Consider the following 258273-nt stretch of genomic DNA (forward strand, 5'->3'; position numbering starts at 1 on the left):
AAGTCTCTCAAATGTCTTCATAATATGTGAGGTGAGCGCTACTGGTCTGTAGTCATTGTGGTGAGTGGGATGGGTCTTCTTTGGGACATGTACCAGGCAAGATGTTTTCCACAGCCTTGGGACCTTCTGTAGACGCAAGCTCAGGTTGAACAGGTGTGTTAGAATACCACACAGCTCTGAAGAGCAAGTTTTCAGTAGCCTTGGGCTGGTGTCATCGCCCCCCACTGCTTTCCCTGGCTTCAGTCTGTCCAGCATCATCTTGACCTGAGCAATATGAAGAGTCATAGGTGGGGCTGCTGGTGGAGTAGGAGGTGGGAAGAGGGGACTCCATGCAGGTGACATCTCAGGAGTGTTGGAGAGAGGGAGGGGAGGTGGAGAGGAAGCAGCAATGGTCAGCAGACCAGGTGGGGGAGGCTGGGATGGTGTGGGGCAGTCAAATCTGTTGAAAAATCTGTTCAGATCATCAGCCAGACTCTGTTCGCCATCAGGCAGTGTACCGCCCTTCGGCTTCATGCCCGTGATCTTTTTCATTCCAGCCCATACCTGCTTCACCCCATCTTGCTGCAACTGTTGTTCTAGTTTGAGCCTATATGCTTCTTTCCCCTCCTTAATCCTCACCTTCAGTTCCTTTTGAAGTTCTTTGATTTTATTCCTGTCGCATACCCTGAAAGCCTTCTCATTTCTTCTCGTTTAGTAAGGCCTTCAGGCTGCTGGTAATCCATGGTTTGTTATTAGGGTAGCAACGAATTACCCTGGATGACATGATGTCATCATAACAGAAATTGATGTAATGGGTAATGCATTCTGTTAGGCCGTCAATGTCTTCCCCATACTCCTCACAGAACACATCCCATTCTGTTGTCTCCAAACAGCACCTCAGGGCTTCATCACCCTCAGGATACCAGCCTCTTGATGCTCTGATGGTGACAGGCAGCTGGGGTGTAGGAGGGAGAGAGATGTAGCATGTCGTGGTCTGATCAACCAAGAGGGGGCAGTGCAGTACATTTGTATGCATTTTTCACATTTGCATACAAGAGGTCCAGCGTTTTATCACGTTGTACAGTCAATAAACTGTTTAAAAGTGGGTAAAATCTTAGCGAGACAGACATGGTTGTAATCTCCAGACACAACAATGAACGCCTCTGGGTACTTGGACTGAAGTCTCGCGATAGTGGTGTGCAGCACGTCACACGCGACTTCCGCCTTGGCAGATGGAGGAATGTAAACAACAATGGCTACCACCACAGTGAACTCCCTGGGTAGGTAATATGGTCTTAAACTAACCGCTAAAAGTTCAATGTCCTTGGTGCATATCTGTTCTTTGATAGTAGCGTGATCAGGGTTACACCACTTGTTGTGACGAGCAGTAAAAGCCCCTCACCCCCCCCCCCCCCCCCCCCCCCCCCCACCTTTCTGCTTACCGCTCGCTCCGGTGTCCCTGTCCGCTTGTAACGTCCTGAAGCCGGTGAAACTGATCAGAGAATCGGACGTGTTTTCCGTCAACCACGTCTCTGTCAGGCTAACGATGCTGCTCTCCCGGTACAATTTCTGGTACCTGACCAGGGTTTCTAATTCGTCTAATTTGTTCGTTAGGCAGCGAACATTTCCCATGGTGATAGATGGTAGGGATGGTTTAAAAGTCTCTCTCCATGTTCTCGCCAACCTCCTCTTGTTTCGCTTCACCCCTGCACGCGTTCCCCGATGTCTCCTCTGTAAGAGTTCCTTCGGTATGCCAGGTCGAATCCCGAATATTGAGCCATGTACCAGGCTTAGCAGTCCCTGACGGGTGTATACCACGGCAGTTTGCTCCGTCCGTCTGGTCGATATCAGGCACATATTTCCACTACCGTCCCCACAGATAGCATGGTTAAGTCTTGGTTAAGAACTCAACAACACGCAATAGTTGTAGCTATAACACTTATACGTAGTCTAGTAAAATACTAAATAAACATACACACTACACACAGCTGCATGCGACAGGCTGCCCTCTCACCGGCGCCACCATTTAAACTGTACTCATTTGTTTCATTTAAAAAATAGTGGAAGGTAATCTTCATGGATTGTGTAAAGGGATCCAGATTGTCAATATATGTTTAATGATAACAATGAAGGTTATAATCTACACTTTGGGCAGCACAGTGGCACAACTGGTAGAGTTTCTGACTCACAGCGTCAAAGGTCCGGGTTCGATCCTGACGTCGAGTCCCGTCTATGTGCAGTTTGCACGTTCTCCCTGTGACTGCGTTCATCTGGGTGTTCTGGTTTCCTCCCACATCCCAAATACATGCAGGACTGTAGGTTAATTGGCCTCTGTACATTTGCCCCTGATATGTAGGGAGTGGATGAAAAAGAGGGATAACATAGAACTAGTGTGAACAGGTGATTGATAGTTGGTATTGACTCAGTGAGCCGAAGGGTCTGTTTCCATGCTGTATCTCTAAGCTCTTAAGCTAAGCTAGGCTATCCTCTTAGGAATCATCCTTGTAAATCTTTACTGGACTCTCTCTAATGCCTTTACATTCTTCGTGTAATGTGGTGACTAGAATTGAATGCAATTTAAATGGTTGACAATGGTCCTACAATAAGTTTTAAGTTGGTTCCAGTATCTTTATTGTTTCCTTCATTTCGGAAGTTATTGAGGCCACTGTGTTCAAAACATGGACATCTCCAGTAATGGAATGTTTTCTCTGGCCTCTGAGAACAAAAGTATTTTCTTATAAAACTACAATGAAAGCTCTTACAATACCGTATGGAAATGCAAATGCACTCCTTTGTGGTCTAAACAAAATTCCCCCTGAATACTGCAAAACTCCATGTAATGAGTTTTCTTGCAAAAGAAAGCCCCAATTCTCTTTAAAGCAAATTAAGCTGTAAATACACGTACAAATCCACTTAATTCATTCGAGCGTTAGATTCCAAGAGGATTTGTGTATGTTTGAGGCAAAGGTTTCTCCCAGAGAAATGCCAAGCTGCATGGTTTTACTCAAAGACATATGTATATTTTCAAGTTACAATAAGCAGGAATAAGCTGTTATATGCTTATATATTACTCACACATATTGTTACAATAAGCAGGAATAAGCAGTAGATAAACATTCACACTTGTTGTCTCAGCTTTATCTTTAAGACAAGTTACTTCATTCAAAAAGCGAGTGAGCTCGCATCTGCGGAGGGAAATGGACAGAGGACACTTCAATTCAGAACCACATCTGGAGTATTGTGTACAGTTTTGATCTCCTTGTGATTGAGGCAGTGCAGCGTAGGTTCACGAGATTGATCCCTGGGATGGCGGGACTGTCATATAAGAAAAGATTGAAAAGACTTGGCTTGTATTCACTGGAGTTTAGAAGGATGAGGGGATATCTTATAGAAACATATAAAATTATAAATGGATTGATGCTAGATGCAGGAAAAGTGTTCCCTATGTTGGGCGAGTTTATTTTATCTAGAATGTTTAATCTTGCCATTCTAGCCATCACCTAGTGCGGATAGACACCAAATGCTGGAGTAACACAGCGGGACAGGCAGCATCTCTGGATAGAAGGAATGGGCAACACTTTGGCTGGAGACCAGCCTCGACAACCTATCTAGTTGTTTTTGCCTGTCAGTAGATATATTTTATTCAATGTTACCAAAGGAAAATCAGCACACCCATAAACCTTTTCCAACATTTTTAAGAGTATATTTATCTTTCTTAAATGAATGGGTGGTATTTTATCTTTCTCTATTGCATAACAGCATTGGGAGATGTTGCTTTTCACCATATTCCAACGGGTAAATAGATTTCAAATAAAGTCTATTACAAATTTCCTAATTTACTCAAGTATCATCAATGTCGAACATGAAATCTCTTTAGATAGGAAGAACCAAACATTTTTGATCTAGTCTCCAAAGATATTTTAAATATCTTTGTTAGCCCTTGCTGTCTCCTCCCATCCCTCAGCTTTCGAGCTCCCCCTCCTCCTTTTTCCTTTCTTCCCCCCCCCCCCCCACCCCCCATCAGTCTGAAGAAGGGTTTTGGCCCGAAACGTTGCCTATTTCCTTCGCTCCATAGATGCTGCTGCACCCGCTGAGTTTCTCCAGCATTTTTATGTAACTTCGATTTTCCAGCATCTGCAGTTCCTTCTTAAATACTTTAAATACATATGTTTTCAGCCAAGTAAATAAAGTGAAACTTCTTTTGAAGTTAATTTACAAGTAGTTGCACCCATAATTACTTTTCAGAATACTTTCCAACATATTCTGTGAGGTAGAAACAAGGAACAGCAGATGCTGGTTTACAAAAAAAAAAAGACACTAAATGCTGGAGTAACCCAGTGGATCAGGAAGGGTCCCTGACCAAGTGTAGACTCAGCATGTGCTCAGTCCGCCCAGCCTACCAAATCTCTTGGTTACATGGACTCACACCTATTCCCTCCCTCCCCTTTCTCCTACATTCCTTCTTCTGGCTTTACAATTCACAACTCTTCAACCCATTTGCCCAACTCCTCCTTTTCTTCTCCTCTGGCCTTTGTCCAGCCAACAGTCTCCCTCGCCTGTGTTCACCTATTACGGGCCCCCCTCCCCGCACCCCCCCCCCCCCCCCCCCCCCCCCCCCCACAATCAGTCTGAAAAAGGATCCCATCAAAGGTCTATCCATGTTCTCCAGGGATGCTGCCTGACCCACTGAGTTACTACAGCACTTTAAGTTGTTTAGTATATTCTATGAGGTGAGTGATCCCCGCACATTAAAGCCCCTGTCCCACTTAGGAAACCTGAACGGAAACCTCTGGAGACTTTGCGCCCCACCCAAGGTTTCCGTGCGGTTCCCGGAGGTTTTTTGTCAGTCTCCCTAATGGTCGAAAGTGGTTTCCGCTTCTTCTATGTTCCGGCAATTAAAAAAATTCAAAACCGGCCGCGACTAAAAATAGGTTGCCGTTTTAAAAATCGGTAATTTTTTAGTCGAAACCGGTTGCGATGCTTGTTGAAGATGGTTGCTGGAGGTTGCAGGTAGTGGAAGGTAAAACCTCCCTGGTGGAATAAAACTGGGTGAAAAAAAGGTGGGGTGCAAAGTCTCCAGAGGTTTCCGTTCAGGTATCCTAAGTGGGACAGGGGCATTACACTATCCTACACACACTAGGGACAATTTACATTTATACTAAGCCAATTAACCTACAAACCTGTACGTCTTTTGGAGTGTGGGAGAAAACCGAAGATCTCGTAGAAAACCCACGCAGGTCACGGGGAAAACGTACAAACACTCGAGGTCAGGATTGATCCCGGGTCTCTGGCACTGTAAGGCAGCATCTTTACCGCTGGGCCAACATGCGACCGATACTTGTCACTCCCTTTCGTGGACAAACCTTAAAACACAGCTCTTTAGCTCATTTTATCTTTAGACTTTTTAGTTCTGTTTTATTGTTTGATATCACAAATGCCTCGGAGATGTTTCTTCCGAATTAGGTGCTGTAGATGAATATGAATAGACAACAGACAATGGACAATGGGTGCAGGAGTAGGCCATTTGGCCCTTTGAGCCAGCACAGACATTCAATGTGATCATTGGCTGATCATCCCCAATCAGTACCCCGTTCCTGCCTTCTCCCTATATCCCCTGACTCCGCTATTTTTAAGTGCCCTATCTAGCTCTCTCATGAAAGCATCCAGAGAACCTGCCTCCACCGCCCTCTGAGGCAGAGAATTCCACATACTCACCACTCTCTGTGAGAAAAAGTGTTTCCTCGTCTCTGTTCTAAATGGCTTACTCCTTATTCTTAAACTGTGGCCCCTGGTTCTGGACTCCCCCAACACCGGGAACATGTTTCCTGCCTCTAGTGTGTCTAAGCCCTTAACAATCTTATATGTTTCAATGAGATCCCCTCTCATCATTCTAAACTCCAGAGTGTACAAGCCCAGCTGCTCCATTCTCTCAGCATATGACAGTCCCGCCATCCCAAGAATTATGCCTGTAAACCTACGCTGCACTCCCTCAATAGCTAGAATGTCCTTCCTCAAATTATGGGACCAAAACTGCACACAATACTCCAGGCGTGGTCTCACTAGGGCTCTGTACAACTGCAGAAGGACCTCTTTGCCCTCTTGTTATAATTCCTCTTGTTATAAAGGCCAACATGCCATTCGCTTTCTTCACTGCCTGCTGTACCTGCATGCTTACTTTCATAGACTGATGTACAAGGACCCCCAGATCCCATTGTACTTCCCCTTTTCCCAATTTGACGCCATTTAAATAGTATTTAGATAAAATATCTGTTATTTTATTGCTGCATTTTCAGTGGTAAATTATTGTAACAATATATTAAACTTAAATCATCTGTCCATGGATAACAGCTCTGAAATTTGAAGAGCTGATACTTTACATTCAAGTTCAGGGTTTCACATCTGATCTGAAACGTGAAATGAAGAGTTATTTCTGGGACCTTCCGGCTTTTTCTTCACTGGACTGAAAAAGGGTGAGGATTAAAAGTAGTGAACTTTGCCAAGCTCTGTCTGTTCATTAGATTGCTCAAGCTCTGTCTGTTCATTAGATTGCTTAACTCTCATCTTGTTTGTTTCTATTTCTGCGTGCATGTCTCCGATCTCTGATTCAGTGATATCCTCAAATTACGCCAATACGGTATATGATAGTGCTCCAATTTTTGGACCACCTTACTCACCATTGTCCTGTAGTGGTGTGTATCAGGTTTTGTTCAGATTAATATTATATTTTACAAGTTATTCACATTTTTAACTTTACAAAACCCCACTTTGAGGAAAATGAGTACAATGGCAGTTACAGCTATGATGCACAATGGGATTGTAGCCCTGCCCACTACAATGTTGCAAACCCCAGGACACTAAGTCCTAGCAGCTAGTGCAATTGGATATTTTTTTAAGTTTAAAAAGAAGGAGGGTGAATACGGGGAAATGCTGTCAAACGCTCATCATATGTTAACCCACTCAATCCTGGGGCCATTCTTGTAAACCTCCTCTGGACCATCTCCAGAGCCAGCACATCCTTCCCTCAGAATCATTCTTGTAAATCTGATATGCTGATAACTACCCCTTTAGGTGGTGTTTTGAGCTTGAAAACTTTGAATGAAATGCAATGTATTATGAGGGTAAAAAGACAAAGACTGGGCAAGGAAGGTGAAGAACAAAGAGAAGGGCACAAATTGCTGGAGTAACTCAGGCAGCATCTCTGGTGATAAGGAATAGGTGATGTTTTGGGTCGAGACCGTTCTTCAGACTAAGAGTCAGGGGAAAGGGAAACAAGAGATATGGACGGTGATACAATACAATACGATAGAACTTTATTTATCCCAGGAGGCAAATTGATCTGCCAACAATCATAAAAACACAAAATACATGAAACATGGCATTAAAGTGACGAGCGGAAAGATTGGGGTGGGGGGGGGGGGGAGGGGAGTCAGTCTACCCCACAATAGAAGGGGGAGGAGTTTGCTTGTCACAGAGAAGAAGGATCAGTACATCGTTCCAGCCTTCTCCCCATATCCCTTGACCGCTATCTTTAAGAGCTTCATCTTCTTCTTGCGTATGGCGTGCACAGCCTAAAGTTGTAGGACAACTTGTTCTATTTGATCTTATGTGATTGTGCACACCGGGTTGATTGCATTCATCGAAACAGGGCGGACCACGTGAAGGTTGCAACCTTCCACCCCTTTAAGAGCTCAATCTAACTCTCTCTTGAAAGAATCCAGAGAATTAAGGGCCTGTCCTACTGTACGAGGTAATCCAAGAGCTCCCCCTAGTTTAAGTACATAGCTCCCCCTGGTAAGTACATAGAATGTATGTAGCGGCTACGTCGGAGCTCGTGGATGTCCCGTAGCGGCTCGTAACGCTAACGGCAGGTACTCGGGAAACGAGGTAACTCGTGAAGTTTTTTCAGCACTGTGAAAAATGTCCACGAGAGCCCCGAGTACCTACGAACGGTTATTACCATAAATTCTCCAAATTCGAATCAGGGGAAACTCGGGAGAACTTTAGCATCCACTGCCTTCTGAGGACAGATTCACAACTCTCTGGGTGAAAAAGTTCTTCCTCATCTCAGTTCTAAAAGGCCTACCACTTATTATGCAGATGATACTAAGATAGGTGGTGTTTTGGATAATGAAGTAGATTTTCAAAGTCTACAGAGAGATTTAAGTCATTTGGAAGAGTGGGCTGAAAGATGGCAGATGCAGTTTAATGCTGATAAGTGTGACGTGCTACATCTTGGCAGGACAAATCAAAGTTGGATATTGTCAAAACATGTAAAAATAAAAAGTCTACCGATTTCAACGACATTGACATGTCGCTAGTTAAGATGGTCATTGAGGGGATCTCCAATCCTTTAACATTCATCTGTAATTTATCTTTCCAAACCGGTACTTTTCCAATTCAAATGAAAATAGCAAAAATAATACCAATATACAAAACTGGGAACAAGCATCATTTTTACAAACTATAGACCTGTTTCCTTACTCCCACAATTTTCCAAAATACTAGAAAAAATGTTCAATAATAGATTAGATAAATTTGTAGAAAAGAATAAATTAATCACTGAAAGTCAACATGGATTCAGAACAAACAGATCAACATCACTTGCAATATTAGAATCAATTGAAGACATCACAAACGCCATTGATAATAAATTATATGCAGCTGGGATATTTATTGACATAAAGAAAGCATTTGATACAATTAATCACGATATTTTATTTTAAAAATTGGAAAGGTGTGGAATCAGAGGAATAGTACTGGACTGGATAAAAAGCTACTTAAGTAACAGGCAACAGTTTGTGAATCTGGGTAGTCATAATTCTACATGTTTGGATATTGTTTGTGGTGTACCACAGGGGTCAGTGCTGGGCCCAAAATTATTTATCATGTACATAAACGATATTTGTAATGTGTCCAATGCCTTGAGTCTGGTTTTGTTTGCAGATGATACAAATATTTTTTGTTCTGGGGAGAATTAAAAACAGCTATTGGATAAAATAATAAAAGAAATGGGTAAATTGAAAATATGGTTTGATAATAATAATAATAATAATAATAATATTTATTTATATAGCACTTTTCAACAAAACCAGTATTTGAACCAAAGTGCTTTACAGAGATTGATTAAATTAATTGAACAGATCAATGCAATAAATCCATACAAATCAAAAAAAGAGAAAAAAGAGAAAAAGAAAAAAGACACAGAAACAGTACACTATAGAAATCAACATGAAACGTCCCCCCACAGCAGAATTCACTGTGAGGGAAGGCACCAAAAATATCCAGTTCTCCCCCTCATAGTCCAACCGAGGTCGGGGCCTATATCTGGCCTCCTCAGCCAGCCCGGTGTCTTCAGGCCCTCCTGCCGTGAAGCTGGACCATCGGCGTCGGTGAACATCCATCAGCGGCCAGGACTGAAGCGGCCGCTTCCCCCCCGAAGACTGCAACGACCAAAGTTCACAGGCCGCGCCGGCCGAACCCCCGACACTGGCGATCTCGGATCCCAGGCTCCGCGGTGCTGTCGACGGTCACAGTGCCCCGGAGATTACCGCAAGGCGACCCGGTAAGGCATCGCCCGCTCCTTGTAGATGTCCCAGCATCTACACCGCCGTCGAAGCTGCAGTCCCCGCAGGTAACGCCGCTCCAGCGCTGCTCCAGTTCGACTAGGCCGCACAGAGAGGACGAAGATGCGGTTCGGAGAAAAACCGCATCTCCGACCAGGTAGAACTGGGGTTAAAATAGTTTCCCCCTTCCCCTCCCCCACCCACCACATAAAATAAGTCCTCCAATAAACATTTCATACGAACAGGACTAAAAATAAAAATAAAAAAGGGTGAAAGGACGGACAGCAGGAGGAGCTGCCATACACAACGGCGCATCACCCCCGCTGTCCGCCATCTGATAGGAATAAAATTTCATTAAATTTGAGTAAAACTAAAATCATGTTATTTGGTAATTGCAGAATAAATAAACTAGTAAGTATAAAGATAAATGGGGTGGAAGTTGAACGAGTGCATGAAAATAAATTTCTTGGGGTTATAATTGACGATAAAATAAGCTGGAAATCACATATTAAACATGTAAAATTAAAATTGTCAAAAAGTATCTCTGTATTATACAAAGCCAAGCAGGCTCTGGATTACAAATCACTCCGCATTCTTTATTGTTCATTAATCTAACCCTACTTAAATTATTGTGCAGAAGTCTGGGGCAATAACTATAAAAATTTGATACACTCATTAACCATGATGCAAAAAAGAGCAATTCGTATTATACATAATGCCAAGTATCTGGATCATACGAATCCATTATTTTTAGTCAAAATTATTAAAATTAGAAGATTTGGTTACATTCAAAACAGCTCAGATAATGTCTAGGGCCAAAAATAAAAATTTACCTGGAAACATTCAAAAATTATTTAACGAGCGTGTGGGGGGGTTACAATTTAAGAGGAATATTTAATTTTAAGAAACAAAGAGTCCGTACGACTAGAAAAACCTTTTGTATTTCGGTTCGTGGAGTGGGAGTGTGGAACAAAGTGAACGAGGAATTAAAGCAATGTACAAACATGAATCATTTAAAAATGATATATAAAAAAATAATTTTCAAGGGGTACCGGGATGGAGGGGATGGTTGACAAGTGGGGGTTAATGTTTGTCTATTGCTTTACAATTGTTTACTTATGTTTGGTTACTTCATATATGAAGTTTGTATGTGTATAATAGTTGTATGTATATATATATGTCTGTAGGTATTATGGGAAATTGCCTGGGGTAGTATTATTATTATTAATTAATTGATTTTTAAATATAGTAGAAGTGTTGGGGAAAAGGGGTGAGATTTAATAAGTTATTCTTCTTTTCACTCCTTTTCGAGCTTGTACAGACACAGAGTTGGACATTGGAAATTTGCTTTTGTTCTTTTCATTGCTTGTAATGTCCAATTGTTTGATAATTTCGATTTTGTTACTATTAATGTCTTTAATTGTTCGGAATAAATAAAAAATTAAAAAACAAATAAATAAATAAATAGACAAATAAATAAATAAATAAATAAATAGATAAATTGGGCATACATGATAAATGGTAGCGAATTAAGGAATGCAGTTAAACAGCGGGATCTAGGAATAACAGTGCACAGATCCCTGAAGGTGGAATCTCATGTAGATAGGGTGGTAAAGAAAGCTATTGGTGTGCTGGCCTTTATAAATCAGAACATTGAGTATAGAAATTGGGATGTAATGTTAAAATTGTACAATGCATTGGTGAGGCCAATTCTGGAGTATGGTGTACAATTTTGGTCGCCAAATTATAGGAAAGATGTCAACAAAATAGAGAGAGTACAGAGGAGATTTACTAGAATGTTGCCTGGGTTTCAGCACCTAAGTTACAGAGAAAGGTTGAACAAGATAGGTCTTTATTCTTTGGAGCGCAGAAGGTTAAGGGGGGACGATAGAGGTCTTTAAAATTATGAGAGGGATAGATAGAGTTGACGTGGATAAGCTTTTTCCATTGAGAGTAGGGAAGATTCAGAGGAAGGTGGTAGCTGCGTGGAATGAGCGTCCAGTGGAAGTGGTGGAGGCAGGTTCGATTTTATAATTTAAAAATAAATTGGATAGGTAGATGGACGGGAAAAGAATGGAGGGTTACGGTCTGAGTGCAGGTAGATGGGACTAGGTGAGAGGAAGTGTTTGGCACAGACTAGAGGGGTCGAGATGGCCTGTTTCCGTGCTGTAATTGTTATATGGTTATATGGTTATTCTTAAACTGTGGCCCCTGGTTCGGGGCTACCCCACCATTGTGAACATGTTTCCTGCCTCTAGCATGTCCAATCCCTTAATAATCTTATATGTTTCAATAAGATTCTCTCTCATCCTTCTAAACTCCAGTGCATACAAACCCAGTCACTCCATTCTATCAACATATGACAGTCCCGCCATCCCGGGAATTAACCTGGTGAACCTACTCTGCACTCCCTCGATAGCAAGAATGTCCTTCTTCAAATTTGGAAACCAAAACTGCACACAATACTCCAGGTGTGATCTCACCATGGCCCTGTACAACTGCAAAAGGACCTCTTTGCTCCTACACTCAATACCTCTTGTTATGAAGGCCAGCGTGCCATTAGCTTTCTTCACTGCCTGCCGTACCTGCATGCTTACTTTCAGTGACAGATGAACAAGGATCCCAAGATCTTGTTGTGCTCCGCCTTTAGTCCCCAGGTGAAAGTGAAAGGCTGAAGAGACACCAAAAATCTCAACAGGAGAGGGGTTCAAGAGTCAAGTCAAGAGTGTTTTATTGTCATATGTCAAGTCAAGAGTGGATGGGACAATGAAATTCTTACGTGCTGCAGCACAACAGAATATGTGATAATGCAAACATAGGACATAACGGGGGAAGAGAAAGCAAAAAGAAAAAGTTCGATAAATAACAAATATAGTGCAATAATAATATAGTCTTTTGCAGTTCAAAGCTCAGAGCTTATTCATTGTTGTGTTTAATAGCCTGATGGCTGTAGGGAAGAAGCTGTTTCTGAACCTGGATGTTACAGTTTTCAGGCTCCTGGACCTTCTTCCTGATGGCAACGGTGAAATGAGTGTGTGGCCAGGATGGTGTGGGTCTTTGATGATGTTGGCTGCCTTTTTGAGGCAGCGACTACGCTAGATCCCTTCATGGTGGGGAGGTCAAAGCCGGTGATGGACTGGGCAGTGGTCACAATTTTATGTAGTCTTTTTCGCTCCTGGATGTTCAAGTTGCCGAACCAGGTCATGATGCAACCAGTCAGAATGCTCTCTACCATGCACCTGTAGAAGTTTAAGAGAATCCTCTTCAACATGCCGAATCTCCATAAACTTCTCAGGAAGTAGAGTCGCTGATGTGCCTTCTTTATAATTGCATCAGTGTGCTGGGTCCAGGAAAGATCTTCAGAAATATGCACGTCCAGGAATTTGACGTTTCTGACCCTCTCCACCATAGTCCCATTGATGTGAACAGAATTGTGGGTCCTCATCCTTCCCCTATCAAAGTCCACAATCAATTCCTTGGTATTACTGATGTTGAGAGCCTGGTTGACAAAAGTGCTGGAGAAACTCAGCGGGTGCGGCAGCATCTATGGAGCGAAGGAAATAGGCAACGTTTCGGGCCGATTCTTCAGACCAGTTGTTGTGCTGGCACCATTTGGTCAGTCGGTCGTTCTCACTTCCATACTCTGACTCATCCGCCATCTGTGACTCGTCCGACAACAGTGGTGTCGTCGGCGAACCTGATGATGGAGTTTGCACTATGTCCAGCTATGCAGTCATGGTTATAGAGTGAGTACAGCAGGGGGCTGAGCACACAGCCTTGAGGTGCTCCCTTACTAATTGTTACTGAGGATGAAATGTTTCCGCCAATTCGAACAGACTGTGGTCTGTGGATGAGGAAGTCAAGGATCCAATTGCAGAGGGATTTTGATGTAAATGCAAAGCTCATAAAGTCATATGTGATAGGAATAGAATTAGGTAATTCGGTCCACAAAATCTACTCCACCATTCAATCATGGCTGATCTATCTCTCCCTTCTAACCCCATTTTCCTGCCTTCTCCCCATAACCCCCGACACCTGTACTAATCAAAAATCTATCTATCTCTGCTTTTAATATATCCACTAACATTGCGCCCACAGCCTTCTGTGGCAAAGAATTCCACAGATTCACCACCCTCTGACTAAATAAATTTCTCCTCATCTCCTTCCTAAAAGAACGTCCTTTAATTCTGAGACTATGACCTCTGGTCCCAGACTCTCCCACGTGGAAACATCCTCTCCACATCCACCCTCTCCAAGCCTTTCACTATTCTGTATGTTTCAATGAGTTCCCCCCTCATTTTTGTAAATTCCATTGAGTGCAGGCCCAGTGCTGAAAAACGCTCATCATATGTTATCCTAAAGATGTTAGTGCTTCTGGTTATCATCCACAGACTAATTAGTGTGTTGCTGTCTGTAATTTGATCATTTCCTGAAATGCTGAGCGCATCATTGACAGTAAAGTGCTTCATGATGGCCAGAGTTTATGAAAGCTTCCAAACAAATAAGTGCTTAAAAATAAAAGGGACATGTCGGATAAACATTGTGAAATAGAAACTTAGTTAAGGGAACCATTCTATGCAAAGGTGATGAAACAAAGCAGCAAATGAAGCTATTTACAAACCACCCCGTGGCTTTTTACATGTACACACACACGCACACACACACACGCACACAAACACACACGCACACGCGCACACACACACACACGCACACACGCACACGCACACACACACACGCGCACACACACACACAAACACTCACACACATGCACACACACACACACACACACATGCACATGCACACACACACACGCACACACACGCACACACATATATATTTATATATCATAGAAAGAAAGAAATAAAATGTGAGAAAATAAACGAATATATAAAAGAAATACATATATATATATATATATATATATACATACATACACACACGCACACACGTGTGTATATGTGTATATATATATATATATATATATATTCTTTCCTTGACAGCTTTTAACATGATCTTTAGTGGAGGTGGGGATGGGGGTGGGGGGAAATCTCCAGGCTCTCCTTTAAAACCCTGGGAAATTGCTTCTGTGTCACTTTGACCTTTCTCTGTACTACCAGCCAGTGGGTGGGCTATGACTCTGGTTTCCTCTACACTATGATCTACCAGCAGGCCCCTGTCAATAACACAGGGCATGCCACATCTCAAACCTGTATTTCTCACCACCACCACCAAATTGTTTCAGGTGCAGTTTAAAGAAACCATTTCCTTTTCTTGTCAACTTAAATAAAGGACTTCCTTAGAGAAGAAAAATTCCTACTGGTATTATCGGTTTGTAAAATCTGTGAGCAGCAACAATATACAATATTTTATTTGAGGACACACCTGGTTTAGGGTCATTCAGTTATGCAGCCCAGAAACAGGCCCTTCGGCCCAATTTGTCCATGCCAACCAAGATGTCCCATTTAAACCTGTCCCATGCCCACATTTGGCCCATATCCTTTTAAACGTTCCAATTTATCCCCGTGCAAATGTCTTTTAAGTCTTGTTATAGTACCTCCCTCAACTACCTCCTACGGCAGCTTTTTGAGGCACAATTCCTCTGCTACCCAATCCTCCACCATTAACATTTCTGCAGACCACAATATTTTCCTCATATTTTGGTTGTATTTTCCCACTTGGTCCTATTTCTCTGACATCCCCCTCTCCCACATTGTGCTAGCTTACATCCCACACTCCGATGACGTGATTTGATCATTCTAATTAGAATCAAAATCCTCAAGTAAAAATTGGAATGTGTTGCAGATTATATAATGCGGTCTGTGCCTAAACTGGACGGGAGTTAGGACCAGATATATCCCTCCTTTTGCCGTCCGCTGGGATCGAAGATGAGTTGCTTCCATTGCAGTTTTGTGGGTTCCAAGGTGGTTAATGGGACCAAGATAGGGACCAGCAGAATCATCACAGAAAGGTTGTATTCTCAGGCAGTGTTTTTGTGTGGCCTAAATACATCGTCAATACTGTCCCAAGTGGTCTTTCTCCACTTTGACAGGTCACGGGCTAGAAATTACTTGGAGTCAATGGGAAAATTGTACCAAATACTCGGAAGCTATTTATCAGATATCCCTAGGGTTTGCCCAAACAAGATACGCGTTGTTTGAGCTTCTAATTTCTATTGAAGGGCTACTGTGTAAAATGTTTAGTTTGGTTTAGTTTGTTTATTATCATGTGTAGAGAGATATAGAGAAGAGCTTGTTCTGCACGCTATGCAGTCAAACCAAACTATACATGTGCACAATACATTCTCCACTGGAATCGCACGCAGAGGGCTGGCAAGTTCTGGCGCAAGCGTGCAATGTCCAAGGCTCTGAAAATTCCAATCATGGCCCAAGGATATATGTAATTTCTTATATTCTCACTCTTAAGTGCATGTCCTGGTGACACTGGATCAATGAGGGCAGCAGAGTGGTGCAGCTGGTAGAGCAGCACCAGAGACCTGGGTTCAATCCTTACCTCGGGTGCTGTGTCAGTGGAGTTTGCATGCTCCCCCTTGTGAACCGTGTGGGTTTTCTCCTGGTGCTCCGGTTTCCACCCACATCCCAGAGATGCGCAGGTTTGCAGGTTAATTGGCCTCTGTAAATTGCTCACAGTGTGTAGAGAGTGGATGAGAAAATGGGATAGCACAGAGCTAGTGCGAATGGGTAATCAGTGGTCGCATGGACTCAGTGGGCTTAAGAGCCTGTTTCCTTACTGTATGTTTAAAACTAAACTAGAACTGAAAGTGTAGGTTTACATCAAAGATAGACACAAACTCCCGCTGAGTTACTCCAGCATTTTGTGTCTGTCTTCTAGTAGGTATGTTACAAAACTTACCTTCAGCGGCGCTGCAGTTCTGTCACTGCCCGTGTGCTCGACTTTGGCACCTTTGAGAGGGGGGCGGGATTAAAATGCCGTTTTCTCCAGGCTGTTTAAATCGATGTTCATCAGGCTGTTCAGTTGTTCAAGAAAAATCGCTCCGACATTCGTTCTCTGGAGTTATTTTTAAACTGCAATGGATAATTTAATTGTTAGAGTAAATTAAAAATCATCTTCTAAAGCCATGAACGTCGACAACGGGACGGATCTCTTGCAGGGGACAAGGCAAGGTATGCCATTTATTTTTACATTAAAAAGTACTTCTTAAGATGCCTTTAATCAAAATTTTAAGTTGCGAGAAGGTGACTTGGGACCCATCCGAACCGGCAGTATTTTTCCTGCCGATATGGGGTTCAAATTCACTGCAACCGCATCGTTCCGAATGATCGCGTTTCACAAATCCCACTCGCAAGATGATATAAATAGTCATTAATTTACAGCAATTAAACACCAAATTCCTTCCATTTGGCCTATAAATACATGACAATGAGATTTAAAAATCATGTTATATTGTGAATTCTTGTGTGAATGTTATTTGGACACTAAGGCAATTTAAAAATGTTAACCTTTTCTTAAGAAATTGATAGATGTTTAGATCTAGTAATTGAATTTTGTAATTAGCTACAATGAGGTAACTAACAAATTATGTGCTTTAATTTCAGGTCATCCAAGTAGGATTGTTTCATATTTGTTTCAGAATGCTTCAATCTATAATAACTGAAAATTTCATTCAGTTCTCTTAATTTTTAAGAAAGTTATGGGCTTTTGACTGTCCTCGATCACAGCTTTTGAGTTAAGTCAATGGAAAAGCAATAGGGAACAAGATGCTAATTTCCGAGTATGAAAATGGCCATAACTTTTTTTAATACTGAAGATATGAAAGTGAATTAGGTGTCAAATTAAACTTCTTGTTATGCTTTATCTGACGGGATAAATTGTAGACTTTATTTTTTAAATCTTAAAATTTTGTAACATTGCTACTTCTAGAACTAAATGTAGTGGTTGACCTGGCCCAGCAAGAAGCAGACGGCTCTTCCAAGCCTCTCCTGCATACAACCACAAAATAGATTAGATTGTTTTTTACTGTTCCCTTTGGGACCTCTGGATGTCCCATACAAACCGATAAAATATTTTCCAAAATGCATTGAAATATTATCTCAACAGTCAATTTGTGCATTTTTACCAACAGCATTGTGACATTGAGCAGTTGTGCAAGCTGGATATTGGATCGCAGACACAAGGATGCAGAGCAGCAGACGCCGGTTTATAAATAAAGACACAAAGTGCTGGAGTAATTCTGCGGGTGAGGCAACATTTCTGGAGAACATGGATAGGTGATATTTTGGGTCCTGACCTGAAACATCACCTGTCCATGTTCTTCAGAGCTGCTGCCTGGCCCAGTGAATTTCTCCAGCACATTGAGCCGAATATAAAAGCTTGGACTAACTCAGCGGGTCAGACAGCATCTCTGGCAAAAAGGAATGGGTGACGTTTCGGGTCAAGACCCTTTCAGAATGAGAGTCGGGGAAAGGGAAAGAAAGATATAGATGGTGATGTTGAGAGATATAGAACAAATGAATGAAAGAGATGCAAAAAAGTAACAATGATAAAGGAAACAGGCAATTGTCAGCTGTTTACTGGGTGAAACGAGTACAGACAATGAGATTCAACAAGCCGACTTTAAAGCTAGTGAGACTTGGGTGGGGGAAGGATGGAGAGAAGGGGAATGCAAGGGTTACTTGAAGTTAGAGAAATCAAAACTCATGCCACTGGGTTGTACGCTGCCCAATATAAGATGCTGCTCCAATTTGCATTTGGCCTCACTTTGACAATGGAGGAGGCCTAGGACAGAAAGGTCAGTGTGGGAATGGGAAGGGGAATGAAAATGTTTGGTAACTGGGAGATCAGGTTGGTCTACGCAGACCGAGCAAAGCTGTTCAGTGAAACGATTGCCCATTCTACGTTTGGTCTCACCGATGTATAAGAGTCCACACTTTAAACAACGGATACAATAGATGAGGTTGGAGGAGGTGTAAGTGAAAGGACTGTCAGGGTCACTGGACAGAATCGAGGGAGGAGTTGCTATAGGGACAAGTGTTGCATCTTCTGCGGTTGCAGGGGAAAGTACCTGGGGAGGGGATGGTTTGGGTGGGAAGGGTCGAATATTAGATGCCTTCCTCATGTTCATTAGGAGCTATAGTGGCTCCAAACAACTGGTAAGAGAGAAAACATTCCTGTGGAGTTGGCGTGTTTGCCTCCAACATTCCACGTCCTCCTTTGTCAGTAAATGCAACAAAGTGAATTTAAAGAAGACTTTTCTAAAAAAAGGAATTATCCATAACTATTTTAATGTAAATTACATAATTCTTTAATGATCACTTGATGGAGAAAGTCTGGCCTTCATTAAGGACATTATGTTTACCATAATATTTCTGATTTAGTCCCTCAGGAAAGTGGTTTTAGTGAGAGTCTGAAAATCTATTCTTCTTCAATGCCACTTTTTGGTACATTTCGTATCTGAATGAATCTTGTACACTCCTTTTCAATTTTCCCCGGGCCATCTCATTCATTCCTACTTTGCTAAAGTCAGACCCTTGATTTTGACTCCCAGGGAAAAGTACCATGGGAAATGTAATTCGAATTATTGTACTCACTTTGGAAACCAATGTTGGAATGAAAACTGATTGATTCACAATCTCCATGGGCTAAATTTCTTGCAATTGTTTTAGGAATGTACAGGGAGTCATTCGGGTACATTTTAAAAGTGTTAATGAAGGCTCAAAGGAAATCTGTAAATGATTGTCTCAAATGGATTGTGAAGTCTAAAGCAGAATGGGGCTGAAGTGACGTAATACAACATCTTCAGAGGCTCACTTTAGGTATCTTGTCAAAGCAAAGTCTAATAACCAACTTGTATGGGTGATTATCTGACTTTGTTAGTAACAAACAGTCTGTGGACCTCATTACCGGAATTTCTGCCACTTTGATTTTTATCACACAATATCTGCTGATGACTTGCAAGGGCAGCCTTGTAACAACATTATTTCAGTAGGCAGATAACTGCAGTCATAAATTCCTGCTCTAATAGTTTATTGCAAGTGGTACAGTGTTGACAGTGTTTCTGTTTTATAGCTCCATCCCTGGACTTCTGAGGAAACTCAAAGGCATCAATGTTTGTTTCTTCACAAATCGTCTTGGGGCCCAGTGCACAAAGCAGTGAAATCTAACAATCCTTTGTTAAGGTACTGGCTCTTTTACTCTCTGAACTCTGGCTGCTCCTTCAGGATTTTATTTGCCTCTTTCAATAAGACATCGGCAAATCCTAGCCATATTAAACCTTTGCAATGTCAAAACCAGAGAGAAAATGTGATATTTTAATGGGGATTAGATTCAGTTGGCAATGGCTCTGGCTAAAGAAATTCCTCCTCATCTCCATTCTAAAGGTTTGTCCATTTATTCTGAAGCTGTACCCTCTGGTCCTAGATTCTCCCACTATTGGAAACATCCTCTCCACATCCACTCTCTTCTCATATGGTCTCGGAGCAGAATTAGGCCACTTGACCCATCAAGTCCATGGCAATACAAAAGAACTATAATATTTGTTTTAAGTTTGCATTTATGACATGAAAAATACGTGTAAACTTGCGATATTATATTTGCATCCACAGACAAACAGTTTGCAATATAATTATGCAGATATCGGCAGGACTCAAAGGTCTGAGCTATAGAAAGAGAATGGGCAAGCTAGGAGTTGACAATTCTTTGGAGTGCAGGAGTCTAAGGGATTATTTTATAGAGGTGTTCAAAATCATGAGAATTGAAAATGTCTAAAATTTTGGAAAGGTCCTATAACCCCAAGCTACATGGGTCAGGCTTAGATGGGGCATCTGGGTCGGCATGAACGAGTTTGGCCGAAGGGCCTGTTAACGTGCTGTCTGATTCTTTGTCTCTATGAATGTTGAGCAGGCTGAAGGTAAAAGCTCATGAGAAGTTTTTGCAGACTTGATTTTTCATGTTATCTGTGGGTCTCCTTAGACATTACTCATGGTGATTTGGGAAATGTTTAACAATTGTCATTCTCTAGGTTAATGCTTGCAGCATGTTGCAGACCTTTTTAAATGCTGCACATGAACAATGACTAACTTGGTCCACTAGTGGACCAGATTGGAATGGTGGGTATCAGGAGATGGAAGGAAATGGGCCAGGCTGGAGCAAGGACAAACAGGTATGCAAGATCCCAATTAATGCTCTTAAAATTTTAGAATTCTTTTCAATAGGAACTGAGACCTAAAGTGTCAGCAATCCAAGTTCTCAGAATTACTTCATGACCCGATGAGTTACACAAACACTTTGTGTCTTTAATAAATCTGTACTGAAAAATGTTTGAGCTTGCTGGAAAATTAGTTTTCCTCAAATGACTCTAATTGAACTTTAGCTTGCTGTTATTCCCATTATGGGCCAAAATCTATGTAATATTAAAACTCTGTGGCTGCTGGCTAGCTGTGTTTCTGCCTGACTTGTGGTTGCCAGCCTTTGATTCATTGCTACGCCAACACCAGACCCACAAACGGCCAGATTTTATCAATTTCGGTAGAGATTTCACTTTTCATTCCAAGTATCCACTCCTGATTAAATTTTGTTGTGTTTATGTATACATTTTAAATTAAATCCTTCTCCTCCCCCCCACCCCCACTCACTCATTTTGTCGCCTCCTGCTGGCCAGCGACCATAACGGCTGCTGGTGCCCACATCTCGCCTCAAAGACGCCATTTAAAAACAGCCACACTGCTGAGTCCTGAACGGCTTGAGTTGGAGGACCACGTCTCCCGTGGGGGCTATGGGTAGGGAACGGCTGCGTTGGGGGAGCAGACCCAACGGGTCTGCACTTGGTCTAGTAACTAAACAAAAGTCTGATTGAAGATATTAAAAGAAAAAAAAATCGAATTCAGCTCATGAATATTGTGAGAGTTTATATTGAATTTTTGAGTTTTGTTTCAACTCTCACCTCACGCATTAAAAATAAAAGATGCTGATAGTCACGATAATAATGAACAAAGTAGCTTGCAGATTACACTGTCGTAGGATTCTCTAATGCAGGGAAAAGTTGAATGATGCTCAACAGCAGAGCAGCTGAACTAACAGGAAATGTATATAGAAATATGATCTTTTACTCTGCTATTGAAAGAGAGAGTCAGCAAATGCATGGATAATCCCATACTCTGGAAATATATTAGTCTGCCTGTTGATAGATAATGAAAATAGTTTTGTAAGTACAAGTGTGTAAAAACAAGACTACAATAAATATATTTCTTAACAGGAGCCCCCAAATTATCAGAGATAGAACACATTGTTTCATAGGCATTCGGGGTACCTTTTTATAATTATATCTGTAATATTTTTCAAATAGTTTTGAAGCTGACCAAGATAAATGTGTCACTGTCAGAATTCAGTCTGTGATTTAAAGCTATTTGGCCTCTTTATGAACCATAATCTTCCTGTTTATATAGTAAATGTTTTGCAACTAGGCTTCATTTGTAAGAAAGGACACCAAGTGCTGGAGTAACTCAGCGGGTCAGGCAGCATCTCTGGAGAACGATTAACTAGATAGATTAAGTTTCGGGTTGGGATACTTTTTCCGACTGAGTGGAGTGAGGGGAAGAAAGCTGGAAAAGAGGCGTGCCACACGTTGTCTTGTTCCCCTTCTTGCATGTTTTAGGGTATTTGAGATATGCTCTACACAATGGTGAACAAAATAGGTCTTCTCTGAGTACAATTTCAAAATATTTATACCAGAGAAGTAGAAAATTCCATCACAGAGAGCTGAAAGAAAAACACGTTTTCCTCATTTACAAGAAAACTCCTTTCTGTCAGTTGCTTCCTTTTGTCAAAGTAGGGCAGAAAAGATCTCACTATTGTGGGGAGACTATTAACTGTTGGAGTCACATGTGGGTTGTGTTAAGGAATTTTAGTGCAGTTGAAGTTCAAGCAAAGAAGGAATATATTGGTTAACAATAAATGAATCTGTTGCCGTCTAACACATTATCTTGTGATTTATATCATATCAGAAAGCAAAAATGCACCACTAATGTTAATGGAATTAAAGTACAACTTGCAGCCCCCTCTTTCTGCAAATGTCCAGTCTTTTGATTTAATACAAAATAGGTAATGCCATTTTACGTCAGTTTCCAATGATTCTTTTCGTTTTGAAAAGAAATGCCCATTGTGTTCCATGTATATGAGAAACAGATAACAACAGTTCTGTTCCACTAATGGCAGTGCCTAGAATGTCAAGGCCACCATCGTTAAGATGTCTTAAGTACTTTGGGTTTAGTCATTATACACATTAGTTAATATGATGACAAATATTTGCATTGGCATCAAATGTTGGCAGAGTTCTCAATGACTGAGATCAATCACATTAAAAGAAGGTCCATGGAGCGACCTTGAGTGTTCACAGCTCAAACGTTTCACATGTAGTGAATCTGGGACCTATTGCTCCCAGTCCAATACACTCAGCTTGTGAAAAAAAGCCACATGCACTTTCTAATTACACCTTTACGTCTATTCCTCATTTGGCTGTAAATCTACACTACCAGCAGGAGGCTGGAATAACTGACTAAGTGCAAATACAAGCTCATCTGTATTGTGATTCCAGGATTGAGCAATGTCACGTTTACAAAACGCTCTTAGCTTGTCCTTCCCACAGTGAAAGTATTCATAGTATCTACATTATCATTGTTACAACACAGAAACTGGTCCATGTTGGCATCCAATATGAAATCAATATCTTCCATTAGATGGATCTTGCTAAGATTTTATAGTTTAAACCTTGCAGTCTAAAATAGGCATATAAAGCTAATACCGAAGATAAGACACAAAGTGCTGGAGCAACTTAGTCTGAAGAAGGGTTCCGACCAAAAACGTCACTGGTTCTTTTTCTCAAGACATGGTGTCTGACCTGCTGAGTTGCTCCAACACTTTGTGTCTATCTTTGGTATAAACCAGCATTTGCAGTTCCTTTTTACATAGAAACATAGAAAATAGGTGCAGGAGTAGGCCATTCGGCCCTTCGAGCCTGCACCGCCATCCAATATGATCATGGCTGATCATCCAACTCAGTATCCTGTACCTGCCTTCTCTCCATACCCCCTGATCCCTTTAGTCACAAGGGCCACATCTAACTCCTTCTTAAATATAGCCAATGAACTGGCCTCAACTACATTCTGTGGCAGAGAATTCCTGAGATTCACCCCTCTTTGTGTACATTTTTTTTTTCCTCATCTCAGTCCTAAATGATTTCCCCTTTATCCCTAAAACTGTGACCCCTTGTCCTGGACTTCCCCAACATCAGGAACAATCTTTCTGCATCTAGTCTGTGCAACCCCTTATGAATTTTGTAAGTTTCTGTAAGATCCCCCCTCAATCTTCTAAATTCTAGCGTGTACAAGGCGAGTCTATCCAGTCTTTCTTCATATGAAAGTCCTGACATCCCAGGAATCAGTCTGGTGAACCTTCTCTGTACTCCCTCTATGGCAACAATGTCCTTCTTCAGATTAGGAGACCAAAACTGTACGCACTACTCCAGGTGTGGTCTCACCAAGACCCTGTACAACTGCAGTAGAACCTCCCTGCTCCTATACTCAAATCCTTTTGCTACTCAAATTCTTTTGCTTACACAGTTGAAATGAAGGTCTTGCCTTTGCAATCAGAGCTAACAGTCTGCCCATAGTGTACAATTTAACTGATGGGAAGGTAAACAAAATGATTGTTTACTCCTTACTTTGATTCTGTTTATAACAGAAACTCTTAGCAACATGAATAATTTCTGACTACACTGGTAATTTTCATCACTTATAAAGCTTCTTATTCCAGTAAAATCATTAGAAAACTTGTTCAATGGTCAATTCAGTGTGAAAGTTCTGAGACATAACCAAACAGTTCCATTGCAGAGTAGGGGAACCGAGAACCAGAGGACCTAGGATGAAGGTGAGGGGGAAAGATTTAATATGAACCTGAGGGGTAACTTTTTTACATAAAGGGTGGTTGGTGTATGGAAGAGGTACTGGAGGAGGTAGTTGAGGCAGGTACTATCATGATGTTTAAGAAGCAGGTGGGATGTGTAGATGGGCATGTTGGTTAGTGTGGGCAGGTTGGGCCGAAGGGCCTGTTTCCATGCTGTGACTCCTAAAATAAACACAAACTCCGAGCTTGAACAACATTTCTTCTAATGACCATTGAAATGTCTGTTTAACCTTTGTTTTCTTGCACCCTTAATATTAACTGTGTACCTTGTAATATGTTCAGATTACCAATTATCTTCACACACTACAAGGAAATCTCTTGATGCTAAGGCAAGAGGTTTATGTGAACAAGTTAAAGAACAAGTTGGCTGATCAATAATACATTTGATTGTGTGCCATTGTAGGTTTAGGCCCCAACACAGCTTTATGCATGAAATTATATCTGAGGATTTAGCCGAGTATAGCAATGAGGAATCTTGGTAAAATATTCAGATTTACATTAGTTTTTGTCATAAACACAGGGTGCAATGAAATTCGAAGTTTGCATGAAGAACACAGAGTAAACATTAAATTCCACGACGAATGCAAAACAGACTAATGTAATGGTGCAAAAATTATAGTGCAATCTAAAATAGTGCAAAAAAAGTAGATGAGAAAGATGATCAAGAGGGAAATATTCCACTGAATAGGATTTTAATTCACAGAACAGGAAGATGGTTGTGATTATTGGAGGCCAGGAGATATTCAGGTGGCGTCAAACCATTGGGTTTGAATGGCACCTCAACAATTGTACTGCACATTTAGACCATCCAACATCAGCAGGTATCCCACCGCCCCCCTCCTACCTTTCACCACACTAGCCGTCGCATACAGCACATAACCCTCCGGCAGTTCCACAACCTCCAACGGGATCCCACTACTGGCCACATGTTCCCATCTCCACCCCTTTCCACTTTTGCAGAGACCGTTCCCCCCCGCAACTCCCTGGTTAACCCATCCCTTCCCACCCAAACCACCAGGTACCTTCCACTTCAACCGCTGGAGATGCAACACCTGTCCCCATACCTTCTCCCTCGACTCTGTCCAAGTACCCCGACAGTCCTGTCAGGTGAGGCAGAGGTTGACTTGCACCTCCTCCAACCTCATCTACTGTGTCCTCTGTTCCAGATGTGGACTCCTCGATATCGGCGAGACTAAATACAGGCTCGGTGATCATTTCACTGAACACCTCCGCTCCCTTCCATATCTCTTCTCTTCCATTATCTCTAGACACTTCGCTCCAGACACTCAGTCTGAAGAAGGGTCTCGACCTGAAACGTCACCCATTCATTCTCTCCAGAGGTGCTGCCTGTCCCACTGTTACTCCAGCATTTTGAGTCTATCTTCAGTGTAAACCAGCATCTGCAGTTCCTTCCTACACATTGCATCTTTGAGCTTCTTCTCACTACTAAACATCCCAATGGGCGACCAGGTGAAAACCACTTTGCTGCTCAGGCACACGATTAAAATTATATTATTGGGGCCAAATCTGTACAATTAAAGAGGATATGCCCATTTCACAAAATATGTCCCCTTAGGAGCAAAAGTTAACATCAAAGAAAATGGGAAGGATATTAGCAGGTAAATGAATTTGGTGATCTTTTAAAAATGTAACCCAATGTGGCTAAAATCTCTAATAGAGCTGATCCTATTCTGATGTATGTGTAAATTGGAAACTATTGCAGATCAAACCTATAAATCTATATATGTATATTACTAAAAGTCTGATCTTGACCACTTTCTGCTGTTCTGTATATTGATTTTAGAAAAAACGCTGCTACTTACAGCTGTGATTTTTGGCCATCTTACTCAGAGTCCCCCTCCGCTGCGTAGGACAAGATTATTTTTCCCATCAATGAAAAATAAAAGTTATTAGGGTTTAAAAAATGTTGCGATTCTCTCTCCTGAAGGCCACACCCCTTCCGGAGGGACTATAAAACCTGGAAGTGTGGAGGTGCCTCAGTTCTCTGCAAGATAGAGGAGCGAGAGGTCACAATTCTCAGTCTGAGCTATGAATAGCACTGAACACATGTCTACTAAACTGTGACTGGTTTTATTGACCTTTCAGTGCCCTTAATGTGGTTTGAAAATGCAAAAGTGTGTTTTGGTTTGAAAGTGCTAAAGCTGTGTTGCGTTTGCTTTGAAAGTGCTAAATCTGTGTTGCCTTTGCTTTGAAAGTGCTAAAGCTGCGTTGCCTATGCTTTGAAAGTGCTAAAGATGCCTTGCCAATTAAAGCTGCCATGCCTCATTAAAGCTGCCTTGCCAAATTAAAGCTGCCTTGCCTAATTAAAGCTGCCTTGCCCAATTAAAGCTGCCTTGCCTTCTATATACTTAAATGTCTAATCTTGACCACTTCCTGTTTGCGCTTTATAATGATTTTAGAAAAAAAACGCTACTAAGTATGGCTGTGATTTTTTGGCCATCTTACTCAGAGGCCTCTCTGCTCATCAGCTGCTGAGGATTTTTCCCATCGATGAAAAATAAAAGAGTTATTAGTGTTTAAAAAATGTTGAGATTCTCTCTGGTGTCAATCATGCTATGGAGGCCACGCCCCTTAAGGTGGGTGGGGGAGGGACTATAAAACCCTGAAGTGTGGGCATGGCTCAGTCTCTGCAAGATGGGGGAGGCAGAGGTCATGACTCGCTGTCTTTAGTGGCCTTGCATCCTGCTTGAAATGGTATGAAAGTGCATCCGTGGATAACAAAGGAAATCAGGGATAGTATCAAAGCGAAGGATGATGCGTACAAATTAGCCAGAAAAAGCAGCATACCGGAGGACTGGGAGAAATTCAGAGACCAGCAGAGGAGGACGAAGGGCTTAATTAGGAAAGGAAAAATGGATTATGAAAGAAAACTGGCAGGGAACATAAAAACTGGCTGCAAAAGATTTTATAGATATGTGAAAAGAAAGAGATTAGTTAAAACAAATGTAGGTCCCTTGCAGTCAGAAACAGGTGAGTTGATCATGAGGAACAAGGATATGGCGGACCAATTGAATAACTACTTTGGTTCCGTCTTCACAAAGGAAGACATAAATAATCTTCCGGAAATAGCAGGGGACCGCGGGTCAAAGGAGTTGGAGGAATTGAGTGAAATCCAGGTTAGTCGGGAAGTGGTGTTGGGTAAATTGAATGGATTAAAGGCCGATAAATCCACAGGGCCAGATAGGCTGCATCCCAGAGTACTTAAGGAGGTAGCTCCAGAAATAGTGGATGCATTAGTAATAATCTTTCAAAACTCTTTAGATTCTGGAGTAGTTCCAGAGGATTGGCGGGTAGCAAACGTAACCCCACTTTTTAAGAAGGGAGGGAGAGAGAAAACGGGGAATTACAGACCAGTTAGTCTAACATTGGTAGTGGGGAAACTGCTAGAGTCAGTTATTAAAGATGGGATAGCAGCACATTTGGAAAGTGGTGAAATCATTGGACAAAGTCAGCATGGATTTACGAAAGGTAAATCATGTCTGGCGAATCTTATAGCATTTTTCGAGGATGTAACTAGTAGCGTGGATAGGGGAGAACCAGTGGATGTGGTGTATCTGGACTTCCAGAAGGCTTTCGACAAGGTCCCACATAAGAGATTAGTATACAAACTTAAAGCACACGGCATTGGGGGTTCAGTATTGATGTAGATAGAGAACTGGCTGGCAAACAGGAAGCAAAGAGTAGGAGTAAACGGGTCCTTTTCACAATGGCAGGCAGTGACTAGTGGGGTACCGCAAGGCTCAGTGCTGGGACCCCAGCAATTTACAATATATATTAATGATCTGGATGAGGGAATTGAAGGCAATATCTCCAAGTTTGTGGATGACACTAAGCTGGGGGGCAGTGTTAGCTGTGAGGAGGATGCTAGGAGACTGCAAGGTGACTTGGATAGGCTGGGTGAGTGGGCAAATGTTTGGCAGATGCAGTACAATGTGGATAAATGTGAGGTTATCCATTTTGGTGGCAAAAACGGGAAAGCAGACTATTATCTAAATGGTGGCCGATTGGGAAAGGGGGAGATGCAGCGAGACCTGGGTGTCATGGTACACCAGTCATTGAAGGTAGGCATGCAGATGCAGCAGGCAGTAAAGAAAGCGAATGGTATGTTGGCTTTCATAGCAAAAGGATTTGAGTATAGGAGCAGGGAGGTTCTACTGCAGTTGTGCAGGGTCTTGGTGAGACCACACCTGGAGTATTGCGTACAGTTTTGGTCTCCAAATCTGAGGAAGGACATTATTGCCATAGAGGGAGTGCAGAGAAGGTTCACCAGACTGATTCCTGGGATGTCAGGACTGTCTTATGAAGAAAGACTGGATAGACTTGGTTTTATACTCTCTAGAATTTAGAAGATTGAGAGGGGATCTTATAGAAACTTACAAAATTCTTAAGGGGTTGGATAGGCTAGATGCAGGAAGATTGTTCCTGATGTTGGGGAAGTCCAGGACAAGGGGTCACAGCTTAAGGATAAGGGGGAAATCCTTTAAAACCGAGATGAGAAGAACTTTTTTCACACAGAGAGTGGTGAATCTCTGGAACTCTCTGCCACAGAGGGTAGTTGAGGCCAGTTCATTGGCTATATTTAAGAGGGAGTTAGATGTGGCCCTTGTGGCTAAGGGGATCAGGGGGTATGGAGAGAAGGCAGGTACGGGATACTGAGTTGGATGATCAGCCATGATCATATTGAATGGCGGTGCAGGCTCGAAGGGCCGAATGGCCTACTCCTGCACCTAATTTCTATGTTTCTATGCACTTGGATTTGGTGGCCTTGCACCCTGCTTGAAGTGGTATGAAACTGCACTTGAATTTGGTGGCCTTGCATCCTGCTTGAAATGGAATTTCAATGAATAGCCATGAGTCAACTTGAGTGACTGAGTCGCCAGCCCAATAATCCATTTAGCCCACAACATGCATACTAGCCCTCTGGAAACCAGTCCCTTCAGCGCACAACACCCATATTAGCGCTCCAGAAAGATCCCCCCCCCCCATTGGCCACCAATATTGGAATTGGTGGAGAGGTGGAATATTGCATTGCGGGACCAGCCCTCCCGTGTGATGCTGGGACCCAACAGGTCCCACTTAGTCTAGTTATATTACTAAAACTCTCATCTTGTTTGTTTGTATGTGAGTGTGCATGTCTGTGATGAGTGTGATCCTGAAATTACGTGAACACGATACACAATTTTTGCCCCACCTTGCTCACCATTGTCCTGTGATGTGCTGTATCGTTACGTTCAGGTTGATGGTATATTTTACAAGTTATTGACATTTTAAACTAAAAAAAAATTACAACAGCGTCCTCACTTGCCGTCTTTACTTGACTGGCGTCACGAAGGACATCTAATAGGTCCTCACTGGCAGTTGCGGCCTTTGCACAATTTCAGACCGCCATCTTTTTTTTCCTTCCTCACAACGTGGACACAACGGCTCCACGGGTAAGTTTCCTTCCATTTACTGCTGCTCCGGGTCCATGGGAAGGGAGAGGAGCAGCACTGGGCTCGCGGGGAGGGAGAATGTGGGGAGGAAGAGAAGCGGTACCCGGGGCAAGGACTAGGCCGCAGCCTCGGCCTCTCCCACCACCAGCTACACGCCGCTTGGCCTGCCCCCCTCGACAATCCCTGCCTCAAGCACAACCTTCACTGACGTGGTGGAGAAAACGGGGCCGGCGGTGCTTTACAGCGAGATCCTGGGGATGTGAGGAGGGAGAGTGGGCAGATTGAGGGAGAGGAGGGGGTAGGTAAGGAGAGGGGGGGGGGGAGTGAGGGAGGTAGGGAGTGGGGGATAGAGGGAGAGGAGGGCAGTGGGGGAGGTGAGGAGGTAGGGTGGGAGGGAGATCAGGAGTGGGGGAGCAGGGGGATAGAGGGAGAGGAGTGGTGTCGGGAGGTGAGAGGGGTTATGGAGGGAGGGAGTGACTGAGGGTAGGGGAAAGAGGGAGGGAGGGAATGGGGAGGGGAGGAGGAGAGTGGAAAGAAAAGTGTGATTCAAGAGGAAGGGGGAGGGGTTCTGCGGGATGAGGGGGAATGGAGGATAGGTATAGGAAGAGGGATGGCGTGATATAGGGATGGAGAGGTAATGGAAAAATTAAGTTATTAACTTTAAATTAACTTCTGCCGTCAGCCGAGCACGCGCAGTTGGGGGCTATGGTTCCATGGTGGAATATTGAGTGTGGATAAAAGTTTTCAGAAATGGATTGGTTGTAAAGTGTTTGCCAAATTGCCTTGGCTTTTAAAAAGTTTTCAGAAATTGGATTGGTTGTAAAGTGTTCGTCAAATTGCCTTGCCGTTGATATAATTCAAGAGAGAAAAAACATATCGTCGGAGTAAAATAAATAATAAGGACATCACCAATACACAAATTAAAGACAGAAATCGCTCCAAAGACAAAAAATCAAAAACACAATGTGAAGAGAGAGTAGCGGCAGCTAATCCGCGCCAGCGCACACTCTCCCTTCCGACAGCCATCTTGGACACAGACTAACATATTAACTTACACACAAAAAAATCATCCCCCCGCAATGGTTACCACTGTGGGGGAAGGCACAATGTCCAGTCCCCATCCCCAGTTCTCCCAAAGTCAGGCCTAGTGAGGGCACCGCAATTGCCTCTACGGAGGCCCGATGTTCCTGGCCGTTCTGGCCGGGTGGTGTTTCCCCGGCGTCGGGAGATTCCTCTCAGCGGTTGGGCCACCTGGAACGGCCGCTTCCTAACTGGGGACCGCGGCTTCCAAAGCCGACAAGGCTGCGCCGGTTTGGAGCTCCCAGGCTCCCGATGTTAGAGTCGGCGCCGCCCACTCCGCTCCGCAGACCCGCAGCCCGGAGGTGTTGATCTCGGCAGTCACAGCTCACCGGAGCTCCAGCGCGTCGATCCAGCACGTCGACCCAGGCAAGGCATCGCCCGCTCCGCTCCGCGATAGCGCTCCAGCGCTGTGCCGCCACCGAAGCCGAGGTGCTGGGCGTCCCCGCCAGGAAATGGCGCTCCACGCCCGCTGGTAGGCCATGAGGACGGGTCGACGGGGCAGCTTGGAGAAAAAGCTGCCTCACCGACCAGGTAGGGACCTAGAAATACTGTTACCCCCTACCCCCCACATTAAAAAGTCTCTCTCTCCCACAGACAAGGCACAGTACTCACTAAAACTGCAAAAAAAAAGTGAATTAAACGGGCGGCTGCTGGCTAGCAGCCGTTCCCCAAGATGGCTCCTCCTCAACTTTGCGCCCCGCCCAAGGTTTCCATGCAGTTCCAGGAGGTTTTTGTCAGTCTCCCTAATGGTCGAAAGTGGTTTCCGCTTCTTCTATGTTCCAGCGATTATTTCAAAAAATTAAAAATCGGCCGCGACTAAAAATCGTTTTTGCCGTTTTAAAAATCGTTAATTTTTTAGAGGAAGCCGGTTGTGATGCTAGTTGAAGGTGGTTGCCGGAGGTTGCAGGTAGTGGAAGGTAAGACTTCCACTATTAAGTCGCGGACGGTTTTGAATTTTTTGAAATAATCGCCGGAACATAGATCAAGCGGAAACCACTTTCGACCATTAGGGAGACGGACAAAAACCTCCGGGAACCGCACGGAAACCTTGGGTGGGGCCCAAAGTCTCCAGAGGCTTCCGTTCAAGTTTCCTAAGTGGGACAGGGGCATAACTTAGCAGGTCAGGCAGCATCACTGGAGAAAGTGGATAGGTGATGTTTCGTGTTGATACCTCTCTTCAGACTTCATAAGATCAAAAGAGATGGGAGCTGATCATGTCTACTCTGCCATTCAAACATGGCTTATCTATCTCTCCTTCCAAACCCCATTCTCCTGCCATCTCCCCATAGTCTCTGGCACCCCTACTAATCAACAATCTATGTCTGCCTTAAATATATCCAATGATTTGGCCGCCAGAGCCTTCTGTGGCAAAGAATTCCACAGATTCATCACCCTCTGACTAAAGAGAGGTAAGTGCCTTGCTGAGTTACTCCAGCACTTTGTGTCCCAGAGATGCTGCCTGACCTGCTGAGTTGCTCCAGTACTTTTGTATATTAACCAGCATCTATGCTACAAAAAGCAGCAAAGGCCAATTCACTGGATGTTTTCAAGAGAGGGTTAGATTTAGCTCTGAGGGCTAGAGGAATCAAGGGATAAGGGGAAAAAGCAGGAACGGGGTACTGATTTTAGATGATCAGCCATGATCATATTGAATGGTGGTGCTGGCTCAAAAGGCCGAATGTCTATTTTTCCATAATTCTTACATACATGTTTCTACATAGACATATTCTTTACTGAGAGTGTGGACATTTTATCAGGCAATTACCCTCCATTGCTTGGCACTAGTGGAGGCTAGCATCATAATATCTCAGTGACATGCTTGAAGTTATAAAATATTCAGAAAAAGCACACAGCATAGTTTATGCATCAATACTAATGTTGAATAACAGAGGAGATGCAAATACTGTGGTCACAGCTGTAACATCAGCAGTGATGTGCTGAGGAAGATGGCTGTCAGAGTAGATGACCTATCATCTACCATAGAGGTCTAAAGTCAGTAAAGTAGCAAAAGTCACAGGAAGGGACCTGAAACGTTGCCTATCCAGTTTCTCCAGGGATGCTGCCTTTCCTCCTGAGTTACTCCAGCTTTGTGTTTTTACTTGAGGCCAAAACTATTTGTTGTTTCAGACAGTGAGAGGAAAATTGAAGAAAGTAGAGAAACTCAAGAAAAGGAGTGATAATAAAAGCGATTAAAGCAATTTGTAAAAAAAAAAAAGAATGATTTCTTTTGGTGGAGAGTTCAGATGAAGATAGACCCAAAATACTGGAGTAACTCAGTGGGTCCGACAGCATCTCTGGAGAAAAGGAATACTGTAGATGAGGTTTTGGGTCAAGACGCTTCAGATTAGTTTAATTTAAGAGATACAATGCGGAAAAAAGGCCCTTCGGCCCACCGAGTCCACGCCGACCAACATGCCCCATCTACACTAGTCCCACCCCGACCAACATCCCCGCACATTAACGCTATCCTACACATACCAGGGACAATTTTACATTTATACCAAGCCAATTAACCTACAAACCTGTACGTCTTTGGTGTGGGGGAGGAAACCAAAGATCTCAGACGAAACCGATGGGGTCACAGGGAGAATGTAAAAGCTCTGTATGGACAAGCACCCGTAGTTAGGATCGAACCCAATCTCTGGCATTGTAAAAGCAGTAAGGCAGCAGCTCTACCACTGCGCTACCCCTGACACCCTTTGTCTGATCTCATCCCGAAACATCACTTATTCCTTTTCTCCAGAGATCCCATCTGACCCGCTGAGTTACTCCAGCTCTTTGTGTCTATCTTTGGTTTAAACCAACATCAGCAGTTCCTTCCTGCACAGTTCAGATGAAAGTCTTGCCTTTACAATCAGAGCTGACACAATTCAAGAATGTGTTAAAAAGTTCAATAGAATTTTGGAACTCTGTTCCCAAAAATTTTATGACATTCTCAGGCCTAAATATATTTGACAACTTTTGAAATTTAGTGTATTCTTGATCACACAATATTTCACAACTTTGTTTTCAAAGCTATAATCCGTAAATGAATGTATTGTTTTTTTAATGCCATCGATTTTGTGAAAATGAGAAGCTGATTTTAATTTCTAATAAAGCATTGTGTCAAATTGAGCATTATTTCTAACTTAATGGAATTTCTAAATTAATTAAATAAAAATTAATTAAATCAACATCAATTTATTTCTAAATTAATTAAATCTAACTTGTTTTATTTTCATTTAAGAAACCGTTATATTTATGCTCCACAGAGGGAGATACCGAGTCAGCTTTCATTTAATGCTGAGGTGTTCTGCACAAATATTTCATGGTAGTTGGATAATGAGGTTACCATATTTCACATTAGTAGCTTATTTTTTATTAATCAAATAACTTCCTGCACCTAGCAAGCCTCCAAATTGTTTCACATGGAACATAGAGCAGTACAGCAATGGAACAGGCCCTTTAGCCCACAGTGCAGAACATGATGTCATGACCAACTCTTATCTTCTTTCATATAATCCAAATCCTTCCATTCCCTGAATAACCAGAACTCTTTTAAATGCCACTATTGTATTTCCCTTTACCACCACCTCTTGCAACGGGTTCCAGGCACTCATTGCCCTTGGCGTAAAAAAAAATGCCCGCACTTCTCCTTTACACTTTGCCCCTTTCGCCTCCCATCCTGGGAAAAAGATTCTCACTATCTATCATAGAAACATAGAAAATAGGTGCAGGAGGAGGCCTTTCGGCCCTTTGAGCCAGCACTGCCATTCATTGTGATCATGGCTGATCGTCCCCTATCAATAACCCATGCCTGCCTTCTCCTCATATCCCTTGACTCCACTAGCCCCGAGGGCTCTATCTAACTCTCTCTTAAATCCATCCAGTGACTTAGCCTCCACTGCCCTATGTGGCACAGAATTCCACAAATTCACAACTCTCTGGGTGAAAACGTTTTTTCTCACCTCAGCCTTTAATGACCTCCCTTTTATTCTAAGACTGTGGCTACTGGTTCTGGACTCACCCAACATTGGGAATTTTTTTCCTGCATCTAGCTTGTCCAGTCCTTTTATAATTTTATATGTTTCTATAAGATCCCCCTCATCCTTCTAAACTCCAGTGAATACAAGCCTAGTCTTTTCAATCTTTTCTCATTTGACAGTCCCGCCATCCCAGGGATCAATCTTGTGAACCTACGCTGCACTGCCTCAATCACAAGGATGTCCTTCCTCAAATTAGGAGACCAAAACTGTACACAATACTCCAGATGTGGTCTCACCAGAGCCCTGTGCAACTGAAGAAGAACCTCTTTACTCCTATACTGAAATCCTCTTGTTATGAAGGCCAACATTCCATTAGCTTTCTTCACTGCCTGCTGTACCTGTAAGCCTTCTTTCAGTGATCGGTGTACAAGGACGCCCAGGGCTCAGTTCACCTCCCCCTTACCTAACCTAACCCCATTCAGATAATAATCTGCCCCCTTGTTTTTGCCGCCAAAGTGGATCTCACATTTATCTATATTATACTGCATCTGCCACGCATCTGCCCACTCACTCAACCTGTCCAGGTCACCCTGCAACCTCCTAACATCCTCTTCACAATCCACACTGCCACCCAGCTTTGTGTCATCCGCAAACTTGCTAGTGTTGCTCCTAATTCCCTCTGCCAAATCATTAATATACATGGTAAACAGTTGCGGCCCCAACACCGAGCCTTGCGGCACTCCACTCGCCACTGCCTGCCATTCTGAAAAGGACCCGTTCACTCCTACTCTTTGCTTCCAGTCTGCCAACCAATTTTCTATCCACGTCAACACCCTACCCCCAATACCATGTGCTCTAATTTTAGTCACAGATTTATCCTATCTGCGCCTCTCATAATATTATATCCTTCTACCAGGTGTCCCCTCAGCCTTCGTTATTCCAGAGATAAGTTTCTCCCTGTAGCTAATACACCCTATTCCAGGCATCATTCCAGTTAACCTCCTCTGCACACACTGCAAAGCCTCCACTTCCTTCCTGTGATTGGATGGCCAGAACTGCACACAAGACTCAAAATGCTGCCTCACCAAAGTCCTATAAGCTGCATCATGACTTGCTGACTCTTATATTCAATGTCCCAGCCTATGAAAGCAAGCATACTACATGACTTATTTCCACTCTATCCACTTGTGTTGCCACTTTCGTGGAGTTAGTATTGCTCTTTGCTTTCTTTCTGATAGTTTCATCTCAATCTATGTAAGTATACATACCCCAATTCCATATGTTCTAACCTGGTTGACAATCCTCCTGTGTGGGATTTCATCAAAAGCCTGCAGATTGCTGTTTACCCCTTAGTTATTCTACAAATCACATCTTCAAATGATCCCAGTAGATTAGTAAAACATGATTTCATTTCCATGAATCCATGTTGGTTCTGATGCATTAACATCTCCTTCCTTAAATAAGAAGATTACTCAGGTATACAATACTCCACCTGAAGTCACAGCAATCACCAGTTAGTTTGGTTTAGAGATACAGTGCGGAAATAGGCCCTTTGGCCCACCGAGTCCGCGCTGACCAGCGATTCCCGTACAGTAACATTATCACACACACTAGGGACAATTTTACATTTTTATAGACCAATTAACCGACAAAGCTGCACGTCTTTGAAATGTGGGAGGAAACCGGAGCGCACCCGGAGAAAACCCACGTGGTCACGGGGAGAACGTAGAAACTTTGTACAGCCACCCTTAGTCAGGATCGAACCCGGGTCTCTGGCGCTGTAAGGCAGCAACTCTACTGCTGTGCCACCGTGCCACGTAAAGTGTACTCAACTGTTTTTGCTTTAGATTTCCAGCATCTGTATTTTTTTTTTGCTCCATTTCATAACATCTTCAATTATTCATTTTGAATTACGTCAAGTACTTCATCATTTATTGAACAAAATGCTCCTTTTATGCCAATTATTTACCCTTGGGTATGAATAACATGAAAGCAGTCTAATAGTAGCTGGATTCTGAAAGGTTGTTTATCTTTCATCCAAACAAATGAATATACATTTTTTTAGGAAATTCGGCATATCTGGCTTTGGGATTTGTATTGCCTACCATAGATGATTAATTAAGGTGTGAAAAGATACCCCAGAATAGAATAACTCACAAGGAATGCTTTCAATACTCTGTGTGCTAGGTACAATTCATTTATTCTGGCTCTTTGCAAGAAGAGTGGCGGCACTGTGGCACAGAGGTAGAGTTGCTGCCTTACAGCCCCAGAGACCTGGGTTCCATCCTGACTACTGGTGCTTGTCTGTACGGAGTTTGTGCGTTCTCCCTGTGACCTGCGTGGGTTTTCTTCAGGATCTCCGGTTTCCTCCCACACTCCAAAGGCAAAATTTGGTAAAATTGCAAACTGGCCCTTGTGTGTGTAGGATAGTGTTAGTGTGCGGGGATCACTGGTTGGCGTAGACTCGCTGGGCCGATGGGATGTATCTCTACATTAAGTAACGAGCAACAGTGAACGGAAAGATGTATAATAAAGAAGAGTGCATGAAAAATAATCACAATCATATTCAAATCCTATTGTTGTAGCTCGAGAAAAGCGTTGAAGCTAATGTCCAGAGGCATCCTCACTTTCCACAGGGAAGATTTCATCATATGAAGGCGGTGGAATGCTGTCGGGAACTTCATCCACTGTTAACGTGTCTTGTAAATCATCGTGGGTTTCCTCTGCTCTGTGGGAAATATTACCAATATAAGTAAGTTTGGAATATTCAACTAATTATGCAGTAATTGCCCAGCAAATATTACACAGTCATCAAACTTAGACATTGGGACGTCATTACTGAAGGTAACAGTGGAGGAGCAAATATATAAAGTGCTGGAGTAACTCAGCGGGTCAGGCAGCATCTCTGGAGGGCCTGAATTGGAGACGTTTCGAGTCGGGACCCTTGTTCAGACCGATTGTCATAAGGCCATAAGTGATAGGAGAATTAGGCCATTCGGCCCATCAAGTCTACTCCACGATTCAATCATGGCTGATCTATCTCTCCCTCCTAACCCCATTCTCGCGCCTTCTCCCCAAAACCTTTGACACCTGTACTAATCAAGAATCTATCTATCACTGCTTTAACAATATCCATTGACTTGGCCTCCACATAGCCTAATTCTGAGACTGTGACCTCTAGTCCTAGACTCTCCCACTAATGGAAGCATCCTCTCCACATCCACTCTATCCAAGCCTTTCACTATTCGGTATGTTTCAATGAGGTCCCCCCTCATTCTTCTAAACCCCAGCGAGTACAGGCCCAGTGCCGTTGAATGCTCATCATAGGTTAACCTACTCATTGCAGTTGGAGGGAGAAAGCTGGGAGAGAGGTGGGTGCAAGACAAAGCCTGGAAAGTGATAGGTGGATGCAGGTGAAGGTGAAGTTTGAAGAACAAAGGCCAGAGATGTGAAGGGACATAGAATGTGAGGCCAGATGAAGGGATACAGGGGAAAGGGAGAAATTAGTACGCATTCAGGGGGGCATCGGGAAGAGAGGGGAAAGAAAATAAAGAGGAGGTGCAAATCCAACCATCGTAACTCCCCTTTCCATTCCCATACCAACCAATTTGTTTCAGATCGCCATCAATGTTGGTGTGAGGCCGCATGCAAACTATTGGAGCAGCACCTCATATTCCGCTTGAGAAGCTTACAACCTAGTGGTATGAAAATTAAATTCTCAAATTTTTGGTAACTAACCAACAAACCTCCATCCAGTTCCTTCTTTTTATCTCCTTGCATCCTTCTCTGAGCTCCACCCAGATCTCACCCATTACTCCCACTATCCATCCCCTCCCACCCACATCCCTTCCTCTGCCCTCACATTTCAAGCCTGTTTCTATCCTTATCTCACAGCCTTTTGTCCCTGCAGATCTGTCTGCCCCCCTGCCCGCAACTCCCCCCCCCCCCCCCCCCCACTCCTGTATCTACCTACTGGAATTGCCCCACCCCACCTCTCTTCCAGCTTTGTGCACCCCACTACAATCAGTCTGAAGATGGGCCCCAACCCAAAATGTCACCTATCCATGTCCTGCAGAGATGCTGCCCGGCCCGCTGAGTTACTCCAACACTTTGACATTTTTATCCAGATTCCAGCACCTGCTGTTCCTTGTGTCTACTTTAATTAAGAAGTAATTGCAAAGAATGATAATATTGTAGTGAATCATAATGTTGATAGTTCATTGCAGTACTGAGGAGGTAATAATTTGTCAGAACTGCCATATTTTGGGTAAGACATTAACAAAAGCCTTGTCGGGTACCACTGGATATAAAAGATCATAAGGCATCTTCTAGCAGTGTTGTTCGCATTGTCCTGGGAAATATTGATGTATAATCAAAATCGCGTTAACAGATTATCTGGTAATATGCTGCTCTCCATACTGTGCTTAAATTAACTATCATATCCCTTAAATTGGAACAGTATTTACTAATATGCAAATGTATCCCATTTCTTCCACTAGTTGATTTCTATTCTTCAAGGACTTTTAAAGACCTTTAAAAAAATAAAAATAAACTCCTTTTTAGATGAATGGAATTGAATTAGTCCTGGTCTACATGAAACACACTCAGAATTTTGATGTTGCCCATAAAGATGACACCTTCCCCCCACTCTAAAATGGGGAACGCTTAAATTACTATTTATGATACAATACAATCACATGGTTTACTAGATCACTTGAAAGAGCAGCTGAGAATCAACCATGTGGTGATGTGGTGTGAGATTGAAGTCAAAGTTGGCCAGGTTAACAGCTTTCCTTTATCAACAGCATATTAATGAGTATGAAGCAGGGTCTCAACCTGAAACGTCACCTATTCCTTCTCTCCAGAGATGCTGCCTTCCCGCTGAGTTACACCAGCATTTTGTGTCTATCTTCGGTTTAAACCCACATCTGCAGTTCCTTTCTACACAATGAGTACTTATTGACGGTCAGAGAATTAAATGGCACTCCAGAACCAGGGGGGCACAGATTAAGAATAAAGGGTAGACCATTTAGAACTGAGATGAGGAAAAACTTTTTCACACAGAGATTTGTGAATCTGTGGAATTCTCTGCCACAGAAGGCAGTGGAGGCCAATTTACTGGATGTTTTCAAGAGAGAGTTAGATTCAGCTCTTAGGGCTAAAGGATTCAAGGGATATGGGGAAAAAACAGGAACGGGGTACTGGTTGTGGATGATCAGCCATGATCATATTAAATGGCGGTGCTGGCTCGAAGGGCCGAATGGCCTACTCCTGCACCTATTTTCTATGTTTCTATTTTAATGGTACATCTCTTTCATGACTTTAAAAATGAATTTTTACTTATGCACGGTAATATTTGAACTTACATTAACTCGATCTTTAGAACAGGACTATTGATTTTTAGTCCGATGGAAGATTAAGGTAAACCAATCGAGATGTTGGAGCCAGCAGAGCCAAGAGGTCTTCCAATTAAACATAAAACAAATTAAGGAAAGGACACAAAGTGCTGGAGTAACTCAGCACGTCAGGCAGCATCTCTGGAGAACATGGTTAGGTGATGTTTTGGTGCTAGCCTTCAATCTAAGACGGATCCCGATCTGAAACATCACCTATCCATGTTCCCCAGAGATGTTGCCTGACCTGTTGAGTTACTTTAGCACTGTGTTCTTTTGTGTCAACCAACATCTGCAGTTCCTTGTTTCTACAAACACATTGAGGAGCCGGCTATAAATGCACTTTTATTGTACAATTTGATGGCGTGGCATGTGGCCCACCAAAAGCAGTCAAATGAAAACTGTGGTGCAAATAATCTATCCAACTATTATTATATAAAAGTCTGTGGCTGCCGCCTGCCTTCCGCCGTCCGGCTGCCGTTCTGCCTTTTGATTCGTTGACGGCTGCTCCTTCCTATCAGCTTCCAACACACTTCAAAACAAAGTTGCAAGACAGGAACAATCTGGACTTTTCACTGCTGCAGCAAGCAGGGAAGGTGCAATTGGAATTTTCTTTAAATCCACTTCTGAGGGAGGCAGGGGAGTGCTGGAATCTTACATTTGGGGACGACTTCAGTTCCATTGGAGGAGACGGGTGCATGGTGGAATATTGGGTTGGGGGATCACACCATTGGGGAAGCAGACCCAACGGGTCTGCACTTGGTCTAGTATATAATAAAAGCTTGCACAGACTAGCTAATCAATAATGTTGTTAAGATTAATTTTGGGTTGCTAGTTTACTGTGGAATAATAGTGCAGCAAATAATAATACTGTTGCAAGCCATCACTTTATAATCTTAATCAAACATTATAAATAGCTTTATTTAAAGTCAGTGTAATAAGCAAAAACTGAATCCCCGTTATTTTTTGTGAAAATTATAATCTTTACATTTCTTTCATATTTCGTTTAATACTAGAATTTTAACAAAACAATTCCCTTGCTTAAAAATAACATGGCTTCTCATATTTGACTGGTTCAGTGATAAAATAAGATATATTTAAATAAGATTTTACAATTATATAAAGTTTACCATGATAATATTTATATACGTTCATGTCATAGGAACAGAATTAGGGCCATTCGGCCCACCAAGTCTATGCCACCATTCATCCATCATTCTCTCTTAACCCCCTTCTCCCCATAACCTTTGACACCCCTATTACTCAAGAACATGTCAATCCCTGCTTTAAAAATACCCATAACTTGGCCTCCACCGCCATCTGTGGCAGTGTACTCCACAGATTCACCATCCTCTGGCTAAAGATGTTATACTACATACAGATTTTTGAATCATGTCACAGGAAGTATATACAACCAGTTGGATGTTTTAACCTTGATGAAATGCAGTGAGAATGCAGTATTTATCTAATGACATACAAACCATTGGTGGGAAACATTGCATTTCTGGGTTTATAAGTAAAACACGACAAATAATTGATAACCTTTTGTTTCTCCCCACAGATTTCATTTCTAACTTCACTAGCTCTATCCTTTTTCCCCTTGCTCTCACTAACATCCACAATATCTAGGAGTCTGAAGAAGGGTCTCTACCCAAAATGTTACCCATTCTTTCTCTCCCGAGATGCTGCCTGTCCCACTGAGTTACTCCAGCATTTTGTGTCTATCCACAATGTCTCCATCATTTTGGTAGTTTCCTGGTCCCAATCTTTTACACCACTTGAACCAGTCCCCTTCACCCTTATTCATCTGACTAGTTTGTTCTATCTGGGACATATGACTATAAAACACACTTGACTCTTGAGTTTGGTGTCATGTTGAACGACTTTTCCTTTAACTCCACTCCCTTCCTCCAAATCAATGAACATTGCCATGAGAATCCACAAGGGCCCAAGTCACGCGTGGCTATTTGTGGGATACGTGACATTGGTTCAGTCCCACTCAGGTCCCATCCCACACCTTTGTGTGGGGTATTGATGACTATATTCACAAGTTATAGTAGAATTAGGCGATTCAGCCCATTGAATCTACTCCGCCATTCAAACATGGCTGATCTCCGCCTCCTAATCCTATTTCCTGCCTCCTCCCCATAACTCTTGACACCCGTTCTAATCAAGATATCTTAAAAATATCCACTCAATAATCTTGTCTCTACATTGATGCTGCTTCCTGCTCTTAAACAGAAACATGTTGAATTAGCCTTCACCACCAATTTCAATCCTACTCTCAGTCTTATATGCTGCATCTCTGACATGTTTTTACTAATTCCTGACTTTTAGACGAGAAACTTTAGAGATACGGCACGGAAATAGGCCCTTCGGCCCACTGATTCTGTGCCAACCAGCGATCACCACATATGCCAACCTACAGACATTAGGGACAATTTTACAACTTACCAAAGCCAATTAACCTACAAACCTGTACGTCTTTGAAGTGTGGAAGGAAACCGGAGCACCCGGAGAAAATCCATGTGGTCACAGGGTCACAAACTCCGTATAGACAGCACCCGTAGTCAGGATCGAACCATCGCACACGAAAGACATACAGCTTAATAGTCCTTAGTGTTTAGGATTGTGCTAGTGTATGGGGTGATTGCTGGTGGGCTGAATGGCTTGTTTCTACTGTATCTCCAAAATCTAAAGTCTAAAGTAATGCATATTGATTTGACCTCTAACTTTTACCAGATCTTACAAAAGGTAATCAACACTAAACATTAAATGTGTTCCTCTCCCCACTGATACTGCAAACTCCCCCCCTCCCCCCCCCCCCTCATCTGTATCCACATATCACTCCCCATGGCATTGTCCTGCTCCCACTTTCTTCCAGCTTCACCACCCCCCAACCCCCACCACAATTACTGAAGAAGGGTTTCGGCCCGAAACGTTGCCTATTTCCTTCGCTCCATAGATGCTGCTGCACCCGCTGAGTTTCTCCAGCTTTTCTGTGTAACCTTCGATTCTCCCGCATCTGCAGTTCCCTCTTTAACCCCACCACAATTAGTTCCTTGAAGGGTCCTGACCCAAAACATCAACTATCCATGTTCTCCAAAGATGCTGCCAGACCCACTAGGATACTCCAGCACTTTGTGACTTTTTAAAATAAACCAGCATCTGCAGTTCCTCGTGTCTCCATCACCACCATTTACTGTTTTTTTTATTTGAAACTACCTTGGTGTTCCATTGGTTACACTAAGCTAGCACAACCTACAACAGAAAATAATTCAACTAGGTTCTGCAGTTTCATTGAATGTTCAAATTATTTTGCTCTGGACATCATGTTGGTTGTCTTGGAAAATGATTTAATGAAATTCTGAACTCTGGAGATTAATTGCGAGCAACTATAGAGAGAACCTGAAAAATATGGATAGAACATTTCAGGTCAAGGCCCTTCTTCACACCGAGTCCCGACCCAAAAGGTTGCCAAAATATGATCTTCAGAGATGCTGAATTACCCCAGCACTTTGTCTTTCTTCATAAACAAGCATCTGCAGTTTCTTACGTCTATATAGAGAACTTACCTGATTGTTTCATTGCCTAACCTTTGGTAGGGTGGGCAATTCTCATCTCCTGTAAAAGCTGCTCTGTCCAGGGGGTAGATGCTGTAGTACTGAGGAGGGCAAGGGGTTGCTCCGGTAGCACCATTTGGTGGATTAGTGCTCTGTGTGTTGTTCAACGAAGGCAAGCAGGTTGTGTTGATGGCAACAGCATCCTGCGCAGGAGATGCATATGGGGGTGGTATATACTGGACAACTGTAGCTCCGTGGAAAGTTATAGGTTGATTAATCCCAGTAAAGACAAATGACTGACCACAAGGAGTTTGCTCAGTCTCAACAGCACTCTCATTGATTTGTTTGCAGGTTTTGCAAGTTAGCATTCGGAACTTGCAGACAGCAATGAGAACAAACGTAACTCCCACCGAAAGTAGAATTGGCCCCAGCAGCTGCGTCCATTCCAAGTCACTGGTTCCATAATATTTAATCCAGCCCATCACGGTGAAGGTTATGCCGACCAGAACCAAAAAGACACCGGAAAATAGCAGTGTGGCCCCGGCTTTGTCCCCATCTGACACCTGGACTCTTGGAGCCTGAGACTGGCAGGGAGTCACAGAAAACACATTCACAGAGAAATCCTCCACATTGCTGCTGCACTGCTCCATTTGGCTCGCACAGTCTCTGCTGTGTGACCGTCCCGTGAAAGAAAAAGAGATTGGACCGGTACATAGTGTCTAAAGCACGGTGTCATCAACAACAAAATAGTGCGTTGTGGCAAGTTAATGATTAATGTTACAATATTAAAATTCTTATACTGTGCAGAACTGGATCATGAGGTCTTTGCATTTTTCCTTTTGATGATTAAAGCATTTAATGAGGCATTAAAACTAGGAGGTTTATTCCAGCAAATCCTTTGGTTTTGTATGCTTGCAAAGGTCTTAATGCCCACAACTTGCGGAAAGTGCACTGCTCCACACTGAAGCTCCCAGCTGAAAGATCTACTGGAGAGCTCTCAGGCACTGAAATTCCTAAGAAAGAACGCCTTTACAATTTTGGGGGATCAATCATGATTGAAATTTTCCTTCCCTGTCGTACATGGAGGTGCCCATATAAGCTCAGTAGTCTCCAACTGCGTACAGATTGAATAGGCCATTGATCCAGGAGCCTATAAGAATCGGTCGCAACCTGTGACATCTGATGTTGTGAACCATCTTTCAGTAGGTTTACGCAAAATGCTGGAGTAACAGGCAGTATCTCTGTAGAGAAGGAACGGGTGATGTTTCGGATCGAGGCCCTTCTTCAGACCCGAAACGTCACCCATTCCTTCTCTCCAGGGATGCTGCCTGTCCCGCTGAGTTATTCCAGCTTTTTGTGTCTATCTTCGGTTTAAACCAGCATCTGCAGTTTCTTCATACACTTTAGGTAGGTTTACATTTATTTCAAAACTTGACCCTTATAGTGACTCTACCCTCAGCCTGCTGGCCCTCCTCTACACCCCCAAACGCCACAGATTTAGTTATCATCCTACCAACCTGGCCAGAGGAGCTGGTCAAGACCCCGACAGTCCTGACTCTACAGTTCATCCTGGAATCTCACGTAAACCTCTCCAAATGAGTTCCCACCTCTTTACCCACGACCCAGAGTCATAGTATAATTTGTTTATTTCATTGGTCTGCATTGAAAGATGTTTTAATGCATTGAACATGCAAGACCCTGTCTAACTCACTTTCTTAGCTTTAAATGATTTAGGCACCTTAGCTTAACATTCTGTTAGGCACACTAAATCAACTAATTTTAATAAAGCGTTCTATCACTTTAATATTGATTTTCAACCAAGACAGTGTTGACTACAGCAGACAATGGACCTGTTCCACTATCAACCTCACTATCATTAATTGTTACCTGATTGAACAACATACCACAAATTACACTGCCAATAACCAATTTTAACTTTAACAAGACTTCTTCAACCTTGGATACATGTATGACAAGTAGTTTATTAAATCAGCTGTGATCAAAACCCACATTTCACCAAAAATAAAAGAGGCAGATTGTTTTTGTAACGATTCACTGAAAGTGAGGCAAGAATCGTGCCGTTTCAAAACAAACCAAGGGGTATTTAAAAGGCTTTTTAGATAGGCACATGGATATGCAGAGAATGGAGGGATATGGATCACGTGCAGGCAGATGAGATTAGTGTATCTTGGCAACATGTTTGGCATAGACATTGTGGACCGAAAGGCCCATTACTGTGCTGCATTGTATGTTCTGATTATCTGCAATTAATGATTTTAAAAAGCTCAATAAATTAACCATATTTAAAATACATAGTGGAATTTAGATGAGCTATGTGTGTGAATGTAACTTATTGTGAAAAGTCTTTAAAAACTGGATTGGATGCAAAATGCCACCAAAAGCGAATCTACCTGCTAATGAAAGGCTTCAGGTGTCTGCATGGCATTCAATGTCAGTTTGAGTTAGGTACTTGAGCCCCAGGTGCCTATATCTTTCTGCCACTATTAAACATACAGTATTGATCAGAAGCTGCAAAAATATTGCAGCAGTTAAGGGAGTTCCTGTGAAAGAAAGATTTTTCTGCACATGATGGATTCTCAAGAAATTTAAATTTAAATAATTTTTAAATAGTGCAATTGGACTGCTGTCTCCTCGTGACACAACCCATATTTTCCTTACAGGTAAATCTGCAAGGATCAAACTTTTATTATATATTAACATATTTGTCTGTGCATTAACTCTCACTCCAATGATAATGTAAATAAATAGCTTAAAATATGTTCTAACATTTGTGTCCTGAAAATCTGCTGATCCATATCCAAACATTAAAAAGGGACTTTGAATTGCTCTGATAGTTTAATGGATAAATACATCACTTGGTGAGTTGTTGAGTTACAATGGTCCCTAGTTGGTGCTGAGTTAGCAATCTCTTAAAGGTAAAATTCATTCCAAAGTCCCATGTCAGGGACGTAAAGGGGTCTTGACCTGAAACGTCACCCATTCCTTCTCTCCAGAAATGCTGCCCTGTCCCGCTGAGTTACTCCAGCATTTTGTGTCTACCTTGTAAAAATACAAGATGGTTTCTGATCACAATAGGCAGCCTATCTTGGAAAGTGGGTACTATAAAATTTCAGGGCAATTCAAATTGGGGTCCTTCAAGTCAGTTGAGTATGAGATGAAACAAGTTATTACAATCTATTGAATTCTTATTGTGTCTGAAGAAGGGTCCTGATCCGAAATATCACCAGTCCATGTTCACCCATAGAAACTGCAAGATCCATTGACTTACTCCAACACTGTGTGTGTCTTTTGCTTGTTATGATAGATACTGTAAAACAGTGAATTGGGCGTCTGTTTGACAATCTTGTTGATTTTCTTTTCGTGTGCGAGATATACAAGCAGATCCTGACAAGATTTACCGAAGCTTTGACAACTTTTGCATGAGTTCAATCCCTGGTGAGGACACTATGGGCCTATGTCAGATCAGTGTAAACCAGCATCTGCTGTTCCTTCTTACACTTCTATGTACTGAAGTTTGATAAGTTGCTGAAATAAAACCTTCAAAAAAACCATAGAATATGGGTTTCCCCTTCATCGCCTCATAAAACCTTCCTAATAATTCAGATCAAATAAATAGATAAAGCCACATAAGAAAGAGAAAAAAATCATTATTTGTAAAGAACGTGCCAACTCCGTACAGAGAGCACCCAGAGTTAGGATTAAACCCAGGATCACCGGCGCTGTAAGGCAGTAACTCTACCGCTGCGCCACCATGATGTATTGGAAATGGCAATTTTCTTTCAAAGCTTTCAGATCTGATTTTGATTAAAAAAAGTTGTGATTGCAATGAGCCTAATCAATAAATCCAACAGCCAACAAATTTTATCTCAGTAAAAAGTTTGTGTTACTTACTCAAAGGGAAAAGAACAAATGATTGTTCGAAGTTAGAATCAGATTTACACTGCATGATATTGAGCAAAGTAAATTGGTCTGTGGAAGGGTACCGACCCAAAATGGCACCTGTCAATTCCCGCCATAGATGCTGCCTGACTCTGGAGTTCCACCACTACTTTGTATTTTGCTCAAGATTCCAGCATCTATAATTCCCTGTGTCTCCATAAAATGGATATTGCTCTCCGGTGAGATTGTGCAGTGAGATATTCAATAAATGACACAAAGTGCTGGAGTAACTCAGTGGGCCAGGCAGCATCTCTGGAGAACATGGATAGGTGATGTTTCGGGTACGAACCCTCCTTCAGTCACAACGAGAAAATAAAATTGAGATAGCTGAATTTACAATGGTCATAAATGAAAGGTGCAGAATAAGGCCTTTCGGCCCATCAAGTCTACTCCGCTATTCAATCATGGCTGATCTATCTCTCCCTCAAAACCCCATTCTCCTGCCTCCTCGCCATCACCCCTGACACCCATACGAATCTGAATCCATCAATCTGCGCCTTAAAAATACCCAATGGCTTTGCCTCCCCAGCTGTCTGTGGCAATGAATTCCACAGATTCACCACCCTCTGACTAAAGAAATTCCTCCTCGTCTCCTTTCTAAAGGTACATCCTTTAACTCTGAGGCTATGGCCTCTGGTCCTCGTGTGTCTGGAAGGAAGCTGTAAGCAATCTCTGATGGTAAGTTAAAGAGAGATTTTGTTTTACCTGCAAAAGATGATGCTGTAATAAGACGGAGGGTCTTCACTGGGGGCAGGCCAGCTGGCTTCACAGGCATCATTCACCATTGGTGGTGGCTCAAGGAAGTAAGGCGGCGGAAATGGAAAAACCAGCCCAGATCTATCTGGATAACATCAAGTAGAACACTTCAGCACATTCAGTACAGAATTCTCATTTGACCAACATATTTTCTTGCACTTTAATGGCATTCTCGGATTCCCAGATTATCAAAATGTAAACAATATCCTGGCATTGTAGAGGAAATGACAAAGCATGGTCAAGGCTCGACAGTTAAGATTTTATAAATAAATGAAAAGGTTTAGCGAGAAAATTTGGCAGAGTAAATCTTCTACCTGTCTAGTCCATAATGATGTAGTGAAAGGAGGGACTGCTGGGAACGAACGAGAGGTCAGAATGACAACAATGGTATGAATTACAGATGGTGTGAGTAACATTGCAGAAATAGCTGTAAATCAGGGACAGAGATAAACGTAGGAAAATTGCATCCTCAGAACAGTTTAAAATCCGCAGGCTGGCAAGATTGTGGATTCTGATGGACTTCACCTTTTGATCTTACAAAAAAATGGTGGTGGGCGACCAAGTTGACGTGTTGATTTTAATTTTCAAACATTCCTTAGATGCAGAGAAAGTTCATTTAGATTGAAAAATAGAGAACATAACCTGCGATTCACAAAGGCCAGTAGGCAAAGCAGGAAATTACAAGCTTGTTAGCTTAACATCTGTCATATGGAAAATGTTAGAAGGAATTATGAAAGGTATTAGAGCAGGGCACTGAGTCAAATTAAAGGTAATTATGTAAAATTGACACAGTCTTGTCAAAGAGGAACTAATTTATTGGAAGTATAACTTGCTGTGGATAAAGAAGAACTGGTAGATGTACGGCATTTTCCTGAAAACGTTTGATAAGATGCAGCAACTAAAGTTATTGGAGAAAATAATAGGTTAATACGTTACATATTGCGAAACAGTAGGCATTTATGATGAGCAAGATGTAACAAGTGGCATGTTCCAGCAATAGTCTCACAATAAAAGTGTTCAATATGTTTGATTGCGAATATTGGCATCATCACAAAAGAATGTCTGGATGATCAGCTTATTGAAAATATACACTAGACAAACCTTTAAGCTCAGGAAAATTTACAAAGTAAGTGCTATTTGTTATGTACCATCTCACACGCATTTCCTATGGAGTTTCCCAATGTATTAAAGACTGCTGACACAGAATTGTTTTTTGGGTTTTGGTCCTAACTTGCCTTACAGGGTCTCCCTAACATTTACATACCACTAGTTTCCCTCTCCCCTGACTCTCAGTCTGAAGAAGGGTCTCGACCTGAATGGTCACCCATTCCTTCTCTCCAGAGATGCTGCCTGTCCCGCTTTGATACTCCAGTATTTTGTGTCCATCTCTCTAACATTAGGTGGCACTGTTGTTCATTCAAGCAGACACTCCAACTTTAGTTCTTGGCATTGCACAAGAAGCGAAGAGTGCATTTAAAAGGCAGATAATTTGTAATGCTTTTTAAGGGAATAGTGGATAAACAATTTAAACTTAAATAGACATAGAGATTCAGGAAGACTGTCGAGTAATGTTTGCTAAATTACCCAAGCACATAGACAACGGCATCTGTTGTGTTTCTTTGTTTTCTAATCTTATTTTTCAATTTCCTTACTTCCCCTGTTAAAGATTCAAGTCATGCTGAACAACATGTCCACAATCCATCATTGGCATTCACACCACCATTCAAATTCAGGAACTGCAGCACACTGTGCGTTTAGATTCTCTGCCACAGAAGGTAGGTGAGGCCAGTTCATTGGTTATATTTAAGAGGGAGTTAGATGTGGCCCTTGTGGCTAAAGGGATCAGGGGGTATGGAGAGAAGGCAGGTACGGGATACTGAGTTGGATGATCAGCCATGATCATATTGAATGGCGGTGCAGGCTCGAAGGGCCGAATGGCCTACTCCTGCACCTATTTTCTATGTTACTTAGAACTATCAATTGGTATTTCCTAAAATAGTTGTTAGGATTTAAACTAACTCACTGCACTCACCCCTCAAAAACGTAACAGAGATGATATAATTTAATTGCTAGTTATTGTGCAATATGGTTGTATTTTGGTTTGAAATGCAACGTTCAATGCAAACAGAATATAAAAATTAGGAGCCTGGATTTTGCCATATAACCATACAACAATTACAGCACGGAAACAGGCCATCTCGGCCCTTCGAGTCCGTGCCGAACACTTACTCTCACCTAGTCCCATCTACCTGCACTCAGACCATAACCCTCCATTCCTTTCCCATCCATATACCTATCCAATTTATTTTTAAATGATAAAAACGAACCTGCCTCCACCACTTCCACTGGAAGCTCAATCCACACAGCTACCACTCTCTGAGTAAAGAAGTTCCCCCTCATGTTGCCCCTAAACTCTCAAATTCCCTTAATTCTCAAATCATGTCCTCTTGTTTGATGCACTAAATTCAGATGCACTCAATTTCCTGGACCCCAACCCACCAAAGAATAAAATCTGAAAATTTAACAAGCTAATTTTCATTAGGTGGAGAAGGAAATGGTGCATATTAAACAGTCAGTAAAACAAAAGTCCCTGGAAAAGCATCGGTGAACAAGGGTGAGAATCACTCTCTCAAGGATCAGCGTGGTCAGTCAATGTGTGGAGCTAAGCAAGTGGGTGAGGCCTTAAATGAATACTTCCCATCTGTATTTACCATGGAGAAGGTCATGGAAGTTCTGGAATCCAGGGAAGAGAACAGTAAAGACTTGAAACGTTAACGTTTAAGGTACAAGGAGAGGATGGATAGGCGGAATGTTTTCCCTGGAACAAAAGGCGAGGCTTGATCTTACAGGGATTTCGAAAATCATGAAGGGCATAGATATGGAGGATGGTCATTACCTATTTCATAGAAACATAGAAATTAGGTGCAGGTGTAGGCCATTCGGCCCTTCGAGCCTGCACCGCCATTCAATATGATCATGGCTGATCATCCAACTCAGTATCCCGTACCTGCCTTTTCTCCATACCCCCTGATCCCCTTAGCCACAAGGGCCACTTCTAACTCCCTCTTAAATATAGCCAATGAACTGGCCTCAACTACCCTCTGTGGCAGCGAGTTCCAGAGATTCACCACTCTCTGTCAAAAAAGTTCTCCTCATCTAGGTTCTAAAGGATTTCGCCCTTATCCTTAAGCTGTGACCCCTTGTCCTGGACTTCCCCAACATCGGGAACAATCTTCCTGCATCTAGCCTGTCCAACCCCTTAAGAATTTTGTAAGTCTCTAGCAAGATCCCCTCTCAACTAGCATCGCAACCGGCTTTGACTAAAAAATTACCGATTTTTTAAACGGCAACCTATTTTTAAACGCGGCCGGTTTTGAATTTTTTGAAATAATCGCCGGAACATAGAGGAAGCGGAAACCACTTCCGACCATTAGGGAAACTGACAAAAACCTCCGGGAACCGCATAGAAAACTTGGGTGGGGCGCAAAGTCTCCAGAGGTTTCCGTTCAGGTTTCCTAAGTGGGACAGGTTGCCGGCATAAAAGTAGATGGCATAGCATTGGGGTGAGAGAAAAAAAAATTAAAGGCCACTTGACAAATTTTTTTCAGAGAGGATGGTGGGTATATGGAATGAGCTGCCAAAGGAAGTGGTGGCGGCAGGTACAATTACAATGTCTGCAAAATACTTTGGGTAGATCTGGATAGGAAAAAGCTAGGTCCCAGCATTGATGGAGATAAATCTTGTCAGGAAGGCACCAATCCGGTTTATTATTATCATGATGAAGAAAATCTGTAGATTTCATGCCATCTATTGAGAGGAAGACCTGTGAATTCTCTAATGAAATGGAAAGCAATTTACCTAGGATTTTGAATCTAATGGCCCTGTCCCACTTAGGAAACCTGAACAGGAACCTCTGGAGATGTGCAGCTCTCCTAAGGTTTCTTAAACGGTTCACGGAGATTTTTTACAGGTTCCCTAATGGTCATGAAGTGGTTTCACTCACTATGTTCCCTGTTTATTTCAGAAATTCTAAATGGCGTCGACTAAAAATATATTGCCGTTTTACAAAACAGAAACAGGCGAAGCCGGTTGCGATGCTAGCCCGGTGCCGGAGGTTGCAGGTAGTGGAAGGTCTAGTCCCGGCAACTACCTGCACTCTAGCACCGCAACCGGCTTCGACTAAAAAATTACCGTTTTTATACCTATCCAATTTATTTTTAAATGATAAAATCGAATCTAATCGCCACCAGTTCCATGGAGCTCATTCGGACAGCTACCACTCTTGGGAAAGAGACAAAAACCCCTCATGGAACCCCTAAACTTGGGTGGGGCGCAAGTCTCCAGAGGTTTCCTGTCAGGTTTCCTACTCTCACATGGGCAAAAGCTTATGGCGTCAGCATTGGGGAGAGAGAAAAAAAATTTAAAGGCCACTTGACAAGTTTTTTTAAGAGAGGATGGTGGGATATGGAATGACTTGCCAAAGGAAGTGGTTTCGGCAGGTACATTAGTTGCTGAAAATACTTTGGGTAGATTCCTGGATAGGAAATTAGGTATTGGCCAAATGGAGATAAATGGGTCTAGCTCAGGAAGGCACCTTGGTTGGCACGGATTAGTCTGATCCGATTTGTGATTTCATAGTATATTGAGAGGAAGACAAGAGTTAACAATTAGGAAAGCATTTTAACTTATTTTGTCTCCATGGCAGTAAGATGGAAAATTAAGGAAGTAAAGGAGGATGTGCAGCTCTCTTATTTCTTAAACCTTTGTGGAAAGTTATTACAACGGTTCCCCATGTTACATGAATGATTACACTCACATGTTCCCTGTTGGCTGCAGAATTCTACATGGCGTCTACATTATATATAACAATTACAGCACAGAAACAGGCCATCTCGGCCCTTCTAGTCCGTGCCGAACACTTATTCTCCCCTAGTCCCATCTACCTGCACTCAGACCATAACCCTCCATTCCTTTCCCGTCCATATACCTATCCAATTTATTTTTAAATGATAAAATCGAACCTACCTCCACCAGTTCCACTGGGAGCTCATTCCACACAGCTACCACTCTCCGAGTAAAGAGGTTCCCCCTCATGTTACCCCTAAACTTCTGTCCCTTAATTCTCAAATCATGTCCTGTTTGAATCTTCCCTACTCTCAATGGAAAAAGCTTATCCACGTCAACTCTGTCTATCCCTCTCATCATTTTAAAGACCTCTATCAAGTCCCCCCTTAACCTTCTGCGCTCCAAAGAATAAAGACCTAACTTGTTCAACCTTTCTCTGTAACTTAGTCGCTGAAACCCAGGCAACATTCTAGTAAATCTCCTCTGTACTCTCTATTTTGTTGACATCTTTCCTATATTTTGGCGACCAAAATTGTACACCATACTCCAGAATTGGCCTCACCAGTGCCTTGTACAATTTTAACATTACATCCCAGCTTCTATACTCAATGCTCTGATTTATAAAGGCTAGCACACCAAAAGCTTTCTTTACCACCCTATCTACATGAGATTCCACCTTCAGGGATCTATGCACAGTTATTCTGTTTGACTGCATTCCACAATTCGCTACCATTTACCATTATGTATATAAGGTACAACATAAATGGAAGTGCTTTTCTTATTTGTTATTATTTAATTGTCCAATCTTGCAAAGTGGTATTCTGTCCCCTTCACATTGGCACACGGTTTAAATACTTCCACTTACCTGTTACAATATTACATGTGCCTGAGGTGCATGGCTCGTGATCATTTATAGGTGGACTTTCTTCATCGGCACCTGATGCCACCTTCCTTTTGACGTGGGCCATTAACAAGAAGCAAATACCAATGAATGTCACTGCCGGGCCCATGATTTGTAAAAACAGCAGTTTGCACTTCTCGTTCTCATTAATTCTCGTTGGGAAGTTGAGTGCTTGGCCGTCCACGGTGCCAGTGCAGGTGACAGCCCAAACTCCAATCGTGGTCAGCAGCATCCCACTCAAGCAAAACAGGACACCAAAGATGAGGAAATGGGCAAAGGATGTCTGTTCGCCACAAGAGCAATAGCACCGTTGGTCAGCTGAGTATTCCAGTCGGGTCAAATTAACCAGGCTTCTCGATCTTGAAAGCAGGATGAATATCAATGCAAAGCCGCATAAACTGGGTCCAGTGGCCTTTAGGATCATGCTGCAGGAAACTCCACCACAGTCACATGCTTGTAACCCAAAGGTGGTCATGACAATTGCAGGAGATAGAAATGAAGCAACACATACGAGTACAAAGACTCCTGTTCTGCTAGCGTTTCCAGTTCCCACTGTTATCTCCAACAATGCAACTTCTCGGAAGTGCAGTGATGTTTTTCCTATGGCTGAACCTGTGAAGATAATTACCGTGCATTTCATTTAGCACCGTAGAGTCATACAGCACAAAAAACAGGCTCTTCGGCCCAACCAAAATGCCTCATCGAGGCGAGACCAACCATATCCCCCTCTTCTTAGGCTCCCTTCGGTCATGGCTGACCATGGGTGTCTCCAGGGTGCTGTTCCCTATATGGAGGACGCCTGAGCATGCCTTTGCTTAACATGGGGAGACTGGTGCACAGACAGCCACCCCACAGTCCTTGAAAGATCTGGGTCAGGATCCAGTGGCATGGAGTCCCAGACGACCGGAGACCCTTTTCTGCTGCAGCCTTCATCCGCCTTCCCAGCCGTTGTGACGCTCCACTAAGGTCAGCCATCATCCTCCGCCTGTTCCACTGTTGAGGTCTTAATTGGATTGCTCTTTGTCAGAGACCTCCCCCTCGACCTTACCGCCCTACCAGGATCATAGCTCCAGACGACATCACTCTCAGGATCTCAGGTCCACATAAGGTTCTCCACCACGACATGGTGACAGTCCATGGAGAAGCCTCTACGGTATATCCCTCTACAGTATCTTTACTATCTATGCATTTGTCCAAATGTCTTTAACATATTGTTATAGTACCCGTCTCAACTACCTCCTCGTCCCATATACCCAAAAGTTGCCCCTCAGGTTCATGTTAAATCTTTCCCCTCTCACCTTAAACCTATGTCTTCAGGTTCTTGATTCCCTTACTATGGGTGAAAGACTCTGAGCATTCACCCTATCCATTCCCCTCATAATTTTATACACTTTGATAAAAATCACCCCTCAGCCTCCTGTGCTCCAAGGAAGAAAGTCCTAGCCTGCACAACCTTTCCCTATAGTTCAGGCAACATATTCTTAAATCTGCTCTGCACTCTTTCCAGCTTAATGATATCCTTCCTACAGCAAGATATAACACAATACTCCACGTGAGGTCACATCAACATCTTGTACAAATGTAACATACGTAATATCTCAATCTTGATACTCAGTACCCTGACTGATGATGGCCAAGATGCCTAAAGCCTTCTTGACCACTCTATCCACCAGTAAAGCAACTCTCAGGTGACTGCCTATACTCTAAAGAAGGGTCTCGACCCAAAACGTCTCCTATTCCTTTTCTCCAGAGATGCTGCCTGACCCGCTGAGTTACTCCAGCTTTTTTGCGTCTATCTACCTATAGTCCTAGATCCTTCTGCTCTACAACACTCCCCAGGATCCTACCATTCACTATGAAGGACCTGCCTTAGTCTGACTTCCCAAAATGCAACACCTCGCACTTGTAACTCCATTAGCCTTTCTTCAGCCCACTTGCCCGACTGATCAAGATCCTGCTGTCATTTTTAATATGCATCTTCGCTATCTACAATACCACCCACTTTACTGTCATCTGTAAACTTACGAATCATGCCCTATACATTCTCATTCAAATCATTAATATACACAGCAATGGGCTCAGCATCGACCCTGGAGGCATTCTACCCCTAGTCACAGGCCTCAGATCCGAAAAACAACTCTCCATCATCATCCTCTGCTTCCTTCTATGAAACATAGAAAATAGGTGCAGGAGTAGGCCATTCGGCCCTTCGAGCCTGCACCGCCATTCAATCCCTTTCACCACATCTAACTCCCTCTTAAATATAGCCAATTAACTGGCCTCAACTACATTCTGTGGCAGAGAATTCCACAGATTCACCACTGTCTGTGTGAAAAATGTTTTTCTCATCTCGGTCCTAAAAGATTTATCCTTAAACTGTGACCCCTTGTCCTGGACTTCCTCAATATCGGGAACAATCTTCCTGCATCTAGCCTGTCCAACCCCTTAAGAATTTTGTAAGTTTCTATAAGATCCCCCCTCAATCTTCTAAATTCTAGCGAGTACAAGCCGAGTCTATCCAGTCTTTCTTCATATGAAAGTCCTGACATCCCAGGAATTAGTCTGGTGAACCTTCTCTGTACTCCCTCTATGGCAAGAATGTCCTTCCAATGAAGCCAATTCTCTATCGGATTGGCTAGCTCAACATGAAAAATAGCAAATGCATTTCAGCATGGGCATCATTATTTGTTACCAACATGAGAATTTGTTAACATAATTAGAAAAAATGTGGAAACCCTCAGCTGGTTGACCAGGTAGTATCTGTGCAATGTCGTAGAATGACCCTTTCAAGTTAAGGGCTTCTCATCTAATCTAAGCATTGATTCTCTTTCTATGGTAGACAAAAATGGTGGAGAAACTCAGCAGGTGCGGCAGCATCTATGGAGCGAAGGAAATAGGGAACGTTTCGGGCCAAAACCCTTCTCCAGACTGATGCAGGGTGGAGGGGCGGGAAGAAGAAAGGAAGAGGAGGAGCCAGAGGGCTGAGGGAGAGCTGAGAAGGGGAGGAGACAGCAATGGCTCCTCTCTTTCAATGTTTGCACCTATTGACTGCACTGTGGCACAGCTGGTAGAGCAGCTGCCCCACAGCACCAGCAACCCGGGTTCAATCCTGACCTAAAGTGCTGTCTGGGGTAGAGTTATTCCTTGAGACCATTTGTGTTTCCTCCCACATCCCAGAGATGTGCAGGGTTGATGGTTAATTGGCCTCTGTAAATTGCCCCTAGTGTACAGGGAGCGCATGAGAAAGTGGAATAGAACTAGTGTGAACAGGTGATCGATGGTCGCGTGGCCTGCTTTCATGTTATATCTCTAAACTAAACTAAAAACTAACTGCAATGATAATTGAAAATATTGAGTCCCAAAGTTGCAGGAATACAGTGACTTTGACATGGTTAAGGTATTTACTAGACAACATAATTTTAGGCTTTTTACCCAAATTTGCAAGTTCAAATCTCACTGTGGAATCCGGGTAAAATCATGCAATTTAATCAACCTTGATTTTAAAGAAAAACTGCAATCAGAGGTGGTAAGCACACAGCTATTGTATTGTATAAAAACCTATCTGCTTCATTAATGTCCTTTAGCAAAGAAAGCTGATGTCTTTAACCAGTGAGTCCAGACTCACTATCCTGTCAGGGGTTATGAGGGCAGGAGAATGGGGTTGAGAGGGAGAGATAGATCAACCATGATGGATTGGCGGAGTAGACGGTGGACTGAAAGGTCTATTTCTGCTCCTATGACTTATGAACCTGACTGACTCCAGACAGTAGTTGCCAGGGTTCCGTCGACTTCCACATCCCATAAATGAATTGAAAAAATCCTTCGTCTCCCACCAAAGTTCATTTGTAATGCCCCTTGAAATTAAAGGAATAACCCAAGTCATTTTTCGAATCCAGGAACTACAGATGCTGGTTTACAAAAAAAGACAAAGTGCTGGAGTAACTCAGGGGGTCAGGCAGCATCTCTGGAGAACATGGATAGGTGACGCTTCGGGTCGGGACCCTTCTTCAGACAGATTGAGGGGGATGAACCTGGAAGAGAGGAGGAGCAGGACAAACCATGGCAGGTTACAGGTGAACACAGGCCGGGGGGGGGGGGGGGGGGGGGGGGTCGGATAGGTAGATAGTTGGACAAAGGCCAGAGAGGAAAAAACAGAAGGCAGAAACAAAGAGCTGAAAATACTTGTTTGTACCAAAGATAAGACACAAAGCGCTGGAGCAACTCAGCAGGTCAGGCAGCATCTCTGGAGAAAAAGGAAGAGGTGACATATCGGGTCAGGACAGAGATACTGCCTGACCTGCTGAGTTACTCCAGCACTTTGTATCTAGCATGAAAAAACGGAAGATGTGAGACAAAAGGGATTGAAGAGTTGCGCATTGTGAGGCCAGAGGAAGGAATGTAGGTGGAGGTGGGAAATAGGTGGTAGACCAAGTAGGGGAGAAGGGGGGGGGGGGGGGGGGGGGGGGGGGGGGGGGGAGTTCATCAAGTGTGTGCCTTATGCGAGAGATCATACAACATTTATTTCAAGGTTTCACTTTAAGCTCCAACCAAGACCCTTGCTTAATTTGCTTAATTGAAAACGTCTAAATCAGCAAAATATATTTGCAATTAATTACAGAAATCACCGCAATATTCTTACATAAATTACTACAAATTTTCTTACAGAAAGAACAGATGCCAAACGATTGGCATGAGTTAATTAATTTATATATATATATGTATTCTGTGACTGTGGACAGTGATAAACAAGAACCCCCTACCTCAGCGTCTGTAGCGAATTTCGCAAAGCCCACCCCACACTTGCTGAGCGGCTGCCTCAGTTATCTGGCCTGGGTTACCTGTTCTCGCAAAACAGTTTGACAGCTGAATCGGTGCAGATTTCAATCAACAGGTACAATTTAAAAAAAGTTTTAGTCGCAAACAGCAGGACTAACAAAATGCAAAAGGTCTCACTCAAGTAATGCTTCGGCGATTGGAATCTCTCGATCTTTCCCTGGATGACCCCTGAAAGACACAACTATCTATTCATGCAATTTCCAAGGTGCCACTCAGTAACGGTGGACGCTTAAACTGTGTTGGACCCGGTGGTCGCTAGAGCGGAGGTGTTACCTTGCGGATCAGCTCTTAACTTGCACCGATAGGATGGGTCGCAGATGGCTCATGTTAAACATGTAACTCGACGGTCAACGAAAACCTTGCAATAACAAAAACAGCGAGATCTTTAGCAGTTATTTATATCCAGCAGAACGGAGAAACCTATCCGACCCCTGTTTACCTTATCCAGGCACTCTCAACTGGTCTTGACTGGTCAAATCTGGATCGCATCTAGATTAGATTAGTTTATTGTCAGATGCACCAGGTTGCAATGAAGTTCCTTGTCCACATGAAGTTCACGGAGTATACAGTACAGTAATATCAAATAGAACAAATACAACGAGGAGTGCAAAACAGCAGCCTGGTGCAACGTTTAGCAATGTTACAACATTTTGGGATTAAAATAATCAAGTCTTTAATTTATCCCATCAGATAAAGCATAAAAAGAAGTTTAATTTGACACCTAATTCACTTTCATATCTTCAGTATTAAAAAGGTTATGGCCATTTTCATACTCGGAAATTGGCATCTTGTTCCCTATTGCTTTTTCATTGGCTTAACACAATAGCTGAGATCGAGAACATTTAAAAGCCGATAACTTTCTTAAAATTTAAGAGACCTGAAAGAAATTTTCAGTTAATATAGATTGAAGCATTCTGAAACAAATATGAAACAATCTTACTTATATGACTTGAAATTAAAGCATATCATTAGTTAGTTACCTAATTGTAGCTAATTACAAAATTTAATTACTAGATCTAAACATCTATCCATTTCTTAAGAATAGATTAACATTTTTAAATAGCCTAAGTGTCCAAATAACATTCACACTAGAATTCAGAATATAACATAATTTTAAAATCTCATTGTCATGGGTTTATAGGCCAAATGGAAGGAATTTAATGTTTAATACCTGTAAATTAATGGCCATTTAAATCAGCTTGCGAGTGGGATTTTCTGGAACGGGACCATTTGGAACATTCAGATGCGGTGAATTTATACCCCCATATCTGCAGCAAATACATAGCCGGTTCTTCGGGGGGAAAAATCATCGTTTCGCAACTTAAAATGTGAATTAAATACATCTTAAGAAACACTTTTATACATAAAAATAAACTACTTTCTTTTACCTGGTCCTCCATAAAATCCGTCCCAGTTGTCGGCATTGACGGCTTCAAAAGCTGGTTTGAACACTCATAACTTTTTTATTTTTCATCGATGGGAAAAATCCTCGGGGCCTGCTCAGCGGAGGAGGACTGTGAGTAAGATGGCCAAAAATCATAGCGATATATGGTAGCCGTTTTTCTAAAATCAATATACAGCTTAGATAGGAAGTGGTCGAGATGAGACTTTTAATTATTATAGATGTCCCAGATAGGACAATGAAATTCTTACTTGCTGCAGCACAACAGAATATGTAGTACATAACGGGAGAAAAAAAGTTCAGTGTGTATATACACACACATGCACACATACTCAATAAATAAACAAATATAGTGCAATAATAATAAGTCTGGTGTAGTTCAGAGCTTATTTGTTGTCATGTTTAATAGCCTGATGGCTGTAGGGAAGAAGCTGTTCCTGAACCTGGACATTACAGTTTTCAGGCTCCTGTACCTCCTTCCTGATGGCAGTGGTGAAATGAGTGTGTGGCCAGGATGGTGTGGGTCTTTGATGATATTGGCTGCCTTTTTGAGGCAGCGACTTCGATAGATCCCTTTGATGGTGGGGAGGTCAGAGGCGGCGATGAACTGAGCAGTGGTCACAACGTTTTGCAATCTTTTCCGCAACTGGGCGTTCAAGTTGCTGAACCAAGCCACAATGTAACCAGTCAGTATGCACTCTACTGTGCACCTGTAGAAGTTCAGGAAAATCCTCTTTGACATGCCGAATCTCCGTAATCTTCTCAGGAAGTAGAGGCGCTGATAATTGCAACAGTGTGCTGGGACCAGGAAAGATCTTCGTAAATATGCACGCCCAGGAATTTGAAGTTTTTGTCCCTCTCCACCATCGTCCCATTGATATAAACAGGATTGTGGGTCCTCATCCTTCCCCTTCCAAAGTGCACAATCAGTTCCTTGGTTTTACTGATGTTGAGAGCTAGGATGTTGTGCTGGCACCATTTGGTCAATCGGTCGATCTCAGTTCTAAACTCTGACTCAACACCATTCAATATGATCATGGCTGATCATCTAAAATCAGTACCCCGTTCCTGCTTTTTCCCCATATCCCTTGATTCCTTTAGCCTTAAGAGCTAAATCTAACCCTCTCTTGAAAACATCCAGTGAATCGGCCTTCACTGCCTGGAGGTGTTCGGCGAAACGATCGCCAAGCCTACGCTTGGTCTCACTGATGTAGAGCAGCTGACATCTAGAGCAGCAGATGCAATAGGTGAAGTTGGAGGAGGTGCAGATGAATCTCTGCTGCACCTGGAAAGACTGCTTGGGTCAAGGGGGGAGGTAAAGCGACAAGTGTAACATTTCTTGCGGTTGCAAGGGAAAGTGCCCGGAGAGGGGGTGGTTCGGGAAGGAAGGGGTGAATTGGCCAGGGACTTACAAAGGGAGCAGTCTCTGCGGAAAGCAGACAAGGGAGGAGATTGGAAGATGTGGCAAGTGGTGGGATCACGTTGGAGGTGGCGAAAATATCGGAGGATTGTATGTGACGGCTGGTAGGGTGGAAGGTGAGGACAAGGATGACTCTGCCCTTGTTATGAGTGGGGGGGATGGGGAGTGAGAGCAGAGTCACGGGGTATAGAAGAGACCCTGGTGAGAGCCTTGTCTATAGTAGAAGAGGGGAGGGGGTTCCCTAAAAAATGAGGACATCTCCGATGCCCTGGTGTGGAACACTTCACCCTGGGTGCAGATGCGGCGTAGACGGAGGAATTGGGAGTAGGGGATGAAGTCCTTACAGGTGCAGGGTGAGAAGTGCAGTCCAGATAGCCATGGGAGTCAGTGGGTTTATAGTGGATGTCGGTCTCACATAGAGTTGTGTCTGTGGACTTCTCTGCCTCAGAAGGCGTTGAAGGCCGGTTTGCTGGGTACTTTCAAAAGAGAGCTAGATAGGGCTTTTAAAGATAGCGGAATCAGGGGATATGGGGAGAAGGCAGGAACGGGGTACTGATTGGGGATGATTAGCCATGATCACATTTAATGGCGGTGCTGGCTCAAAGGGCCGAATGGCCTACTACTGCACCTATTGTCTATTGTCAAATCATTTTGTTGAACAAAACTAGAAGAAATAAAAATTACATTGGAAAAATCCTTTTACTTTTAGTATCATATAAGAAATCAACCCCCTACAGTGAAGGAGGTGCAGAAACATACATCAAGAGAGCAGAAAATACAGCTAAGAAATACTGTGTAATTGTCAGTGTCAGAGTGATACAGCGTGGAAACAGGCCCTTCGCCCCAACCTGCCCACACCGGCCAACATGTCCCAGCTACACCAGTATGTCCTATCCATGTACCCATGTACCTGTCTGTTTCTTAAATGTTGGGATAGTCCCCTGCCTCCACTACCTCCCCTGGCAGCTTGTTCCATACACCCACCACCCACTCAGTGAAAAAGCTACCCCTCGGATTCCTACTAAATCTTTTCCCCTTCACCTTGAACTTATGTCCTCGTGCTCAATTCGCCAACTCTGGGCAAGAGTGTACATCCACCCAATCTATTCCTCTCTTGATTTTGTATATTCCTCTCATTTTCTGGAATGTCAGTGTTTCTGCTTTCACAGCCATGTCAGATTCAGATTCAATTTAAATTGTCATTGTCATCAGTCAGAGACATTTTAGCTGGAAACGATTTTGAATTAAAAAAAATATTATAAATAATAAGTGCTTTCACAGCCAAGGTACATGTAGAGTGCCAGCAGAAGCTGTTCCTCGATCTTGGGCAACGGAGAGACCTGTAGCGCCTCCCGGATGGTAAAGCTCCATGTGTTGTGGAGCACTTATGCTGGCCAATTACAGCGTTGCTTTGGATTTGGGAACAGAAAGCCCTCTGCAATGCCTTCCGGTCGGAAACAGAGCAGTTGCCATACCATACTGTGATGATACCATACTGTGATGCCTGCAGTATATCCTGGTTGGTTTCCAAAGCTGTGAGTGGGACTTATTCTGGCCAATTACGTCAGGATTTGAACAGAAAGCACTGCCACAGAGCAGGGATCAGGCATATGTTGGAGCCAGCGTGCTGCAGCAAGCTTAGGTCGGGAGATTCATAAGGGTATAATCTTTTCCAGTGTGTCAGCTACTAATGTGGCAGATTATTGCAATTTTTTGGGGCATTACCCAATTTATATTGTGACTTGAACTGTAGGAAACTAAATTCAACTTTGATTAAAAATGCAATAGTTTGTATGAAAGTTTCACATAGTCTCATAAAGTCAATTGTAAATGAGAGATAACAAGAGTGAATACAGATTCAAGTTAGTTAGTAGTGCCAGCGGAACAGTGGTATAGCGGTAGAGTCGCTGCCTTGCAGCGCCAGAGACCCGGGCTCGATCACGACTGCAGGTGCTGTCTGTACGGAGTTTTCACGTTCTCTCCCTGAACGCGTGGGTATTCTGCGGGTGCTCCGGTTTCTTCCAACACTCCAAAGATGTACAGGTTAGTAGTTGACCTGTAAATTATAAATTACCCCAAGTGTGTAGGATAGTGCTAGTGTATGGGTGATCGCTGGTTGGTGCGATCTCGGTGGACTGGAAGGAAGCCTGTTTCCACGGTGGATGGAAGGAAAAAAAAAAGTAGTTATGTACTGATTGGTGATGACGTGTCAATGTCAGTTTCTGGGGCAAGAGTCACATTTCCTAAAGGTGACAGTGTCAGAAAATAAACATCTTCCAATTCCCAGTATATACAGAGGCAGAAATACAAGGGAGGGAAAAACGAGTGATTAAGTGACAAAAAGGGATAGTAGATATTGGCTGACCGTAACAAAATGAAAATGCAGAAGTTGATAGAAGAAAAGTTTAGTTTAGCTTAGAGATACAGCGCGGAAGCAGGCCCTTTGGCCCACCGGGTCCGTGCCGACCAGCGATCCACGCACATTAACGCTATCCTACACACACTAGGGACAATGTTTACATTTACCAAGCCAATTACCCTACAAAACTTATACGTCTTTGCAGTGTGGGAGGAAACCGAAGATCTTGGAGAAAACCCACGCGTTCACGGGGAGAAAATACAGACTCCGTACAGACAGCACCCATAGTCAGGATCAAACCCGGGTCACCGGCGCTGCAAATGCTGTAAAGCAGCAACTTTACCGTTGTGCCACCGTGCTGCCAAGTTGATGACAGGCCATGTCAAAGTGAGTGATATATGAAGTCTGAAACAAATTGTTGAAATTTTCCAATTCTGAACATGACGCTGCCCAAACACTGTAATGAGTAGAGTTGCTAGATTTCATCTGAAAATTAATGTTCAGTTCAGTTTATTGTCACGTGTACCGAGGTACAGTGAAACGCTTTTGTTGAGTGCTAACCAGTCAACAGAAAGCCAATACATTACAATCGATCCATATATAGTGTATAGATAGATACAAGATAAGGGAGTTTAAGAAGATCATAGTTAAAGTAAGAAATGTTGCTGTAGGAATAGAGATTTAAGAGAGTGGAGCGATTGTAATAAGAGTTTGTAGATCTGCCGCTATGGCTGACATGCAAATAGTCGCCTGGGTTGGTCACCATCTTGGAAGCAAATAAGACAGTGCTCAAATGGAATGTATATATATTATGCATTTATTAGAAGATTTAAAAGAAACAAGATACATTCATAGACTTTGCATTATGAAAATCAGAAATAATTTGTATTTTTATTAAAACTCAATTCTTAGAAGAGTTCACAAACTTGTTAAAATGAGCAAAAGGGAGCTTAAAAAGGCTACCACTGCGTAAGGAAGCAAGAACCAGCTTGCTAAATATGAAAAACAAGAGATTATAGGTATCGGATACATTTATTGTCGTTTCATTCAAATAGCTTTTAAATAGCATTACTGATCTCCAATGCCTACATATAACTCCACTTACAGTACGTTCATTCAGCTTATTAGTTATGTCTGACTTGTATTCATATAATTAATGTGCATAGATGGTTTAATAAAACTGCGCATTGAGGAATGGACAAGAATTCCAATTATAAATGTTTACATATCATTGGCAAAACTGAAAATTCAGGTTCCTTTTATCAATTGCCTTCACAGCTGGTTTTATCTTTAATCAATAGAATTGAACAGAAAGAACAATAGAGGCTGGCCCATTGTGCCCAGTTAAATCAATGCTAATGTTTTTTGTGCGTAAGGCCAATGCAAGTACATTTCTCACCTGCTTATTGCTGTGAAGCAGACCAGGTAACCTGCGAAGCATGGGAGGATGGAAAGGGTCAGATATGATGGATAACTGAGGCTGGGCTTAGAAAAGATAGCAGGTGAATAGCAGGTGGTGATTTGGGATGTGGTAGTTGGTCATGTAATCAGAGATTACATGTATTCGGTTGGTCAGATGGTTTGTGAGCAAACATATAACACTCTTCATGGCCATACTGGACAAACTGCTTGGTCAGACTAGTTAAAGCTTAGAATATTTAGCAGAAACCAGTTCAAGTTCACCAGTTAACACCTGCCTATGAATGAATGGCTCCTGCCATTTGTATCAGATTTGCAAATATATTTTGCAAAAATGATCTAAAACATGTCGGGTGAGATATTTGAGGTCACTGTGCAATTCCAGTGGCTTCTGAAGCAACAAATAATCTACTGGAGGTATACAAGTCCTGATGTACGATTTCAAGTTGAAACATGGATAATTCCTTTCCCCCAACAGATTCTGCTCGACCTGCTGAATTAATTCCTCCGGCAGATTGTTTGTTACTCCAGATCCCAGCCTCTGCAGTCTCTTGTGTCTCCCAATGACTTCTATGTGTATTAAGCAACATGCTTGAATGGATGTGAACCAGGCACCAAAGACCTAATCATATCTTATGCCGAGTCATTTTAGATTAAAATGACCCAGCGTTAGGTCAAAAAAGAAATAATTCTGCTCCATATTCTTTTTCTTACTATCGGATGAAATAACTTCCATCTTTACATTATTGAGCATTTGTATGTTAGCCAGCAAGTTGTTCCCAAATGTGTACCATGTAATCATCTAATTTTAATTCTAACATGCTTCTGAATGCATACCATTTATTTCTGCAATAGCCTTTTTAACAATGTACTATTGAAGGGAATGGGGCAAATATTATTCTGAACATATTTCAAATAAATATTCACATTTACACGTGATTCAATTATCTGTGATGAGTGGATAATATATCAGATCTGTATCAGGCAGGATGTTTAGTAGATGATCTTACTTCATGAAATAAGCATCGGCACAAACCTATTTTTTTCTACCATTACCCATTCTTGACCTAATCATACAGCAAAGATCACACAAGAAATCAGAGCAAGTGGAGGCAATTTAGACTCTTGTGCTCAACTCTGCCTTTCAATTAGGTCATCACTTTCCTGTATCAACCCCATAATCACTTGATTCCCTCAACATTTATCTACAAATGTATTGATTTTAGTTGTGAAAACATTGAGCAATGAGCTTCAACAACCCTCTTTGTTAGAGAATTCCAGAAATTATCTACTCGCTGGGTAGTCGATTGTAGTAAATTAAACAACTCAAACTTGCCTACAAGCAAAACAAACTTTGATGTGAGTATCACAATCGTTCTTTAGACCACGTATTCTTTGCAAATAAGTTAGGCAATAGACTCTAAGTGAAGGTAAGTTATGCCCTTCAACGAAAGCTAGAATCGTCTGCACCCATCATCAACGCATTAAGATTCTGTGTTGAAAAAAACCTCAGTCAGAAGCAAGAATTTTGACAGTTCCACTGAGCATTTATGTTCTCCTTGTCCAGCTACTCCATAAAATCCACTGCACTGACCAAGCACGACTTTGGCTGGTTACCTCCAAAACAGAATATGAATTAGACCAACTGTGGCTGAGTAGGAGTAAGATTGCCACTGGGTTAGAAGAGCACTGAAATTCTAAAGTTGTTGTACTAATCTATATCTTCAACCATAATCACTGGAGTAGATTATAAATTAAAACAGAAAATGCCAGAAATGTTCAGCAGTTTTAACAATGGGTCTTCAAACTCACGATTAATTCTGATTCTCTTCCCACAAATGCTGCCTGATGGCTCATTGCTTCTAGCATTTTCTGTTTCATTTCCAGCATTTTTGGTTTTATTTGCAGCATTTTTGCAGTTTTTAATTTTCATTTACTGAAATTGAATATCTATTTTTTAACAAAAAATATGTTTGTGGGACTGTCCTCAAGGAGAGAAGGCAGGAGAATGGGGGTGAGGAGGAAAAGTAGATCAACCCTGATTGAATGGCGGAGTAGACTCGATGGGCCAAATGGCCCAATTCTGCTCCCATCACTTATGAGCTCAGTCTGAAGAAGGGTGTTGACCCAAAACGTCACCCATTCCTTCTTTCCAGAGATTTTGCATGTCCCGCTGAATTACTCCAGCATTTTGTGTCTATTTTCTACAGTATCTACAGTTCCTTCCTACAACTTATGAACTTATGATTATTGACCTGAAAATGTGACTTTTGATTTTCTCTGTGTTGCCTAACCTGCTGAGTATTTCTGGCATTATCTGTGACTCTATAGATGCAAGTCTTTCTTACTTCCTTTATTTCTATACCACAAGTTAGATTTATCCTCAGTTGCTGGAAAGCTGATTTTTTTTTAGATTTTTAAAAATGTATGTATTTATAATTACAAACAAGCATCTTTCATGGGAATATTTCAAACCTATAAAAACAATCATAATTGATCTACTTTTGGAAACATTCATTTGCTTGGAAAATACTTGAATTTATAAACTGACTGGATCTGAACTTGTAGAAATAGGGCAGGCAGCACAAGGCTTGAGTTGTAAGGTAATGTATTAACTTCATTGATGTGATTAAAGGATTGTGTACGAAATAAATTAAATTTGAGCTCTGGAAAGAGAAGTGGAAAGAGAGAACAAGATTGTATTTTGAGCAAGAGGAAATGAAAAGGGGTGAAAAAAGTCATAATCTCACGTTTTCTGTTTCGGATCAAAGTGGTTGATTGACGGTCATCAACAATTATTTTGTTGGCAATACTTTCACCGATTAATAATAAAATTTAACTCACTGGGATATATTCTGTGGTTAGTTTATTTAAAATCCAGTAAATTCTTAGGAATTATAGGTAACAAGGAGAAAATGCTCTATGCATTAACAATATTGAACAGCAAGTTCTGGAGACTTAGAACTTGTGTTGAATATGTTAACGTAAAATTATTGGGTGGTTTGGACATTAATACTGGTTAACATTCCATTATTGTTTTATTAACTCTAGTCTGTTATCTAAAACTCATCAATCAACCTTTCTATGGTAACTTGCAAGGTACTGCACACAAAAATAAAACCTTTCTGAGAAACATTACCCATTCTTTTTCTCCAGAGATGTTGCCTCCCCCGCTGAGTTACTCCAGCACTTTGTGTCCATCATCGATATATACCAGCATCTGCAGTTCCTTCCTACACATTTTGGCCCTTTTATTGTTTGATATTTTCCCCTTTCTCTGCAAAAGGCAGGAATTTGTGCTGGATTGTAATTTGAAATAGCTGCCGCTGGTTTTCTGACATCTAATTAAAGTAAGCATACTTAAATATATGATCCTGGACAGAGCGGGTGAGTTTTTCAAACAAAAGGACATCACAGTAAATCCCAAGCCCTTGTTCATCCAAAAATAACATGTGTACACTTCTAGACTGCAATTGGCTAGTTTGTTCGTTGCTAATCAATTGATCCAAACCCGATTGCATTAATCAAAGATGCTGCCCTTCCTTTGACAGATTAACAATGCATTGTGTAAGAATTGGAACTGAAACTTTTCTCGACTGTTTGTTTTGAGATTGCCAGGTCAATAAGTTGTTAGAAGAGTTACAGGCAGAGAGTTGTGTAGTGTAATTTTTACAATAGCTGACTTTTTGTCGTACTCCATAACTGATCAGTAATTTTTGAATTGGATTTGTTAAATCACAAAGTGTTAGCCTTTCCCCCCCCCCACACTCTATTATTAAAATGCTCTAGATAAACATGTTAGTTCAAATTAATGCAACAGTTAACCATATAGCTGTTAATCTCTTATTCTTAGTATTCCATGCAGATTTTACATGTGACGCTGTCAAGATTATAAAAACGTCTGCTACATAAAAGATTTATACATATTTTCTGAACAAGACAACATAAAAAATTATTACAAATACATTCCTGCCAAACAACATTCAAATTTAGCAAGTGCACCTCCGCCACAGTTTTAAAAAAATCATTAAAATAACACAGAAAGTTCTATAAAGAAATGTTAGGTATGTGTCACAGTACGTCACCAGCCCTGCACTTTGTAAAAAATTATAAATGAAATTATATAACTTTTTAGGAAGCATTATTACTCTAAAAAAAGACAAATAATGATACCTGTGATTTTTATGTACTATAGAGTCCATATTCTGGCCCAACAATTTAAACAAAGGCAAACTAAATATCTTTACTATATATTGCTGATTTTATGTTGAGTTTTGAAGTTGACCATGCTCATGGTGACAATGTCGTGACTTTGCCAACATGAGGCACTAAGGCAAGTCACTTGTTCAACAGTAGATGCATTATTTATCAGACGAAGAACATGAGTATCTTATAAAATATTAAACAAATGTTTCCAATTACAATGGCTGCATTTTATTACAAATTGCCTAGCAAAAGGAATAAAATATTCAAAAGATTATTTATCCAAGAATGTAGATGTGTTATATCCATTTCCCTTCTAAATCCAAATATAAAAGAATCTAAGTATTTTGAGTATAATTATATACAAATGATTGCAATGTTTATAGATACAAATGTTTTTAGATAATAATTTTTCATTGTGAAAACCAAACAGGCACAATAGAGGCACATTTTATTTTTAACGATAGCCTTGATAAAATATATCTATGCTATATTAGCATGTGAACTGTTAATTTTTGGCAATGGGATAGTTAAAGGATTTTATCTATTTAAAGCAAAATAATCTGACCTGAAACACTACAAGATAGAAAAACACTTCCAGTTTTGCTTGACCAGGTGACTTGGTGAAACTCTAGATGCCATTTATTTAAATTCTGAAATAATACAAGTACATTTGAAGAAGACAAATTCCAGGCACTCCCAGTTTAACAAAAAACATAATACCACGCCCAATGCTGCACCCAAAAATATCTACCATGTGAAACTGTAGACCAGTACCTAAATTCCCAATTGTCCGACTATGTCAATTCTTTCTGCCCTTTAGACAGTTGTTTTATTGCATGTTTACTAACAGTTTTAAGTTCACAGAAGGAGATGGCACTTATTCCAATGAATGGTAGATCATTTTAATTTTACAGTGATTAGTGATAATTCCACTGTGCAGGAATATGATCATTAATTACACTGTAAACAGAAGTAACTGCATTTAATTTACCCAGCGGTATTCATTACTTTGTAATGAAAGGGTAGATTATGCATGAATCACTAAATGGTCTGCAGCAGTGTTCCAGAGTTAATTGAAAGGCTATCAAGAACAGTGTGACCATACAACAATAGTTCCAAGGTGGTTGTTCACTTGTGTGAAATAGTATCTCAAAAGCACTTGTGAACTCACTTACCAATTGTGAGAATTAAAATAATAAAATATCATCCATTTAGGCTGACCAATATCGTCCTCAGAAAATATTTGTTTGTATGGCACAAGAAACAACAGAATCATACAGGTTGTAAACCTGTTCAGGTTCACAAGTACAACTTGTATATCTGCTAATGATCTGCCAACAGATTTTTTTGCATTAGCTAATTTTACAATTAGCACAACTTTGTAATTTGTAAAGTTTTCAGCTTAGTGTAGAAGCAAAGTGAAGGCAAATGGTTAATGCTGGCTCTTCCATTGTATATATTTATAACTGTTTGATATACATTATACATTTTTACATTTTCAGCATAGCTACTGATCACTGGTTTGACTTCATTAAAGTCTAAATAAAATCATGTCTTCAAAAACATTTATTTAAAATTTCCTGAATATTGCAGGTTTCAAAAAAATTAAACAGTGTTGAAAATCACATCAGTGCTAATTTAACATAATAAAAATACAACTTATTCTCCCCAATATGATGTTTTTTTCTAAAAGAAAGTGCATTTAAAATTGTGTAGTAAGAATTTCCTCAAAACAATTACCAAAAAAGGCAGAAGGCAGAATATAATTTTTTTTCATATTCTTGAAAATATTCTTTGTCCATCATTTTTCTCATGCGTGCCTTGCAGTTTGTGACTGAAGGCAAGTATAAATGTACCATCAAAACAAATGCCATGTCTTCAGTGAGACAAAATTTACTGATGGAAATGTCAGCAGTCTGCCATGTACCGACCTGTTAAAGAGGCAAAGAAAACAATCAACTTCACGTAACATCCTCGAATTATTCTATATGGAATAATATGCTTTAGAATTAAAATGAAAATTCCATGTTGAAGAAGTCCAATAGACAGTTGTGCTGTCATATGGTAAACTCATTTCTAATTATTGTTGGACCAAATGTCATCATTGAAACGGCAAGATACCTAAATGGAACCAGATTTATCTTGTAAAATTAGGAAGTTTTGAATGTAATATTTGTTAATGATATACAGCAGGGAAACAAGCCATTCAGCACAGCTTGTTTTTGACGACCAATATGCCTCATCTAAGCTCATACAATTTGCCTACATTTGGCTCATAATCGCTCTAAACCGTTCCTATCCATGTACCTGTCCAAATGTCTTTTAAATATATTATTATACCTGCCTCAACTTCTTCCTCTGGCTGCTTGTTCCTAATACTCACCACCCTCAGTTTGAAAAAATCTTTTCAAATATTTCCCTTCTTATCTTAAACCTATGCACACAATATCTTGATTCCCATACTGCGGGATAAAGATTTGCCTTCAACCTACATATCATGATTTTTTATACACCTCCATAAGATCATCCCTCAGCTTCCGGCATTACAAGGCCAGAATAAAAAGCTTGCCCCACCTCTCCCAATAGCTCGGATCCTCGAGTTCTAAAAACATTCTCGCAAATCTTCTCTCCATTTCTTCCAGCTTAATGACATCCTTCCTGTAGCAGTGCAACAAAAACTGAACATAATACTCCAAATGCAACCTCACGTACATCTTGTATAACTGTTGAACATAACACCCCAATAATCAATTCCCTGACTGATGAACGCCAACAACCTGGAGCTCAATGCTCTTAAGACAGTGGAATTGATAGTAGACATTAGGAGAGCTCCCCCTCCCCTCACTCACCATCAACAACACCAGTCACATCTGTGGAGTCTTTTAAGTTCCTTGGAACCATCATCTCCAAGGTCCTTAAATGAGGGGCCACCATTGACTCCACAGTCAAAAAGGCCCAACAGAGGATGTACTGCCTGCAGCAGCAGAGGAAACACAATCTACCACAGGCAATGATGGTCCAATTCTACACTGCCATCGTAGAGTCTGTCCTCACCTTCTCCATCATGGTCTGGTTTGGCTCGGCCACCAAGCACGACATCCGAAGGCTGCAGCGAATCGTTCGATAAGCTGAGAAGGTTGTTGGCTGCAACCTCCTCCCCCATTGACGAACTGTACACTGCAAGGGCCAGGAAGCGAGCAGGTAAGATCATCTCTGACCCTCTCACCCTGGACACAGACTCTTTGAAGCACTTCCCTCTGCAAGGCGATTCCGGACTATCAAAGCCACCACAGCCAGACATAAAAACAGCATTTTTCCACGAGCAGTAGCTCTACTCAATAACCAAAGGTCTGTAGCCTCCTTTTGCTCAAATATTTTATTTCATTCACATGTTTAAACTATAACGTTTTATTCTTAATGTTTTACTCTTAATTGTTTACTGTATGTTGTGTTGTTACTTGCGAGCGGAGCACCAAGGCAAATTCCTAGGATGTACATACTCGGCCAATAAACGTATTCTTATCTACCTGTGAAGCCACTTTCAAGGAACTACTAGACAAAGTGGGACCCGTTGGGAGGCCTGGTCTCCCAACGCAACCTATTCCCCAACGCAATATTCCACCACTCACCCGTTCCCCCAACGCAATATTCCACCACTCACCCATACCCCTTAACTGCTCAGGCTTGGCTCATTTCCCTTCAATCCCCAGCACTCCCCCTCCTCTTCATGTGTGGGAGGGGAAGGGGAGTGGGAGTGGGAAGTGGGGTGTGTGACGGTGGGAGATGGGGGGTGGGGGGAGGGGAGGTGTGTATGTGGGAACGAGAGGAGGAGGGGGGAGGGAGGGGGAAGGGAGGGATGTGGGAGGTGAGGTGGGGGCGATGGGGGTTGTGTGGGGGAGGGGGTGGGAGGGGTGGGTAGGGGGGAGGGGGGCGATGGGGGTTGTGGGGGGAAGGAGGGGTCTGAGGGCAGGGGGGTTGTGGAGGGGAGGGGTGTGTGGGGGGGGAGTGGAAGGGGGGTGTGTGGGGGGAGGGGGTGTGCGGGGAGGGGGGTGTGGGGGGAGGGAGGAGTGTGCGTGGGGGGCAGGGGGGGGAGTGTGTGGGGGGGGTGGAGGGAGAGAGCTCAGAGAAAAGAGGGAGGAAGAGCCATGGGGGAGAGAGGGGGGGTATCATGGGGGAGGGGGCAGGAGCCAGCAAGGGGGACCAGAGGGGAAGGGGCTGGAGCTGGCGCTGGCGCTGCGATGGGGACACAGTGGGCGCTGGTCGTTTTCTGCCGGGATCAGAGTCTCCGCTTTCCGTGTGGCAACATCGGCGACATCTCTGACTCCGCGCCGGGCCGCTTCCGGTCCCTCCGAAAAGTGGTTGGAGACCTCCGATGGCCATCCAGAGCCTCCATCAGCTCCAGTAAAGACGCGATGGCGCAGGAAGGGGCGGACCGTCCCGGGCAGTGACAGAAGAGACTAATCCACACGGCATTGACTGGCGGGAGAGGAGATCGATCTGCACGCTCACGGTTTTTAAGATTTTTAAACCTCGTTAACTTTTACAATATGCCACCGATCGGAACAAAACTTGTTGCACTTGTTGGGGGGGGGGGGGGGGGTGTGGGGGGGGGGGAGGGGGGGTGAGCTCGGGGAAAGACGGGGGTGGTGGGGGGGGGGGAGGGAGTGAGCTCGGAGAGAAAGACGGGGGAAGAGCCATGGGGAAGGGGGGGGATCACAGGGGGGAGGAGGGGTAGCCAGGGGGGAGGAGCGAGGTGGACCAGAGGGGTAGTGGCGGGAATGGGCAGTGAGGTGGGGACTCACAGAGGGCGCTGGTCATTGGTTGTTCTCCTCCGCAGGGATCAGAGTCTCTGCTTTCCGTTTGGCGACATCAGCGACTCCGAGCTGGGTCTCCGACTCTGGACTGGGCTGGGTCTCTGACTGGGCTGGGTCTCTGACTCTGGGCTGGGCCTCCGATGCTGGGCTGCATGTGTCTGGGCAGGGCGGGGCTGGGCTGCTTCGAGTCCCTCCAAAAATTGTGTCCAATTTAAAACCTCCACTGGCCATCCTCAGCTCCAGTAAAGATGCGATGGCGCAGGAAGGGGCGGACCGTTCCGGTGAGTGACAGGGGAAGAGACTAATCCGCACGGCGCGCTGAACGGCGGGAGAAGAGATCCATCTGCGCACGAGCCGTTTTTAAGATTTTTTAAACCTTGCACTCACAGCACAGGAGAACGGTGAGTCAACTGGAGAACGGTGAGTGAACTGGCGAACAATCGTAGCGCTATCGCAAACCGTTTTTGAGCAAATAGAAAGACTGCACAAACCGGAAGATAACAAGATCAGAGTTTCAGTTATGTATAGATAGATAGATGTACTTGTACTCCTAGATCACTCTGCTCTACATCACTCCCAGGGTCCTATAATCCGCGACCCCTGATGATTCATATATCTTAGCCAGGTCTCGTGCAATTTCTTCTCTAGCTTTTCAGTGTCCAGTGCAGGCATATTGGTGCCCCTCCAATTCAGGTGCAACCCGTTCCTCTTGTACCGGTCACCCCTGCTTCAAGAGAGATATCAAAGGTTGGAAAATCTGAATCCCTGCCCCAACTTCTCAGCTACATATTCACCTGTCCTATTTTCTTATTCCTACACTCACTAGCATGCGGAACCAAGAGTAATCTGGAGATCACTAACCTTGAAGTCCAGCTTTTTAAGCTTCTACCCAACTCCCTATAATTACTGTTATTAAAAAAAAATGGTTCCATTAAAATCATACTCTATTACAGTGTTACTGTCATCAGTTTGGCTAACTGCAGGAACCAATTTCTGGTAATTGGATAAGAAGCAGAGTTCATTGCTTTACAAACTGATGCTTAGACCAAACACTATAAGGTCCAAATCAAAAACCTAAACCTAGGATGCCGCAGTATTGCCTCGACAATAAAATTAACAAATTTTATTTAGACAAAATATTTGAGCACACTGCCAGCAGATTGTTAATGAAATGCCCTCTTTAACTACCAGTATTTAAAATTACTCTGGGGCTGTAGAAAGCATCATGTCCGGCAACATCACAATCTGGTTTGGGAACTGCTCGGCCCAAGCCTGGAAGGCTCCGCAGAGAGTAGTGCGTTCGGCCGAACGCACTATGGGAACTACACTCGCCCCCCTGCAGGACCTATACATCAGAAGGTGCAGATCCAGAGCCAGCAGTATTATGGGGAACCCCTAACCACCCCAGCAATGGTCTGTTCCAGCTGCTACTGTCAGGCAAATGTCTCCGCTGTCATGCTGTGAAAACAGAGAGGATGAGACGGAGTTTCTTCCCACAGGCCATCAGGACTGTAAACTCTTAATTAACCAGGGATTAATTTACTGTACTAATTTACTATTGTGTTGTGTCTTTTAAATATTTTTTTTCTAACATGTAAATACTGATTCTGTTCTATTCTGTTCTGTAGTTTTTGCACAATCCGCAGGCATTGCCACTTTCATTTCACTGCACATCTTGTATGTGTATGTGACAAATAAAGTTGATTTGACTAGACTTGAATTCTTAATAATACCTGAATACAGGTGCACAACCTTTTATCCGAAAGCCTTGGGACCAGACATTTGTCGGATTTCGGACATTTTCGGATTTCAGAATGGAAGATTTTTAGCGTAGATTAGGTAGGTAGCGCGGGCGGCTTGAAAAGTCTGGAGCAGCTGCCTCCTCCCCGGAGACCGGGAGAATCATTGCATAAATGTTAGTCAGTTAGTTTGGAGGGATTTTATGTGGTGGTGGTGGTGTAGGGGTGAAGGGGGAAACTTTAATTCTTAGTCCCCTACCTACCTGGTCGGCGACTCCCAACCTCGCGGAGCTGGGGGCTCCGTCCGGCCGCGGGCGGCGCCGGTTGTAGCTCCGACCCCGGCAACTCTACCCCTGGCTGCGAGGCGCTCCAAATCCAGCGCGGCCCGCGGCGGGACGTCCCAGCTCCGAGAATGTCGGGAGTCGGCGGCGTCGCAGCGCTGGGATACCAGCGGGGAGCGAGCAATGCCTTACCGGGTCGCCGTGCGGCAAGCTCCGGAGCGCTGTGGCCGCCTTCTTCCAACATTCGCGGAGCGTCGCTGGATTTGGAGCCGCGGAGCTGGGGGCTCCGTCCGGCCGCGGGCGGCGCCGGTTGGAGCTCCGACCCCGGCAACTCTACCCCTGGCTGCGCGGCTCCAAATCCAGCGACGCTCCGCGATGTTGTGTGTCGGCGGCCACAGCGCTCCGGAGCTTACTGCACGGCGACCCGGTAAGGCATTGACCGCTCCCCGCCTCTCCGACCAAGTAGGGGACTAAGAATTAAAGTTTACCCCTTCACCACCCCCCCCTTCACATAAAAGCCCTCCAAACTAACTGACTAACATTTAAGCAATGATTTACAGATGTTTAAGCGTCTCCCGGTCTCCAGGGAGGAGGCAGCCGCTACAGTAGTACAGACCTGGGTTGACCGTGGGTCGTTTTGGGTCAGGTTTGGCGCCAAACGCGAGCTTTGGTGCGCAGACGACATCTGGAAAAAATGGCCGGTTTTCGGAGCTTTTCGGTTTCTGGAACACCGGATAAAAGGTTGTGCACCTGTACTAAAATTGGTGGTGTTTATTTAAACAGACCATACATTTGAAAGTACATTCTATAATTGAACAAACGTGGAAATTCTGCAGCTATTACCTGTAGCAAATCTCTTCTTTATCAAAGAAAGTCTGTAGCCCGTGCCTACAAGTTCCACATCTGCTCCTGACAGTGTGGAACCTTCACTGACAAATTGGACTGCAAGTGTTGATGGTTTTGTAGGACCTTCAGAAATGTCAAATTTGGCTCGGAGAGACCCAGAACCTGCAAGAAGAGTTGTTGAATTTGCAACAATGTAAACAGCTATAATCTATTTATCTTTAAAAAAATGTTTTCTTAATGCAAAATACTATAGAAATATAAAAAAATTCCAGCAACACAGCAAAAATAGTAATTAGATGCTTTATGATTTTACACTATCTGTGAAAATTATTCCAGCATGTACATTAACTTGTATTTATTTTTGACATTTACTTTTATCATTCACTTCTTGTAAGAATCCCTCAAGTACACTGGATTAAAAAAATTGTCAATTTAATGTGATTTGAAGAATTATATGACAAGTTTTAGAGCTTTATTCAAATTAATATTAATAATTATGAATATTGCAAAATATCCCTCTTGGTCGAAGCTGGCAACAAAGGAATTTCCGTTTCTTGATCGATGGAAGTACGTAACATATTACCTCCCTCCATTCTCTGACTTCTCTGAAATTTTAGGCAGTTTCCACAAGGCCTTCTTCTGTTCTGGATTCCTCCGCTTGGTTCGCAATAACCAACCTGATTCCCTCTGCAATAACCAACCTGATTCTCTCTTCTCGGTTCGCAATAACAGACCTGATCTCCCGGTGGCTTACCACTTCAACTCCCCCACCCATTCCGAATCCGACCTTTCTCTCCTGGGCCTCCTCCATGGCCAGAGTGAGGACCACTGTAAATTGGAGGAGCAGCACCTCATATTTCGCTTGGGCAGTTTGCACCCCAGCGGTATGAACATTGACTTCTCTAATTTCAGGTAGTCCCTACTTTCTCCTCCCCTTCTCAGCTCTCCCTCAGCCCACTGGCTCCACCTCTTCATTTCTTCTTTCGCCCCCCACATCAGTCTGAAGAAGGGTTTCGACTCGAAACATTGCCTATTTCCTTCGCTCCATAGATACTGCCTCATCCGCTGAATTTATCCAGCATTCTGTTTGTTGGCACTGTGCAATGGAGGTGATTGGCAAAAGAACCAAACGTGATGGGGATTTTAAAAAAAATGTTTTTTAAACAGTGAGAGACTAGCCTCTGAAAAATACCTGCAAGGGTAGTAGTGAAGGCAGATTAAATTATAACAATCAAGGTGGAACTGGATGAGAATAGGAGATAAAATAATCTCTCAGACAAAAGGGGGGGGGGGCAGGGGCATTGGAGCAGGACTTGGTTGATTTCTCTTGTATGGAACGGCACTGACCCTTGGGCAGGCTAATCTCGTCCTGCAGCATTCTGTAAATCTATCCTATTGATTCTCATGTCTGTGCTAAACAGGATAGCCCCAGTTAATCGAATTTCAGTGCGGTGTTGCATCTGTGAATCTATTTCGGTTTTGGTAACATCTATATGCACTCTCTATGCTTCAGATATGCATCAACTCTAACACGGTACCATGCAACCGAAGTTCATGTTAGCCACCATGCACACTGTAGCATTCTGACTGTGTTCAGCAATTCCTTATCCACTAAAATTCAATCTTGTAACACAGGAGGGAGAGATAGATCAGCCATGATTGAATGGCGGAGTAGACTTGATGGGCCGAATGACCTAATTCTGCTCCTACCACATGACAAAAAAAGTAAAAGTACAACTGAACCATAGTGAGCAGCTGTAGAGAGTTTCTGTGACAACCAAGTGTCTGTAGAGGACCATGTTATTAAGAAATGAAATGAAGTGAATTTGATATTTAAAGGAAATGGAAATGAATGTTCTACTTTAGGTCAATAAAATTACACAAATCTCTCACTTGAATTCATATTCAAGATGGCAGTGTTAGTACTATTAACAATGTGGCAGGGACTGGAGGCTAATCCCAAATTACTTTGATTCGAATATAACTCTTTTCCATTTTCCTTCATTGCAGCAATTTAAAATTTTCTCAGGGCCACTGTTAGAAATAAACAAAGTCATTCTTGCTGCTCGATGGAAGTGCGTAACATGTTACCTACCTCCATTCTCTGACTTCTCTGAAATTTCAGGCAGTTTCCATAAGGCCTTCTTCTGTTCTGGATTCCTGAATCAGAGTTCACAAGGAAAGCACAATAATATTGTAATATTTAAATACCTATTCCAACTTTATTATATAGTATATTATACAGAAAATTACACCACTCCCCCCATTGCAGTGTTTTTGGTCCAACTATTCGCACACCCATTTCAATTCTAATACAATATTTTATTACGGTAAAAAGCATTAAAATATTCTCTTTCTGATAGCACAATTTTCTTAACCCGAAGATAAAATATTTGAACTTCTTAATTACCAGGTGGCAGTAGGCAGTGACTGCATGCAGGTGACTCCACCATCAACTGGCATCAAAATCTGGACATTTGATAGTACAGAGGGAGCTACCATTGCCTCAGGGTTATACTTGTAGTCTACTCGAATATCTGTAGTGGTAAGACTGCACTTCCAGTAGGTAGCTAAGTTTAGTGGTGTTGACTGAATACCATTTGAGGACACCTGTGTTAGAGATGGAAGAGAGAGCATTGAAAGTCCTGGTGGAATAAATATTTAACACTTACACCAACTTGTTTGTAGAAGTTATGAGGTGAGAACTAATTATCCAATTAACATCCAAAAAGAGCAGCAATCTTACATACAGACTGAGTGAAAAGCATTTTTCAGGTAACCGATACATCAAAAAATTTGAATGCAGCTTCAAGATTGGCACTTTGGGGTAATACCCCAAAGACAAGCTGGTTGATTAATTGGCTACTGTAAGTTGTCTCTGAATCCCGACTAAAGATCTCATATTTTCACAGGTTCAAGTGGCAAAACTTATTTTGGACATAAGCTCCATCCAAATAAGAGGATTGCAATTGTATAAAATTATTGACTGTTCTCTAGAAACTAGCGCCACTGACACAATCCACCACTCATGTCTGATGTTGGGGATGGGGCAGGTCATGTGTGCAAGGGATTTCACCAGCAATGGTGTGCAATGGGGGATGGTGAAGGGAAAGATATTTTAACTCATTATGTTGGGATGCTGTTTAGTTTAGATACAGGACAGAAACAGGCCTTTTGGCCCACTGAGTTCAAGCTGGCCAGCGATCCCCGTACACTAGCACTATCCTGTACACTAGGGACAATTTACAATCTTTACCGACGCCAATTAACCTACAAACCTGTACGTCTTTGGAGTGTGGGAGGAAACCAGGAAAAACCCACATGGTCACAGGGAGAACCTACAAACTCTGTGCAGACAGCACCCGTAGTCAGGATCGAACCTGGGTCTCAGGCAGCAATTCTACCGCTGCACCACTGTGTAAAGTAAGAAAATGGCGCACATGAATAAGCTGGGCGCAGGCTGGCATGAACGGCATTAACAAACGAGGATCTGTTTTATTTGACAACTCAATACTTTCAGGGACACTGAGAGCATTAAAAAAAATTGAAATTGCAGCCCGGCTGTCTGACGAAGATTTTCTCAGGGAAGATTCATGGGTGGGGGTAGTTCCGGGTTGCTCATTTAACCCAATTATGTTGCACAAGGCCCTGATACCTTGACGGCCCTCGCAGACCACAACTAGTAGATTTTTGCATAGCACGGTGGCGTACTGGTAGAGTTGCTACCTTACTGCGCCAGAGACACGGGTTTGATTCTGACTACGCTCTCTGTACGGAGTTTGTACGTTCTCCCCGCGACCTACGAGGGTTTTCTCTGGGTGCTCTGGTTTATCCAAAGACGTACAGCTTTGTAGGCTAATTGGTTTAGTATAATTATAAATAGTCCCTAGTGTGTGGAGGATAATATATGGGGATCGCTGGTCGGCATGGACTCGGTGGGCCGAAGGGCCTGTTTCTGCGCTATATCTCTAAGCTAAACTAAAAGTTCATTTTTACGGATACTTGTGAGTTAATTGCAGGACAATTGAGAATGTCCTCCTCCTTGTACTCTGCAGGCATTCTCCTTGAATGATCACCAGGGGCGCAGAACGATTGGCAGCCCCCGCCAACAGTCTTTGTTTTTTCTTTAAAAAAACAAAATTATTATTTATTTTTAGTTTGGTTTTATAAGTCCGTGTAAATGTTCTCCGGTTTGTTTTATGTGGGGGGAGGTCGGAGGAAACTTTTTTTTCAGTTTCTTATTTTGCCAGAGACGCAATGTTTTCCGGGTCGTGTCTCCGGTCACTCTGTGGCCTATCATCGATGGAGCTGGAGGCTTCCTCGGACTGACTTTGGGCCCCACCGTGGGGCACGGACTTAACATCGGAGCCGATCCCTTGCCTGAGATCGCTCCAACCGCGTGGCCTGCAGACTTACTGTAGCTTCGCAGTCGGGATGGGCTTGTCCGGCCCGGCACGGGGGAGCTGACATCCCCCCGATGCAGCTGGATCGCCCCGACGCGGAGGGCCCAAAACACCGTCGGCTACGGGTGTCAAGAGCGTCCCGTCTCGAGGGCCCCCACCGCAGAAGAACAAAGGGAAGAGATTGAACACTTCGCTTTCCATCACAGTGAGGTATGTGGAGGAGTCACTGTGGTGGATGTTTATGTTAAAATGTGTTTTGTGTGTTCTGTTGCTTTTTATTTGTGTGACTGACTTGGCAAATGAAATTCCTCGTATGTTGCAAAACATACTTGGCTAATAAAGTATTATTGTGGTTGTGATTGATTGTGTGATTGTCATTCACTAACCTTTACCATTGTCTTTCAGCCAGCACCTCCAACACATGATTCAATCTATCCTGTTCTTCACCCAATCTTAAACGTTTCTTTATGCTTGCTTTGCCCTTTATCTTTCTTTTCACCTTTAAACTTATTTTATTTCCAGCTTGTCCAAGTTCTGGTAAAATGTCATTGACTCTATTTTTCTTTCCATAATTGGTAAGTATTTCCAGAGATTTTACTTCAAATTTCCAGTATCAACAATGTCTCCTGCCCCATCCCCTCCAACCTCCAAATAGTCACTGAACCACTGACCTGAGAAAGTCTAGGGTCACACTCAGAAATTGTACATCTTGTCATACATTTTTGCATTTCTGCCAAAAAAAACCTCACTGGATCAGGATCAGTGAGTTGCACTAACCTCCATAAAGCGGGAGATTCCATCTCCTGATACAATGTATGACCCTGTTGACAATGTATTGACCCTGTTGTCAAGCGGGCATCTAGAAGGTGACAGCTGAATGATCAGCAAACTACTTCAGTTAAATAGACCTCATCTGAATAAAATGAAGACAAACCCCAGGCAGTTATTCCGTCTGTTGTACCTGATATTTCATGATATCCACATTATAGTAGGAAGAAGATGGATTCTGTTCAGCCAGTTTCTTGAGGTAGGCAGTGAGCGTTTGCATGTTCATCCAAAAGTCCTTTGTGTTGGAGTCGCACTGTGATGGATCACTGAGAGAAGAAAAATACAGCACTTTAGATAGGTCTGATCACCACAGGTATCTAGAGTAATTATAGATATTGAAAATATACCTGAGATGATGAAAAGACAAATAAGACAAAGGGGAGAAAGAATGGTGGTTTAACATAAAAATGATCCCAAAAACCACCTACAGATATGTGAAAAGTAAGAAGATGGAAGGGATCGGATTTGCAATCAAAAAAGTATGTGGAGAAGCAGAGTGCATAGATAAAACAGTCAAAACCGCTGTGCATCAGTCTTTATCAAGGAAGATGATAGCAAAATCTTGTAAAAGCACAGGCAAAATACATAATGGGGTAAAAACTCACAAACAGCTTCAGAAAGGCTTGATTTGCATAAAATGAATAAATAACCTGATTCAGAGAGGATGTATCTTGTGTTGCTGAGGGATGCTGGGATAGAGATTATAGCAGGGCTTACTTCTGGTAGACAGAAGCTCCATCAGAACAAAAGCACAATCTTTCATTCCTCTCCAGGAGGGCAGGCAGATGATTGGAGAAAGACAAATGCAACACACTTGTTCAATAAGGCGTGGAATGGCATTCCAGGCAACTGGAAGCTCATCAATTTAATCTCAATGATGCAAACAGTTTAGAAGTAATTATCTTGGAAAAGTCCAAGGCACTTGAAAAAGAACGTTAAGAAAGGATAATAAGTAATGATGTGTTAAAGATAAAGCATGTCCGACTGGACCTGACTGAATTTCTTGATAAAATAACAAAAAAGACTGTTGAGGTGAAGTAGTAGATGTTATCTCTAGAGTTTCTGAAGGCATTTGGCAAAGCAACATAAAATGTGAAGTCCTTGGAATAGAGGAGTCAAGTAAACTTGAATAAAAATGGGCTAAAGGACAGAAATCTGCAAATTGTAGGAAATTAATGATTTTATAGATTGGATAAAGACAGTGATGTTGTGCTGGAATTTAGAGATACTGCCCTTTTTACTTACATATAAATGACATGAAATTATTAATTTGCAGACAAAACCAAACCTGGAGAGGTGGTAAACAATGAGAAGCAGACTGTAAGTCCTCAGAATGGACAGAGAAGTATGAAGTGATTAAAATCATCAGGCAAAATGAGGAGAGACAGTACTGGTTTAATGGCAGTTCTAAAATAATGCGGGAACAAGCGTATCTGGGTTTAAATGTGCATAAATCTTTGCATAAGTTTGAAGAAGGGTCTCGACCCGAAACGTCACCTATTCCTTCACTCCATAGACGCTGCCTCACCCGCTGAGTTTCTCCAGCATTTTTATCTACCATAAATCTTTGACAAGGTGATCAGTTACATTGATTGGATCTGCGCTTTATAAGCAGAGGCTTGGGGTACAAAAGCATATAGGTTATGTTGAATCTTTATAAAACACTGATCATGCTATAAATGGAATACTAGGTCCAGGTCCAAGAGTGTGCGCATAAAAGATTTCCAGGAATGAAGGGTTTGGCCAGTTTGGGGGAAAATTGGATTGCTTTCTTCAGAGCAACAAAAGTTGAAAGGAAATTTGACAGATCACAAGTCATTTATGTAGGCATATTATGTATAATTTGTTTATACTAACAAATGGGTCAAGAATCTTGAGGACACAATTTAAAAAGATACAAGGTAAGATGGTGATCTGGAATTCACTGCCTATAAAGGGTGGTGGCAAACAACAAATCGAAAATTTGTGAAACTTGTTGAAATTAAAAACATTATCGTTATTGGTTATGGGGATATTGAGGAGTTTTAGACAGTTCAGAAAGACGACTGTGGGCAGATCAAATCCTACTCTAATTTCTGCTGACAAATAATGAGTAGCAGACAGAAGAGGCAGTGTAAAATGTCCAGGGGCTGGCATATATGCTATCACCATATGAAGGGCTTATTGAGAAAGAGGGAGAAATTATTATGGGAATATCGAATAAGATACAGCAAGAATGAAAACCTGAACTGGAAGTATTGGACTATGCCCACCAGTGTAACTCAAATTGAAGTCTGTTCTCTACAATTAGACTATTGTATAACAAGCAATGATGATAATACATACAAAGTAATAAATAGGTGACATTGAAATTTCAAACTCAATTTTAATAAAAGGTGCAGAGAAGAAACCCAGTGAGTCTCCAGGATTTAGTTTGGTTCATAATTCAATGCAAGATCCTCCAATAATTTAGAATACCATCGTATACACAAGAATATTTAAAATGACATTTAATTTGGAATTAAAACAAATAAAAACTGCAGATGGTGGAAATTTGAAATAAAAAGTAGTTGTTTCAGGTCAATAGAAGTACAAGGCACAAAGTGCTGGAGTAACTCAGCAAGTCAGGCAGCATCGCTAGAGAACAAGGATTGGTGACATTTCAGATCGGGACACTTCTTCTGACTTTAGCAGGTGAGAATCTCCCTATTGAGCCAGGTTGGCACTTAATTTCACACGATCTAATTCTTATCCATAACAAACTGCATATAATAATCTGTTTACTCAACAGATGAAAATAAACTCCCATATTTTAATTTATTTTTCATTTCCAGGGCACACAGTATGAAGAGATTACCTATACACAAGCTGTGCATTTGGAAGAATTTGCTCAAATTTGCTGGTGTTCCGTATCCTGAAGCTTAGCACAGCGGGTGATGGATTGCTGGTAAAAACTTTAATTATGCCACTTGGAAAGGACATGGTCATATCCCCAGTGATTTTAACTATGCACCTGCAGAAGCACAAAATTAAACAGCAACTGATTTTATAGTTATCAAAGAATATTAAACATAATTTATTTTAAACAGAAACCAATCATTTAATTTCTAATAATTTAGGCTTTTAACTGGCATACATAGTGATACCGCACCGAAGGCAGTGAGATTCATATCATAACTATTCACTCAGTAAATAAAATCCTCGCATTACCTTCATATCTCCCATCCAATATGTTATATTTGTGGTCAATAGTCCTTCAGTCAATCACTGCTGGAATAGCTTCCCTCTATTTAGACTATCTAAATAACATGATTTAAAACAAAAGCACAAAGTGCTGGTGTAACTCAGCATGTCCAGTAGCATCTTTGGAGGACATGGATAGGTGACGTTTCGGGTCTGGACCCATCTTCAGACTCTGATCCCACCAAAAAATTCTCGGGAAACGTCTTCCAGAGAAGCTGCCTGATCCACTGAGTCATTCCAGCACTTTTTGTTTCTGTTTTGTAAACCAGCATCCGCAGCTCCTTGTGTCTAACTCATGATCTTCTCGTCCTTCATTAAGTTGCCTCTCAACCTCCTCGACTCCATGGAGAACAATCCTAGTTTCTTGATCCATTCTAGCAACTCTTTTTTGCTCGCTCTCTGGGATCTTTGCACCCTTCCTGACCACAATTGAACACAATATTCCACTTGTGACCCGATTACAGAACCAACTTTAATTCCTAGCTTTTGTACACACTGACAACTGGGAAGCAGCTGCTGAAGACCGGGGGAGGTGGTGAAAGGACCTCAAGGTGGGTATGATGCACCACAACAAAACCCTGGTGGCTAGGCGTCAACAGCAACAGCAGCACACTCCCCAATCCAATGGCCAGAGACAACTTCACCTGTGGAAGCTATGGGAGGGTATGCTTGTGAAGGATAGGCCGAGTCAGACACAGCAGGAAATCCAACCAGAGACGAAACATTCCCTTCTCCAAGCAGGACAAAGTCAAAGTCGCACCATCATCTCTCGCAAATGGGCGGATGGCAACTACTGTACACCATGCCTTTATTTATAAATCTCATATACTTTAACTGTTCTCCCACTACATCCTGCCACATTCACAAGTTTATACACATGAATGCCAGTCAATCTTTGGCTTCCTTAACCCAAGAATATTTAAACCAAACAATGTTAATAGTTTCTAATCGCAAAGCACTCAGAAATAAAGGAATAAATAGACGTGCAAGAATGATAACAATTCAAGAATGCTGATCACAAAATAGGTAGGCTCAGTTTAAGAATAGAAAGAATAAAGAGACAAAGATAAGAGTGCAGGATTGGCGAGACACAAAGTTCAAAAAGATAGAGAAGGACCAAATTAACTGTGCAGACAAGTTAGCCAAGAGGTAAACAGATCATGTAACATCACTAAAAATAATTGGGGTTCTTGTGCTCTACAACCTCTCTTGTGCTTTTGACAGCAACAACCGTCCTCTCCTCCTCCAATACCTCAGATCCGTCATTCACTCAATGCGTTTACCCTTGTTTGACTCTTTTTTTTTTTAACTGAAAGATCCACCATGAAAACAGGCCCTTCAGCCAACAACGTCCATGCTGCCCATCGATCACCTATTCACACTGGTTCTACTTTATCGCACGGTCACATCCATTCTCTGCACACTTGGGGCAATCTCTAGCTGCCAATTAACATAGAAACATAGAAAATAGGTGCAGGAGTAGGCCATTCGGCCCTTCGAGCCTGCACCGCCATTCAATATGATCATGGCTGATCATCCAACTCAGTATCCCGTACCTGCCATCTCTTCATACCCCCTGCTCCCTTTAGCCACAAGGGCCACATCTAACTCCATCTTAAATATAGCCAATGAACTGGCCTCAACTACTTTCTGTGGCAGAGAATTCCACAGATTCACCAGTCTCTGTGTGAAAAATGTTTTCTCATCTCAGTCTTAAAAGATTTCCCCCTTATCCTTAAACTGTGACCCCTTGTTCTGGACTTCCCCAACATCGGGAACAATCATCCTGCATCTCGCCTGTCCAACCCTTTAAGAATTTTGTAAGTTTCTATAAGATCCCCCCTCAATCTTCTAAATTCTAGCGAGTACAAGCCGAGTCTATCCAGTCTTTCTTCATATGAAAGTCCTGACATCCCACAAATCAGTCTGGTGAACCTTCTCTGTACTCCCTCTATGGCAAGAATACAAACTCTAATTAACCTACAAACGCACATGTCTTTGTGATGTGGGAGGAAACTGGAGCACCCAGCGGAAACCCATGCAACCACAGGGAGAACTTGCAGACTCCACACAGACATCACCTAATGTCAGAATCCAACCTGGGTCTCTGGCACTGTGAGGCACCAATGCTACCAGCTGCGCCAGCTGTTGGACCACTCTATTGCATCGAGTTCTGGTTACCATTTTACAGGAAAGATGTAATTACAGTGGGGAGTGCAGAGGAGGTTTACTATGTTGTTGCCTGACTGGAAAATGGCAGCTATGGGGAAATATTGAATACTGGGTTAGAGTTGCTTTTTTGGAGCAATGAAGGATGAGAGGTCTAATTAAGATGAATAAGATTGTGAGGCGATTATTTCTCTTAGTAGCAGGGCCAGAAGCTAGTGAGAAGAGATTGAACTAAATTAGAGAAATAATTTAAGGAGGTTAGACAGGAAATTATGAAAGGTTTTCTTCACCTTTTGGTTGTAAATTCACTGAGACTTATACATGAAAAACTATGTGAGGCCAGGGAGCAAGTGTTGAAAAATGGATTAGGCCGAGTAATTTTTTCTTGATTAGTAAAGCTGATTAGCCTTGACCAACCACAGATATGTAAAGGTCTTCTTCTGTATGATACATTTTCTGATTCCTAATCTTCAAATACTAGTCTCACCTTTTTATCATCATATTGCTCTATGGTAACTTCATGCGAGTATTGAAGTCAATGTACACATGTATACCAATGCAAACTGGTTATTACTCTGCCTCCACTCTCTGCCAGACCACTTGTGTGCAATTTCCTTAAGCAAAACATTACAATGACCTAATATTTAATGTGCCAACAAATGAGCCACTGCTGATCATAGTCTCTATCACTGTCTTGAGCCCATTTAGCCGATGCTGCCATACACAATTGAGATAGTGTTCCTGTATCATCAACACTATCTTCCCAATTAGATATTAAATTGTAGTTTTATCTAATCCTGCAGATGGGCAGAAAAGATCTCAAAAACAGTATTTCAAAGACGAACAGAGGAGTTAGCCTTCGTGCTTTGGTTAATATTTACCCTTCCTTGCCTTTAACGTGAGCTGAATGAACACAAATTGGCTGCATCATTTCTTAAATAAGAACATTGTCTCATTCCAAAAAATATTGATTTTTCTATAAAACACTTCTCTAACATCCCGTGACTGTGAAAGGTGCAACATAAAATATTTTTGTGAGCCATCTTCGTTAGTTTTCATTAAGAATTTCATGCCCTGTCTTCTGCTCCATCCCTTTCCTGCAACATCTCAAACTGAAATAGCCCATTCACATCTACTAAGCCCTGAACTGTGGTTCCAGGCTCATTCTAAGAACCATGTAATTCCACTACCATTATGTCACCTTCCTTCACCATTACCTGAAGGTCACCTGCTTCAATACCTTTTGATACTCTAACACCTTCTTAGGCACCCTCCATAAAGCTTAGATTATTTAAAGTTCATATAATCTATTTACTCCGATTTACATATCATCTCCCCTCACTAATGCATGTCACTTCACTTTGTTCCTCTTATCTCAGCTTCAAAAGTCTTATCCTTTCTCTAAATCTTTGGATGGCTTGCCTCACCTTACATCTTAAACCTGTATTATAATGACTGATGCTGAGACATTGGTGCATCAGATCTACTTAAGGAAATATGCATTAAAATAGGATCGAAATATTTCCACCAGATTTAGTGGACTACAAAGATAGAGCTATGAATTAAAAAAAATTATTGTGGGTATGCTTAGAACAAAATGTTCATATCAGCAACACAAAACAACGTTTAGTTATTTTCTCCTATAATGAAAATAGAAAATGCTGCAAACATAAATTAGTCCGGCAGAATCGGTGGAAGGAGTAACAGTGTTAACATTTCAAGATGGAGAACATTCATCAGAAAGAGAGAAAACAAGTTAATTTTAAATTGCAGAAAAAGTGGTCAGCAAAGAATAAGAACAAGTTCTCTGAAAGATAAGGCCAGGGTTGCTGTGGGGATAGGGGATAGATCGAGTCATTCTGTTGATAGGTTAATTGGGGCATTTGGTGAATGAGAGAGCATAAACAAAGAATGTAAAAACCTCAAAATGGAGAGCTGTAGGAAATGCCTAATAGATCAAGTGGTTCTATTGGAGTGAGAAAAAAGGTAATATGACAACAGAACTTTTATTCAGCTGTATTTTGCACCTTGTACGGTATCCCTATCAGAGGTATTTTCTTTATTCTATCTATTCCTTCTCTGCAATTTAAAATTAACCTGTGCTCTCTTTCCCAATTCTCTAACCTGAATTATTAACGTCATTGGTCATTTCACAGCCTGACTATGAGTATTTTGATTTTTTCTAGAGTATTTTGATTTTTTCTAATTTTATAACAGATTTCCAGCATTTGCATATCTTTAAAATAATTATTTATTTCACTTTGCACAAAGAGGTTTGTCCCCAATTTTCTTCCCCTTCCATCTGATAAAAACAGTGTGCTGGTGTAACTCAGCTGGTCAGGTAGCATCTATGGAGGTAATGGCTAGATGACATTTCAGATATGTAGAGAAGAGTAGACTAGGCAACTGGATCTCCGAACACCTGCGTTCGGCCCGCCAAGGACTGCTGGATGTCCCGCTCGCTACTCATTTGCTCCTTGCGCAGATCAAGTCCTTGGCCTCACTACCAATATAGAGGCTGGCTTCCAACGTGCCCTGAAAACTGGTGTTGCTCTCATTGATCTGTCATCAGTTTATGACACCTTGTGGAGACATGGTCTGTTGCTGAAAGCTTCCGAAATCTTGAAGTACCAAACCACCATGTGTGCCCTCGCATCCATCCTCAGCAACCGTAGATTTAGTATCTCGCTTGGGAACCACACCAGCTCTGTCAGCACCTTGAATGATGGTCTCCCCCAGGGCTCTGTCCTAGCTCCCCTACTCTTCAACATCTATGTGAGTGACATGCCAACTACCTCGTCCAGGAAGTTTGCGTATGCAGATGACCTTGCCCTTGCCTACCAGGGAGCTGCCCTTGAGGATTACAGCAGAGTGCTCACCCAAGGGGATGGAGGAGTACTTCACCTTCTGGCGACTTCACCCCACCCCAACACATCTAAGACAACTGTCACTGCCTTTCATCTCAGCAATCGGCTCGCCAATGCAAAGCACCGAGTATCCTTTTGTGTTAAACCGGTGAAGGATGAAGAATTCCCCAAGTACCTCGGAGTCACCCTGGATCATACCCTCACCTATCGTGAACACCTGAAGAATGTGGCTAATAAACTGAAAGCCAGAGTCAACATCATCAGGAAACTTGCAGTCAACAGCTGGGGATCCAATGCACACATCCTCCGTACCGCAAGCTTAGCCCTAGTCTACTCAACAGCCGAGTTTTGCTGAACTACTTAGGCTAATAGCTGCCACACCAAACGAGTTGACACTGTTCTTAACTCTGCAATGCGGGTCATCACAGGAACGCTTAAGTCAACACCTTTGCAGTGGCTCCCAGTCCTCTCTCATATCGCTCCTCTCAGCATACGCAGAAGGGAGAGGATGTTGAAAGATTGGTGCCCCATTGAGGCTAACCCTGACCTTCCCATCCATCCTGATTTGAACAATCTGCCCAACATTCGCCTGAAGTCTCGCAAACCCTTCTGGTCTTCAGTCAAATCCCTGGAAGACTTTGACTCTAAGACCAAGTGGCGCAGAGCCTGGAAAGATGCCAACACCAACAACGGAAAGGCCATCACAGACCCCACAGTGAAACCACCAGGATTTGACCTCCATCACAAGCAATGGCTAACCCTGAACAGAATCCGCACCCTCCATGCAAGAACAGCCCATCACCTGCATGTGGGGGATGACAGACAGCCCTGCTTGCGACTGCGAACATCCAGACCAGACCGCCCCACACAGCGTGAATGACTGCTCACTGAGGCTTTTCCCCTGGAGGCATCAAAGCCATCCACCCAGTAACTGATGCTGTCCTGACCTGGATGTCTACTCTTGACCTACAACTTAAGGCTATGCACGCCATACACAAGAAGTCCCTTTCTCATTCCCATACTGTCCTTTCTATTCTGGGCTGCCGCTGCCAGAGTTAGGCCACACATAAACTGGAGGAACACCAGCTCATATTCCATTTAGGTAGCTCACAACCCAACAGTTTGAACACTGAATTCTCTAATTTTAAGTAATACCTCCTCACTCTCTGTCTTTCCTACGCCTCTCCCCCTGCTGTGCACCCACTTCTCTCACTATCTTGCCCCTCTTTACCCCCCCCCCCCCCCCCACCCATATCCCCTTCCAACTATATTTCTCCCTCTGGCTTCACATCTAACTCGTTTTCTTTCCTTATCTGACATCTTTTTCTCTCTTTCATCTCTCGCCTGTCATTCACTCCATCCATCTGCCAAACACCCCTCCCCTTCATCAATTGCCAGGATTTGACCCACCCACACCTTTCTTATAGATTTCACCCTCCTCCTACAATCAATCTGAAGAAGTTGTCCCGACCCCGAAACATCACCTATTCATCCCCTCCACAGATACTTCCTAACTGAGTTCCTCCAGCACCTTGTGTTTTGTTACAGCATCTGTAGATCCTTGTATCTCTTTTGACAATGCTGACTTCAGCTGCCTATGATTCTCAAACTCAATTTGTATAGGTGTACTTCACATATTGGTAAGGATTATAGTAGTCCAATTGTGACCTTACAATGTACTAATTTGCCTGCTCCAGCAGGAACCAGCTGACAGAAATAAGCTGTAAAGAACTTTGTTTATCTTCTTCCTTCCTGGTTTAAAACATCAAAACAGACCGTATTGCCTAATTCTGCCCGAACAAAGCCAGGCAACTCAACAGCAAGAGATGAATCATTGACCTTGCTCACATGCACTCTGAAACGTTTCTTTACTTATTGGTGACGGGGGAGTAAATATTTAACAGTGTACTAATTTCATCAATTACAAGTCTGAAAGATTCTTTAACAAAAAAAGTTATCATTTGTATTTCAATATACAATATGTGGTAAACAAGAGACTAAATTGCATAAACATTAACACTTCAATTTAATTATAATTGCACCATTTTAAAAAAATCATACTCAATCCAATATTTTAAATTTTACAATATCCAATTCTTATTGGCCTAAGCTTGTTTTCAAGATACATTTGCACTTTTAACAGAAATACAATCATTTTTATTTAAATAATCAATTTTCGAGAGATATATGACTAAATAAATGAGTTTAGGTACAGCAGATGTTCCACATACTTTGATGGGTCTGCTCCCTTGAAGTAAGCATTAACTGATTCAGTAAACGCAGTTGCAACTGGTAAGGAATCTTGTGACCCAAGAGTTATAGGACTGGGTCCACGAGAAGTACCTAGTAGATTAAAAAAAGGAAAATAAGTAAGAACTACATATCCATTTAATGTAATTATCATTGTGTTTTAAGCTGTTTCCTTATTTAAATCCGTGAAAATCTTAGCAATATTTTTAAAAAGATCAAAAATTTTATTTTAAAATTATCACTAGAAGGCAGAAAGTATCTGCAAAGTGGAATGCAACAGATTTTTTTTTAACCAGTAATGCACACATTTAAGATGCATATTGCAACTAGTTTCCAGCATTTTAATAACGCAACCCATCAATCCTTAAGACTTGTCCTATAAACAATCCCCTGTAATTTGCTACTGATTAAATGATTCCGAGTCAGATCTATGAATGTAATTTGATACATACTGATTTATTCATTTAATACTTAAAAAATAGAATAAAATTTTAAAATCTGCATATTTTGAATGCACATTCATTTCTCTGTGTACAATATCTTGATAGGACATAAAAGTTGATGTATTTACACCCTGCAAGAATATTGTTGAATACTCAATGTCTAAATATACTTGGTACAAACTGTTTAAAGTTATTCCTCTGATATCTGGAATACAAACTTGTTAAAAGAAATCATAAACAATCCAAAAAAATAAAATGCTGCAGGTACTGCGAAGATTAAATAAAAATGTCAGAATTACTTTATCAAAAATGTTTAATAAAAAAAAATGTATGTTTTTCAAAAAACAATCTCATTAGACTTTAGAGATACAGTGTGGAAACAGGCCCTTCGACCCACCAAGTACGTGCCAACCAGCGACCATCCCGTATACTCGCATCATCCTACACGCTCTGGTCAATTAACTTACAAACCTGTACGTCTCCGGAATGTGGGAAGAAACTGGAACACCCGGAGAAAACGCACACGGTCACAGGGAGAATGTAGAAACTCCGTACAGACAGCACCCGTAGACAAGATCAAATCCGTGTTTCTGGCATTGTAAGGTGGCAACTCTACCGCTGTGCCACTGTGCCGTCCAATCATTGTTTCTCTCTCCACAGATGCTGCCGAACGTAAGATGTCCAGCATTTTCTGCTTTGTTTTAATTAAAAGGCAAATGAGGCTAATTATCTTCCTGGCTAACACTTTATGGTAGGATTTTAAAAAACTTTTTAAAAACTGCATAGTAATTCATTTTAATTTAATACTCACAACACAGAAATGTTCAAAATCATGAGAGGAATAGATGGGGTAGATGCACAGAGTCTCTTGCCCAGAGTAGGGGAATCGAGGACCAGAGGACATAGGTTCAAGGTGACGGGGAAAAGATTTAATAATAATCTGAGGGGTAACTTTTTCATACAAATGGTGATAGTCCACCAGGGGCGCTGCATGATTGGCAGCCCCGTCTTTTCACCTTTTTTTGTTATTTTTAATGTGTTTTAAAAGTTTGTGTAAATGTTCCCTGGTTTGTTTTACGTGGGGGGAGGGGGATTTTTTTTCCAATCTCTTACCCTGCCGGATATGCGATTGTTTTCTGGGCCGTATCTCCGGTCGCTCTGTGGCCTAACATCATAGAAACATAAAAAATAGGTGCAGGAGGAGGCCATTCGGCCTTCGAGCCAGCACCACCATTCATTGTGATCATGGCTGATCGTCCCCTATCAATAAGCTTTCTCCCCATATCCCTTGACTCCACTAGCCCCTAGAGCTCTAACTAACTCTCTCTTAAATCCATCCAGTGATTTGGCCTCCACTGCCCTCTGTGGCAGGGAATTCCATAAATTCACAACTCTCTGGGTGAAAAAGTTTTTTCTCACCTCAGTCTTAAATGACCTCCCCTTTATTCTAAGACTGTGGCCCCTGGTTCTGGACTCGCCCAACATTGAAAATATTTTCATGCATCTAGCTTGACCAGTCCTTTTATAATTTTATATGTTTCTATACTTCTAAACCTTTTAAACATGTCTTTTCAATCTTTCCTCATATGACAGTGCCACCATCCCAGGGATCAATCTCGTGAACCTACGCTGCACTGCCTCAATCACAAGGATGTCCTTACTCAAATTAGGAGACCAAAACTGTACTCAATACTCCAGATGTGATTTCACCAGAGCCCTATACAACTGCAGAAGAACCTCTTTACTCCTCTACTGAAATCCTCTTGTTATGAAGGCCAACATTCCATTAGCTTTCTTCACTGCCTGCTGTACCTGCACCCCAACTTTCAGTGACCGGTGTACAAGGACACCCAGGTCTCGCTGTACCTCCCCCTTACCTAACCTAACCCCATTGAGATAATAATCTGCCCCCTTGTTTTTGCCGCCAAAGTGGATTACCTCACATTTATCTATATTATACTGCATCTGCCACGCATCTGCCCACTCACTCAACCTGTCCAGGTCATACTGCAACCTCCTAACATCCTCTTCACAGTTCACACTATCACCCAGCTTTGTATCATCCGCAAACTTGCTAGTGTTGCTCCTAATTCCCTCCTCCAAATCTTTAATATATATGGTAAACAGTTGCGGCCCCAAAACCGAGCCTTGAAGCACTCAACTCGCCACTGCCTGCCATTCTGAAAAGGACCCGTTCACTCCTACTCTTTGCTTCCGGTCTGCCAACCAATTTTCTATCCATGTCAACACCCTATCCCCAATACCATGTGCTCTAATTTTAATCACCAATCTCCCGTGAGGGACCTTATCAGCTTTCTGAAAGTCTAGATACACTACATCCACTGGCTCCCCTTCATCCATTTTACTTGTCACATCCTCAAAAAATTCCAGAAGATTAGCCAAGCATGATTTCCCTTTCATATATCCATGTTGACTTGGACTAATCCTTTTACTGCTATCCAAATGCCCCATTATTACCTCTTTAATAATTGACTCCAGGATCTTTCCCACCACCGAAGTCAGGCTATCTGGTCTGTAATTCCTCATTTTTTCTCGCTCCTTTCTTGAAAAGTGGGATTACATTAGCTATCCTCCAATCCACAGGAACTGATCCTGAATCTATAGAACATTAGAAAATGATCACCAATGCGTCCACTATTTCTAGAGCCACTTCCCTGAGGAACCTGGGATACAGACCATCAGGCCCAGGGGATTTATCATCCTTCAGTCCCATTAGCCTACCCAATACTATTTCTCGCCTAATGAACATTTCTTTCAGTTCCTCTACCCCCTTAGATCCTCTGTCCTCCAGTACATCTGGGAGATTGTTTGCGTCTTCCTTTGTGAAGACAGATCCGAAGTACCTATTCAACTCTTCTGCCATTTCCTTGTTGGCTATAATAATTTCACCTGCCTGCAAGGGACCCACATTTCACTTTGCTACTCTTTTTCCCTTAACATATCGAAACAAGCTTTTACTGTCCTTCTTTATATTCCTGGCCAGCTTCCCTTCATACTTCATCTTTTCAGCCCGTATTGCCTGTTTTGTTTCCTTCTGTTGTCCTATGAAAGTTTCCCAATCCTCTGGCTTCCGGCTGCTCTTTGCTGTGTTGTACATCTTTTCTTTTAGTTTTATTCTATCCTACTCCCCTTAGAATTTTTCTTCCTTATTGGAATGAAATGATCCTGCGTCTTCCGGATTGAGCCCAGAAATTCCTGCCATTGCTGTTCCACTGTCATTCCTGCTAGTATCCCTTTCCAATCTACCTTGGCCAGCTCCCCTCTCATGCCTTCATAGTCCACTTTGTTCAACTGCATCACTACCACTTCCGATTTAACGTTCTCCTTCTCAAATTGCAGATTAAAACTAATCATATTATGATCACTACCTCCAAGTGGTTCCTTTACCTCGAGTTCTCTTATCATATCTGGTTCATTGGACAACACTAAATCCAGAATTGCCTTTTCTCTGGTTGGCTCTATTACAAGCTGCTCTAAGAATCCATTTCGGAGGATTTCTACAAACTCTCATTCTTGGGATCCTGAACCAACCTGATTTTCCCAGTCTGCCTGCATATTGAAATCCCCCATCACCACAGTGGCATTACCTTTGTTACATACCAGTTTTAACTCCTGCTGCAACATACACCCTACATCTAGGCTACTATTTGGGGTAGTAACCTATACTATCTACGTTACCACCTATATCAAACCATCTGCAAATTTAGTACCCATGTCATGTATATTCTCATCCAATTGCAGATACAGATGACAAACAACAATGGGGCCAGTACCAACCCCAAAGGCACACCAATAGTTTAGATTTATTATTGCCACGTGTATCGAGGTACAATGAAAGCTTTGTTTTGCATGCTATCCAATCAAATCAGAAAATACTGCACATGAATACAATCAAATCAAACTCAAGTACAATAGATAGAACAAAGTGCAAGATACAGAGGGAAGAATATAGTTCTCAGCATCAGTTCCATAGTCATGCGCCTTCAATCGGAAAAACAACCTTCCACCATCGCCTTCTGCTTCCTCCCACGCTGCCAATTATGTATCTAATTAGCCAGCTCTCCCTGTGATTTAATGTGATTTAACCTTTCAGAACTAACCTACCGTGTAGAACCTGATCAAAGGCCTTGCTGAAGTCCATATAGACTAGATTTTCTACCTTGCCCTCATTGACCTCCTTCAAAGAACTCATGAGACATGCACAAAGCACAAAATCACGCTGTACCCCCTTCTTTCCAATGTATGTATATCTTATTCCTAAGAATCCCCTCCAGTAACTTACCTACCAGATTGGTCTATAGTTCCACGGTTTGTCTTTACAGCCCTTGTTCTATAAAGACATAACATTAGGCACCCTAGCCTATCCGTAGTTAATGATAATTTGTATATCTCAGTCAGGACGCCCACATTTTATTCTATAGTTTCTCACAGTGTTATTGGATATGTCTGATCAGGCCCTGAAGATTTAGCTACTTCATACATTTTAAAACGTCCAGCATCTCGTCCACTGAAATGCAAACTATCCCCAAGACATGCCCATTAAGTTTCCCTAGTCTTCATGTCTTTCTCCATGGTAAAAACAGAGAAAAAATATTTATTGAGGATTTCACCCATCCAATCAGTTCAGAAAATACTATACATGAATACACAGCTCCACACTCTTTGATTTTTTTAATAACATACACTAAAATTATAACCTATTGATATGGAGAAGATTTCAGAAACAAGCAAAGATGAGAAGGATCTGGTTTGACATTAATTAAAACTTTATGAACCTATGTTCTAAAAGAAATTGTAGGATTTACATGAACTTTTCATGAGAGAATTTTTAAAAACCTAACCAGTATAATAAAGCAAGAATATTTCAACATATGCATCAGTATGTACAAAGCAAATAGTTGAGTGTAAAAACAATGTATTCATTATGTTTCACCTATGTTGTTGCTGGAAAGACTAAAGGACCACTCATAAAACATTTAAAAAATCCAAAAAACTGGTTCATGACCACCGTCAAGTACTATACCTGCAGGCGTCTCACTGCGTTTCTCAAATGAAGGAAGCTTCCCAGTGAACACATCACCATCTAATATGATAAACACACAAAGATATAGACAAAGACCATGAGGCAATGAGCAGATATTAAAGCAAAGGTCCCGTGCAGCAAAATGCTAAAGCCGTTTAATTTTAATTGTGCAAAATTCAAATGTTGTTTTAAGAATAACAAATCCAAATAACCTTATCTTCTTAATGCTATGTGCACTTATAACTCATTTGTACCAGGATTTTCACCCTTGTATTCAGCTTGTGTCTATTTTGTTTTGCAGATTGAAAATGCTACTGATCTCCAGCCACTGTATTTAACAGTGCTATAATCTGTAGGTTTAAACAATGCAATATATGAAGTTCATGTCTTTTATATTCAAATTAATACCAATTATGCCAAATTCAGTCCCTAATGCCAAATGAATGGTGTACTTATGTTAGTTTCATGACTGATAGTTTCATGACATAAATTATTCCAATCAAACGTTATCGAAATAAGAATCATTGTAATTTTGCACAATTAACCTATTTCATATAGGAAAGAAGACACAGCAGAGAAAGCTTGTAGTAAATTACAAAGGCACCACAATTAAAATGCTGTAGTTACAGTCTACAACATTTCTAAAGCATCAGTCTTGTCACAAGGATTTGCTTATATTATAAAAGTCAGTTTAAAAACCAAATCATAATACAAGGCAGCATCAAGGTCAAAAGGGAAGGCAAATGCATGAATTAAACTAAAGCTATCATAAGCTAAAACAAAAAAATCCATTAATAATAAATATTTGTAATGCATATAAAATCTAAATTAGGCAAGTACATATATTAAAAAGCAAACTAGGAATTAAGGGATTGCAGTAAAATGTGCGATTATACTGACAGTTAAAAAAAATTTCAGATGCACAATAAAGGGCTAGGCTCAAAAATAATTTCAAAGCCCATCAGAACAACATTAAAATAATGATCTTACAAAACCAGAATGTGTATTAATAATGCCCATCACTAACACCATGGAAAAAAACAATGTGAAGCAAATCAAACAATTCCTAGCAGTTGGCAGAATAGAGCACTACAAAACAATTTGAGTCATGGTCTGAAGATGACAAAAGCTGGTAAATATATATTTTTTCATTTTATAAAAAAATGGGAATCTCCTTCACTAATTATAATTACATAAACAACACTAGCAGCCAAAAACCAAGAGGGTGTGATATGGTAACTAAACCTATTACAGTCATTTGAAACAATAAAAGCTCCAATTTGCACAAAATTCACTTTGAAATAATTCCTTTCCTATGGGATAAGATTGAATTGTAATCCTGTGTTTTCTCACCTAGATGTAAAGGACACTTACAAAAAAAAACAAGATCTCTACAACAACAATGAATTAGACACAAAGTGTTGGAGTAACTCAGCTGCTATGGCAAGCATATTTGGAGAACATGGATAAGTGACACTTTGAGTCGGGGTCTTCTTCAGAATACAGTTCCTTGTTTCTTCAACAATGAAATAGAGTAAGTCCTGTCCCTCCCTTAGTCGGGCTGATGAGGGCAGAATCATAGGCGTGGGCTAGATGGATTTCAGCAAATCCCGTGATAAGATTCCACAGGGTGGGCTGCCCTGATAGGTTATATCACATGGGATTCAATGAGAACTAGCTAATTAGACACATGACTGGTTTCATAGTAGGAAGCAGAGTGTGGTGAAGGAGGTTGGGTTTTTTTTGGTCTTGAGGTCTGTGATGAGTGATGTACCTCAGAAATCGGCGCTGGTCCATTGCTATTTGTCTTCTATTTCAGCAATTTGGATAAGAATGTACAATGCATGAACATAATTTTGTAGATGACACTAAAAGAAGTATCGTAGACAATGCTGTTGATTATATAAATTTACAACAGGATTTTGATCAACTGGCCAAGTGGACAGAGAAATGGCTAATGCAGTTGAATTTAGATAAGTGTGTGCTATTGCATTTGGGAAGTCAAACTGGGGCAGGAACTTCACAGTGAATGGAAAGCCCTGGGTGGTTTTGTAGAACAGAAGGATCTAGGAGTACAGTTACATAATGCCCTGAAGGTGGCATCACAGACAGGTTGGGTAGTGAGGAAGGCTTTTGGAATGCTGCCCCCCCATCAAATCAGGATTTATTTTTCTATATGTTACCGTTGTACATGATGTTAATGAAATAGTACTTGGAGTATTGTGTTCAGTTTTGGCTGCCTGCTACATGGGCACATGGAACCAATGCAGATGGGGCATCTGGCATTGGTATGCATAAGTTGGGCAAAAGGGCCTGTTTCCATGCTGTATGACCATATGAAAAATGTCATTAAGTTTACGTGGATATCCCTAGGACTTGAGGTCCTGAGGGAAAAGTTGGGCAGAATAGGACTTTATTCCTTGGCGCACAAGAGGCTGAGGGTGATCTTATTGAGTTGTTTAAAATCATGAGGGGAATAGACTTTGTTGAGTTTTTAAGAGGGAATTGCAGATGCTGGAGAATCGAAGGTTACACAGAAAAGCTGGAGAAACTCAGCAGGTGCAGCAGCATCTATGGAGCGAAGGAAATAGGCAACGTTTCGGGCCGAAACCCTTCTTCAGACTGATCGGGGGTGGGGGTAGGTGGGGACAATAATAACAACTTTGTTGAGTGTTGTGGGCAGCTCAACACCGACAACACTAAGGAATTAGTAGTGGACTTTAGAAGGAGAGGAACACCCCTATGCCATCTCCATCAAGGGTGTGGATGTGCAGTGTACCAAATAGTAGAAGTACCTTGGAGTTTACCTGGACAGTAAATTGGACTGGTCCAGCTGAGGCTCTGTACAAGAAGGGACAGAGCCGGCTGTACTTTTTGAGAAGGCTCCAATCCTTCAATGTCTGCAGTAATTCTACCAATCAGTGGTGGCCAGTGTCACCTTCTTCACTGTCATGTGCTGGGGCAGCAGGACGAAGGCCGCAGACGTCAACAGATTAACAAGCTCATCAGGAAGGCTGGCTCCATGTTGGAGGCGGAGTTGGATCATGGGAGGTGGACGGTGAGGAGCATCTTGGACAATGCTGCTCACCCCCTCCATGACACACTGGTCAACCTAAGGAATACCTTCAGCAACAGACTGATTCCACCAAGATGCAGTATAGAAAACCACAGGAGATCCTTTCCCCCCTCTGGCTATCAAACTACAACTCCTCTTCCTCCTTCCCTTTCTACAATCCTTTCCACTCATCACTTTAATGTCATGTTTCTTGTATCTGGTTGTATTTTATGATTATTGGCAGACCAATTTCCCTCCTGGGATAAAGATTTATCGTATCGTAACCAGGTGAATGCCCCAGGGTAGGGGTATCAAAAATTATAGGGTATCGTTTTAAGATGAGAGGGAAAAGATTAAGTAGGAAACTGAGGGGCAACATTTTGGAATGAGCTGCCCAAGGAAGTAGTTGAGGTAGATAGAATAACAATGTTTGAAAGACATTTGGATAGATACATAGGTAGGATAGCTTAAGAGAGAGATGGGCCACATTCAGGCAAATGGGATACCTTGGATGGGGCATCTTGGTGGCATGGAAGGTGAGACAAAAGGCCTGTTTCTGTTCTGTAAAACTCTATGACAATGTGGCCATTGATCTTCTTATAGTGACAACATAATTATGCATTGGAGCTACTCCAATTCAAAAGGACTTCATGAATAAAGAACAACTTTGGAGCCTTCTAAATGCATGATTGGTGCAATATAAATTTAAGGCATAAATAGCATTAAAATAATAACAGATATCGGGGAAGTGGTTTAAGGTTAATGTGTTAATATGTTAAAGCTGCTTCAAATGGACGCTTAATATTTCATGAGATCATATAAATAGAACTATCAACTATTAATCTTTCATAATAATACCAATAGAGAATGAGTTATTTGTAAATATGTATTAAAAACATGAGTTTATATTTGCAACTGTTTTGCATGCAGGAAAAACAAAGTACATTTTTCTGTCATGGAATTATAGCAATGCTGCAAAATAATTTGCAAATATCATTCTGTTGTGTCATAAATGATGCAAAGGCATACAGCAAAATTAAATAAGCATAACAATCAGTGCATGTATAAAAAAAATTACCAGACACGTGACCTCCAACTGCAAAATTCATACGTAAAAGCTCTGAGACTGAGGAAAGATAAAGGAAAGCAACTGTAGAGAAGGAACTTGAAGAAGCAATTTCTGGAAATGTTTTCAAGTGTCCAATGGGTTGTCACTGCTGGAGTCAATTGTAATTGTTATTAACATAACTAAATCCTTTCAGATATTGTAATTGCAGCCCTCAAACATGCAATAAATATTGCAAAAATGCCAGTAATTTTCATGACATTCATTTATTTTCTCATTACATGGATTAAAATAAACTATCAAACAATCAAAATTGATATGCAGAGTCTTCATTTTAAAAAGCATAACAACATCAAAAACCTGTTTGCTAAATGTGAAATAAAAGTTCAAACTAAGAATACAAATATACCAACTGAACTGAAGGCAAAAGTATTTTGTGACATCTAGGTCCTACACATTAGTCGTGTCTTGTATAGAAACATAGAAAATAGGTGCAGGAGGAGGCCATTCGGCCCTTCGAGCCAGCACCACCTTTCATTGTGATCATGGCTGATCGTCCCCTATCAATAACCCGTGCCTGCCTTCTCCCCCATATCCCTTGACTCCACTAGCCCTTAGAGCTCTATCTCTCTCTTAAATCCATCCAGTGACTTGGCCTCCACTGCCCTCTGTGGCAGGGAATTCTATAAATTCACAACTATCTGGGTGAAAATGTTTTTTCTCACCTCAGTCTTAAATGACCTCCCCTTTATTCTAAGCCTGTGGGCCCTGGTTCTGGACTCGCCCAACATTGGGAACAATTTACCTGCATCTAGCTTGTCCAGTCCTTTTATAATTTTATATGTTTCTATAAGATCCCCCCTCATCCTTCTAAATTCCAATTAATCCAAGCCTGGTCTTTTCAATCTTTCCTCATATGACAGTCCCGCCACCCCAGGGATCAATCCCGTGAACCTACGAGATCTTTTCCACCTGTAGGATTTGGGAAGCTCGCTGAGGTCTGAATGTAATGACCCCTCTAACTGTCCTCAAGATGATGACAGTGGTGATGCACTCACTTCTTGAACTGCTGTTGTTCATGGCTGATCTTCTAGCTTATCATGTGCACCATATTCCTTGATTCCCTTAATACCCAGAAATCTATCAATCTCTATTTTGTATGATCTCAATAAATGAATGATGAAATGTCTCCTCGTCTCATCCCTGAATAGCCTACCTCTTATTTTCTAACTGTAACTCCAGTCATACAGCGTGGAAATGGGCCCTTTAGCCCAACTTACCCATGCCGACCAACATGCCCCATCTACAATAGTCCCACCTGTCTACTTTTGGGCCATATCCTTCTAACCCTATCTTTTCCATGTACCTGTCCAATAGTTTTTTTTTATGTTATGATAATACCTGGCTCAACTATCCCCTCTGGCAGCTTGTTCCATATACCCATCAGCCTTTGTGTAAAAAAGCTGCCCATCAGATTCTTATTAAATCTTTACCCCCTCACCTTAAACCAATGTCCTCTTGATTCTTAGTTCTTGATTCCCCGACTATGGATAAAAAACTGTGCATTTACCCTATCCATTCTTGTCATCATCTTATACACCTCTATAAGATCACCCCTCATCCTCCTGCACTCTTTATAGTTTAGAAGGATATGGGCCAAAGGCAGGCAGGTGGAAGAAGTGTAGATGGGGCATGTTGGTCGGCATGGGCAAGTTGGGACATGTTGGTCGGCATGGGCAAGTTGGGCTGAAGGGGCTGCTTCCAGCAGCAGAGTTGCATTTGACCATAATCTGTAAACTTGTGACTTGGCATATCCCTCACTCTATCACACCATCATGCCAGGCAATTAATCCTGCTTCAATAACAACTGTAGAAGGGCATAGCAAAAAGATCACAAGGTATGGGAAAACATCTGAAAGTGAATTGTCAAGTTGTAGTGCAACTGCCAATGTGTGTTAAACAGCAAAAGCAGCATTAAATAGAGATAAGTATTCTGCTGTGAATGTTGCTGGACAATTAAACAGGGTATAGAAGGAGGAGGAGTCTACAAAAACATTCAGATCCAGCATATTAGCTCAACCCAGCACTCGAATGCCAATAACATGGACGAATGTATGATATATCTCGCTTCTTTCTAAGACCCTCATCGTCACAGTCAGCAAACTTAAACACTTCCCAAGCTCCAAGAAACATCAACAAGTACTAAGTACAGCTCAGGACAATTGAAACGTTCCCGCTGTAGTGCCAAAGACCAGCACCAAAATTAGTCATGCCTCTTGCCAAGCTGCACTCATCAAGTTAGAACAGAAGGATCCATCCAACAATGTGAAAGAAATGTCCAGTACACAAACAGGAGGAGAAACTGGACCAAGAGCTCCACAGTTCAAAAATTATAGTGCCTTTCTTTTAAGACAGAGATAAAATGAATTTTCTTTACTCAACCTGTAACCTTTGCAAGAGTGATATTTGTAATATATGTAAATTACCATGGATGGAATTGGTGATTGGGTGGCTATTTTGTGGCTAGGTTTGCTGACAACACAAAAATTATGAATAGTTAAGACGTGTGTCAAAAGATATGACAGGATATAGTTCAGGTACAGATATGAGAGAAGAAATGGCAGATGGAGTTTAATTCAGTGTAAAATGCCACACTTTGGGAGATCAAGCGTAAAGAAAAAGTATACAGTTAATGGCAGACCTGTAGCAGCATTGGTGTACAGAGGGAACTTGGGACACCAAGTCCATAGCTCCCTGAAAGTAGCAACACAAGTAGATAGAGTGAGAAGTGGTGTGGTGTGCTTACCTTCATTGGCCAAAGCATTTAGTATAAGAGTCAGGAAATCATATTGCAGGTTTATAGTAGTTTTGTTAGGCAACATTTGGATTATTTTGTGCAGTCTTGGTTGCCCCATTACAGGAAGGGTTAAGGGCCTGTCCCACTGTACGAGGTAATTCAAGACCTCTCCCGAGTTTAAAAAAAATCAAACTCGTAGTAAGCACGTAGAATGTAAGTAGCGGTACGTCGGAGCTCGGGACGTCTCTTAGGGGCTCGTAACGCTAACGGCAGGTACTCGGCAAACGTGGTGAGCTCGTGAAGACTCGTGAAGATTTTTCAACATGTTGAAAAATGTCCACGAGAGTTCCGACTACCTACGAGCGGTTATTACCGTAATTCTCAGAGTTCGAATCGGGGAAACTCGGGAGAACTCTTGAATTAGTTCGTACAGTGGGACAGGCCCTTTAGGCATTGGAGAGGGTCCGCGAGAGGTTTACCAGGATGCTATAAAGATTAAGCAGTATTAACTATAAGAATAAGTTGCATAAAATTGGATTGTTTTCTCTGGGACATCAAAGGCTCAAGGGAAACCCAATAGAACTTTGGGAAATTATTAAAGGAAATTATAATAGACCGTGTTGACAGCAATGTTTTTCCCCCGGATGGAAATATCAAATTACTAGAAGTTATGGCTTTAAGGTAAAAGGAAAGTCAAAAGGGATATGTAGGGTACATTTGTTTTTACATGAAGAGTGGTAGGAATGTGCTGCCAGAGGTGGTAGTGGAAGCAGATACAACAGTGGCATTTCACATAGGCGCTTGAATATGAAGGGAATGGAGGGGTATGGACCATTTGTTGGCACCAGGGAATAGATTAATTTGGCATCATGTTTGGCACAGACATTGTTCCTGTGCTGAGATTACAGACGTATTAGTTATAATCTTATTAAATGGTGGAGCAGGCTCAAGGGATAGAATGGTCCTTAAACCATGTTTAAGTTAATATATTCTGAGATGCAACATTATGACCTCTTGCAGCTATTGTTCAGTAAAAACGAATATTTCTCTTATAAAAACAGAAATGCTGGAAGAACTTAACCAATCAAGCATGTAACATCTGTGGAAAGTTAAACCAGTTAAACCTTTTCAGGTCAGGAACGTTTCCTCAGAACTCAAGATTTTCTCAGCCATTTTACTTCCCAGCTTGCATGAATCTAATTGATTTGTTAAGACTATCTGGGTACACATGATAAAATTAAACCAAAACCAATGCAACAAACCCCAATATATAAGGGACATTGTTTATGATTTCCAAAAATTCATGGCTTTCAGCACAGAACTGAAACAATCGCCATCTAATCTTAAAGTGCAATTGTAAAAAATATTGTGAACATTTTCCAATTCTCGTGAAGGATCATTTGATCTGAAATGTTACGTTTCCCCCTCCACGGATTTTATTTAATTCACATCTTTAAACTATAATGTTTTATTATTAATGTTTAATGTTTTATGTGTCATTCCTAACTGTCACAGTATGTCATGTTGTCACTTGTAGACAGAGCACCAAGGCAAATTCCTTGTATGTGAATACTTGGCCAATAAACTTATTCATTCATTCATTCAGATACAACCTTCCTGCTGAGTATTTTTGGCATTTTCTCTTGTTAATCTCAAAACAACGAATTTGCCCCATTGAAATTCAGTGATGAAACCCAAGATTGCACACAAAGCAACATGACACCTCCGCCTTTTGACTATTGTGCTAATAACAGATTCAATCATCCAGTCAGTCAATCTTTCTCCCCCTCTCTCCGTTTCAGTTTAGTTTAGTTTACTGTCCCTCTCTCTTGCTTTCACCTACAATCCTCATAAGTAAACCAATTTTTATTCATGGTCTGAGTAGCTCCACAAATTAAACAGTGATTTTCTGTCCCTGTACTGGTTTCTCACAGCATGTGGGATGCTTTTCCAAGAATTAGAGCAGTAACAAAATCAGCTCTAAAATGAGCCATTGTACAATTATACATAGAGAGACATGTTATTGACAGCATTGCTCTGCTGGCATCCTGGCATAAAACCAGCAGTGAATAATGCCACGTCTTGTCATTGCATAGCAACAAAGAGGGTATGGGGTTCACGCCAGGTCCCCAGCATGAGAACCTCGTGTGAACTTGAAGGATGTCCTTTTCCACGTATAGTTTAGTTTAGTTTATTGTCACGTGCACCGAGGTACAGTTAAAAGCTTTTGTTGTGTACTAACTAGTCAGCGGAAAGACATTACATGATTACAATTGAGTCATTCACAGTGTACAAATAGATTGGGGCATAATTCTGGCTGTTTGGATTGGAGGATAAATCAGTGTTCTGCAGGGCACCGATATTTTATTTATATCACTCCCACGAGAAAGTGAGATTGAACTTGTCAATCGCTGGCAACCTTCAAAGCAAGTAAAGCAACAATAATCCATGAGGTCCAGTTTGGTTGTTGAATTACATAATACTAACAGCTATAAATGACTTCCACTATGGACCTACCAACTGTTGGTGTGGTTGTTGTACTTAGAGAAGCCGAGGACCCAATTGAGGATGTACTTTCAGCACGTGCCAGTGGGGCTATAGGTGGTGGACTGGTCGTGGACAAAGAAGTAGGACTGAATGATCTGGACTGAAAAAGAAACAAAAGAATAAGCAACGTTATAAATTAAAATCAAACAAAGTGCTGTAGATTCAGTGAGTATAGTTTGTGTCCGATTTTTTGTCTCTTTTCAATGGGAGACCAGGCGGGACATACACACACACACACCGCAAGCGTTGCCAAACCGCCACAGGACCGTCCCTGGTCCCCGTTCCCCTCCCACTCAGGTGTCCCATCCCCGCCCAGGGGCCAGCCGGCACTGGGCCTGCAGCCGGGACACCCGCCTGCAGGCCCAGCACGGAGAAGCGCCAACCCTAGCTCACCTACGCCAGCAGCAGGCGGCTCCGAGTCGCCCATCTTCAGCAGGATCTCGATGTCGAACTGAGGGGGGTGGAGGTGGAGGGCTGCCGGGACCAACCCAGCGGGACAGGCAGAGCCGAGATGGAGCCAGCAGCTGCAAGTCTGGGGACGTCCCGCCAGCCCAGTGCCACCCCGGACACCGGGGAGGGGGACGGTTCAACAGCACCCGCATCGACGGAGAGCTGACCCCGACCACCACGGACAAAATGCAAGCCTGCGCACCAAAGATAATAGAAGGCTCTAGTATCTTTGCACCACACAATGCAGCACCACCATTGCCAATACTGTTTTATAGTTAGTGACCTATGACCTGGGCATGCACAGTCGGAATACCGAACTCACTTATTCAGCCAAGTACAAATTAGCAGCTTTCTCAAATGATTGTGAAAAAGATAGAAATTTGCCATCTGTGCTGTCTTCTTAACTGTACAAATGCAATAATCTTAAAGGTTAGTTATAGTAAAGGATAGTTATATTATTAACAACCTTTGAATATTCCACAATGTGTCAGAGTTTAATTAAAAAAACTGACCATGGACAACAAACAATCAACAGGTTGAACAGCTTCTGTGGATAAAGAGGAACGGTTGACATTTTGGATTAAACCTCTGTATCAGGAATCTGCGGAGATGGGGAGTGGTGAGACAGAAGCAGTAGACGATTGAAGGATCAGGGAGGGGGTGAAGGATGACAGCCATACAGAGCCAAGTGGGGGAGAGGAAGGATGGAGTTATGATGCGAAGACAGAAGAGGGAAAAAAATAGGAATAAAAAGAATCAGATCCCCTCAGCCCCCTGCTGCACTCACTCTATACTCATGACTGTGTAGCCGGACATAGCGCGAACTCCATCATCAAATTCGCCGATGACACCACTGTTGTGGGACATATCACTGATGGGGATGAGTCAGAGTGTAGAAGTTGAGATTGACCTATTGACCAAATGGTGCTAGCACAATAACCTGGCTCTCAACACCAGCAAAACCAAGGAACCGATTGTGGACTTTGGAAGGGGTAGGATGGGGACCCACAGTCCCGTTTATATCAATGATATAAACGGGATGGTGGAAAAGGTCAAGAACTTCAAATTCCTGTGTGTGCATATTTCCGAAGATCTCTCCTGGTCCCAGAACACTGATGCAATCATAAAGAAAGCACATCAGCGCCTCTACTTCCTGAGACGATTACAGAGAGTCGGTATGTCAAGAAGGACTCTCTCTAACTTCTACAGGTGCACAGTAGAGAGTATGCTGACCGGTTGCATTGTGGCTTGGTACGGGAACCTGAGCGTCCAGGAGCGGAAAAGGCTGCAAAAAGTTGTAAACACTGCCCAGTCCATCATCGGCACTGACCTCCCTACCATCAACGGGATCTATCGCAGGCGCTGCCTCAAAAAGGCTGCCAGCATCATCAAGGACCCACACCATCCTGGCCACACACTCATTTCTCCGCTGCCATTAGGTAGAAACAGGAGCCTGAAATCTGCAACATCCAGGTTCAGGAACAGCTTCTTCCTCACAGCCATCAGATATTAAACACAACTTCAAACAAACTCTGAACTATAACAGCTTATTGCACTTTATCTGTTTATTTCTGTGTGTATATATATATATATATATTCTATGGTATATGGTCACACTGATCTGATCTGATCTGATCTGTATTAATGCCTACAATATTTTGTTGTGCTGCAGCAAGCAAGAATTTCATTGTCCTATCTGGGACACATGACAATAAATTCTCTTGACTTGACTTGAAAGCTGAAGGTATAAAGCGGCAACAGAAAGGATGCCAGACCTGGAATTTGTTCAGTCAGGAAGATTACAAAATTCTTAAGGGGTTGGACAGGCTAGATGCAGGAAGATTGCTCCCGATGTTGGGGAAGTCCAGGACAAGGGGTCACAGCTTAAGGATAAGGGGGAAATCCTTTAAAACCGAGATGAGAAGAACTTTTTTCACACAGAGAGTGGTGAATCTCTGGAACTCTCTGCCGCATAGGGTAGTCGAGGCCAGTTCATTGGCTATATTTAAGAGGGAGTTAGATGTGGCCCTTGTGGCTAAGGGGATCAGAGGGTATGGCGAGAAGGCAGGTACGGGATACCGAGTTGGATGATCAGCCATGATCATATTGAATGGCGGTGCAGGCTCGAAGGGCCGAATGGCCTACTCCTGCACCTAATTTTCTATGTTTCTATAATGGGATCCATTCGTGGACAAGTGATTGGCAGAAATAGTCCAGGTGAATTTGTGGATAGGGTGGAAGATGGTGGCCAGTGGTAACATTGACAAGCCATTGAAGTGGAGAAGAAGGATTTGAGGAGGAGTGTAGGAGTAGGTTTGGAACAAGAACCTATGGCTACACCTTTGATTTGCTGAAAGCGGGAGAAATCAAAAGGATTCCGACCCGAAACATCACCTGACAATTCGCTCCCCTGATGCTGCCTGACCCGCTGTTCTTTCAGCACACTTGCACAAGATTCCAGCATCTATGAAATTCTTGTGTCCACCTGCTAATCTAGATGCATTTACTGCTAACCAGTTGCCACTCCACATTCATACATACTCTATCCCAGTTTAAATGATTTTCAATTGCTCTCAAAAGTCAATTTTCATTTCAGCATCTGTTTCATTTGAATACAGCAGATCCCCTTATCCTTTTCATCCTGACATTTTTCATTTTATTTATGCTGATGATGGTAGCAATTTAAATCTGACACACGCTTACAGACAAAATTTTCCCTAATGTTATTAGTGAACTGTAGAAATGTACAACAGAAATTATCTATAATTTCCACCAATACATAACGAGGAGACTAAATATCATGCATTGGGGAAATATTGTGCATGAAGGATGCGATAAGGCTTAAATGTATTTTGACAGATTATACGAGTGGTCAGTTATGAGAGTGCTACAATAATGCGTTTGGTTCTGACCATGATGCCACTCCAACTATTCCAATTTGCCTTAGTCCATTTCACTCTGTTCCTTGCATGACTGTCTGCCAGTCTAAGTGCCTACTAAATATTATTATCCTATCTTCCATGGTCAAAAATGAGCTAAACATGCCTTCCAGCAATTGGTCTAAAATCTTACAGGTCACAGCTCTCCAACTATATATACACAATATACCATATCAGGTACTGTCACTACATTTAAGAAATATTAGACAGATACATGGATAGGATAGGTTTAGATATATATGGGCCAAAAGCAGGCAGGTGGGCCTAGTGTAAACTATTGGTTGGCGTGGGCAATGTATGCATCGAAAACGAGCACATCGGGTTTGCGGCAAGACATTGCCCATCGATGGGATGTCTTTAGACGTGACTTCGACCACTATGTCACAATCGCTCATCCCGCCGCTACTCCTGCCGTCCAAGCTTCTCTGCTCCTTAACCCGACTGGTCCCGATGCCCTGGCTCGGTCAGACTTCTTCGTCTACGCTGCGGATGAATCTGTTCGGGACCCGATATGTTTATTGGCTAAATTTACCGCGATTTGCGACATTCCAACAGACCACGTACAGCTAGTGCTCTCTGTAATGCCACAGTATGAATAAAAGAAGTAAAGTCACAGTTTGTTGATAACACTTCTTTACAACATCTGTATAGAATGACAAAGTTAATTTTCAGATCAGTGGCTTTTCATTAGAATAGATATGTCAAGAACATGAAACCAACTCTGTTTCTTTCCCCCACGAATGCTGATGATTTGCTGAGTATTTATAGCATTTTATGATTTTAGGGCCTAACATTCCTTGATCAAATCCTAAAGAAGTACAATAGGCTTCTTCTGAACCTTTGGCAGAACTCCAGGAAGTAAACATGACTGTCAAATTGTACTCATAGCATCCACATTTTCCTACCTTGCTAACAATTATGTGACGTTTTCTTTTCGTACTAATGAAGAGCGAAAGATGATTTAATTACTGCATTTGAGTAACTTGATTTCTCATTCTCTATCAGCCACCCATCAGTATTATTACCTCAGGTTTTGGTATGTTTTCCTTTGCTCTCTCTCTCTCTGGGAGTGGGGCACTGTCCAGCCTGACCCGTTGGGCTTGTTTTCCTGCTCTGCATTTTACAATTACCACGTTCTCACCCTCTAACTGCTTTCATTTACTCACTGACCAGATAAACCTTCTTTACAGCTTATCTCCATGGCTTACCCAGTTTACCCTATCAAACGCCTTCTTCACCACACTGGCCACCTGACTCACCACTTTTTGGGAAAGTGCCCTATACTGTTAGTTCAAGTGGGCAGCAAGAATAAACCAGGAAACTACAGGCCAATGAGTCTGATATCAGTGGGAAAGTTGTTGGAGGGAATTCTTAGGGATAGGATCTACCAGCATTTAGATAGGCATGGACTGATTATGGATAGTTAGCATGGCATTGTGCATGGGAAATCATGTCTCACAGATTGCAGAGTTGTGGAAGTAGCGACCTCAACACAGACCAGACTCCCCACCGTTGACTCCACGTACACTTCACGCTGTCTTGGAAAAGCAGCCAATATAATCAAAGACTTGTGATTCTTTCTTCTTCCCGCTCCTGTTGGACAGAAGATCCAGAAGCTTGAAAATCTAACCCCTGTCATTTCTTCTTATCCCCGCTCTCATCAGGCAGAAGATACAGAAGCTTGAAAGCGAACATCATGGGGCCCAGGAACAGCATCTTCCCCTCTGTTTTCAGGCTTCCGAATGGTGCTTCCATACAGTGGCTTGCAAAAGTATTCATACCCCTTGAACTTTTCCACATTTTGCATGGTTTTCAAATGTTTTTACAAATAAAAAACTGAAAAGTGTGGCGTGCAAAAGTATTCAGCCCCCTTTACTCTGATACCCCTAAATAAAACCCAGTGCAACCAATTGCCTTCAGAAGTCACCTAATTAGTAAATAGAGTCCACTTGTGTGTAATCTAATCTCAGTATAAATACAGCTGTTCTGTGAAGGCCTCAGAGGTTTGTTAGAGAACATTAGTGAACAAACAGCATCATGAAGCCCAAGGAATACACCAGACAGGTCAGGGATAAAGTTGTGGAGAAGTTTAATGCAGGGTTAGGTTATAAAAAAAATCCCAAGTTTTGAACATCTCACGGAGCACTGTTCAATCCATCATCCGAAAATGGAAAGAGTATGGCACAACTGCAAACCTACCAAGACATGGCCGTCCACCTAAACTGACAGGCCGGGCAAGGAGAGCATTGATCAGAGAAGCAGCCAAGAGGCCCATGGTAACTCTGGAGGAGCTGCAGAGATCCACAGCTCAGGTGGGAGAATCTGTCCACAGGACAACTATTAGTCGTGCACTCCACAAATCGGGCCTTTATGGAAGAGTGGCAAGAAGAAAGCCATTGTTGAAAAAAAGCCATAAGAAGTCCCGTTTGCAGTTTGCCACAAGCCACGTGGGGGACACAGCAAACATGTGGAGGAAGGTGCTCTGGTCAGATGAGACCAAAATTGAAGTTTTTGGCCTAAATGCAAAACGCTATGTGTGGCGGAAAACTAACACTGCACATCACCCTGAACACACCATCCCCATTGTGAAACATGGTGGTGGCAGCATCATGCTGTGGGGATGCTTTTCTTCAGCAGGGACAGGGAAGCTGGTCAGAGTTGATGGGAAGATGGATGGAGCCAAATACAGGGCAATTTTGGAAGAAAACCTGTTAGAGTCTGCAAAAGACTTGAGACTGGGGCGGAGGTTCACCTTCCAGCAGGACAACGACCCTAAACATACAGCCAGAGCTACAATGGAATGGTTTAGATCAAAGCATATTCATGTGTTAGAATGGCCCAGTCAAAGTCCAGACCTAAATCCAATTGAGAATATCTGGCAAGACTTGAAAATTGCTGTTCACAGACGCTCTCCATCCAATCTGACTGAGCTTGAGCTATTTTGCAAAGAAGAATGGGCAAAAATTTCAGTCTCTAGATGTGCAAAGCTGGTAGAGACATACCCAAAAAGACTTGCAGCTGTAATTGCAGCGAAAGGTGGTTCTACAAAGTATTGACTCAGGGGGGCTGAATACTTTCGCACGCCACACTTTTCAGTTTTTTATTTGTAAAAAAAATTGAAAACCATGTATCATTTTCCTTCCACTTCACAATTATGCACCACTTTGTGTTGGTCTATCACATAAAATCCCAATAAAATACATTTACGTTTGTGGTTGTAACGCGACAAAATGTGGAAAAGTTCAAGGGGTATGAAAACTTTTGCAAGCCACTGTAAGAACGAGTACTGTCCGATTCACCTCTACCCTATTGCAGTCATTGGACTTTGTCTATACAATTGGTGAGCTGTTATGTTGAGAACTATATTCTGTACTCTACATCTTCCCCTTTGCCTTACCTATTGTACTTCTGTTTAACTGGAATGTACTTCTTATAATATTATCTGATATGTTTGGATAACATGCAAAATAAAGCTTTTCACTGTACCTGTATGTAACAATAACAATCCTAAACATAAAACACGAAAGGAGGCCATTTGACACAGCATGTTTAACGTGTTCTCTCTGACATACTCAACAACTCCACACTGGATCTCCCAGATCAGGGGTAATTGTAAAGCCCATCAACCTTATTGAATGAAGGAGAAATTGGAATGTCTATTATTATTTATTTTTCCCCGTCTCAAATATCTGAAACATGTAATAAGTCTGAAAACTTTGACCATGAAATATTTGTCTCGGTACTCAAGAATGAATATAAAACCATCTGCAGTAACTTTTACAAATTACTTCAATACTCTATTTAGAAAATTAGTGCATGAACAATGCAAGGATGATTTATGATATGATAAAAAGAACCTTACTATTTCATTAATTCCACCCAATTTTGTCGCTGAAAGCTTTGGTCTGGAAGTAGGACGCGGTGGTGGCACAATCATACTTGTATTGTGTGGAGTAGTGGGTCTTGCTGGCGGCGATACTGGTGAGAAGTTGGGGAGGAGAGAAGAAAAAATAAAATTAAAATGAGAAATGCTAATTGATAAACTAAACATATTAATTACCAAGTTTTTAATCATTTCTAAACAACCCTTTTGCATACAGTGAAGAGAATTGCGAAAAACCTGCATAATCTAGTATCATTTAAAATACCTAAACTTAAATCCATCTTATTTTTAGTCTAAAAATAAAGCATATATCTTTGAAATTAAGAATCATTCTGAAATCAAACTAATCCTAATGAACATATACAGGTTTCATAAAATAGTAACAGAATGTCCTTTCAAATAGATCCACATCTGGTTCTAAAATTCTCAATAAAACGTGCATGTTATTTTGGTATGTTATCATATTTCTCAACAACATAATTCCCTGTATCTCATGTTCACATAGCAATATAATAAACTCAAAATTTGTACTGAAGTAAAAATGGTCATATTTTTTTTGTGTTCAATCATTCATGTTTCTGGATTGAAAGAGCATTTGTATCCCATGTTGGACGTTTCTTTATAACTGCTCTCTCCTCTGTCACCATTGTGTAAAATAATCAAAGCTCCACAAATACCCAGCTCTGTTGTTTTCAATTTATCCCAGAGCAAATGTTTTGATACATACAGGTCCATATCAGTTGTGGCAAACAACATAACAAAAAGGAAAGAAACTTGAGCATAATTTTAAAATATATTTTTGACAGACATTAATAAATTTCAATAACAGGTGATTATAAAAGATTTAAGATAACGATTATTCAGAGTAATCCGAGGCATATTTAAGCCGAACCATCAAAATGAGCTCCAAGTATTAGCTAAACATCAGCATCCTTTTTGCAATTTATGGTTGTCTACTACAAACCTCAGAGAAAGTGGAGTTTAAAAAAAAAATCCAACACTAAAACAATATATTTTATGTAATAAATACAGATAAGTCGTTGCAATAATTACATTTGTTTCTCCATGTTTTATACAAATCTATTGCTTTTGCATATGTGTCATCATTGGCCAAACTGTCTAGGATCAGGCCCCTGTAATCGCATTCTGGAACAAAACTCTATAAAGGCGCAAAATAGTTCAAGAAATGACTAATTGATCAAATTGGTGCACAGTTAATCTGATCATCTCAGATCTTAATATTTTTCAAGGATTGTAGCACGATATAGGAACCATGCCTAATTTCTGGTAAGCACTTGATCAGATGGAGCATTCATCGTATGATACATGGTATAACAAATGTCATTTCACTATACCTCCAGGCTAAAAACATTTATTTTATTTCATCTGTGAAGTACAGATCTCAATTTCCAATCAAATATAATCCTTTCTGGAGAGGTATAGAACAAGATAAACAATATAACATTTCTACCAATCTATAAGAATATATCTACCCAGATCTTTGAGGGCATGTTCTGTAGTTTTTAGATCAATGCTCCACCATTAATAGCAAACATAGAAAATAGGTGCAGGAGTAGGCCATTCGGCCCTTCGAGCCTGCACTGCCATTCAATATGATCATGGCTGATCATCCAACTCAGTATCCTGTACCTGCCTTCTCTCTATACCCCCTGATCCCTTTAGCCACAAGGACCACATCTAACTCCCTCTTAAGTAGAGCCAATGAACTGGCCTCAACTACCTTCTGTGACCTCACTTAAATTGTACTGATTGTGTTAATTAGATATCAGTATATGGACCCCCCCCCCGGTTAGCAGAGTTTAGGTTCTTAAAGAACAATACCAGTTCCACAGATTGTAAGAATAAACGTCAGAAGCCAGTTGAAAGAGTGCAAATGCTTAATTTTTTGCCACTATTTTAAATAGCGTGTTTGGTCCACAACTTCCCTCCTGTTTGAAAGCCATTTTCCAAATGAGTTCCTTATCATTTGATGTAGTAAATTAAACCTTCATTAAGTTAAATTAAATATAGCCCTTCAATATAGCAACATGAAGGCTTGCTAATCAGGGGAAACCTGCATTTCTTTTCTCCAAAATTTAGTTCATAAGATTTTTTTAAACATATGGAACTGAATAGCCCTGACATCTATTATAGAAATAGCCTCCACTCGTCTACCTGAATTAAAATCTTAATCCTAAAAGCAAAATACGTGTCTTCACAATGAATTCATTTTCCCAATTGTTCATAATCAATGTAAGAATATATTATCCGACCCCAAATAACACAAACCAGAATTAGATATAAAAAGTTTGCAGATTACAATGAAGTTGCTTAGCATAGTCATTGCAATCAATTTACATGACTACAAAAGATGCACAAATTAGAGTCACTTTCCAGTCAGTTAAAATCAGTTTATCCAAACTATTTCACTCTGATGTAATGATTTTAAAAGTTCAGGGCATAAACTATGAAGCATATTTGTACAAATCATATTTGGCATACCATTATTTAAATGTGCAACCACAGGCGTTAAACTAACATCCACAGGTTGAGATGCAGAGGAGGGAAAACTTCCAGTGTCATTCTCTTCAATAGGTAGTTTCTTGTTGCCTGTAAAATCATTCTGAAGGTCACTTTGGTCATCAAAAGTGCTGTTGGAAGACGACAACTGAAAGGAGGCCACAGGAGGATTGGAGTTTGATGGAGCTTTAATATGTGTTGGTTCCTTCAATAAGTTTAAAGGTCTGCTTGAATTTAGCTCATCATTAAATGAAATCCACTGAGTCCGTGAAGTAGGAATGACAGTGTGGCCATTTAAGGTCTCTAAAATTGCTGCTACACTAAAACCTGAACCAGGACTAGGACTCTTAGACTCACAGCTTGACTGGTGCTTCACTGAGGACTCATATTCTACACCCCATGGTGAATTAGGGCTCGAGAAAGTTGAACTCCCTTCATGCCATGTTAATTCAGCTGAAGGAAAAGGAAGAGTTAAAAGCTTGCAAAAAAATATGCAATAAAAATGTAGAATATTAACTTTATCATATACATTGTCATCCTCATGAGGCATTTTTTCCAACGTGAACTACTAAACTGTCTAAATGATTTTTATTGGAAATATCACACATATTTCAATAGACAACTACTGTGGCCGCAGGTGAATTCTCTTCATATTTACAGAATCACTGTAACTTAAATATTAATAAAAGTGTTAGTCATAACACGTCAAAAAGGTAGGTGAAGGGTTAGAGGTCAACTTATAACGCCAGTGAACCAATATAAAATATGATGGATGGAGTTAAATCTTTAGTAATTAGTTGGCAAAAAATAAATGACAGAAAATTAACAAAACTCTTTTAAAGGTTCAACATTCTTGATACATTAAGCAGCAAAAAGAATAGATAAATAAAGTGAAGGTTAATAAACTAAGACAAATGAATACCAGGGCTTTTTAACTTTACAATATTACACTTAAAAAAGAGTTAAAAAATTAATTTAATCAATTGTTTTTACAATTTACTGAATGCATTCTACAATCGAAGGTGAATGATGATGGGCATACTACTTCTCATTTTCCAATTATAAATTTTAATTACCAAGATAAAAACCTAAACGTACGATCCTACACCAAAAATGTGTTGAACTATGCATTAAGCTAAAATCACTGCTCAATGAATGTGAGGTATGTAAACATTGAATGATCTCTCGAACATGTTCCACTGTACTCTTTGACATTCATTGCCTAATCATTAGTTTCCTTTAAAAATATTACAGTACATCAAAATTTAAGGAAGTGTCTTCCTTCAAATGTGACAACTACAGTGCCCTCCATAATGTTTGGGACAAAGACCCCTAATTTATTTTTTGGCTTTATACATAGTCCCTCCATTTCAGGGCACCATAATGTTTGGGACACATGGCTTCACAGGCCTTTGTAATTGCTCGGGTGTGTTTAATTGCCTCCTTAATGCAGGTATAAGAGAGCTCTCAGCACCTAGTCTTTCCATCACATTTGGAAACTTTTATGGCTGTTTATCAACATGAAAACCAAAGTTGTGTCAATGAAAGTCAAATACGCCATTGTGAGACTGAGAAACAAGAATAAAACTGTTAGAGACATCAGCCAAACCTTAGGATTCCCAAAATCAACTGTTTGGAACATCATTAAGAAGAAAGAGAGCACTGGTGAGCTTACTAATCGAAAGGGACTGGCAGGCCAAGGAAGACCTCCAGAGCTGATGGCAGAAGAATTCTCTCTATAATAAAGAAAAATCCCCAAACACCTGTCCGACAGATCAGAAACACTCTTCAGTCGGGTGTGGATTTATCAATGACCAGTGTCTGCAGAAGACTTCATGAACAGAAAAACAGAGGCCACACTACAAGATGCAAACCACTGGTTAGCAGCAAAAATAGGATGGCCATGTTACAGTTTGCCAAGAAGTACTTAAAAGAGCAACCACGGTTCTGGAAAAAGGTCTTGTGGACAGATGATATGAAGATTAACTTATATCAGAGTGATGGCAAGAGCAAAGTATGGAGGAACAAAGTAACTGCCCAAGGTCCAAAGCATACAACCTCATCTGTGAAACACAGTGGTGGGGGTGTTATGGCCTGGGCATATATGGCTGCTGAAGGTACTGGCTCACTTATCTTCATTGATGATACAACTGCTGATAGTAATAGCATAATGAATTCTGAAGTGTATAGACATCCTATCTGCTCAAGTTTAAACAAATGTCTCAAAACTCATTGGCCGGCGGTCCATTCACCAGCAATATAATGATTCCAAACATACTGCTAAAGCAACAAAGGAATTTTTCAAAGCTAAAAAATAGTAAATTCTTGCGTGGCCAAGTCAATCACCCGATCTGAACCCAATTGAGCATGCTTTTTATATGCTGAAGAGAAAACTGAAGGGGATTAGCCCCTAAAATAAGCATAAGCTAAAGATAGCTGCAATACAGGCCTGGCAGAAGACACCCAACAACTGGTGATGTCCATGCATCGCAGATTTCAAGCAGTCATTGCATGCAAAAGATATGCAACAAAATACTAAACATGACTACTTTCAGTTACATTGCTGTGTTCCAAACATTATGTTGCCCTGAAATGGGGGGACTATATATAAACACTGCTGTACGTTCTACATGGTGAAACCAAAATGTATAAAAATGGCCTTTATTAAAATCAGACAATGTGCACTTTAACCACATGTGATTTTTACTATTAGAAAAATCTCAAATTGTGGAGTACAGAAGCAAATAAATAAATGATGGGTCTTTGTCCCAAACATTATGGAGGGCACTGTGTATTTTATAAAGAACCATCTACTTTAATAGATTTTTAAAGAATCCTTCAAAGAAACGGTAGCAATTTAGTAATAAAGTTAAATTGAAAATAAATGGGGCAATCAATGAAACTACCGCAACAGAAGCAGTATGACATTATGATTTTTTTAATTACAATTAGATAATAAAGTTTGGGTTTCCAAGTTGTCGACCTAGCCAAAATATTTCAACAAAATACCACCATATTTATTTCATATATATTACACAGCCCTGGAATTCATGAGAAAGTTATGTCAGTTTTCATGTCATGTGCAGATGAAGTAGGAAAAACTTAACAGGCATTCTTGGAAAAAGTTATGTGTGCCAAAATACGACAAAGATAATAACATTCATTTTCTACATATCAATCAGCAAGGTGGTATCACTTCCTAATTATCACTTCCTAATTGTTCGTATCAAATTAAATGTGTTTAAATGTAACAATGTAAAGTTGAAAAAGTTAATTTGAGAATAGTTGTACACTTCTTATTGAAAACACCTCAATAGACGAATTAAAAAAATATTATTGAGGTGCTTTGTATTCTATTGCCTTCTTAAAAGCTTGGTTACTGTGCTACAACTCCCCCTGATAAAACCACTTTGTTGGATAATGGAGCACAAAAATGTTCGATTGGATAGCTTTTCAATACATTAGAGTCTTATTTACCTGAAGTTAAAAACGTGTGTACTTCAGAAGTGTTACTTACTGGAAGGAAAGGGAAAGCTAGAAACAAAGTTAAGAAAAACAAGAAGGAAGACGAAAGCAAAACTCGTTAATGATATATATTGCCAGAATGATTACATTTCAAAAATCCATTAATAAAATAATGTTAGACTTTTAATAAACAGGACATGGATAATTATACCACTAGCATCTGGTTGTTCTCACTCTGAACTTGACACAACACTGATTAAGATGTGACATGTTAAAAATAACATCCATTATCCACAAAACCTAATGCTTGCCATTCCAGCAATTATTTCCGTGAAATAGAGCCTCGAGAGGTTATTTCAAAGTGAAACTAAGCATCAGCCACATTGATGTGCTTCTGGACTTGCATTCCAGTCAAGGATAAGTTTGCCTAACTCTTAGTTTTGAAATTTAAAATTAAGAATCATTGTTCTTAAACTTGCAGTGCTTCAGCAAAGAAATATGGCTCAGAAGTAGTTTATTCAGCTGATCTAGTTGTTTGTCGGCTCTATTCTGTCACAGCTCTGAAAATTATTTTTCCTCAGTTGCCTTCCAGTTCCCTTTCTCAAGCCTTGATTGACTGCTTCCACCTCCTTGACACACAATGAGTTTTGGGTCACCACTTATCCATAGTGCGGTGGTCTTGGATAATTTTGTATTGGTCTAATCATTGACCAATGAGCTGAATGCACCAGAGATGTTATGAGGATGACCATCCATGACATTAGGGCAACATATGGGGTCAGTGTTAACTGAGTAAAATTGAAACACATAGACATTAAAAGGATAATTGTTTGATATTCAATTGCACTTACAACTTCTTAGCAAATGGACAGTCCTCACCAGCATGCAGCAACATTTAGGCATTAACAAATGACATTGGTGAATCAACTGATCTAAATTCTTCTGCAAATTCTTCTGACATGGGTATGAGCACTTAATCCTGCAGCTGTTAACCTATCTTGCTTCTCTATACTATTACATCGTGCCTTCTCTCTTTAAACCAATGTCTTAATCACTGCCACATTCTCTCCTGATTTGTTATGACACTTAGTTACAAGTTCACCAGTTATGGCTGGTGAACTTGTAACTAAGTGGAGGACCAATTTGGATCAACAAGGTCTACAGAATAATATGCTAGGTGCAGCACCAGGTGAATCTAAAATTATCCATGCAGAACTTTACACAGGCCTCCATGCATGTTTAACAGTGGAAAGAGAAATATCAGACGAAAATCCATGAATCCGTACCCAACAATTAGCTTTGAATTCTTCAGTTCTGTGAATAATGGTGGGTAATTGAACAGTTATTTTGGGAGGAAACATTTAATAATTATGTCAATTTTAATGATTGCTGAGTCAAGTGCACAGGAGCTTAAGAATAATAATTGACATTTTCCCTTCAAATCTGTTCCACCATTAAATGGTTAATTTGAGACTCTTCTCCATAAACCCAACTTTACCATGGTACTTAATACGGGTCCGCCACCAATTTTCCGGCAACTGGTGGTCTGGCACTCCTTTATTTCCGACAAAATTACAAGGGCGCACTTGAAAATCCCCCGAAAATGTGGGACCTAGACTGCGTGAGGCAGCCAATCTTGACCTCACTGGGACCTCCGGGTGGACGGGTCAAATTTGCCCCCTGTGGCCAGGGCGATGCAACTCAGACCCAGCCGGTGCTGGTAGATACGTTCTCCAAGGCCAACTTTAGCCCTCAGTGCCCTAGGCAGACCATTCTGGTTCTGTTCAACTCCTCTTGGAGGAAATGATCACTGTTGGTCTGGCAAAACAGATAATCCAGAAAGGCTCTGGAACCTCGGGTGCTGGGAAATCGTGAACTTGTATCTTTGATTATGGAAAGTTTATGTAAAATAAGTGCATCAAGACAAGGTATTCGCAATAATCTTCAATTAGCACTGCCTAGTTGATCAGTACAGGGAAGTACAGGATCATTGAGATTGGCAGGAAAATGGAATTGAAGCCAAAGGTCAGATCAGCCATGACCTAGTGATTGGCAGAGCAGGCTCAAGGGACCACATGGCCTATTTCTGTTTTTATTATGTATATGCTTGTCAGACTCAAGATATTCTGCAGCATGTTACCCAACTTCTGACATTAAAAAGAACTTCCACGCCAAGATTAGTGCAGTTCTAACAATATTTAAAAGTGCACTGGCATATCCATCTTAACAGTATCCAGATTACAGGAATTTGCTTAATTGCATCCTATACATCACATTGAACATTCAGTTTTATCCCGCTAATGCACTGAACTGAATTGTGCACTATTAATAAGATACACTGCAGTAAGTTGCCAAGGCTGCCAACAGTATTTTCCAAACCCATAAACAACAAACCAGAAGCACAAGAGCAATAGGTACATTCCGATGGTACAATGTCCAAAATCTCCTGAGTCACACACCATCTATACTATCACGATATTATCATTTTCTCATCTTGAAAAATCTTGAAATTCTAACTGTACTACATGCAGAAGGTGCCGCACAACCAGAGGTGCAAAATCTCCTGAGTCACACACCATCTATGTGATGGCTAATTTGAGACTCTTCTCCATAAACCCAACTTTACCATGGTACTTAATACGGGTCCGCCACCAATTTTCCAGCAACTGGTGGTCTGGCTGACCTTGTTAGCTATGCTGACATTCTATGAGCGAAATCAAGGTGCATTCATAAATTTTGGGCAAAAAGATACAATTAATTTTCCAAACAGCCAGAATCCTATTTACTTTACACAGCTGCATCATTAACTGCCCTGAATGGGGAAAACATCATCTTGCAAGCTTATGTATATTAATTGATGCATGCTCTTTCAAAAGTTATAAATGTGAATATTTAGAAGCAGTACGATGGGGGCCATTTCTCTTCAAACATTAAAACTGCACTGAGGTTAGCAGGTGGGACATATTGGCCGATGGACAAGTTGAGATGAAGGGCCTGATTCCGTGCTGTTTGACACAGGTTCTCGACCCACTGCAGTTTGCCTACCGCCACAAGACTCATCCCTAGAACACCTGGATAAGAGATACACCAACGTCAGACTCCTATTCATAGACCTTCATCACCATTATCCCATCCCTAAACTTGCGGGACTTGGAGTCAGCACTCATCTCTGCAACTGGAAAAATCAGCTTCCTGACCAACAAACCCCAACGGTGAGGGTCGGGGACAAATTAGCCTCTACGATAACCCTCAACACTGGTGCTTTGCAAGGATGCGTTCTCAGCCCCCTTCTTTATTCCTTGTACATCCATGACTGTGCAGCCATGAACAAGCCTAATTCAATTGACAAATTCGCAGACAACACCGCTATTGTGAGCTGGATATCAAATAATTATGAGACAGAGTACAGGAAATCGACTGAGAACCTCGTGACCTGGTGTCGAGGCAACAACCTTTCTCTTGATGTCAGCAAGACAAAGAAGATAGTGATCGACTTCAGGATCGACACAGATACCGCAGTTGTCACTGACGGCGCAGAAGTAGAGATGGTTGAAAGCAAATTCCTTGGAATAAATATCACCAGCAACTCCTGTATGACCCATATTGAAGCAATGGTTAAGAAAACATACCAACACCTCTGCTTCCTTAGAAGGCTTAGGAAGTTCGGCATAGCTACACCAATTCTCACCAACTTCTATAGGTGCCGTAAAGCATTTTATCGGGATGCATCACAGCATGGTTTGGGAACAGCTCCATCCAAGACTGCAAGAAATTGCAGAGAACTGTAGGCCCAGCCCAATCACACAAACCAACCTCCCTTCCATTGACTCCATTTATACCTCACGCTGCCTCGGCAAGGCCACCAGCATAGTCCAGGACGAGTCACACCCTGGTTGCTCCTTCTTATCTCCTCTCCCATTGGGCCAAAGGTATAGAAGTGTGAAGACGCACACCTCCAGATTCAATAGCAACTTCAATAATTTCTGGTTAACTCACTTCTTTTGGAACTGTCACTTAACATAAATGTTTTTTCCTCTCTGGGGTTTAAAGTATTGGCCTGAAATATCAAAAGCCTTGGCTGGATGCCATTTGTATGCATATGTTTACATCCATGCAAACCAATAAATTGTGTGTATTTAATGATATTTAGTAGAATTACTTTTTCAATACATGTTATCTATATTTCTATGTATCCCAAAATAAATTGAACAAATTAAAAATATTGTGTTTGAATTAAGTAATTGCTTGTGGTTGACAAATGAATATATCATTTTGTTTCAGTTAGAAGTATGAAGTAACAAGACAATGCTTCCTCTACATTTCATTAAACTGAGAGCACACAGAAATCAATGCTAACATTTATAAAATCAATTGAAGTGGAGCTTCAATGGGGAAAAAAAAACTTAAAGAAATAGAGATTTGGATCAATAGAATGCCATCATCATGGAGTTAATGATATCAAATAATCAAGAAATGATTAGATCAAATGAAAATATTTGTAACTGTTTAGCATAAACATTTGTAGGATTATTTTGCATATCAGTGTTAATTATGATAACAAAAAGCTTAAGAATCATACACTTCATTTTAAAATATCAAATAGTACTTTTGTCAATTTGAAATATTTACACAAATGAACAACACAAGAACCTAAATATCTACCTGATGAAGTTGTTGATGTGGATGAAGACGAGGAATCAAGTGGGGGTCCAAACAATGGATCCAATGAAAACAAGTCACTGTTGACCCTTTTGGCCCTTTATAATTTAAACCAAAATAGAAGTTTTAATGCAAGGCACCTTCCCATTAATCATAAATAGAATACAATTCTGTTACTTTGGTAGCAATAGACTTTTAGTGGTGTTAGACTTGCAAATGTTATTGAGTATTGTATTTTATTCATATTAATCGTATATATTCTTTAATTAAAAAACATTTTTTTTTACACATTACACGGTAGCATAGTACATTTTCAAATGAACCAGGTAAATTTAAATAGAGCAGGTAATACAGATATATTCGGACCCTGGCTCCAATTGCACATTTCTGACTCCCGATGTTCTGGACCCGACTACAAACAATGCTGGAGTAACTCAGTGGGACAGGCAGCATCTCTGGATAGGAATGGGTGGCATTTTGGGTTGAGGCCAGTCTGAAGAGGGGTTGCGACCCGAAAGGTCATCCATCCCTTCTCCCCAGAGATGGTGCCTGTCCCACTGAGTTACTCCAGCATTTTGTGTCTATCTTCAGTTTAAACCAGCATCTGCAGTTCCTTCCTACCCACTACAAACAAGTTTCCTAATGTAGTTAGACCCACAGTCCAGAACTTCAGCTGCACTCCAAACTTTTGGTTCTAGCTATTCACACTTGCAGTCTGGATCCCTGGCTCATAGATGCCAGTCCAATAAGAATACCGAACAATCAGATGCTAGATTATTGGAGCTTCACTGTAACTTTGCTTTAAATGGCATAAAGCACATTCCTAATATATTCCCAAAAGATTGTATAACTGACAACATTTTAATGAAAATTGATCCTGAAATGGGCATGGTCAGCCTTTCATGTTTTGTTCACTATATACATGTAGACTGTTTTTTACACACAATTGCTTCATCAATCAGATATTAGCGATGTTATACACAGCTTGTGAATGAGCAAAACAATGATAGATGATGTGGAAATGTGAGACATACAAATTAATCAAAGATAATCAGCAATACTTCCATAGTGATGAAAGAGCTGGAACTGAGAGAAGTACATAAATGATTTAAAGCTTGTGATCTGGTCCAAAAGTGTGTTTTTCTTTTGCCTCAGCATCAAAGATAAGTACTTTCATTCCAATTTTCGTATTAAATGATGGCATTCATATCTGGAATCTATTTTCTGTTTGCTGGTATACTTCATTAATAAATATCACGTAGATGTCAAAGCTGTGCAGGATCAAATTGTCTGAGAAACGGTTTGTTACTGTAGATAATATTTTCAAATCAAAATCCAAATGTTGCCAAGAACTAGCCTGCAGAGAGCATTTTTTTTAAATAAACAAAACTGCTGCAATAGATGCAAAGTTTGTCTTTGGTGGGAACCAAATAACTCAGAGCATTGTATCGTAGCCAAAATATTCCTCAGTTGACTCTGCTGTGGGGAATTTAATTGCTCATTTAAAATTCACTAATTAAGACTGTCCAAAAGCCATGGCAGGAGCCATTTAATTTAATTTTGACTGACAATAAAGATTGTTGCAAACCCTAAAATTGGCAACTTTGGAAAATTAAAAAAATTTCTTTATTCTTTTCAACTAATATATACTGAAATTCTAATTTACTCCACCATGCCTTTGTTCTGCTTGCCTCACTGCAATGAGCCTGTATTTGTTTCAGTCCCATGATACTAAATCTTAGGTATGATAACACTAAACTTTATGCACATACCTGCTTGGACATCACCCCAGATTTAATTAAAGTGAACACTTATTCATTTCATTTCATTATTGTTAAAATCCTTGTCCTTATAATGTTTGCAGCTATTATTCTACTTTATCTCTGCAAGCATCCTCAATCCCGAATGTACTAGTTTAGTTCAGTTTTCTTGTCACGTGTACTGAGGTACAGAGAAAAACTTTTCTTGCGTGCTAACCAGTCAGCGGAAAACAATACATGGTTACAATACATGATTACAGCTTATTTTCTAAATGGAGAGAAAATCCAGAAATCGGAGGTGCAAAGGGACTTGGGAGTGCTGGTGCAGAACTCTCAAAAGGCTAATTTGCAAATGGAGTCAGTAGTATATTCAATGCTAGCATTTATATCAAGAGGACTGGAATAGAAAATCAGAAATGTAATGCTGAGGCTCTATAAGGCGCTGGTCAGGCCGCATTTGCAGTACTGAGAGCAAATTTGGGCCTCATATCTGAGGAAGGATGTGCTAGCTCTGGAGAAGGTTCAGAGGAGGTTTACAAAAATGATTCCCAGAATGAGTGGGTTAGCATATAATGAGCGTTTGACAGCACTGGACCTCAACTCGCTGGAGTTTAATAGGTTGAGACGAGACCTCATTGAAATGTACAGAATAATGATAGGCATAGATAGAGTGGATGTGGAAAGGATGTTTCCACTGGTGAGAAAGTCCAGGACCAACGGTCATAGCCTCAGAATTAAAGGGCGCTCTTTTTAGAAAGGAGGTGAGGAGGAATTTCTTTAGTCATAGGGGAGTTAATCTGTGGAACTCATTGCCACAGATGGCTGTGGAGGCCAAGTCAGTAGATATTTTTAAGGCAGAGGTAGACAAATTGTTGATTAGAACGAGTGTCAAGGGCTATGGGGGAAAAGGCAGGCAAATGGAATTAGGAGGCAGAGATCAGTCATGATTGAATGGCGTAGTAGACTCGATGGGCTGAATGGCCTAATTCTACTCCTATAACTTGTGAACAATCGACCCATGCAAACAGCTTTACAGATACATGATAAGGGAATAAAGGGAATATTGCTATAGGAGTAGAGATTTAAAAGTGTGGAGCGATTGTAATATATGATTGTAGATCTGCTTCTGTTGCTAGCACGCAAATAGTCCCCTGGGTTGGGCGCCATCTCGGAAGCAATATGAAGAAAGAAAAAAAAAGAAAAACAAAAATTGCAAACAAAAAGGTCTACCAACCCATTGAAGCATTTTGTTGATCTGTCACTTTTAGCTGTGTAGAATTTTTAAATATGTTATCACACATTTTTAATTCACCATCACATCTAAAAATGTCAAGTCACCAAAATGCTTAAAAATGAGTTGGCATTTCCTTCTTTGTTGTACTCTTGAGCCAATAAAAAGGTACAATAGAAATTGCATTTTGTCAAGAGTTAAGCAACTAATAACCAATTCTTGATCTCCACGGAAGTCGGCTGATGGTCAATTTGAAAATGACATTAATCAATAACACATAACTTTAACTTTTTAACTTATGTATTGTGTTTTTAAAAATATATAATTTATAATGCTTTTATAAGTGATATACTGAGATTTTATATGTACTTTATGATATTTTTTAATATGTAATGCATTATTTTAATGTAATGTTGCCCCTTGTCTGGACCACGAGTCCATAATAAAGCTTATTATTATTATTATTATTATTATAACAGTCTTCTGAATCTTATTTAATTGATCTCCAGTTGTGTAACCAGTTACTTTCTCTTTATTTATTCTTTATCAACTTACTCAGATGGAACGTGTGATCTTGATCGCATCAGCTCTTCACCTTGTAGAAAGGAAAGGGGGTCAAAGTTAAGACATTGTAATAGGCTTCTTAATAAATTGAACAGTTTAACAGACTTACAAAATCACACGTTTTGCTCAATATTCCAAGATTTTTTTTAATCTTTTCTAAAATTCGTAACAATTGTTTTGAATAAATGCTTCAGTAATTTAGTTTAGAGATATAGTGCGGAAATAGGCCCTTCGGCCCACCGGGTCCGTGCCAACCAGCGATCCCCGTACATTAACACCCACTAGGGACAATTTTTACATTTACATAGCCAATTAACCTCCAAACCTGTATGTCTTTGGAGTGTGGGAGGAAACTGAAGATCTCGGAGAAAACCCACGCAGGTCACGGGGAGAACGTACAAATTCCGTACAGACATCAGCCAGAATAGGGATCTAACCCGAGTCTCTGGCGTTGCATTCGCTGTAAGGCAGCAACTCTACCGCTGCGCCGTGACCAGTAGCTGGTAGGATTCTGGTCAAGATTGTAAACATTTCATAAGATATATAATACAAATATATAGTTTTGAATGGCTCATTATGCTCATGCCTTTTTGTTAAAACAATTATTGAATTGGTTCCACATTCCTGCCCCTTCTCCATTGGTCTGCAAATTTTACGAGTAAATATGCAATATTGTTTTGGAAGTTGCAGTCGACCCAAGTTTCACTATTTTTATTATACTCATTTTTATTCTATACCATACAAATTCCAATGGGCATTTACTGAAGGATATTTTGCTGGCTAAAATTGGAAGCTTTGATCAAAATTAAATGCATTCAGCTGTTTGAACATCAATAAGTAAACTTCTGTACATTTACGGAACTTAATGAAAAGAGTGCTACAACCATCACTCGCATACAGTTCAAAGGTGGAGCCCAGTCTTGCTACGGAATTGTTATCAATTTATTTAATTGAACATCCTTGGCCTATAAATTGAGAGGTGATGGGGAGAAGAGTTGTTAAAATAATGCTTTGTAGATTGGCTATGTCATACAAGCTAATTAAAGTGTTTGTTAGTAGTGACTCCGCCTATTATGTGCTTCATATTATCAAGTGCCTGCTTACGCTAGTTAGAATGAGTAGCAGCTCGGAGATGTGATGACTGCTGTAGGTAGATTTAATAAACATATGTTGTATCTTGATGTGTGTTCGAGTCGACTCATTACATGCTTCACTTCAGTTTAGAGTTTAACAATTTCTAAGTGTTTTCATTTAAATATTTTAAAAGAATGTTAATTTTAAAAAATGGTCCTTTCCTAGAATGTCAGAGAAATTAAAAATATGTTAAATTTCTTCACAGCTTTATTAGAAGACAAATCTGAGAGGGCTACATTTGCTCTCTGTCAAGGCCTGCCAGACAGATATGAGTATCTTTGTAGCCAGCTCGACTCGCCACCCCATTTGAGATTGTTAAGGGACAGTAAGACTAGTTTCCTGCAGTTGCAGATGGAGCAGCGTGACACCAGATGCCTATGGCAGAGGCTACGGACTATAACTAATTACCAGACCAACCCCGCCTCAACCGGGAGTGCCGACACCTCCTTAGCTGATGACCTGAACTCTTTTCACGCACGATTTGAGGCGGGCAACAACACCCTTAGCTCGTCGGCTAACAGCAACATCGTCAGCGCGCTGGCTAGCGAGGCTGGAGGGAGTTCCACCGCTGGGGATGTGCACACATTCTCTCTGTCCGAGCACGACGTGAGGAGGGCTCTGACGCATGTGAACACGAGGAAAGCTGTAGGCCCAGATGGTACTAAAGTCTTGTGCTAATCAGCTCGCTCCAGTGTTCACCACGATATTCAACCTCTCCCTGGCCAAGTCTGTGGTCCCTACCTGCTTCAAGAGATCCACTATTGTACCAGTGCCTAAGAATGCCTCTCCAGCCTGCTTGGATGACTACCAGCCAGTGGCCCTCACCTCAGTGGTCATGAAATGCTTCGAGAGGCTGATCAAGAACCACATCTGCGCCTTCCTGTCTCGCACCATGGATCCGCTGCAGTTCACATACTGTCCAAACAGATCCACGGATGATGCGGTCTCCCAAGTTTTGCCCACCACTCCCTCTCACCTTGACAACCAGAAGGGGGGCTATGTGAGGATGATGTTCATTGACCAGTTAAGCTTTTAAGACCATAGTCCCAACCAGACTTGCTGAGAAGCTGCTGGAATTGGGACTGAACACTCCCCAGTGTGCCTGGGTCCTGGACTTCCTCACCGGCAGGCCCTGGGTGGTCAAGATGGGGAGACATACATCCAATCCCCTCACCCTGAACACAAGATCCCCCCACCGTTGTGTCCTCAACCGCCTACTGTACTCCCTGTACACACATGACTACGTGGCCAGATTCAGCGCCAACCCAACATCAAGTTTGCTGATGACACAGTGGCGGTGGGCCTGATCTCCAATAGCAATGATAAAGCCCACCTGGAGGAGGTGGCTGACCTGGCAGTCTGGTGTCAGAACAACAGCCTCCTCTTGAAGGTCACTAAAACGAAGGAGCTGATTGTGGACTTTAGAAGGGCACAACAACCGAGGACGTACTGGGGATAAATGGGACTACTGTGGATAGGGTGAACAGCTTTAAATACCTGGGAGTCCACATCACAGAGGATCTGACATGGACAACATACACTGCCGCACTGGTGAGAAAGGCAAGGCAGCGCCTTTACCACCTCAGGCATCTGAGGAAATTCAGAGTCTCTCTGAGGATCCTTCAATCCTTCAACTCTGGTGCGATAGAAAGCATCCTGACCGGAAACATCTCTATCTGGTTTGACAACAGCAGGAAGGCTCAGGGCAGGAAGGCTCAGCAGAGAGTATTGCATTCGGCCGAACGCACCACGGGAACTACACTATACACCAGGAGGTGCAGATCCAGAGCCAGCAAGATCATGAAGGACCCCTACAACCCCAGCAACGGACTGTTCCAGCTGCTACGGTCAGGCAACCGCCTCCGCTGTCACGCTGCAAAAACAGAGAGGATGAGACGGAGTTTCTTCCCACAGGCCATCAGGACTCTGATCTCATCAGTGCGTAAATACTGTTGTGTCTTGTTGTTAATGTAAATACTGGTTCTGTTGTGTTGTGTTGTGTTGTTTTGCACAATCCCGCAAGCATTGCCACTTTCACATCACTGTACATCTTGTATGTGTATATGCAAAATAAGTTGACTTGACTTGTACATAGAAACATAGAAAACAAGTGCAGGAGTAGGCCATTCAGCACTGTCATTCAATATGATCATGACCGACCATCCAGAATCAGTACCCTGTTCCTGCTTTTCCCCATATCCCTTGATTCCATTAGCCCCAAGAGCTATAACTGTCACTCTCTTCAAAACAACCAGTGAATTGGCCACCACTGCCTTCTGTGGCAGAGAAATCCACAGATTCACAACTCATAGGCTGAAAAAGGTTTTCCTCATCTCAGTCCTAAATGGCCTACCCCTTATTTTTAAACTGTGTCCCCTGGTTCTGGACTCTCCCAACATGGGTAACATTTTTCCTGCATCTATCCTGTCCAATGCCTTAAGAACTTTATATGCTTCTATAAGATCCCCACTCATCCTTCTAAATTCCAGTGAATACAAGCCCGGTCGATCCATTTGTTCATCATGTCAGTCCCACTATCCCGGGAATTAACCTGGTGAACCTACACTGTACTCCCTCAATAGCAAGAATGTCCTGCACACAATACTCCAGGTGCGGTCTCACCAGGGCTCTGTACAACTGCAGTAGGATCTCCTTGCTCCTGTACTCAAATCCTCTAACTATGAAGGCCAACATGCCATTAGCTTTCTTCACTGCCTGCTGTACCTGAATGCTTACTCTCAGTGACTGATGTACAAGGACACCTAGGTCTCGTTGCACCTCACCTCATCCACGATTTCTAGGGCCACCTCCTTGAGTATTCTGGGATGCAGACTATCAGGCCCTGGGGATTTATCTGCCTTCAGTCCCAACAGTTTACCCAACACCATTTCATGACTAAAGTGAATTTCCTTCAGTTCCTCTGTCACGCTGGATCCTCGGTCTCCTAGTATTTCTGGGAGATTGTTTGTGTCTTCCTTAGTGAAGATAGAACCAAAGTTCTTGTTTAACTGTAGGTTCTTTCGTTTGTAGGTGGTAGTTCTGGCTGACAAGCCAGATCCATCACGATCCATCATCTGGTACTAATCTTCAAAACGTTTAAAGTGCTTTATTTCTTCAACATTTTAACGAGGACATGTTAAATATATATCCATACAGTGGATATTTGTAAAATTCTGCTGCATTTGCCAAATCAAAAATCTTGAAATTCTATGCACTTTTAATTTTCATGTGGCAATTTTGATTACATTATTCTCATTAGTTAATTTCAGTATTATATTAATGTGCAATAGACTCAGACAATTTGGTACAACTAACTCGAGATTTGTTCCACCTCGTTTCAGTTAACCTCTGTCGCATTAACCTTCTACTCCATTATTTTTAATGTTTATCAAGCTTCCCATTAATCAGCGTCAGTATTTGTCTCAAGTACTCATTGTGGTATTAAATATCATGTTCTACCCTTCTTATTGAGTTATTTGTGACTATGTTATATGAATGATGTAGCTCAACCCCAACCACTAACTGGCTGGGAAACAGATTTATCTCAGATGCTGAATCAATGTTTTTTTTTTAAAGTTGCCAGTGTCTGATTTAACCTACTCCACCAGTTCAAAAATGGCCAGTCGGGTTTGCCAAACCTCAATATATCTGACAACTGAAATATGCAAGTATTTGCTTTTACCAAGCTTTCTCTTTTACAAAAAGACAATTACTGGCTTGTTCTATTACCTGTCATGTTTGTAAATTTATTTTGCACCTTCAGAAAATGGATTATATAACCATATAATTATTATATAATACAGCACGGAAACAGGCCATCTCGGCCCTTCTAGTCCGTGCCGAACACTTATTCTCACCCAGTCCCATCTACCTGCACTCAGACCATAATCCTCCATTCCTTTCCCGTCCATATACCTATCCAATTTATACCTATATAGCACCTCCATGCCTCCTCTTATAAAAACCGAAAATTGGAGTAGGAGTAGGCCATTTGATTGTTGTGCCTGGTCCACCATTCCATGTGATCATGGCCAATCATCCAAATTCAGTAGAAACAAGAATCTACTGACGCTGGTTTACAAAACAAAGCCATAAAGTGCTGGAATAACTCTGTGGATCAGGCAGCATCTCGGGAAGACATGGACAGGTGACGTTTCGGGTCGGGATCCAGATTGAGTACCCTGATCCAGTTTTCTCATGATATCCTTTGATTCTTATAGCTCTAAGAGCAATATATCTAATTGCTTATTCAATATATAGAGGGGACAGGATGCATTCAGGCCAATGTTTTTAGCCAATATGTAGCAAGCTGACTGAACGCACAAGGGGTCAAATCTGGACCACGTTTTAGGGAATGAAGCTGAGCAGTTGGAAGGAATATCAGTGGGAGTGTACTTTTGAATGTACAGTTAGATTTAATGTAGTATTGGAAAAGATTCTCATTTGAAGAAGTAATTTTTCAAAATTGAACCAGAAACTGCTACTGGAAGGCAAATCAGTTTCAGAGCAATGGCACTGAAATAGATTCAAATTGTTTAGAATAAATACGTTCTCATAGGGAAAAGGGTAACACTGCAGAACCTACATTCTCCTGGATAGAAAGATCCACAGAGGTAAGAAATGGTAAAAAAGAGAAACGTGTCAGACACCAAAAACATAAGAATGCACAAAGCCTCACAAAGTAAAAAATGCGCAGATAAAACTGAAAGGGAAATAAAGGGCATGAAAGAATACTGTGATGTTGAAGAAAATCCAAATTTATTTTATAAATACATAAAGAGTGAGAAGAAACCAAGGAAATATAAGGGCCTATAGTGACGATAATTTGTGGAGGCAGAAGATTTGGTAAGATTCTTATTTTTCATTGAATATTTTGCAACTGTTTGCACACTAGATTGAGACAAACCAATATACAGTATATAAAGAAGAAGTTTGAGAAATATTCGATTGGCAGGCCCTACAAGCCCTGATGAAGAGTGTCCCTGGCTTTAAAGCGAGGGAGGAAATTGCATCTTTTTTCTCAATCCTCCTTGACTGCAATGAATTACCTATCAGCATAAAGACAAATATTTTGTATGCATAAATAAATCAAATATCACTGTAAAATAGTTGCCAACTGAAATAGTTGTAAAATACAGAAAATGAAATACATTCTCATTTACTTGAATAAAATAAATCTAATAATCATACTTACTCGATGAATTTCTCTTCATTGCGATCTAAAGTGGCAAAACAAAATTAGTTCAGAAATGCATTAAAACTACAATTCAAATAAAAATTATCACCAAGAAAATTCTCATCAAGCGATCATTCAGAGATGAAATAAATACTTACCGGACTATGCCTCTGATGTCAGCATGCAAACAGAAAGATAAAGGTAATGTCAAATACTCATCTGTGGAATGACATTGGCACAAAACATTTGCATCAAAAGATAGATTTCTAAAATGAAGGGAGGGATCTTCTGCTGATTGATAAGATGCCAAAGCTCATCAGTCACCAGCTCTCAATGTACATCATTTTTTACAGCATGCCTGCAGACGCCGTCTTCCACTGATAAGCAAGCCCTGGCTTCTCACAGAGAGTCAGTGAACAAACTCTGTCCCTGAATGTTACTTTCAGCCTGGTAAGGTCTAGCTTCTGAGCTTACCACTATCAAAGCTGTGGTTTAAATTGAATGTTTGTGAATATTAAACACACAGACACCACTGAAAAATAAAATTACTATTTAAAGATATAAATTCACAATTTCTTAAAATAGATTAAAACACTAAAAAACATGGGTATAATTAAAAACTACTATATACCTTTAAATCATCTGAAATAAATCAAGTACAAAAGGAAATTAGATTTCATTTATTGTCCACTCCACGACCATTTTTACCCATTGCTTTCAGTCAGCCCCTTTAGGCTGATCCAGATGGATTTACAGGTCTCGGTACCAGAAAATCTAAGGAAGTGTGTACTATCCTGAGTGACACAGTGCAGGTAACTCAGTAATAGCACTTGGCTGGAGTGGAGCAAAAGTCGAGACTTCAGCCCAGGTTTGCTGTCTTAAGCACCTGCCCAGTCATGATTAAAAGCCAAATCTGAGCCTCTCTAGCAGCTTTCAAGTGGTCAAAATATATTTGATGTTGCACTCATATGATGGTCCAAACACTTTTATTTAGAGATATGCAAATAAGTACTCAACACACTTTTAATCTTCAATTAAGAATAATGAACCAGTTGGTCCTTTACAAGGCAAGAAAATAAGGGAAAGAAACAAACCAAAAAGGGTAAAGGATCTTAGCAATAAATTGTTGAGTTAAGGGACAAAGTCTTAAAACAAGAACAAAGATGAAAAGATATTTTGTTTCTGGTTCAGTTTAGAGATACAGCGCGGAAACAGGTCCTTCGGCCCACCGAATCCACACTGACCAGTAATCCCTGCACATTAACACAAGCCCACACACACTAGGGACAATTTACACTTATACCAAGTATACACGCCAATTAACCTCCAAACCTGTACGTCTTTGGAGTGATAGTTAACCTTTGAAATTCACTATCCAAAAGGCTACTGGAGGCTCAGTCATTGGCACTGTCACTGACTCGATCACTGTTATTCAAGTCAGATCAATACACTTTTATGTATTGAAGGAATCAAAGGTTTTGTGGTGTTTGCATGAAACCACTGCCGAGGGAAAATATTAAATGTGATATTATTGAGTAGCAGAACAGGCAGGAGGAACAGACTAATCTACTCTTGTTCTTACACAGGTCAAACAAATGTAACTTAATATTAAGCATTTTCAGTTTATATTAACATCTAATATACATAAAATTGTTTTAATTATTAACAAGTAATTGTATTAATCCTGCAATTCCATTCTTCATTCACATTTCTCCACAGCATAACAAAATCCACTGAGCTAATAAGTAAAAGGTGCATAATTATAACTTGCTTAGACTAATATGAACAACTTACTTGTTTTAAGAACCAGACCTGTCTCCAAATATGGAGAATCGTTTAATTGAATTACACAATTTCCACCTCCTTTAAACTACACCATTTTGAAAGGTAGGGGCTGATGACATAGAAAGAGAAATTACTGATATTCTGATCATCTTTGGGCGGCTTGTGCCAGAAGCACTAATGAGTTGAAAGGTGTAAGGTGACATTCCTTTATGATGGGTGACAGAGAACCCAACGAGCTCACTGAAAATAACAAATAGCAGGTATTTAAAAAAAATTGAATCATTTTCAGAACTGAAATTATGATAAGACTTTTGTTTAAATGCATTTTGGGTTTGGGTATTGCTGGCAAGAGCAGAATTTAATGTCCATCTCTTGATAAGTCACCAGTGAGCTGGGTTCTTGAATCATTGTACTTCACTGCTGAGTAGCTTGTTAAGCCATTTCAGAGTGCATTTTTAAATCAAGCTATTTCATCTTTGACTTTAATTAATCATAATAAATTCCAACACAGCAAGCACCAAAAATGTTAAACATTCAATTTTCACTTCACATTTTCACATAAAGATTATTAGCAAGTTACGTATTTATTTCAAATTACTGATTTGCATCTTATAATACATCTGCTGAGCAATTATGAGCACATCTTGGAAGATTTGGTCACCATCTCCAACTCTGGCTTCCATTTGTGGAAACAAGATCCAGAAAAGACACTACCTATGTGGAATGAATGCCAGTATACTGTTAGGTTTAGCAGAAAATTAACTTTGATCCTTATTTAAAATATTAATGAACAAGCACAAAGTAATACTTACGGATGGGGAGGGAGAAAGTGTGATATTCCCGATGGAAGCTTTCAACTCTTCTAATGTGTGGTTAGTATCATTACTAGGTTGCATGGGCTTAATTTGCACGTGGAACTTTTTGGGTTCGTCATCATCAGAGCCCGAGTCGCTTGATGAATAGAAATTATTTTCTTTGGCATGTTTGCATCAGTTAAGGAAAAGAAAAGCAATTCAAATATAACTGCATAGGCTTGCAGCCTTAAATCTGAGCTGAAGGTAGGTAATTGTTCCGAGGATGAATGGATCAAATTTGTTTATCACCACTCAACGCTTTACTCTATGGCCATAGCTCAACCACTTGATACTTTACACAATATTCCCACACGGGCTCAATGTTTGCATCACTTCTTATGTCTACTCCACGATTCAATCATAGCTGATCTATCTCTCCCTCCTAACCCCATTCTCCTGCCTTCTCCCCATAACCTCTGACACATGTACTAAGCAACTCGTACTAATTTGGCATTGATACCAAAAAGGAATAAAACATATCCATATATCCTAATAAAACAAAGCGAGCTAGGAAAATGAGCTATGAGGAAGTCATGACAAGTCTACTTAAGGATATAGGCAGATTAAGCAGGTGAGCAGGAAAGTGGCATATGGAGAAAATGTATATAAATTCATACAGTGCATTCAGAAAGTATTCAGACCCCCTTTTCCACATTTTTTTTACATTACAGCCTTATTCCAAAATGGATTAAATGCATTTCTTTTATCATCAATCTACACACAATACCCCATAATAAAAAAGTGAAATAGGTTTAGAAATTTTTGCAGAGTGATTAAAAAGAAATAACTGAAATATCACATTTACATAAGTATTCAGACCCTATACTCAGTACTTTGTTGAGACACCTTTGGCAGCGATTACAGCCTCAAGTCCAATGGGTATGATGCTACAAGCTTGGTACAGCTGTATTTGGATAATTTCTCCCATTGATCTCTGCAGATCCTCTCAAGCTCTGTCAGGTTGGATGGGGAGCATCAATGCACAGATTTCCAGGTCCATCCAGAGATGTTTGATCGGGTTCAAGTAAACGGGCTCTGACTGGGCTACTCAATGACATTCACAGACCTGTCATGAAGCCACTCTTGCGTTGTCTTGGCTGTGTGCTTAGGGTCGTTGTCCTGTTGGAAGATGAACCTCCGCCCCAGAGTCAGGTCCAGAATGCTCGGGAGCAGGTTTTCATCAAGGATCTCTCTGTACTTTGCTCCGTTCATCTTTCCCTCAAACCTGACTAGTCTCCCAGTTCCTGCCACTGAAAAACATCCCCACAGCATGATGCTGCCACCACCATGCTTCACCATAGGTATGGTATTGGCCAGGTGATGAGCGGCGCTTGGCTTCCTCCAGACGTGACGCTTGACATTCAGTCCAAAGAGTTCAATCTTGGTTTCATCAGACCAGAGAATCTTGTTTCTCATGCATTTTGGCAAACTCTAAGCGGGCTGTCATGTGCCTTTTACTGTGGAGTGGCTTCCGTCTGGCCAATCTACTATAAAGGCCTGATTGGTGGAGTGCTGAAGATATAGTTGTCCTTCTGGAAGGTTCTCCCATCTCCACAGAGGAACTCTGGAGCTCTGTCAGTGACCATCGGGTTCTTGGTCACATCCCTAACCAAGACCCTTCTCTGCCGATTGCTCAGTTTGGCTGAGCGGCCAGCTCTAAGAAGAGTCCTGGTGGTTCCAAAATTCTTCCAATTAAGGCCACTATGCTCTTCGGGAGCTGCAATGCTGCAGAAATTATTTTATACCCTTCCCCATATCTGTGTCTCGATACAATCCTGCTTCGGATACTCTACAGGCAATTCCTTTGTCTGACATACACTGTCAACAGTGGGACCTTTCCAAATCGTGCCTAATCAATTTAATTTGCCACTGGATGTCTCCAATGAAGTTGTAGAAACATCTCAAGGATAATCAATGGAAACAGTATGAACCGAAGCTCAATTTTGAGTGCCATAGCAAAGGGTCTGAATACTTATGTAAATGTGATATTTCAGTTATTTCTTTTTAATTACTTTGCAAACATTTCTAAACACCCGTTTTCCACTTCCTCATTCTGGGGTATTGTGTGTAGATTGATGATTTAAAAAAAATGTAAGCAATTTTAAAATAAGGCTGTAACGTAACAAAATGTGGAAAAGGTGAAGGGGTCTGAATACTTTCTGAATGTACTGTATAAGAACAGAAAAGCAGCTTCAAAAACTGTGAGAATTAGTGAATGTTGGCATGTTAGATTGCCAAGACCAGTGTTGGCACAGAGACAGCTTTTAGTGTTCCAGCTCATGAAATCAGGAAGATAAGCATTCAGGAAGACCAAACAATAGGGCAAGCAGTGAGTTACCCTTTCATACACAGAGACTGGAATATTAAAAGCAACAAAATTGTGCCCGACTTTGGCGAATCACTGGAATGAGTATTATGTGCAGTTTTCATCTGTGTGCTCAAGAGCATCACATTTGTTTGGCGTTAGGGCAACATGCGATACTTATCCTCTACAGAAAGATTGGGCTTTCACCCTTCAAATTGAGAAGAAGAGGAGATCCCTGTGAGAGATTCAGAAAGGCTGTTTCCATAGTTGGAAAGTTTTAGAACTCCAGACCATCAGCATATAGGGTTGGACTGAGATGTTTAAAGAGGAAGATAATAAAACTTCAGAATTCTCTACCTCAGAGTATTGGGGGTGCTCTGTTATTGACTATATTGAAGGCTGAAGTTGCAATGTTTTTGGTTAACAATGAAATTAGAGGAAGTGGATTTTAGTGGGAAAGTAATCAAGGCACAGGATTTGTCACAAACTTGGTGAATGGCAAAACATGGTCATCTGTCCATATGACCTACTACCATCTCGAGTTCCTTTGATGCTTAACAGTTATAAAAGAAGCACAATGCTGAATTTTAGACAAATAGTTATTGTAAGCAAAATTATTTGCTAAGTAATCTTAAGCTCTCATTTAGCACTTTGAACATGATTGGATGTGCGTCATGAACATATGAAGTGCATCTACTATATGTGTAGTTTTAGATATCAGGAATGAGAATTGTTACCCAACTATCACCAAGAATATTGTTGTAAATTGCACCAACCTGTGCAAGGTTGATGTTGATGCAATGCCAACCTTGTGCAGAGTTTTGAATGCTCAAGTCCTCTTTTTTCCAGCATGGTAGTGGTGGATAACTTCCAACATGGTTGTGGAGCCAACCATAATGCAGCATCTGACAGCCAATATATCAGCTTCCAGTCTGCACAGGTCGAGGCAAATGATATTTTTCTTCAATGGAAGCTCAGACCAGTGCCATCATGTGTCTGCACACATGTGATTTGAGAGGCTTATAGCATTTTGCAACAGCCTAATACTTTGGACACTGCAGGATGCAGAGGTGTAGTGGCAAGACAGTTACTATGACCAAGAAGCAATAATTGCCTGTTCCTATCTTAGATCAACTGTATTTACGATCTTTCCAATGCCAGAATCCTTACTGTTGCAGTCTGAGATCCTACTCAAATTGTTCCCTTTTACAGTGAGAGCAGAGGTCAAAGATCTGGCCAATTCAGCTCAGAGCTGCTTAAGGTCACCTTGCAATGCTATCTACATTTGTTGTTGTTGTATGTGATCAGCCTTCCACCAAATGTCCTGTGCTGCTATATTTTACTCAGTTCAGGAGACCACATTTTCGGAAAGGTGTCACTGCCTTAGAGGGGGGGCATTTACTAGCGTGCTATCAAATGGAAAATCTTCAATGGAGAAACAAAATCAGATTGCTCTTCCTACAGCAAACATCGCTAAGACAGGTCCTGGTCAAAGTGTTCAAAATTGTGAAAACCATTGAAAGAATATCTAAGGACAAACTGATTCTTATGGCAGTACTAATCAGAGAATCCTGATTACAGGAAAATTAAAAATGAACTTGAGGATACATTAGGGGGGTGGGATGGGGGAATTTTGAGAGTATTTTTTACCATTTGGAAAGTTTTACCTGAAAAGAATTGTGGAAATAAATTCAGTAATAGCTTTTAAGTACACAATTTGGTAAATTCTATTTCATGGCCAAGATTTATTTGCAGGTGTGTGTTCCCAGGGAATTACAGTGCCCTCCATCATGTTTTGGACAAAGACCCATCATTTATTTATTTGCCTCTGTACTCCACAATTTGAGATTTGTAATAGAAAAATCACATGTGGTTAAAGTGCACATTGTCAGATTTTATTAAAGGGTATTTTTTATACATTTCGGTTCCATCATGTAGAAATTACAGCTGTGTTTATACATAGTCCCCCCATTTCAGGGCACCATAATGTTTGGGACACATGGCTTCACATGAGTTTGTAATTGCTCAGGTGTGCTTAAATGCCTCCTTAATGCAGGTATACGAGAGCTCTCAGCACCTAGTCTTTCCTCCAGTCTTTCCATCATCTTTGGAAACTTTTATTGCTGTTTATCAACACGAGGACCAAAGTTGTGCCAATGAAAGTCAAAGAAGCCATTATGAGACAGAGATACAAGAATAAAATTGTTAGAGACATCAGCCAAACCTTAGGCTTAGCAAAATCAATGTTTGGGACATAATTAAGAAAAGCATTAATGAGCTTACTAATCGAAAAACGACTGGCAGGCCAAGGAAGACCTTCCCAGACAGAATAAGTCTCTCTATAATAAAGAAAAATCCCCAAACACCTGTCTGACAGATCAGAAACACTCTTTAGGAATTATTCAATTCATGAATGGCCAAGTCAATCACCCGATCTGAACCCAATTGAGCATGCCTTTTATATGCTGAAGAGAAAACCGAAGGGGACGAGCCGCCAAAACAAGCATAAGCTAAAGATGGCTGCAATACAGGCCTGGCAGAGCATAAACAGAGAAGACACTCAGCAACTGGTGATGTCCATGAATCACAACTTCAAGCAGTCATTGCATGTATAGGATTTGCAACAAAATACTAAACATGACTAGTTTCATTTACATGACTTTGCTGTGTCCCAAACATTATGGAGCCCTGAAATGAGGGACTATGTATAAACGACTGCTGTAATTTCTGCATGGTGAAACCAAAATGTATAAAAATGGCCTTTATTAAAATCTGTCAATGTGCACTTTATACACATGTAATTTTTTTTTTACAAATCTCAAATTGTGGAGTACAGAGGCAAATAAAGAAATGACGAGTATTTGTCTTAAACATTATGGAGGGCACTGTAGTGCCATAGAGTGATACAGTGTGGAAACAGCCCTATGGCGCAACTTGCCTACACCGGCCAACATGACCCAGCTACCCTAGTCCAACCTGCCTGCACTTGGTCCATATCCCTCCAAACCTATCCTATCCATGTACCTGTCTAACTGCTTCTTAAACGTTGGAATAGCACCTGCCTCAACTACCCCCTCACAGCTTGTTCCATACATCTACCACCCTTTGCGCGAGAGTTTGATGATGATTTGAAGTACAAGTTGTTAACATTTTCACTCTTTCTGAAAATGTTGTCTATTGTACTTTCTGATTAATTTTACTCTGAATAGCAGTTTGTTGACTGACATACACAATATATCACAGTTGCTTGTAGGCATTATGCACCACAATAGCTGCCTGAATATAATACTGAAATAACATTCAAATTGGTTCGTTCAAGTTAAGGATATTAGTTTGATTCGCTTCTGGCTTGATACAGAAACCTTCCTCGTCCACCTCTGGTATATTCTAATGAAGAAACAGAATGATATAATGGTCAAAAAGGTACATTTGTTAACAATGGTTAACAAGGTACATTTGTATTTGTATTTCCAATAGGCTCTCTGCCACTTAGTATCACACCACTAAAATTAGTTAACCTGGGCATAAAATAAAGCTATTTTATCAGGAAAACTAATACAAAGTATTATCTCTTAAATAGGAAATGCAATATATCAGACAAATTATTTTCTTGAGTTAAGGTTAGGAGCTTTACAAAATAAATAACAAATAATATAGTTTGTGAAACGATTGACTAACAAAGTTTAGAAAAACAAACATCATGTCCTGATCAACAGCATAAAGTGGACTTCTTGGTTCAGGGCAATTCCTAAGTGAACTACAACAGGAGAATATCAGAAAACACTTTTTTGCACTGAGTATATTTATTCTAAAGAAGCAAGCTTCTTATTAATATATGTTACTGAATTGCATTCAAAGGCTGGGACAGTTTTCTGCTGCTATGGGTTTGCTGATCCTTTGCATCCTGGACCATACTGTTTCTTGCAACATAGTCCAGGGTGTAGTCTTTTGCTAGGAGGTTGATTCTGGTGAGGGAGTGGCCTAGACCAGCGGTTCCCAACCTTTTTTAGTTCATGGCCCCCTTGGGCTCTTTAATTTTTCTGTGCGCCCCCCCCCCCCCCCCCTGACATTATTAGCAGAAAAAAAGTGGCCCCCTTCATTGAACCTGTGGCCCCCTAAATCTCCAAATTTTTCTGTGGCCCCCCTGAAATTTGCCATGGCCCCTTGGGGGCCATATGGCCGCAGGTTTGGAATCACTGGCCTAGACAATCATCAGGGAGGTCGAGGTCACAGATTCTCTGGCTATCAAAGCTACTATGTCAATGTCCTTAATTTCGCATTCCAAATCAATTAAAAACAATCTAAATCAAAAGACTAAAAACACATGTTCTTAAAAACGTTTGACAATCAAGTCACAATTAAATAACTTCACTTTATCCTGGCAGCCAAGTTCTCACATTCAGTTCAATGTGCTACTTATGACAGATTAATCACACAATTCCAAATAATTGAAGTTCTAATACCTTTAATTTGAAGTACTGGGAGTAATCAACTACACATTTCCTGTAACTTGTATTGCCATGAGGATCCAATAAAGATTATAGCGTGAACTGCATGTTCATTAATTTTAATATTATAGTTTTTTTCAGCAGTGTTTTCAAAACTATGGAATAAAATTATCTTCTTCCACATCTATACATGTATTTGCCTCTTAAGAAACATTCAGCCACACCTGATCAATCTTCAAATATCACAACAGTCAGAAATCTCAATCTCACATGACAATAGACAATAGGTGCAGGAGTAGGCCATTCGGCCCGTCGAGCCAACACCGCCATTCACTGTGATCATGGCTGATCATCCACAATCAGTACCCCGTTACTGCCTTCTCCCCATATCCTTGACTCCACTATCTCTGAGAGCTCTATCTAACTCTCCCTTGAAAGCATCCAGAGAATTGGCCTCCACTGCCTTCTGAGGCAGACAATTCCACAGACTCACAACTCTCTGGGTGAAAATGTTTTTCCACATCTCCGTTCTAAATGGCCTACCACTTATTCTTAAACTGTGGCCCCTGGTTCGGGACACCCCCATCATTAGGAACATGTTTCCTGCCGCTATCGTGTCCAATATCTTAATAATCTTACATGCTTTAATAAGATCCTCTCTCATCCTTCTAAATTCCAGTGCAAACCAGCTCAGTCGCTCCATTCTCTCAATATATGACAGTCCCGCCATTCCAGGAATTAACCTCGTGAACCTACGCTGCACTCCCTCAATAGCAAGAATGTCCTTCCTCAAATTTTGGAGATCAAAACTGCACATAATACTCCAGGTGTAGTCTCACCAGGGCCCTGTACAACTGCAGAAGGACCTCTTTGCTCCTATACTCAACTATACTCAAGTCCATCCACAATGCCCACAATAGCAAAAGAAGGAAAAATAATCCTGATAGTTTTGCTCATCTCATCATTATTTTACAATGAAATGTAATGTCCACGGGTATAAAAATAATTACATTGAATTATGAATAAGCAATCATGTTTCTACTTTTGCTTGATTTACTTACAACTGAATCAGCATCTGGAGATTCCCTGTTGGAGGAATCAAACAAAGTGAAATTATAATCACTGTATATATTCTAATAAAGAATACATAAAACAAATCTAATTAACGTATACCCACAATCATTAACATTTATAATAGAATAATTTGCAATTTCAAATATAAAGGCAATTATTGCATTGGATGAGCTTTCAGATACTGTCCATGATGCTGTGTCAGTTTTTTTTCAAATCAACTTGCCATGCTACATATAGAAAAGTTCTGCTGCTGTTTGACAACTACCTAAGTAACCTAATATTTTTCAAACCAAACTGTACAAAATGTAATGGTTCATACTTTTTTAGGAAAATTGGATATTAATTTGCAATTCTGAAATCAAATTCCATAAGGTATCAAAGGTATTTTATTAGTCACATTCACATACATCCAGGTGTAGTGAAGTGAAATGCTTTTTACCATTTTGCAGCACACAAAAAAAAATACAGACATAACACCAATAAGAGTCTTAAACACAAAGAACATCCCCCCACAATGGCACCCACCATGAGGGAAGGCACAAAGTCCAGTCCCCAACCCCAGTTCACCCATAGTCGGGCCCATTGAGGCCTCCACAGTTGCCTCTATGGAGGCCCGATGTTCCAGGCCCTTCTCGCCGGTTGATGTTGCTCCGGCGTCGGGAGAGTCCTCCCAGCGGCCTAGAAACCCTGGAACGGCCGCTTCCGCATTGGAGGCCGCGGCTTCCGAAGCCAACAATGCCGCGCCGGTTGGAGCTCCACAACTGGCGATCTCATCTAGAGATCCCAGGCTCCCGGTGTAAAGTTCAGCGCCGCCGCCCGCAGCTGGTCGCTCCACAGTCCCGCAGCTCCGCGATGTTTTACCCGGCGGTCTCAGCTCCAGCGCGGCAACCCGGGCAAGGCATCGCCCGCTCCGCGATAGCACTCCAGCGCTGTGCCGCCGCCGAAGCCGAGGTTCTGGGCGGTCGTCGACAGGAAACGCCGCTCCAGGCCCGCTGGTAGGCCGCGAGGACGGGTCGAAGCTGCAGCCTGGAGAAAAGCCGCCTCTCCGACCAGGTAGGGACCCTGAAAGGTAGTTTCCCCCTGCCCCTTCCCCTTTCCCCCCCCCAACCCCCCCACATAAAAAAGTCTAGACCTCCAAACAAAGCAATTAACTAACTAAAATAAAAATAAAAAGATGAAGAGACAGACAGCTACTGGCTGGGCAGCCGTGCACATAAAAGAGAAACAAAAGACTGACTAAATCACAATGTTGCTCTGGAAAGTTAAGATTTTTAAAAGGACAAACTGTGAGAGTAAAAATGCCCATGATTGGATGGTTGCTTTTCTCACTCAATCTTTAAAAAAGTCTAAAGGGCCTGTCCCACCAGCATGCGATTGCATGCGTCTAGCGCGACCAAACGTGGTCGCTTGAGGCGTACGGCCTCGCGGGGCCGGTCCCACTTCCAACCGCGGAGGCGTATGGAGTTGTGCGGGGCTGGTCCCGACGTCAAACTCACCAATCAACTGGGCAGGAGGTGGGCTGACTGAATTTGGACATCACATGGCGTCAGGCAGTGACGTCATCACACAATGGCATGCGCTAGGCGTATGCCGTCAAGACGCTGTGTACGCCTGTCGAGGCGCTGCGTACGGCCTCAATGCAGCTGCGGGCCGACAGGCCGCTGTCGCGCGGGATTTTCGGACAGTTCAAGATTTTTGGAGCCCCGTGCAATGTCAGGACCAGCCCCGCACAACTCCATACGCCTCCGCCGATCGAAGTGGGACCGGCCCTGCGAGGCCGTATGCCTCAAGCGACCACGTTTGGTCGCGCTAGACGCATGCAGTCGCATGCTGGTGGGACAGGCCCTTAACTGAAAGACTCCCTCGCTTCCGTTACAAGTTCAAGTTGAAATGCGCACTGGAATTAGAAAGTGCTTGTATGTCATACTGGCAATTTAGCGATGTGGCAATATCTCAACAGCTTTCAGGCATCAGCTGATTAGAGGCAAGCAATGTCTCATGGCACATGTGACTGTTTCGAACAGCAAAAGGTGAGATTTTAACCTAAAAATGACAGTGCTGGGGGTAACTCAGTGGGACAAGCAACATCTTGGGAGAATATAGATGGGTGACATTTCAGGTTGGGATCCTTCTTCAGACTGATTGTGAAGTGGGGAGAAAGCTGGAAGAGAGAAGAGGGAGCAGGAATAACCCTGGCGTGGGGTGGGGGGGGGGGGGGGGGGGGGGGCGGGGGGGTAGATGGGTAGATGCGGAAAAGCTGTGAGATAAGGACTGCAGAGAAGTGCATATAATAAATAATTATGAACCAAATGCATTATAATCTTCAGGACTCAACTGAATTAAATGATTTTGTTATATGCACAACAGCCTTACAGTTTGTATGAGAACTGGGTGGTTCTGATAAACATTTCCATTTTCAATCTCCACAGATGCCAGACCTGGTGAATATTTTCAGCTTCAATTTTTACTTTAAATCTACAGCGGCTGCAGTGTTTTGTATCTCACATTCCCAGCTGAGATTGTCACCACTCATTCATCAATTAATTCTCCTCCTGATAAATCAGTTGCAATTAACAAACCTTCACCATCCTCTCTGAGCATGTCGTTGAGATAAACATTCTGAAAGAGACTGACAGAATAGATGACAAGACTCTATTTTCTCTAAGTGGAGAGTGGAGAACGAGGGAGGAAAGACTCAAGATTAGGGTCAATTATTTTGGACCAAAATGAGAAGAAACTCCTTTTGGTTGTGGTCAATTTTTTTGCATACAATTTTGAAATTCCCTGAATTAGAGGGCTGTGCATATTATTTTGTTAGGTATGTTTAAGATCAAGAGTGAACCTTTTTAGAAACTAAAGATATTATCGGATGTGATAATTGGAGGGGAAAGTGGACACGGTACAGGTTCAGCTATGACCATCGAATGATAGAACGAGTTCAATTGGCCATAAAACACACTTCCGCTTCAATATGCTATATTTATATGCTGCAATAAACTGATGAGTTATATGCTACAGTTGGAATATGCACAAAAAATATTAAAAACATGAACTTACACTGAATCCGTATCTTTGTCTCTTTTCTTTCGTCCAGGTATTCCAAGAGTTTTCCTTCTGGACTTCTTCACCACTGCATTGGAAATATCATTTTGCAAACTCAACCCAACAAGAAAAAACCTTGTTCTATCAAGTTCTAAAAAAGCAATTGGTCCTCTAAGATCCAAATTATTTAATAAAGTCATAGAATCATACAGCACTGAAAACTAGCCCCTCAGCCCAACTTGTCTATGTCAATCAAGATGCCTCATTTATGCTAGTCTCACCTGCCTGCGTTGACCCATATCCATCTCAAACTGCCTTATGCATCAGGCACATGCTGTGAGTAAAAATCTTAAACCGTGCTTGCGCAGATTGTTCTCCTCGCCGTAAAAATAAAGAATAAAAATAAAGAAAGTGACAATTCAACTTGCCCGAGGCTTCCAAATCTCCTGCATTCTGAATTACTGAATGGGGGGGGGGGGGGGGGGGGGGGTGGGGTGACGGCAGGTGGAGAGATGGTGGGGCGAAACGGGAGCACACCAGGACAAGTGGAATCATTTATGATTTTATTAAATGACAATACTAGTTCAAGGGACCAATTGGGGGGAGAGTTCCTTTCACAGCTTGTGGCGAGTCTGGCCAGGGGTAAAGTTGCGGGGAGGGCAGGTGCGTTGAGAAGGAGGGGGTCAGGGATCATGCCAGCAACTGACTCACCGCTGCCACGGCGCACCGGGCGCGGAGCCACAGCATTGGGGTGGCACTCAGCGCCTTCTGCCAGCCCGCTCACCTCTGGCACTGCTCGCCGACTGAACAGTGAGGGGACCAGCTCAAGAGCAAAGATCATAGAGTGGAGCGGGTCAGCGGGCGATGGATAACAGGACAGCGGGCAGTGGACACTCCTGTGTCAGCGCAAACAAGGGACTAATTGAGGTTACTCGCACTGACACATGGAGTAAGCTCCACTGCTCGCTGTCCTGTTTTCCATCGCCCGCTGAACCGCTCTTGAGCTGATTGCTCTGGCATGATCCCCGACCCCCTCTTTCGCAACGCTCCTGCCTTCCCGCAACTTTACCGCTGGCCAGACTCCCCACAAACGCTGTGAAAGGAACTCTCTCTCCCCCCCCCCAGTACACAGTCCACGCTGCAAAGGCAGAATTTCAGTTGCCTTCAGCTCTGCTTGAAATTGACGGTTTGAAGCAGTAGTCCACGGCACGGGGGCTGCACACACTTTCCCGTATTACATGTACCCAGCGCATGAAAGGCACAGAGAATTATGCTTACCTTAGAGATCGATCTCTTAGGCAGGCATAATTCTCCCGTGCCTTTACTATATATATTTAATAATTATCATTTTAGAATTTTAGTCAGGGTAGGCAGTGCCTACCTTGCCTACCCTGATGGCACATGCCTGCTACCCATGCCAAAATATGCACTTCCTAAATAGGAGAGGTATCATTTATTTTCAAATAATTCTCCATATCTCTCCCAAGAGCCATCCATCTCCATTATGGTTTTATTCCTTTTCAGTGCAGGCTTAAAGGGTAAGGTGGGACTAAGAACCCATGAGAAATGGTGAAGAGAAGGAGAAAGAAATGGGTAGGAGAATGGAAAACATCCATGAAGTGAAGAAGGATAAGGAAGAAAAGGAAACTCCAAACTTGTCACGTTTTCCATTTAGCCCTGTTTCGTTGATATGGAAGAATTGAAAAGATGGTATAGAGAGAATACATAAAGAATGAGATGGCACGATGGCGCAACGGTAGAGTTGCTGCCTTACAGTGCTGGAGACCCATGTTCGAACACGACTACAGATGCTGTCTGTACGGAGTTTGTATGTTCTCCCCATGACCGCGTGGGTTTTCTACAAGTAGGTATGTTACAAAATCTACCTGAATCGTGGCTGAGCATCTGCCCTACCCCGTGTGCGCGATTTTGGCGCTGTTTAGAGGGGGCGGGTTTAAAACGCGATTTTTACTAGGCTGTTCCAATCGAAAATGTTCAGCCTAGTAAATCATTAACGGAAAATCGCTGAAAGACCCCGTCGTAAAAGGTATTATTAGTTTTTATGGCCTTGTATAATATTTATAGTAGTTTAAAAATCACTCTCTCACTCCGCAACCTCTCGCAGCCCCAGGGTTTTATAAAGCAAACAATTAAAGGTATGTACCTTATTTTTACATTAAATGGGGCTTGTATATAACCCTGTGTATAAAGTTTTCTATAGCGAGTAGTTCATTTTGGGCTCTTTATATCCCGCAGTATTTTTCTGGGCATTTGAGGGCACAAATCCAGCGCAATGTGAACGTTCTAAACCAGCGCGTTCACAGGAACCCACTAGAAAACCGATTTAAATTGACTTTAATTTACAGCAAATGAACACTAAATTCCTTCCATTTGGCCTATAAATTGATGTAAATGAGATTTAAAAATCATGTTTTATTGTGAATTATTTGTGAATATTATTTGGACACTTGGGCTATTTAAAAATGTTAATCATTTATTAAGAAATGGATAGATGTTTAGATCTAGTGATTGAAGTTTGAAATTAGCTACAATTGGGTAACTAACTAATTATATGCTTTAATTTCAGGTCATCCAAGTAAGATTATTTTATATTTGTTTCAGAATGCTTCAATCTATGATAACTGAAAATTTCATTCAGTTCTCTTAATTTTTAAGAAGGTTATGGGCTTTTGACTGTCCACGATCACAGCTTTTTTGTTATGTCCATAGAAAATCAATAGGGAACAAGATGCTAATTTCCGAGTATGAAAATGGCCATAACTTTTTTATTACTTGAGATATGAAAGTGAATTAGGTGTCAAATTAAACTTATTGTTATGCTTTATCTGATGGGATAAATTGCAGACTTGATTTTTTAAATCTCAAAATTTTGTAACATTGCTACTACAAGATCTTCGATTTCCTCCCACAGGTATGTAGGTTCATTGGCTTGGTGTATGTGTAGGATGTGTAATGTTAATGGGTAGGGATTGCTGGGCAGTGCAGACTTAGTGGGACGAAGGGCCTGTTTCCACACTATCTCTAAACTAAACTAATGAGATCTTCATGAGTAAGATGAATTAGGTAAAGTGTTTCAGTATATTATTGCACTATGTAAGAAGAAAAGATGAAAGTGAATGAAAGCTTATTGTGACAGTTAAAATAAATCTCTGGCTTGGTGGAGAGCAAGAGAATTTGTTCAAGGCAGGATTTAAAAGTAGCAGCTTTATAAACACCTTATTTATGACTCATCAACATCATCAATGTATGCATGTGAACAAATTATAAAGAGCAACATTATTAATAATAGAAACTAATAGTTTGAATGCTCCAAGGAAAATGTTTTGCCTTTGAGAGAGTGGTGAGAAAGAGAAAGGATGGAATAGAGAGTAAAAGAGAGGTGGTAAAGAAAGGAAGAGCAGGGAAAAGAGACAAATAGATAAAAGGACAGGGAAAGAGTGATATACCTCAAAGAAAGGGAAGAGAGCAAACGTGAAGAAAAGCATGCAGAGAGGGACAAGAAGAGGTAAAGGACATGGAGGAAAAGAATGGTGGAAGAGGAGCAGGCAGAGAATGAAGGGGCGGAGAGAGTGAAGGGCTAATGCAGCAGAGATTGATGAAAAAAAGCAAAAAGGGAGGGAAAGAGCAAAGAGATAGGGAGGGAAAGAGCAGAGATAGGAAGGAGCAGCAAAAGCGAAGAACACAGTTTGGGAAAAAAAGCAAAGAAAGAGGGAGATTAGGAAAGAGGAAAAGAGGAAAGAGCATGAAACAGGAAAGAGAGGAACAGAAAAAGAGGGAAGAGAACAGAAAGTCGGAAAGGGCAGGGAAGGGGGGGGGGAGAGCATCAATCAACATGAGGGGAAAGTGAGCAAAGAAAAGGGGAGGTAATTAGACAGAAAGGCGGAGAAGTAGAGGGAGAGCAGAGACACAGGTGGGAGTACAACAAAAAGAGAGGGAGTGGAGAGTAGGGAGAAAACAGAGCAGAAGCAGAAAGAGAGAGGGAAGAGAGCAGTGAGAGAAAAATAAAGTGAAGCGAGAGAACAGAGAGATAAGTGTAGAGAAAGAGCGAGAGAAGGAGAGAAGAGAGAGATAGGAGGGAAAGCTGTGAGTAACAGGGAAGGAAGTAAAGGGGATGAAAACAGAGAGACGGGAAGAAAAAAGAAGATATGGAGAAGAGCAGTGAAATAGTAGGAGGGGTGGAGAGCCATATAAAAGAAAACAGGATGATGGGTAAAATGAAAGAGGGGGTCATTCTGAAGGGTCTCGACCCGAAACGTCACCCATTCCTTCGATTCATAGATGCTGCCTCACCTGCCGATTTTCTCCAGCTTTTTGTCTACCTTTTATTTTTCCATCATCTAGTTCTTTCTTAAACATGTAATAATGTTAAATCTTTCCTTATTACTATATGACATTAACACATTCAAAATTAACCTAGAAATTTGTGATCGCCTTATTTTTGGGGAATTAAGTAACATGTTTATATTTAACAAAAGTAGAAAATGTACCTTCTAAAGCATTGGTTACGTTACATTCTTCAAATTCAACAGAACCTGAAACAAAAAGAAAAGAATAACCATATTTTTCTGCAGATTTCACCAGAAATTTGTAAAATGCCAAATCAGCAGTCAGATTATTTTTTTTATGGAGAGATGCTTAATGTTTGATTATTTTTATATCTTATACATTTAGAATATCTTCAATATGAATCAGATAACTTTTAAATGACGTTTTTGCCCAAAAATCTTCTACTTTGTTTTAAGAGATTATTTAGTTCTGGGCAGAAGCAACAAATGAGGTGAGCAGGATCATCTCCACCCTCTATATCTATTCAGAAAGGCATAAAACTGTGGTGAATATGTTTCCAGACCAAACAACCAATCTAATCGAAAGAGTACCCAGAAGCAATAGCCCTTAGTTATTTATCTAGCTTTTCTCAGATAAGTTCACCAAGTAGGAATAGTTCAGAAAAGGCAAGTTCCCTTCGCTTTCAGACCACAACTAAATGTTAAGGCCTTAAATAGAACTTCATTTGTCCAAGATGCAAATGCACACTGAAATTCTTTTTGCATTTTTACACAAGCAGGTGTGACCATATTTTGGCACCATTTCCAAAGACCAAAGTCCGGGCCACCTGCGCTTGGTCTACTGGAATGATTCACGATCCAGATAAGCCCCAGACTCCTGCAAGGCCTTCCTCCGCACCTTCAACCAGATCCGCCCGCGAATCAAAGCTGACTGGCTGTTATTTACAGCTTCAAACCAAACGAATTCCACAGTTGATAGTTATTACCAATCCCATATTTTCTTAAAACAATGGCAATTAAGTTCATAGTGGTTCAACAGAATAAAACAGACTCTCTGGAATAAATTGAGTGAATCAAAACTAAATCAGAGTGGAGGGAAGTGTTCAGAAAATAATCTAAAACACTTTCCAGTTGACATGAAACATAGCCATGAGCAATGAAAAAGATAAACACAGAATTAAAAAGAGGATGTTGCAATTGGTAAGAAATATAAAAGCATGTAAATAAATATTAAAAGGATATCAAAAACAACAGTGTGCACCACTTCAATTTTATATGAACAGAGTATATTTGAACCAACACAAGCCCATTAAAAACTAATAACAGTAAACGTTAAAGAAATGTCAGAAAATCCGAATAATACTTTAACGTATTGATTGGCTTGTAGAGGAAGAGGGTAGCATGCTAACAATCTCTCCAAAAATTGCTAAAGAAGAATGGAGTCTAGCTAAAATTCACAAGTGCAATGTATTATTAAGGAAGGAAAATAAATGACACAGACAATGACAATCTATGAGGATTAGATAATTTCCATCTCAGACTTTTAATAGAATTGAGAAATAACATGGCTAGGAAGGAACTGCAGATGCTGGTTTACACCATAGACACAAATTGCTGGAGTAATTCACATGGCAGATATGCTAAATTCTGAAAAAGGGTCTCTACTCTGACCCGCTGTTACTCCAGCATTTTGTGTCTATTCAGTTTAAACCAGCATTTGCAGTTCATTTCTACATATATTGTTCCAATGTTCTCTTTTAGATTGGAGATTGTAAAATGCCATTTACTATTTACGAAATAGAAATTCCAAGGTAACTACATAAATTCAAAAATCCATTTTGCGGCTTCAAAAATTGTCATTTAATTATGCCTTGATGATGAAAAAGAAAGCCATCTTTCCAAGTGAGGTGACATAAAGACAACATCAAAAGGAGGGAATATGGGTGCATAAATTATTACAATAAATTACAGAATTGGAAAAAGTTATGGGAAAATACATTTAATCCAGCCAGATATAAGGGCAGTGCTTTCACATCTAGAATAAGTGGAATAGTTTCTAAACAGCAAAAAGCTAACAAGCCAAGTGCAAGATGACTTAATACTGTGTTATAAAGTCATTAGAGTCATACAGGACAGAAACTGGATCTTTAGGGCTCAACTTGCCCAAGCCAATCAAGTTGCTCCATCTACATTAGTCACACCTGTCTGCGTTTGGCTTGCATCCCTCTAAACCTTTCCTATTCATGTACCCGTCCAAATATCTTTTAAATGTTGTTGAAGTACCTGCTTTGATTACCTTCTCTGGCAGCTCATTCCATATACCCTGTGTGAGAAAGTTCACCCTTAGATTTCTAGTAAATCTTTCCCCTCTCACCTTAAACCTATGTCCTCTGGTCCTTGATACCCCTCCTCTATGCATTCACCCTATCTATGCCTCTCATGATCTTATACACATCTATAAGATCACCAATCAGCCTCCTGGCCTCCAAGGAATAAAGTCCTACTGCCCAGCCTCTTCCTATAATTCATGATCTCAAGTCCTTGTAAATCTTCTCTCTGCTCTTTCTAGTTTAACAACCTTCCCTGGGTGACAAAAATTGAACGTAATACTCCAAATGAGGCCTCACCAATGTCTTGTACAACTGTAACATAACATCCCAACTTCTTTACTCAATACCATGGCTGATTAAAGCCAATGTACCGAAAGCCTTCTTGAGTTGAAAGATGTTGGTTTACACCGAAGATAGACACAAACTACTGTAGTAACTCAGCGGGACAGGCAGCATCTCTGGAGCGAGGGAGAGGGTGACATTTCAGGTCGAGACCTGAAGAACAAAGCCTTCCTTACCACCCTATGTACCTGTGACACCACTTTCAAGAAACTATGTACCTGCACTCCTAAATCCCTCTGCTCTACAAACATACCACAAGTTCGGGAGATTTATATGCCTTTGGATTTCCACCACTTCCTTGACCATAATACGGACTGTCCTCAAAACATCTTCATTAACTCTCCCAGGTTCCCAATTCTTCACCTCTTTCTCCATGGCAAAAACAGAGGAGAAATATTTATTAAGGACCTTGCCCATCTCCTGCGGTTCCACACAGTGATTCTGAGAGGCCCTATTCACTCTCTATTTACCCTCCTTCCCTTAATGTACTTGGATTATTGAAGTGTTTCCCATAACGTACTTGGATTATTGAACTTTAACTGCCACAACAGCACCTGGGGCTACCGTTCAACAAACTCAGATGGCGCTGCACTAGAAGACTGGGCCTCAGCTACTGGCATTCAAATCCTGTACGACCCAAAACAACCGGACAGGTGGAACACCACTACCAACCCTGACTTGGCTTTTGCAAACCTGAATGGACCATGCCCACATCAGTCTGAAGAAGGGTTTCGACCTGAAATGTTGCCTATTTCCTTTGCTCCATAGATGCTGCCTCACCCACTGAGTTTCTCCAGCATTTTTGTCTACCCACACCATATAATCCTGGATCACTTCCCGAAATCACAACAACGTCCATCTATGATTATCCCGGACAACTCCATCGAGCTGGTCCCAACTAAATCTGCGAAGAGGTGGAATGTCCGCAAGGCCAGGTGGGAACAGTTCACAAGTCTGGTGGACTTCTGGATCGACAGCCTTCAATGAGCAGACGAGCAAAGAGCGCAGCACATCATTTTGGACTGCGCTGTGGAGGGGTAGACCTCACGGCCCTCGACAACAGCACATTGAACTGGCTACAGCACCTGGAGGGCGTTACATAACCTCTGCTGCCTCAAACGCAAGAAGAAGATTGAAGTGTTGTAGATAGATGTAGAAAGCGATTAAATGATTCAAGGAATATAAGCAAATGATTAAAGGAATACAGCTAATAATGTCAGATTCGTTAAGAGGATTAGTATCTGATGGTAGATTATGTTGAACAAATTCGACTGTACAATACCCCAGTTTAATTAAACTTGGGAGTTATGATTAGTGCTGCTCACTACACTTTAGAAAAGGCATAAATACTTGGGTTTCAAAGCGTCAATTAAGAGGAGAAATTGTACAGACTATTGCTGTACTTCCTGGGTTTTGAAGGTTAACTTTCACCTGATGGAGAATCTAGAATAACTATTCAGGGTTTAAAAATCAGAACTAAAGTTATCAAGAATTAATTTAGCAGACATTTCTTCACACAAAGGGTGATATCTGCATTTGATAATTAATACTTGGTCAATAAGCGAGTTCAGTATTCTGAAAAACGCAAGGAATCATGGGATTTGTCAAAGGTCATTTGTGATAAAGATAAAGCGAACGAAGCGCTGGCTGCATAAACTGTGTAGAAATTCTTGTCATTCATAATTTATGTATTTATGCAGTATAATATAGATAAATGTGATGTTATCCACTTTGGCGGCAAAAACAAGGGGGCAGATTATTATCTCAATGGGGTTAGGTTAGGTAAGGGGGAGGTGGAGCGAGACCTTGGCGTCCTTGTACACTGGTCACTGAAAGTTGGTGTGCAGGTACGTACAGCAGGCAGTGAAGAAAGCTAATGGACTGTTGGCCTTCATAACAAGAGGATTTCAGTATAAGAGTAAAGAAGTTCTTCTGCAGTTATATAGGGCTCTGGTGAGACCACATCTGGAGTATTGTGTATCCTTGTGATTGAGGCAGTGCAGCATAGGTTCACGAGAATAATCCCTGGGATGGCGGGACTATCATATGAGGAAAGATTGTATTCACTGGAGTTTAGAAGGATGAGGGGATACTTATAGAAACATATAAAATCATAAAAGGACATGACAAGCTAGATGCAGGAAAATGTTCCCAATGTTAGGCGAGTCCAGAAGCAGGGGCCATAGTCTAAAGAATAAAGAGGAGGTCATTTAAGACTGAGGTGAGAAAAAACTTTTTCACCCAGAGAGTTGTGAATTTATGGAATTCCCTGCCACAGAGGGCAGTGGAGGCCAAATCACTGGATGGATTTAAGAGATAGTTAGATAGAGCTCTAGGGGCTAGCGGAGTCAAGGGATATTGGGAGAAGGCAGGCACGGGTTATTGATAGGGAACGATCAGCCATGATCACAATGAATGGTGGTGCTGGCTCGAAGGGCTGATTGGCCTCCTCCTGCACCTATTTTCTATGTTTCTATGTGTAAAAATATATTTTATCTGAGGAACGGGAGTGCCAGGTAGCAGGAGAGCAGGGTGTAACAGCAAGAGAGGGAGCAGATGCAAGTGGGAGACAGGGGGAGAGACTGGACTGACGGAGACATTCTCGGCAGCTGAGCTGCTGCCTGTGTACAGACCTGCATTTCATCCGTAGTCAGGATCGAACCAGGGTCTCCGGCGCTGGAAGTGCTGTTGAATTGCTACTGGACCGTCCCCGTCCCCTCCCGAGTGTCCCATCCCTGTCCGGGGGTGGCCGGAGATGTCCGGGGTGACCCTGGGCTGACGGGACACCGGCCCGGAGCAGTGGTGGCCCCAGGCTTACAGCCAGCGCAGAGAAGAACCTCTCGCCTTATCCCTGTGGCTGTTGGTGAACCACCTCGGTGCCGGCAAAAGCCGAGCATCAGTCATCAACGGGGATGCACACAAAATGCTGCAGTAACTCAGCGGGGCAGGCAGCATGGGTGGCGTTTCGGGTCAAGACCCTTCTCCAGAGATGTTGCCTGACCCGCTGAGTTACAGCAGCATTTTGTGTGCATCCCCGTTGAAGACTGGTGCTTGGCTTTCACCGGCACCGAGGGGGTTAACCAATAGCCACTGGATGAGGCGTGAGGTGCAGCTGACGGTCCCCGACTTGTCGAGGAACGGGTTCCTCAGGAGTTGGAGCAGAATTGAGCAGGAGTTAGCGCTTCTTCTCCGCGCTGGCTGTAAGCCTGGGGCTGCCACTGCTCTGGCCCGGTGTCCCGTCAGTCCAGGGCTGTTAATTAACCTGGTGGGACAGGCAGAGTTGCGCTGGAGTTAGCGCTTCTTGTCCGCGCTGGCTGTAAGCCTGGGGCCGTCACTGCTCAGGGCCAGGATCCTGTCAGTCCAGGGTCACCCCGGACATCTCCGGCCGCCCTCGGACAGGGATGGGACACTCTGGAGGGGACGGCGACGGTCCAGTAGCAACTCAACAGCGCTTGCAACACCGGAGACCCGGGTGCGATCCTGACTATGAATGAAATGCAGGTCTGTAAACATGCAACAGCTTAGCTACCGAGAATGTTTATCTCCAGTGACCTATGACCTGGGCATGCCCAGTCGGAATATCAAACTCGTTTATTGTTAAATCCAAATCTGAGTGATTATTGTGAACGAAAGGAGATATGTGCATTAAGGTCACAAACACGCTAATTTTCTATCTAATTAATGGCATAGTGTTGAAGGATGTACAGTTCCCTCCATAATTTCTGGGACAAAGACCCATCATTTATTTATTTGCCTCTGTACTCCACATTTTGAGATTTGTAATAGGAAAAAAAATCACATGTGGTTAAAGTGCACCTTGTCAGATTTTATTAAAGGCCATTTTCAAACATTTTAGTTTCACCATGTATAAATGACAGCTGATTTTATACATAGTGCCCCCATTTCGAAGCACCATAAAATTTGGGACACATAGCTTCACAGGTGTTTGAAATTGCACAGGTGTGTTTAAATGCCTCCTTAATGCAGGTATAAGAGAGCTCTCAGCACATACTCTTTCCTCCAGTCTTTCCATCACCTTTGGAAACTTTTATTGGTGCTTATCAACATGAGCACCAAAGTTGTGCCAATGAAAGTCAAAGAAACCATTATGAGACTGAGAAATAAGAATAAAACTGTTAAGAGACATCAGCCAAACCTTAGGCTTTATTAGGCATCATTAAGAAGAAAGAGAGCACTGGTGAGCTTACTAATCGCAAAGGGACTGGCAGGCCAAGGCAGGAGATGACAGAAGAATTCTCTCTTTAGTAAAGAAAATTCCCCAAACAACTGTCCAACAGATCAGAAAAACTCTTCATGAGTGGGTTTGTCAATGACCGCCGTCCGCAGAAGACTTCATGAAGAGAAATACAGAGGCTACACTGCAAGATGCAAACCACTGGTTAGCTGCATGAATAGGATGGTCATGTTACAGTTTGCCAAGAAGTACTTAAAAGAGCAACCACAGTTCTGGAAAAAGGTTTTGTGGACAGATGAGATGAAGATCAGAGTGATGGCAAGAGCAATGTACGGAGGAGAGAAGGAACTGCCCAAGATCCAAAGCATACCACCTCATCTGTGAAACACAGTGGCAGGGTGTTATGGCCTGGGCATATATGGCTGCTGAAGGTACTGGCTCACTTATCTTCATTGATGATACAACTGCTGATGGTGGTAGCATAATGAATTCTGAAATGTATAGACATATCCTATCTGCTGAAGTTCAAACAAATGCCTCAAAACTCATTTGGCTGCGGTTCATTCTACAGCAAGACAATGATCCCAAACATACTGCTAAAGCAACAAAGGAGTTTTTCAAAGCATAAAAATGGCCAAGTCAATCACCTGATCTGAACCCAATTGAGCATGCCTTTTATATGCTGAAGAGAAAACTGAAGGGAACTAGCCCCCAAAACAAGCACAAGCTAAAGTTGGCTGCAATACAGGCGTGGCAGAGCATCACCAGAGAAGACACTCAGCAACTGGTGATGTCCATGAATCGCAGACTTCAAGCAGTCATTGCATGCAAAGAACATGCAACAAATACTAAACATGATTACTTTCATTTACATGACATTGCTGTGTTCCAAACATTATGGTGCCCTGAAATGGAGGGACTATGTATAAACACTGCTGTACTTTTATACCTTTTGAAACCAAAAGGTATAAAAATGGCCTTTATTATAATTTGCCAATGTGCACTTTAACCACATGTGATTTTTTTCTATTATAAATCTCAAATTGCGGTGTACAAAGGCAAATAAATAAATGATGGGTCTTTGTCCCCAACATTATGGAGGGTACTGTATACAAATGCTCCTCTTCCTAGGATCCTAAATTTTCAGTTAATGAGTACAAGGCCATGAGTACATCCAAGTGAACAAACATATTTGGGTTGTTAGGTCAAATCCAGAAGGTGAAGTTGAGGAGTAGAGGTTTTCAAAATGTAATGTTTTCAAAACACAACATTTTGACCTGAAACATCATCTATCTATTTCCCTCCACAGATGCTGCCTGGCTTGAATGAGAGCCATGTTTTTTGCTCAAGATTCCAGCATCTACAATCTCTTGTATACTTATTTGGCAGAAAAGTTCTCCAAGGTCAGGAAGAAATGAAAGACATTTTATAAGTGCAAGTCTCTTTTCTAAATGTACATTCGTAATGTGTTTGGAATAGTGAATAGTTAAAGGCCGGATAGAGTGGATGTTGAGAGGATGGTTCCTCTAGTGGGACAGTCTAGGACTAGAGGTCATAGCCTCAGAATTAATGGACGTTCCCTTAGGAATGAGATGAGGAAGAATTTCTTTCATCAGAGGTTGGTGAATCTGTGGATTTTTTTTTGCCACAGAAGGCTGTGGAGGCCAAGTCAATGGATATTTTTAAGGCAGAGATAGATACGATTCTTGATTAGTACAGGTGCCAGGGGTTATAGCGAGAAGGCAGGAGAATGGGGTAAGAAGGGAGAGATAGGTCAGCCATGATTGAATGGCAGAGTAGTTTTGATGGGCCGAATAGCCTCATTCTGCTCCTATCACATGACCTTATGATATTCAATGTGTACCTACTACGGTTTGCCAATAATTAGATTACTGATGAGTAAAATTGAAACAAACATCCATTGTCCTATCATTACACTGAACATAAATAATATTTCAGGTTACATTTTAATTTTCAGTGCGATGTCTGCCATGTTAAAAACAATTAAAATCAGCTGGTTAAACTTGAAAATACTAGTGTGATCTTGTGCTGTAAGCAACAAATAGACCAGAAAAAAAATCTAATTTTGACGATGTTGCCAGATTATCTATCCTTTAATAATAATTTCCCTGACATTGTAAAAATACAATCCTGGAAAAGTTAAAACTAAGCCATCATTTATAAAGAGAGTATACTTCTGTAATCTTAGCAGCAACATCTTTGGATGTTGATTTACATTTTATAAATCTTAAAGGACCTATACAAGATTTGTTCACTAGAATGAAATACTGAGTACATCAACTGAGTACATCAAATGCCATTTTGGAAATGTCTTAAATGTGTCTCTCAATGGAAAATACAATTCCAAATGAAAGTATCAGATTAAACTATTAGCGCATCTAGTATTCAATGTGTCCAAATCATGTGATAATTTATTTTTTAAAGTATTTCAATTTCCAACTTTTGTAGCAAAGTTGGAATAACCAAAGCAAAACAAAAGCCTATACTAAAAATTGTAAGCAAGCAACCGACCAATTTTTATAACGAGCTATGATTCAGTCATGAAATCACACATGACAGGACAATTTCTACATTGGATATGCTTCAAATGTTGCTGGAGATGACAAGCCTTTGCGTGCCTGGCACTGAGCCAGTTGACAACTCAGCTGGATAGAAGCACACACTCTGACCCTCCTCACAGCGCGTCACTTCTGAATTGTTTCCGCAGTAGAAAGTTTATTCAACCTCTCTCTGAAAAGCACTGAACCGACTATCATTCTGCTATTTAATCATGGCAAAACATGTTATTTTTCTGACAGCACTAAAGCCAGAGTGCAATTTTTAATGAACAGCTTGATAGAAGAGGAATTTGAAATCTTTTAGCCTCAATTAATTCTGCTGTCAAAACAAAGGGTAACTGTTGGTATTTCAATGTTGACCTTCAACACAAAAGGTCAATTTTTCTGTGCTAATTCCAGAGTCTGAGCTATTCCTGTTACTTCTAAATAACAGAAAATTACATTTGTATCTGTGTTAAAAACAAACCATGGTAGATGGAGACGAATATATATATATTATTACCCCCATCACTGTCCATCTTTAAATCCTCCCTAAAAACTCACTTTTATTCACTGGCTTTCGACACTGGCTGAGACATTGTTCCTGTTTTAGTGTTTTTAATGTCTTTTAATTTTTACTGTTTTTATAGTCCTGTCGTCTTAATGGTTTTAGTAGTTTGTAATAACTTTTTGTTGACTTCCCATGTACAGCACTTTGTGGTAACTGATGTTGTCTAAAAGCGCTTTATAAATAAAGTTATTATTATTATTATTATTAAATAGTAGTTTATGATGTAGGAAATATTTCCTGCAGTTGTTAAAATTGCAGAGAATTGTGGACGCAGACCAACTCTGTTCCATTGAATGCATCTATACTTTACGCTGTCTCGACAAGGTCACAAACATAATCAAGCACAATTCTTACCCTGGACACTCCCTATACTTCCCTCCCCCTTTGAGCAAGAGGGACAGAAGTGTAAAAATGCATACCTCCAGATTCAAGGAGTTTTTTTCCCCAGCTCAGGCAACTGAACTAACTAATTAGAGAGCGGTCCTGACCTACCATCTACCTCATTGGAGACCATCTTTCATCGGACTTTATCTTGCACTAAACATTATTCCCTTTATCGTGTATCTGTACTCTGGGGAAGGCTCGAATGTAATCATAAACAATATTTCCGTGGACTAGATAGCACGCAACAAAAAAGCTTTTCACTGTACCTTGTTACACATAGTAATAAATTAACCGAAGAGGAATACACCAAAATTCTTAATAGACAAATGATACAATTGTATGACGTTTCATCTACTCAGCAGAAATAGCTCATTAGCATTCAAGAGTATGCATGCTTACCAGGTCTGTCTTTACCAGTGCCTTTTGTTTCAGAAAACCTCTGTATCAAACTTTCAACTGTAGTATTCTCAATATTTTGCACTAACTCCTCATGTACCTAGAAATCAAGAACAGTTTATTTTTAAATGGGTAGATGAAATATATTTTAAATAAATCTACTTTATTTACTGTGTGAAATTTGTAGAATGTCTGCAGTCAATAAACATTCAACAGGATATCTCCAAAGGATTGCTCTCTGAAGGATTTGAGAATTAAAAATCCCCATAATAAAAACCACGATAGAAATTTAAGGTACAATATTGGAATAAAATAAGAAAATCTTTACATATAGATGGTAAGATTTTACAACTATAAAAGATTGATAGATTAGTCCTCCATTCTCATGCGAATTTAATATGAAACATCATGACTCAATTCTTGCTTTTCCTTTGCTCCTCTCTTCCTTCTGTGAAGTAACCTGCTCGTAAATTGGCATTAAGGAAGGTTATTTTTGAAATTTATGCTTGACAAAATTAACAAGCTTTTTTGAGGGAGTTGACAGTGATATGTATTTTCTAGTGTGCTGGTGCGATCCTGTGTTACACCAAGGTAGACAGGGTAGACTCCCGAAATAACATCCTCCGGAAGCTGACCAAATCCAAATGGGGAGCCACAGCACACACATTAAGATCTACTGCTTTGGCCCTGTGCTACTCCTCTACGGAGTATGCGTGTCCTGTTTGGGAGAGATCATCCCATGCCAAGAAACTAGACCCAGCGTTGAATAACACCTGCGCTCAATCACTGGCTGCTTGAAGCCCACCAACATAAACAACCTGCACCTCCTCGCTGGCATTGCCCCTGCTGATGTGAAACAGGAAGTCGCCAGCCGAGTAGAGATGACTAAGGCCACAAGTGATGAACGCCACCTCCTCTACGGACGTGTACCCCCGGCCCAACGGCTGAAGTCCAGGAGAAGCTTTCTCAGCCATGTCCAGCCCCTAATAGCATCACGGGAAGAAACCAGACTCCAACTATGGACAAAAAGGCTTGAGGACGACCCCCCTCCTACTGACATGGGTATCCCTCCTTCTGAAGCCCTCCCTCTGGGCTCAGAAGCACCATGGGTCCAGTGGAAGACGCTCAACCGCCTGAGAACAGGAACAGGGCGATCAAAAGCTGCCATGGCCAGATGGGGCTATAAAACTGGCCAAACCACCTGTGAATGTGGAGAAGAGGACCATACAATGCAGCACTGCCTTGTCTGCCCCCTACTACCCAACCAGTGCAGCCCAAAGGATCTTGCAGTGTTCAATAAAAACGCAAAGGACTGTGTAAAAGAATGGGAAACTGTCATATAACCAACTAGTTTCAAAGACACGAAAAGAAGAAGAGTGTGCTGGTACCTGAACATTGAAATAACTTCATGTAAGACTTCAAGTCAAATTTACAGATTTACAACTTTGTACGTGGTCCAATAAATTGGTTGAAAACTAAGACGTGTTTGAATCTCTTAGACCACATATGCAGAAGTGGGGTGATATTGTGTAGGATTGATATTAGGATCCAGCTATTTCTCAGACCAAAGTGGGAGCAGCAGAAAAATTAGTGACTGTTCAATAGCTACAGATCAAGTTAAACACCATTAGAATTGATCAACTCAAAATTAAATAATATGAATCACTTCACATGAATGGGAAAAATACATAACATACATGAAATAAAGCAGAACAGGCAAAGTATAATGTATTAAGACAGTACAGCGCAGGAACAGTCCTTCAGACCACGATGTCTATACCAAATGCCAAATTAACCTAATGCCTTCTACCTGTACATGGTCCATATGCCTCCAGTACCTGCATATTCATGTGCCTATATAAATTGTCTTAAATGCCGCTCTCGTATCTGCTTCCACCACCACCACGTTCCAGCAGGCAGCATGTTCCAGCACCTAAAAATCCCCATATTAAAAAAAAAGATTCTAACTGTTTATCCCATCTATGCCCCACATAATTTTATAAACTTCTCTCGAGTCTCCCCATCAACCTCCACACTCCAGAGGAAATAATCTAAGTGACCGAATTCTCCTTATAGCTAATACTCTCTAATCCAGACAACATCCAGGAGTACTCTTCCCGTCCTCGCCAAAATCTCCACACCTTCTCTGTAATGTGGCAAGCAGAATGCCATGGAATACTCCAAATGTGACCTCAACGCCCCAACTCATAACAACATGCATGCCATGCACCATCTTTATTATCCCTATCTACTTGTGCTCACAATACTGCAAATGCAGCATAATCAATGTTTTGTAAAGGTTAATAAATATAGAAAATTAAACTACAGAGCAGCAAGTACAGAAAAATAGAATGAAGAAAAATATTGAACTGGAGTCAGAGGATGCCATAATCAAATTGTTCAGTTCTATTGTCAGACTATCCCTTGACACCCAGACTGGATCTGGTATTCAAGAACGGGTCGTTTCTGCAAACAGTATATGTGCAAATACACACTCTCAGCATCAGAGGTCAACTTGTGTCACTGGAATTGAAATGCAGCAGTTCTACAAGCTGCATTACTGTGCTACCCACAGCATTGATTAATTACTGGTTTGCCACAGATAGTTCTGTATTAAATTGTCATTATCTATTTTGAATCAATACTTTAACCAGATGTAAATTAGAACAGATTAGGGCTGATATCATGTAATTTCTGAAAAAACGAAACACATTTGTGTAAAATTCCTTTTAAAATTTGGATTTAACACACTCAATATTAATATTATTAAACCTATTATTATTATTATCCAATTAGTCTGCCAAGGAAACACATTTGTGTAGTGACTTGGTTCTTCCCAAATCTTTGCTTACAATGTTGGGTGGATACTTACTATGAGCGAACGATATCTTAATTATATGCAGTTGTTACTGTGCAAAAGCACAATTTATAAATGGTTTATTAGACAGAATGTAAATCAAATAGATTTTTCGTGTTCCAAAGTTTTTCAGACCATGTAATATTTAAAGCTTGGGATTATTAAAAAAAACTGTTCTTAACTCATTTTCAGTGGTAACCTACCTGACCAATCTGTATATGAGTTTCTTCTATAGATTGTGTGAAACAACTCAATATTTCTTTCATGTGCTTAAGATGAGCTTCTTCAATTTCCTGAAATTTCTGGTGTGAATAAATACAACGATGTTAAAACTTAATTCCATTCACACAATTCCAAGTGCATTAAAGGGCAACAAATATTCGAAAAGCAGCAATAATAAAATTAAGCAACATCAAATAACACAGCATTTTGACATTTAATTTGACAGTGTCAGAGATCCTGTGATTACAGACTGATTGCAAAAAAAAAGTTTGCAAGTAAAAACGCATTTGGTCTAAATCATACTGATGAACAAGCACTGTGGGCCCAGCTTCAACAAGAAAGCAAAGACAAATAAAATCAGGATTGTGTCTATGGAAAGTTATTTAATTATTGGCAATGATCCAGAAACCTTGGAGGTAAGCATTAAAGAGCCAATAGTTGAGATACAATGCTTTATCTTAACTGCTCTTTGAACATATTTTATTTACATTCCATATACAGCAACCAAATTATTTGGCAATCAACTATTTGTGAATGGTCAGGCATGGATAGGTGATAGTAGATGATATTGTGGTGACTGGTAACTACAGATAATCTTATGGGCTTTAAAGTGTGATACGGTCCAATATTAAAAAATATTCTGCACAGCATATTAAAATAATTAAAAAACAGTAGTATAAAAAGCAAAAATTGAATTCATGATGCAGATAAAAAATACCAATTCATGATGCAGATAACTGCAGACAAATACAAGGAATTTTTTGTTAAATAGAAAGTACCATCACTCACCAACGTCTATCCTCACTATTTTCTCAACCTCTTACATACCTTCTAAAAGCCCGTATGTATGCTTCAGAAAAAGAAAAAAAAGAAAAAAAAAAGATTTTATCCTGGCAACCATTCACACGGTCCCTTTAAGGGTGGCATTCCTTCCATATTGGCAAATCTCTAAAATGATCATTCCAACACCAATGATTCATATTTAAAAAAAACAAATTTAAGGTTATGCTGGCTCTTGAAACTAGGGCATCATTTTTTAACCTGAACGCACTATGCAATTCCCATAGAAAATCATATCTTGTACTGAACGTCAGACTGTTTGGGTACTGAAATTTCTGCAATAAATAAACTTTAAATTAGCATTAAATAAACCAAAATGTTGATTTATGGAGAAAACAGAAAAGATTATTCTTTTTCAATAGTGGTCACCACAAGTACCATGTATGTTCAGATTCAAGCCATTTCTCTTCCAAATAAGAACATCCACATCGCATGTTGTTTGCTTGCTCTTCCTTATTTCTCTCTATCCACAATGTTCATCAAATGCAAATTTAATTAGGTGACTCTGCATTTGTCATTCTTGCTGCATTTTCCTACAGACATTGTTCATCTTACCTCTTCAAATACCTACTCAGTTTATGCTATTCTTCGTAAAATACATCTTACCAGGACTCATCTACAATTCATGCATTTGGTATAGGAGGCTTGCACAAGGCTTTCAGTATTGCGGCTAGATTGGCAGTAACCTGGATTTCTAAACTGCTTTTATTCCATCAATGATTTAGTGAAATTAGTAGCTATAGATTTCAAAACAAAATGATTTAAACTAATTGCCATTGATTATGTCATAAACCAAACTCACATTGTGTAGATCAATATAATTCAGTAATGTATATGAAATGTACCATTATCTTGACTGAAGAGCAGTTGGATATACCCATTTATGTATCCTCCTTCACTTTATTAATGGTGCAGCTAGCTTATTATATGAAAAATGTGAATCTGTGGAATTCTCTGCCACGGAAGGTAGTTGAGGCCAGTTCATTGGCTAGATTTAAGAGGGAGTTAGATGTGGCCCTTGTGGCTAAAAGGATCAGGGGGTATGGAGAGAAGGCAGGTATGGGATATTGATCTGGATGATCAGCCATGATCATATTGAATGGCGGTGCAGGCTCGAAGGGCCGAATGGCCTACTGCACCTATTTTCTATGTCTGCATGATAAGCACCTGACACAAAAACCTCACCATTTTTTTCACCTTACATACAGAAAATCGTCGATTGTGCATGCAATTTTTGAAATTATACGCCCGCAGCACACATTCATTTTCACTGCAACATTGATATTCTGCCTCCCTCCATATTCATTAATGAATGTATATAGAAAATAATAATGCTGTTTATATTTATGTACATGAACACATATAGGTGGAAAAAAAAGAACACTATGCCCGAACCACCTAAAATGTACCAATTATCAGTCATCAAATACATACCCTTGAGGTTTCTGTCAATTTTTGTTCAAAATCTGTTCTGGCCACTGCATATTTTTCCACATATAATTTATAGGTTTCTGTAGCTTTTTTAGATTTGACAATTGCCTAAACAGAAGACAAAATGCAAAAAAAATTGATGTACTATTTTGATCAGAACAGGGAATTATTTCCATAAGGAGCACAGTACTAGGACATAGACTGTGAAATACCATATGTCAAATCAGATCTTTTAAAAAAAACTATTAGCCCATTATAAAACGAGTCTGTTTAGCTAACTACATTATATAATACTCTTTTTTCTTTTCTGACTGATGATTTATTTCTATCAGGGCTTATTTACACTATAAAAGGATCGATTGTAATCATGTATTGTCTTTCTGCTGACTGGTTAACATGCAACAAAAGCTTTTTACTCTACCTCGGTACACAAGATAATAAACTAAACTGAACTGAACTATCTCTAGTTCATGCATTTTGTACAGACTGGTCCACATACCAATCTGGTATCATCTGGTACACAGAAAGCTTTCATTATTATAAATAAATTATGTCATCTTTAAATCACAACCTTTCCTTTTCCTTCCTGAAAATATGTCCAACATATATCTAAGCACCATGCAAAATTGGTGATGACATAAATAGTGAGGAGGTTAGTCTCAAACTCCAAAATGATATTGATCAGCTGGTAAATGTTACATGAAAAGGCAGAGGGAATTTATCCCTGATAAGTGCAGAGTGCTGCATTTTAGTTGGTCAATTAAGAGTAGGACATATACTGTGAATGGTAGGACCTCCGGGAGTGTCGAGGAACAGAAGGACTTTAGTATACTACCAATATCCCAGCACAGCTAAATAAGATATTAAAGAGGGCATGGAAGATACTAACCTTATTTAACCAGATCACAGTGTAAAAAAAATCAGGAAAGTTATGGTATAGCTTTCTAAAAAAATTGGTAAGAGTGCATTTGGAATATTATGTGCAGCTTTGCTCTGTAGTGAGATTTACAACAAATTTACCTGGGATTGAGAGTTTCAGTTATAAGGAGAGACTGGATCGGCTAAGTTTGTTTTCCTTTGTGTAGAGAAGGCTGATGGGAGGCCTAATAGAGGTATACAACTCAGGGGATCCTTTAGCGTTTGATTTTCAATTATACGGAGTAACTATACGAGATGATTAAATGCACTGACTAAAATTTGAACAATATGGTTTTTGTTATCAGCTCTGTGTCTTGGTTTTGACTCAATTACATCGTTCCTGCCTCAGCTTGTTGGGCAATATAATATGTTAGCCTTGGTACTAGCTCAACTAGCCATAATTCATTAGCAAGCTATTACGCTTGGTGCCACAACATGTCTGCGCCTGCAAGTGTAAATATGCAAAAAGAATTTCACTGTGCAGTTGCACGCGACAAATAAATCACCAAATTGCCGGATAATTTACAATACTAATAAAAGCATATATATTAATTTACCCATGTTTTTAGAAATCAGTCCTCTATTGACATTTCAACTCAGGAATTCCAGTTCGGCAGGAGAAAATTAGGGGTAATAATTTAAATTTAAAAACTAAATAGATTTAAAAACAAACCTTTTCTATTTCTTTCTGTGTTGCTCCTTCCTTTTTTAACTTTTCGTACTCAAAACATTTGGCACTGTAATTTTCCTTAGATTTTTGCAATGTTTGAGTGATACTCTGAATATTCTGTACAGCATCCAAAGTGCTTGACACCTCTTCCTTTGTCTATAATTGAAAATAATTGATTAACCACATCTTGAAGCAGCAGTGACTCAACAAAATGTAATTCATGAACCCATTCTAACTGTAGTCTTCAATTAAGTTTCACTGAAGAGTTTCAACCAGAGAAAATGGTTGTGAGACTTTTAATCACTAACCGATATGTTTCAGAGCACTTTAGAATAATTTAATGATCAAATTAAGAACACAAGTCAGCATGGAGCACTCCCAAGGTCATGAAATGCTAAAATTATGGTTTTGTGAGATTAAAAAATTCATCTTTCCTCAACTTGTCACCAGTGAAGGTCATGTATATTGTACATTAGATGGACTGGATTCACACTTAATTGGAGAACAAATCAGCTTTTGGAGGAGCGAAACCGTTGATGTGACTTTCCCACTCTGTAGTTATTTCAATTGAATTTGTCTCCCATCTTGTAACTGTGGCCATCTTCATCATTTCCAAGGTCTCCTGGCATGTACTTCGTTTCCCTGTCGTGGGAGGGGCAAGGCTGTGAATTTGTGAGTCATGTAGCCCTCCTATGAGTTATAGAACTTTAGCAATGGTACCATCTGTCCCCCAATGTTGCTTTTCTGTTGATATATGGCTTTATCAACTTCTTGTCAGTCTAGGTGGCAGTGAGATTGGACTGAGCACTAATGACAAGAACAGATTCACAGTTGAGATGTTCTGCAACATACTTTTTCCAATGGGTGCTAGATACATAAGATAAATACTCCGCTCGTGACTTTCAGCAGGCTGGACCTTTGGTTATTTGGATGATTGACTGTTTAGAAAATACAAAAAGTTTGCACATATCATGATTATCAGTTGGCTGCTGCATATCCTGTGCTCATTCCACCACAATCGGCTCATGGGTTTTCAATATAGCCCTTGAGTTCAAATGACTGTGCAGGCATTTATATTTCCTTTGAGATATGCGAGTTTCCAGTTCAAAGGTGTCCTCCATGTGTATTTAATTGGCTCCTGCCTCCTGCATTGGTTCATTAATTTTATCAAACTTTAATTTTTTGTTAAGCATTCATCCTATAAATTAGCTCCAGCTGGAAGCTTGTTGGATGCGAGGTTCAGCGTTGTTAGTTTATGAATAACGCTGCACTGAGATTAATTTGCTGAAGACTTGTTGATTATGATCACTGCATGCAGACCATGGTGACATTTTAGAAGTTCAGTATTATAATGTGGATCAAAAACAGCAATGATTCTAACACCAAACCCTATACATTAATTTGCATGATTGGAAATAAAATATAATCAAAGACAGTGAAGGCACTGAATTCCAACTACCTTTCAATTGGCATGTAGCCTGAGGAATATTATCAAGCATAAAGCTGTACCAATTGAAAACTTATATTTGGCACCAAAACTACCTTTGTTGCGCTTATACCTGCAATAAACTGGAAATAGCCAAAGAATATTTTAAGATTTCAAAATATAATGTAATTTCTACCCACATGCAGATTGTTCCCTTTTAGTTAGATAATACACTCCTTGGGCTACATACTCAATCTTTCATACTAGTATCTTTCACATCTGAACTTCACAGCATATTTTAGGTTTTTTTTGTCAATCTGAGAGATGACTTTGTTGATTTACTTTTGTGCAAGCGAAAATAATTAATCACTTTATTTAAAATTAAATAATGCAGAGAAACATCCATCAGCCCTTCTTGTAAATAATAAAGGAAATCTGTAGAGCTTCATGTTCTCCTCAGGTTACGACAATGTTCCACTCCTGAGAACTCTTCAATACCCGAACAATTCGCAAGTTGGAAATGTGGTCGCCTTGGCCAACCAAGGGCAAGGTGTAGTTAAAACCAGGATGTTTAACTACCATTCAGAAACGGATGCTACAAACATTGAAGAAGATGCCTGCAGCCCCGCATCAGGCGGAAAATCCATCACAATCTCCCAAACGCTCACTCGTATGTACAAGCTGCACATAAATCGGACGTTCAAAGCCCGGGGAGGTTCGAAATGGAAATTGAGCAGGAAACGATTCTAATTATATACCTCTATAATAGAGTCATTAGATACTTGATACTCTTTCTTTGCTGCAAGTTTTGTGATGTTCTCTTTCTTTTTAAGCTGATGCAGAAGTTTGGAGAAACTCAGTGCAGCAGCATCTATGGAAAGGAAATATAAACGTTGCCTATTTCCTTCGCTCCATAGATGCTGCTGCACCCGCTGATGCATTTTCTGTGTATTATATCCCATTGTGTTTTGTTCAAGTCTGTTATATTCTCAAAGAATTCAATATAGTTTGTTATGCAAACCTATTTCTTTTGAAATCAAGGATGGATATTTCTGTTTCTCTGTATCTAGTTGCATTCCATGTCAATTGGAGACTAAACATTTCAAATCTCATATGTCCAAAACTAAATCTCATGTTAAATTGAATTTCCACCTGGCAGGCCAACGTAATGGTAATCCTCAACGATAGGAACTTCAACTTCTTGATTTCAAGGATGGCTTTGTGAGATCTTAGGTAACTTAGGTAAGGCCAGGTTGATTTGGACAAGACAAGGATGATTATTGTCTAGAAAGCAATAGGTTGGAAAAGGCGGGGTGCAGTGACCTTGCACAGTCATCGCTGGAAGTAAGAATGCAGGTGCAGTATGCTATTGACGTGGCACATTCTATGTTGTCCTTCATAGGAAGGTTCAAGTGTAGGAGCAGGAATGTCATGCTACAAGGCCTTGGTGAGATTGCACCTTGAGTGTTATGTGTATTTTGATCTCCTTATCTTAGGATGCTCCTGCTATGGAGTGAATTCAGCAAAGGTTACTCAGAATGATTCTTGCCTTTTCTGAGAGGTGGCTACAAAGATATTATATTACACTCTTACTCCTCATCAAAACCTGATAAACAGGTTGCTTGTTAGTTGATGGGATACTGCTGGTATAAACTGGCTGTTTTTTGATACTCAGCAAACACTGCACTTCAAAACGTATTCAAAATTTGAATTATGAAGCATTTGCATTACAGAGCACTATATATATATAGCAATATTTATTAGTTTAAGTACAGACAAATGATTGATCTAATTACATTTTCAACATGGAAATATTTGGATAATTGACGAATAGATGCTTGACAAAAATTAATGCAAAAAAATAATTACTACAATTTTTCTCAGGTTGGATACTAAATAAGGCATATATATTTATTGATGAAAATATTGTTTCTAAATTTCAAACCAAAATCATTTTGTGATAATGGATACCTACTTTACCAAATATCTTCTTACCTTTTTATGTGCCTTGGTCTGTTCATCTCCATATTTCTGTACTTCTTTAATTAATTCTTGTAGTTTTCGTACAAGATCTAAATGGCTACTGGCTAGTTTCTCCGTTGACAATTTTAAAACATCCCATACTGGTGCAAATGTTCTGAAGGAGTACATATTGTAAAGTAATAAAACATGGTAGAAGTAGGAAAAAGAATCAAAAAAGATAATTTCAAAATATCTAACTCCACAACATTTTAAAATGTCACTATACATCTGAGACTTACCCCAACTGACTGTTATTGCTTGTTGTTTTGGCTAATTTGGTCATGGACCTTGAATAAGTATCTTCTATTGTGACACTGTTTGGGGGATAAAAACCCAATGTAATGCTTCTTCAAATGCAAAATATCTTAACAAATATCATCTAAAATAATCTCTTCACCACTACTATGACTTGATTTTCATAATCTAGATTTTAATTAATTTTACATTTTTGTTATTAAATGTTAACAATTTTTACACTAGTGCTTTTATATTTTACTTGTTTCCACACCTTTTAAACATTTAATAACAATTTTTTTACATTTACACGTTAACACACCTAGAAATTTGATAATAGAATGGAGGAAGAGGCAATGTGCCAAAGGCACAGGAGGAAAGTTTGTTGCCAATAACAATAATTGGATTGACATTGCCCAATATGGCACAGGAGAAATTTGTTGTATAAATCATTTGAGGAGTCACATATCTGTGGTTGTGACTAATATAACTGATTGGATGTGCATAAATGAGGTGTTAGTGAGAGAAGCGATTTCAGAACATTGGGGATCTTTTCAAGCGATGGTTGGGGGATAGAAAGAAGTAGGCCACTGTCAAAGTCCAAACCATGCACCAGTCTCATACCGAGTATTTCTAAAGAAAATGAGGTGTGATACACAAGCTGCTAGATAATTTGCGGTGAGTTAAGGCAGAGATAGATAGATTCGTGATTAGTACAGCTGTGGGGTTATGGGGAGAAGGCAGGAGAATGGGGTTAGGAGGGAGAGATAGATCAGCCATGATTGAATGGCGGAATGGACTTGATGGGCCGAATGGCCTCAATCTACCCCTATTCCTTCGGACACGAATAGTATTTCTCCAAATGAGGTTGTGTTTTGAACTATAAGAATGGAGTATGTGTAAGAAGGAACTGCAGATGCTGGTTTAAACCGAAGATAGACACATACAATTGGAGTAACAGTACTAAGTGGGAACGTTTGAATGATGCACTTTAATAATATAAACATTTATTTTAAATAGTGAGAAACTGGTAAGAATCTGGATGCACGGTTCATGATATGTTGTTTTTTATCATTAACATTTCAGATAAAGGCTTAGTACATTACGGTATGAGTTGGTGATGAGAGAACAAAAATCTAGATTCTTGGATAATGAGATAAGACAGAAAACATAATGAAAAACAACTTATAGTAGTGAATTCCTCATATTATGGAATCCACATTGACTTATTAGTCACCTCAGAATCCACAGAAAATATTTTTTTTATGGGATTTAAGGGGAAAGGATTTTTACACAACGAGGGTGATTGATATCTGGAACCCTCTGCCAGAGCTCGTAGTGTAATATACAATCACTCTTTTTAAGAGACATTTAGACTTAAATTAAAGGCACACTAAGATTTGGACCGAAAGTGGGCAAACTGGATTTTTGTAGATGGGGTGAGCTGACAGGCTTGTTTCCATGTTGTATAACTGTGATCAGAGAGGAAGAATAGTCACCCTCAATCTAGGGCAACCATCTACGATTAAGACACGACATTTTTCAAACCAGAATCAGGCTAAATTCAATATGTCAATAGGAAAAATGAAACAAACAAAAAACATGAAAACAAAATGTGCGTCAATATCAATCCGAAAAAATGTCCTATTATCATGTAAATAGTAAGCATTTCGTAAGAGGCGGGTAACTACCATATATCAGTATTTACCAAGGGAGAGTATACTGGCAGAATGACAAAGGAGATTGTGAATACGTGAAAATTGCTAGCAACAGAATTTCTTGTAGCCACTAACGTTTCATGTCAGAAAATCAACAGTTCTCCCAGGTGAGACAGAGGTTCACATGCACATCTTCTAACCCCATCCACTGCATCTGGTGTTCCTAATATGGCCTCCTTTACATCAGCGAGTCCAAGCAAAGACTCGATGAATGTTTCGCCGAACACTTGTCCCTTCTCTGGCTTCACAATTTGCAACCCTTCTGTCCTCATCTCACATCTTTTGTCTTTTCATTTCTGGCCTTTGTCCAACCATCTGCAAAATCATCCCCCCCTCCCCCAACCTCACCTGCATTCATCAATCATTTGCCAGGCTTCGTCTTGTCCCTCCTCTTTTCCAGCTTTCTTCCCCACCCCCCTCCACCACAATCAATCTAAAGGAGGGTCCCGGCCTAAAAACGTCGCCTATTCCTTTTCTCCAGAGGTGCTGCCTGAATTGCTGAGATACTCCAACATTTGGGTCTGAGATGAACCTGATACATTGAGTTACTCCAGAATTTTGCATCTTTTTTTGGAAACTGGGATCTGCAGTTCCTGGTTTCTGCAATCAACAGATGTTGTTGTTTTTAAGTACAATATTTCACATTTACCACTAGGTGGCAATAAGACAAATGGAATCAGTGAGTAAACCTTTGGTCAGGATGAGTAATTTTTACTAGCTCCACAAACAGATAACAGGAGAAACACAAATATGTAAGAAACACAAACGGGGGTGAGGTGGGGGGGGAGGGAGACACACACACTTAAAAAGGGACTTATTTAAAATGAGTAATTCAATGTCAAATTAAGTAGAAAGACTCAAGAGAAGAAAAGAACGACTGAGGCGCAAGATTAATGCCTATATGTAGGCATACAGAAAGACATACATACAGAAAATAAGTTATTGACCAGGATGGACCATGAAACTTACAAATTACAATTATTCTTTTTTATTTGCAAATTATAAGTAGTTAGCTACCTGGACATACTGCATGCAAACTGCAAATTTCTCAACAATTAGTTCCGTGCATCATTTCCAAAATAACATGACAAACATTTAAAAAGAAAATCGTCATTCAAAATGTTGTAACCTTGCACAGGTGATTCAAGCGTTACAGAGAAACGGCATTCCTAGGAAAACCATCTGCATTGTGATTTTCCATATGACCTCTTTTCCTATTGAATCCCATGTTATAAGTGGAGATGCATTCTTTCAGGATATTTTTCCGTCCTATCAAGCCACTTTATCGGCAATGATGAAGTGACCCACTGCTATTATTTAACACACGAGGCCCACATTAGACTCAGGAAATAGACAAGGCCAAAAAATTATGAAAGGGTTAGGAAGTGGGCATATCAGGGAAAAGGTTGGAATTTGAGAATCAGGATTCATGGGAGAAATATGGTGTTGAAGTAGTTCAGGGGGTAACAGGTTAAAGTCTTTGGGGAAAGTCACCACACTTCCTCAAGGCCAAAGGATTACTTTATGCAGCCAGTGTGATAGCTAGTCACAGCTACCGTGGCTTCCCACAATGCAGCGCATCAGAGAAAGTAGAATGCAGTAATATCACACTCTGAAACGCCTGTGCACATGCCCTTGGATTGTGATAGCTAGTCACTGCTACCGTGGCTTCCCGCAGCGCAAAATTGTTTCCTTAGAATGCAGTAATATTTCTTTATCTGAAACGCCTGTGCACAGGTTCCCTAAGATTGAAGAGGTTCTGTGGCAAATTTTTGGGTACTCGATTGCGAATTTCATGTTGTTCAAAATTGTTTACAGGCATCTTGTGTGTATTTATTTATCATAGATTAAGTCAATGAAGGGCTTACATCCAAACACAAAGATTCTGAATGGTATATCGGATAGTCTTAGAAATCAGAACCTATGCCCCGCAGGTCAGCACAGACATCAGTCACCCATTTGCATTTACGTACCAAATTTCAGTCTCACAATCGCATTTCCTTCTACCCTGACCTTCGTGCATCTTTCATTTCTTTCAGTTCTTTCTTTCAATAAAGGCTACTTTGACTTTAACTTTCTTTCACCTGCCTTTCGTTTTCTAGGTTCATAAACTTCACAACTACTTTTTAAAGCCTACTTTATAAGTAAACCTTTCAATCACCGCTCCTGAGATCATTGCTGACTTTACGTCATTTTACTTATTAAAAATGGTATATAAAAGTAAGTTTTTATTGATGCATTTCCTTTCTAAACAAAGTGACAACTGTCTCTATACCAGCCTCCACCACCCTCTGAGGCAGAGAATTCCATAGACTCACAGCTCTCTGTGAGAAAAGGTTTCCTCGTCTCTGTTCTAAATGGCTTACCCCTTATTCTTAAACTGTGGCCCCTGGTTCTGGACTCCCCCAACATCAGGAACATGTTTCCTGCCTCTAGCATGTCCAAACCCTTAACAATCTTATATGTTTCAATAAGATCCCCTCTCATCCTTCTAAACTCCAGAGTGTACAAGTCCAGCCGCTCCATTCTCTCAGCATATGACAGTCCCGCCATCCCGGGAATTTACCTTGTAAACCTACGCTGCACTCCCTAAATAGCAAGAATGTCCTTCCTCAAATTAGGGGACCAAAACTGTACACAATACTCCAGGTGTGGTCTCACTAGGGCTCTGTACAACTGCAGAAAGGACCTCTTTGCTCCTAGACTCGATTCCTCCTGTTATAAAGGCCAACATGCCATTCGCTTTCTTCACTGCCTGCTCTACCTGCATGCTTACTTTCATTGACTGATGACCCCCAGGTCCCGTTGTACTTTTCCCAACGATGCCATTTATATAGTAATCTGCCTTCCTGTTTTTGATACCAAAGTGGATAACCTCGCATTTATCCACATGAAACGTCATCTGCCATGCATCTGCCCACTCCCCCAACCTGTCCATCCTGCCTCACAGTTCACACTGACACCCAGCTTTATGTCATCTGCAAATTTGCTAATGTTACTTTGAATCCCTTCATCCAAATCATTGATGTATATTGTAAATAACTGCAGTCCCAGCACCGAGCCTTGCGTTACCCCACTAGTCACTGCCTGCTATTCTGAAAGGGACCCCTTAATCCCCACTCTTTGTTTCCTGTCTGCCAACCAATTTTCTATCCATGTCAGCACCCTACCCCCAATACCATGTGCCCTAATTTTGCCCACTAATCTCCTACGTGGCATTTAAAATTAAATAAATAAAGAAATAAAATCTCCTATGTGGGACGTTATCAACTGCAAAAAATAATAGGCACATGCCTCGGAAGATAAGACACGAAATTAGAAAATTCCACATACATTTACACCATAATTCCAATCAAATTAATAGAAAATTGAACATAGAACAGTACAGCAAAGGAAAAGGCCATTCAACACATGGTGTTTGTGCCAAACATGATGCCGATACCAAATCTTATCTGCCTGTGCATAATCCATATCAAGTCAAGAGAGTTTATTCTCATGTGTCCCATATAGGACATCGAAAGTCTTGCTTGCTGCAGCACACCAGAATTGCGGCCATAAATACAGATCACAACAGTGAAATTCTTGCTTGGGGCAGGGGGGGGGGGGCACCACACAATATTGACACACATACACACACACACACACACACACACATCACAACACACACACACACACACACACCACACCATACACACACACACACACACACATATACACACACACATATACCCCCACACCCACCCACACACACCCACCCCTACACACACACACACACACAAATAAACAGATAAAGTACAATTATAGTTCAGTTTGTTTGAAGTTGTGTTTAATAGTCTGATGGCTGTGGGGAACCAGCTGTCCCTGAACCTCGATGTTGCAGATTTCACGCTCCTGTACCTTCTACCTGAAGGCAGCGGAGAGATGAGTGTGTGGCCAGTATGGTGTGGGCCCCTGATGATGCTGGCAGCCTTTTTGTGGCAGCGACTGCGATACATTCCCTCGATGGTAGGGAGGTCAGAGCCAATGATTGACAGGGCAGTGTTTACAACTTTTTACAGCCATTTCCGCTCCTGGACGCTCAGGTTGCCGTACCAAGCCACGATGCAACCGGTCAGCATGCTCCCTACTGTGCACCTGTAGAAGTTCTCCTCCTTGACATATCGACTCTCCGTAATCTTCTCAGGAAGTAAAGGCGCTGATGTGCTTTCTTTATGATTGCATCAGTGTTCTGGATCTAGGAGAGATCTTCGGAAATATGCATGCCCAGGAATTTGAAGTTCTTGACCCTTTCCACCATCGACCCGTTTATATAAACGGGACTGTGGGTCCCCATCCTACCCCTTCCAAAGTCCACAATCAGTTCCTAAGTTTTGCTGCTGTTGAGAGTCAGGTTATTGTGCTGGCACCATTTGGTCAATTGGTCAATCTCACTTCTATACTCTGACTCGTCACCATCAGTGATACGTCCGCAACAGTGGTGTCGTCGGCGAACTTGATGATGGAGTTCGCACTATGTTCAGCAGGGGACTGAGCACGTAGAGTACAGCAGGGGGCTGAGCACGCAGGCTTGAGGTGCTCCCATGCTGATTTGTTATCGAGGATGACACATTTCCACCAATATGGACAGACTGTGGTCTGTGAATGAGGAAGTTGAGGATCCAATTGCAGACGGATGCGCAGAGACCCAAATCTGAGAGTTTGGTAACCAGCTTGGAGGTGATGAATGTATTAAAGGCCGAGCTGTAGTCAATGAATAACAGCCTGACATATGAGTTTTTGTTGTCCAAGTGGTACAGTGCTGAGTGGAGAGCCAGTGAGATCGCATCCACCGTTGATCTGTAGTGGCGGTAAGTGAAATACAGTGGGTCCAAGTTTTTGTCGAGGTACAAGTTGATTTGCGCCATGATCAGCCTCCTAAAGCACTTCACCACAGATGTTAGTGCCATTGGTCGATAGTCATTGATGCATGTCAAATTGCACTTCTTGGGCACCGGTATTATTGATGCCCTTTTAAAACAGGTGGGAACCTCAGACTTCAGAAGTGAGAGGTTGAAAATGTCCAAAAAAACATCCAGCCAGTTGGTCCACAGGCTTTTAAAACACGCCCGAGCATACCATCAGGTCCAGGCGCTTTCCGAAGGTTCACCCCTCTGAAGGATCTTCTGACGTCGGCCTCTGTGACTGTGACCGAAATACCATCATAGCGAATGGGGGCGCACATCAGTGTTCTCCCTATCAAAGCGTGCGTAAAAGTTCAAGTTCAAGTGAGTTCAAGTGAGTTTATTGTCATGTGTCCATGTATAGGACAATTAAATTCTTGCTTTGCTTCAGCACACAGGACATAGTAGGCATTTACTACAAAACAGATAAGTGTGTTCATATACCATGATATAAATATATACACACATGAATAAATAAACTGATAAAGTGCAAATAACAGAAAATGGGTTATTAATAATCAGAGTTTTGTCCGAGCCAGGTTTAATAGCCTGATGGCTGTGGGGAAGTAGCTATTCCAGAACCTGGTTGTTGCAGTCTTCAGGCTCCTATACCTTCTACCTGAAGGTAGCAGGGAGATGAGTGTGTGGCCAGGATGATGTGGGTCTTTGATTATACTGCCAGCCTTTTTGAGGCAGCGACTGCAATAAATCCCCTCGATGGAAGGAAGGTCAGAGCCGATGATGGACTGGGCAATGTTTACTACTTTTTGTAGTCTTTTCCTCTCCAGGGCACTCAAATTGCCGAACCAAGCCACGATGCAACCGGTCAGCATGCTCTCTACTGTGCACCTGTAGAAGTTAGAGAGAGTCTTCCTTGACAAACCGACTCTCTGTAATCTTCTCAGGAAGCAGAGGCGCTGATGAGCTTTCTTGATAATTGCATTAGTGTTCTCGGGCCAGGAAAGATCTTCAGAGATGTGCACGCCCAGGAATTCGAAGCTCTGGACCCTTTCAACCGTCGACCCGTTGATATAAATGGGGGTGTGGGTCCCCCTCCTAATCCTTCCAAAGTCCACAATCAGTTCCTTGGTTCATTGAGCTCGTCAGGGAGCGATGCTTCGATGACATTTGAGCTGCCTCCTGATTTGGGCTTGTAGGAGGTGATTGCATTCAAACCCTCCATTCATATTGCATATCCTGTACATTTATATACCTGTCCAAAAATTTATCTCCTAACTATTGGAGGTACGATTTAGCACCCCTGACTGCAACTGAATCCATGGGCCACAGGCAGCAATCAATATGGATAGCTGACAAAACATCCTTCACACTAATTCTCAATACTTGTGCCCCATAAACCTGCGTCCTCAGCCCCTTACTATACTACCTTATGCATTAACGACTACGTAGCCAAATTCTGCCCTAACCATCTACGAGTTTGCAGAAACCACTGTAGTGGGCCGGAACTCCAAAAATGTCGAGATGGAATACAGGAAAGAGACAAAGAGCTTAGTAGCTTGGAGTCAAGACAACAACCTCACGACTCAAGTGTATAATTGGCATATGTACTGAAATAGAACAATGAAAGTCTTTCAGTATAGGAGTAAAGAAATTCTTCTGCAGTTGTGTAGTGCTCTGGTAAGACCACATCTGGAATATTGTGTACAGTTTTGGTCTCCTAATTTGAGGAAGGCCATCCTTGTGATTGAGGCAGTGCAGCGTAGGTTCACGAGATTGATCCCTGGGATGGCGGGACTGTCATATGAGGAAAGATAGAAAAGACGAGGCTTGTATTCACTGGAGTTTAGAAGAATGAGGGGGGATCTCATAGAAACATATAAAATTATAAAAGTACTGGACAAGCTCGATGCAGGAAAAATGTTTCCAATGTGGGGCGAGTCCAGAACCAGGGGCCACAGTCTTAGAATAAAGGGGAGGTCATTTAAGACTGAGGTGAGAAAAAAAAACGTTTTCACCCAGAGAGTTGTGAATTTATGGAATTCCCTGCCACAGAGAGCATTGGAGGCCAAGTCACTGGATGGATTTAAGAGAGAGTTAGATAGAGCTCTAGGGGCTAGTGGAGTCAAGGGATATGGGGAGAAGGCAGGCACAGGTTATTGATAAGGGATGGTCAGCCATGATCACAATGAATGGAGGTGCTGGCTCAAAGGGCCGAATTGCCTCCTCCTGCATCTATGTTTTCTATGTTTCTATAGGGCTCTTAAAGATAGCGGAGTCAGGGGATATGGGGAGAAGGCAGGAACGGGGTATGATTGGGGATGATCAGCCATGATCATGTTCAATGGCGGTGCTGGCTCGAAGGGCCAAATGGCCTACTCCTGAACCTATTGTCTATTATTGTCTATTGGCTGCAACCTTCCTTCCATTGACAAACTCTACACTGCAAGGGCAGGAAGCGAGCGGGTAAGATCACCTCTGACCCCTCTCACCCTGGCCACAAACTCTTTGAATCACTTCTCCTCTGCCACAGCCAGACATAAAAACAGTTTTTTTCCCCACGAGTAGTAGCTCTACTCAATAACCAAAAATCTGTAGCCTCGTTTTGCTCTGGTATTTTATTCACTTCACATGTTTAATTAATAATGTTTTATTATTAATGTTTATTGTGTCATTCCTAACTGCCACTGTATGTCGTTGTCACTTGCGGGCGGAACACCAAGGCAAATTCCTTGTATGTGAATACTTGGCCAAGAAACCTATTAATTCATAAACTTATTAATTCATTCAATTTTTCCAATAGCGATAATGTCATTAGCAAATTTAAAGATGGAATTAGAACCAGCTCCACAGTCATGGCTTTTCAAGGAATAAGTGTTGTTGCCAATTCGTACCATTTGTGGTCTGGTGATGAGGAAGTTGAGGATCCAGTTGCAGAGGGATGCTCAGAGAACTAGTTCCCCGAGCTTGGTAACATGTTTTGAGAGGATGATGATGATGTTGAACGCCGAGCTGTAGTCTATGAACAACAGCCTGGCATATGTGTTTGTATTGTCCAAGTGGTCCAGTGCAGAGTGGAAAGTCAACGAGATCTCAATGTCCTCTTTTTGAATGTCTGCAAAATGAAGGTATGGGTCATCATCTTAATGAACAGAGGTGGAGTACATGTCCAAGCCGCATTAAGGGTGCTGAAGTGGAAATAGTCAAGAACTTAAAGTTCTGAGGTGAAAATGTCAGCAACAATTTGGTCTGGTAGAACCATATCGACGATAGGGCCAAGAAAGCACACAATTACTCTACTTCCTCAGGAGACTAAAGGAATTCAGCATATCCTCAATGTCTCCTACTAATTTCCACAGGTGCACCACAGAAAGCATTCTTTCTGCACATAATCGCACATAATCACAGCTTGGCATAGCAAATGCTCTGACCAAGATCACAAGAACTTGTGGCTCAATTATCACACCAGTTAACACCATAGTGTCTACCGTAACTTAAAATCAAACGCTGTGGACAGAGATGGCATCACTATAACAAATTGTATTAATATAGTACTTTTATCATGGGACAACATCCCCAAAGTGCTTTGCACAACAATATCAAACAAAGCTTGACCGGTAAATAAGTCTCTTGGGAGTAGCCTCTGTATTATAGACCAGTTAGCTTGACATCGGTGGTGGAGAAGATGCTGGAGTCAATTATAAAAGATGAAATAGCGGCATATTTGGATAGCAGTAGCAGGATCGGTCCGAGCCAGCATGGATTTACGAAGGGGAAATCATGCTTGACTAATCTTCTGGAATTTCTTGAGGATGTAACTAGGAAAATGGACAAGGGACAGTCAGTGGATGTAGTGTAATCATGCTTGACTAATCTTCTGGAATTTTTGAGGATGTAACTAGGAAAATGGGCAAGGGAGAGCCAGTGGATGTAGTGTACCTGAACTTTCAGAGAGCATTTGATAAGGTCCCACATGGAAGATTAGTGGGCAAAATTAGAGTACATGGTATTGGGGGTAGGGTGCTGACATGGATAGAAAATTGGTTGGAAGACAGGAAACAAAGAGTAGGGATTAACGGGTCCCTTTCAGAATGGCAGGCAGTGACTAGCAGGGTACCACAAGCCTAGCTATTTACAATATATATTAAAGATTTAGACGGAGGGATTAAAAGTAACATTAGCAAATTTGCAGATGACACAAAGCTGAGTGGCAGTGTGAACTGTGAGGAGGATGCTATGAAGATGCAGGGTGACTTGGATAGGTTGGGTGAGTGGGCCGATGCATGGCAGATGCAGTTTAATGTGGATAAATATGAGGTTATCCACTTTGGTGGCAAAAACAGGAAGGCAGATTATTATCTAAATGGTGTCAAGTTGGGAAAATGGGAAGTACAATCTGGGGGTCCTTGTTCATCAGTCACTGAAAGTAAACATACAGGTACTGCAGGCAGTGAAGAAAGCAAATGGCATGTTGGCCTTCATATGAAGAGGAGTTGAGTATAGGAGCAAAGAGGTCCTTCTACAGGGCCCTAGTGAGACCCCACCTGGAGTACTGTGTGCAGTTTTGGTCTCCAAATTTGAGGAAGGACATTCTTGCTATTGAGGGAGTGCAGCGTAGGTTCACAAGGTTAATTCCTGGGATGGCGGGACTGTCATGTTGATAGAATGGAGCTGTTGGGCTTGTATACTCTGGAATTTAAAAGGATGAGAGGGATTCTTATTGAAACATATAAGATTATTAATGGTTTGGACACGTTAGAGGCTGGAAACATGTTCCCGATGTTGGGGGGTTTACTGAACAAGGGGCCACAGTTTAAGAATAAGGAGTAAGCCATTTAGAACAGAGATGAGGAAATACTTTTTCGCACAGAGAGTTGTTGAGTCTGTGGAATTCTCTGCCTCAGAGGGCGGTGGAGGCCCATTCCCTGGATGCTTTCAAGAGAGTGTTAAATAGAGCTCTTAAAGATAGCGGAGTCAAGGGATATGGGGAAAAGGCAGGAACGGGGTACTGATTGTGGATGATCAGCCATTATTACATTGAATGGCGGTGCTGGTTCGAGGGGCCGAATGGCCTACTCCTGCACCTATTGTCTATTAGTACAATTGATCAGTGATAATAGATTCAACATGCGATTGAGAAACAAAAAAGCAAAATGTTTGAATTTGAAAGACACTTTCCCTTTATTCAGCAAATGAATCAATAATAGAAAAATATAGATATAGCCAAATCATTTTTGAACTTAGTTGTGCAATGAAGTAAATGGCAGCATTAAAAGAAAAAGGAAAATGCAAAACTGAATCTGCCAATTGGTACTAACAGAAAATGAGAACCAATCGCAATTGTACAAGATACAAGATACAATTTATTTGTCATTTGGACCCCTTGAGGTCCAAACGAAATGACGTTTCTGCAGCCATACATTACCAAACAAATAGACCCAAGACACAACATAATTTACATAAACATCCATCACATTGCTGTGATGGAAGGCCAAAAAAACTTATCTCTCCACTGCACTCCCCCCCCCCCCCCAAAGCCAAAGTCAAAGCCCCCAGTTGGCGATGGCGATTGTCCCGCGGCCATTAAAGCCACGCCGGGTGATGCAAGGTCGCACACCGGGTTCTTGATATTAGAGCCCCCGGCGTGCGCTCGCAGAGTCCCGCGGCCATTCCAAGCCGCGCGGGGCGATGCTGTAAGGCTCCGCTCCAGGAGCTCTTCGACCCCGCAACTCGGGCGGGAGAAGTCGCCGTTGCGGGAGCCCTGAAAAGCGGTCTCCCTCCAGGGACCCGCGGGCTCCCTGTGCCGCCGTCCGCCAGACCCGCAGTTGCAGCCTCCGAATCTCCGGAGGTCGGGACGCAGCAGCGCTCCACCACCGCTCCAGACTCGGCCAGCTCCGCGACGGTGAGGTGAGTAGTCGGCACCAGAGCCCCCGGTCTTCCTGTTGGAGGCCGCTCCTCGTTGCAGCCCCAACGACAACGGAGACCCGACAAAGAAAAGGTTGGGTCTCCCGTGCAGGGAGAGATTTAAAAGTTACCTCCTCCCTCCCACCCCACCCCCACACACATGCCCCAACAAAAAATAACAAAAACTACATAAAAACATAGACAGAAAATAATAAAAACGAGACGAGAGTCGCGCCGCCTACCGAAAAGGCAGAGAATGAAAATAAACTTGCTAAGATAAATATTTTTACCATAATATTATGAAAAAGATGTCAGCTGCAAGCTGAAAATTGACAAAATCAAGTGGAAAATTAATAAAGAAAAATGGTGAAATTATTAGAGATTTCCTGAGTATAATCTTTCAAGCTCCTCTTGATTTCTGAAGTTCCATTAAGTTAGATAATTATACATATCATTTTGTTATTTAAGATGAGAAAGAGGTAGAAAGAGGTTATTTAAGATGAGAAAGAGACCAGGTAATTACAGTTAGCCTGATTCTTTGAGGAGAACTTATTCATTCCATAATTAAGGATAAAGTGACTGAACATCCTGGAAACTTTCAGTTAGTTTATTAGAAGGAGGCTGTGGGAATTTGTAAAGGTAGGTCAAGCTTCATAAAGCTGATTGCATCTTTTAAAGTAACTAAAGTTCTGAACAGAATAATGTTTATGGATGTTATTAATATTGATTTCAGGAGACATCTGATGAAGTCCTTTGTAAGGAAATTTAATGCAAGTTAAAACTCATTATTGAGCAGGCCATGCTTGGATATTGTTCGCATGGCAGAGACGGAGGGAAGGATAATGAGCAGCCACTTACACTGGCAGGTTCTGACGGGTAAGATTCCTTGTGCTGTGGTTGCAACTAGAGCACAGCTACATATCATAATTATAAATGATTAGGATACTGGGATTAAAAAAAACATATCTAAATTTGCCAATGACAGAAAGAAAGATGGCAAAGGAAGCAGTTTAGTTTCAAGCAATTTGAAAACGAGATTTTAATATGTTTCATGAATGAACAAAACAGATGAAGATCAATGTGAGGTTGGTTATTCAAACAGAGTTGTTTCTAAATGGTGGAAAATAAACAGAGGCTTTTCTTTCAGAAGGACTGAGGGATACATTTGCATTGTTATTAAAACATCATGGATGGAGACAAAATGATAATCAAAAAAGCTCATGGAATGTTCACATTTGTATTCAGAGAGTTAGAATAATTAAGTGAGTAGAAATTACAACTGTACATATCCTGGTCTTGCCACACCGAGGAGCTATGTGATTATTGGGTTCACACTTTAGGAAGGATACATTGGCCTTTGAGGAAGGATGATTGAAAATTAGTTTTCATGATATCATGATGGTGTGCAGAGTGAGAAAGTATTGTTGTTGGTTGAGAATACTAGAAAAAAGTGGTGCAGTGTAAAAATTAAGCCGTCATGAGTGATTATGTTTATGTTTAGTTTATAGATACAGTGGAAACAAGCCCTTCGGCTCACCGAGTCTGCACCGACCAATGATAACCTGTTATCCCAGTTTCGCATCCTACACAATAGTGGCAATTTACGGAAGCCAATTAACCTACAAACAAGCCAGTATTTCAAACTCCAGATGTTTCCACCATTATTGTTTGTTGCGTAGCACCTCAAACTACGCCATCACAAATAAGTCTTAATAATATGGATGCACTCAGTTATCGGCCCAGCTACTGGCATGATTAAAAAAAACTCAGCAACACACTCACGCACCTTCCTTCACCAGCCCATTATGCAGGCGGGAGACAGGGCAAGCGGGGGGAGCGCTATCTGGGTGAAATTCACACAGTGCAAAGCCAAGGTGCACATGCCGCAATGAACGGGAAGGTTGACGCTGTAATTAAGATGGCTAAAGCACAGTGTACGGAAAGTCCTTTAGAAGAGAGGGGGAGAAGGGGGATAAGGAGTGGGGACAACTTTTAAGAAGCCAGAGATACACAGCTGTGAAGCTCGGCAGACATTTAACATTATCCTTGTTATCCTTGTAGTTATCCCTTGATTCTGAAAACTACTGCCTACCTTTTTTTTGCCCCAATGAGCCAATGAAATTCACCGGTCAGCACCGGCTACAACCTACGAGAACCTTCGACCTCCTGACAACCCACTAGGACTTCCTGGCGAACCACCTCGCTACTCTCCATGACGGCTTCATTCTGGTCGCCACTAATTTTTTAACATGTTGAAAAATTTGTGGCAACCAGAATGAGGCCACGACTAGTTCCCAGAATGCGGGAACTCCTCACGACCATGAAGGCGATGACCCGGCAACCACCCAGGAACATGTGACGACTGCATAGTCTCCTGCAGTCGCCTAAGTGGGACAGGCCCGTAAGATTTTTTTTACAATTGGTGTGCATACTGGACATAAAATATGGATTTAAACCTTACAAATGATGTTGATGCTATATAGTTGCAATTTTTAAGACAGTAAACATCAAATTATTGAAAGACATTTTCAAGAATGCAAAAATCAATTGCCTGTATTTTCATTTTATTTCAATGTTTGTTCTTGGGTATGCAATGCTGCTTTATGCTTTTTCACAGAAGGTAAAATAAATTTTCAATCTCAAATTGCAAGGTTATAAAATCAAACATTTAAAATTTGAACTTTAAAGTTTGAAAAACCACCACTGTTCAATAGATTTGTAATGTCCTTAAAATAATGAAATACCTCTCTCGTATGAAGTCTGCCAAATCCTTTGTTGATATTTGACCATGTTTCATATTATGGTAAAGAACATCAAAGCCATTGTTCTTCTCTCCCTGAAAATGACAACAAAAAACTATTACAATATTTAAACATCTCGTATCTAAACAATCATTCACTTAATACAATGGTGATTTAAAACTAAAGAATTCATACATAAAATGAAATGCACAGATGTTTTAAACAACATTTTCAAATATTGTATCCAACAATCAAACTATTTCCGTAATAATATATGGATAAAATCTGCTGGAAATAATCAGCAGATCCGCCAGCAATCAAATTTAGTTCACTTTATTATTGTCATGTGTACCGACATACAGTGAAAAGCTTTTTATTGTATGCTATCCAGTCGAACAAAAAGACTATACATGATTACAATGAAGTTGTCCATAGTGCGCAGATAAATGATAAAGGGTACAACATTTAGAACAAGATAAAGTCCAATAATGTTTGATTGAACTTCATTTCATTGGTGGTTATTTCATGGGTGGATTTTCCACATAAGTCTTAAACTTGCATGCAGACAAATTTAAGAGCACAAACGTGCTGGAACACCCCAAATTTACATTGGGGAATTTGCTAAAATAAATCTGAGCCCATTTATTTGGCACGATGTTTTAAAGATGCCAGGGAGAAAACAACACTTATATTTTCAAATATTTAGAATTGCTGTAATGTTAATAATCATTAATAAACATGCAAGAGATCAAATAGGTGAGCTGGGTTGGTTGTGGGTGGGGGAAGGGAGTGGGCAAAAGCAGGGATGGGCAGAGTGTGAGGTTAAGTGAACAAGGTGTATGGAGAGGTCTTGGACATGAAATATTAGCTGTATTTATCTTCTCACAGGTTGCCTCATTTGCTGACTATTCTAAAATGTCTGTTTTATTTTGGATTTCCACTGTCTCCATAATTTTATATTAATTTTGCCTAAGCTGCTTTTTGAGCTTTGCTCTACGCTACCTACTGCTGCATTTGGTCATCGAGTAACAGGAAATGTAAAATTAAACATTGCAGAAGCTGAAAAAAAACAGACATTAAAACAGAAAATACTGGAAACATTCAACGGGTCAGGCACCATCTGTGGAGGAAAAACTGTTAAATCAGTCTGAAGAAGGATACAACCAGAAATGTCACTTATCCATGTTCTCCAGAGATGCTGCCTGACCCATTGTTTCTCTTTTTGTGTCTTTTTAAAAATAAATAAACTAACATACACAGTTCCTTATATCCAGAGTTAAAATTCACGGTTAGTGACCTTTCGTCAGTACTGGGAAAGAGAGAAAAACTTCTCTCCACTGATGCTCCCTGACCTTCTTAATGATTCCAGCATTTTCTAAAACCAAAGAGCTGATTGTTGACTTCAGGCCAAAACGCCAAGGATCCAAGAACCTGCCTTCATCAATGGGACAGCAGTGAACATTTTCGTGTTGCTGGGCATGAATATCTCTGAAGACCTGTGCTGGGCTCAGGACATTGATGCAATCACAAAGAAAGCTCATCAATTCCTTTATTTTGTCAGAAGATTGAGGAGATTCAGAATGATTCCAAATACTCTATTGAACAGGTAACCAATAGAGGCCATACTGACAGGTAGCATTTTGGCTTGGTTCGGTAACTTGATTGCGCAAGAACAAAGAAGACTATAGGAAGTGGTGGACATTATCCAATAAATAAAGAGGTATTGACTTCCCCAACATCAGAGATCTACAGGAGGCTTTACATTATCAAAGACCCACACCACCTAGGCCATGCTGTCGATGGAGAATTAAACTGGCAAGAATCGTGAATCAAGGGATGCCCCTTCAAAATCAACATGTCTTCCAGAGGAAACCATAATGTATAATATAACATATTTATACTGAATATAATGCACCAGATTGAAGGAAGTGCAAGCAAACCTCTCCTTCACTTCAAAGTACTGTTTGGTCCCTGGATAGTGGGAGGGGAAAAGGACAGGTGTTGCATATCCTGCATGGGAAGATGCTGTGAAAAGGAGAGATGACGGATACGGAAATGCAGACCAAGAGGCTTGGGCTCATGTGAGTTCCCATGGAAACACTCATGATATAGAGAAAGTGAGTGGTGTTGAAAGATAAGTTGAAATTAGTTCAGCCAGGTGAAAAGATGCACTGGTGGTGGGGATGAATGGGTGGCATTTTGGGTTGAGACCCTTCTTCAGACTGATGCCAGAGGAATGGGCGGGACAAAGATAGAATGTAGTCAGAGACAGTAAGATTGGTGGGAAAACTGGGAAGGGGAGGGGCTGGAGAGAGAGGGAAAGCAAGGGCTATTTGAAGTTGGAGAAGTCAATGTTCATACCGCTGGGGTGTAAGCTACCCAAGCAAAATATGAGGTGCTGTTCCTCTAATTTGCGCTGGGCCTCACTCAATGGTGGAGGCCCAGGGCAGAAAGGTCAGATTTGGAATGAGAGGGGAAGTTGAGTGCTGAGCAACTGGGAGATCAGGTAGATTAAGGCGGACTGAGCGGAGGTGTTCAATGAAACGATCGCTGAGCCTGCGCTTGGTCTCGCCGATATTCGGAAGTTGACACCTGGAACAACGGATACAGTAGATGAGGTTGGAGGAGGTGCAAGTGAACCTCTGCCTCACCTGAAAAGACTGTTGGGGTCCTTGGATGGAGTCGAGAGGGGAGGTAAAGTGACAGGTGTTGCATCTCCTGCGGTTGCAGGGGAAAGTACCTGGGAGTTGCAGAAGGAACAGTCTCTGCTGAAAGCAGATAAGAGTGGAGATGGGAAGATATGGCCAGTAGTGGGATCCCATTGGAAGTGGCAAAAGTGTTGGAGGATTATATGCTATGTGCGACGGATGATGGGTTGGAAGATGAGGACAAAGGGGACTCAGTCCTTGTTGAGAATGGGGGGAGGGGGAGCAACAGTGGAGCTGCGGGATATCGAGGACACCCTAGTAAGAGCCTTATCTATAATGGAAGAGGGAACCCCCTGTTTCCAACCCAAACCACCCATTCCCCAGGTACTTTCCCCTGCAACTGCAGGAGATGCAAGACCTGTCCCTTTACCTCCCCCCCCCCCCCTTTCTAGGTGAAGCAGAGGTTCACTTGCACCTCCTCCAATTTTATCTACTGTATCCGCTCTTCCATGTGTCAACTTCTGTACATCGGTGAGACCAAGCGCAGGCTCGGCGATCATTTCGCTGAACACCTCCGCCCATTCCGCTTTAACCTACTTGAGCTCCCGGTTGTTCAGCACTTCAACTGCACCTCCCATTCCCAATCAGACCTTTCTGTCCTTTGTCTCCTCCATTGTCAGAGTGAGGCCCAGTGCAAATTGGAGGAACAATACCTCATATTTCGCTTGGGTAGCTTACACCCCAACGGTATGAACATTGACTTCTCCAAGTTCAAATAGCCCTTGCTGTCCCTCTCTCTCCATCCACTCCCCCTTTCCAATTCTCCCACATTTTACCGTCTCCGACTACATTCTATCTTTGTCCCGCCCACTCCCGACATCAGCCTGAAGAAGGGTCTCGAACCAAAACGTCGGCCATTGCTTCTTTTCAGTGATGCTGCCTACCCCGTTGAGTTACTCCAGCATTTTGTGTCAACCTTCGATTTAAACCAGCATCTGCAGTTCTTTCCTACACTCTGGTGCAGGGTTACGGGTTGAGCCTCTATACAAGGAAGAAGTAGAAGGTCCTGGTCTGGGATAGAAATGTAAAGGGATTGTTTGTGCATTGTAAAGATGACCAATTATGACCAGGGAATTGGAACACATCAAAAAGGCAGAGGGCATCAAAGGTGTCAGGGATATAAATGGGAAGGCATCGAACCCGAGAAGAAAGGATGGAATCAAGGAATAAATAAATAGCAAACTGAAACAATGGCTCATTTGCCTTTGCAGCAATATCAATTTTTATTTAAGATTTCCAACACTGCAGTTTTATTTGTTTTTATTAAATATTTACATATTTATGGAAATTGTAATGTTTACCCATTTCTTGAAACTACTGTGCAGGATGGCAAACCTCTGAATAGTCTCAAAGACATTTTAATTGGGGACCAGGCATACATTGGGTTTGCTCTGAAGGAATATTATTTTTGCATGTATGCTTTCAGAATTTTAGTAAAGAAGAAAATGCACCATGCAACAAAACACTGCATGTTGGCACAACCTATACATTGCTATTCCTCTCTATCCTGAGTGTATGGAGTTGCTGACACTGCAAACTGCTCTTATTATACCTAATTAGAAGCTTTGATTATCATCATGATACAAACAGGATGTGCTGAACAAAGGTTTCTATTGTATTCCACTTTCCCAGGAACAAATTGTTTAAAGTTTGCTTTCATCTCAAATCATCAAAAAAACAGAATTGACAGAAAACAAAAAAGTGAAAATATAAATTATTATTATTTGTTATATATCAACAATAAATTAGCAGTCCATTGTTCATCACCCATAAAACGACAGAGCTATATAGCACAGGAACAGGCCTTTCGGCCCACTTTGTCATGAAGACCAAATTGGCATATTTGGCTTGTCCCATTTACAATACAATACCGTTTATTGTCATTTGAACCTCAAATGAAGTTCAAACGAAATTTGGTTTCTGCAGTCATACAACAAGAAAAGAACCAAGACACACACCAACACAATTTACACAAACATTCATCACAGTGAATCTCCTCCTCACTGTGATGTCTTGTCTCTCCTCTGCTCTCCATTATTTTACCAATTTCAAAGCCCCCGGTAGGCGATGGCAAGTCCCGCGGCTATTAAGGCCGTGCCGGGCGATGTAAGCTCCTGCCCGGGTCTTGATGTTGGAGCCCCCGGCGGACGAGCAATGGTAAGTCATGCGGTCATTAAGGCCACGCTAGGCGATGTAAGGCCCTGCCTGGGTCTTGATGTTGGAGCCCCCGGTGGGCGCTGGCAAGTCCCGCGGCCGTTAAAGCCGCGCCGGGCGATGTAAGGCCCCACTCTGGGTCGCCTTCAACCCCGCAATTCCGGTGGGAGAAGTTGCCGTTGTGGGAGCTCCGAAAAACGATCTCCCACCAGGGACTCGCGAGCTCCCAATGTCACCATCTACCGGGCCTGCAGCTGGAGCCTCCGAAGCTTCGGAGTCGGGCCGCAGCAGCGCACCACCACAGCTCCCCACGCTCCGAAGCCGGCCAGTTCCACGCTGGTGAGTCCGCAGGCTCCGCGACTGGAGTCCCCAGGTCGTTCCGATTAGAGTCCGCTCAGCGGTGCTAGACCCCAACGACAACGGAGAAAAAGGTCCCAGCCTATCCAAACTCTCCCTATAACGCAAGCCCACACGCTCAGGTAACATCCAGGTTGATCTCTTCTGCACTCTTTCAAAATGAATGACTTCCGGAAGTGGCGGCGCTGTTAACAGCTGCGGCTCGCCTGCAGTCCATCTGTCTTTACTTCTTTACTTTTTTCTGTTGTTTTTTTTTTGTCTTGTTTTGGTTAAGTTTTAGTTTGTTAGGTTGTGTTGGGGGGGGGGGACATGTTCTCTGTCTCTTCCTTCAGGGAATGCAATTTTTTCGTGTCGTATCCCCCTTCTCTGCCTCCGTCTGCGCTGAGGCCTAATAGCGTAGCTGGCGGCCTCCAGCCTGCGACTGACCCCAAGGCTCCGGAGGCAGAGCCAGCCAGGACTCACCAACGAGAGGCTGGCCCTCTTCTGGGCTGAGGCAGCGGTGGCCCGACTTGCTGGTGCAGCATTCTAGCTTTCGGCTGATGCAGCGGGGCTCGGAGCTGAGACTGCGGGACCCGGAGCTGAGGCGGCTGCCCGGAGCTGATGCTGTGGCGGGCCGTCTCGGAGCGGAGATGGCGTTCCGGCTTTTGGCGGCGGCGACATCACCACGGAGGTCCGCTGGACTGGAGAGCGGCATCTCCGGCCTGGATCGATCGCCTCAGCGCAGAGGGAGAACAAGGAGGGAAGAGACGGAGACTAAGACTTTGCCTCCATCACAGTGAGGATATGCTTGGTGAACTCACTGTGGTGGATGTTTAATTTGTGTTTATTGTATGTTTTGTTTTTATTGGTTCTGTGTATGACTGCAGGCAACATAATTTCATTCAGACCGAAAGGTCTGAATGACAATAAAGGAATCTAATTTTAATTCATAAGTTCAAGGAGCAGAATGAGGCCATTCGGCCCATCGTCCACTCTGACATTTCAATCATGGCTGACCTATCGTTCCCTCTCAACTCCATTCTACTGCCTTCGCCCCATAACTCCTGATACCCTTTCTAATCAAATTCTGTCAATCTCCACCTTAAAAATATCCACTGACTAGAACGTTGCCTATTGATTCGCTCCAGGACACTGCGTGACTTGCTTGTGTTTTGATCAAGATTCCATGTCCAGTTTGTGTCCCAATTCCTGAAAAATATTCCGATCAATGAGGGCTAGGGTGCCAAACTTCTTCATGGAACAATGCACCTGCACTCCTAATTCTCCGTTCTACAGCTCTACCTGGGGCCCTATCATTTACTATGCAAGTCCTGCCCTTCTTTGCCTTACCAAAATGCAACACCTCGAATTTATCCAAATTAAACTCCACCTGCCATTCCTCAACCCTTTGACCCAGTTGATCAAGATCCCTTTGTAATCTTAGATATCCTTCTTTACTGTCCACTATACCACAATTTTAGTGTCATCCGCAAATATTCATTTCACACATCGCCCATGTTCTGTGGCTCTTTGTTGATCTTTGAGGGGTCATATTCTCTCCCCAGTTACTCTTTTGCCCTTAATATACATATAGAATTTAATTGGATTTGCTTTTACCTTATCGGCTATAGATATCTCATGTCCCTTTTTTGACCTGATTTTTCTCTTTACTACTACACCCCCTATACTCCTCAAAGGAGAACGACTTCAAGAGCTCCACCACGGAACCTGCGGACAATATCACGGAGCTCGCGATCCCGGCCGGGGATCGACTTTTGGGCTCCAACTGCGAGGGCCTACGGACTTTAACATTGCAGAGCTTGCGGTCTCTGGTAGAGACCGACTGCAGGAACTCCAAGCCGCAGTGGTTTCGACCGTCCTGACGCGAGAGCGTCGACCGCCAGCTGCGGGAGCTTCGATCGCCCTGACTGTGAATGGTTCAACTGCCCCAACCGTAAGAGAATAAAAGAGGAAGAAGCTTGGACTTTATTGCCTTCCATCACAGTGATGAACGTGGGGAATCCGCTGTGGTGAATGTTTATGTTAACCTTTATGTAGTTGTGTGTCCTTGATACTTTTTTTTTGTATGGCTGTATGGAATTTCACTGTACCTTAATTGGTACATGTGACAATAAACTGAACTTGAAACCTTGTTGGATTCACTTGATCCCAGCCACCTACACTTGACATATTCCTCCTTTTTCTTGACCAGCGCCTCAACATCTCGTCTTCCAGGGTTTCGTACTGCTTCTCAAAATTGTCCTTAGGACTTCAACTTTTGGATCACTCCTATTCTTTTCCATAACTATTTTAAAACAAATAGAATATGGTCACGGGTAAAGTACTCCCCTACTAACATCTTGTCCTGTCTTATTTCCCATAAGGAGGCTGAGTTTTGCCTCTTCGCATATTATTTGAACAAATCTCTGTGAACACATAACAAATTCCACCCCATGCAAATCCTTACCATTATGGCAATCACAATCAATATTTAGAAAGTGATCGCCCTGCATATTTCTTCTTCTAATTCCCAGAGACTACAGGAGTCCATAATACAATTCCTAACATTATTAAATAGTGCATTTATTCTATATGCTGATTAGACTACACAAGGGAAAACGTCCCAAAATCTTTGACTGCAGCTATACTTATTAAAACAGCATTGCAGGTTATCTATTTTTCTAAGCCCTTGGCTAAGACAATCTTGTTTATCATCTCCTTTCCTCCATCCTTTCTCAAATGACAGGGACTGTTCAAGATTTGACTACATAATTATACAGCAGGGAATGTCATTTAGCCCACGAGCTCTCGTGGTGTTTACACACCACACATGCTTCCCCTTAACCCACTTCATTTAACCACATCATACGATTCTATATTTTCTCCCTCGTATGCTTTCTGTTACCGCTTTACACATTCAAATACTTTCTGGTCAAAAATGCTCTACTGAATTCCCAAAATGATTTATTAAAAACTATATTAGGATTATAGCCTCTTTATTTGGATTTCCCTTTGGTGGATTTTAAAACAAATCTAATGAAGAGAATGACCATTCCTTTTTTAAATGTATTTAGTCATCAAGCAGAGAAACACAGACCATTCAACCCACAGAGTATGCTTGGATCATTAAGCACTCGTTTGCACTAATCCGTATCAGTTTTTATTCCCCTCACATTCCCACAAACTCCACCCCAGATTCTACTGCTTGCTCATTTATCAAGTAGAAATTTATAGTGGCCAATTAACCTATCAACACATCTTTACGACATGGTAGGAAACCAGAGTAGCTGGAGAAACATAAAAGTAACGTTAGCAAATTTGCAGATGACACAAACCTGGGTGGGCAGTGTGAACTGTGAGGAGGATGCTATGAGAATGCAGGGTGACTTGGACAGGTTGGGGGAGCAGGCAGATCCATGGCAGATGAAGTTTAATGCGGATAAATGTGAGGTTATCCACTTTGGCAGCAAAAACAGGAAGGCAGATTCCAGGGCTCGAAATTAACGGTTGCCCGGGTGCCACAGACCACTCAAAGCGCCGCTGGGCAACCTAAACACCGAGTCATTTTGCCCGGCTTGGCAACCAGATAGATACTGGTTTGTACCGAAGGCAGACACAAAAAACTGGAGTAACTCCGCGGGTCAGGCAGCATCTCTGGTGAAAAGGAACGCGACGTTTTGTGTCGGCAGTGACGGCTGTATTGCGTGGTAAAGATACTAGGTGCGGGGTGAGGGAATGATGGGCCCTGAACAGCGGCTCCATCTCCACCTCCTCCCGCCCCCCGCCCGTCCCGATAGTGGCCGCTGCTTGCAAACCCGCGCTTTCAATACAAACCCTCCCGCACGCCGAGGCAGGGAGCAGGGTTTGTATTGAATGCGCCGTTAGCGGGTTTACAAGCAGCGGGCCTTATCAGGGCGGGCGGGGTGCGGGAGGAGGAGGAGATGGAGCCGCTGTCGCGGCCACTGCTGCTGCTGTGCGGGACCCGTCATTCGCTCCGACCCTTCTGAAGGAGCTGCACCAAAGATACTTTGGATCTTTGAGCTGCACCGCTCGGCCCCGCACCTTGCTGTTGGCTGGCGGAGGAGGGAGGCGGTGGCGAGGAGTTCCCAACGGCCAAGGCAGTGGGGCGATGTTGTCCAAGGAGCGCTGACCCTCCTTCTTCCCCACCTCGCCCTCTCTCTCTTGTACGCCCCCCCCCTTCCCCCCATTAATATGCTCTTAATATGGAGTATCAGTACTGTAGTTATTTAATGAGCAACATTCACAACTATACGTACGCATATATGTTACCATGGTCCAGGATTTATTGACACAGGTTGATCATGCGCTGAATAATCCAACCACATTTTTGTTTGGAAGTGGAAAGAACTAATAGAAATTGCATTAATTGCAATGTGTAAAAAGAGTTGAGATACTGTCTTATAATTTTGCTGCATGTCATTGTGGGATATATCATGTCTTGATTGGTGAATATGTTTAGTTTGTGACTTTATTTGAAGCAGAAATAATATGTGAATGCTTCATTGAGTATAATTCCGACTGGTAACTATGCACTTCGTCCGAGCACATTATCGCACACGTCATGCAAACCGTCTTAAATGACCACCTAAACTGTCATTTGGCAACCTAAAAAGCTGCTGAGGTTGCCCAGCTGGCAACAGGGAAAAAAAGTTAAGCGAGAGCCCTGGATTACTATCTAAATGGCCTCAAGTTGGGAAAAGGGGAAGTACAACGAGATCTGGGGGTCCTTGTACATCACTCTATGAAAGTAAGCATGCAGGTAAAGCAGGCAGTGAAGAAAGCGAATGGCATGTTGCCTTTATAACAAGAGCAATCGAATATAGGAGCAAAGAGGTCCTTCTGCAGTTGTACAGAGCCCTAGTGAGACCACACCTGGAATATTGTGTGGAGTTTTGGTCCCCTAATTTGAGGAAGGACATTCTTGCTATTGAGGGAGTGCAGCGTAGGGTTTACAAGGATGACGGTAAAATCGGAAGTGTCAGTATTCCAGTTGAACAAAGGGGACTATGGAGGTGTGAGTTTACAGGAAAGGTACCCTAGGAAGGATGACGGTGGAACAACAATGGCATGTATTTCTGGGAATAAAACAGATGTAGGATCATTTCATCCCAAAGAGGACGAAAGATTCTAAGGGGCGTAAGAGGCGACCGTGGCTAACAAGGGAAGTCAAGGACAGTATAAACATAAAAGAGAAGATGTATAACACAGCAAAGATGAGCAGGAAGCCAGAGGATTGGGAAACTTTTAAAGAACAACAAAAGTTAACTAAAAAGGCAATACAGGGAAAAAAGATGAAGTGCGAAGGTAAGCTAGCTAAGAACATAAAGGAGGTTAGTATAAGCTTCTTTAGGTATGTGAAGAGGCAAAAAATAATTAAGACAAATGTGCGTCCCTTGAAGACAAAACAGGTGAATTTATTATGGGGAACATGGAAATGGAAGACGAGTTGAACAGGTACTTTGGCTGTGTCTTCACTAAGGAAGACAAACAATCTGATGTACTAGGGGACAGAGGACCTAGGGTGATGGAGGAACTGAAGGAAATTCACACGTCAGGAAACGGTGTTGGGTAGACTGATGGGACTGAAGGCTGATAAATCCCCAGGGCTTTCAGAACGCCTTTGATAAGGACCCACACAGGAAATTAGTGGGTAAAATTAGAGCACATGGTATTGGGGATATGGTATTGACATGGATAGAAAATTGGTTGGCAGACAGGAAACAAAGAGTAGGGATTAATGGGTCCCTTTCAGAATGGCAGGCAGTGACCAGTGGGGTGTCACACGGCTCGGTGCTGGGACCGCAACTATTTGTAACAGGGCTCTAAATTAGCGGTTGCCCAGGTGCCAATGAACACCCAAACCTAAAAAGCTGCCAAGGTTGCCCAGCTGGCAACAGGGGAAAAAAAGTTAAGCGAGAGCCCTGTATAATATACATTAATGAGTTAGATGAAGGGGATTAAAAGTAACATTAGCAAATTTGCAGATGATACAAAGCTGGGCGGCAGTGTGAACTGTGAGGAGGATGCTATGAGGATGCAGGGTGACTTGGACAGGTTGGGTGAGTGGGCAGATGCAGAGCTCGAAATTAACGGTTGCCCGAGTGCCAATGGCCATCTAAAGTCCCGCCAAGAACCTAAAAGCCATGCCATTTTGCCCGGCTTGGCAAGCGCCTGCTTGGGGACGCCTGCCAATCAATTCTGAGCGGGTCCCCCAGTCTATCTCTCTCACTCTGTTACTCTCCGTCTACGCCCGCCATCCGTGTCCGGGCCTCCGGGTCTCAGCTCTCCGCTGGCCGCTCCTCATCCGCCGGCACAGCTGGACGGCTGCCTTGCACATGCGCACTGCCACGGCCTGCACACCCGCACAACCACGGCCAGCAGATCAACTGCCGCCCTGCACATGCGCACTGCCACAGCAACTGGTCAGCGTCAGGCACTTTCTCCCTCCCTTTGCATTGTGGGAGATCTGGCTGCCATTGCTGTCCGGTCACCGACTCGCTGCGACCGATGAAAACCAACGCAGAATTACATGGAGCTGGAGTAACTCCCTGGAGTAACTCTTGCTTTTTGGTTTCCTGGTCCTCCAAAAATATTCCAAATGGAATTTAAACTGGAGGTGTTGGAGGGTCCACTATCAAACTCCAAACTCTGAACAATAACAGCCTATTGCACTTTATCTGTTTATTTATTGTGTGTATATATATGGTCTAAGGTATACCTGTATATTTTATTCTCTCACGTCCCAGTTAGAACAATGAAATCCTTACTTGCAGCAGCACAACAGAATATGGAAACATAGTACTCTGTTATAAATGAGACAACAAAAGTGTATATTTATATATATATATATAAAAATATATATATAACTATATTTATTTATCTATATATACATACACACACAACTTATATATATATATATAGACACACACACATATTGTGTGTGCGCGCGTGTGAGATATATATACCCACGCACACATACAATTTCCCTCCTGGGATTAATAAAGTTCTATTGTACAGTATTGTGTGTGTAGGAAGGAACTGCAGATGCTGGTTTAAACTGAAGATAGACACAAAAAGATGGAGTAACTCAACAGGTCAGACAGAATCTCTGGACAAAAGGAAAATATCACGTTTTGGGTTGGGTCTGAAATAGGTTCCTGCACACCTTTGGAATGTGGAAGGAAACAAGAGCACCCGGAGAAAACCCATGCGATCAAAGGGAAAATGAGCAAACTCCATACAGAGCACCCATATTCAGGATCAATTCCGGGCTTCTGGCAGCAACTTTATGGCCAACGTACTGCCCCACAGTCTTGAACTGAATTAAAACAGTAAGTGTAAAGGGGGACATAGTGTCACTTAGAGATTTAAGACTGAAAATGGATCGTTTCTTTTTTTTAGTAACCAAAGTTATCAACGTATTTTTTGTGTGTTCGAAAACAAAATAAAGTGGCACAGCTGGTAGACTTGTGGCCTCACACGCCAGAGATCTGTGTTCGATCCTGTCTTCGGGCACTGTCTGGGTTGAATTTGCACATTCTCCCTGCAAGCGTGTGGGTTCCCTCCCACATCCCAAAGATGCATTGGCTTTGTAGGTTAACTTGTCTCTGTAAAATAGCCCCTAATGTGTAGGGAGCGGGTGAGGAAAGTGGGATAACAGAACTTGTGTGAATGGGTGGTAGAGATAAAAGCTAGAGAAAATCAGTGGGTGAGGCAACATCTATGGAGCAAAGGAATAGGTGACGTTTCAGGTCGAGACCCTTCTTCAGACTGATGTCCAGGGGTGGGGGCGGGAAAAAGAAAGGAAGAGGCGGAGACAGTAGGCTGTGGGAGAGCTGGGAATGGGAGGGGAAAGAGGAAGAAAGCAAGGACTACCTGATATTGGAGAAGCCAATGTTCATACCGCTGGGGTATAAACTACCCAAGTGAAATATGAGGTGCTCTTCCACTAATTTGCGGTGGGCCTCACTCTGGCCATGGAGACGGCCCAGGACAGAATGGTTGGATTCGGAATGGGAGGGGGAGTTGAAGTGCTGAGCAGGAGATCAGGTTGGTTTTGCGAACTGAGTGGTGTTGTGCGAAGCGATCGCCAAGCCTGTGCTTGGCCTCACCAAGGTTGATCATAGGCTGAATAATTTAAACACATTTTTGTTTGGAAGTGGAAAGAAATAATAGAAATTGCATTCATTGCAACGTGTAAAAAGAGTTGAGATACTGTATTATAATTTTGCTACTTGTCATTGAGATATATATCATGTATTGATTGGTGAATATGTTTAGTTTGGGACCTTATTTGAAGCAGAAATAATATGCGAATGCTTCATTGAGCATAATTCCAACTGGTAGCCACGCACTTCGTCCGAGCACATTATCGCACGTGCCATGCAAGCCATCTTAAATGACCACCTAAACTGTCATTTGGCAACCTAAAAAGCTGACAAGGTTGCCTGGCAGGAAACAGAGAAAAAAAAGTTAAGAGAGCACTGAGATGCATGGCAGATGCAGTTCAATGTGGATAAATGTGAGGTTATCCACTTTGGTGACAAAAACAGGAGTCAGATTATTATCTGAATGGTGTCAAGTTGGGAAAAGGGGAAGTACAATGAGATCTGGGGTCCTCATGCATCAGTCACTGAAAGTAAGCATGCAGGTACAGCAGACAGCGAAGAAAGCGAATGGCATGTTGGTCTTCATAACAAGAGTTCAGTATAGGAGCAAAGAGGTCCTTCTGCAGATGTACAGGGCCCTAGTGAGATCGCACCTGGAGTACTGTGTGCAGTTTTGGTCTCCAAATTTGTGGAATGACATTTTTGCTATTGAGGGAGTGCAGCGTAGGTTCACGAGGTTAATTCCCGGGATGGCGGGACTGTCATATGTTGATAGAATGGAGCGGCTGGGCTTGTAAACTGTGGAATTTAGAAGGATGAGAGGATATCTGATTGAAACATATAAGATTATTAAGGGTTTGGACACGCTAGTGGCAGGAAACATGTTCCCGATATTGGGGCAGTCCAGAACCAGGGGCCACACTTTAAAAATAAGGGGTAAGCCATTTGGAACGGAGATGAGGAAAAACTTTCAAACAGAGGGTTATGAATCTGTGGAATTCTCTGTCTCGGCTGACAGTGGAGGCCAATTCTCTGGATGCTTTCAAGAGAGAGTTAGATAGAGCTCTTAAAGATAGCGAAGTCAGGGGATACGGGGAGAAGGCAGGAACGGGGTACTGATTGGGGATGATCAGCCATGATCACATTGAATGGTGGTGCTGGCTCGAAGGACCGAATGGACTACTCCTGCACCTATTGTCTATTGCAATGACTAAGCAATAAACATATCATAGATAAGATCAAAAGAATACAACTGCTGGCTCGAAGGGCTGAATGGCCTACTCCAATTTTAGTAAAGTGAAGAAATTTACAGTTATATAAACAAACAGCAGGGAAACAGATCATTCAACCCACCACGTCCAAGTACCCATTTATATTAATCCCACCATACATCACTTGGCCCATAGGTTTCAATGTATAGTTAATTCAAGTGCCCGTCTAGTTTCTTTTACATGCTGAATGCGACTTGCTTCCATCACTCTCCCCAGCAATGCCTTCGAGGTGCTCCAACTCTTAGCCTGAAAACAATTCCCCTCAAATCCTCTTCAAATCTCTTACCCTGAATCTGTCCACAATGTTTGGTTATAGGTAATAAAAAATTACAGCAATATGGTTAGAACAGTAAAAGAATTGATGGTCCATTTTATAATGATTTGTCATACTGCTCACTCATGAGACCAGGGTGTTTTGGGGGCGTCTGGGCCGTGTGCTTAGTATGCAGCTGGTCAAGGTGCAGGAAGGTATGTGGGTGCAGCTGGGGTGGAGGTTGGGTACACTGGAGTACATTCATATTGACACTGAGCAGGTTCTAGTTCCTGGTCCCTTTACACACCGAGTTCATCAAAAAAAAAGTGTAAAAAAAAGTGCATTAAAAGGCGTGAATTATCTGGAAAATCTACTAGTCTAGCATCAATAAAGTCACGAGCATACCACATTAATGGAGTTTTACCAAACATACGGATCTAATAAAGCCTCGGAGATATTAGCGACTATGGATGATGTTATCTATTGAGTACTGTGTTAAAGACCTACGAATTTCATGGTTGCGTTTCAGTATATATGACAATTAAACACTCTTAACTTGCCAGTATGTAGACATGAGGAAAAGGTGAGGCAGAGGATAGTAGGCAATAAATGGAACCAGATGGGCTGGGTTGGTCCAGGCGTTGGGGAGTGATAAGCAGATTCCATTTTGGTGTAAGGGTGGGGAGTGTTGACACACGAGCTAGTAGGTTAGGTACAAACATAATCAAAGGAAAAAACAGACAACATTCAATATTAACGACTAAGGTGTTGTTCTTCTGGTGTGTGTTTGGATTGTCATTTCAACCTCCCATTCCCTCTCTGCCCTCAGCCTTCTCCATTGCCACAGTGACACCAAACGTAATGTAGAATAGCACCTCATATTTCGCATGGGTGGCCTACAGGCCAATGAATGGTATGTACAGTGAGTTGTCCAATTTCATGTAATCCAATCCCCATGTTTCTTTTTCACTCCCACTTGTCCACTCAGGCTCTCGCTTTGTTAACCTTTCCCAGCCCCCTCGCCCTCCCCCTCTCCATTGTCGTCTCAAATTATCAACTTCCCACATCTGGTTCCCTTTACCTGTCACTCGCATACCTATCACACTTGATGTCTTCTCCCTTTGTTCACCTCTGCTATCTGCTCACCCAACCGGTTCGATTTGCTCATCAAGACAGCATGTTTGGAGGGAAATAGAAAATCGACGTCTTGGGTCAGGACCCATCATATGGACTGAACATGTTGAGGTAAAAACATTCGGCCCTTCGAGCCTGCACTGCCATTCAATGTGATCATGGCTGATCATCCCCAATCAGTACCCTGTTCCTGCCTTCTCCCCATATCCCCTGACTCCACTATCTTTAAGAGCCCTATCTAGCTCTCTCTTGAAAGTATCCAGGGAACCGGCCTCCACCGGCCTCTCAGGCAGAGAATTCCACAGACTCACAACTCTGTGAGAAAAAAATGTTTCCTCGTCTCCGTTCTAAATGACTTACCCCTTATTTTTAAACTGTTGCCCCTGGTTCTGGACTCCCTCAACATCGGGAACATGTTTCCTGCCTCAAGCGTGTCCAAACCCTTAATAATCTTATACGTTTCAATAAGATGCCCTCTCATCCTTCTGAACTCCAGAGAGTACAAGCCCAGCCGCTCCATTCTCTCAGCATATGACAGTCCCGCCATCCCGGGTATTAACCTTGTAACCTCCGCTGCACTGCCTCAATAGCAAGAATGTCCTTCCTCAAATTACGGGACCAAAACTGCACACAATACTCGAGGCGTGGTCTCACTAGGGCCCTGTACAACTGCAGATGGACCTCCTTGCTCCAATACTCGACTCCTCTCGTTATAAAGGCCAACATGCCATTCGCTTTCGTCACTGCCTGCTCTACCTGCATGCTTACTTTCATAGACTGATGAACAAGGACCCCCAGATCCCGTTGTACTTCCCCTTTTCCCAATTTGATGCCATTTAGATAGTAATCTGCCTTCCTATTTTTGATACCAAAGTGGATAACCTCACATTTATCCACATTAAACATTATCTGCCATGCATCTGCCCACTCCCACGTCATCCTGCATTCTCATAGCATCTTCCTCACAGTTCACACTGCCACCCAGCTTTGTGTCATCTGCAAATTTGCTAATATTACTTTGAATCCCTTCATCCAAATCATTGATGTATATTGTAAATAGCTGCGGTCCCAGCACCAATCCTTGCGGTATCCCACTAGTCACTGCCTGCCATTCTGAAAGGGACCAGTTAATCCCTACTCTTTGTTTCCTGTCTGCCAACCATTTTTCTATGCTTTCTGAAAGTCCAGCTACACTATAGCCACTGGCTCTCCCTTGTCCATTTTCCTAGTTACATCCTCAAAAAATTCCAGAAGATTAGTCAAGCATGATTTCCCCTTCGTAAATCCATGCCGACTCGGACCAATCCTGTTAGTGCTATCCAATCCTGTTACTGTCTCATCTATAATGGAAGTGGGGAACCACCATTCCCTAAAGAATGAGGACATCTCCAATGACCTGGTGTGGAAAACCTCGTCTTGGGCGCCGATGCGGCATAGAACAAGGAATTGGGAGTAGGGGATAGAGTCTTTACAAGAAGAAGGGTGGGAAGAAGTGTAGTCAAGATAGCTGTGGGAGTCAGTAGATTTATAGTAGATGTCGGTCAATAGTTTGTTTCCTGTGATGGAGACAGTGAGATCTAGAAATGGTAGGGAGATGTCGGAGATGGTCCAAGTGAATTTGAGTGCAGGGTGGAAATTAATGGTGAAGTGGATGAAGTCAGTGAGTTCTGCATGGGTGCAGGAGGTAGCACCAATGCAGTCGACAATGTAGCCGAGGTAGAGTTCGGGGATAGGGCCAGTGTACACGACACTGTACCCTACAAAGAGGCAGGCATAGCTCGGGCCCATGCGAGTACCCATAACTACGCCTTGCATCTTGAGCAAGTGGAAGGAGTCGAAGGAGGAGTTGTTGAGGACAAAGATCAGCTCTGGCAGGAGGAGGAGAGCATTGGTGGGCGGAAATTGTCTGGTTCTGCGGTCTGACGGAAATTGGTTGGTTCTGCGGTCCATTTTCAATTTAATATAATGATTATCTGTTCATAATGCGCTCTCCTATATATTGTAGAGACCAGTATCAAATATGGGAACATATCCATCTAATTCATCTGTGGTACGTTGCTGCCACAGCCGTCAGGCTACAGAATTCCAAAGATTCACCATGCTCTCAGAGAAGAATTTTAACCTCCTCTCAATCCTATGTAGTTCTTTCCCTTATTCTGAGATGCGAACCCTGGTTCTGAACGCTTCAGCCAGGAAACATGTTCTCCCTAAAATGCTGGAGTAACTCAGCAGGTCAGGCAGCATCTCTGGAGAAAAATAGGTGATATAACAGGTCAGAACCCATTTTCAGACGGGTTCTCCCTACAGAACATGTACAGGATTCCTCAGGACATGTTCTCCCTAAAATGTAAATTATATTTTAAAGCTTTAAAATGGTAATTGAGACATAGAGCTACACAGCATGGAAACAGGTCCCTCGGCCCAGCTTGTCCTTGCCAACCAATTTGGTATTGTATGCTAGTCCTATTTTCCCATATTAAGTCCATGTCGCTTTAACACCTTCCTATCTATATATCTGATCAAATGTATTTTGAAAGTTGCAATTGTTAGCTAGATAATGATATACAATGCTGGTTTTAGGATTTCAAAACAAATTAACCAGGAACAAAAATGCTTCACCTTTCAGATTACGAAAGTCAGAACCTTTTTCCCAGAATAGAAATGTTAAATACTGGAGTGCTTAGCTTTAACATAAGAGAGACAAATTCTAAAGGAGATGTGCAGGGCCAGTTTAGTTTCACACTAGTGAAAGAGATTGGTGAGTGCCAGGAACACGCTGTCGAGGATGGACTGGAGGCAGATAAGATATTGGCTTTTAAGAGACTTTTTGATAATCACATGGATATGCAGAGATTGGAGGGATATGGATTATGTACAGGCAGATAAGAGATGGTTTTGGCATGATATTTGGTACAGATATTGTGGCCCAAAAGGCCTATTCTTGTGTTGTAATATTCTATGTTAAAATAAACAAATCGAGAACAACTGCAGAAGCAATTGGTAAATCCATGATCGGATTTTCTAGGGAGATGGTTGAAAGCAGATATTACAACCCTATTCAAATGGAAAGTGGTATATTGCTTTCAGAAGCTTATAATATAGAATATAAAATTTAAATAATTTAAAACTTTGAGTGCTTATCTATTTTGGGGGGCCTGGGTATCTTTTGACATGGTATAGCGTTAACTGTTTGATGAAGGTTATTGATGAAGCAGCCAAACATGAAAGGCACAAGAACGTTGGCCTGAGGAACTTTTCCAATGAGTTGGAGTTGGAATAACTGTCTTTCATAGATCACAACAATCATCCTTTATGGGAGATATGACTCCACACACTGGAGTGCTTTTTTTCCTTATACGCTCATTAGCATTATGGAACGGCATTATGTAAAAGCCAAACTCGGTAGTCACTAATTTTTCAAATTCAATTCTTTGGTCCACACTTGAACTAAGATGAGGCAAGGTTGGGGGTTCCAGTGGTCCCAGTGAAACTCAAGCTGGACTCTGGTGAGCAGATTATTGATTAATAATAGCTGCTGATAATTTCCATCATTTTGCAAATGATTGAGAGTAGAAACCTTTGGCAATATTCAGCTGGATTGGATTTTTTTCCTTTCTCGTGACCAGGTCACACCTGGGCAATTTTCCACATGGTTGGGTGGCTGCCTATGTTCCAACAGCACAATACTTTTGTAATGGGTGTGCAGCTAGTTTAGGAATGTGGAAGTTCAGTCCAACAGCCAAAATGTTTTCTGCTGCCAAAGCCGTTGTTGTATCTAGCCTAGTCAGCCATTTCCTGCTGTCAAGCAGATTGAATCAAATTCACTGACGGTTGGTATCTGTGATAGTTGGGACCTCAAGCCGCAGCCCTGGCTGAATGTGGCTATGAAGGGTTAACCTTGTATTTAGCATTCACATAACAAATATTAATGTAGTATGCTTGAGGGACGTAGGCCTAAAATCCGCAACCCTCTGACCAATTGGGCTTAGGTTTGAGCCTTTTATGGACTGATTGACAGACTAAGTGCTATTATTTTTATAATGATGACTATGAAGATGGAAGTAACCTAATGGGTCTTTCTAAAAAAATCTCCTATGATCTTGCCTTAAAATGTTTCAGATTTTGCAATTGTTTAAAACCATGACAAGCTGCACTTGTTCATTAGGTGCTACTGTCAAATTCACATTTCAGAAACAATTACCAGCTGATATTATTACACACAAGCTGTTGCCATATAAGTCTGACAATTATGCAAAATACATGGTAAGAGCTTAAAAGATGTATGTAGATGTTGGTTTACACCCAAGATAGACACAAAAAGCTGGAGTAACTCAGCAGCTCAGGCAGCATCTCTGGAGCAAATGAATAGGTGACGTTTTGGATTGAGACCGATATGTCACCCGTTTCCTTTTCTACAGAGATGTTGCCTAAAAGAAGTAGCATTTAATACAGATTTAAGAAAACTGAAATATAAAAATATATTAAAGAACAATGTCAACATAAATTCAGAAAGGATACACCACTGTATCTGTGAACAGTATGGCATATTCAAATGTATTAATGCAGAAACACAACTGATATTGATCATACAAATGCATGATTTAAAATACCTGAACGTGGAAGAAATTTTCCACAATCCAAAACTCCAAACATTTGTATAGGAATTTGCTGGTAAGGTTTCAGATAGATTATTACTCCAAGGGGCCATAGTTTAAAGTTAATAAGTAATTAAAACCTTGAACTTTCTCTCCTAGGCCCTACTTTGGATGAACAAAACAAACATGGCCCACTTACTTTGAATTATCCAGGTCCAATTATTTTTGGCCCCAACATCACTCACTAAAAACCATCACAAACCAGTGAGCAACAGCAATACACTTTTTATTAGTAAACTTGATTCTGCAGCTAGTTTGGCTGTATCATTCAATGGTGCAGTACAGATTTAACATAACTCAAAATGACACCACTGCAAAGTTGATTTCTAATGTTTTATAGTCATATGCTCTGCTGGATTAAAGGTCAAACAAAATAGTACTGTTAAATAGATAAAAGAGGATGGATGGAATGTGAAGTGTTTAGTCACACTAAACAATTCTTGCCTTGTTTCACATCCAAGTTTTGTCGTGAAAGCCCTCTAGATAATGATTGTGAATAAAAAGTTTTATGTAAAATAACTGGGTCTGAATCCAAGACCCTTTGGGCGTTCAGTTATTCTATAAAACTTAGTATATTTTGACACCTACTCCCAATCTCAGTAATTGGTGCAAGCAATAGAACTTCCATTGTTGCACTGGATAAACCTAAGGATGCAAATACAGTGCATGGTTGGCTAAGGCTTAGAAATGGTAAGAGGCCATTGAATTAAATCCTGCTTGATGTGCACTTCAATCCTATTTACCCACTTTAGGTATCAATTAATGTGCATCGAATAAATATTTAACAGATCTGATTATTATAGTTCAAGCTGACCCATGAGCAACAATATTTTTCCCCACAGGGGATTCCACATTTAGGAAGAATAAAACGGCAAGCTAATTAGGCCTGCACCATCTTTCAATGAGTTTATAGCTGATCCTCTATTTTTTCCAGTCCGCTTTCTCAACTGATCCCCATATCCCTTCATTCAATTTAAGTCAAAACAATCTAGTGCTCTCAGCCTTGAATGTACTCAACAATCACTCAGTCCTCTGTGGTGGAATTTTCAAAGGATTCAAAATCTTATGAGCCTTTCATGTCAAACTGGGTAATCATCGAGTAATACAGCACCGAAAAGCTCTTCAGCTCAACTTGTCCATGCCGCCCACGATGCCCCATCTACCATCTTCTGCCCTCCCATGATGCCGTGCGCCCCCCCTACCCCTCAATATCTACCCCCTCCCTCTCCCTCGCTACCCCCTCCCCTTCCTTCTACCCTCCCTCTCTACCCCCTCCCCCTGCCTCTATAGCCGTGCCTGCGCAGTTGGAGGCTATGCATGAGTGGATAGGACGGCGGATAGGGGGAAAGGAGCAAATTAATAACATTAATATAATATCAAGGGTTAGTGTGTCTGTGGGGGGTGGTTAGTGTGTGTCTGTGGGGGGTGGTTAGTGTGTGTGTGACGCCGCAGACCGACCCCCCCCGCCACTGCACGTTGAGGGGACGGAACCCAATGGGTCCCACTTGGTCTAGTTCACTGTAAAGGTCCTGCCTTGGTTAGGCTTCCGAAAATGCAACTCCTTAAACTTACTTGCATTAAACTACATTAGTCAGATCCTGCAGTAATTTATGATAACCATCTTCACTTCCTGCAATACCACCGGCTTTAGTGTAATTTGCAAATTTTAATGCTCATGTCTTGTACATTCTGATCAATATTATTGATATAAACCACAAACAATAATGGGCCTAACACCAATCATTGAAGCACACCACCAGCCACAGGCCTCCACTCTAAAATACAACCTTTTCATACCTTTCCTAGTTCTGGATTTTCAAAAGGTTCTCTAGCTCTTAAAAATGTTATATGGTACATTGAAAATACTTCTCATTCTTCGAAACCCCAGTGAATGCAGGTTCATCCCATTCCTAATGGAAAACATTCTTATCTCACAAATCAATTCAGTGTATCAACATTGTCCGGATACTTGGGTACTAAACTTGTATTATAAATGCCAGAATCGTAGACCTATGTATGAACGAGCTCCCATTACTGTATATTATTAAATTCAGAAGTCTGACATGCATGCATACGTCAGTTTCCATGAATGGCAGAACTAGTTTATTTTCTCTCTCCACTTTTGGTAATGAATCTTTCTTATCAGTCTTATGTACTTTTGATCCCATTCATTACAATACTGTGAAGAGGGTTCACAACCCAAAATATTACCTGCCCATTTCCCTTCACAGGTGCTGCCTAACCCACTAAGTTCCCTCAGCAATTTGATTTTTGCTTAAGATTCCAGCAACTGAAGTCTCTTTAATCTCCATTTATTTCCTCAATTGCTTGCTGGCATGAATAAAACAGTTGGTTAAACATTATCTGCATGGTAATTTTTAATACACAGACACAAGGACCCCTCTGAAGAGCATTATTTACTAGTTAGTTTATTCCACCATATAAAACATTCTGTTTTTATATTCTTCTTACTAAATAATCTCAAATTCACACTTTATAAACTATCACCTCCTTGTCCATTCAAAGACTTTCTGCAGCCCATTTAGAGCTTACTTTTGCATCTAACTTTGTATTGTTTACAAATTTGGATAAATATAATGTGTTCCATTCTCCAAATTGATTAATAAAGATAAATAGCCCCTTGACTGGCCAATGTGATATTCTTCTCGTAAATGCTCGACAACCTGAAATGATCTATTTTGACTTACTGTTTATAGTCCTTCAACCAACTTTCTTATCCGTGCGAATTTGTGCACCCCACATTTGAGCCTCATTTCTATGCATCTACAGTACCATTCATATGACACTTTCTGCCTTTATGTTTATATTCTCTAAATCCACTCATTCTGGTGAACATTTATTGTCTTTCTGCAAAGCCTGCATCATCTTCCTATGATTGATTACCCTACAATTTGTAACAAAGAGTAAGGGAATGGCAGAGGAATTAAATAACGTTTCTTTCTTCACATAAAGATGAAAAACCTACCAGTAATATCCAATTACTAGGTTCTCATGTGGACCTGAAGTAAATATGTCACAGTACAAAAAATATACAAGAGACACAGTAAGAAAAAAAATCCTAATAAATCCCAAAGAGCTGATCCACATCTAAGTCTTGAAAGTGGTGGGTATGAAAGTATCTAGTTCGATACCTGAAATGCCCAGGAAAGAAGGAGACTACATAGGTTATTAGAGACTGCCCAGTCCATTACATGCACTGACATCCCCACCTTCAAAGTGAGACTGCCTTAAAAAGGCTGCTGGTATCATCAAAGACCCACATCACCTTTGTCACACTGTCATTTCACTACCACCAGATGCAAGATCATCTTCTTCCCAGCAACAATCAGGCTCTTGATCACTAACAATAACCTCCGCGACTATGATCTTCTATAGAATGTGTCTGTGGTTACCTTTTAGACTTTTGATTAATATATGAAATTTTGATTATTATATGTTATCTGTATGTTATAAGGTTTATGGACTTGTTAAGCTCCAGGGAGTAAGACATGTGTTGTTCTGTTGTTGGTATATATGACAATTAAATACTGTTAATTCTTGTAGTGGTGAATGCTCTTGTTATCATCTTTCAAAATTCTATGGCTTCTGAAATTGTTCCTGTGGATTGGAACGTGAACCCACATTTTTAAAAAAGGAGGGAGTGGGAAAACATGGGGCTATCAACCTGTTCCTTAATATCAGCAGTGGGAGTGTGCTGGAGACAACAATAAAGGATGCAATACAACAACACCTTGAAAGGAATCATAAGATAGGGCAGAGTCGGCATGGATTGATGAAAATAATGATTTGATTGATCTGCTGGAGTTCTGTGATCAGTCGCATAGGAGGTCGGTCAACAAGGTTTGTGCACATGGAGTTGGCTGAAATACACAAACATGGATTGAGAATAAGTTATTGGACATTAAGGGAAGAGAGGGAATTAACAGATCTTTATCTGGCTGTAACATGTGTGGTGCACAAGTGGGCCCTAATTATGCACAATCTATATGAATAATGTGGTCATGGAGTATTTCCAAATTTGCTGATATCACCAACAGTGGGGTTGTGAGTAAGAAGGATGATATACAAAATCGTCAAGTAGACAGAGCAAATGCATTAGTGGGCAAGAACATGACAAATCCAATGTAAGGTTGCGAAAATGTGGTTACCTACTGTTGTGCACAAAACAGCATGATTTTTTTAAATGTTAAAAGAGTGGGCAATGCCGATGTTTAAAATCACTCAGATGTTCTCGCATATATGTCACTGAAAGTCAACACACAGATACAGCAACTAATTTAATAGACAAATGGTATGTTTATCTTCTTTGCAACAACATTTCAGAAAATAGAAATGAACTGTTCAGCTCTACTAAGTTTAAGCAGACTATGCCACATTTTATTCTCCCCACGTTCTCAACAACTCCTCCTTCATTCCAGTATTTGCCTGCACAGCTGAGGCATTTGATAATAGGCAGTTAACGTATCTAAATTAACTAACGCTTCTTTAGTATATGGGAGAAAACTGGAGCTATGCGGCACACTCTACTCGTTTCTCCATTCTTCTGCCCAGTAGAGTATTTATCTCTTTACCATAAAAAGGATATAACTGCCATTGATGGGGGTGCACCTACTATTCTAGTCAAGCTGCTGTCTCACAGATCAAGAGACCTAGTTCAACCCTATCGTCTAGTTAATTGAAGGCAGAATTGGCTTCATGAAAGAAAGCAAAGGATGGTGATGGAAGGTTGTTTTTCTGACTGGAGGCCTGTGACTGGTGGTGTGCCCCAGGGATCGGTGCTGGGCCCATTGATGTTTGCGGTTTATGACAACAACTTGGATGAGAATGTACGTCATGATGAGTAAGTTTGCAGAAGACAGTAAAGTGGCATTGTAGATTGTGAGGATGATTGTCCACAATTACAACAGGAACTTGATCAACTAGACAAGTGGATGGAGGAATTGATAATGGAGTTTAATGTAAATAAATGCTAAAGGCCCTGTCTCACGGTGCGAGTCCACCCACGAGTGATCCCGAGTGAAAGAAAAAAAATCACACTCGTGGCTGTCTACGAGATTCCAAGTTTTTGTTCACGATTTTAAACGAGTTCCCACGTGTATGTCTAACTTTGCCGTTTACTTCTCATTTCTGCGATGTACCAAGTTCCTCTCCCGGGTTACCAAGTTCCTCTTACCAAGTTCCTCTCCCGAGTTACCAAGTTCCTCTCCCGAGTTACTCTTGAGCCAACCGTGAATGAAGGCCTGTTTTAAGTATCAAATAGAGGAGCTGGACAGCATCTCATACAGTAAGTATATTCTGATTCAGTATTGAAAGTTATTCCATTTCAGAACTTAAAAAAACTAGGCAGGATCTCGGCCCCACACTTGCTGCTATTGTGCAGCAAGGAGGCGGTGGCGGCGAAGCAACAGTGTTAAAGAAGACAGCTCCATCTTGCGGCTTTGAGTTAAAGATAGAATTCAGCGTGGCCGCATCTATTGATATGACCTACAAAGGGCCAGTGCCAGAGCGTCTCTCTATGCTTCATACACATGTGAATTCCCACAGTATGGTCACTCAGCGGGACAGGCAGCATCTCTGGAGAGAAGGAATGGGTGACGGGATGACGTTTCCAAAATTCTGCTGCGTCTTTGTATTATTCCAGCACTATGTTCACTTTTTGTCAACCAGCATCTGCCCTTTCTTGTGTATGACATTATTTGTATCCGTGGCAGTTGATTGTCGCTCCCTTCAGTTTCCCAGGGCGTCGGGAAGGGACTGGAGTTGGGAGGGAAATGTGGGGGGGGGGAGGGGGGGGGGGGGGGGGGGGGGGTTGGGTGACTTAGTACAGGAGACAAGTGTAGGAGAGGTATACTGACTGTGTGGGCAGACTCTTTGGTAGTGATTGCCCACCAGTCTCAAAATCCGCTGTGTCTCCCTGTCCCTGGGATAGCAGGGGGCGATCAAACAGCAGAGTACCCACCTCCCCCTCCACGCCAATACGAAGGGCAACGATCCCAAGGCTTTAGCATCAGAAACAGCGGGCAGGCGACAATCACCCGCCTTAACGCGAAAGAGATCATGAACAATTGTATGTCTCCTTTGCGCGTCGGTGTTTCTGTCTTTTTCCACTTATTGTTGGCCTGTGTGTCGCCACCCCCACCCCTCTGCATCTTGGCCATGTGTGTGACCCTTTCCCTCCCCTCTCCAGCTCCCCGCCCATTGCACCGGGCGCAGGGGCTTTCCACTGTCTTCACATCGGCGACGCCAGCAGGTCAGTGCCAGTCGCCCCGGGGCAGGTGCTCGGGGGCTCTCTCCCGGCATGGCCCCGGACCGGGGGGGGGGGGGGGGGAGATGGGAGTCAGTGGGCACGCCGGCTCTGCTACACCATAGGCCGCCCACAACCAACCCACCCGTCCACGTCCACGCGCTCGGTAGAACAGGAGCTGAGACTGGGAACTGTACCGCCTTTGCCCCCTCCCTCTGCAACTGCAAACAACCCCACTCTCCTGCTCACCTAACCCACCCATCCCTTCTCTCAGGGTATTGAAGGCGCTTCTGGTCTGCAGTGTGCAATAGTCATCAAAATACACTGCATCTTTAGAAAGGAAATATACAAAACATGTCAATCCAACTGGATAGGCCTTTGTCATGGTGATGTACAACACGGAAACAGGTCCTTCGGCCCAGCTTGGCCGTGCCGTCCAAGTTGGCGTCTTGGGGTAGTCCTATTTGCCTGCATGTGGCCCATAGCCCTCTAAACCCTTCCCATCAATTTATCTGTCGTTAATAACCTCAAGAAAATTCCTGCTTCAGATTCCTGGGTCCAACTCCCCCCCCCCCCCCCAGAGAGAAGTCCCCCCCCTTTCCAGGGTTAATCGATCCACTGTTTATAATGCTCTCTGCATTATTAAGTCCTTGACAGTGAACCCCATGGGCAATCACTACCAAAGTGTCTGCCCACACAGTCAGTACATTTGTCTCCCGTACTAAGTGGCCTTCATCAGTTAGGGTACTGAGTATAGAAATTGACTCATAATGTTAGTTATACAACATGCTTGTGATGCCACAAGCGTTCAGTTTTTGTCACTCTGCAAAAGAAAGGATGTCATTCAGCTGGAACAAGCACAGAGAAGATTTACAAGGATGTTGCCAGGACTCTTAGGCCCGAGCTATAGGGAATGGTTGGACTGGCTAGGACTTTATTTCTTGGAGTGCAGGAGAATGAGGGTTAATCTTGTACAGGTGTATACAATCATGAGGGGTGAATACACAGAGTCTCATGCCCAGAGTAGAGGAATCAAGAACCAAAGAACATAGGTTTAGGTTGAGAGGGGAAAGATTTAATATGAACCTGAGGGGCAGCGTTTTCACTCACTGGCTGACGGGTGTCTGGAACAAGTTGCCAGAAAAGATAGTTGTGGCAGGTACTATAACAGCATTTAAAAGACACTTGAACATGTACATGGATGGAAGAAGGTTTAGAGGGATATGGGCCAAACGCGGTCAATTTGGACTAGCTTAGATGAGTCTATGGTGCTGTATGACTCTATGGTGTTACTTCGCTCATTCTTTGTGATCACATGCATTTCCCTGGGATGCTTCGGTTTCTTTCCATATCACAAAGATGCGCAAATTGATAGCTTAATTGGCCACTGTAAATTGACTTTATGCGTACATCAGTGGTAGAATTTTGGGCACGGGGGGGGGGGGGGGGGGGGTGAAAGTTGATAGGCATGTGTGGAGAATTAAATAGCATTTGTGTAAAATTAGTGCAAATGGCAGCTCAATGGTTGGCATGGCTTTGATGGGTTAAAGTGCCAATGTCTGCACTGTATGCCTATACAGTTTAGAAGAATGACATCTCATTAATCTTACAAAATCCTTCAAGAGTTAGATGTAAAATAATGTTTTCAGTAGAACCAGGGGTTCACAGCCTCAGAATAAGTCATTTAGAACTGAGTTAAAGAGTAACTTTTGCCACGCAGATTGGTGAATCTTAATATTTTCTATCCAATGGACTGCAGAGACTGTCATTTTGTTTATGCAATACAAAGATCAATATATTTTTGGATATTAAAGGAATTGGGAATCATGGGGACAATGCAGTGAAATGATGTTGAGGTAGAAGATGAATGATGGAACAGGTTCAAAGGGCCAAATGTTCTTTTGCAGAATTTCTATTTGAATGCTAAGACTCTATACTGAACAAACCCCCACCCCCATTTGACTAAGGTGTACCTGATCTGCTATGAGAGGGTAGCAGTTCCAAGTGCTATTTAACTTTATATAGCTAAGTGCTATATAATGCTAAGGAGGAAATCAGAATTCCAAAATACTTTCAGGATCATTACACACTTGCACTAATTCAAAGTCCAGAAAACATTTTCAGCTGAAATCATTACAAGTAACTCACCAACTATATCTTGATCTGTTCAGGGAAAGTAACACTTCCATGAACAAAAAATTATTTTGCCTCCAAATTGAGATAAATGTAAATTATTTTGTTTTCCTGGGGAAACTTTCTAATCACGTTTGGTATCTAAAGTACATAGATTATCGAGATTCATTTTTTTTTTAAATGCTTGATTCCCATTTCACAAAACCCATCATTACAGATTTCTGATCTAAGACAACAGATATGGTTAAACAAAATTGTGATGAAAGGTCTTCGACTTTAAATTCTGTTTTCTTTCTATAAATCCTGACCGAGCTACTGAGTATAGTTTACAGTAACGTGTTACTCTTTCAGTGTCTCCAGATTTGACAACTGTTGGGTGCGGCTGAAAAGGTAAATATTTTGGCTAACACAAATTTAACTCGTTGATTCCGTCAGGACAAACAAGCATCTGCTCTCCTAGCACCATATCAGTTTATAATGCCAATCCTGAAACACCCTACGTTCGTGAAATATAAATGGGAAACACCCAATATTCATTGGAACATTCCACATCTCTCCAGAGATGCTGCCCGTCCCGCTGAGTTACTCCAGCATTTTGTGTCTACGTTCGATTTAAACCAGCATCTACAGTTCTTTCCTACATATATGTATGTGTGAGTGTGCCCGAGTGAGTGTGTGTGTGTATGCATATGTACACACATACACAGCGAACTTTTTTCTCGTTTGTTATATTGTTTACATATTCTGTTGTGCCGCTGCAAGTAAGAATTTCACTGTTTTATCTGGGGCATATTACAATAAAACACTCTTGAATGTGTTTATCCACAACAGTGTTTCAATTGCCTGCCACCCGCCACACTAACTTGTTTACGGAAGAGCAGGCACATGTTGACGGCCGTCCACATTAGCCAATGAGAAAAGCGGACGGTCGGTTCCCAGGGGCGTTGCACCAATCAGCGGGTTGGGCGGGACAATCTCCGTCCCACCCACGACGTGCAAGTTCGGTTGCGCTCGGGGCTGAAGCGGCGCCGTAAGGCCCGAGCCGGCGCCCTCGCCTCAAGCACAAGCCGAGAGCCTTGCTCCCTCAGCCACTCACCACCACCACCACCTCCACCAGCGCTCCCCAGCCCCGCTCTTAAACACACAAGCCCCAGCGCCTTAACACAACGCAAAAAACAAAGCAGGCGGACGAGAACATTCCTTCGCCGCGAACATTATTATTATTATTATTTTTAAAAAGTGACATGAAGCAACGGACGTACCCAGAAATTATCCACGAACTGCGACATCTTAGAGCCGTCGACGTTGCTGCCGCTTCTCCGGTGAACAACCAACCTCCCGCCCCGATCGGGTTGTTGGGGTTTTTTTTAAAGATGTAAAATGGAAAGGGTGGAAATGGTAAGGATGAGGGAGGAGAGGGGGGGGAAAAAAAAAAGGGTCGGTTTAGCGTTTTAAATGTTTTTGTTGTTGTTGTGTGTCTCCCGACAACAAAATGAATAGTTTGTGTGGGAGTATTTTAAACAGACCCGCAGGGCTGGGGCTGGGGTTGGGGGGCAGTGCGGACGCGGCGGTGGCGGCGGCGTCGCTGCCACTTGTCCGAGCGAGCGAGCGAGCGGCCCGCCCCAGTGCCGCCTGTCACCACGGCGCATGCATGCATGCACGCGCGGCGGCGGGAGCGCGCTCACGGGCGCGTGCGGCGGGGCGGGGCGGGGCGGGTACGCTCGAGAGCGGAGCGGAGGGGAGGGGCGGCCACGCGCGACACCCCAGCGCCGGCCGAGGAACAACGACCCCCCCCCCGACTTCAAGAGAACCTTTACAAGTTACCCTTATAATAGAAGATTAGAGACACAAAATGCTGGAGTAACTCAGCGGGATCGGCAGCATCTCTGGAGAAAAATGAATAGGTGAGGTTTCGGGTCGAGACCCTTCTTCAGACTAGAACCAGCCTGACTTCAGTAAGTAACTGGAAGGTGGACAAAAATGCTGGAGGAACTCAGATGGTGAGACAGCATCTATGGAGCGAAGGAATAGGTGACGTTTCGGGTCGAGACCCTTCTTCAGACTCCCTGCTTTCCCTCTCTCTCCGTTCCTAGTGCCCCCCACGCTAGTTCTCCGACAGGTTTCACTGTTCTGATTATTTTTTGCCGCCTGTCACCTTCATCTCAGCCAACAATTAGCCATTCTACATTTTCCTTATGTGTAGGAAGGAACTGCAGATGCTGGTTTACACCCGAGACACAAAATGCTGGAGTAACTTGCGAGTCAGGCAGCATCTCTAGAGATGAATGGGTGACATGGACATCTTCAGTCTGAAAAATGGTCTCGACCCGAAGCGTCACCCATGCCTTCTCTCTAGAGATGCTGCCTGCTCTGCTGCGTTACTCTAGCATTTTGTGTCTATCTTTGAGGAGCTGGGCACATCAATCTGTCTGCAAGCAGTGGGATAGGCAAACTCCAGGGTTTGCTGGAGCATTGCTCTGCTGAAAGTGTTTAAGCAAATTTGGTAACGTTAATAAACTTTGAAGGCGGGCACCCATGTAAATCCCCGCGACTGTCATTTGTTACACCCTCCAGGGCTCCACCATTTGAATGAATGAACGAATAAGTTTATTGGCCAAGTATTCACATGCAAGGAGTTTGCCTTGATGCTCCGCCCGCAAGTGACAACATGAGACACAGTGACAGTTAGGATTGACACATCAAACATTAATATTTACCGTGCAAGTCCTGTCTTGGTTCGAAATACCAAAATGCAATACCTAATACTTGTCAGAATTCAATTCCATTTGCTATTCGTTGACCAACTGATCCAGATCTTGTTGCAAACTTAAATATCCTTCATCACTGTTCACTCTACCCCATGTTAGTGTCATCTGGAGCTTTACATTGTCATCCAAATGTTTAAAATAGCTATAGAAGTAGATACATTTGACATTTAAAAACATTTGGACAGACATATGGATATGAAGGGGCCAAATGCAGGCATTTATGTTTCTATGGACAATATGGGCTGAAGAGCCGTTTCTGTGCTGTGCAGCTCACTATAAGTAATAGGTTTTATTCCAATTATCTTGTTTTTATTTGTAAAACTGGTATGTGGTAGTCACTTTGCATTGTATTTTTGGGGAAATTAGAATATCTTTCAACATTGTTTTGATCTTGCTTTTGCTATCGATACATGAAAAGAATATACAACAATGCACTTCCTTTTTAATAGATCTTTTATCTATATCTGTCACATCAGACCTAAACTTTCACTGGTACTAGCTTTTACTTTTGCTTCAGCCTTTCCCATGTAACCCAGTTCAACCAATGTTTTTGTCTCCATATTCAAGGTGCAGCAGAGGAATTCCGCTGTCATGGCCACCATTTATCCCCGAGGCAAAGTTTTTCATTGCTTTCTGTGGGACCTTAAGACCTTAAAATTGTTATTGCAGTTGTCTAAACAGCAGCTATGACTATCCTTCAGCTATATATAATATATAATGTTAACAGATGTTGAGAGAAAAATATAGCTACTTCAACTTAGTTCTTTCATTGCTGGAGAGCTACTATTTTTTTGTAGGCACCTACTGCGAGGGGAAAATAAGCTTATTGACCAGTTTATTCAATGTCTCCTGACATAACGTTTGTTATTCACCAGTCTTCAACAGTCTTTCTGGCAGCTTCTCCATCACTTTTGTTTTTTTATCTCTTCTGCCTTCTCCCCAATGTACGCCTTCTCCTAAATGTACACCTTCCCTTTAGTTCTTTCATACTGCAACCCTTTCTCTACAATTGAAAGCTTTCCTTTAATCAATTATTTTCCCTATTCTGATAAAGATTATCAGTCTGAGAAATTTGATTTCCATCTGCAAAGAATATACCGAACCCGGCAAGTATCTTCCACATTACCTATGAACCAAAATCATGGGTACATTTTGTTTTCCAATTAATTTGCGTTGTTGTCAGAATTACTAATGTGCCTATTACTAATTTGTCTATAATTAGTTTTAAATGCTTGGTAGACAATAGCAATTAATTCAATAAATTGGTTAGTTGGAATTTTTGATTGAATATCATGATATTACTCCAATGGAAATTTTGCTCTATTATTGGTCAAAATTGCTACTTTAGATTTACACTACCACATTAAATGTTATTAATTGTATTAACTAAAAATTAAATTCTGGCCATTTACAAATCTTAAACTCAAATCAAAAATGTTACATCATGTAGAAGTAAAAATGAAATATGAAATGATCACTTATTTAACTTGACACAATCCTACTCATGCATCATGGAATGTTCTGAAAATTCTCCTTAAACAGACCCATAACCTTATCAGTTTTAACCTCAAATTTATTTAAGGGTTTGGTGGGAGATATAAATTATCTTGTCAAATATGCAAGTAATTTTTTGGAAATCTGTTATTATTGAGGGTATTATTAAGTTAGAGATTTTTGTTAGACATTTTATAACATTTAGTTAGCTTGATGTATGTTAACTTCAAGGAGAATGCAACAGAATAATTTGCAGAACTTTCCATGATGCACGAGTAGGATTGTGTCAAGTTAAATAAGTAATCGTTTCATATTGAGATCATTTACTTTTACATGGCGTGATATTTTTTAACGTTTTTAATTTAAGCACAGTTTTAGCTGCTGTTTAACATTATTTCATGATTCAAGCTTTTGTTCAGATTTTTGTAAATACAAACAAAATTGGCCAGAACCTAAGCAAGAATGTAATTTTTCATTGAAATATAATTATTTTCGAATGGCAACCTGATACATTGGTACTAAAGGATTTGTTACAGAATATCACATACCAAGGGAAATCATTTAAAATTCATTTTCTGTGATTTAACATTTCCACATAGACTATATATTTGTCAAATTAATGGAAATGTGCATTTTTGGTGCATTTAATTCCATTTAAATTTGCTAGGCGCCATTTACACAAACTGTCTATACCCTTACATTTAAAATGGAATCCTTTGTTTTAAGATTTCTTGGAAAATTTGTAAACAGACTCAATTAGCAGAAACTTGCTACGGCAATTGTTTCAGTCTAGGACAGTGTACAATCAAATGGAAGGGTCCAACATAAGCATGACATTTTGTGAGCTAGCACGACAGATCGTGGAACCTGAATTTATGCCAAAAATAACCTGCACTTGAAATATCATATTTGCAAATGGCTTGTTCCAAGGCAAATTTGGGCTAGAAATACCAGGGTCAACAAACAGAAACCGAAATAAAACAGAAAATTATTGAACCGGTCAGGTAGATTATATAGAAAGAGAATTACAATCTGACCAGATACCCTTCATACTTCATTGGAAGGAGATAAATATCCACCTGCAGTAAGGCTGGGGAAAGACTGGAGAGAATTTTGGCAATGTCTCGTGTAGGCAAGTCCGGGGATGTCCTTGGAGAAGCTATAAACAAGATCGTCTTAATGCTATACCTATTTATTTATTCATTCAAGGGGTGAGGGTTTCATACAAAGCCAGCATTTAATGTTACATCCTTAATTGCCCCATTAATGGTGGTGACTGTTGTGAACTACCACTGTCCTTGAGGTACAGTTATGCCCACAATACTATTGGGGAGGGAATTCCAGGAATTTGACCTAGCAATGGTAAAGGTATTTCCAAGTCAGGATGGTGTGTGCCTTAGTGTTGTTGCCATGGGCATGGGTTAGTTTGGAAGACGATCACAGTAAAATCCCTATTAATGGTTGCAATTTTTAAACTATTAAGGCAAGGTTCAAGATCAATAGTCATGTCACAGCAGTTAGTTACAGTCTAAGCATGGCACGAACTGTTGCACATACCCTGATCTGAGATGTCTCCCCTTCTCTGCAGGATCGAGTTCTACTATAACGTAGGTGACATTGAAGAGAGATCTGCTTGGTTCGCAATTTGTTACATCCTTTATTCTGACTAGTCTTCAAGGCTGCTGCTCCCAGGTTCTCAGCACTGGAGTCCCTTGAAGCTGAGCAGCTCTCAGAAGTGTAGAATGTGGTGTTAAATACTGTGCTCCCAGTTTCAAAGATTAGGTGTGCCACACTCTTTCATTGTTGCCCCTTTCCTCAGAGCTGGCTGTATTAGTGTTTTTAATTTTTGCGTTGTCAGTATCACTTCCGCCCACCCCCGGGCTCTTTTTATTCCTGATTTATTCAATCAAGAACTATCATTGTCCTATGCGACTTCACGGGTCTCACTGCCTGTGATTGCTTGAACGTTAGTACCTCCCTCCATGTCATTTGACTCTGCCCATCCTCTGGGATGCTTTCAACCTCCTCTGCAGCTGTGAGCATTGCAGCTTCATTGCATTTCTCCACACAATCCACATGCACTGTCATGTTCTTCCTCAACATGATCAGCACTTGGACAACAGTGGAGGCCAGAATTCTGGTTTCATCTGCAAATGCCTTGGTTTGTTCCCACATTTCCTTTTGGCTTGCAGTCTAGACATAACTGTGCTTAGTTTTACAGGTTTTGTAGGGGTTCGTGCAAGGATTTGACCTCCTGGCAGATGATATGCAAGGATGTCCACGGGTATAAAACCCACACACCTTTTAAAGGCCTTTGTCCCATGTAATTATGTACCCACAAGCTCACAACACCAGTTACTGCATCCTGCACCATTTCCTTTAAAAGCCATTGGATGATTCCAACCTGTATAGGGATCACAACATGGACTGGTCATTACAGAATACTGTAAATAAGAATAAAATGGTATTTTACAGACTTGTAAATAACTAGTGGAGTGCCCCAAGGATCAATTTCCACACCTCAACTATTGACCATTGAAATGACTTGGGAGGACGGGACATTGAGTGAGGTATGTCAAAATTTGATAACGTGAAAAAAGGCACAAAATGCTGGAATAATTCAGCGGGCAAGGCAGCATCGGATGGGTTTTGTTTCAGGTTGAGACCCTTCTTCAGACTGAAAATGATGATGTGAAAATACATTGGAGCGTATTCTGCAATAATGATCCTTGGGAGTCTGTAGAGTCTGTAGAATGCAGAACAAATGGGCAAAAACTTGGCAAATGTAGTTTAAGGTAGGAAAGTGTGAGGTCTTATATTTTGATGAGTGGTGATTGTCGAAGCAGACTTATTTAAATATAGTGAGACTACAAACGAGTAGAGTACAGAGGGATCAAGCTGTGTAAGTAATAAAAATAGTTGCTGCTCTAACAATGCAAAGAGGTCAAATAGTACACAAAGAGAAATTCGAGGTTAAAAATATTTTTACAAATGTATTGTCCTTAAAGAAAATACAAGTCTGGAAGGTGGGTCATCCTATCAGGAACTGCTTTAGACTTTTGAGGTTAGGAACATTTATGCAGAGATATTTCCACAAATATCTTGAACAAAGGGAACATGAGTTCTACTCTCAAAGGGTGGAGAATTTCTGCAGTTCTCTGGGTTTTGAACAGGAGATCATTGGAAATATTTTAATCTCTCTCTCTAACTTCCACCACATGTCTCCTGCAGCACCAGAGGACCAAACCCTCGACCACTGCTGCACGACTATCAAGGATGCCTATCGCTCTATCCCTAACCAGAAGCCTTGGATGAGCCATGAGATCCGCATTCTTCTGAAGACCAGATCCCGGGCATTCAGGTCTGGCAATGCAGAGGTCTACAAGAAGTTCAGATACGGCCTTGGTAAGGCCATCAAAAAGGTCAAAAGGAACTCTGCTCTAAGCTGGAGGATGAGACGGATGTTCGGCAACTGTGGCGGGGCTTGAATGCCATCACCTCCTACAAGGCAAAATCAGGAGGCAGCTCACACGACAGCGAAGCATCACTCCCTGACGAGCTCAACGCGTTATACACATGCATTGATAGGGAAAATACTGATGTGCCTTCCCGAGCCCCCATTCACCGTGATGGTATTTCAGTCACAGAGGCTGACGTCAGAAGATCCTTCAGAGGGATGAACCCTCGGAAAGCGCCTGGACCTGATGGTATACCCAGTCGTGTTCTCAAAACCTGTGCAGACTAACTGGCTGGAGTTTTTGCGGACATTTTCAACCTCTGAGGTCTAAGATTCCCACCTGCTTTAGAAGGGCATCAATAATACCGGTCCCCAAGAAGAGCAAGGTGACGTGCCTCAATGACTATCGACCAGTGGCACTAACGTCTGTGATGATGAAGTGCTTTGAGAGGTTGATTATGGCGCAAATCAACTCCTACCTCGACCTCAACAAGAACCTCGACCCACTGCAGTTTGCTTACCGCCACAACAGGTCAACGGTGGATATCCGATCTCACTGGCTCTCCACTCCGCTCTGGACCACTTGGACAACAAAAAATCGTACGTCAGGCTGATCATAGACTACAGCTCGCCGTTTAATACATCATCCCCTCCAAGATGGTTACCAAGCTCACAGATTTGGGTCTCTGCGCATCCCTCTGCAATTGGATTCTCGACTTCCTCATCCACAGACCACAGTGTGTCCGTATTGGTGGAAATATGTCATCCTCGATAACAATCAACATGGGAGCACCTCAAGGCTGCGTGCTCAGCCCCCTGCTGTACTCTATACTCATGACTGTGTAGCTGGACATAGTGCGTATCCATCATCAAGTTCGCTGGCGACACCACTGTTATGGGACAAATCACAGATGGTGATGTGTCAGAAGTGAGATCGACCGATTGACCAAATGGTGCCAGCACAACAACCTGGCTCTCAACACCAGTAAAACCAAGGAACTAATTGTGGACTTTGGAAGGGGAAGGATGGGGGCACACAATCCTGTTTATATTAACAGGACGATAGTGGAAAGGGTCAAAAACTTCAAATTCCTGGTCCCAACACACTGGTGCAATTATAAAGAAGGCACATCAGAGCCTCTACTTCCTGAGAAGATTACGGAAAGTTGGTATGTCTAGGATTCTCTCGAACTTCTACTGGTGCACAGTAGAGAGCATGCTGACTGGCTGCATCCTGGCCTGGTTTGACAATTTGAACGTCCAGGAGCGGAAAATACTGCAGAATGTTGTGACCACTGCCCAGTCCATCACCGGCTCTGAACTCCCCACCATCGAAGGGATCTATCGCAGTCGTTGCCTCAAAAGGGCTGCCAACATCATCAAAGACCCACACCATCCTGGCCACACACTCATCTCACCGTTGCCATCGGGAAGAAGGTACAGGAGCCTGAAATCTAACATCCATGTTCAGGAGCAGCTTCTTCCCCACAGCCATCAGGATATTAAACAATATCAAAGAAGCTCTGAACAATAACAGTCTATTATTATTATTATTATTGCACTATATCTGTTTATTTATTGTGTATATCTGGTCTATAGACACACTGTACTTTATCTCCCGTTTTGGATTATGTTTACATATTCTGTTGTGCTGCAGCAAGAATTGCATTGTCCTATCTGGAACACATGACAATAAAACTCTCTTGACACTTGAGGTAGCCAATTATTTTTGGTTATTTAGAACTGGCACTGAAGAGTTGAGACCTGGGGCTTATTAGCCATGATATTCAATGGTGATGCATGCCACCTTTTCTTTTTTTTTTAATATTTATTTTATTAGAAGCAATTGTACAAAGAGAAAGTAATTGACATAACAATTATACAATTATCGTGCAGCTTCAGTTTTAACATTTTATAAACTAATAAGTAAATTGGCAAAAAGGAAAGAAGGGAAAGGAAGAAGAAAGGAAAAAGAAAAGAAAGAATTTCAATAAAGAAAAACCCAATAGATATATCCCACTACCCACCCCTACGCCCGCTCACCCGACCCTAGCATTGGTTTTGAATTTGTGTTCAATCATTATGTTGTTGAAGAAATTCAATGAAAGGAGATCATATTTTGGAAAATTGATCTGGTTTGTCACACAAAACAAGCCTTATTTTTTTCTAAATGTAATGTCTCGGTCATTTCTGTGATCCACATCTTCACTGTGGGAACTATTATCTTTTTCCAGAATTTAAGTATGTTTTTACAGTTATTAAACCATAGTCGAGGAAGCGTCTTTGGAATATCTTTAACTTGGAATATCCATCTCCGTCTGCGCTGAGGCCTAATCGCGGAGCTGGCGGCCTCCAACTGGGACTGACCTTGAGGCTCCGGAGGCAGAGCCAGGACTTACCAATGTGAGGCTGGCTGACTTCGGGGCTGTGGTGGCGTTGCAGCGGCGGCAGCCCGACTTTGGAGCCTTGGCCGTGGGCCCAGTGGACGACATCGTCGGGAGCTCGCAGGTCCCAGGTTGGTGACCGGTTCTCCGGAGCTCCCGCAACAGCTGCTTCGTCCGCTGGACTGGAGGGTGGCAGCTTCGACCGCCCCGGGCCGCGGAGTTTGAATCGGCCCGTTCGCGGAGCTCGGATTCAGCTGCGGGACTTACCATCACCCGGCGGGGTCCCAACATCGGAAGCCTGCAACATCGGAAGCCTCAGCGCAGAGGGAGAACAAGGAGGGAAGAGACAAGGACTTTAAGACTGGCCTTCCATCACAGCGAGGAGGTGCATGGTTGACTCACTGTGGTGGATGTTAAATCTGTGTATTGTGTGTTTTGTTATTTTATTCTATGTTATGACTGCAAGGCACGAAATTTCATTCAGACTGAAAAGTCTGAATAACAATAAAGGAATACAATACAATACAACTTAGGGCAGTCCTCTGACATTCCTAATATTATTAATTTTGAATCTGACCAAATGAATTTTGAGTGTTTTAGAAATGAATATTCCCGTCCAGAACTTTTGTATTTTTATACAGGATACAAAAGAATGGGTTAGGGTAGCTTATTGGAAGTAACATTGGAAGTAACATTTATCACAGAGAGGCGAGACAGAATGGAAGATCTTGTTCAATTTGTTTTTTGAGTAATATAACCTATGCAATACTTTGAATTGCAACAGGCAATGCCTGGCATTTAAAGAACAGTAATGTATGTATAGTAGTAGGCTTTCCTCCCATATATCTTTCGAAATGGGTAAACCCAGCTCGTCCTCCCATGCTCGCCTATAAATCTCAGAAGGTGGGCTGTCAATATTTAGAAGAGTGTTACAAATGTAAGATATCAACTTACTTGTATCGGCATGTCTATTCAAACAATCGTCTTATATATCTGGACCCATAAGAGGACAACCTTGTGTATATGTTTTCACATAATTTCGGATTTGTAGGTATCTAAAAAAACATGTTGCCGTTCAAGTGATATTCCTCCATTAGTTCTTGAAAAGAAGAGAGAGTCTCCTTATAGAGGTCTCCCACAGTATTGATATCCAGGTTCTTCCATTGAACAAACACCATATCTAAAGTAGACGGTTTAAACGAGGGATTATTTGCAATAGGAAGAAGGAGAGACATGTTTCTCAAGACTGAATTTCAGCTGTTTCCAGTTACGGATAGTACTATGTAGTATCAGATTATGCTCATACGTTGACTTATTCAAATGTATTGGAGATAGGAGGATCTCTAGCCTATACTAAAAGGCAAACAATCTCCCCTCTCTTTTTTTAACCAATTTACATGTTGACATGTATCGTCCAACCAGAAAGTTATATTTTTAATATTAGTTGCCCAGTAGTAAAAAAGAAAATTAGGTAGAGCTAATCCTCCATTTTCTTTGCACAAATGTCTTTTGTGTATTCTATGGGTTTTGTAGTCCCAAACAAAGTTAGTGACATTAGAATCAATTTTTTTTTAAAGCTTTTAGGGAGATATATTACTATTGATTGAAATAAATGTAAAAGTTGCGGAAGGAAGTGTTTTCCGAAATTGAATGTAGTCTTATAGTTTAGTGATTAATGGTGGGAAGTTTATTTTAAACCGAGAGGAATACTTTCTAGTCACGTAACTTCCAAGATATCTGAACTTTTCAGTAATAATTCTGAAAGGAAATTGTTAGAGTTGAGAAGGGTCTTGGTCTTTTATTGGCATTATTTCACTTTTATTCAAATTTATTCTGTATCCCGAGAAAGAACCAAATTGTTCTAAAATGTTTAGAACATTAGGAATACTAACTTGGGGATTAGTAATGTATAAAAGTACATCATCTGCATATAACAAGATTTTATTGGTGGTATATTTGGTATTGTATCCATAAATGCCTGAATGGGACCTGATACTCTCAGCAAGAGGTTCTATGGCTGAAGCACATAACATTGGAGAAAGAGCACATCCTTGTCTGTTACCCCTAGATAAATAAAAATTAGGTGAAAGCATTTGATTTGTCAGTATTCTAGCTGTTCGATTAGTGTATAAAAGCTTCACCCATAAAGTAAAGTTCTCTCCCAATTGAAATGTTTCCAACACTGTGAAAAGATAAGACCATTCCACGTGGTTGAAAGCTTTTTCTGCATCTAGAGAAATAATTGTTAGATCTTCGCTTGGCATTCGCTGCGAATATATTATGTTAAACAAGCGTCTCAAGTTATAAAACGAGTGTCGTTTAGGTATAAACCCAGTTTGATCTGGATGTATTAGTATACCAATAACCAAGCTTAATCTACAAGCCAAAGTCTTAGCTAGTATCTTCTGATCCATATTTAAAAGGGCTATTGCCCTATAGATCCTCGAAATTTTTTTTTTTTAAATTAATGTAATAGTTTATTCAGCAAGAGTTTGTGGTAAAGTCTGTTCTTTAAATGCTTGAATATAAAGCATGGAGAAATTAAATCTTTAATTTTAAAAAAAAAATTTGTTACTGAACCCGTCCGGGCCAGGAGTTTTTCCACTTTTCAATGATTTAATAGTCTCTACGTCTTTTGTTGTTATCTCTGCTCCCAATTCATCCCGTTCCTCCTCATTAAGGAATGGGCGATTGCAATTCTCAAGAAAGCTTTTCATCTTTACAGGATCGGTTGTTGTTTTTGATGAATATAGTGTTTGATAGAATTGTAAGAATCTTTCATTAATATCTTTAGGCAATGTAATCAGGTCTCCTTTTTCTGATCTAATTTTGTGTATTGTACGGTCATTCTCTAATTTGCGTAGTTGACGTGCTAGTCGCTCGTGTGGTTTATCACCAAATTGAATTTTTTTTTTGCTTAGTATAATGAAATACCCTAATAATTTTTGCAGAGAGAATCTGGTTTCATTTAAATTTTAATGCAGCTATCTTATTATGTTTTGCAATGGTTGGGTCAGCCGCGTTTTCTAGGTCTAACTGTTTTATCTGTTTTTCTAATTCCAATTGTTCAGTCTTATTTTTCTTGTTTTGAAAAGCTTGGTATGCGATAATACAGCATCTAACATAGGCTTTAAAAGTTTCCCACAGCAAAGATGGTGAAATACCGGAGGTGTCGTTTGTCTCAAAAAATGTTTTCATCTGTCGCTTCAGATAGTCACAACAACTTGCCTCAGCTAGTATTTGTGGGTTGAATCTCCAAAACGATTGTTTATTATACATTCCTTCCAATTTTACTGAAAAAGTGAGAGGACAGTGATCCGAAATAACAATGTTATGATATTTTGGGTTGTAGGTAAAAGGGATAAGTTTGGCATCAACCAGGAAATAGTCAATTCGTGTATAAATGTTATGAACACCTGAATAAAAAGAGTATTCTCTTCCAGACGGATTGGCAATCCTCCATACGTCACTTATATTTGTATTATTTATACAGGTGTTTAAAAGTTCACTCGATTTTGAAGTACTTTTCCTTTGACGTGAAAATTTATCCAAGTATTGATCTAATACACAATTTAAATCTCCCCCAATTATCAAATTCTGCTGACCAGAGTCTGAAATTATATCAAATATTTTATTAAAAAATTGGGGATTATCGAAATTAGGAGCATAAATATTCACCAGTCAATGGAGTTGAATACAATTCCCCGGATATTATAATGTATCTGCCTTCCTTATCAGCTATAGTGGATTTGTGTTTGAATGGTATACCATTACGAATTAGAATTGCTGTTCCTCTTGCTTTGGAAGAAAACGTAGAATGATATAATTGACCAATCCAGCTACCCTTCAGCCTGTTGTGAGCTCCATTTTTGAGATGCGTCTCCTGAAGAAATAATATATCAGTATTAATAGATTTTAAGTAGGCTAATACTTTACCCCTTTTATTTGGCCCATTAACCCCTAACATTCCAACTACAAAATGTAAATCCTCCTATTTTCCTAGCTACATCATCCTGCATTTTAAAGCTTACATGGTCTCTTTTGATTTAAAAGGTCCAACACATTATTTGATATATCTCCTTTAACTGCTGAGTGGGTGAAACCCTATCCACTTTTCTCCTATTCCCCAGAGATATCTCCAAGAAAAATGTGCATTAGTAAAGATAGATAAGATATTTAGTAAATAAATTAGAAAGTGAGGAAGAGAAACAACGGAAATTACAGCATATAGGAATGCTGCTGGTGAATACGGTGGTTAGATTAGTGAAAGCTTCCGTAGGATAGATAATATTAGATAACTCCGCACCTTAAGGAGTTAATAAAAACTAAACAGAACAAACCTTAAAAATGTTTAACAATATTTAAATCCGTCATGGAATCAACATTCCCAAGAAGTTAAGTATCTTGGTGTGCTCTAACTAAGTAGTTGAATATTGAGAAGTTTAACTAATTTACGGCACTTATTACTTAACTTTCTATTAATACTGTTTTGACATTTTAACCGACTCTAAGTCAGTAAATGTATAACAACTTATTACAAACACAATTTCACACACTCATTTTCTCCCTCTCTCTCTCTCTTTCCCTCTCCCTCTCCAAAACTTTCCAAGACTCTCCAAAACTTTCTCAAAACTTACCAACGCTTTCCCAACCTGTCTCACACAATTGTTCTCTCTCTCTCCCTCTTCCCTTCCCTCTCTCCCAAAACTTTCTCAAGCTTTCGCCCACATTCATTCTCTCTCACTCCCTCTCTCTGCTTCCCTCTCTTTTTCTCTCTCTACCCCTCCCTCTCTCTATCTGTCAAGTTCTCTGTTTTGACGTATTACCCAACTCTAAGTCAGTAGATTTATAACATCATATTAATTATAAACACAGTATAAACCTCTTGATTATCGGTATAAACTCAGTAGAGCAATTACTTATCCCATAACGGATCCCGCAGTGTCCTGGGCAAACTTGAATGCTTTATCAGGATTGGTAAAAAAGGATTCAGTGCCTTTATAAGTATCTCTCAATTTGGCAGGATATATTAGGCCAAATCGGAGGTCTGGTATGTCCCTCAGAATAGCTCTTGACTTGGAGAAGAGTGCTCTTTTCTTAACGACTTCGGCAGGAAAGTCTCTGAAGATTCGTATGTTTTCACCTTGAAAAGTTAGGTTTCTGTTGTTGGCAACTTTCTGCAGAATGTCTTCTAGAACATGGCAGTGATGTACCCTCAGGATCAAATGTCTTGGTGGGGCTGTGCTGTCTGACCGGGCTCTCAGAGCTCTGTGAGCCGGGTCAAGTTTTGGTTTTACATCCAAAGCGGGTACGTCTTGAAGTAGTTGAGCCGTGAAATCTCGAAGATTTCGACCAAGTTCTTTGCCTTATTTCACTCCAACAATCCTTAGGTTCTGACGTTTAGCTCGCCCTTCCAAATCTAGACATTTTTTTGTTACTTTAGCTAGTAACTCAGAGATACGTTCCACCTCATCCGTCAGCCTGTGTGTTGTCTCGACATTTGAAGCCACAGTAGTTTCCAATTCCAGAATAGCCTCGCTTTGTTTTTGTGAAGTAGCAAGGATAGGTTCCAACTTACGGCTGATGTCGGTTTCAAGCCTGTGGATTTACCCTTTCAGGTCGGCATTCACCTCCTCCATACGGGCATCAATATTGTCAATCTTCCCACAGATTTCTGCCTTCGCAGCCGAAAGCTCCTGACACAGTGCTGAATGGATCTCCTCCACCAAACCCGGAGTTTACCATGCTAATCGAGGTTGCTTCTTCTTGGCCTTTAGTAACTTTCAGCTGATGTTTCTGGAGTTTAGGCAGACGCCTACCTTTCATTTATTAAAAGTCCCGGGGTTGCGTTCTGATCACGTTACTTACGCGACTGCTGAGTATTTTTAGATCTGTCCGGTTTGGATTTTCAGTAGTTTTTCAGCGTTAAACGGTGCGGAGGTGAATAGCGCGTGCCCTAAGCCACCATAGCGCCACCTTTTCTTTAGCGACAATTATTTGTTTATGTTGCACACTGGAATTAATACAGAGCATGAATTAAATCAAGCAATTGTATTTTTAATTCCAGATGTAGAGGTATATCTGGATGACACAAAGCTGAGTGGCAGTGTGAACTGTGAAGGGGATGCTATGAGGATGCAGGGTTATTTGGACACGTTGGGTGAGTGGGAAAATGCATGGCAAATGCAGTATAATGTGGATAAATGTGAGGTTATCCACTTTGGTGGCAAGAACAGGAAGGCAGATTATTATCTGAAAGGTGTCAGGTTAGGAAAAGGGGAAGTACAACGAGAACTGGGTGTCCTTGTCACCGAAAGTAAGCATGCAGGTACAGCAGGCAGTGAAGAAAGCTAGTGGCATGTTGGCCTTCATAACAAGTAGTTGAGTAGAGGAGCAGATTCTGCAGTTGTACAGGGCCCTGGTGAGACCACATCTGGAGTATAGTGTGCAGTTTTGGTCTCCTAATTTGAGGAAGGACAATCTTGCTATTGAGGGAGTGCAGCGTAGGTTCACAAGGTTAATTCCAGGGATGGCGGTGTAAATTGCTCGTTCTAAGCTCCCCCCTCAGTCTAGATTCAGTCAAAAATCACTGTCAAGCACTTGAGCATCTGAACGTTATTTTGACAAAATACAATTACAGTTCAACTACCATATCTAACCACCGCGGGTTCAATCCTTGTGTCTGCCTGATCAAGCCCTCTAGGCCTCGCTCAAACAGAGACACTCCAGAAGGTCATGCAGTCCCAAGCGCTCTCCCAGAAGATCGACACAGGACCTTGTGGCAGCAGACTTTTATAGGTCCCTGGACCTCGAGGAGCCGAACCACATGGGAGTGGTCTCTTTACAATCCAATTACAGATATCGATTAACCCCATACATAACAGACATTTCCCTAAACTAATAATACAGTGGCTGATACATTGTATTCAAACAGCGTTTCTCAGAGGAAACTAACATCGCAACATTTGCCCTGATATGCAAGAAAACCAGACAAGGCTCAATACTTAATCCAATCAACATTCAACAAAGTAAAGCTTTGCAACATTATTTACAATTATTTACAAAGTGTATGTCTGGTTTGCATTCATACAATCCATTCCAATCATTTTGCACCTAATTGTCAAGGTCTGCAGAGGTTCCCATTCTCTTCCGGCAGCTCTGATCTAGGCTCTAGCCAAACTGGCACCATTCTGCAGCTTATCCCATTTCTACAGAAAACACTTTTAAATTGACCAAATGGTCTGAAGCCTTTACTCAATTTTAGGGTCCTGGCCTCCCCAATTTGGCCAGGATTAACATTGGGACTGTGATATGATGAAAGAATGGAGCGACTGGGCTAGTATTCACTGGAATTTAGAAGGATGAGAGGTGATCTTATAGAAACATATAAAATTATTAAGGGATTGGACACGCTAGATGCAGGAAACATGTTCCTGATGTTGTGGGAGTCCAGAACCAGGGGCCACAGTTTAAGAATAAGGGTAGGCCATTTAGAACTAAGAGGAAAAACTTTTTCACAGTTGTGAATTTGTGGAATTCTCTGCCTCAGAAGACAGTGGAGGCCGATTCACTGGTTGCATTCAAAAGAGAGTTAGGTCGAGCGGAATAAAGGGTATAGAGACGTTGCATGGCAGTCGAGGTCACGACCCATGACCCGTACTGTTGCTAGGCAACGCCAACTGGAGTACACGCGGTGAATTGCAGGTAAGCACTTACCATGGCTTCCAGCTTAGCGGGCCCATCTTCTGCCCCCGTATCCATTCAATTGTCGCAGAATGCCTCAAATCTATCAACTGAGGAGTACGAAGGATATGTTCAAAAAGTCTCCTTGATTGGTATTGACCCTTACTTAGTGCATGAAGCTGAGAGATCCCGTGACATCTCCCACCTGCCAGGACTTAATTCCATGGACATCATGACCTACCTCAATTCAATGCCCAGTCCATACACAGCAAAGGATTTTCAGGCCTACAAATCATCTGAGGCTTACAATCAGTTTGCAAATACACGTCACTAGTGTATACATCCCAAATAATTCTCCAGACCTACGAGTGGTGTGTGGAAAAATATGTTTTCTATCATTATTCTATTACTTATTTATGTCACTTATGCTATTACTTATTGGAAGCTATTTTAACACTTTTTTTTCCTTTTCAATTATCCTAGTACAGGTGCACAACCTTTTATCCGAAAGCCTTGGGACCAGACACTTGTCGGATTTCGGACATTTTCGGATTTCAGAATGGAAGATTTTTAGCGTAGATTAGGTAGGTAGCGCGGGCGGCTTGAAAAGTCTGGAGCAGCAGCCTCCTCCCCGGAGACCAGGAGAATCATTGCATAAATGTTAGTTAGTTAGTTTGGAGGGATTTTATGTGGTGGTGGTGGTGGAGTAGGGGTGAAGGGGGAAACTTTAATTCTTAGTCCCCTACCTACCTGGTCGGCGACTCCCAACCTCGCGGAGCTGGGGGCTCCGTCCGGCCGCGGGCGGCGCCGGTTGTAGCTCCGACCCCGGCAACTCTACCCCTGGCTGCGAGGCGCTCCAAATCCAGCGCGGCCCGCGGCCGGACGTCCCAGCTCCGAGAATGTCGGGAGTCGGTGGCGTCGCAGCGCTGGCATACCAGCGGGGAGCGGGCAATGCCTTACCGGGTCGCCGTGCGGCAAGCTCCGGAGCGCTGTGGCCGCCTTCTTCCAACATTCGCGGAGCGTCGCTGGATTTGGAGCCGCGGAGCTGGGGGGCTCCGTCCGGCCGCGGGCGGCGCCGGTTGGAGCTCCGACCCCGGCAACTCTACCCCTGGCTGCGCGGCTCCAAATCCAGCGACGCTCCGCGATGTTGTGTGTCGGCGGCCACAGCGCTCCGGAGCTTGCCGCACGGCGACCCGGTAAGGCATTGCCCGCACCCCGCTGGTATCCCAGCGCTGCGACGCCGCCGACTCCCGACATTCGCGGAGCTGGGGCGTCCGGCCGCGGGCCGCGCTGGATTTGGAGCGCCTCGCAGCCAGGGGTAGAGTTGCCGGGGTCGGAGCTACAACCGGCGCCGCCCGCAGCCCCACCGGCCACAGCGCTGCGGAGCTTACTGCACAGCGACCCGGTAAGGCATTGACCGCTCCCCGCCTCTCCGACCAGGTAGGGGACTAAGAATTAAAGTTTACCCCTTCACCCCCCTTCACATAAAAGCCCTCCAAACTAACTGACTAACATTTAAGCAATGATTTACAGATGTTTAAGCGTCTCCCGGTCTCCAGGGAGGAGGCAGCCGCTACAGTAGTACAGACCTGGGTTGACCGTGGGTCGTTTTGGGTCAAGTTTGGCGCCAAACGCGAGCTTTGGTGCGCAGACGACATCTGGAAAAAATGGCCGGTTTTCGGAGCTTTTCGGTTTCTGGAACTCCGGATAAAAGGTTGTGCACCTGTACTACGGGTTCTGCACTCACAAGCTATAGGCATGACATCTAAGCCATTGATGCCGTGGGTTATTGCGACAAATGCCCAGATATGCAGTGCCCACAGTGATTGCAAGGCAGGGCTCGGAGAAATTTATACCCATGTTGCGACACTTCTCTTTGGTATTGACGCTGAAGTACAGATTCGAGAGAAGACAACAGTCACCCAGGTCAAAGCATATTGGATGGAGCCAACATGAAAGCAGGTTAAAGCTGTGCCTGTCAGCAAAGTTGACTTCTCTTCAGCAGCACAGATGGCCTGATGCTGCCATAGATGGGACTGGGCTGAAACAACAACAAAGCAGAGATGAGCAAAGCAGAGATGAGACAAAGCAGAGTGTCATCCGCTTTGTGTCGAGCATCGGAAGTACTGCAGGACAAAGCACTGAGTGGACTTTTGTTAGGCCTGTCCCTGATAACAAGATCGGCCATACTCAGCTCTGTTGACCCTTATGCAGCAAGATTTGTTCCTGCTGAGACTGTTATAGCATTTCCACCCATTCTTACAAACGTAACGGACAAAGACCCATTCACCTTAACATATGCTGATCTTCTAAAGAGATGTGAATATGTTGATTATTCTGTTACAGGGGAGGGGGCAAAGAATGTGGAGGCACACAGTCGTCAGCAAGCAAAATCAGATCTCTGGTTTCAGTATCGGGCAGGACGCATAACAGCATCAAAACTGAAGTGTTTGCACCACAAATACAGGTTCTCCTGCAATTAGTGTGATCAAATCAGTGTGCTGCCCCGATCTGTGCAGATTTAGCAACAAGATGGGGCTGTGATCAAGAACAGCAAGTAAGACAAGCTTATGAGGCTTATATGAATACTGAACACTCTGGTTTCATGATGAAAGACTCAGGACACATCATAAACACCAAGTACCCTCATTTGAATGCAACAGCGGATGGAGTGGTTCAGTGTGCTGAGCATTGTTGCGGGGATGAGCGTTTTGGTGTTTGTGAAATTAAATGTCCATTCAGTAAGAAGGACTTGTCTTTAATGACCGTTGCGGAGGACAAAAAGTTTTGTCTTCAGAATGTGAATGGTGAGTTTCATCTGTCCAATGAGCATGCTTACTACTACCAGGTCCAGGCCCAAATCTTTGTCTCGGAGAGATTGTTTTGCGATTTTGTGGTTTGGACCAGTGATGACGTCTGTCCCCGATAGAGCGTATCGTGGGTAATCATACTTTTTGGACAGATGCTGTAGCTGCTGCCACTCAGTTGTTCAATTTGGGAGTGTTACCGGACCTCATGTTTGATAACCCAAAGAGTCCTATTTCATGGTTTCATTTTGAATGCCTGAAATTGCAGAAAATTATGAAACACCAAAAAAATGGTTTTGCCCAGATTGTAGGCTCCTCCCAAAATCAAAAAGAAAAGCTCCCAGAGAGAAATGAATGGCAAGTGGTGACTGAACATGTTTCTCTTTGGGACCACTAATCTACAAATACCAAGTCTTGCATTTGTATAGCATTTGCATAAAGCCACGCAATAGGCTATTTTGTGTTCACTTTAAAAAACACCAGTCTCTTTTTGAAACTGTTCTATTTAAGTTTAATGTTAAAGATTTTAAAGTGCACTTTAACTTCCGTGTTTGTTATTCAATGGTTTGGCGATTACTTGCAATTTCATCCATAATAAATGCTGATGAGCCAAGTAACTTTTTTGAAAGTTTTTATTGTTCGTATATACCCCATCCGAAAGCACATCTGCACCTACTGTGAGACCATGGATTCATTTAAGTTGAAAAGTGCACAACAGATCCTTTCAATTTTATCAATTTTGGGTACTTGATTTTCAGAGTTGGTCATCATGTGCTCCAATGACACAGTGTGACTTAGAAATAGGTATTTCTGCCTGACACCCCCAATCACACGCTCTACATGAATGGGTAAATGTGCTAATTCACAAGTTTTTTCCACATCCAGCGCAGGTAGTTGTGCTTTCCCTCTTGTAAATGTCAGCCAGTCAGTGCACCATTCAAACATTTCTAAAAGCTAACGATGACATACAGGGAGGTAAAAAATATAAATAAATAGATAAATAAATAAAATGTGGAAATTATCAAATCGCATAAAATACCCAAAATGTCCCTCTTAAACATCCTTCTGTCGATTATGTCCACAGTGTACCACAGTTCCCTTACATTCAGTATGTCTCAAAACCCCTGCGTTCCTTTTTTTTAGCTACATTTAATTTCAGAAGGATTTTATTTTTGCAGTGGGAGGGTAAAAAAATTTTACAGCCTTTATCACTTTTTTTTAGTACCAAAGTTCAAGAAAAAAACCTTGTCTGTTGATGTAGTGAGAAATCTGTACCGTCTGCAATCTGACGGCAACCAATGTTCAAACAGGGAGTGTCCGGGGCTGGCTTCTCTCTAAAATGTCCTTTTTGGATGATAGGATAAATGTCTCTCAGGGACCCTGATTTCCACAATTATTTACAGCGGGAACTGTGTATTTTGGCAGTTTTTCCAAGGTAAGTACGAGGGCAGTGTATTACAATCCTCTGGGCGTTGTCAATGGCACTCTGGAGCGCTTTCACACTCTCTGATGCCGTATGCCAGGATCCTCCACATGGATCGCTGCTCCGTGCGTCACACACTTTGCTGTGCAGCTGGTGTACCACACGGATACACAGTGATGTTGAGTATGCTCTCAATGGAGCACCGATAAAAGGCCACACAGCAGTATCCATGAAAATGTTGTTCCATTCCTGGTGCACCTCAGAAGCTGATTTTAAGGAAGTGCAGTCTCAGTGTGTGAGGTCATGGATGTTACATTTTGAGAGCACAGCATTGCAGTGGTGTTTTAAACTCATTTACCCACGTTTAACAGGTTCTCCTCACATATGTATTCCCTAGGAAGCGGAAATCCATATGCCACCCTGTCTCTACACACTCCTGCCTCAGATCCATAGCACACTTCAGCACAGGTACCAGTGTGCACCACCTGGATTGGTGTTATTCTTCCTGAAGTTTGTCAGGCATATTATTATTCTTCACTTCCCAAGATTAATACCTACAAATAGTATTTCTGCTGCTAGTTACCCCTAAGCATACGCTCTACAGTAGAATGGGTAAATGTGCTAATTCACAAAATTTTTCTGTACAAAATCCCAGGAGCAGCAGATAGTTCAATGCTCCAGATCCGTTCCTCTAAATGTAAATGCAGGAATTCATAGATTAAAAACTTGCCTACACCGTAAAATCCGGCATCATCTCACCTGCCTGTGTTTTGGTCCATTGGTCTCCAAACCTCCATGTACTGTCCTATCCATGTACTGTCTAACTGTTTCTTAAATGTTGGGATCAGCTAAAATGACATCTCCAGGGAAGGAGCAGGTTGTCAATGTGCATGAAATAATAAATAAATAGATAAATAAATAAAATGGATAATTGCAAAAAATCGAGATGTATAGTTTGGCAAATAATAAAATGTCCTGACAGCTTAAACAAGATATTGTCAATTTGCTGAGGTTGATTATGTCCAATTAACAGATATCAATTATGCCATTCCTTGGCTTGCATCTCAGTAAAATGGATTTCAAAACCTACGTATGGTTTGCGATTTTTTTAATGATAAATTTAGTTTCAGAAGGATTTTCTTTTTGCATGTAAAAACTTGAGAACCATGAGGGTTTTAAAAATTTTACAGCCAGATTTATCACTTCTGAAACTTTTTAGATACCAAAGAAATCAAGAAAAAACACAAATAATGCAGTGAGCAAATGCGATAATTCCCAATATTTTCAATCTGGATATCTGCACGGCCAATGCTTGCCAACCACTTTGGCTGTTGTTGTCCCTTCAGCTGTCGCTTCTCTCTACCATAATTTCTCCTCACTTTTGGAATTCTGAAGTAGGATAAATGTCTCTCAGGGTTACCCTGATCTCCACAATTATTTACAGCACAAAAATTGACCATTTTGGCAGTTTTTAACTGGTAAGTACGAGTTTCGTGTATTAACAGTGGATGCCGTAGGCTGGCATGTCCTCCACATGGATTGAGCTGCTCCGTGCGTCACACACTTTGACCCGATTACCTTACGTGCAACCTCCCTATATGGGGAGAAGGCAGGAATGGGGTACTGATTGCAGATGATCAGCCATGATCAGATTGAATGGCGGTGCTGGCTCGAAGGACCGAATGGCCTACACCTTATTGTCTATGTATCCATGAAAAGTTTTATTACCATTCCTGGTGACCTCAGAAGCTGATTTTAAGAGTTACTATGTTAAACAGTGTTATGTGAGGTCATGGATGTTACATTGGGGGTTGAGAAGCACAACATTGCAATTATGTTTTAAACTCATTTACTTGACCTTTTAACAAGATTTTTGGGCACCATGTTGACATGGATGGTTATATTACTATGGGGTGGTACTTGAGAAGGATCTCATATGCAACACTGTGGCATATCAGTTACCACTGCTGCCTCAGATCCAGAGCACACTTCCAGCACAGGGTGTGGAGTTTGCACCACCTGGATGTGGTGTTATTACCACCTGGAGGTTTGTCAGGCATTACTGTATTCTTTCACATCCCAAAGATATGCTGATAAGTCAATTAGCTGCTGCTAGTTACCCCTAAGCATAGGAAAGCAGCAAAGTAGAGTCTATAAGCATGAGGAGAATAAATAGTTGATAAATCTGGCCCATAAATCCCACTGTACAAAATCCCAGGAGCAGCAAAACTTCAATGATCCAGATCCGTTCCTATAAATGGACATTGTATGAAAAATTAGAGTCATAGATTAAAACTTGCCTACACCAGCCAACATGTCCCAGCTACACTAGTCTCACCTGCCTGTGTTTGGTCCATATCCCTCCAAACCTGTCCTATCCATGTACCTGTCTAACTGTTTCTTAAATGTTGGGATAGCCCCAGCCTCAACTACCTCCTCTGGCAGCTTGTTCCATACACGCACCCCCCTTTCTGTGAAAAAGTTTCCCTTCGGATTCCTATAAAATCTTTTCCCCTTCACCTTCATATGATATCCTCCGGTCCTCAATTCACCTACTCTGGGCAAGAGACTATGCATCTACCCAATCTATCCCTCAACTTCAGAGAGAAAAAATGTAATAGAACATTTGAAAACAGATTCCACCCTGAAAGCAATAAATATTCAAATTGTGCACAATGACCTTATGCGTACAAATTCAAACTCACTCTAGACTAGTAAGGGAAAAATTATTTGCACAAGAGCTAACACAAAGCTGATATCATTTCCTCAATAACATTTCTGCTTTGCAACAGCTTTATAAGAGAATCCTTCAAGTTCACATAGTCGTGCCAATCTTTAAAGTTGTAGCATCTGGGTAAAGGCCATATCCTGCTCCTTCAAAGCAAAATGCCACCAGCATTGCTTTAAAAGATCTCCTTCAGACAGTGTTCATAGGATGTCTGTACTCTGTCTTGATAGGTTCCTAGTCTAGGACTGTCCACAAGCAGGACTGTCTTAACAGCATTATGGGGCCCTGGGTAAAGCAGTGCAATGGGCCCCCTACACTTCGAGTTTCTTCATGCCGAATCAAATATGCCATCATGGACTTGCGATGTTTTTCTCTGTTTTCATGTTCTACAATAACATTCTACAATACATAGATTAGCATGGGGCCTCGGGCAACTGCCCAGCGTGCCCATGCGTTAAGATGGCCTGGTCCACAAGTAGATAACAGGATCTAAATAGGAGTGAAGGAGGCAGGAGAGGCCGAACTGCATTCTGTAGTCTCCATCGCACTTACTTCATACGCACTAGATATCACAAGACACAATCAAGCTATTATGCCCTTCCTCTAGACTGTTGGTTTTGACAGGAAATCTGGCATCCTGTAACATAATACAATAATGGACAGCAATTCTGCTTCAGCGAGAGGAAATCCTGTGCCATAAGGGGCTCTTGGCAACAGTAAATGAAGTAACATCAGAAAGGTCAGGTTAACAATGGTCATTTTCCTTTGCAAACTGTAAACAAGCCGCCTCCAGGTAACAAACAGGTTCCCCTTTACCCACCTCCAGATGTCAATTTTAAAGTCAAAGCCGTACAGCACGGAAACAGGGCCGACTGCCCACCTTATCCATGCCAATGCCCACCTTGTCCATGCCAACCACGTTGGCAGTAACCATACTGTGCTACTCCCATTTGTCTGCCCATAGCCCCCTCAATTCTTAACTGTTCAAATCTTTTAAAAGTAATTGTATCCACTTATGTAGCTCGTTCCAGATAGGGAGTACCCTCCTCCAGTGAAAAAGTTGCCTATTGACCTTCTTAAATATCTCCCCTCTCACCTTAAGCCCCCCAGTTTTAGAATCCATACCCTTCCTGCTTAGTCACCCCATCCTACTCACTTATCTAAATCTGCCAGCACAACTCTCCATTCCCTTCTTCTTCATGCAGGTCCAGCATCATCTTCAATCCACCCATGCTATCACTAATACAGGTACTACCTTCGCAGAAACATAGAAAACATAGAAATTTAGGTGCAGGAGTAGGCCATTTGGCCCTTCAAGCCTGCACCGCCATTCAATATGATCATGGCTGATCATCCAACTCAGTATCCCGTACCTGCCTTCTCTCCATACCCCCTCATCCCCTTAGCCACAAGGGCCACATCTAACTCCCATCTAAATGTAGCCAATGAACTGGCCTCAACTACCCTCTGTGGCAGAGAGTTCCAGAGATTCACCACTCTCTGTGTGAAAAAAGTTCTTCTCATCTCGGTTTTAAAGGATTTCCCCCTTATCCTTAAGCTGTGACCCCTTGTCCTGGACTTCCCCAACATCGGGAACAATCTTCCTGCATCTAGCCTGTCCAACCCCTTAAGAATTTTGTAAGTTTCTATAAGATCCCCTCTCAATCTTCTAAATTCTAGAGAGTATAAACCAAGTCTATCCAGTCTTTCTTCATAAGACAGTCCTGACATCCCAGGAATCAGTCTGGTGAACCGTCTCTGCACTCCCTCTATGGCAATAATGTCCTTCCTCAGATTTGGAGAACAAAACTGTACGCAATACTCCAGGTGTGGTCTCACCAAGACCCTATACAACTGGTCATAGCCATATTTGGATAGGTTCAACATAGATCTGGCAGTACAAAACAGTACATCCATGGGGTACTATCGCCCTTCAGCAGGAGCAATGTACACTGCCTCAACCTGTGGCCCTGAGGTCTTGGCATATCCTTCATACCATTACCATCGGATCAACTGCGATTCCATGTAGAGGGCAGGAGGGCACACTAGGAGCAGCACCAGGTGTTCCCACAAACTTAGAAACATAGAAAATAGGTGCAGGAGTAGGCCATTCGGCCCTTCAAGCCTGCCATTCGGCCATTCAATATAATCATGGCTGATCATCCAACTCAGTATTCTGTATCTGCCTTCTCTTCATACCCCCTGACCCCCTTAGCCACAAGGGCCACATCTAACTTCCTCTTAAGAGGCTTTCTCATGCGGCGACTTCACGCAAGAGGTAACCAGAGTTGAACATCGTGGGAACCTCTTACGATAACCGTACGGCATTCGTGGACCACCGTGGCGCTAACGGCAGGTACTCGTGTAACTTGTTGACTCGGGAGAAAATTCAAGTAACCTTGAATTTCTCCAAGAGTGACTTGTACACTTGTGGTTGAACATTGAAACATTATATGGACGTAGTGGCCAGTGCGATATCCGTAATAACTCTTGCGTTTACCGTGGGAACTCATGCGAACGGTGAACCCGGAAGCTGGACAGAGGGGACAGAAGGTGAATAAAAAAGGTGGTCTCAATGTATGTTAATGTGTGTTTTTCCCTCTTGGGCATTACTTTGTTTCTGTTGGAGGCTCCACATTTTATTATAGCCTGAAGTGTGATAAAGCTTTTAACTCAGCTGCTTGATTGTCAGTGCTTGTTTACCTCATTGTTAAATAAATATATTTTTTACTATCAGATTGATGTCTGCAATTCTTCATTAACACATCACTACAAGATGAAAGTTTCTAATGTTATAATCCCTCTCATGCTGAAACACAAAATAGTTGAAAGGAGGTCAAGTCGCACCGTGAGAAAGCCCCATTAAATATAGCCAATGAACTGGCCTCAACTACATTCTGTGGCAGAGAATTCCACAGATTCACTACTCTCTGTGTAAAAAATGTTTTTTCTCATCTCAGTCCTAAAATATTTCACCTTTATCCTTAAACTGTGACCCCTTGTTCTGGACTTCCCCAACATCGGGAACACTCTTCCTGCATCTAAAATATACATGTTGGTTCTGGCTTAGTGAGACTGCATCATGCAACAGCACAAACAGCATGCAATAGCCTCAGTTAGACAACCTCCAACAAACAACTAATTTCAAAGCTCCATCGAGCCACCACATCCTGTTACGAAAGGTTGTGGACATTTAAACACCATCTCCTTGCTTGTAAAAAAGGTAGATCCACAAATACCGTAATTCAGTGCTAACCAGACCCAATACGGAACTGCTAAAGGACAATGGTGACGCATTCACTATCATTTTCAATCAGATGTGCCAAATAGGTCATTCAACTCTGCTCTACCCCACCATTGCAGATGCGAGCCCTTCAGCCAATTCAATTCACTTCACATGATGACCAGAAACAGCTGAAAGAACAGGAAGCAGCAAAGAGTTGTCTCGAGGTAATGTCATAGTCATACAGCCTGGAAGCAGGCCCTTTGGCCCAATTTTACTGCAACGACCAATACCCCTTCTACACCAGTCCCACATCCCTCGAAACCTATACTATCCATGTATCTGTCCAAATGTTTTGTAAATGTTGTGATAGTGCATGCCTCTAATACTTTCTCTGACAGCTCGTTTCCTGTTCCTACCACTCTTTGCAGGAAAAAATGCCCCTCGGGTTCTTACTCATTCTTACCTTCCACCTCCTCCTCGATCAGGGAGATGCAGTCTTCTTGACCAGAGTAGGGGAATCGAAGACCAGAGAACATAGGTTTAAGGTGAAGGGGGAAAGATTTAATAGAAATTTAAGGGGTAACCTTTTCACACAAACGGTGGTGGGTGTATGGAACAAGCAGGAGGTAGTTGTGGCTGGGACTATCCAAACATTTAAGAAACAGGTACATGGATAGGACAGGTTTGCAGGGATATGGACCAAACGCAGGCAGGTGGGACCAGTATAGATGGGACATGTTGGCCGGTGTGGGCAAGTTAGGCCGAAGGGCCTGTTTCGACACTGAGTCACTTATGACCTGCTGAGGTACTCCAGCATTCTGTATCTTATTTTTGTAACGCAGCATCTGCAGTTCCTTACTCGTACAAAACTGAGTTACCTGACAAAGTGGAAAATTGGCGATGAGTCTTTCAAATTACATTCAACACCAGACCCCACCACAGTCTGAGTGCAAAGATGAGCTTAGTTTCCAAGGTGAGGCATCAAGGCAGAATTTGACCGGATGGCACCAAGGCAACCTGGTAAAACTGATATTAATAGACAACAAGGATAAAGCTCTCTAGTGATTGTAGTCAAACGTCGCATAAACCTGGTTGTGGTTGACAGAAGTCCCAGACCCATGACATCACTACAGGAAGTCTCAGAGCTGTGCCTTGAGACCAAGCATTCTTATTCTGCTTCATTGTGATCTTACTTTTGTTATAAAGTCAGAAGTGAGAACGGTTGCTGGTGGATGTGCAACAATCTTCTATTTGCAACTTCTCAGCAAATGAATCTGTTACCTGAATGTAGCATCTAGACAGCATTCAGGCATGGGCTGCTGAGTGACAAGTAACAAGGGACCCACCTAACCTGTTCAACCAAGGGTGAAGATCATGCCTGGATGCTTCGTAGTTTCATACAGTACTTGATAAAACACATTTGCAAATTTAAATTAATTGACGAACGCCAAACACCTTAATCTACAGTCTTTCCCAAAATTCACAAAGAACTGTTTTATTTTATTCACCCTGTTCTTGCCTCTGCAGAACTGATTTCACAGATGTGTACAGCATGGACACAGGGAATTCAGGGCACTATGTTCACATTGACGAATCATCAGCCATCTGTCCCACCTTCCAAGACTTTGTCCATGATCTTTTATACTAGTACAGATTCAAGTACTCATAAAAAAATGTTCTTTAATGCTGTTAGCCACTCCACTACTCGCATTCCCCAGGTACTCGCCTCTCATTAAGTGGAAAAAGGTCCCACTCAGGTGACTTCTAAATGTCTTACCGCTTAACCGAAATCAGTGACCTCCAGTTTTATCCACCTCTGAAAGGGGAAACATTTCCTGCAATATAACCTATCCTCAACCCTCAATTTAATATATATATTTCATCCCCTCTTAACCTGTTTCAGGCAAAAACAGACAGTCTCTTCCGTTTCTTCTAATTACTAAAACATCCTGATGAATCATCTCTGCACCCTCTCACCACTATCACTTCTTTCCTATGGGGTGGAGATCACAGCTGCATACAGTACTCCAGATGAAGCTTAACAAATGTTATAAAGTCAAAGCATAACCTCCCTGCACTTGGATTCAATCCATGACTGAAGCATCCGAGATATTCTCCGCTGCATTCCAACACCAAGGCCATGATAATAACGCTAAAACGAATTGCACCTCAATTTCTAATCACATTTCACATTCCCCCCCCAGTTGCTGGGTGTCTTCTCTGGTGATGCTCTGCCAGGCCTGTATTGCAGCCATCTTTAGCTTATGCTTGTTTTGGGGGTTAGTGCCCTTCAGCATATAAAAGGCATGCTCAATTGAGTGCAGATCGGGTGATTGACTTGGCCCCTCAAGAAGTGGCCATTTTTTAGCTTTGGAAAACTGTTGCTTTAGTAGCGTTTGGGGTTATTGTCTTGTTATAGAATGAACCGCCAGCCAATGAGTTTTGAAGCTATTTTTTTTTAAACTTGAGCAGCTAGGATGTGTCTATACACCAGAATTAATTATACTACTACCATCAGCAGTTGTATCATCAATGAAGATAAGTGACCCAGTACCTTCAGCAGCCATATATGCCCAGGCCATAATACCCCCACCACTGTGTTTCACAGATGAGGTGGTGTTTATGAATGATCCACAGCAACACACACATAATGAAGATTAATCTTTATTCCATAGGCAAACAGGAACATCTGAACAGCCAGCTATTCGCATCTAGCTCCGCTGGCTTGTAAGAGAGCAAGTTAGCTGACCTTGCTAGTGTAAAGCTGTGTAGTACCGTAATACCATGTAAAGGGAGGCATGCACATATGTGTAGTGGAGGTTATAAATGGCATGAATTAATAAGGGTTAATCTACATCCTTCCTCTTAAAGAAGTAAAGCATATATAGAGTGGTTAGTGGAGCATATTGTAACACACCAGTATAAGGTGCGGCATTTATTATTTTACTGCATATTTGAGCACATAAAACTAAACGGGTCATGCACAGTTCAAGTGTAGCCGGTAAATTTTCCAATCAGCGGGTTTGGCTTGCAGACACGACCTGCACATGTACGGTAATACCCCTCATCCTTCTCTGAGGGAGCAAGTCCCTTATCGGGCGAACGTGAAGGAGAAGACACCGGGGAAGGCAGGGATGACGCTGGCACCGGCAGAGGAATCGTTGGTGTAGGATTCGCGGAGCATGAGGGAAGACCGGCAGGCTGGTCCGAGTAAGGACGTGGAGGTGCCGGTTCATTAACCGGGAGGAGGTGTTGGCGGGTTTGCCAATAGATGCCATTGTCAATACTGACCAAGTACAAGCGTGGTTCCGCGGTGGACCCCAGAATGACTCCGAGGCGGTCGTAACCTCGGAGTGACCGGAAGCGGACAACCTGTCCCTTGTTGAGCGGGTGAAGCGGAGAGCTGGTTTTATCGTAGTATTTTCTTTGTACGTCGCAGCGGCGTTGGAGCTGGGATTGGATAACTGACCGTGCACGAACTTGTGGTTCTAGTAGTTGCTTGGCCATAGGCAGAGTGGAGCAGGTTCGCCGTGACATGAGCCGTTCGGCTGCAGATCCCAGGAGAGAGTCGCGGACGATGTTCCGTAGGTTGAGTAAGTCGAGATAAACATCAAAGCCGGCCCTGTGTGAGCGTTCCATTAGTTCTTTGAGGGTTTCAAATGCCCTCTGCTGGTGTTGGTGCCAGGACCAGTGTGTATCCTTGTGGGTCAATTGTCGCAGCGGGGCTGACAGCTCGCTGAAGTTTGGGATGAATTTTCCCAGGTAGTTTACCGTGCCTAGAAACTGTTGTAGAGTTGTCACGTCCGTAGGTGCTGGCATTTCGTTGATGACAATGGTTTTAGATGGGTCTGGCCTGAGTCCGTTGTTGGTGAACACGTGGCCCAGATAAGTTACTTTGTCGACCCGAAACCTGCACTTGAGAGAGTTGAGTTTGAGATTTACCTCCCTGGCACGATCCAGGAACTGCTCATCAGGTATGAGTTATGTTCTTGTCCATTGCGCCCGGCGATCAGGATGTCATCCACGATTATGTAGCATGGGTAGCCAGCAAAGAGTTGTTCCATAGTACGTTGGAAAACCTCACTGGCTGAATTGATGCCAAATGGCATTCGTAAAAATCGGTAACGTCCGAAGGGCGTTGCGAATGTGGTTAACATGGAGGATGTATGGTCTAGTGGCATTTACCAAAATGAGTTATATGCATCTAGGACAGAAAAAACTGTGGATTTTCCCAGGTTGGCAGCGACTTCTTCCACCGTCCGCATTGGGTGGTGTGGCCGTTTGATGGCAGTGTTTAAATCTTTAAGGTTGATGCAGATCCTTATTTCGTCTTTGTTCCTCTTGACTGCTGCAACCATGGGTGGAGACCCAGGAGGAGGGGGGTCGTTGACAGGTGCTATCATACCCAGTGTTTTCATTCTGTCTAGTTCAGCTTTGACACGGTCCTTCATTGCGTGCGGGATTCGGTGAGGAGAACGAACGACAGGTATGATTTCCTTGTCGGTTACAATGCTCTATTTTGTGGGAAGCTTGCCCAGCTGGTTATCAAAAAGGTCTTTGTATTGTTCGAGCAGTTGTTGCGTGGGACTTTGAGAGGTCGGCATTGGGTACACAGTTTTGCCAAAGAAGACTAGGCGCAGCATGCATCAATGCCCAGGAGGGGCACTTCCCCTCTAATGATGAAAAACTCCAGGTTGTAAACTTGAGACACTGGATGGCATTGTAATGTGACTGTACCAACTGGTTGCAACTCCCCGCCATCAAATGGATGCAACTTTGAGGTTGTTTTCATGACAGTTTCGTTGTTGTGAATTCTTTGGACGTCTGAGAGAGAGACCACGTTACATCTCGATCCGCTATCTATCTTAGCAGCAACTCTGGTGTTGTTGATACTGAGCGTTGTCATGGGATCACTGTCTGTAGACGGTGAACTGGGTATACAAGAATGTATGTTTTGGCTGACTTCTTGCAGGTGCTGCAGTCATGGTTCTGCTGGAACTATTGATTCTGTCAGTGCCTCGTGGGGAAGTGAAGGTCCAAGTGCAGAGAGATTGTTGTGGCTGGGCCCTGTTGGTATGGGCATGGCAGCACCGGATAAAGTGGCCTTTCTTTTTACAATAGTGACAAGTTTTGCCATAAGCGAGGCATTGTTCACAAAATTTTGGGTGTGAGCCACCGTAATTACCAGTTATGGACCCGAGGACCAGTTACCCTCCATCGGGTGCAGGCGGTTGTCGAGTGGTTAATGTTTGTCACAGGGACCTATAGAAGGCATGGACATCGTAGACAGTGTGTGTTCCCGGTCCCAAAGCTTTGGGTATGGGTGTCAGTGTATTCTGCAACCCGGCAGGCACGTTTAACTTTATCTAGTGTAAGCTCCACATCCCGGAGTAATTCATTTCTCACCTTGTCATTCAGGATGCCGCGGATGAGTACGTCACGGTCTTGGAAGTGGCATCTGGCTGCAATGCTCTTGTGGGCGCCAATGTACGATTCGACCGTTTCACCTCTCGTTGGCTACGGGGAAAAAACTTGTGGTGCTCCATGATAACGTTAGTGCAAAATTGGCACAGGTGTCTGACTTTTTGGAGAAGGAAAACAGGGTCTCTGATGGACTCTGCCGGGGTCACAACCTGTGTTACAGCATCGGTATGTTCTGGGGCACAGTAGAAATCCTGTGCCTGCTACGTTGAGGAGAATTGATGCAACAGTGTGGGGGAGCAGCTCCAGGGTGGGCAGCATCTACGACAATTCCAAATTGCACCTTGAAGATGCGCCAACGTTTGGCAAGTACACTGTCGAACACCAAAGGATCTGGTTTACGGAAGGAACCTGCCATGGTTCGATGTTAAAAAAATAAACTAAAATAAATTCAGGCAAGAGTTGGAGGAACAGTTCAAGACTCTGACACCATGTTTATGAATGATCCACAGCAACACACACATAGTGAAGACCAATCTTCATTCCACAGGCAAACAGGAACATTCAAACAGCCAGCTATTCGCATCTAGCTCCATTGGCTTGTGAGAGAGCAAGTCATCTGACCTTGCTAGTGTAAAGCTGTGTAGTACCCTAATACCATGTAACAGGTGACATGCACATATGTAGTGGAGATTAGAAATGGCATGGATTAATAAGGGTTAATCTATAGGTGGTATGCTTTGGATCTTGGACAGTTCCTTCACTGCGCTATACTTTGCTCTTGCCATCACTCTGATATATTAATCTTGGTCTCATCCGTCCACAAGACCCGTTTCCAGAACTGTGGTTGCTCTTTTAAGTACTTCGTGGCAAACTGTAACTGGGCCATCCTAATTTTGTGATTAACCAGTGGTTTGCATCTTGCAGTGTAGCCTCTGTATTGCTGTTCATGAAATTTTCTGCAGATACTATCTGAGATAGTGGTCATTGACAACTCTACATCCGACTCCTGGATAGTGTTTCTGATCTGTCGGACGGGTGTTTGGGGCAGTTTTCTTTATTATAGAAATAATTTGTCTGTCATCAGCTGTGGAGGTCTTCCTTGGCCTGCCAGTCTCTATGTGATTAGTAAGCTCACCTGTGCTCTCTTTCTTCTTAATGATGTTCCAAACTGTTGATTTTGGTGAGTCTACGGTTTGGCTGATGTCTCTAAGTTTCATTCTTGTTTCTCAATCTCATAGTGGCTTCTTTGACTTTCATTGGCATAACTTTGGTGCTCATGTTGATAAACAGCAATACGTTTCCAAAGGTGATGGAAAGACTGGAGGAAAGACTAGGTGCTGAGAGTTCTCTTATACCTGCATTAAAGGAGGCAATTAAACACACCTGAGCAATTACAAACACCTGTGAAATCATTTGTCACAAACATTATGGTGCCCTGAAATGGGGGGGGGGGGGGGGGCCTATGTATAAACACAGCTGTAATTTCTACATGATGAAACCAAAATGAATTAAAAAAATACCCTTTAATAAAATCTGACAATGTGCACTTTAACCACATGTGATTTTTTTCTATTATAAATCTTAAATAGTGGAGTACAAAGGCAAATAAATAAATGATGGGTCTTTGTCCCAAACATTATGGAGAGCACTATATACTAACTTTAAACCCACCTTTCCAACCTCCCATTACATTACATTGACATAATAGTTGTGATGACAGGACAATTGGCTGTGCAACAAATTGTGACTCCAATGTATTTGGTCAACAATCCATTAAAAATGAACCATGACAGACATTTAGAAACAGAAGAAAACCATTATCAATCTTATCTGCATTTTACTATTCCTGCATATGTGAGGAACAATAATCAAGTGACTAAACCTTTCCTTATTAAGCTACACCGGTCCTGCTTTGTCAGTAGAACTCAGGGTGCTTTTATCCAATACTCCAGAGCATAACAGTTTGTGCAAACTTTATTCTGCAGGTACACTATGGGCAATAAGATTGAAGTGTTTAAAAACAAATGAATGTTTGACAGAGCAGTCTTTTCCTCCAATATATGAATCCAGATGATTTGGCGAAAAACAATACCAACTTTAGGGAGGAAAAGAGTTGACGAGGGATTGAAAGAGCTTAGACATAGTGTTTGGGATAATGTTTTGGACAAAACATTATCGCTGATTTAATTTGAGGATAAGCCATGTCAGTTGAGATCGGCCCCATGGTTTGCTCATCCTGCAACATGTGGAAGATCAGGGATATGGTCGGTGTCCCTGGTGACTACGTTTGCAGGAAATGTGTCCAGATGCAGCTCCTGGCAGACCGCATTGAACGATTGGAGCTGCGGCTGGATTCATACTGGAGCATCCATGATGCTGAGAAAAGTCGTGAATAGCACGAGTTGGTCACACTGCAAGAAAAAAAATAAGCAGACAGAAAGGGAACAGATAGCCATTAGCCATCATAGCAGTAGGCAGGTAGTGCAGGAGTCCCCTGCGGTCATCTCCCTCCTAAACAGATATACCATTTTGGATACTGTTGCGGGAGATGGCTCATCAGGGGAAGGCAGCAGCAGCCAAGTTCATGGCACCATAGAGGATTCAATTGTAAGGGGAATAGATAGGCGCTTCTGCGGCCGCAAACGAGACTCCAAGATGGTATGTTGCCTCCCTGGTGCAAAGGTCAGAGATGTCACTAAACAGCTGCAGATCATTCTGGAGGGGGAGGGTGCACATTAGCACCAACGATATAGGTAAAAAACAGGATGAGGTTCTACAAGGTGAATTTAGGGAGCTAGGAGATAAACTTAAAAGTAGGACCTCAAAGGTAATAATCTCTGGATTACTACCAGTCCCACGTGCTAGTCAGAGTAGAAATAGGAGGATATTGCAGATGCATACGCGGCTCGAAAAATGGTGCAAGGGGGAGGGATTCAAATTTCTAGGGCATTGGAACCAGTTCTGGGGAAGGTGGGACCAGTACAAACAGGACGGTCTGCACCTGGGCTGGAATGGAACCAATGGCCTTGGGGAATTGTTTGCTAGTGCTATCGGGGAGGATTTAAACTAATGTGGTAGGGGGATGGGAGCATGAGCAAAGAGACAGAGGGATGTAAAATGAGGGTAGAAGCAATAGGTAGCAAGGTGAAAAGTAAAAGTGGCAGGCAGACAAATCCAGGGCAAAAATCAAAAAGGTCCACTTTTCAACATAATTGTATAAGGGGTAAGAGTGTTATAAAAACAAGCCTGAAGGCTTTGTGTCTCAATGCAAGGAGCATTCGTAATAAGGTGGATGAGTTGAATGTGCAGATAGTTATTAATGAATATGATAGTTAGGATCACGGAGACATGGCTCCAGGGTGACCAAGGCTGGGAGCTGAACCTCCAGGGATATTCAATATTCAGGAGGGATAGACAGAAGGGAAAAGGAGGTGGGGTAGTGTTGCTGGTTAGAGAGGAGATTAACGCAATAGAAAGGAAGGACATTAGCTTGGAGGATGTGGAATCAATATGGGTAGAGCTGCAAAACACTAAGGGGCAGAAAACGTTAGTGGGAGTTGTGTACAGGCCACCTAACAGTAGTAATGGAGTTGGAGATGGCATCAAACAGGAAATTAGAAATGTGTGCAACAAAGGTAAAACACTTATAATGGGTGACTTCAATCTACATGTAGATTGGGTGAATCAAATTGGCAGGGGTGCTGAGGAAGAGGATTTCTTGGAATGTATGCGGGATAGTTTTCTAAACCAACATGTAGCGGAACCAATGAGAGAGCAGGCTATTCTAGATTGGGTATTGAGTAATGAGGGTTAGTTAGCAGTCTTGTTGTACGTGACCCCTTGGGCAAGAGTGACCATAATATGGTTGAGTTCTTCATTAGGATGAAAAGTGACATTGTTAATTCAGAAACAAGGGTTCCGAGCTTAAAGAAAGGTAACTTTGAGGGTACGAGACATGAACCTTTGTTGCACGCATTTCTAATTTCCTGTTTAATCCCATCCCCAACTCCACTACCACTGTTAGGCCTGTACACAAACTTCTGGGTGGGCGGCGCAACCCACGTCGCAGCGGCCTCTGCAGTCAGTCTGACTCTTTTTATTTTTCTCGTCTCGTTTGAGTGGTTTTTTAAAAACTGGGTATGTGTGGGGGGGGGACTTTTAAAATCTTTTCCCTGTACAGAGGACCTGACCTTTTCCCTGTCGGGTCTCCGTTGTCGTTGGGCACCGTGGAGCGGCCTCAAGCCGGAACGACCTGGGGCTCCAGTCGCGGACTACTCACTATCGCGGAGCTGGCCGAGTTCGGAAATGGAGGAGCTGTGGTGGCGCGCTGCTGCGGCCCAACCCGAGATTCGGAGGCTCCAGCCGTCGGCCCGGTGTACGGTGACATCGGGAGCTCGCGGGTCCCTGGTGGGAGACCACTTTTCGGAGCTTCCGCAACGGCAACTTCTCCCGCCCAAGTTGCGGGGTTGAAAATGACCTGGAGCAGGGCCTTACATCGCCCGGCACAGCTTTAATGGCCGCGGGACTTGCTAGCCCCCACTGGGGGATTTATCATCAAGACCCGGAGCGCGGCCTTGCATTGCCCGGCCTTAATGGCCACGGGACATATTTACCATCGCCCGCTGGGGGCTTTGACTTTGACATCGGGAGGAGAATGGGGAGTATAGAGGAGAGATAAGACTTTGCCTTCCATCAGTGAGGAGGAGATTCACTGTGATGGATGTTTGTGTAAATTATGTTGTGTCTTGGTTCTTTTTCTCGTTTGTATGACTGCAGAAACAAAATTTAATTTGAATCTCAATGAGGTTCAAATGACAACAAATGTATTGTAATTGGCCAAGGTAGACTGGCAATTGATTCTTAACGGGTTGATGGTGGATATGCAATGGAAGGCATTTAGACTACATGGATGCACTACAATTGTTCATCCCCGTTTGGCAAAATAATAAATCAGGGAAGGTAGTGCATCCGTGGATAAGGGAAATCAGGGATAGTATCAAAACAAAAGATGAAGCATACAAATTAGCCAGAAAAAGCAGCCTACCAGAAGACTGGGAGAAATTCAGAGTCCAGCAGAGGAGGACAAAGGGCTTAATTAGGAAAGGGAAAATAGATTATGAAAGAAAACTGGCTGGGAACATAAAAACTGACTGCAAAGGTTTTTATAGATATGTGAAGAGAAA

The 258273-nt window shown here is 41.8% G+C and overlaps 2 protein-coding genes and 2 long non-coding RNA genes across 14 annotated transcripts; 2 read left to right on the top strand and 2 right to left on the bottom strand.

Annotated features, from left to right (window-relative positions):
* The first annotated feature begins 18895 nt into the window (after window positions 1-18895).
* On the top strand, window positions 18896-44742 carry LOC129695318 (uncharacterized). 2 transcript variants are annotated; one of them, XR_008723143.1, is made up of 4 exons: window positions 18896-19696; window positions 20539-20679; window positions 37560-37726; window positions 44282-44742. It is a non-coding gene; the product is annotated as an uncharacterized LOC129695318 (long non-coding RNA). The 2 variants fall into 2 exon arrangements; XR_008723142.1 differs by lacking the exon at window positions 20539-20679.
* tmem174 (transmembrane protein 174) lies at window positions 37570-59739 on the bottom strand. Of its 4 annotated transcripts, XM_055632154.1 has the most exons (6): window positions 59502-59739; window positions 59346-59396; window positions 59153-59230; window positions 54357-55004; window positions 48596-48731; window positions 37570-37702 (listed from the first exon to the last, which is right to left on the bottom strand). In XM_055632154.1, exons 4-6 carry the CDS (start codon window positions 54865-54867, stop codon window positions 37579-37581), a joined length of 771 nt encoding a protein of 256 aa, XP_055488129.1. In that variant the 5' UTR covers window positions 54868-55004; window positions 59153-59230; window positions 59346-59396; window positions 59502-59739; the 3' UTR covers window positions 37570-37578. The 4 variants fall into 4 exon arrangements, with proteins under 4 accessions (XP_055488129.1, XP_055488130.1, XP_055488127.1 ...); XM_055632155.1 differs by having other exon boundaries at window positions 59153-59396; XM_055632152.1 differs by lacking the exons at window positions 59153-59230; window positions 59346-59396.
* Window positions 59740-65208: 5469 nt separating this feature from the next.
* On the bottom strand, window positions 65209-221325 carry fcho2 (FCH and mu domain containing endocytic adaptor 2). 7 transcript variants are annotated; one of them, XM_055632157.1, is made up of 30 exons: window positions 220959-221325; window positions 190662-190753; window positions 175403-175477; window positions 175137-175278; window positions 171719-171871; window positions 170131-170235; window positions 167838-167936; window positions 164781-164877; window positions 154203-154247; window positions 149710-149782; window positions 146640-146664; window positions 144458-144517; window positions 138784-138951; window positions 136345-136356; window positions 136205-136229; window positions 129868-129907; window positions 126325-126419; window positions 121675-121731; window positions 118180-118650; window positions 115657-115772; window positions 108376-108505; window positions 103074-103121; window positions 98941-99000; window positions 93435-93546; window positions 85782-85937; window positions 83079-83211; window positions 80125-80324; window positions 79810-79874; window positions 77712-77876; window positions 65209-71965 (listed from the first exon to the last, which is right to left on the bottom strand). In XM_055632157.1, exons 1-30 carry the CDS (start codon window positions 220983-220985, stop codon window positions 71943-71945), a joined length of 3069 nt encoding a protein of 1022 aa, XP_055488132.1. In that variant the 5' UTR covers window positions 220986-221325; the 3' UTR covers window positions 65209-71942. The 7 variants fall into 7 exon arrangements, with proteins under 7 accessions (XP_055488132.1, XP_055488134.1, XP_055488133.1 ...); XM_055632159.1 differs by lacking the exon at window positions 121675-121731 and having other exon boundaries at window positions 118180-118287; window positions 220959-221321; XM_055632158.1 differs by lacking the exon at window positions 103074-103121 and having other exon boundaries at window positions 118180-118287; window positions 220959-221321.
* Window positions 221326-221448: 123 nt separating this feature from the next.
* Window positions 221449-229337, top strand: LOC129695321 (uncharacterized). Its single transcript, XR_008723144.1, has 3 exons — window positions 221449-221600; window positions 226434-226528; window positions 227190-229337. It is a non-coding gene; the product is annotated as an uncharacterized LOC129695321 (long non-coding RNA).
* The last annotated feature ends 28936 nt before the right edge of the window (window positions 229338-258273 follow it).

The sequence above is a fragment of the Leucoraja erinacea genome, chromosome 3 (genome assembly GCF_028641065.1).
Source record: "Leucoraja erinacea ecotype New England chromosome 3, Leri_hhj_1, whole genome shotgun sequence".
In the NCBI taxonomy this organism is placed as follows: domain Eukaryota; kingdom Metazoa; phylum Chordata; class Chondrichthyes; order Rajiformes; family Rajidae; genus Leucoraja; species Leucoraja erinaceus.

Bases quoted from the DNA above. Each gene is read 5' to 3' on its own strand.
- tmem174 (XM_055632152.1), bottom strand. From the start codon at position 54,867: ATGACCACCTTTGGGTTACAAGCATGTGACTGTGGTGGAGTTTCCTGC. The intron at 48,732-54,356 runs GTAAGTGGAAGT...GATGTTATCCAG, and splicing joins CACATGTAATATTGTAACAG to ATAGATCTGGGCTGGTTTTT. The intron at 37,703-48,595 runs GTAAAACAAAAT...TATTTCCCACAG, and splicing joins TACAGCATCATCTTTTGCAG to AGCAGAGGAAACCCACGATG.
- fcho2 (XM_055632157.1), bottom strand. From the start codon at position 220,985: ATGTCGCAGTTCGTGGATAATTTCTGG. The intron at 171,872-175,136 runs GTAAGAAGATAT...TTTCAATTATAG, and splicing joins AGACCAAGGCACATAAAAAG to ACAAAGGAAGAGGTGTCAAG. The intron at 129,908-136,204 runs GTAAGTATGATT...CCTTTCTACAAG, and splicing joins AATGAAGAGAAATTCATCGA to GTGAAGAGCTGATGCGATCA.